The 288,358-nt window shown below is 50.5% G+C and overlaps 2 protein-coding genes and 1 non-coding gene across 8 annotated transcripts; 2 read left to right on the top strand and 1 right to left on the bottom strand.

Annotated features, from left to right (window-relative positions):
• The first annotated feature begins 71,062 nt into the window (after positions 1 to 71,062).
• ODC1 (ornithine decarboxylase 1) lies at positions 71,063 to 78,334 on the top strand. Its single transcript, XM_015094220.4, has 12 exons — positions 71,063 to 71,279; positions 73,797 to 73,941; positions 74,030 to 74,163; positions 74,427 to 74,600; positions 74,755 to 74,927; positions 75,152 to 75,286; positions 75,422 to 75,503; positions 75,684 to 75,767; positions 76,659 to 76,821; positions 76,945 to 77,057; positions 77,146 to 77,360; positions 77,845 to 78,334. Exons 3-12 carry the CDS (start codon positions 74,062 to 74,064, stop codon positions 77,987 to 77,989), a joined length of 1,386 nt encoding a protein of 461 aa, XP_014949706.2. The 5' UTR covers positions 71,063 to 71,279; positions 73,797 to 73,941; positions 74,030 to 74,061; the 3' UTR covers positions 77,990 to 78,334.
• LOC114114242 (small nucleolar RNA SNORA42/SNORA80 family) lies at positions 72,550 to 72,682 on the top strand. Its single transcript, XR_003589072.1, has one exon. It is a non-coding gene; the product is annotated as a small nucleolar RNA SNORA42/SNORA80 family (small nucleolar RNA).
• An 8,490-nt stretch (positions 78,335 to 86,824) lies between the features above and the next one.
• HPCAL1 (hippocalcin like 1) lies at positions 86,825 to 204,538 on the bottom strand. Of its 6 annotated transcripts, none has more exons than XM_042245145.1 (6): positions 204,239 to 204,538; positions 116,948 to 117,034; positions 107,680 to 107,818; positions 92,894 to 93,288; positions 89,935 to 90,040; positions 86,825 to 87,711 (listed from the first exon to the last, which is right to left on the bottom strand). In XM_042245145.1, the coding sequence occupies exons 4-6, from the start codon at positions 93,269 to 93,271 to the stop codon at positions 87,614 to 87,616; spliced, it is 582 nt and encodes a 193-aa protein (XP_042101079.1). In that variant the 5' UTR covers positions 93,272 to 93,288; positions 107,680 to 107,818; positions 116,948 to 117,034; positions 204,239 to 204,538; the 3' UTR covers positions 86,825 to 87,613.
• Positions 204,539 to 288,358: the final 83,820 nt, after the last annotated feature.

The raw sequence follows: 288,358 nt of genomic DNA, 5'->3' as shown, positions 1-288,358 counted from the left end.
CTGTGCCGGCTTTTCTCCAGCTGTGACAAGCGGGGGGCCGTGCTCTAGTTTCGGGGCGTGGGCTTCTCATCGCGGTGGCTTCTCTTGTTGTGCAGCACGGGCTCCAGGGCACCCGGGCTCCAGTAGTTGTGACTTCTGGGACCTAGAGCACAGACTCCGCAGTTGAGGTGCACAGGCTTAGTTGCCCCAAGGCATGTGGGGTCTTCCCGATCAGGGTTTGAATCGTGTCTCCTGCATTGGCAGGTGGATTCTTTACCACTGAGCCACCAGGAAAGCCCTGACCGTAATATTTTGAGGTTCCTCTACGTTGTTTTGGTAGTTTGTTCCTTTTGTGTTGAATATTATTCCAGTGTACAAATCAGCTGATGATCATTTGAATTTCCTCCATTTTTGGCTATTATGAATAAAGATTCTGTGAAAATTTATGTACAATTTTTTGTATGGTCATATTTTTTTCATCCTGGTTGGGTAGGTTCCCAAAGGAGAATTACTAGGTTATATGGTAAAATTATGTTAGCTTTTTAGGAAAATGAAAAACTATTTCTTTGAACTTTGAAAATATGGGATGGACAAAAATGTTTGCTCATTTTTTTTTTTTTCCTGTAAGATGACTCTAGTAGCACATAGCTGTCTAGCTTCATTTGAAGCAATTTTGTTAGACTGTGCTGTGACAGCTGTTATATCGGAATGCATTTTTTAAAAATTAGCAAAATTGGTGAATTTTTGTGTAGCCATTTTAATACTGAAGATGAAAGGATAAAAGCAAAATTTGTGGCATATTATGCTTTGTTATTTCAATAAAGGTAAAAGCACAACAGAAATACAAAGCAAAAATTTGTGCCGTGTGTGGAGAAGGTGCTGTGACTGACCAAATGTGTCAAAAGTGGCTCATGAAATTTTGTGCTGGAGATTTTTCATGGATGATGCTCCATGGTCAGATAGATCAGTTGAAGTTGAAACCAATCAAATCGAGACACTAATTGAGAACCATCAGCGGTAAACCACGTCGGAGATAGTAGACATACTCAAAATATCCAAATCGAGTGTTGAAAATCATTTGCACCTGCTTGATTATGTTAATCACTTTGATGTTTGGATTCCACACAAGTTAAGCAAAAAAAACCTTCTTGACCTCATTTCCGCATGTGATTCTCTACTGAAGCGTAAGGAAAACATCCCATTTTTAAAACAAATTTTGATGGAGGATGAAAAGTGAATCGTGTATGCAGGTCAGGAAGTAACAGTTAGAACTGGACATGGAACAACAGACTGGTTCCAAATAGGAAAAGGAGTACGTCAAGGCTGTATACTGTCACCCTGCTTATTTAACCTATATGCAGAGTACATCATGAGAAACGCTGGAGGGGGGATGAAGCACAAGCTGGAATCAAGATTGCTGGGAGAAATATCAATAACCTCAGATATGCAGATGACACCACCCTTATGGCATAAAGTAAAGAAGAACTAAAGAGCTTCTTGATGAAAGTGAAAGAGGAGAGTGAAAAAGTTTGCTTAAAACTCAACATTCAGAAAACGAAGATCAAGGCATCTGGTCCCATTACTTCATGGCAAATAGAGGGGGAAACAGGGGAAACAGTGGCTGACTTTATTTTTCTGGGCTCCCAAATCACTGCAGATGGTGATTGCAGCCATGAAATTAAAAGACTCTTACTCCTTGGAAGGAAAGTTATGACCAACCTAAGCAGCATATTAAAAAGCAGAGACATTCCTTTGCCAACTAAGGTCCATCTAGTCAAGGCTATGGTTTTTCCAGTGGTCATATATGGATGTGAGAGTTGGACTATAAAGAAAGCTGAGCACTGAAGAACTGATGCTTTTGAACTGTGGTGTTGGAGAAGACTCTTGAGAATCCCTTGGACTGCAAGGAGATTCAACCAGTCCATCTAAAGGAGATCAGTCCTGGGTGTTCATTGGAAGGACTGAGGTCAAAGCTGAAACTCCAAGACTTTGGCCACCTGATGTGAAGAGCTGACTCATTTAAAAAGATCCTGATGCTGGGAAAGATTGAAGGCAGGAGGAGAAGGGGACGACAGAGGATGAAATGGTTGGATGGCATCACCGACTCGATGGACATGGGTTTGGGTGAACTCCAGGAGTTGGTGATGGACAGGGAGGCTTGGCATGCTTCAGCTCATGGGGTCGCAAAGAGTAGGACATGACTGAGTGACTGAACTGAACCAAACTGAAAAGTGAATACCATACAATAATGTAGAATAAAAGAGATCATGGGACAAGTGAAATGAACCATCACCAATCCCACCAAAGGCCAGTCTTCATCCAAAGAAGATGATACTGGGTATACGGTGGGATTGGAAGGGAGTCCTCTATTATGACCTCCTTCCAGAAAACCAAATGATTAACTCTACCAAGTACTGCTCCCAACTAGACCAAGTGAAGGCAGCACGTGACGAAAAGCATCTGGAATTAATCAACAGAAAATGCATAATCCTTCACCAGGATAATGCAAGACCTCATGCTTCTTGGATGACCAGGCAAAAACTGTTACAGCTTGGCTGGAAAGTTCTGATTCATCTGCCGTATTCATCAGACATTGCATACTAGGTATTTTGATTTTTACAAAATTCTCTTAATGGAAAAAGTTTCAATTCCCTAGGAGACTGTAAAAGTCACTTGGAATAGTTCTTTGCTCAAAAAGATAAAAACTTTGAGAAGATGAAATTATGAAGTTGCCTGAAAAATGGCAGAAGGGACTGAAACAAAATGGTGACTATGTTGTTCAATAAAGTTATTGGTGAAAATATAAAGATGTGTCTTTTCATTTTCCTTAAAATCCAAAAGAACTTTTTGACTGACCCAATACATTCCTACCAGCCATGTTGACATTCAGTATTGCAAGGTCTTAAAATTAGATCCAGTGTGAGGTGTAGCTCATTGTGAAATGGTTTCAATTAGCATTTATCTAATGATTAATGAGCCATTTGTTTATCTTTTTGGATGAAATGTCTATTCAAATATTTGGCCTCTTTTTAAATGAGTCATCTGTCTTCTTATTGAGCTATATATTCTGGGTACAAGTGCTTTACCTTGATTGACAAATAGTTTTCTCATAGTCTGTGGTTTGTCTTTTCATTTTCCTAATGATATATTTTAAAGTACAAAAGATTTTTTAATTTTTGGATGAAGTCCAATGTATCAGGGTTTGTTTTTTCTTTTATCACTTGTGTTTTTGGTGTTGTATCTAAGAACTCTTTGCTTAGCCCAAAGTCAGGATGATTTTCCCTACATTTTTTGTAAAAATGCTAAGTTCTTATACACATGTCTAGGGTCTATTTTCACTTAACTTTTGTAAGGTATCAGTTAAGGGCCTGAATTCATCTTTTGGCACATGGATATATAATTATTCTAGCACATTTGCTGAAACACCATTCTTTCCTGCCATATACATATACATATCCTTATGCCAGTACTATACTGTCTTAATTATTGTAACTTTATAACGAATTTTGAAATTTGGAAGCCTGAGTTTTCCAACTTTGTTCTTCTTCTTTTTGAAAATTGCTTTGACTAGTTTGGGTTCTTTGTGTTTCCATAAAAATTTTAGGATTAGCTTGTCAATTTCTGCAAAAAATGCCTGATGGGATTTTTAAAAATTAATTTACTTTTTGAAGTGAAATTTGCTCAGTCATGTCTGATTTTTTGTGGCCCTATGGATTGTAGCCTGCCAGGCTTCTCTGTCCATGGAATTCTCCAGGCAGGAATGCTGGAGTGGGTAGCCATTCCCTTCTCCAGGGGATCTTCCTGACCTAGGGATTAAACCCGGGTCTCATCCATGCAGATGAATTCTTTGTCATTTGAGCCACCAGAAGCCCAATTTTATTTTTTGGTTGAGCTGGGTCTTCGTTGCTGCATGCGGGCTTTCTCTAGTTGCAGAGAGCAAGAGCTACTGTTTGCTGTGGTGCGTGGGTTTCTCATTGTGGTGGCTTCTCTTGTGGAGCACGGGCTGTAAGCACACGAACTTGGCACTTGTGGTACGCGAGATTTGTTGCTCCGTGGCATGTGACAACTTCCTGGACCAGGGATCAGTCCTGTGTCCCCTGCATTAGCAGTCAGATTCTTAACCACTGGACCACCAGGCAAGTCTGCCTGCTGGGATTTTGATAAGTATTACACTGTATCTGTAATTCATTTTGAAGAGATTCAACATTTATCCAATATTAAGCCTTCCAAACCATGAACATGAAATGTGTTCGTATTTATTTGTCTTTAGCATCTCTCAGGGAAGTTTCATAGTTTTTGGTATGTAACTTCTGTTAACTTTATCTGCAAGCATATTTTTTATGCCATGGTAAATGAAATTTCTTTGTTGGATTCTTAACTGATTTTTGGAAATTGATCTTCAAATTGTGACCTTGCTGAATTTGTTCACTGTTTCTAGTGTTTGTGGGGGCAGGGAGGTGTATTCCTTAGGACTTTCTATGCAGGCATACCTCATTTCATTGCACTTCACAGATAATGTATCTTTTGCAAACTGAAGGTCTATGGCAACCCTGCACCCAGCAAGCCTATTGTCACCATTTTTCCCAGCAGCATTTGCTCACTTACTACATTTTGGTAATTCTTCCAAAATTTCAAATTTTTGGTATTACTATATTATCTTTGATATTACTATTGCAAACAGATAACTCACTAAAGGTTTAGATTGTGGTTATTTAGCAATACTTAATGTTTTTCTTTAATTAAGGTAGGATTTTTTTTTAGACATAATGCTATTGCACAATTAATAGACTAGAGGGTAGTATAAACACAACTTTTATATGCACTGGGAAACCAGAAAAATTGTGTGACTCACTTTATTGCTATATTTGCTTTGCTGTGGTGGTCTGGCACTGAACTGACAATTCCTCCTAGGTATGCCTACATACACAATCATGTCATTTGCTAATAGGAAAATTTTGCTCTTCTCTTTTGAATCTGAATGACTTTTATTTCTTTTTCTTGCCTAATTGCACTGGCCAGAGCCTCCAGTAGAAGGCTGAATAGAAGTGGTAAGAGTGAACATTCTCATCTTGTTTCCAATTTTAAGGAGAAAGCGGTCTTTTTACCACAAAATATGTTGCTAGTTTTAAGTGTTTATCAAAGATATTTTATCAGGTTGAGGAAATGTCCTTCTGTTACTAATTCAGTGAGAGTTTTTATCATGAATGTGTGTTAGAGTTTGTCTAGTGCAGGTTTTTTTTTTTTTCTGTGTCTATTAATCATGCAGTTTAGGGTTTTTATTCTATTGATATAGTGTTACATTAATTCATTTTCTCACATTCCTGGGAAAATTCCCAGCTGGTCATGGTGTATACTTATTTTTTATATGTTGTTTACAGTTGATTTGTTTTACTAGTATTTTTTGAGAATTTTTGCATCTATTCTCATAAAAGATACTGGTCTGTAGTTTTATTTTCCTGTGATACCCTTGTCTAGTTTTGTTATCCCAGAATTTTTGGCTTCATAGAATGAGATGGAAATTACTCCCTCCTCCTCTAGTTTCTGGAAGGATTTGTGAAGGACTGTTGTTATTTCTTCTATAAATGTGAGGTAGATTTCACCAGTGAAGTCATCCAGGCTTGGACTTTTCTTTGTGGGAAGTTTTAAAATGACTGATTCAGTTTCTTTACAATATTTAGATTATTTCCTGAATCCATTTTGGTCACTTGCATTTCTAGAAATGTATGCTTTTCATCTTAGTTGTCTCTTTGTTGATGCAGAGTTTTCCTTGGTACTCCTGATAATCCTTTAACCTGGGCAGAGTCAGCCGTGATGGCCCCTCTGTCACTCCTGGTTTAGGGGATCTTGGACGTCTCTCTTTCCTTCTGTGGCCAGTCTTCTTGCTCAAGGGTCAGTTTCATTAATTTCCTCTTTTATGTCTCCTTTTTCTTTTTCAGCGATTCCACTTTAATCTTCATTTGATGTGTCTAATTTTAAATGCAATTTGATGCAGACAGCTTTATTTTCCTTAAAGTTGTCATAAATATTTTCTCATCATTAAGCATTCCCTACCTCCAATTTTTTAGGGACTTAAAAGGTCAGTTTTCATTCCAATTCCAAAGAAAGGCAATGCCAAAGAATGCTCAAACTATCACACAATTGCACTCAATTCACACGCTAGTAAGGTAATGCTCAAAATTCTCCAAGCCAGGCTTCAGCAATATGTGAACCGTGAACTTCCTGATGTTCAAGCTGGTTTTAGAAAAGGCAGAGGAACCAGAGATCAAATTGCCAACATCCGCTGGATCATGGAAAAGGCAAGAGAGTTCCAGAGAAACATGTATTTCTGCTTTATTGACTATGCCAAAGCCTTTGACTGTGTAGATCACAATAAACTGTGGAAAATTCTGAAAGAGATGGGAATACCAGACCACCTGACCTGCTTCTTGAGAAATCTATATGCAGGTCAGGAAGCAACAGTTAGAACTGGACGTGGAACAACAGACTGGTTGCAAATAGGAAAAGGAGTACGTCAAGGCTGTATATTGTCACCCTGCTTATTTAACTTATATGCAGAGTACATCATGAGAAACACTGGGCTGGAAGAAGCACAAGCTGGAATCAAGATTGCCGGGAGAAACATCAATAACCTCAGATATGCAGATGACACCACCTTATGGCAGAAAGTGAAGAGGAACTAAAAAGCCTCTTGATGAAAGTGAAAGTCTAGAATGAAAAAGTTGGCTTAAAGCTCAACATTCAGAAAACTAAGATCATGGCATCTGGTCCCATCACTTCATGGGAAATAGATGGGGGTACAGTGGAAACAGTGTCAGACTTCATTTTTGGGGGCTCCAGAATCACTGCAGATGGTGATTGCAGCCATAAAATTAAAAGATGCTTACTCCTTGGAAGGAAAGTTATGACCAACCTAGACAGCATATTCAAAAGCAGAGACATTACTTTGCCAACTAAGGTCCATCTAGTCAAGGCTATGGTTTTTCCACTGGTCATGTATGGATGTGAGAGTTGGACTGTGAAGAAGGCTGAGCACTGAAGAATTGATGCTTTTGAACTGTGGTGTTGGAGAAGACTCTTGAGAGTCCCTTGGACTGCAAGGAGATCCAACCAGTCCATTCTGAAGGAGATCAGCCCTGGGATTTCCTTGGAAGGAATGATGCCAAAGCTGAAACTCCAGTACTTTGGACACCTCATGCCAAGAGTTGACTCATTGGAAAAGACTCTGATGCTGGGAGGGATTGGGGGCAGGAGGAGAAGGGGACGACCCAGGATGAGATGGCTGGATGGCATCACAAGACTCGATGGACGTGAGTCTGAGTGAACTCCGGGAGTTGGTGATGGACAGGGAGGCCTGGTGTGCTGAGATTCATGGGGTCGCAAAGAGTCGGACACGACTGAGCGACTGAACTGAACTGAACTGAACTGAGCCTCACGTTTCACTTTCATGCATTGGAGAAGGAAATGGCAACCCACTCCAGTATTCTTGCCTGGAGAATCCCAGAAACGGGGGAGCCTGGTGGGCTGCCATCTGTGGGATCGCACAGAGTCAGGTACGACTGAAGCGAATTAGCAGCAGCAGCAGCAGCAGCCTCACGTTGCAGTACTCAGCCATCTCGCTACTGTTAAACATGCTCTCATCATGAATGATGCTTAGATGAACTTCTTTCTGCTGAATCTAGTGATTGCTTTAAGGTAGTTTCTCAATAGCAGGTTTCCTGGGTCAAAGCATTTGAATACAAATTCCTTTTTGGAAAGCAAAGTGACAGTTGCTCAATTGTGTCCGACTCTCTGCAACCCCACAGAATATACAGTCCATGGAATTCTCCAGGCCAGAATACTAGAGTGGATAACCATTCCCTTCTCCAGGGCTTCTTCCCAACCCAGGGATCAAACCCAGGTCTCCTGCATTGCAGAGATTCTTTACCAGCTGAGCCACGGGGAAAGCCCAAGAATACTGGGCTTTCCTATCCCTTCTCCAGGGGATCTTCCCAATCCAGTAATTGAACCAGGGTCTCCTGTATGGCAGGCAGATTCTTTACCAGCTGAGCTACCAGGGAAGCCCAAAGGGTTTTACCAACTGTTGCTCTCACTGCTGCGTTTGAAAGCATTTATCTGATTGTGCTTCCATTATGGATGCCTAAGTAGAAGCCCTGACCTGGGTTTGCAGGGGCTCAGTGACCCTGGGGTTCAGGGCAGTTGCAGGCAGGCTAACTCCAAGCACAGGTCCCTCAAGCTGCCTTTGGTTGGGGGTCAGTGGGGAGAGAGGTGAAGGGTGTCCTCTCCCAGGTCTGACCTCTGAGGCCTGGAGACCAGCTGGCCAGGCTTCATAATTCACCACTTTGGAGCTAATGATTCTCTGCCTCAGTCTCTGCCAGTGGGAACCTCAATGCTGGTTCGTGGGCCTCTGGGAGTACGTGATTTTCTCTGGGTCAAGGGGCCTGTGTCTGCCAGTCAGTTCTGCACATACTTGTTACCCACTGGCCACCAGAGTGATCTTCCCAAAGCACAATGAGGTGGGTTCCCCCCACACTCAAAGGACTCTCTCTCTTTTTCTCCTTTTGAACCTTTTATTTTGTGTTGGGGTCTTCAAAGGCTCTCTCTCTTCCCCCCCCCCCACCCACTGGTCTTTCTTTTCTTTTTTTTTTTTTTTAATTATAGTTTTTTATTTTTTAAATTTTAAACAAAGGCTCTCTTTTGTCTGCAAGGAATGATGTGCAGGCTCTTTGGCTTGGTGGTCCCCAACTTTCCATGACCCAGTCCCCAACTTACCTTTCCAGCTTTATTCATCCTTTCATTCATATATACAACAGACAGGAGCTCCTACTATGTGCCAGGTCCTGTTCTACGTGCTGGGACATGGCAGTGGTGCAAACGGAAACCCTCGCCTTTGGGGAGCTTCCGGTGTCCCTGCCCCCCAGCCCCCTCGCTCTCCCGCACACCTGCGCTGTAACCACGCCAGCCTCCTGTGAAGCAGCTTCATCCTGCCTTCCTAAAGCATCCACCGCACCGTTTGGCTGTAAATTTCTGCTGCCCGACAAGACCCTTCTTTACTTTTTTAAAGAAGATTACTTCTTTGAAGAAGGCTTCCCCGGCTCTGTCTGGCCAGAGCCCAGCCCTTTGCTCACGCTAGGTCATCAGTAATGTTTATTGAATTTAAGTGTGCTGGGCTGAGGGCCAGCTCCTAGCAGCAGCTTGCGTCCCCTGAACATGGGGTAGCTTTGATCCCTCAGCCCCTTCTTACCACCTGGCGAGAGTCACGGCGGGGCTGTGCAGGATGGTGGAAGCCTGGCTGGACACCAACTGTGTGCCCCTGGCAGGCTACGCAACTTCCTGGGGCTTCGGGTGCTGCTCAGTAAGACAAGGGCTTGGGCTAGACTGGGAATCCCCAGGAACTAGTGACCTGAACAGTTAGTTCTCCCTGTGAGAGTTTTGTACAAAGTCAAGACTCCTGGTCCTAGCCTCTGTTTCTGATCCAGTGGGCCAGTAGCACAACCCAGGAGCCTGTACTTTCAATGACTGACTGCTCAGACGTGAGGTTTGGTGTGTCCCCCCACCGAGTCCCAGCCTGGGAGGCCCTTTAGAAGGGGCTCCTCTGGTCTCCCAGGAGGCCCACAAGCCACTTGCATCCTGCAGGGGTGGATGGTGGGGAGCTGTCAGACCCAGTGGGGCTGAGGGCAGGTGCTCTGAGCAGGGAGAGTGTGCCTCGGTTTCCTCATTTGTTCCATGGGAGATCCCTGCAGGCCTGCCCCACAGGTAGTGCTAGTGTGAGGGGCTGAGCCACCCCTTGGGGGAGCAAGGCCCAGGCTCCGCATCAGCCCTGGTGCTGGGCTTCTGGGGGGAAAGGCCAAAGAAGCAGGGGTATGACTCAGGTGGAGGCCAAGTGGAGGCTGGACCCCCAGGTGGCTGTTGGGCAGAGGTCTGAGCTGGAAGTGGGGCTGGAGCAGTGCCTGGAGATGTCTCCACGACTGCTGGGGGCTCAGGGGCCATCCAGAGTGAGAGTGCCCCCCGGGCTGCTTTCTGCCCCTTTACAGAGGTAGTGAGCCCAGAGACCAACCTGGGAGCACCACACCTACACAGGCCAGAGAAGGTCAAAACGAGCAAGGCCCACCAGGATGCCAGACACCTTTGCCTGAGCTAGAGATTTATGCAAAGTACAAGCGAGGTCAGAGCACCCATGACTGTGGGCATCCTCTAGTCCAAAGAGCCCATTTTACAGATAAGCAAACTGAGGCCAAGCACGGGATTCCATGTTCCAAATCTGGGACCATTTCTGTTCAGCTGTTACCTGAAGCTGAAGAGTTTGACTTCCTGTTGGTTTTTCAGTCCCTTTCTCAGGTGGGCCCGTGACTGGGTGCTCCTGCCTCAAGACAAGCATGGGAGAGGAGCTTCAGATGAAGGTTCTGGGAAGAGGGGCTGTGGGCAGGTTTCATCCAGGCCCTCAGCTCAGCCTAGATGAAACTGTACGTGTAACGCCACTGACCTCTGCTAATTATTTACTTCCATTATCTACCTCAAGGCTGACCTTGGACTGAGGGCTTCTACTTGGGGACAGCAAGGCTCAGAGGTGGGCATCTTTATCTCCTTTCCACAAAGATGGGAAGAGCTCAAAGTCACACTGCCTGTCAGCGAAGGGCTGGGATTTGAACCTTGACCCTTGGACAAGGACCAAGCTCCAGAAAAGGAAGAGAGGGAGAGAAAAGATAATATAATATACACACACAAAAGAAAAAAAAGAAAGAAAGAAAGAAAAGGAAGAAAGAAATCCATAACGTTTCAGTATGTCAAGCTTGACAGATGAGCCAGGAAGCAACCTCAGGTCGTGTGCTGTGGTCAATAGTTTTCCACGTGTGTGCACACTCACCTCAATCATGTCCAACTCTTTGCGACTCTGGACTTCCAGACTCTTTTGTCCATGGGATTCTCCAGGCAAGAATACTGGAGTGAGTTGCCATTTCCTTCTCCAGGGGGATCTTCTCAACCCAAGGATCAAACCCTACAGGGTCTCCAGCATCTCCTGCACTGGCAAGTGGATTCTTTACCACTGAGCCACCTGGGAATCCCTAGTTTTCCATGTATCTGTATCTAATTTTCATTTCTTAACTGTGACAATTCTGTGAGGAAGAAGTTGCTGTCTCCAAGTGCAGAAGGGCGAGCAGGTTCAGAGGGAGCCACGTCCCGTTGGGGGTCACCTGGCAGTGAGGATGGAGCCTGATGCTGTTTATCACCCCTTTCTGCCTCCGCTCAGAGCCTTCTGGCTAGTGCGTGGGGTCGGGGTGATGCTGGGGTTGATGCTGCCTGTACCTGCCCATCCTACACTCAGGGAAACAGGCTCGGAGGGTAGGCCTGACGTGGCGAAGCTCACACCACTGGCACCGGGGTTCCCACCAGCTGACTGGTCCAAGACAGATGCATGAGAGGCCGTCTCAGGGTCTGCCCTTGCAGGGCCTTCTATGCAGACTGGGCGGGGGTGGGGGTGGGGGTCCAGGAGTGCCCAGCAGATGGGGCCATTTGATACTTTCGGCTTTTGGCAAATCTTGAAGTATCACCTTTTAATTGCTTCATTTTCTGTATTCGTTCATTTTATTTAGACTAGCCTGAGGCTCTCCAGCCTGGCGTATTAGAGAACTTCTTACTTTTTAATAATAATACTTAGCTTTTATATAGTGCGTTTCATGTTCAAAGTACTTTACAGAGTTCACTAATTAATCGGAACAGCAACTGCCGCTCTGGGCAGGTTTGACCAAGTTCTCAGGCTCCTAATTGTGTGTGTGTGTGTGGGGTGATTCTTGCAGTCCTACCCCCGTTCCCTCTCTGGACCCCCATTTCCTCCTGCAGCAGAGACCCTGGACCATCGGTCACAGCTTGGGCCCTGTGGGCTGGGCCATGCTCAGGGCTGGGGACTAGGAGCTGGGTCAGAGAGGCTGCCCCATCTGGGAGCCCTCCGAGCTTTGGGGACCAAAGCCTGTGTGCACACGAGGCTCATGCTGCAGTGGACGCCATCGGGGAGAGGAGTCCGGAGGCCACAGGTGGGGTTGGATGGTGGGGCAGGCACCCAGGACATGGGACCTCCTGGGCCCCCTAGAGCAGGGCTCCTGGAGGAGGAGGAATCGAGGAGTGAAGAGGAGATCTTCAGGCAGGGGAGGCAGGAACGTCATCGTTCATGGAGGGAACAGCCTGTGCAAAAAAGGCTCATGTTAAGAAGCAGGAGTTCAGTATGGCAACGGGGAGAGAGATGCAGCTGGGCATGGAGACCACGGGCTGGGAGGTGGCGGGCGGGAAGGCCAGTCGTGGAACTGGGAGGTGGACAGGAATTGGGGCAGAGGGGAGGAAGGTCAGACCTCAGGGCCACTTGATGGGAGATGAACAGGACTCAGCGGCCGGCTGGGGGCAGTGGGGCCGTGAGCAGCCAAAGTACCCAGTCTTCGAGGGACGGATCCCAGGAGGACGGTGGCTGTGGACTTCCCGCCAGCGTAACTGTAGGGAGACGTTTACTTGCCCACTCCGCAAACAGCTCTGTGGGTCTAGACCTCTGAGGAGGTCGGAGAGAAGGTCTGGAAAGACCTAGACTTGGGATCTGGGTGGCGTTGGAGACCTGGAGTTGTGTCTGAGCTCTCTGGGGAGGTCTGCACTTAAGGAGTAGCGGAGGACAGGGGCTGAGGTGAGGAGGACGGTGTGGGGCAGAGAGGCCAGACAAGGTCAGCTGGATGGAAGCGCCCACTGAAGCAGAAGAAGGAGGCTTTAAGGACAAGAGTGCGCGGCCAAGCCGGGAAAGGAGGACAGGAAGGGCTGATGGCACGTGGCCACAGGGAGGCGGGAAATTAGGTGGGGACAGTGTCAGAGGATGAGGGCACGGAAGAAGGGGGCCCAGCTGATGTGCGGTGGGAGGGCGAAGGGAAGAGGTGGTCAGGCTGAGATGGTGGCGAAAAGGGCAGGAGGAGAGAGGAGCAGAGGGGAGAACAGAGAGAGGCAGGAAAGAAGAGGGAGCCAGCTTGTGGGAGTGGGTACAGAAGAGCCTGGGGCCGGGGTGCACTGTCCACGGTGCGGGGGGTGTGATGGAGCATGTCACAGGGTGGCAGGCAGGAGTGGAGGGTGTTCCCATCTGTGGACGCTGGTTGCCCTGGTGGTGTGTGCGTGTGCGTGTCTTAGTCGCTCAGTCGTGTCCAACTCTTTGCAACCCCAGGGACCGTAGCCCTCCAGGCTCCTCTGTCCATGGGACTCTCCGGGCAAGAATACTGGAGTGGGTAGCCATTCCCTTCTCCAGGGGATCTTCCCAACCTAAGGATCGAACCTCTGTCTCCTACACTGCAGGCAGATTCTTTACCATCTGAGCTGTCAGGAAAGCCCTGGTGGAGGAGGACAGAAACCCTTCCATGGGACAGAAGTACCCTGGCACCAGAGGCCCTGGGCCAATCCTGGACCTGCCCCATCTTCTTCCAGCAGGGCCATGGGAACCCAGGGGAAGTCAGGCTGGATGGCAGGTTTGCTGCTACAGAGCCTCATCCCAGGGACCAGCCTCGCCCTCGGAGGACTCTAGTGTTCTTCCCCTCCTCCTCCAGTTGGGAAGGAGCTGATGGTCCAGCTGGGGCTCCCTGCCTTCCCACAGGCTCCCACAAGGACAGAGCTCCCCTGTTTCGCTGGGGCTTCACCCCAGCGCCTGGGCTGCTCTGTTGAGTCACTGAGGCAAGTAGAATCAGCTCCTCCCAGTTGACCCTCAGAGTGGGGGTGAGCAACAGGGCTCAGGTAGCCTGTCCTAACTCCCAGATCCCCCACTCTCCACCCATGCTCCAGCGAGAGGGTCGGAGATTAGGCTCGAAACCTGCGTTGTGGGCCTAGAGGGAGCAATGCCTCGGATCCTACCTCCTGCCGGCCAGATGCACCCACAGCTGGATGCAGCCCACCCTGAAGCCAGTTTGGGCCTCAGTCCAAGGAGACGGGGGGACAGCAGAGAACTGAGGATGGGCCGGAGAGCAGGGCCCGTGAGCTGGATCCCAGGTCCTGTGAGACTCTGCCCTGGCTGGCGGCACACGCTGCCTGACCCTTCACCTGGTGACCAGGGGACTCGGGGACATCCAGGATGTGGAAAGACAAGGACTACAGACGGGGAGGGAGCAGTGGGGATGAGGGGAGAGGTCCCTGACAACAACATGGTGGGGCCAGAGAGGAGGCGCTGATTCTGCTGGGGCTCTGCCAGGTCTGCGGTGACTGGGCAACGTCGCTGCCCCGCAGGGAGGGAGGAACATGCGGGTCTCGTCTCCACTCAGGGCTCTGACTAAGGGGGTGCTCAGGGCCCAGGCCCAGCAGCCTGCCGGGCTCACGCGTCCCCGGGGCTGGGAAGGAGAGGAAAGTAAACTGAACAGCTAATAGGTAAGAGGCCCCGGGCCAAATAATAATAATTAACTTTTATTGAGCATTCTGCCGGCACTCCCCTTAGCCCTTCACATGGATTTTCTCATCTAAGTTTCATTGCGGCCTATGAAAGAGGAGCCAATAAGTGATGCCCCCACTTTGCAGATGGGGAAACTGAGGCAGGCATCTGCAGCCACTGCATCAGGACCAAAGCCAGTGCTGCACTCTGGATGCTGCTGTCCACCTGTGCAAGCAGGATGCCAAGACTCAGGACACCCAGAGGATGTGGAGGGTGTGGTGTGGTGTGGGGTGGGGTGTGTGTGTGTGCGTGTGTGCAGAACAACTTACTCGTCACCCAGTCATGAGCTTCCACATGGGCAAAATGAGCACTTTGGACCAGAAGTGAGCCCAGAGTTTAACCATAAACTCTTACTCAGTGGAAATTTCACATGGGATCCCCAAGGTATAAAACAGATCTAAAAGGAGCACTTCCAGGTATGGGCCAGAGCTGAATGGACATCTTTGACCTGCCCTGGATGACTCCAGACACCCAGGAAGGGCCTTAGAGATAGGAAGGGCCCCCACGCTGCCAGTCTTTGCCTTGAAGACCTCGGCTTTTGCTGAGAAATTTCTAACTTCCTTGACAGAGTTACCGCCTTTGAGCTGTATGAAAGCAGTCCACAGCCACGCAAACTAGATAGGAATAGCCCCAGCACAATAAGTTAACTTTATTCTCAATAAACCCTGAATATTCATTGGAAGGACTGGTGCTGAAGCTGAAGCTCCAATAGTCTGGCCACCTGATATGAAGAGCTGACTCATTGGAAAAGACCCTGATGTTGGGAAAGATTGAGGGCAGGAGGAGAATGGGGACGACAGAGGATGAGATGGTTGGATGGCATCACTAATTTGATGGACATGAGTTTGAGTAAACTCTGAGAGATAGTGAGGGACAGGGGAGACCTGGCGTGCTGCTGTCTATGGGGTTGCAAAGAGGTGCACACAACTTAATGATGGAACAACAACAATTTTCAGTATAAAGACATGCAAATTAATCGTGAGCTGGTGGTTTTTTTTTACTTACCATTTTGCAGCTTCTCTCTGAAATGTAGTTTGAAACCAAAGCCACTTTATAGAAAAAACCAGAACCGAAACGTTAACCCAGTGGTTCTCTTTGTGAAGCCCTTGGGGCCTGGCCCCCACCCCTGCAACTGCAGGAGACTTCGAGGGTGGGCCTGGCGCTTTTGAGGGGCTCCTGGGTGGAAGAGGCCCAAGGAACCCAAGGTCATAGCCGTGCTGTATTTTTCATTTATCCATGATATTTATGCATTTAAATTCAACCTACATACCCTGGGCACAGCCTGTGTAGGGCACTCAAAATTTCAGAGGGTAGGGTGGCCCGGGGAGTGCTGCTCTGCCAGCTGGTGCAGAAGTATGTCCCTATTTTAACAGCATAGACAAGCTGGGGTGCTTGGGGTGCACACCCCCGGACCCCTATTCTTCCACTTCTGCCCCAGACTCTGCTCCCGTGTTTCATGGGATCCAAGGTGGTGGGGGAAGCAGCTGGGCCATGTGCTGGCCATGCCAAGGACCTGCCAAGGCTCTCAGAGCAATGCTCAAACAAATCAGCTTGGCATGACAGCTGGCAGGGCTTTCCCAGAACCCTGGCTACCCCAGCTACAGCTGGTGACACACCTCCCTCCAGCCATCCTTCACTTCCTCCTTCAGGGCCTGGCCTCCTTCAAGTTGGTGATTCCCATTTGCATGGAAAGGAATTCTGTGACAGTGGCTCAGTGCAGTCATCTAAATGGGTTTGTCAAACCTGAATCCTTGAGTTTCACCACTGGAAAGTCCCCTGGCATTAGGCAATCCATAATAACATGACCTAAACAAGTGGATGGCCCACAATGGGAACATCATTACCTTTAAGGCCACCCCATTCCACTTCTCAATGGATCTTGTTAGAAACTTTTTCTCAGATGTTCCCCTTAGTCATTTGCGGGGCTTCCTTGGTAGCTTAGTTGGTAAAGAATCTGCCTGCAATGCAGAAGACCTTGGTTCAATTCCTGGGTCGAGAAGATCTGCTGGAGAAGGGATAGGTTATACACTCCAGTATCCTTGGGCTTCCCTTGTGGCTCAGCTGGTAAAGAATCTGCCTGCAATATGGGGGACCTGGCTTCGACCCCTGGGTTGGGAAGATCCCCTGGAGAAGGGAAAGGCTACCCACTCCAGTATTCTGGCCTGGAGAATTCCATGGACTGTATAGTCCATGGGGTCACAAAGAGTCAGACACGACTGAGTGACTTTTACTCACTTGGTCATTTTCATCCACGCATCTTAGGGCAGTCCCGACCAATGCGCATCCTTTTCCTTGGAGCATTTCAAGTGCTAGAAAAACAGGACTCAGGTGGGCAGAACAAAGCTGCCATCACTTCCACAAGCCAGTCACATGCCCCCGCCACCATGAGCGTAGGACCAGTGTCAGCCTCTGTCCCTTCCATCAAACACGACCAGCCCCTTCGCTTCAGCCCCCCAGTCCTGCTGGGTTCTTGGCTTGCTTGCTGTTCTGTAAGAGCGCTGCTAGTTTCTGTTTCAAGACCATGAGTGTCTGTTTTCATTGGTAGAGTTTGCCAACAAGTCCATTAAGGTGACCTTCTCCTGTGAGAGGCCTCTGCTGGTAGAGAAAGTTGGTTTCGTGGGGAGGGAACGTGTGGCTGGCTCCCGGGGTCCCAGCTGCTCCATCCACTCAATCTCGGGGACAGATTGGGGGTGCCTGGCAAGGACCCGCTTCTCGCGCCGAGTCTTGTGTCCTGGTGGGAGGCTAGATCTCCCCAGAGGTGCAGTCGTTTCTCATTCACATGAAGACGGCTGTGAGTACCAGTTCCAGCCTCGCCAGAGAAGTCAGAAGACCTCTGAGCCTTGCTTTTCTTATCTGTAAAATGATGACATGTGTGCTGGTGCCTGGCAGGGGCTCAGAAATATTTGAGGGAATGAATGGACGGGTGAGTGCAGGAGCAATAGCCGTCTTACCGGGCAGTAGTGAAGACAGTCAGCCCATGCATGTGTTACGCTGCGCCTGCCTCCCAGGAGGTCCTTGGTCCCTCCTTCCTTCGTCTCCTTCTCTAGGTCAGGAGGTAAAAACCATCCTTCACACACAAGTCAGTCTGCTTTGGGGGCCTGCCCAGCGTTTCTTTCTCTCCTGACAGACAATCGGGGCCAGGACAGACCTAGCAGTCCATGTGGTTCAAGGCTGTGGCAGCGGCGGCTTCGCAGGGTTGGTGGAGGCATGGCGTCTTTGACATTGGGTGCCTGGCAGGTGGCCTTGGCCGTGGGCGCTGCCACCCCCGCCCTCTCGGGCTGTGGAGGCGATTAGAGACTGTTGACAGAGGAAGAAAGTTAGTCAGCGGCCTTGCCACCCGGCTGCAGATGCGGCAGGCCTGTTACATCACAGTCCGCACACCCAGCTGCCTGTCACCCACCCAAACACACGGGAAGACGCCCAGCCCCGGCCTGGGCCCCGGCTAGTGAGCCATGGTGACGGCAACTCCCAACCGCCTCCCCACGCGGCTGCGGGCCCCGTCTTGCCTCGGCACCGTTGGCTTTTCTTCTCCCTGAGATCGTTACCGGGAGATTGGCGGGAATAGCCTCTCTGTCTCCGGAGGCCAGGCGGCTCAGAGTGCTTGCACAGGGCTCCATGGGATCCCTCCGCACTGGCTCCCTGGGGACCAGCCACCAGAGAGGCCCAGGGGCCAGCTTCCGATGAGTGCTGCTGTAAGCTGTGCAAACGGGCCAGGGAGGACTGGGGTATCTGCGGACGCCAGCTCTACCACTGACCTGCTGTGACTCTGTGTGCGTTTCTAGAATCTCAAAGCCCAGTTTCATCAGCTATCCAGTGGGGATAATAAAGACACCTATTCTGCACCCTGTTTTAAGTTAAAGGGGATGGGGACTTCCCTGGTGGTCCAGGGGTTATCACTCCGTACTTCTGATGCAAGGGGCATAGGTTTACTCCCTGGTCAGGGAACTAAGATCCCACATGCCATGTGGTACGACCAAGAAAAAGAAAAAAAAAAAAAAGGTTAAAGGAGATGATGCTTGATCTAAGGTTGATGCAGAACCAGGATGCAATCATATAGAAAGAAAGAAAGTGAAGTCGCTCAGTCGTGTCCAACTCTGCGACCCCATGGACTGTAGCCCACCAGGCTCCTCCATCCATGGGATTCTCCAGGCAAGAATACTGGAGTGGGCTGCCATTTTGGCCTCCGTTGATTGCTATAATGACACTTGACTTTCTTTCCTTTACTATTGGGCAAATAGCCAAATGCAAACATTTCACTTCCATGAGAGATAGTGGTGAAGCATAGAAACAAAAAAAGCACAATCTTTGAATTACAAAAATGATTAATAATTGAGTTGGGGACAACAGGTCATGGTGAGAAGGATGAAACAAAAATGGCAAAATGTGGATAATTATTACAGTGAGGAGATGATTATGGGGGTTCATTACATGGTTCATATAGTCTGTTTTCTTGGTATGTTTGAAATTTTTCATAATAAAATGATGAAATAAAAATCAGCCTGAGTCGGGTTGACACTTAGGTCAATTCAGGACACATGTGCTCTCTGAAATGGGACATGGATTTAATAAGGAGTTTTATAGATTTTTATGAGGACCTGGTGGCTCTGACAGTAAAGAATCCATCTGCAATGGGGGAGACCTGGGTTCAATCCCTGGGTGGGGAAGATCTCCTAGAGGAGGGCATGGCAACCCATTCCAGCAATCTTGCCTGGAAAACCACATGGACAGAAGAGCCTGTCGGGCTACAGTCCATGAGGTTGCAGACAGTCAGAGATGACTGAGTGATTAAGCACACACAGCACATTCTACAGCTGAGGTATCAGAGACGAAGGAAAGAGGGGACCTGCTTGCTCAGTGCTTCCAGTTTAATTAGAGAGACAAAAGAACAGGTCATTTTTGAGAGATGAGCACAAGACAAGGGCCTTCCTGAGATGAAGGTTCCAGGCAGGGGTGGCCTTTTGCTGGTGAGAGCAGCCTGCATAAACGTGCAGGGCCCACAGTGACCCCTGGGAAGGTCCGCACGAGGGTGACTTGTGAGGTCAGAGGTGGCAGGTGACAAAGCAGGGCAAGTGGCAGGCAACAGGTGGTCACTTAGCCAGCCTGCGTACCTGGCCACTCATCTGGAGGCTGAAAGAATAACTGGCATTAAGACGTGTGTCCTAGAAAGTTCATTTTCCAACTGCAAGGAGATTTGAGAGAGCCAAAGACCAGCTGGGGAGGTGCTGCAAGGGGAGAATGTCTCACCCCAGGCTGGTAAAACTTGACAGGAAAGCTGGCAGGACTAAGTTTGACTAGATGGAGATGGGGGCAGGCCCCTGGTCGGGCCCCGGATTACTCATTGGGATAGTTTGCAGATTCTGGATCCTGGGCAGGGAAGTGTGTGGGATGGCTCCCCAAGGAGGACAAATTTGGCTAAAAGCAAAGATCCCAAAGATTGGAGGCAAAAGGAGCCAAGGACAGTGGAGGATGAGATAGCATCACCGACTCAATGGACATGAACTTAAACAAAACCTGGGAGATGGTGGAGGGCAGGGAAGCCTGGTATGTCGCAGTCCATGGGGTCACAAAGAGTCAGACACGACTTAGCAACTCAACAACAGCAACAACAAAGATCCCAAGGGACCTGCTGTTGGAAGTTTCCAGGAAGTGGATGCTTAATGTTTGTTTAGCCATGGCTGGAAATGGAGGTCGAACTTGGAAGTGATGGGGAGCAAATGGGTCACTCAGGAGGAAACCTCAGAAGTGAGAAAGGCAGAGGTCAAGTCAAGGGCATCTCAACATAAAGGATGATTGGGGCAGGCAAGAGAGAGCGATGTCATGGGAACCAAGACAGAAGGTCAGGAATCATATGGGACAGGAATCTACCGGTAAGATGTGACATTTGCTCACTGCACTTGTCAACACAGCCACCACTGGAGACTTCTCCCAGAGTTGAGCAGGGGCTGCAGCGAGTGAGCCAGGGGATGAGAAGCAAACATGAGGTCAGTCACCAGAACCCAGATGGAGGAAGTATGGCTCATCCCACAAGGCAGGGAGAAGAGGGTGGGGGCTGAGCAGGAGGGGTTAATTTCAGGTGGGTTAAGTCCATCCTAAAGGAAATCAGTCCTGAGTGTTCATTGGAAGGACTGATGTTGAAGCTGAAACTCCAATACTTTGGCCACCTGATGCGAAGAGCTGACTCATTTGAAAAGACCCTGTTGCTAGGAAAGATTGAAGGCGGAAGGAGAAGGGGACGACAGAGGATGAGATGGTTGGATAGCATCACTGATTCAATGGACATGAGTTTGGGTAAACTCTGGGAGATGGTTGATGGACAGGGAGTCCTGGCGTGCTGCAGTGCATGGGGTAACAAAGAGTTGGACACGACTGAGCGACTGAACTGAACTGAATTGAACAAATTTCTAGGCAGAGGGGAAAGAGTCAGGAGAGAGGAAAGGATGAAGGTACAGCCGCATCCTTCTGCGGAAGGCTCCCACCCTGAGTGTGGGGCACATCCAGGAGAATCCTGGATCCAGTCCTGCAGTCCTGCGGTATCGGGCTGTTTATACCACAGATACCCCACGACTCAGAGGAGGCACAACTGGTTGTGCACAGTTGGAGGCACAACAGAAATTGTCCCGAACCAAGTGTCTGAAGACTTGGGTTCTGGCCCCAGCTCCACCAAATCCTCAATTTCCTCATCAGTGAAATGGGCACGAACACATGAGGCCATTACCAAGCTTAGGCCAGGTCAGGCACGCAGAAGACCTCAGCCTATGGCAAGACACACATGTGCACAAGGGCAGGGTCTTCTTGTGGGGTAGCACTGGCTACAACGCATGGGGAGTCCCGTGGTGCTTCCCCCCTCGGGTAAACCTTGGTGTGCCAAGGGCCAGTCTCCACGATTCCAAAGGGGCAGACTGACATGTGTGGATGCGGCCATGGGCTGCTTTCCCTCGTGTCTGTTTCCAGCTCGGGGGGGGGCCTCATCCATCGTGTGGGCGTTTCCAGAGCTCGCCGGCGTCCAAGGCACTGACTTGAGTTTTACGACAGTAAACATGGCTCAGCCTGGCTGGTTCCCTGAATGGTCTGGGTGAATCAGTGGGACAGCTTGCACATCCTGTTACGTATTCACCCTCTCTCCCGGGGGTTCCCCTCTTTCCAGGAAGTGATTTGTAGAAAGTCTGCTGTCTTGGGATATGCTGTCCCATCCCGACGTCACTGTCTGAATTGCACAAATGGCCTGCCTAAGGCAGCTGCTTCCTGCAAAAGGAAGGCAGGGCCCAGTGCAAGTAAAATCCTGGCTCCTTACACAACCACTGGTGATTCTTGCCCCAGCCCATGTGCTCCAAAGGCCAATTCTCTTTATTTTATTTATACTTGAGTATCAAACTTAACTCTAGGGAAAGACAGACTTGTCTGCAAATCCACAAAATGGGTTTGTCATTTCCCTATTGAAACATGGTCTTCCTTGTGGTTTAAAGAGCTCTTTACCTTGACAGTGTATAAGACTTAGTGCCTAGGAGGGTCATTCATGGCCACTTCTACTGAGGTACAATTACAAATAAAGCTGTAACTTATTTGAACTATACAGCATAGTGATTTTTTTTATAATTTAAATTTTGGTGAAGTTTATTTATTTTTTATTTTTGTCTTTGATGCTTTTGGTATTATATTTAAGAAATCATTGCCCAATCCAAGGGCATGAGGACTTAGTATCTAACAGTTTTATAGTGTTAACTCTTACATAAAAAAAAAAAAAACACCTTTGACCCATTTGAGATTTCTTTTTGGTATGCTGTGGGGGAATCCAACTTCCTCCATCAGCCCCAGCGCCACTGAAAAGAGTCTTCTTTCCCCCATTGAATTGCCTTGGTGCCATTGTTGAAAATCCATTGTTCATATGGGATTTATTTCTACCTTCTCAATTCTGTCCCATTGATCTCTATGTACATCCCTCTATTATTATCCCTCTGTATGTATATCGCTCGATTACAGTAGCTTTGTAATAAGTTTTGAAGCTAAGAAGTGGGCATCCTCCAACTTTGTTCTTCTTTATCAATATTGTTTTGGCTATTTGGGGCCTCTTCAATTTCCACATAAATCTGTGGATCAGCCTGTTAATTTTTGCAAAATAGCCATCTAGCATTTTGGTAGGGATTGCATCAACCAATTGCAAAGGTGAATTTGTGAGTATTGCCATCTCAACAATACTATATCTTCCAGTCCATAAACTTTCTGTTTATTTAGGTCTTTCTTTCAGCAGTGTTCTTATTCTTCCTCTTGCTCCTCTTGCCTTTTCCTTCTTGTCAAAACAGCAGCAATCCCCCAGGGTAACACATTAGAGATGGTTATAAGCCCCTCCACGGCCTGGATGGCCCTCTGAGATGTATTCCTGTTTGTCCAGGTCCCTCTGATGCTGTGGAACCAAGAACCCTAAGCACAGAGGTCTCACTGGTTTGCATGGCAGCTGGGGACAATTGCACTTTGGGGATTCCATCACACCCTAGAATGCCACGCTGACCTCCACCCTCACACTCCAAGCCTCAGCTTGCTGATCTTGGGTTGTTGTCTGCCTGCGCCAGGACACCAATCAAAGCAGTGACCCAGGCTTGGCCAGCTCTGTGTCTCCAGGGTTTAACTCCAGGGCTTCTGTTAATGTTTGTGGAACAAAGACGCTCCCAGGATCTAGACAACTATGAATTTCACCGAAGAGTTCAACTGGAGATGTTCCAGGGCAGGGTTGATCCTATGGCATGTCCGGTGAATGAAAATCTTCTCTATTTGGAATCTAAGCATTCTAAGCCTGATTGGAGATTTCCATTCAGTCTCATTTCACAGCTTGCTTCCAACTGACCAGACTCAGGGCATTTAGCTCTAACTGGGAGCTTAAATGGAAGCATTGTTTGTTTTATGACTACCCAGAGGCTCACAGATGGAACACTTTAACTGCGATAAATAATAATAATAATATTAATAATAATACTCGCTTCTCCTGGGGGCTAAGTCTTTAAATTAAATGTTTCATTTGGCTGGCGCCTTCCAACACCCGCAGGCAACCTGCAGCACTTTCAGAAGGGAATTGCGAACAGTAAGAACCATGACTCAGTCGCAGGAGAAGCTCAGGAGAATGTCATCAGTGCTGCTTCTGAGATGCAGCATCTCCAGGGACAGAAATTTCCCAGTAGAAACAGGACCAGACAGAACGGAAGACATCAGGCACATTGTAAACTATTAATAGATCCAGAGGCTGAATGAATACGAACATCATTAGGAAAGAAAGCTGTGACTCCTCTGAGAACCTGGCTCCTCACCTGGGAGGTTCTCCCCAGGTTAGCCCATCAAGAGAAACCCTGTTGACCCAGAGGCTGACATCCCACTGATGTTCAGATACCAGGTTGGTCCACACTTCTTTTGAGAGAAGTGAGCTGAATCCTTGCTGTACTTCGCTGGGGAGCTTTTGTTTGTCAGAAATTCCAAAGTAGATGCATTGAGCGCTGCCTGGTCTGGTCCTACACTCTGGGGCGTCTTTCTTTCTTGGGGAGGGCATACAGAAATCAGATTTTTACAAACTCCCATCAGGCTCTGCGTGAATCTGTTCTCAAATATTTGTTCATGGTATTTGGGTCCTATGTGTGTGCTTAGTCACTCAGTCATGTCCGACTCTTTGCCACCCCATGGACTGTAGCCCTCCAGACTCCTTTGTCCATAGTGATTCTCCAGGCAAGAATACTGGAGTGGGTTGTCAGGCCCTTCTCCAGAGGATCTTCTCAACCTAGGTATTGAGCCTAGGTCTCCCACATTGCAGGCAGATTCTTTATCTTCTGAGCCACCAGATAAGCCTATTTGGGTCTGTAGCCAGGCTCTAAAATGAAAGAAGTTAGTGGGGGAAAAAACCCCTAATGTATCTTTGTACCAGGCTGCCTTTTGGAGTTGCCACCGGCACCAAAATAAAGACCAAAAAAAGGAGGGGTCTAAGAAAACGACCCTCTTGCCCTGCCCACATGCCCAGGATTTCTAATCAACCTCTTAGCACGTCACTCTGTAATAGGAACATGCAATCAGGGATCTGGGACCTTGAAATACAGAGACCCAAATAAACAAATAAGCCTGAAGAGAATGTCTCTACAGGAGGAAGGGAAAATCATTCTCAGGGAACTCCTGAAAAGAATGTTAATTCCATTCATGAAACAAGAAGCAAATAATAGACACAAAGAACACTCAGAAAACAGCTAACAGTTCTGGAGGGTTAAATATTTGATATTAGTAATGAAATAACCAAAGAACAGGAAGAAGAGGTTGAACACGTGTCTCACAGGAAGTAAAGTTGAAAGGCAAGGTGAAGGTCCAGGAGAAGACAAGACCACTAACCACATAATCCAGTTAAAGACAACTCTCCCCAAAGTAGTCATGAACGAATGTGAGAGCTGGACCATAAAGAAGGCTGAGCACCAAAGAATTGATGCTTTCAAATTGTGGTATTGGAGAAGACTCTTGAGAGTCCCTTGGACAGCAGAGAACAAACCAACCAATCCTAAAGGAAATCAACCCCAAATATTCATTGGAAGGACTGATGCTGAAGCTGAAGCTCCGATTCTTTGGCCACCTGATGTGAGGAGCTGATGTGAAAAGATCCTGATCCTGGGAAAAGTTGAAGGCAAAAGGAGAAGGGGGTGGCAGAGGATGAGATGGTGAGATGGTATCATCAATCAATGGACATGAATCTGAGCAAACTCTGGGAGACAGTGAAAGACAGGGAAACCTGGTGTGCTGCAGTCCATGGGCTCTCAAGGGGTCAGACATGACTTAGAGACTGAACGACAAACAACTCAAAAAGTAATCTAGAAAGAGGAACTGAGAAAATGGGAGAGAAAATAATGGACGAAATAATTTAAGAAAAATTTCCCAAACTTAAGGGCCTGAGTGTCCAGAATGACAAGTCCTCTAGCTCCAGCTCACTGGAGGCAAGTTGTCCAGTGACCAAGGCCTTCCTGGAAAGGGCTTGCTTTTATTTCTCTGAAAACTTGTCAGCAGTCATTTTGCCCCTGAAATGTGGGAGGATGGAGGCTTCTGGGAACCATTCCTAGTTCTGGTAGGTGCAAAGGCCTTGTAGCAGGAACGGAACTAAAGGGAGGTTTAGCGTGCCCAACCCCCTCCCCCCCCACATGGCTCCCCTGGTAGCTCAGCTGGTAAAGAATGCCTGAAATGCATGAGACCCTGGTTCGATTCCTGGGTTGGGACAATCCCCAGGAGAAGGGATAGGCTACCCACTCCAGTATTCTTGGGCTTCCCTGGTGGCTCTGGTGGTAAAGAATCTTCCCACAATGTGGGAGACCCTGTTTGATCTCTGGGTTGGGAAGATCCCCTGGAGAAAGAAAAGGCTACCCATTCCAATATTCTGGCCTGCAGAATCCCATGGACTACAGTCTCAGTTGAGTTCAGTTTAGTCGCTCAGTCATGTCTGACTTTTTGCGACCCCATGAACTGAAGCACACCAGGCCTCCCTGTCCATCACCAACTCCTGAAGTTCACCCAAACCCATGTCCATCAAGTCGGTGATGCCATCTAACCATCTCATCCTCTGTTGTCCCCTTCTCCTCCTGCCCTCAATCTTTCCCACCATCAAGGTCTTTTCAAATGAGTCAGCTCTTTGCATCAGGTGGCCAAAGTCTTGGAGTTTCAGCTGCAACATTAGTCCTTCCAATGAACACCCAGGACTGATCTCCTTTAGGATGGACTGGTTGAATCTCCTTGCAGTCCAAGGGACTCTCAAGAGTCTTTTCCAACACCACAGTTCAAAACCATCAATTCTTCAGTGCTCAGCTTTCTTTATAGTCCAACTCTCACATCCAAAAATGACTACTGGAAAAACCACAGCCTTGACTAGACGGACCTTTGTCGACAAAGTAATGCCTCTGCTTTTTATTATGTTGTCTAGGTTGGTCATAACTTTCCTTCCAAGGTGTAAGCGTCTCTTAATTTCATGGCTGCAGTCACCATCTGCAGCGATTTTCGGGCCCAGAAAAGTAGTCAGCCATTGTTTTCACTGTTTCCCCATCTATTTGCCATGAAGTGATGGGACCGGATGCTATGATCCTCGTTTTCTGAATGTTGAGCTTTAAGCCAACTTTTTCACTCTCCTCTTTCACTTTCATCAAGAGGCTCTTTAGTTCTTCACTTTCTGCCATAAGGGTGGTGTCCTCTGCATATCTGAGGTTATTGATATTTCTCCCAGCAATCTTGATTCCAGCTTGTGCTTCTTCCAGCCCAGCGTTTCTCGTGATGTACTCTGCATATAAGTTAAATAAGCAGGGTGACAATAAGCAGAGCAAAGAAATAGAGGAAAACAATAGAATGGGAAAGACTAGAGATCTCTTCAAGAAAATTAGAGATACCAAGGGAACATTTCATGCAAATATGGGCTCGATAAAGGACAGAAATGGTAGGGACCTAACAGAAGCAGAAGATATTAAGAAGAGGTGGCAAGAATACACAGAAGAACTGTACAAAAAAGATCTTCACGACCCAGATAATCACGATGGTGTGATCGCTCATCTAGAGCCAGACATCCTGGAATGTGAAGTCAAGTGTGCCCTAGAAAGCATCACTGTGAACAAAGCTAGTGGAGGTGATGGAATTCCAGTTGAGCTATTTCAAGTCCTGAAAGATGATGCTTTGAAAATGCTGCACTCAATATGCCAGCAAATTTGGAAAACTCAGCAGTGGCCACAGGACTGGAAAAGGTCAGTTTTCATCCCAATCCCAAAGAAAGGCAATGCCAAAGAATGCTCAAACTACCACACAGTTGCATTCATCTCACATGCTAGTAAAGTAATACTTAAAATTCTCCAAGCCAGGCTTCAGCAATATGTGAACCGTGAACTTCCAGATGTTCAAGCTGGTTTTAGAAAAGGCAGAGGAACCAGAGATCAAATCACCAACATCCGCTGGATCATGGAAAAAGCAAGAGAGTTCCAGAAAAACATCTATTTCTGCTTTATTGACTATGGCAAAGCCTTTGACTATGTGGATCACAATAAACTGTGGAAAATTCTGAAAGAGATGGGAATACCAGCCCACCTGACCTGCCTCTTGAGAAACCTGTATGCAGATCAGGAAGCAACAGTTAGAACTGGACTACAGTCTATGGGGTTGCAAAGAGTCAGACACGACTGAGTGACCTTCACTTTCAGTCCCTGGGCCCCCAACACCCCTCAGAACATGCTCGATCCTTACCACATTGGGGGTCTCCTGGGATTTTTCTTTGAAGATTTCATGGGAGGAAACATTGGACTGAAGGGGTGTCTGATCAGTGGAGAGGGTTACTAAAGAAGCACGAGGCCTGGCTTGGGTGGGGGTGGTCCCACCCAGGCCGGGCCTCATTGTGGGGAGGGGTCCCACCCAGGCTGGACCTCATTGAGGGGAGGGGTCCAGGCTCCTTGATGACTCTCCCTGGGGAACTGAGGAAAAGAACCTGTTTCAGCAGCAGGTGTTGGGGCAGGAAGGGATCCTTGGTGGCTGCCACAGGGCACACCTGTGTTGGGTGGGGGACAAGTGCTTCAAAGGGATGTTGGCTGAAGGTACAGGTGATGCCATAGCATCATCCCCTGCTGGGCTTTTTTTAAATCCCTTGTCTGACGGCACACCTGTCCATGCAGCAGTGTGTCAAGACTGGATGAGCAATCCATTCACATCTGGGGTTGGGTGTGAAGAGACCAAGGCAAGGATGACAACCCTGGCCACTCGTTTGCCTCGTGGGAGAAAGCGCCGAGGGCCTTTCTCCAAGCATAGGATTGATCCGTGATCCCTGAGTCACGAGCAGGCAAGTGGGAGAGGCTTTCAAACTGAGGCGTTGGAGAGAAGCGCAGGTTAGTAATAGAAGCGTAGTGAGCTGTTCTTGATATGATTACCACTCTTGGTAATTATTGTTATTATTATTTGACCTACTCAGATGGATCCAATTAAATAAGAATTGTTTTGCAATCAGGATGTTCTGATGATGGCAAAGCACTCTATATGTGGAGGCAAGGACAATCCCTTCGGTTTATACTTCTCTGTATCTGTAGGGTTACCCTACCTGTAGGATCTCCTTTAGATTTTGATCCACACAACCAAGGAGATCAGGCATGACTGCCCCCATTTTATGAGTGAGGGATTATTTTAAGCTTCAGAGAGGCCAAGTGACTTGCCCAAGGTCACACAGCAGGAAAAAAGACAGAGCCAGGACTGGCCTGGTCTTCTGTCCCCCCATTTTACACTTCCTCCACTATCCCAGGACATGTTGCAGAGAAGCTCTTGTCAGGTGGCACTGTCCTGAGGTAGAGGGACAGCAAGTGCTGGAAGGAGCAAGGAATTTGGGTTAAACAAGCAACTGTGATATAGGTCCTTATACTGGGACATATTGGGTGGCCAAGGAGCCCCTGAGACTTCCAGAATCTGTAGTCATCAACTGAGCCCCACCAGGCTGTGAAAACTCTGGGTGCTATTTACATATGAAGGAGACATAAAATTCTTACTGTCAAGGGACTTCTCTGATGGTCCAGTGGCTGAGACTCCGTGCTCCCAGTGCAGGGGGCTCAGGTGTGATCCCTGCTCAGGTAACTAGAACCCACCTGGCACAGTCAAATAAATAAATACAAACAAATATGAAAAATTCCTTCTATTGACAGACATTTCACAGCTAAATTATAGATTTCCTCCTGATTATAACAGCATGACAATTTTATTATAGAAAACCTTAAAAATACAGAAGACTATGAGGGAACACCCTGGAGAATGCAATGGCAACCCACTCCAGTACTCTTGCCTGGAAAATCCCATGAACCGAGGAACCTGGTGGGCTGCAGTCCATGGGGTCGCAGAGTCGGACAGACTGAAGCGACTTAGCAGCAGCAGGAGGAGGAACACCCAGATCTCTCTTAACACTATATTTCCTTTTGGTGGTCTCTCATGAATAGATGCGTATTTCTTTTTTTAAAAAAATAATTAATATTTTGCTGTCTATGGTTTTGCATTCTATTTTTTTCTCCACTTTAACTTATTTCACAATTCTCTTCTTATGACAATAGTTTTGGAAATATGTTATTTATTTAGTTTTTTGGAAATATGTTATTTTGAATGATACAGTATTTCGTCATGTATGAAAACGTCTTGATGTTTGTCTTTGAAAGACTATAGAGATGAATTAAAATAAGAAAGATTATGCTGCTGCTGCTGCTGCTAAGTCGCTTCAGTTGTGTCCGACTGTGCGACCCCATAGACAGCAGCCCACCAGGCTCCACCGTCCCTGGGATTCTCTAGGAAAGAACAATGGAGTGGGTTGTCATTTCCTTCTCCAATGCATGAAAGTGAAAAGTGAAAGTGAAGTCACTCTGTCGTGCCCAACTCTTAGCCACCCCATGGACTGCAGCCTACCAGGCTCCTCTGTCCATGGGATTTTCCAGGCAAGAGTACTGGAGTGGGGTGCCATTGCCTTCTCCAAGAAAGACTATAAGCCTATGTAAATTTCCAAACATGAAAATTTCTCCTTTAAAAGCAAAATTACAGCAATTCAAAGAAAAAAAATCATACACACACACAAAATTGAGTCTAAAAAGCATTTGGGAAAACTTAGCATCCTTTTTTAAGCTTTAAGTCCTCAGTAAAGGCAAAGCCATGCCCTATTCTTGAATGGGAAGGCATAATGTTTAAACTCACCCACCAGGGCTTCCCTGGTGGCTCATTGGTAAAGAATCCACCTGCCAATTCAGTAGATTATAGATCCCTGGTCTGGGAATACCCCACATGCCACGGAGCAACTAAGCCCGAGCACCACAAGTGTGGAGCCTGTGCTCTAGAGCCCAGCAACCACGACTCCTGAGCCCATGCACTGCAGTTGCTGAAGCCTGCATGCCTACAGCCAGTGCTCCGCAACAAGAGGAGCCACTGTAATAAGTCCATGCACAACAACTGGAGGAAAGCCCATGCAGCAACAAAGATCCAGCATGGCCAAAAATAAATAAGTAAATAAACAATTTAAAAAATAGCCACCACCGCTGCTGCTGCTGCTGCTAAGTCGCTTCAGTCGTGTCCAACCCCATAGACGGCAGCCCACCAGGCTCCCCCGTCCCTGGGATTCTCCAGGCAAGAACACTGGAGTGGGTTGCCATTTCCTTCTCCAATGCATGAAAGTGAAAAGTGAACGGGAAGTCGCTCAGTTGTGTCCGACCCTCAGCGACTCCATGGACTGCAGCCTTCCAGGCTCCTCCGTCCATTGGATTTTCCAGGCAAGAATACTGGAGTGAGCCACCACTGCCCACCTGCCCCCGGAATTAATGTACATATTTAATGAAATTCCAAATAGAATTCTAACAGAGTTTTTTCTTTAAGGGACAGATAATGAATAAAATAAATTCTTTAAAATATCAACTTTTTGAAAACGAATAGAGGAATTTGCTTTACAAGATCAGGACATACCAGAAAGACACACTACTCAAATAAATAAGGTACTGGCATAGGAACAGAAACTAAATCTGGAACCAAACTGAGAACACAGAAATAGATTTGATGTGTTTATGAATCTAACACATGACAAAGATGGTCTTTTACTAATGGAAAAGAAAGTGAAAGTGTTAGCTACTCAGTGGAGTTTGACTCTTTGTAACCCCATGGGCTGTAGCCCATCAGGCTCCTCTCTTCATGAAATTCTCCAGGCAAGAATACTGGAGTGGATAGCCAGTCCCTTCTCCAGGGGATCTTCCTGACCCAGGGATTGATCCTGGGTATCCTGCATTGCAGGCAGATTCTTTACCACTAAGGAAGCTCTAAAAGATGGATTAATTGGTTCTTAGCCTTATGACTTACACAGGGATCAATTCCAAATAAAACTTATATATAAAAAGCAAGACAAAAATCTCACAAAAAGATGCTCTTTATTTTAAATAGGCTACACAATAATTAAGCAGTAGGAAAATATTTTTATCAAGAATGAAGACTTCTAAACTATTTTTTAAAAAAAAGACATGTTTGTCAATATTAAACCATTTAAAATTGTTTATGGCAAAAGATACCTTAAACAAGGTGCCAATTATATGTATTTGCAATTCAGAGGACAGACAGCAGCTTAGTATCTATTATTAATAGTTACAAAGACTTCTTAGAAATTGATGAGAGACAATTACCCAATAAAAAAATGGAAAAAGATATAGAGAAGCAATTTACAGAAGAGCAAATGCAAACGACTAACAATTTTTTAAGTTTATCAGAACCTTCATATTATAGAAAATACGGTTCATGTTAATAGCGAGATAATTCTTCATAAGTATCAAATGAGCAAAACTTAAAAACAGTAAGAATATCTTTTGCTCTTGGGGTTATGGGGAAATGAGTACTCAATTACTGGTTACAGCTTAATTGAGAGGCAATCTGACAACATCCATCAAAACTATATAAATGTGTATATATATATATATATATATATTCTTCAGCTTGACAATAATTCCAGGTCTGGGTATCTAATGCACAGAAATAAAAGCATCAGTATATAAGGCTTTATACTCAAGAATTGCATTGCAGCCCTGGAAAAATGTGGGCACAAAGGGGATACCTATCAATAGGAGAAGGTTGGATAAAGCATAGTTATTCTCACCCTAGAATATTATATAACCATTGATAAGAATGAATTGGAGCTATGAATGTTAACCTCTCTGAGAATGCTAGGATGCAAAAACCTGTATAAAGTATGATTCTGTTTTTGTAAACAATATTATCAAAATTTTGTATATGCTTCTGTATTATTCCATAAGGGAGAATATATTTTAGGTTGTTATCATAGATGTCCAGGGGAGTTCCAGTAAGTGTAGTTGGAAGGGGTATGAAGGGCTGGCAGAAAAAAAGGCAAAGGAAGAAAATTACCCCCTGATAAGAAAAATAAACCAAAAGGGATGGTGGAGATGGTGCATTCTGGGCCTTCTCCCTTGGCCTGGATCCAGGGAAAGTCCAGTGAAATTTGTAGTCTCTGCCAGTGGAGACACAGCATGGAGGCTTGTCTCTAGTATTTAGCAAGTAGGAACTGGGAGGCACCAGAGAAGGCAATGGCAACCCACTGCAGTGTTTTTGCCTGGAGAATCCCAGGGATGGCGGAGCCTGGTGGGCTGCCGTCTATGGTGTCGCACAGAGTCAGACACGACTGAAGTGACTTAGCAGCAGCAGCAACTGGGAGGCACAAACTCACCAGCTCAGCCTACAATGACCCAGTGCTGGTCAGTAAAATCATTCCTACTGTAGCTTCTTCATCAGTTAGTCAGTAGTGAAATCTCACACTGACCTGCCCCCGTATGGGTGATGAAATGTAGTCTTGTATTGCCTGTCCCACCATGAACACTGTCTTGGACAAACTTCCTCTCCAAAATGCCTATTGACCATACGGCCATGAGACTCAGGTTTCAGCTGGATTCAGGATACACATGAGTGCAGAAGAGACTGGGCCCAGGCATTTGGTGATGATGAACTCTTGCGTGGAAAGGCCATGTTGAGTTGGGGCTAGGGTGACTGTTTGCGGGTGAGGAAACAGGAATGAGAGAGTGATGGGGGAGAAAGGGTAGACTCCAGTAAGAACCATCACACATCCCCGGAGAGAAATTGAGAGATTAGCCACCAAGCCCTCAATGACTTCCTAGCCCCCAGCTTCCATTCCTATGAACTGGGCTTTGTTTCCATGAGCTTGCACTGTGCACCAGTTCTCCACTGCTGTGTAACAAACACCCCCAAGGTGTAGTGGCTTAAGACAGTACTTTTATGTAGTTCATGATTCTGTGTGTCAGTGATTTGAACTGGGCTCTGTGAGGTTGTCTTTCTGGGCTGTGTTGGGGTTGGCTGTGCTAGTTGGGTCACTCACTTGTTTGGGCATCCATCTCCATGTCTCTCATCACTGAGCAGTCTAACTGGGGCCTGGCAGAGAGTTTCTAGCCCAAGAGCAGAAATGGCAAACCTCTTCAGTTCTAGGCACAGAAGCCCAATGTCACTTCTGCCAGGGCCAGATTCAAGGAGTGAGGAAAAGACTCCACTGGCGATGGCACCCCACTCCAGCACTCTTGCCTGGAAAATCCCATGGATGGAGGAGCCTGGTGGGCTGCAGTCCATGGGGTCGGGAAGAGTCGGACACGACTGAGCAACTTCCCTTTCACTTTTCACTTTCATGCACTGGAGAAAGAAATGGCAACCCACTCCAGTATTCTTGCCTGGAGAATCCCAGGGACGGGGGAGCCTGGTGGGCTGCCGTCTATGGGGTCGCACAGAGTCGGACACAACTTAAGTGACTTAGCAGCAGAGACTCAAAGTTTCATGGAAAGAGCTTTGAAGAGCTGCGGCCATGTTTGCACATCTTGTATCATTTTGTTAACTACTGTCATTTCATTTTGTTAATAAGTTTCTGACCCCTGAAGCCAGAGAAGTTTAGATAGAATGTGGATGCAGAGTCCTTAGGGAGACCTCAAATCCTTCCTCTCTATATATCCTGAACCCTAAGAAATAGTAATAATTCTCATTTGTTGGTCACAAGAGGGAGCAGGTAGTTCTGACACGTGGACTCTCAGGAGGCTTTGCAGCATCTGGGCCAGGCTTGGAAGGAAAGGCAGGCATTCTCCCCACTGAGATGAGGTGCCACCAGGGCCCAGTGAGCAGGCAAGGGCAGGACTGGGCAGGACAGTGCATGAGGAGTGCTGTGCATCCCAAGACTTCCTGGTCCCAGCCCTGTTCAGGCTAATGAGGGAAAGCGTGTCTCCAGGTCCCTGTGGATTCTGGAAGAGCAAGGGCCACCTGACTCTGGTGTCTTCTTCCTTGGAGGGTATCCCAGGCAGGAATAGATTTCTATAGGTGTTGAGCATCAGTGATGACACAGATGCCTCCATGGACCTCACTGTGTACCGAGCTCTGCTCCACGTGCTTTCCCTGGAGAACAACCCTTATACATGCAGGCCACCCCAGCTCTGGACCCAGGCAGGGCTTCATTTCACTTACTTGTTAGCTGGTGGTGGCACCACATCCCTCATGGATTTCTGCTGAAGGAGGTGTCAAGCATTATACTTAGCACAGGGTCTGGCACTCAGCAAGCACTTGATAAACGTGTCATTATTGATGACTGAGGCAGTGCTCATTCATCAACCAAACACGACGATAAATTGGCTTCAGTGACATTGTGTGTTTGTGTTGACTTCCTTCCTTGGCTCCCCAATAACCTGTACAGAAGTTGGCAAACTTTAGATCACTTTATTCTACTAAAAGTATCACGATATGCCACTGGGTAAAGGTGTGGGTTTGGGCCATCTTGAAACAAATTGGAAGTTTGTAAATATTCTTAAATGAGCATATCTATTGAGGCTAAATTGAATCAGTTTAGAGGCCTCCAAACTGCTAAATCATGGTTGTTCTTACTCAAAAATTCAAATATCAAGTTTAAATTAAGAGATGGCCCACACTCTATTTAAAATTTAAGTGACGATTGCTCTTCACTTTAAATCCATCTTACCTTACAGTAAATTTATTTTACCTTACAGTAAATTTATTTTTACTGTCTTGAGAAGAGAGTCTCCATTTTCCTGTTCATATAAAAAAAAATAGTGCTTTTTAAAAACTGAAATGTCCAGGAGAATATTCCACAGGCCCAAAGTTTATGACCTTTAAATAGTGGAAACTATGTTGGTTTTTTCTTACAATAGAGGTGCCTGTATTCACATTTGATAAACATTTCCCCTCTCATCTCCCCTCTCTGTGCTCATACCTCTTCATTTTTCTGCCATCTCAAAGGTCAGATGAGGGTCAACAACTCCCATGAGAAAGGAAAGCTGAACACTCCTCACCTCTTGCAGCAGGAAGACGCGGGCAAACCCATGGTGGTTTCTGATCAGGCTGATGTATGGGGTACACACCCACACACTGCTGTGTGGACTTGTTGTTCCCATGAAATGAGCCTTTCATGGTGGGAAGGGAATATTAATTTGTTTGATTGGATGCCTGTCAGCATTGTTCTGGGGGTGGGGGGAATGCCAGAAGGGCACCAGCAAACAGGCTTGACAAAGCATCAGCTGAAAATTGTTTCTCCATCCAGCTCAGCATTTCTTCACCATTACCTCCTTTTTGGCCTTGGGCCTCTATACACACACATTTCATTCATTCATTCAGTACTTATCCAGTTTCTTCCATGTTCAGGGGATTCACAGACAACAAAATCCCCAGGTCCCACCTTATGGGGCTCACATTTAGCGGGTGGGCAGCAGAGGAAGACTTCCCTGGGGGTGGGCTTCCCTGGTGGCTCAGCTGGTAAAGAATCCTCCCACAATGCGGGAGACCTGGGTTTGATCCCTGGGGTTGTGGAGATCTGCTGGAGAAGGGAAAGGCTACCCACTCCAGTATTCTGGCCTGGCGAATTCCGTGGACTGTATAGTCCATGGGGTTTCAAAGAGTCAGACACGACTGAGCACCTTTCACATAGCAGAAGGAGAACAGCAACAAAGGGCCAGTGCCCTGAGTCCTGGTAGAGAAAAGCTCAGCCTGGGACAGGAAGGCTAGCAGGGTGAGCTGACACCACAGCGGGGTCTGGAAGGATGAGTAGAATTCACCAGGAAAAGAACCGGCAGGTGGAAATGTTCAGAAGATGCACACAGAAACACTGTCATTATTTGTTGAGTTGTGCCTCCTGTCCACTGGACTATAAACATTAGGGCACAGATGGCCCTTCTTTCCTCTGTGGCCGCCCCAGCACCTCACAATGGGCTTGTTGCTGGTGGGGCCACTCAGTGAACGGAGAGTGAGTCAAACAAAGGCCATCGCTCAGCTGACCCTGCAGTGGGTGCCATCTTGTCCTGGCCCAGAGGGAACCTGGCATCCTTTCTCCTTTTGCGGAGCCTGGAACTGGGCTTTCTGACCTCTCAGCGCTTGTTGGGTGCCTCCAAACATCAAGATTCTTTTTCTTTCTGTCCCAAACTGCAGAAAAATAATGAAAAAATGCAATTTTTGACTCTGAAATGCCAATGATGTCTCCAAAAGCAGAATGGGCTTCTCCTTGCTGGTCTATAAATTAATGTCAAAGGAAGACATACAGGTAAAACATCACACCATTTGAAAAAAAAAATAATTCTGTGATCAAAGAAGACTGTTTGGTAAACTTGCCCAGAGTTTAACTAATTGGTTTGAGAGCAGATAGAATCTCCCTGAGATGTTCTACTGCGAGATTAGTATTGGTCAAGATGTTTGAAGTTCAGAGGAGGGTGAATTCTCAGAGGAGAAGCCTATTTGACTAATTGGCATCACGTGGGTTCCCAAACACTGTCTCCCAACATGCAACCCTCCTGGAGAGATGAAAGAGACACATCCTATAACTGAGCTGACTCTGCTGCTGATGGAGACGTTCCCAAAACTTTTTAAGAACAGGTGGCTTATTACTTTCTCTTGAAAACTGAGTGATTGAAGAGTACTAATAAGTGGGAAGAGAAACAGGTTTGAAAGGGGAGAGGCCTGCTCCAAAGTCTAGACCATAACGGGGTTTCTTTTTATCATTCCTTTTTTCCCCCTCCATCTTGAACCTCCTTCCCACCTCCCACCCCATCCCAACCCTCTAGATTGTCACAGAGCACCGATTTGAGCTCCCGGCATCGCAGAGCAAATTCCCACTGGCTCTCTAATTTTACACATGGTAATGTGTATGTTTCCTGTACCCTGCAGTGGGCGTCCCAATGTCTCCTTCCCCTACTCAGTCCACCAGTCTGTTCTCTGTGTCTGCGTCTCCACTGCTGCCCTGCGGACAGGCACAGTGGGGTCTCTTAACCTTGGCACTACTAACTTTGGGGGGTAGGTCACTCTGTAGTGCGAGCTGCTCTGTGTATCGCGAGATGTGCAGCTGTATCCCCAGCCTCTACCCACAAGATGACAGGAGGACACACCCCTTCCTGGCTGTGACAACCTGAAATGTCTCTGCACACAGCTTATGTCCCCTGGGAAGCCAGAAGCATCCCTAGCTGAGAACCACTGGACTAGACCGATAAGATCTATTCTTTGGCTCTGAACAAAATTTGGTACCTGGAGCTTTAACCAAGAAGCTTTCTTTGTCAGAGAATGCTTCCTCCTCCTGATGTCTTCTTCCTAGCCTGTAGAGTGAAGATGGAGGTCAAAGTCACAGTTCTCCATGACAGATTTGCCGTATTGAAGCCCAGTCCGGAGTTGGGTCTCCTCCTTCCTCTGAGATCAAATGACCCTAACAAGCCCTCTGATCTTGCAGAGTCTCGGTGTCCCACCTGTGAAGTATAGACGAGGCCCATTCCACCAGCATGGCAGAGATTCCAGACACTGACGGAGGCGGTGCCCTGTACGCGGTAGAGAATCTTGCTGTGTGTACACTTCTCTTGAGCCAGGAAAGGCTGGGACCATTCCCAGGCCAGAGCATCCAGCCTGCTACCAAGTCCTTTGCTGTCAGCTTAGCTCCTTCACAGCCTGTCTCACCCATTTAGAAAGAGCCTGGAGAGAGACTTCGCTGGTGGTCCAGTGGTTAAGACTTCATCCTTTGATCCCTGGTAGGTTTGATTCCTGGTTGGGAATCTAAGATCCCACCTGCCATGTGGCATGGCCAAAGGACTTTTCAAAAACAAAAATAGGAAGAGTCACGAGACCATTTTCTCTGTGACAGGTACATAGGGGCTCTGGGGTCAGTCAGGCCACACTCAACCCCTGGCCCCACCACTGCCCCTCTGGGTCCACCATTGCCTCTCTGGGTTCAGGGCTGGGCAGCCTCACGCTTCTTCTCCCCTGAGAAAGCAGGGTTAATAGTCCCTGCTTCAAGAGGCCTTGGCAGGGATGAAGCAGGGCAGCACATGTTATCAGTTTGCAACACACAGCAGGTTCAGGGACACTGCAAACCATCACGTCTGGGTCAGTCAGAGTGACAAGCCCAAGCCCCAGAGGCAGGGACCAGAGCAAACACAGCCCTTGACTCAGGGAGAGTCGACCAGGCAGCACTTCGCTGGAAAGTGCAGGAACGGCTCCACCGCCCATGGGGCTCCTATGCAGCAGCACGCTAGGCACAAGTCAGTGTAAGCACACTAGGCACAAGTCAGTGTAAGCACGCTAGGCACAAGTCAGTGTAAGCACGCTAGGCACAAGTCAGTGTAAGTTGGCTCGCTGAGCACCTGGGTTTCCAGAATCAGGAAATGTCAGTCCTGAGGGACAGTCAGTGAGCATCTCCACTGGTGGTTCCAGACTGTCGGGGTTTTTAAAAGCCAGATAATTTTCTTTCAAACCAAGACATTTGTTCCCCAAAAGAGTATAAAGCTAGCAAAGACTGTGGCTGAGTCTTTGGGGTAGGTGCAGAGCAGAGCTGGGTGGAATTCTCTGGGGTCTCCCCAAGGGGCCCTCGCACTCAGAGACACACATTTACCGGAAGCATTTACTACAACTACAACGTCTAACTTTGGCATCCAATTTGCTTCAGCGTTCTCTTCCTCTGAGAACCTTGGTTCTTAACAGCGTTGACAATATCTGGCTGTACACACTCACATGGGCTTGCCCGGTGGCTCAGTGGTAAGGGAATTCGCCTGCAGTGCAGGAGATGCAGGTTCGATCCCTGGGTCAGGAAGATCTCCTGGAGGAGGGCAGTCAACCCACTTCAGTATTCTTGTCTGGAGAATCCCATGGACAGAGGAGCCTGGTGGGCTGCAGTCCACGGGGTCACAAAGGGTCGGACATGACTGACGCGACTGAGCACGCACGCACATACATTCACATATGTCACCGTTTCAGAACCGCAACACCCACATCAGCACCATGAAGACAGTCACTAAAAGCAGTCTTCGTGGGTCCTTAGGAGGCTTAGTGTCACCAAGTTGTGACATCAAGGCACCCAGCAGAGATTATTCTTCTCTGAGCATTTATGTCACCACATTGATATGCAAACTTTTATTTAACCGGTGTGTTGTAATTAATTTTGTAGATTGCTTTGCTGGGTAGTTTTTTTTTAAAAGTTACCTTCATTTTTAAATTTATATGAAATATGTGCACATTTCCAAAATTAGCACTGTGCATCAAGAGGCCCAGCTTCCATGCCTGAGTCCCCCTCTCCACCCATCTTGGCTCTCCCTCCTCCCTTGGGCAACCCTTTAAGAATAGATGTTTGGCTATTATATACAGAATGGATAAACATCAAGGTCCTACTCATCTAGCACGGGAAACTATATCCCATATCTTGGGATAAACCATACCGGAAAAGAATATGAAAAAGAAAATATAGGTATAACTGAGTCACTTTGCTGTACAGCAGAAACTAACACAGCATTGTAAATCAATTATGCTACAATAAAATGAAAGAAAGAAAGAAATGTTTGGTTTATTCTAGCATTGTTTCCTTGTGAAAAATAAGCAAATATATCTTTTGAGTCTGTTTATACACAGAATATGGAGCTTCCCGGGTGGGTTCGATCCCTGGGCCAGGAAGATCCCCTGGAGGAAGAAATGACAACCCACTCCAGTATTCTTGCCTGAGAAATCCCATGAACAGAGGAGCCTGGTGGGCTACAGTCCAAGGGGTCACAAATAGTCAGACATGATTGATCATACCTTGAATAGGTATACGTCGTGTATATACAAGCATATTTTTAAAATATAATATATAATATATACCGAATTTTTAGTTAGCTTGTTGCATAAGCACCATGCTTTTCTCTCAGAGTACCTTGAAGATCTCTTTCACAGCAGAATGTGGAGGTTTTTCTTCTTCCTAAAATCAACACCTACCCCCCTTTCATTCTGACAGGTAAGGACACTGGCCCAGAGCATCTCATCTGTCCACTGTGCCAGGGTGTGGGGAGTCCAGGGAACCAAAGGTCCAGACCAGGCCTTTTTCTACTAATCCTACACTAATCCAGGGCCCACTGAGACAAGAAGTCTTTCCAAGGCTCAGGCTGGAGCCCTGTCTGTGCAGTCCCATCTCTTGCCCCAGGCCGAGAGTCAGAGCCCAGTGGGGACCTTATCCAGATCACAGTCCAGGGTACCCAGCCCCAGGCCCCAGAATGGGGGCTAGAAAACGGTTAGGCAAGCCCTGAGTCCAACATCTCCCTGCACGGACATCTCTCTCTCTCCCTGTGGCCGGAAGAGACCCCAGGCTCCCCTCACTGACTCTGATCACGTCTCAGTCTCTGCCAGAGGAAGGGACCATCCCCCAGCGGCCGCAGAGCATGGGAGTGGACCCCAGGAGACTGACTGTGCCCTCCCGTGCTGTGTGGCCCTGGGCCAACTGCCTAACAGCCCTGAGCCCTGGGGCCTGCATGTGTCAAACGAGGCTTCCACACCCAGACTTCATGGCTGGCTGAGCCAGATGGCTGAGAACTGGAGATGAGCATTTCCCCGCACACAATGGGCGTTCTATAATCCTCAGCCATGGTGTCTTCCCACGTGGCGCATTCAGGACGCAGCCAAACAGAGGAGAAACCCCAGCCACCTGAAAGCCAGTGTCGGGGTAGGGTGGGAGTGGGTACCGGTCAGGGAGCAGGGGTCATCTCCCCAAACCTCTTCCTTGTCCCTGAAGGAGGCCTGCCTCTGCTCAGGGCTGGGACCCCGCCCTGATTCACCCTGAGGAAGAGCCTCCAATAGAAGAGGTGATAGAAGCTCTTGGGAGTCCCCTGGGCCTCAGTGACCAGGGCAAGGCCCTGCCAAGGCCCCAGCTGCCCTCCCATGACCATTTCTCCATGAGCAGGTCCAGTAGAGGAGGAGCACCAGTGCTGCACCCTCCAGCCCCTTCCTCTCTTGGTTGATCATTCCTGGTGGCCTCCATGCTCCCCAATGGCCTCCTGCCAGACTTTCTATTCTTATGGTCACTCTGGCCTCTTACTTTTGTCCTGGGGGACAGGCAAGGGAACTACTGTTACCCTGGGTTTGCAGATGGGAAAACCAAGGCTCAGAGGCCACCAAAATCAAAGAGTCAGTGGGAAATGCAGGAAGGGAACGTTGACTTTCCCTCTCCAGGGACATATTTGGGAAGCCCCCAGAACTGAGTCTCAGCTTTTCTTATCTATAAGATTGGGTGTGTGTGTGCTAAGTCACTTCAGTCATGTCTGACTCTTTGTGATCCCATGGACAGTAGCCCTCCAGGCTCCTCTGTCCATGGTCAAGAACACCGGAGTGAATTGCCATGCCCTCCTCCAGGGGATCTTCCCAGCCCAGGGATCGAACCCAGGTCTCCTATGTCTCCTGCTTTGGCAGGTGGGTCCTTTACCACTAGCGCCACCTGGGAAACCCGTCTGTAAAATTAGATGATCTCAAAATCCCTTCTAACACTCAACCCCTCAGATTCTAAGAGTCAAAGAACTTGGATTTCCTTCCTCTCCCCGATCTGTGTCAACCCCTTTGTTGGAGAGGAGGGGGTGGTCTCTCCCTGCTGAGAACCTAGGCCCACTCTGGGACCCATATCTGGTGGGAAGAGCGGCTGCTTTGGCCGGGTCTGCAAATGTTTGTCCCTCCCTGGCTGTTTGTCACCTGCCCAAGGAGGCCGGCATGCGGGAACACGACAGAGACTCTCAGACCCTCCTGATGGCCGGGACCTCCTGCAGTCCCTGCCTCCCACTCAGACCCTCACAGAGCGCTGCTCCCTGCCCTTTGGGTGTGGGGTGAGAGGTTTCACCTCTGTGTTCTGTTACATCACATGTTCTCTTTCGCTCTTTCTTTATAGAACAGAGAATTTCATGGGAAATTTTTTTTTTAATTTATTTTGTTGAAGTATAGAGACTGTATGGGCTTCCTGGGTAACTCAGCTGGTGAAGAATCTGTCTGCAATGCAGGAGACCCTGGTTTGATTCTTGGGTTGGGAAGTTCCCCTGGAGAAGATATTGGCTACCCATTCCAGTATTCTTGGGCTTCCTTGGTGGCTCAGACAGTAAAGAATCTGCCTGCAATGCAGGAGACCTGGGTTTGATCCCTGGGTTGGGAAGATCCCCCGAAGGAGGGCATGGCAACCCACTCCAGTATTCTTGCTCGGAGAATCCGATTGACAGAGGAGCCTGGCAAGCTACCGCCCACAGCGTCACAGAGTCAGACACGACTGAGTGACTGAGCACACACAGTGAAAGTATAATGTTAATTTCTACTCTTTAGCAAGGTAATCCAGTTATACATATATATACATGCTATTTCATATTCTTTTCCAGTATGGTTTATCCCAGGATATTGAATATAGTTCCCTGTGCTATACAGTAGGACCTTGTTCTTGTAGGAAATGATTTACTGAAGGTAAAATTAAGATCCTAACACTTGGGACTTCTCTGGTGGTCCAGTGGCTAAGACTCCGGTCTCCCAGTGCTGGGGCCTGGGTTCGATCCCTGGTCAGGGAACTAGATTCCACATGCCTCAACTGAGTTAGCACATCACAGCTGAAAGATCCCCTGTGCTGCAACTAAGATCTGATGCAGATAAAATAAATAATAAATAAACATTTAAAAAAGAAAAGATACTAGTACTTGACCTCATAGATTCCCAGTGGGGAGTCACTGAGTACACACTCAGAGGAGCTGGCCCAGATCTGGGCATAGCGGGTCCTCTTGGGACCAAGAGCCTCTGTGTGGGCACTTAGCCCAGTGCTGACTGGCTGAATAATCAGCACACTCTGGGGTTGGCGGGGAGAGGGGTCCCAGGGTTTCAGATCAGGAAGCGCCCAGATTAATTCAAACCCTCTTGAAGTCACAGACAGTGGGTGGCAAATCTGAGATCTGAAAAAAGTGACTGCAGGGGCTTCTCTGGCAGTCTAGGGAACTAGACCCCACAAGTCACATGGTGCAGCCAAAAAACAAAACAAGCAAAAAAAAAAAATGTGACTAGAAATTATAGGACATTCAGCATCTGTCGCCCAGAGGCAGTGTCTTGGGAAGGCTCGACCCGGGTTCTCCATTCAGTGGTCCACACTCCTGGGACCCCATCTCCAGGCTTCACCTTCCTCTCCATCAACCAGTCCTGCCCCTTCCCCCTCCTAGCAAAGACACCTCCTCAGACACACAGAATCATGGAGTGAGCAAGACAGATACACCTTCCTCCTGGGGCCCCACTCATTTCATGTTATAATTTTCAAGTCTAAATGTGTATTTTTTCATTTTCCAAGTAAGTTGTGATATTAGATGACTATTCAGCCCACCCTTGCACCCTCCTATTTTTCTGTGTATCTAATATACAAAAGAATAATAAAAATCACTCTTTTCAGTATCAGATGCTTTCCAAGCATTGACTAAGGGGCCTGGGGGTTAGAGAATTCGCCCCAAATTTTACACCTATTGAGGGGGGCAGCATGGGATTCCATCCAGTCTCCTTGGACCCCAGGGTGATGGTTATCCCACTCTGTCTCTGCTTCCCCCATGTAGAGAGCCCTCTTAGAGCCTGGGTTTGTCTGCTCCCCCCACCCCAGGCTCCCCAGCCTGGGACTTAATTACACTTGTGGAAAGCCTTCAAGCAGACATGAAAGGGATCAGCAATATGGAATTTTCCACACATGGGCCTCCCGTCTGAAAGCTCTATCTATCTATTTATCATCTATTAATTTTTTTTAAAAGAAGGTAATTGACTCTCCCAACAGAGCTCGGAGGCAGGTGGAGACAGTCTTTCCTTTTTTCTTAGGAAGAAAGGAGGCTAGAGACACAGACTGGGTGGTTTTCTTGGGGGACTGGTGTTTGAACATGATCTAGAATATAGGGTGGCAAGAGCTCATTTTTCCTGCAAGACACCTGATCCCAGCCCTTGCCTCAGTTTCCCCTGTGGTTACCTCTCAAATCTGCAAGGGGAGTTAGAGTGTCACCAAGCGCTCCTCAGAGCTTCAAGCTAAGGCCCAGAGGGGATTCTAGAGTTAGTCCTGGAGTCCTTGTCTTGTATGTTAAACTGGAGTGGTGACATTCACCTCATGGGGTGGTCAAAGGATTCCAGAACATAATTCATTCAGAGTCCCCAACCCAGGCCCTGGTACTCTTATTATTAGAGACTCATTATTATTAACATTTGCTGGTCTATGACTGAAATCTGTAATTATCATGCTGCATTGATTATTGGTAGGGAGAAAACATGGTATAATTTTTAAAAATTATATAAATTATCTTCTAGACCTTTTTCCCCCACTTTCTATGACTATATCTGCCTTTGTTTCTGCTTGTATGGAAATTAAGTTTTTGCCTTTTCCTGCAAAATTATCTTTTATAGCCTACTGGATTATGATAATAATACTTTGTACTTTCACAGAACCTTTTATCCGGGAATCTCAAAGCACTTCATAAACTTTAATTAATTCTTGCAACAAGCCCCGTGAGGTAGGTAAGTATTATTATCCCCATTTTACAGATAAGGAGAGCGAGACATTGAGAAGTTAAGTAATCCGCCAAAGGCCTCAAAGCAGTCAGAAGCTAAGTCTGAACAAGACCACAGAATGCCTGTCTCGGGCCTTGCTTGGCCCACTGGGGCTGCCCTGCTGGTCTCCCCCAGCCCCAGGGCATGATTGATGGGGAGGCCTTGATCAATTGCAGGGCCCCTGTTAAATACATGTTGGACAGCTTACAGGCGTTACAGGGAATTATGTAGGCTGACTCATACACTTGGCCCCTGGGTACTGGCCTATCTTCAGGTAAGCTGAGCAAAGCCTGCAAACCCTCTTCTCAGATCAGGATGCTCCTGCTACAAAACTCCATTTCCCCCAGATTTGGACTCAAACAAAACATCTGCTCTGTGCCAGACAGGGTACTAGTGGCTTTTTTTTTTTTCCGCCTGTGCCATCTCTCTGACTTTATTCCTCTGGAAACTGTATGAGTGACTACTGTTATCCCCATTTTATAGATGAGGACAGTCAAGGCTTGGAAAGTGAAGTGGCATATCCAAGGTCACACAGTAGAACTGGGATTACACACCAAGTTCTGGCTCCAAGATGGGTGATCTTGTCACATACCATGTGATACTTAGTGTCCAGTTGTGTGGCAGGGAGGGTAATTGATCCTACAAGGGCATTTCCAAGGGGCAATGGTAGATGATCGAGCTAATGGCTTCTGTTCTTAAATGGGTCAACTCACAAGGGACTCTTCTGGGAAGTTTTGACTGTATGCAAGATTTCAGAAAGGAGTATGGTTCCTCCAGAGACTCCTTCCACAGGACTGGAGGGGGCAGAAGGCTCCCATTGTCTGCTGATCCCACCCCACCTTTCCTGACTCCATGGCCTCTCACCCCCAGCAGCAAAACTCCTTCCTGCAGGCCTGAGACATCGGAGAGACTCTAGAAGCTTCACTTTCTTTCCTCCAAAGTGACGACTGAAGTCAAACAAGCCTGGATTTGAATTCCAGTTCTGTATTCATTCGTGGCTAATCTCGGGCAAGTCCCAACCCTTCCCCGCGCCTCAGTTTCCTCACCAGCAGAGGAGTTGCCCCAAGGATTCAGTGAGTTAATGAGCACAATGCATGAAGCACAGGTCAGGCATACAGTAAGTGCTTAGTAAATGTCCATGCCCGCTCTGCCTTCCTCTTCGTGTCTGATCACTGCCCATATCCTATCTGGGTGACTCAGACCAGTGCTGACCAATTCTCTTCCTGTCCTAAGTGACAGCCACCCAAGCCCGCCTCTCACCAATCTTGAATGTCACTCCTGTCCAGCCTTCCAGTCCTGATGCCCCGGGAATCCTCTGCCCTGATCGTCTTGGAGCCACAAGTTCAGCCTCAGGAAACCCGGTAGGCCCCTTCCCAGGGCCATTAGGTGAAGGATGCTCATACGGCCTGAAGAATCGGGCTTCTCTCAGGTAGGGCAAATCTGAGAGAAATGAACAGAGTTATCTACTGGAGGATAGCTTTGAAAAATAAGAATCTTTACACAGCAGCGCTTAAGCTTTCAACAAGCTCTGAAATCCCTTTCTCTCTCCTTTCCCAGTGGGTTCCCTTTTGCTGTTTCTTTCTGCTCTTCAGGACATACCTCCTTTCGGGCTCAGCTGTTGAATCTTAGTTTACTGTGAGGACCCCTTCCCCAGACGTGCTCAAGGTCTTGGTCAGCTAGGAATGAAAGATTCCTTTTGGATTGGCCTTTCCTCTGCTCCCGCCACAAACAGGCTGGGTAACTTGGCCTGCTTTCCCCCTTGCGGAGCACAGCCGGCTTAACCCTGCACAAGCCATCCAGGCCGAGGGGCCTGGAGCCTGTCAGGCACCTCGAGGAAGTGGGGGGCGCCTGTGGGAGGGGGGCATCAGGCAGCAGGAGCAGGGAGCCCATGAGAGGAACCAGTGTTGCCAGAGGTGTTCTAAGGATGGCCCCCATCACTGAGGCTGGAGAGCAAGTCCCCAGAGGCCGTCCTGAAGCAACCTTGGGCGGGCATGGTGGAACCTTGGGCTTCCCAGATGACGCAGTGCTAAAGAACTCACCTACCAATTCAGGAGACCGGGGTTCGATCCCTGGGTTGGGAAGATCCCCTGGAGGAGGAGGAAATGACAACCCACTCCAGTGTTCTTGCCTGGAGAATCCCATGGACAGAGGAGCCTAATGGGCCACAGTCCATGTGGTCCTCAGGCAGCCAGGTCACCGTGCCTCTTAGACCAGGCATCCTGGGCCACTGTCTGCTGGACAAACCCAGTGGCCGCTCTCCCCTACCCCCGACTAAACAGTGGGTCCCACAGCTCAGGGACTAGGAGGGCATGTCCCAGGGGTGGCCTGTCCATCAACAGAAGCATGGAGTCTCCAGATGACCAGCCCTCAGAGGAAAATGGCACATATGGCTACCATACTGGCCCCAGACAGACTCTGACATGTGATGCCCGCAGCCTTGGAGAGCTGGGGTTGGTCACCTGCTTGCCCATAGCCATCTGGGGTCTTTGGCTCCCTGATAAACCTTCTATCCCCTAGGCCTCCCTACCTGGGTTGGCCTGAGCCAGTCTCTCGAGCCCTGCCCAGCAGGGAGTGTCTGGGCTTCCAAAGGCAAGGACCTGGCCACAGTCATCCCCACCCAAGTCCAGCCCCTGAGAATCTTGTTCTCTCCCATTCTCTGGGCTGTCTGCCTTTCTTATTTAAAGAGACGGACTTCCCTGGTGGTCCAGTGGTTAAGAGTCCACGCTCCTAAGTCAGGGAGCATGGGTTTGATCCCTGGTCGGGGAGCTCAGATCCCACATGCAATCTGGCAAGATCAAAAAATTAAAATAAAGAGTAGCAGCTTTCAAACTGTGGTGCTGGAGAAGATTCTTGAGAGTCCCTTGGACTGCAAGCAGATCAAGCCAGTCAATGTTAAAGGAAATCAACCCTGAATATTCATTGGAAGGACTGATGCTAAAGCCGAAGCTCCAATACACTGGCCACTTGATGTGAAGAGCTGACTCATTAGAAAAGACTCTAATGCTGAGAAAGATTGAAGGTGGGAGAAGGGGATGACAGAGGATGAGATGGTTGGATGGCATCACCAACTGAAAGGACATGAGTTTGAGCAAACTTGGGGAGATGGTGAAGGACAGGGAAGCCTGGCGTGCTGCAGTCCGTGAGGTCGCAAAGAGCTGGACACGACTGAGCGACTGAACATCAACAATGGAAGGACTACTGTCCATGCCCTAACCCTTCCTAACCCCTGCTCTGCCCTCACATATGTCTTGACCCTTTCTACGCCAGGCTGCAGACCTTATCTCCCCTACAAAGAGCCTCACATTTGAAGCAGAAACATCATATTATTAAGATGCACATGCCGCTCACTCCCCCCTCCCCCACCCCTCGCAGGATTCTTTCCTTCATCACATGGTGGGGAGCAAAGTGTGGAGGACACAGCAGGGTCCCCAGTCCTCCCCACAGACAGGTTCCTCCCAGTTAGACACGCAGTCTTGCTAGTCACGGCTAGAGCGACCAGGGCTCACTGCTCAGGATCTGGACCCTGAGACCCGCTGGAAGGACACAGGGACAGTAGAACTAATTTCTTTAGAGGATGGATTGTGTCATTTGCAGTAAAGGCAGCCCACCTGTTGCTTTTCCGTCTCATGCAGCACTCAGCAGCTCCCCACTTCTGGAATGGAGAGCGGGCTATAATATAAGGTTTTGTTTGAAAGCTGCGTGTGTGTATTAGACACTCAATCATGTCCGACTCCTTATGACCCCATGAACTGCTGCTCGCCAGGCTCCTTTGTCCATGGAATTCTCTAGGCAAGAATACTGGAGTGGGTTGCCGTTTCCTTCTCCATTTGAAAGTTAGTTATTTGGAATTTGAGGTATGTTTTACTATAGACACACTACTGTGAAAGTTGCCCCAAATAACCCACAAAACCAGGTTAGCCCATGTGTTTTGAAGCACTGCACACTTATCAGCGGCCAGGGATAGAAAAGAAGAGCCCGAGAATACCAATGAGATCTTGTCTGTGCCTCCAGGTGGGTCCAGACTGACCGGTGGATGAAGACCTCATTAGCTCCCTCTCACCTGCTCTCACAGTACCTCCAGCCCTCCACGTCTGCCCTGGGTTTCTCTCTGGGGAACTCGGGCTGTGGGTTCTGGTGTGCCAGACAGCTGAGAGTGTTAAGCCAAAAGCGAGCTGACTTTAGGCCCCTTGAGCAGGCTGTCTTCCTCTGGCAGCGCCACCTTGAACTTCATGACCCCTCAGGCTCCTAGGCTCCCCCGAGGCCCACCTTCCCCTTCACCTGAAGTGAGGTGCAATGGAGCCCCTTTACAGTTCACCGCAGTGGACTGGATTCAGATCTGAGAGTTGACCTCCATAGGTTGAAAGGAGTAGATTCTTGGATGTCATTGGAGACAGATGATGCTTTGGTGCCTGGATTTTTCTACCGACGCCATCACAAGAACTTTCCCGAACTCAGGGCATAATGATCTTAAAAGCAGTTAACAACTATACAACATGAAAAGTGAGGCCTCGTGGAAACTGCAGACTTGCGTTAACAATAATGCAGTGATATTTCAATATTGGATCACCAGTTTTAATGATACTACACTGATAGAAGAGGGCTTCCCAAGTGGCGCTAGTGGTAAAGAATCTGCCTGCTAATGCAGGAGATGCAAGAGAAGTGGGTTTGACCCCCTGGGTTGGGAAGATCTCCTGGAATAGGAAATGGCAGCTCCCTCCAGTATTCTTGCCTGGGAAATCCCATGGACAGAGGAGCTTGGCGGGCCACAGTCCATGCAGCCACAGAGAGTTAGACATGACTGAGCAACGAAGCACACACACACACTACACTGATATGAGATGTTAGTAATACGGAAATGGGGCAGGCAAAGGAGTGCGTATTCATTGCCAACAAGTTGATTTTTTTCCCTATAAGATGATTCTAGTAGTGCTTCAGTTCAGTTCAGTCGCTCAGTCGTGTCTGACTCTTTGCGACCCCATGAATCGCAGCACGCCAGGCCTCCCTGTCCATCACCAACTCCCGGAGTTCACTCAAACTCACATCCATCGAGTCGGTGATGCCATCCAGCCATCTCATCCTCTGTCGTACCCTTCTCCTCCTGCCCCCAATCCCTCCCAGCATCAGAGTCTTTTCAAATGAGTCAACTCTTCGCATGAGGTGGCCAAAGTACTGGAGTTTCAGCTTTAGCATCATTCCTTCCAAAGAACACCCAAGGACTGATGTCCTTTAGAGTGGACTGGTTGGATCTTCTTGCAGTCCAAGGGACTCTCAAGAGTCTTCTCCAACACCACAGTTCAAAAGCATCAATTCTTCAGTGCTCAGCCTTCTTTGCAGTCCAACTCTCACATCCATACACGGCTACTGGAAAAACCATGGCCTTGACTAGACGGACCTTAGTTGGCAAAGTAATGTCTCTGCTTTTGAATATGCTATCTAGGTTGGTCATAACTTTTCTTCCAAGGAGTAAGTATCTTTTAATTTCATGGCTGCAGTCACCATCTGCAGTGATTTTGGAGCCCAAAAAAATAAAGTCTGACACTGTTTCCACTGTTTCTCCATCTATTTCCCATGGAGTGATGGGACCGGATGCCATGATCTTCGTTTTCTGAATGTTGAGCTTTAAGCCAACTTTTTCACTCTCTTCTTTTACTTTCATCAAGAGGCTTTTAGTTCCTCTTCACTTTCTGCCATAAGGGTGGTGTCATCTGCATATCTGAGGTTATTGATATTTCTCCCGGCAATCTTGATTCCAGTATGTGTTTCTTCCAATCCAGCGTTTCTCATGATGTACTCTGCGTACAAGTTAAATAAGCAGGGTGACAGTATACAGCCTTGACGTACTCCTTTTCCTATTTGCAACCAGTCTGTTGTTCCATGTCCAGTTCTAACTGTTGCTTCCTGGCCTGCATACAGATTTCTCAAGAGGCAGGTTAGGTGGTCTGGTATTCCCATCTCTTTCAAAATTCTCCACAGTTTATTGTGATCCACACAGTCAAAGGCTTTGGCATAGTCAATAAAGCAGAAATAGATGTTTTTCTGGCACTCTCTTGCTTTTTCCATGATCCAGCGGATGTTGGCAATTTGATGCATGCATTAAAAAAAAAATGGTGAACTTCTGTGTAACCATTTTAATACTAAAGATAAAAAAAGCAACATTTTGGCATATTATGCTTTATTATTTCAAGAAAGGTAAAAATGCAACTGAAAAACACAGAAAAGGATTTGTTCAGTGTCTGGAGAAGATGCTGTGACTGATTGAATGTGTCAAAAGTGGCTTGCAAAGATTCCTACTGGAGATTTCTTGCTGGATAAGGCTCCATGGTCAAGTAGATGGCTTGAAGTTGATAGCGATCAAATTGAGACAGTCATTGAGAACAATCATTGTTATGCCATGCAGCAGATAGCCAGTTTGGTGATGTTAATTACTTTGATATTTGGGTTCCATGTAAGTTAAGCAAAAAAAAGAAAAAATCTGACTGTATTTCCACATGTGATTCTCTACTTAAAACTAACATAAGAGTTTCTTTATTAAAATCAATTATGACAGGTGATGAAAAGTAGATACTGTACAATAATGTGCAATGGGAGATATTGTGATACAAATAAAAGGAACCACCACCAATCACACCAAATGTCAATCTTCATCCAGAGAAGATGATACTGTGTATTTGGTGGGATTGAAAAGGAGTTCTCTATTATGAGCTACTTCTGGAAAACCAACTGATTAATTCCAAGTACTGCTCTCAATTAGACCAGCTGAAAGCAGCACTAGACAAAAAGTGTCCAGAATTAATCAATAGAAAATGCATAATCTTCCATCCAGATAATGCAATACCACCTGTTTCTTGGAAAGTGAAAGCGTGAGTCTCTCTGTCATGTTCAATTCTTTCCGACCCCACACACTATAGCCCTCCAAGCTCCACTGTCCGTGGAATTCTCCAGGCAAGAATACTGGAGTTGCCATTTCCTTCTCCAGGGAATCTTCTCAACTCAGGGAATGAACCTAGGGCTCCTACATTACAGGTGGATTCTTTACAATCTGAGCCACCAAGGAAGTCCATATCTTGGATAACCAGGCAAAAACTGTTACAGCTTAGCTGAGAATTTCTAATTCATCCGCTGTATTCACAGACACCACACCTTCAGATTTCCATTTATTTCAGTCTTTACAAAATTCTCTTAATGAAGAGACTTCCTCTGGTGGTCCAGTGATTCCATCTTCCAATGCAGGGGTTATAGGTTCAATCCCTGGTTGGGGAAGTAAGGTGCTATATGCTGCAGGAATGAGCCAAATTTTTAAAAATAATAAAAATAATGTTTTAAAATTATACTTAAAAAATTCTCCTAAGGGAAAAAATTTCAATTCTCTGGAAGGCTGTAAAAGGCACTTTGGCAAACCAAGCAAGTCCCTGTGGGGCTCCCAGGCACAGAGGCCTTTCTGTCCCCCATTTCTTATAGGCAAGACTCCAGCCTCCATGACCTCCCCTGAGCTCCAAAGGGCAGACTTGAACTGTTTCTGATCAAGGGAGGACTGATGCGAAGCTGAAGTTCCAACACTTCAAGGGCCACCTGATGCGAAGAGCCGACTCATTGGAAAAGACCCTGATACTGGGAAAGACTGAATATGGGAGGAGAAGTGGGCACTGGAGGATGAGATGGTTGGATGGCATCACCAACTCAATGGACATGAATTTGAGCAAACTCTGGGAGATAGTGAAGGACAGAGACTCCTGGTGTGCTGTGATCCATGGGGTCTGAAAGAGTCGGATACGACTTATCAACTGAACAACAACAGCCGGGGAGAAGCAGCCAAGACACCACCTGAGGCAGGATTACAGGAACCAGAAAAGCTCATCACGATTAAGAGACCAACTACCTGAGATGAGATTAAGTGGGTGCAAGCCCTGAAGTGAAGTGAAGTCGCTCAGTCCTGTCCGACTCTTTGTGACCCCATGGACTATAGCCTACCAGGCTCCTCTGTCCATGGGATTTTCCAGGCAATAGTACTGGAGTGGATTGCCATTTCCTTCTCCAGGAGATCTTCCTGACCCAGGAATCGAACCCGGGTCTCCCGCATTGTAGACAGATGCTTAACCATCTGAGCCACCAAGCCCTGCTCACACCCTAATCTTGTTAGGGACTCCAATTTTGACTCATTGTTATAAACTCCCCTCATCAAGTTCTCCGGGGTAGACACATGGTTTTTTGAGGCAGGAGCCCTGCTATATCCCCCTTTGTCTGGCAAAGCAATAAAGCTCTCCCTTTCTGCTTCATCCAAAACTCCGCCTCTGGGATTTGATTCCGCAAGGATGTACAGGGAGGCCAAGCTTTCAGTTACAGTTGGAACAGTGCTTTGCTCAAAATGATAAGAAAGTTTGGGGAAGATGCCTGAAGTTGCCTGAAAAATGGCAGAAGGTAGAGGAACAAAACAGTGACTATGTTGTTCAACAAAGTTCTTGTTGAAAATGAAAAATGTGTCTTATTTTTTTAAACTTCAAAACCAATGGAACTTTTTGGCCAACTACAGATGAGAACTCTGGATTTTCTGAGAAATATTTCTATAAACTGAAAACTGCTCTGAAAAATCAAGTCTATCTGGTGGTTTAGACGGTAAAGAATCTGCCCACAATGCAGGAGAACTGGGTTCGATCCCTGGGTCAGGAAGATTCCCTGAAGGAGATGACAACCCACTCCAGAACGCTTGCCTGGATAATTCTGTGGACAGAGGAGCCTGGAGGGCTACAGTCCATGGCGTCACAAAGAATTGGACATGACTGAGCAGCTGACACATTCATTCAAATAAACTGGTACCACACAGACCCTGGCCAACAAGATGTAAGAAGGGTCTCACAGGCCCCCTGAGAAATGGGTAGCAGCTCTATCTTTGCTGAATCCTGCAGGTAGACTAGGAGGGAGGAAGGGTCCCAAGGTGGGGCGGGAGCAACAGTCAGAGGGCTCAGGGCTAAGGATTTATTTCAACATATAAACAACTGGTATGGCCTTAGCATCTGAATAGCTACTCCAACTAGCACTCATATGGTTGTTATTTTATATGTGCATGCCTGCTTAGTCACTTCAGTCATGTCTGCCTCTTTGCGACCCCATGGACTACCAGGCTCCTCTGTCCATGGGATTCTCCAGGCAAGAATACTGGAGTGGGCTGCCATGCCCTCCTCCAGGGGATCTTCCTGACCCAAGGATCAAGCCAGTATCTCCTATGTCTCCTGCGCTGGCAGGTGGGTCCTTGACCACTAGCACCACCATGAGTGAAAGGCAAAAATGAAGTATACAAAGAAATGACAGCCCTGGAAGGTAGATAGTATTTCCCTGTTTTACACATGAAGAAACTGAGGCCTAGAAAAATTGCAATTGTTCAACAGAAAACAGTTCAGATCTTGGGACCTGAACAGATGTTCTACCTCAAAACCCAAGCTCTTCTTAGAGGAGAAAGAGCTGTTTTGCATGAGACTGCTGCTGACTAGCTAACCAGTCACTGGTCTACCTCTCAGTGAAGGTGGGTCACGAAGCTGGCGTTTACATAATGCCCTAAGGACAGTTCTGCTTGTGCACAAGCGTGGAGCTTCTGCCCAACTTGGCTACTCACTCACTGGGTAAGTCTTTCCTTTCCCTTTGCTTCACTAAGAACATGGAGATAGTCAGCATCGTAAGGACACTGAATGCTCTGTATCATCAGCCCTCTCATTTTATAGATGGGAAAATAGTGAGGTTCAGAACAGGGAGGCAAGGGACTTCACTGGTGGTCCAGTGGTTGAGAATCTGCCTGCTCATGCAGGGGACGTGGGTTTGATCCTCGGTCGGGAAACTAAGATCCCACATGTGGCAAAGCAGCTAAGCAACTAAGCTCCAACTAGAGAGAGCCTGTGAGCTGCAACGAAGACCCAGCCCAGTCAGAAAGAAAGAAAAAGAAAAAACAGGGAAACGACCGAATTCCCTGGCAGAACAGAGGTTAGGACACTACACTTCCACTGCAGGGGCACAGGTTCAATCCCTGGTTAGGGAACTAAGATTCTGCATGCCATATGGCATGGCCAAAAAAAAAGAACAGGGAAACAACAGAACAAGGAAGAGCCAGGGCTAGAAACCAGGCCTCCGGATGCCCGCTGCCTGCTATCTTGGCAGGGTGCAGGTCAGGACACAATAATTGTCACTCCCCAGGCTCCAGTGCACACGTGCAATTAAGCGGTCGGGAGCTGTCTCCCACAGCGGTCAGCAGGCCAGGCCACAAGCCCGCTCTGTGAGCTGCACTCAATGATGTCACTGGGAGTTGTCCACCTGTGACTTCACAGAGGTGTGACGGTGTCGCGTTCACTTCCCCTGTGTTTCAAATCTGCAGCTCAGCATCTTTCTGGATCCTTCGTTCACAAAAGTGATGCTTAACTGTGAGTCCATTTCGAGTAATAAGGGGTTTGGTTTTACGACAGGAAGAACTGCCTTTGTCCAGCAGCAGGAAAAAATGGTTTTAAAGTTAAGATGACGTCATGGGGAGGCTCTCCGAGTCTGACAATGATGACACCTCAGAGGGGTGCTTTCTTCCAAAGGGAGGTCAGAGCTGAGAGGGTACAGCCTGTGGCTTTGGGAGCTGCTCCCACTTGCTTCTGAAGTTGCTGAGTTAACAGACCGTCCAGTGAATATCCTGTCCCAGGCCAGAGTCCTGCCTCGAGGGCACAGCTCTTAAAGGCCAAGTCGACAGGGGACTACGCTCCCAGCAAGGGCAGGTGGTCTTCACAATGCAAATGCTGTGGGGTGTGTGTCACTATTTGCATATCTAATATCAACATTTCTAGCTTTGACCTAAAACTGCAGCATCTAACATGGTGACCACCAGCCAGGCATGGCTATTTAAACTAACCAATATTAAATGTAATTACAAATTCAGTTTCTCAATCACTCTACTCACATTCCAAGTGTCCAGTGGGCATATCCGTAGTTGCCATGTGCTGTGCTGTGCTTAGTTATGTCTGACTCTTTGTGACCCTATGAACTGCAGCCCACCAGGCTCCTCTGTCCCTGCTGATTCTCCAGACGAGAATACTGGAGTGGGTTGCCATGTCCTCCTCCAGGGGATCTTCCCAACCAAGAAATCGAACCGGGGTCTCCTACATTGCAGGCGGATTTTTTACTAGCTGACCTACCAGGGAGGCCCAGTAGGTGCCATACTGAACAGCAAAAATAGAGAACACTACAGGGTTGAGAATCCGATGGCATTGGCCTAGAGGGGGAGCACCACTGGCAGGAGTGGGTGTAAAGAGTATTTAGAACAGACCCAGGGAACCCGTCAGAAAGGCCTGAGCCATAGAGCGAGCCTGCAAGTGTAGATGCAGTGAGAAAATCTAGACCTGGGGACTGCGCACGTTATTCTCTGGTGTCAAATCAGTTCTGCCTGGAACAAGTTCCAGAATGAACCTCACTTAATGGGGGGACTCACAAGAGATACAAAGGAGTCATAGGCATCTCTTGTTTTTCACTTTGCATGTCCTTTCAGTCCTAGAAATCCAATTGTGAGGAGATTATTATAAATTAAATCATATTCTTTCAGAAAAATGTTCCCATTTATTCTGAGGGCATGTGTGCTCTCAAGGAACCAAAGTGACCTAGGTTAAGCAAAAGGAGATTTCTTCTAAGGAGCTGAGGAAACTTCATGACATCTGAGGGGGTCAGGACTGCCCTGGCGGGGCTGCAAGTGACCCCTTGCAGGCTTGGGGTAGCTGCCCCCCTGCATTCACTTTTTCCTGTTCTCTTGGCCACAGGCCATGGGCTTGTTCTCCACATGTCTACCCTAAATGGCTCCCTTAGCTGCCTGCTGTAAGCTGATCCTGGCTGGTGGGTTCCCGGGCCTTTTGCCTCCAGGATGCCAGCACTCACCTCAGCAGTCCAGGCCCAGGCTATTTGACCCCTGGAATCTGGCCCCGCAGGTCTGGCTCAGGTATCTCTCCTATATCTGACCGGTTGAGCCTGAGGGTAGATTTACTCCAAGACTGTGCGAGGCCCACGTGCTCTAGGACCGCTGAAGAAGGAGGAAAGAATGGCTGCCCCTCTTCAATAGCACTTAAACCAAGAACTTCCAGATGTACAAGCTGTGTTTAGAAAAGGAGAGGAACCAGAGATCAAATTGCCAACATCCATCGGATCATCAAAAAAGCAAGAAAATTCCAGAAAAACATCTACTTCTGCTTCATTGACTAAAGTCTTTGACTATGTGGATCACAAAGAACTGTGGAAAATTCTTAAAGAGATGGAAATACCAGACCACCTTTCCCACCTCCTGAAAAACCTGTAAGCTGATCAAGAAGCAACAGTTAGAATCAGACATGGGACAATAGACTGGTTCAAAATTGGGAAAGCAGTACATCAAGGTTGTATATTGTCACCGTGATTCTTTAACTTATATGCAGATTAAATCACATGAAGTGCCAGGCTGGATGAATCACAAGCTGGAATCAAGATTGCCGAGAGAAATATGAATAACCTTATATATGCAGATGACACCACCCTAATGGCAGAAAGCAAAGAGGAACTAAAGAGCCTCTTGATGAAGCTGAAAGAGGAGAGTGAAAAAGCTGGCCTAAAACTCAAAATATTCAAAAAACTAAGATCATGGCGTCCACTCGCATCACTTCATGGCAAGTAGATGGAGAAACAATAAAAACAGTGCTGCTGCTGCTGCTAAGTCACTTCAGTCGTGTCCGACTCTGTGCGACCCCATAGACGGCAGCCCACCAGGCTTCCTCGTCCCTGGGATTCTCCAGGCAAGAACACTGGAATGGGTTGCCATTTCCTTCTCCAATGCATTAAAGTGAAAAGTGAAAGTGAAGTCGCTTAGTCGTGTCCGACTCTTACCGACCCCATGGACTGCAGCCTACCAGGCTCCTCCGTCCATGGGATTTTCCAGGCAAGAGTACTGGAGTGGGGTGCCATTGCTTTCTCTGATGAAAACAGTGAGAGACTCTATTTTCTTGGGTTCCAAAATCACTCCAGATGGTGACTGCTGCCATAAAATTAAAAGACAGTTGCTCCTTGGAAGAAAAGCCTTAACCAACCTGGACAGCATACTAAAAAACAGAGACATTACTTTGCCAACAAAGGTCCATATAGTCAAAGCTATGGTTTTTCTAGTAGTCATGTACGGATGTGAGAGTTGAACCATAAAGAAGGCTGAGCACCAAAAAATTAAAATTGTGGTGCTGGAGAAGACTCTTGAGAGTCCCTTGGACTGAAAGAAGATCAAACCAATCAATCCTAAAGGAGAGCAGCTGAAGCTCCAATAATCTGGCCACATGATGTGAAAAGCCGACTCACTGGAAAAGACCCTGATGCTGGGAAAGGCTGACGGCAAAAGGAGAAGGGGGTGACAGAGGATGAGAGAGTTGGATGGCATCACCAAAGCAATGGACGTGAACTTGAGCAAACTCTGGGAGATAGTGAAGGGCAGGGAAGCCTGGTGTGCTGCTGTCAATGGGGTCAAAAAGAGTCAGACATGACAGCGACTGAACAACAACTGGTACAATTTCATATGAGATCAATTAGAACACCCTCAATGGGACTTCCTTGGTGGTCCAGCTGTTAAGACGCTGCACTGCTGCCCCAGGGGACACTGGTTCGATCCCTGGTCAGGGAACTAAGTTCCTGCAAGCTGTATTGCACAGCCAAAAAAAAAAAAAGAAAGAAAGAAAAAATCGTTAGATGCTCAGACACAGGGTGGAAGGACCTGTGAACCCGAGACTGGCTCTGATGAGAGCAGCGTTGATGCTGACAGGGTGCTGTGGTTCTAGGGAGGGGCAGTGGAGCCCAGGTGCAGGCAATGAGGACCCACATAGCTTGTAGATAAGTTTCAAAGCAATAATAAAACTGACCCAAAAGCTGCTCTGCATATTATTATCATTGTGCCCACTAGTTGTAAACAATGTCACTGATAAAATGCTCCTTACTGAAAACAATTCCTTTGTTCAAAACAATTGCTGTGGTTGTGAGTTTCAGTAACAAAGATGGAAACCTCACCCTTTCATTACTCACCCTTTCATGAGGGTCGTGTTTTGCACCTAAATTAATCCCCAGAACTCCCAGGTCCAGGCTGGACCTGATTCCCATGGACCAGGCCACCTGGGTTCATTCTGAGTATTGCTAGTGGGGGGTGATGCTTCAGTGGGCTGACCTAGGATTTTCTGGCTTCAGCCCTGGTCATCTCAAACACGTGGATCTTACAGAGGTTGTGAAGGCACAAAACACAGCTTGAACTGTTGCAATTCTGTAATTCCACTTGTAGTTTGGGTGCTGAAAATCTAAACAGCAAAAATGCAAACTGCAAGATACCATCTTTTTGTTGAGTAGGTACAAATTTAGTTTGCATGTGAAATGCTTAACTTAATTGGAATAATGTCTTTAGAACTGAAGTTTGGTCTTTAAATTAGATTTTTTTTAAAACCCAAAGAAAAAAATCAAGAAAATAATAATTACTGCTGGTTTTTTTTTGTTTTTTGTGTTTTTTTTTTGCTGTTGTTTTGTTTTTGTTTTACATAAGTTACAACAGAAAACAATCTTGTATCAAGGAGGGGGTATGACAAGCTTTTCTGTTTCGGGGTCAAGTCCAAAAGGTACAACATTGGTGCTACAGACACTACATGACCTCATTTAATCCCCACAAGGACCTTGTGAGGTGGCTTCTCTATCTTCTCCTTTCAGAGCCAAGGAAACTGAGACCCACTGAGGACTGGGGTTCAGACCCAGGCCCTCTGTGTTCAGAGCCTGTTCTCCCTACTACTGTGTGTGTGTGTGTCTGTGTGTTAAGTCGCTCAGTCGTGTCCAACTCTTTCCGACCCCATGGACAGTAGCCCACCAGGCTCCTCTGCCCATGGGATTCTCCAGGCAAGAATTCTGGAGTGGGTTGCCATTTCCTCCTCCGGGGATCCTCTAGACCCAGGGATCAAAACTGTGTCTGCTTATTTATCCTGCATTGGCAGGTGGGTTCTTTACCATCTGGGCCACCAGAGAAGCCCAGCTACTCTACTGGGACAGATTTAACTCCAAGGCTGAGTTCTTGCAGAGACTGCTTCTTGCTGGAGTGCGAGGGCCTGGCTAAAAATTTTTTGGCCAGAATATTACAGGTGTTTCTTTGAGTTTTGTGTGGCTACATAACAAATATCCTACACTTGAGTGGGTAAAACTTCCATCTATTATGTGCACTGATTCAGTTTGTCAGGAACAGTGGTGCTGGGTTTATCTCTGCTCTGTGATACCGGGCGGGGCCTCAGCTGGGAGGGTTTGATGGCTGAGAGAGACTCCCTGGCTTGGGGCTAGGTGTTATTTGCGAGTGTCCACACTCACAGCCTTCGGGAGCTCAGGACCTGCACACAGGCTCTCCATGTGGCCTGCGGTGTCTCCCCTCCTGATGGCCTCAGGGTAGCCCTTACAGGGAGAGGTTTCCAAAGGTGAGCCTCCCAGCCAGCAAGGCTGAAGCGTCACCATCTTCCCCACACTTTCTGGGTTTGAACAAGTCACACGCCTGTCTAGATTCCACTTCACTCCTTGATGAAGGTTGCAGCTATCCTTGTAAATTCCAGTTCACCTCTCTTCTCGCCACCCCTGAGTCCTGCCCAGCTGCTCCTGACTCTCCCAGCTCCGTCAGCCCTCAGCTGGGCCCTTCCAGGGACTCCTCCAGCTCCCAGCCTACCATAGGCCTGTTAGGCAGTCCCAACTCAGAGAGGATTTTGGGGTGCAGCTCTGGGAGGGGCAGCAGATAAGAAGAGGCCTGTGACGTATATGGCAGCTGCTGAGTTCTGAAAGCTTCTTTCTACCAACCACCATGCAGAAGCTAGCTCCCTGGACTGTTGGTGAAAATGATTATTCAGACCTTGAAATTCCAGAGCTGACATTATTTTTTTTTAATAAAGGAAGTTCCTTCTTGATTCACTGAATCCTTTTGGTCTTGTCTCATCTCAATATCTACCCTTTACCCTTCCTCCAGGAAGGTGGGGCCTGCTTTGCTTTTCTGCCCTCCCACGCTCCAGCATCCAGAAAAGTCAACAGAATGGAGACCAGGGGACAGGTCAGGAGGGCGGGAGGGAAGCCCAGCTGTGAGGGGAGTGGCCCAGCAGGGCAAGGAATACAGGTGGGGCAGTCTGCTGAGGAAGGGAGAGAAGGTTCTTCCAGGGAAGCAGGTCCTGAGGGGTTCAGTTGCTGGAGACAGAGTCATGGAGACAGTTTAATGATAATGTATTTGTTTCCTGGTCTTCCCAGGTGACTTACAGGTAAAGAATCTGTCTGCAATGAAGGAGATCCAGGTTGGACCCCTGGGTGGGGCAGATCCCCTGGAGGAGAAAATGGCAACCCACCCCAGTATTCTTGCCTGGAGAATCTTACGGACAGAGGAGCCTGGTGGACTACAGTCCGTGGAGTTGCAAAAAAGTCAGACATGATTGAGCCACTAAACAACAACAGCAAATTTGTTTTCTCAGACTGATGTAACCAAGTTATACAGACTGGGGGCTGAAACAACAGAATCGTATTTTCGCACAACTCTGGAGGCTGGAAGCCCAAGATCAATGTGTTAGCAAAGTTCATTCCTTCTGAGGGTTGTGAGGTGGAATCTTCCAGGGAGGGCATCTCCCCTAGCTTCCAAGGGATTTCTAGCAATCTTTGGTGTTTCCTGGCACGTGGAAGCATCGTTTTGATCCCTGGTTTCCCTGGGTCTTCAGCTCCACTTTCCTCTGTGCTTGTTTTTCTCTGTGTTGTAGCCATGCGTTCCGGGAAACAAACTCACTCAGAAGGACGATGCAGATAGTGGTGTGCAGTTTATTACACCGGCGGGCCCAAGGCAGAGTCTCCTCTTAGCCAAGGACCCAGACCAGTTTTTGTGAAAACCTTATATACCCTAAGTGTACTTGCGCAAACCCACCTCCCCAAATTCCTTGAAACTAGTCTGGACAAGGTAAAAGAGAGATACGATCAAAGTTAACCCATGATTCATATGTCATAAGACTAGATAAACAGTGGACGTTTATCAATAGGACTGTGGTCATATCCAGATAAACATAATGGAATTTACGACTTTGTTCTGTTACAGAGATAATTAGCATATTCTTTTAGGCAACAGAGAGTCCAAGTACAAGTCCCAAGGCTCTTTTATCCGGGGGGTTTGGTTTACCATTGGTATGCCACTTCTATAGACACCGGGCACAAAGTTCCAAGTCCACTGGGAGGGTGACCATGTGTGTAGCCTAATGTTCGCAGCCTGGCCTAAGATGGGGTCCAGCTCTGTCTGTTTCCTTCTTCATCTGTGGTCAAATTTCCCTTTTATAAGGACCCCCAGTCGTGTGGGATGAGGGTCCATCTTGATGACCTCCTTTGACTTGACTGTGAAAACCCTGTCTTCAAATAAGGTCCCATTCCATGGTACTGGGCTGAGGATCTGAACGATGGATTGGGTGCTGTGTGCTCAGCAACTTCAGTCATGTCCGACTCTTCATGACCCCATGGACTGTAGTCCATCAGGCTCCTCTGTCCATGGGATTCTCCAGGCAAGAATACGGGAGTGGCCCAGAGTAATGGAAATAAAGGTAAAAATAAACAAATGGGACCTAATTAAACTTAAAATCTTTTGCACAACGAAGGAAACTATAAGCAAGGTGAAAAGACAGCCTTTAGAATGGGAGAAAATAGTAGCAAATGAAGCAACTAACAAAGAATTAATCTCAAAAATATACAAGCAACTCCTGAAGCTCAATTCCAGAAAAATAAATGACCCAATCAAAAATGGGCCAAAGAACTAAACAGACATTTCTCCAAAGAAGACGTACAGATGGCTAACAAACACATGAAAAGATGCTCAACATCACCCATTATCAGACAAATGCAAATCAAGACCACAGTGAGGTACCATTTCACACCAGTCAGAATGGCTGTGATCCAAAAGTCTACAAGCAATAAATGCTGGAGAGGGTGTGGAGAAAAGGGAACCCTCTTACACTGTTGGTGGGAATGCAAACTAGTAGAGCCACTATGGAGAGCAGTGTGGAGATTCCTTAAAAAAACTGGAAATAGGACTGCTTTATGACCCAGCAATCCCACTGCTGGGCATACACACCGAGGAAACCAGAATTGAAAGAGACACCTGTACCCCAGTGTTCATCGCAGCACTATTTATAATAGCCAGGACATGGAAGCAACCTAGATGTCCATCAGCAGATGAATGGATAAGAAAGCTGTGGTACATATATACAATGGAGTATTACTCAGCCATTAAAAAGAATACATTTGAATCAGTTCTAATGAGGTGGATGAGACTGGAGCTGATTATACAGAGTGAAGTAAGCCAGAAAGAAAAACACCAATACAGTATATTAACGCATATGTATAGAATATAGAAAGATGGTAACTATGACCCTATATGTGAGATAGCAAAAGAGACAAAGATGTATAGAACAGTCTTTTGGACTCTGTGGGATTGGGCAAGGGTGGGATGATTTGAGAGAATATGAGAGAATAGCATTGAAACATGTATATTATCATATGTGAAACAGATTGCCAGTCCAGGTTCGATGCATGGAGGGTGCACAGGGCTGGTGCGCTGGGATGACCCAGAGGGATAAGATGGGGCAGGGTGGGATGGGGGATTCAGGATAGGGAACACATGTACACCCATGGCTGATTCATGTCAATGTATGGCAAAACCACTACAATATTGTAAAGTAATTCGCCTTCAATTAAAATAAATTAATTAAAAAAAAAAAGAATACTGAAGTGGGTTGCCATGCCTTTCTCCAGGGGATCTTCCTGACTCAGGGATTGAACCTGCATCTCCTCTGCATTGGCAGGCCAGTTTTCACCACTAGCGCCACCTGGGAGAATTAGGGGTGTGTGTGGGAGGGGGAGATACAATTTAAAGCCTAACAGATAGCATCTAGGTATCATGCTCTTCATGGGAGGCCTGAGGCCACACTCAGGGCTAGGGAGTGAATTGCCATCAGTTTATCGTCAGCCCTGGAGGCCCTATTCTCCTTTCCAGGGATGGAGAAGCAGAGAGACAAGAACAGAAGTGTCCTGAGGGAAATGATCTGTTAGATAAGAGGTAGAGATGTCCTTTCCCACTTTCCACCAAACTTCATCTTCTCTGTACCTGGTGCTAAGAGTTGGGGCCATCTTGGAACCATGAGGGGAGCTGAGCCCACACTCAGGGCACAGAAATGAGAACGCTGGAAAGGTCTGGTCTCTAGCGTTGCCCTCAAGGTTTTGAGTGAATGATACTGGAAGCTCCCTTCCTTGAGCCTTCTCCTTAGAGCAGATGATTAATCCTCCCTGTTGCCTAAACCAGCCTATAACTTCACACTGTGCCCTTCAGACCCTTCTTGGGAAGTGACCTCCCGAGCGGGCAGGAAGGTTCTGAGAAGCCTTTGGAAAGGGAACTGGGCCTCTCCTTGGCTTGCTGGATCTCAGACCCATTCCCTACCCCACCAGGCCATGGTCTGTGTCTTGTGAGTGGAGATGGGGGCCTACCCCGGGAAATCATGCCTGCCAGCTTTCTGGCTGACAGGTTCAGGATGGCAGGAGCTGATCTTTGCCCTCCTGTCTCTCTGCTTCAGGCAGCATCCTCTTTGTTTCAGCCCCTCAGGTCCCCACTGGACAGCCCCCAGGTCCCCTGCAGGTGGCCCTCGCTCACCCAGCCCTGTGGGTGGTGGTGGTTCCTGCAGTTGTCAGATACCCAGTTATCTCTGGAGCTAGCTCCCGTCCCAGTTCAATTCCCTCTGCTGAACTGCCTTGCCTGCTCTGGCCTCAGTGATACAGGGCATGCTGAGGGGGGGAGGCTTTGTACTTGTATCTGCTGGCCCTCCTTGCCTTCTAAGACCACGGGGTCCTGAGACTTCCCTGATGGTCTAGGGGTTAGGACTCGACGCTTTCACTGCCTAGGGCCTGGGTTCAATTCCTGGTCAGGGAGTTAAAAATCCCACAAGTCTCTTGGTTCAGTTCAGTCGCTCAGTCATGTCCGACTCTTTGCGACCCCATGAATCGCAGCACGCCAGGCCTCCCTGTCCATCACCAACTCCCGTTCACTCAGATTCACGTCCATCGAGTCAGTGATGCCATCCAGCCATCTCATCCTCAGTCGTCCCCTTCTCTTCCTGCCCCCAATCCCTCCCATCATCAGAGTCTTTTCCAGTGAGTCAACTCTTCGCATGAGGTGGCCAAAGTACTGGCCAAAGTCTCTCGGTACGGCCGATAAATGAAAAAGTTGTCAGATCACTGGGTCCTGTTGTCAGTGAGGATCTGGCAAGGCTGATGGGAAAAGGCAGGTTGGGGCCAGAGCCAGACTGTCCGCTCAGTGAGGCAATAGCCCCTGGGGGTCGGATGATACCCCTAGAGTGACCCCTGCACATCATACTCCTCGGTCCTCTCTTCAAGTGAGGTGGGGACCGTGGTGTTACCCCCAGGTCCTGTTCCAGTCCTGTGTGCCCTGGGCACCTCCGTGGCCCACCTCAGCCCTGGACGAGCCTCCCCAGGCCCAGAGGTCTCCCTGAGCTCTTCCTAGCACCCAGCTGGAGCTCACCCCTCTGCCCTTGGGCTCCACGGTGTTTGCCCTTGGTGACCACTGTCCCAGCGACCAGACGTGCGGAGCAGAAACCCTGGGATGAGTCTCCCCTCTGGACTGTCAGTGCCTTGAGGGCAGGGGCCTCCTTTGCTCATCTTCCCCGCAGCGGCAGGAGGGGCCTAGCCTAGAACAAGGGCCCGCAGGCTGTCTGAAGGGAGGCGATGAGCCTCCTCTTTCGGTGTTCCTGCAGCCCCTCCTTGGGATCCCGTGGCTGTCTTGTGTCCAGGCCCCCCCCGGGGCTCAGGCCGGCATGACCCTGCTGGCTGGGTTCTGACAGCCAGCAGGTTCTGACTCGGCAGGAAAGTGATGCTCACCCCGCTCCTGGGAAGAGAGCACACACCTCCCAGATGGTTTAGGTTGTGCAAGCGCCTTCCGCGTGCTGTTCCCTGCCATGGGAGGAAGAAGTCTTGTAGACTCTGGGGATTCCCACAGGTGGGGCCCCATCAGGGTGCGGCTCCAGCAAAAATGGGGCCATGGCAAACCTAGCAGAGATGCTGCGGCATGTCAGGTCAGATGCAATCACCAGGAGCTTAAGAAAAAATAAAAGGAATCAGTTTTGTTTAAGCATTGGGGAGAAGGTCAGGTTTCATTGGGCACCCATCAGTTCCCTGCTGGTCCCCAAGAAGCCAGCCCACAGCTGCATCCAGAGGTGGGGGTCTGCCCTCACCTAGCACCTCACTTGCACGTAGCAGGCACAATATGAATGTGTATTGAATAAACGAACAGATGACCAAAGGAAAACATTCTGAATCTTTTATCCCTTGACTTTCAGAAACTCCCACCAGTTTGCAGTCATGCAGCGGATGCACACCACAGATTTCTCAGGATGGCCCTAGTTTCAAATTAACATCAGCAACAGACTTTTGTGTACCAGGTCCTGGGCTAGATACCTAAGCAAAGAAGTAAATCGCGGTCCTGACTTCAAAGGGAGTGGGAGTGGGAGACCCAAGGAGCCTGTCCAGTGTGATCTGGGCTGGGATGTCAGGCTTGGGACAGCAGGAGGTGGGTAAGCCTGGGGAGGTGAGGAGGGCAGAGTCAGAGGGTCCTGGGTGCCAGCCTAAGGGGTTAGGCCTTTACCCTGTGGACCAAGGGCCACCAGTGAAGGATTTCAAACAAATGGCTGGTCAGATCTGAAACCTGTCCTGCTGTGAAACCACATCTGAGGTAGGTGGAGTGTCCGAAGCTGGCCAAGCACACACTTCCTCGGACTCTGACTTCTGTCCACTGAAAAGGCAGGCGAGGGGAAGCAAAGCATCGCTACAATCAATGCGCCAGGCAAGTGAGTGCTTGCTTCAACCCCTGGACAAAGGCCACCTCTTCCCTTCAATGTACTGTGTGGCCACTGACCAGCCGCAGGGCCCTGCTGGGCTCCCGGAGGCCCTGACCCACTTCCTGCCAGGTGGCCCTTGTTCCAGCACCTCCCAGGGAGCCACACCAGGGTGGAGGCTGGGTGGGGCGGTGATGCAACAAGGCTTTGTAACACAAATGTCCTGGGGTTTCCACTGGTGTCTTTGGCTTCTGACAGGTATTTTTGGGGATGCTCCATTTCTCCGATGACGCCTGTGTGGTTCAGAGCGAGGAGGGCCTCCCCGGAAGCTCCCGGCTGCCCCAGGCACATCATTTGGAAATTGGCAAAGACATACACTTTCCGCCTCGGAGGGTGGATTGGACTTTTGGAAACACCTAAAACAATTCAAGGGCAGGGCTGGAGGGTTAGTGAGTGATGAACTTCCGAGCTCTATTTTTGGTCAAACATCCACACGTGACAAGCTGTGTGCCGTGATTGAGTGCCATTTCCCTGAGTTAGTGGCACCCTGGCAGGACAGGTCCCCACATCCTCCTGTGGCCGGATGTCATGAACCTCACTCCACAGTCAACTCTTACTACACTCCTGGGAAGAAACTTGGTGTGGAATATGACCACGGACACGTGGACCGGATATAAACCCGTTTTCCGAAAAGTTCTCGACGTTGATTGTTCAATATTGAGGACACGGATACGTAAATTCTTGCTGACCGTCATCTTTGATGTTACTCCTGTTCAGTAAAGGTGACTCCATGCACTTGTAATCATCATGTACCTTTATTAGTCCTTTGAGATAAATAACTTAAGAAAAAACACCTTCTGTGGAGGACACGTCTTCACTTTTGGTATTAGAAAACATGGTCAGCAGATTTATACAGAGTTCTTTGTAAAATACGTCAGAGATTCTTAGGACATCAGAGCTTTGATCCAGTCCAGTCCAGCTAAAGAACATTTTACCGAAAGGCCTTGAGATCCAGAGAGCAGAAGTGATGCTCAGGGTTTCGTGATGAGCTAGGTGCTGAAGGCAGCTAAAATAATTGGAGTTGCTCCCAGAACTGAGGTGGGATGACCAAGGGCACCGATCTTATTGGCATGTCCCACATGCATTCGGATGTTTTTGCTTCCTTCTCTAAGTTACTGCCTCTGCACCAAACACAAAAACCTTATCTCCATGTAAGGGTAACTTCATAGTTTGCAAGGATATGCTGCTTTTCTTTAAGGAAAAAAAAAATTGTAAGGGAGAAGATAAAGTCTATGGAATTTATGCAGAAATACAAGAATGCCATGCATTTGAACAAGACCAGGTTTAGTCACTGTAGGTTTATCTTCTCAGATCCAGATTAGTAACTGGGTTTAATGACTCAGGCCTGCTGACTCCCAGGCCTAAGGCCAAAGTCAAGAGTCTGCCTGCAGCCCCAGGGCCAGCCCTCAGGGAACCAGCACCTCCTCCTTCCCTTGCTTCTGTTTCCCCATCTGGGTCAAGATGGGTCATCTGGGCATGGCCAGGCCTCCCCAGAGGAGAGTGCAACATACATGCAGTTTGTATGTTAGAGGTGGGCTGGCAAGAGAGGCCGTGGGTGGGGGTGACCTGTGCAGGAGTGGCACGTGTGAGTGGCAGAGAGACAGACCACCTGGCTTCCTGAACTGAGAATTCGCCTTTTTGTTCTAGTGAATACTTCTAATTCTAAAATACAATCACAGGACTGAGCTGAAAGAGACCCTAGACCAGGGCCAGACCCTTGATGGCTGGAGACAGAGAGGCTCATACAGGGTCAAGGAGATGGCCAAGGTCACAGAACAGCAAGCTGCTGGCAGGACGGGGGTGGGGAGTGGGGGGGAGCAGGGGGGCTGGCTGGCCTTCCCTCCACATGAGGCTCCCACTAGGATCCCACACTCGGAGACATCCGGTTACCCCCACTGGAAGGAAGCCCAATAGCAGGGGACAATGATCGCCACAAGGACTGGTTGATTGATGGGCCTGGGAGAGCAGGGCAGCAGACAATGCTCCCTCTTGGCCTTGGCACTGGACACAGGAGACTTCCGGAGTTTGAGGGAAAAAAATCTGCGTGTCACTGGAACAAAATGTTTCTTCACAGAGCGGGGACAAATCCCAGAGTGTTCACCACGAAATCGAAGCTGTCCCACTTAGTGCCTGGGGCTGTAATGTTCTCAGATGGGACTGTTTATTGCATTGTTAATCTCAATCCCTCCTAGGAATTAAACTTGCTAGGGTGGAGTAACACACCCCCACCTCTGCACCCCCCCGCACTCCTCTTGCCATCCACCCCCCCACCCCCCGCCTCCCTAGTGGTACCTGGTACTCAGTGGTTGCTCAAGGACTGTGTAAAGAATAAATTGATCAGGGTGACCAAGAGTAAAGGCAGCTGTCATGTCCCCTCACATATGAGGACTTGCTGCTCTTTACCCTCTTCTGTCGTCTGTCTTCTTGATTCTGTGGAAGCCATGCATGGCCCAGGGAAAGCTAGGTTACTCATTCACTTCTGCATTCATCAAACTAGTACTCTTCACAAAGGAGGTTTTTGTAGCAGTGAAGATCCTTGGGTCATCTAGTCCCGTTTTCTCCTGAGGCCCAGAGAAGGGAGGTAACTTACCCAAGATCACACAGCAAATTGAGACCAAGGTAGACTATAGCACTGAGCTCTGCCAGGCTCGTCCCCTTCACTGTGTGGCTAGCGCTAGTTTCACACCTTTTTACTCCCACCGGCAGCCCTCAGGTCAGTCACACCCTACATTGGGACATAATGGTGTCTGTTGGACTTTGTCTACAAGGGAAGGAACATTTTAAATGCAAGGGGAAAAAAGTGCCCCACGTGCCTCCCTAAGGTCGGCAGTGGTGGTGAGGGTGGGCAGCATCTGGGAGAGGCCAGTTCTCCCACCAGGGTCTTGGCTGCACTCCTGGGGACTCCCAGTTTCCCAGTTTTTGCCGTATGTATTCCTCCTGTAGACACTGTTGTTGTGTTGGGACTCACGTAACTCTCCCAAAGCGAGCCAATCACAGCTGCCCTCAGAGAAGTCATTGATAAGCACCACCCAATACCCTGACAGACTTTATTATCTTAGGCTCCAAATCACTGCAGATGGTGACTGCAGCCATGAAATTAAAAGATGCTTGCTCCTTGGAAGAAAAGCTATGACAAACCTAGATAGCATATTAAAAAGTGGAGACATGACTTTGCCAACAAAGGTCTGAATAGTCAAAGCTATGGTTTCCCCAGTAGTCATATATGGATGTTGGAGTTGGACCATAAAGAAAGCTGAGCACGGAAGAATTGATGCTTTCGAACTGTGGTGTTGGAGAAGACTCTTGAGAGTCCCTTGGACTGTAAGGAGACCAAACCAGTCCATCCTAAAGGAAATAAATCCTGAATATTCACTGGAAGGACTGAGGATAAAGCTCCAATACTTTGGCCACCTGATTTGATGAGCCCACTGATTAGAAAAAGACCCCGATGCTGGGAAAGATTGAAGGCAGGAGAAGGGGACGCCAGAGGATGAGATGGCTGGATGGCATCACTGACTCAACCAGCAGGAGTCTGACCAAGCTCCAGGAGGAGATGGTTAAGGACAGGGACGCCTGGCGTGCTGCAATCCCTGGGGTCGCAGAGTCGGAAACGATTGAGCGACTGAACAACAATACAAAGGACAGTGGATCGCCCGGTGGCTTGCAGACCTGTTACCTCCCACCCCTTGCCCTAACGCCCTTAGACGAGTCTGGTTTAAGCGCAACGTGCCTCTTCGCATGTCCTCGGCTGCCTGCTACCTTCTAGGAAGACACCCGGACATGTCAGACGCGGTTCAATACGCTCAGCGGCTCGAGAGCTGCCCAAAGCTGTGCCTCTTAATTTGCCCGCTGACCACTGCCCCTTCTGCCTCCTGCCCCACTTCTTCGTGGGGTGGAGCTGCTCCAGGATCACCTCCAGGTCCTCCCACCGGCATATACAGACGCCCCGCAGAAAGAAAGAAGGGCCCGGGGTCCGCCAGGTGGGGTCCACGTGGCCCGCTCGCGCCCAGCGATTTCCGTTCTCTGCCCGAGGGCACGCGGCATTTGATGCCAGGTGGAAGGAGAGCGCTGGCTTGGCGCACAGGCTGCCATCCGGCGGGCGTTCAGAGGCAGGTTTTGCAATCCTTCGGCTGGCGTGCGAGCGGCTACCCGCCTTAGGCGGCCAGCCAGGCGCGCGGAGCCCCGGGGAGCCCGCGGCTGGTGCGCATGCGTGGGCCGGCGGCGGGCCCGGGAGGGGCGGGGTTGGGCGGGGCTGGGAGGTGCTGACGTTGATCCGCCGGCGACCCCCACCCCTCCCTCTCCCCGTCCCGAGTTGGCCCCGCCCCCTCCCTGGGAGGACGCCCGGACGGAACCGATCGCGGCTGGTTTGAGCTGGTGTGTCTCCATGACGACACGCGCGGCGCTATAAGTAGCGGCGCGGCGGCGCGCCGGGCTTTGTCAGTTCCCCCTCAGCCTCCGCCGCCGCCGCCCCTCTGCCAGCGCTCCGGCGCCACCTCGGGCCGGCAGTCCTCCGCGGGAGGGAGCGAGGCGGCGGGCGGCCGGGCGAGCGGCTGACGGGGGCGGCGGGGCGGCCGGCGGGTCCTTTAGCGCTCGGCGGCGGCGCGTTGTCTCCATGGGGTTGGCCCGCCGCGCCCCTGCGCTCTGAGGTAAAAGAGGGGTCGCGTCCGGGCGGTAGGGAGGCCGGCGGGCGGGCGGGCTGGCGCGGGTGAGGGGCGGGGGGTGCCGGCCACGTGTCCCGGAGGCCGGAGCATAGCGGGCCCCTGGAGCTGCGAGGACACGTGGTCGCAGAGCCCGGCCCGTCGGCCTTGGGGGTCCCGGGTGGAGCCGGAACCCGACCCCTCCCGGCTCAAGGGCAGCCTGGCGCTGGGGCGGCCCAGGGTTCACCTTTTCTGAACCACGTCAGTGAGGGTTTTCTGAGCCGGAAGCTCTTTGAGGAGATCGATCCTTCAGCCGCTATTTTTTTTAAACCCATGTGGTGGTCCGGCAGCAGGTGCAGGAGGAGGCAGGAGGCGAGCCCGGCACAAGTCTCGGGGTGCCGGCCTCCCGTGCACGTGCCGTTCCGCCGTGTTGCCCTGGAATTTCCTTTTTTTTTTTTTTCAGTCCCCCCCCCCCCTGCTGTGTGTACAGAGCGAATGGCCCAATATAGAAAGCCACTCAGATCGCTAGAGCTGAGATAACCCGTGTGTAACTGATACTGCTCGGCCGGACTTAGAAATGTTGATGGAATCTTTGACTTGGTGATTTAGGAAAAGTCCTTAGATTATTAAGATCAGACGAACGACTAAGACGTAGGAGCCAGTCACAAGATTTTCCCCAAACGGCCGACTGTTTGAGAATCCGAAATAACGAGGGAAGATGTGGGGAGCAGAACCTTTTAGGAGTGTCTAGTAGGGAGGACAAAATGTGCTAATTTCATTCAAACCTAAAATTTAATCGATTTGTAAAATTTTCAGTTGCGGTTTGAGTTGGTACCTGTCTAACGTTTCCCAATTGGCAAAAAATAATTTCATACCAGAGAAGGACCATGTTTTGCTAATCCATGTCAGTTTAAGTAACGTAGCCATATAGAAAAAAACACCCAAAGGTGTTCTAGGGTGAACTTTCTCTGTATCAAAAGTTACTGAAGAAAAGCTTTGAAAGATACAAGGAAGCAAAATACTTAATAGTGATGTGTTTCAGAGAAATACACACTTGTAAATTTAAGCCTGAATGTTGTCTTTTTTTTTTTTTTTTTTTTTTTTTTTAAAAACCCTAAACGGCCCAGTCTATCACTGGTGACCCTATTTAAATGTTAACTTTTGTAGACAGAATGTGTGTGCTGGCGGTCTGTTCCCTTCCCCTAAGGGCAAATTAGGAAGCTAGGAGGTTGACAAAGCCAGCAAGTCACATTAGATCAAGTCTTGCAAGTTCTCCCATGCATGGGTTTGGATTTATGGCAGGCTCGTCCCCCTGGGCCTCTCATAGTGTCCCATGCCAGAGCAAACCCGGCCCCGAACCATTGCCTGGCCTCTGCCAGTAGGCTGCAGGCACTGAAGTGGGTTGCACAGTGGAAAAGATGACCTCCCTATCAGAGATTAAATAGGTTAAAATAATAACTTTAAGGTAACTCATTGACCAATGTCACATTTCGAGAATGCCAAGGACAGTGGCTCTGATGGTTAAATGAGCTTTATTTTTGTTTATTCAGAAATCATTGTTTGCTAATTTTTGTAATTCATAGTTGATAATAACTCCCAGGTGATTATCATTCATAGCCAATCATGTAAGTTAGAGTGCCTGTGAGGATAGTTGGGATTCCCAGAATCCCAAGTAGTTTAGTAGGCAGCGCTGGTTTTAGAATATCGATTGCCATTTAGATACAGCAGCTGTAATACATTCTATTGATTTTTTTTTATTGCATGTTTTAAAAAAAAACACATGCCTAGCATGAAAATTAGCTCATTTCTCAGGAAAATTTAGAGCACTCAGTAAATTGATAACAGTGCCTGTCGGTCACTAAAAGTTCTTCTGTATAAGACTTAGCAAATGTAGGAAATAGCAAGGTGTTTATATGGCAGCTTTGCAAAATTGCTATCATGCTGTTTTAATCTTCTAAAGAGAAACAGGTCTGAAATAAAGTAAGCTGTCATGAAGCTTTTTCCCTCTCAGTGGACTGAGTGCAGGAAAGTTTCTGAAACCTGTATTCTGCATTTTAGCAGGAATGTTTGGAGTGCCTTTTTTGAGGTGGACAGAACTATATATGGGCTTCCTTGGTAGCTCAGCTGGTGAAGAATCTGCCTGCAATGCGGAAGACCTGGGTTCCATTCCTGGGTCGGGAAGATTCTCTGGAGAAGGGCATGGCAACCCACTCCAGTATTCTTGCCTGGAGAATCCCATGGACAGAGGAGCCTGGCAGGCTATAGTCCATGGGGTCACAAAGAGTCAGACATGACTGAGTGACTAAGTACAGTACTATATATGGAAGTTGAGTTTGAAAAACTCTAGTGTTGAATCTGTGAGGTCCTCATTCCATTGAGATTTATAGAACCATTGGACTTAAACCTAGAAATAATGGGATTTCCAAACCTAGGGAATGAGCACTCTGGAGGGTGCTTTAGTAGCCCTGCTTCTTGGGTGTGTGTGTGCTGTCAATACCTGATCTTCCAATTTAATGTGTTCTGAAGGTGGACAGCAGATTGTGTGTTTATCGAACATTTCCACTGCTGTACAGAGAGCACACGCATCTTCGGTGGACTTGGAATTCCTGGAGAATTGCCTTTGTGAAAAGTTGGCATAATCCCTTTAAATTCCATCTCTTACATTTTCTACGTAAGTATTTGTGATTGTTGCAAGTTTATCTTAGGAGTTACTGAGTATTAATAAAACTTCTGAGTAAATTTGTCTGCCCTATTTGCAGTTTGTTGTGTCTCAAAAAGACATCAAGAGACCATGAACAGCTTTAGTAATGAAGAGTTTGACTGCCATTTCTTGGATGAAGGCTTTACTGCCAAGGACATTCTGGACCAAAAAATTAATGAAGTTTCTTCTTCTGTAAGTATATATGAAGTCTATGCTGGTAGTGCAGCTTTGAGAATATTAGGCAGATGAATGGGAAACTTCAGAGGGGTCTTATGGAAATGTCCTGTTAGGGAATTGGGAATTTAATTGGCTGTGGATCCTCCAGTGACAATTGTGATTATCATGTCCATGATTGACTAGGGTTCATGAGAACGATGGGCAAGTGAAGGGAAGGCTGTGCCTTGGTCACATCTGTTAAATTGCTGATGGGTCTTCTGTAACCACTCTTACTGCAGGATGATAAGGATGCCTTCTATGTTGCGGACCTGGGAGACATTCTGAAGAAACATCTGAGATGGTTGAAAGCTCTTCCTCGGGTCACCCCCTTTTATGCAGTCAAATGCAATGATAGCAGAACCATAGTGAAGACACTTGCTGCCATTGGGACAGGATTTGACTGTGCCAGCAAGGTGAGCAAAAGCAGCAGAACTCAAATGATGTCTGTAATGGCCCTCCCAGCAGGGAAGATCAGAATTGCTTTGCTTGAGCAGAGGATGCTAAAGAGAGTGGACATGGGCCAGCTTGTCCATATATTAGCTACATGTGTAAATACCTCTTTTTCAGACTGAAATACAATTGGTGCAGAGTCTCGGGGTGCCCCCAGAGAGGATTATCTATGCAAATCCATGTAAACAAGTGTCTCAGATTAAGTATGCTGCCAATAACGGAGTCCAGATGATGACTTTTGATAGTGAAGTTGAGCTGATGAAAGTTGCCAGGGCACATCCAAAGGCCAAGTAAGTTATTCCATTTGAGGGCGGATCAGATATGGGACATGTATAATGTGAACAAACTCAAATTTCCAGTTGTTAGATTTCCATACTAGTAAATTATCTGTGTACTGAGTTAAACCAAATTAGACTCAGACCACAGGGTATCAGAGCCAAGGAGTCTTATTTTAACCACGGCTGTAGGTGATCTTGTGTCGGTGGGAAATTTGATATACTTTTCTTGCTTCTAGGTTGGTTTTGCGGATCGCCACTGATGATTCCAAAGCAGTCTGTCGCCTTAGTGTCAAATTTGGTGCCACGCTCAAAACCAGCAGGCTGCTTTTGGAACGGGCGAAAGAGCTAGATATTGATGTCATTGGTGTCAGGTGAGATCTTGGTGATGGCAGGGATGGAGATGAAGTATTAGACAATGCAAGTTTTATAAGTCTTCTACCATGAATAGTTATTTCCAGAAATAGTAAGAAATAGTGTGTTTTTTGTGTTTTTATTTTTGACACCAGCTTCCACGTGGGAAGTGGCTGTACTGATCCTGAGACCTTTGTGCAGGCCATCTCTGATGCCCGCTGTGTCTTTGACATGGGCGTGAGTATCTGTGAGCCCCATGTGTGAGGAAGGGGGCAGGGATGGCATTAACAACTTGTCCCAGTTCTAGAATTGACCTTCGTAAAATTCATCTCATATTACATATTTAACCTTAACCTGCTGTATACGTTTTTCATGGCTTTTTAATCTGGCTGATGGACTTAATTTTCTTGACTCTAGGCTGAGGTTGGTTTCAACATGTATCTGCTTGATATTGGTGGTGGCTTTCCTGGATCTGAGGATGTAAAGCTTAAATTTGAAGAGGTAATTTATAACAAAATTACAGTCTGTAGCTCTTAGTTGGTTCCTTTTTGAAATATTTCAAAACTTATATGTCACAACTAATCATCAGAAGGGACTGTACAAACATGAAAGTAAATGTCTTGGTGTGGTATTTTGAATGACTTGGTGTGGTATTTTGAATGATTTCTGTGCTATTTAAAATTGTATTATGTTAGTTAATTAGTCTCTCAGTTGTGTCCAACTCTTTGTGACCCCCTGGAGTGGGTAGCCAGTTCCTTCTCTGGGGATCATCTCAAGCCAGGGATCAAACCTGGGTCTTGTGCGTTGCAGGCAGATTCTTTATTCTCTGGGCCACCAGGGAAGCCCTGTATTATCTTAATAGTTTTCTAAAATAAAATGAGACAGTATTTTCAAAAGTCTTAGGAAAATTGAGGACTGTCACTGTGGAGTTAAGAGAACCTGCTGACTTTAGTACATCATTTGCTAGATTTTGTGCTTCCTTTACTTAGAATGTTGTTTTTTAGTCATTGAAGGTAAGCCATTATATGCTACTTACTTATAAAATCCATACTTTGTTAAAATTTATGTGAATAGGAAGAATACAGAGTTTACCTTGTTAGTAAGTATATATTTATATGTTAGATAAAAATATTTAGGCACTGGTAATAAATTTGTCCCATTGCTTAATAAAATCATACCATAACATCTTATTAAAGAGTAAAAAGTCTTGAGGGGAATCAAAATGAAACCACAGGATATGCAGACTGGTTTTCAGGGAGGTGTTTATCTTTTGCTGTTTGAAGATAAACCTCTGCTGATGGCAGCTCTCAGTGTTTTTGATGTGTTTCAAAGCGCTGCCCCATGTGAGTTCCCCTTGATGACCAATTACTCTTTTCTGTCTGTCTCTGGTAGATCACCAGTGTAATCAACCCAGCACTGGACAAGTATTTTCCATCCGACTCTGGAGTGAGAATCATAGCTGAGCCAGGCAGATACTATGTTGCATCAGCTTTCACGCTCGCAGTTAATATTATTGCCAAAAAACTTGTATTAAAGGAACAGACAGGCTCTGATGGTAGGTATCAAGATTGAGTCATTGCACATATATACTGAAAGTTCGTACCCAAAATGGTTAAGTGGTAGTTGAGACTATTTCTGCTTTTCTAATCATTTTGTTTTTTTAAATTTGCTTTTCTAGATGAAGAGGAGTCTAGTGAACGGACGTTCATGTATTACGTGAACGATGGAGTATATGGCTCCTTCAACTGCATTCTTTACGACCACGCGCACGTGAAGCCTCTTCTGCAGAAGGTACCTTCCGAATGTGTTGTATACACCAGTGGGAAGATGGCTGGTCAGAACAAGTGTAAGCAGGTGTGTTTCTCTGTCTCAAATGTAGAGACCCAAACCAGACGAGAAGTATTATTCATCCAGCATCTGGGGACCGACCTGTGACGGCCTGGACCGCATTGTTGAGCGCTGTAACCTACCTGAGATGCATGTGGGCGATTGGATGCTCTTTGAGAACATGGGTGCTTACACTGTTGCTGCTGCTTCTACCTTCAATGGATTCCAGAGACCCACCATCTACTATGTGATGTCAGGGCCAACGTGGTTAGTGACAGTGTGTGTTTGGTTCTGATAAGAATTAGGTACCTTCCAGGGTTGATTATGCTTGTTCTTGTCCAATAGAATTAAGAAATTGCTTAGAATTAAATAATAATTATTTTTGTTTTTCTCCCCATATTAAGAATATATGCTTTAGAAATTTTGGAATAATTACAATGAAAGGAAAATTCCTCCAATAATAGTGATGTATATAGTTGCAGAATTTTAAGGCACAGTTGATTTAGAAAAGGCTGGTCAGTCTATTTCTGTACCTAGAGTACTTTAACTAGTGCATGTGACTTGTGGTTTCCTTCTTAGCAAAAAGATGGTTCTGAAGAAATGCTTGCTGTAGTACTACATTGAATTGCTTCCTGATGACATAGTAACCAGAGATGTAAATAGGCTCATGAATAAGTTACTGTGTCACACCCTGTGGAGCCGCTTGGTTAGCGGTGACTCAGGGTTTCTGACTGCCGCCTGTCTCCTGCAGGCAACTGATGCAGCAGATCCGGGCCCAGGACTTCCCGCCCGGAGTGGAGGAGCCGGACGTCAGTCCCCTGCCTGTGTCCTGTGCCCGGGAGAGCGGCATGAAGCGGCACTCGGCAGCCTGCGCTTCCACGCGTATTAATGTGTAGATACCACTCTTGTAGCTGTTAACTGCGAGGTTAGCTTGATTTAAGGGTTTGGGGGGGACCATTTAACTTAATTACTGCTAGTTCTGAGATGTCTATGTGAGTAGGGTTGGCACAGGTGCACCAATGTGGAAGACTGGGAGATGGGGTCACACTTATCTGTGTTCCTATGGAAACTATTTGAATATTTGTTTTATATGGATTTTTATTCACTTTTCAAACATGCTACTAAAGGCTTCAACTGCTGAGCAAGCGTTTGTGGCTTGTGTATCAGCAGGGTGGGCCAGAAGCTTAGTGTTGTGACCGGTTTTAACAAAAAGGAATAAAGGATCTTGACATAACTTGGCATTGGGAAGTTTTTATGGTGTGTTCATTTCCGGTGGCTCACCTGAGCTTGTGTTATAGGTGGGAATTTTATGGTTTTTTTCCCTGTAGGCTGAGAAAATTGCCCCAGAAGACTGAGGAGTTGACACGTTCTTAATGTTTTAAAAATCCGTGGAATACTTTTTTTCTGTTTTGACATTTTTATTTCAAGTCTGAGTCCTGGAGAAAGTCTGATGTGGCGTCTCGAAGAGTAGTGAGGGCATCTAACCCCATGGCAGGGGGAGGAAAAGGACAGGCGAGACCTTGGGCAGCCTCAGCTGTTAGTGGTTCCCCACCCTGGATGCTGACTGAGCTTGGTACGCCAGAGCCCCTTGTTAACTAAGTGGTCTTTGCCTGTCACAGCAGCTGCCTAGGCGAGGTACACAGGGCCCTCTGAGCCTTGCCTCCAGAGACCAGTCTCATATTTGCACCTTGACTTCACACACAGGAAAAGGTACAGTTACAAACTAGCTTGTTACAGAGTTGCAGCTCTTATCTGACCTTGGCCTTTTGTATTCTCTTTTACCCTTCACCTCAGAAAAAGGGTGGCAGGCTTGCATTTAGATTTCCAAGAGGGAATTGTGAATCCCTGCCGTAGCTCTGGACAGGAGGGCAGGCCATGTAAAAGCCAGAGTCTCTTGAGTAAGTCTCTCACCGGCCCCAGTCCCTGCAGGTGACATCGAGTATCTCGCCAGCTCTGTTAGAAGGACATGGGGAGAATAGCACACAGGCACAGACAGGGAGGCTGTAGCGTCTTGCCTCTCAGGGGCTGGATTAAGTACTTTTGATGCTATTAGTACCTTTACCAAGGAGTTGAGGGGAGTGACTTCGTAGTTTCTGAAAAGCCGCTTTCCCCCAGGCCTGAGTTCCACCTGGACACACTGCTGTGACGCCTGTTGCCTCCTGGCCGCTTAGCCAGACTAGGCCTTGGCTCATCACCACTCCTGGTGTCCTTGGACCTGAGAGCACTGCTCTAGTTGGCAGACCACTGAGTGAGACCTCTCAGGAGCCACAGAGAAAGTAGGTCTGGCGAAGTCTGGGCGGAAGAGGCAGAAGAACTCAAGTGAACAGTCTGCCCCACTTCCTGTGAGCAGATCCTTGTCTGGGTCCTGAATCTGCCCACTAAAGTTCAAGATAGAGAAATTGTTCTGTGTAGATTAGTGCCAGGAAGTACAAGCTAGACACCAAGGTTTTGGTAGTCTTTCAGAAGTTGTACCTTGTTATTCCTAAGTGCTGATTATGGATTGAAAAGAGGGTTTCCCCTCAAAAAGTAGGCTGTACTGAGGGCTTAGGAACTGCTCTTCCCTCACTTTAGGTAAAGTAGTATGACCAGCCAGCCAGTGCTGGTGGGGACGGAAGTAGTCGCAAGAGGTCCCATGACAACCACACCACAGCCTCTGAACCTGGCGCCTGAGGGTTTGGTGAAGCCACTTGGAGTCTATGGTGACATGGCCTGGGCTGGCCCAAATGACCTCACCTGGCCCCTACACCTGGGCATGAGCATGCGAGTTTGGCAAGAGGATGGAGAGCTCAGACAGCTGGATGGGTGTCAACACTACCTCTGGGACCCTCTTAGAAGGTTCTAGGTGGCAGTGCAGACTAAAGATAGTACTGTCTCTCATTCGCAGACACAGACCTTGGTTTGAAGTGGACAGCTCAGGCCTTCATAAGATGCTGACACGGTGCTGGAGTCCCCACACAGGCCCCCACTAGGAGGGGCTCCTGGTCCAAGGTGAAGGCAAGCCAGGCAGGTCTTTATTCGAGTCACTTGGGGGCGTCTCAAAACGCAGGTTGCTGGGCCCACGTCAGACAGGATGGGCTGTGGGACAACAGGTAACCCCCTGGGAAAGTAGAAGGTGCTAACGCTCCTTGTACCACAATAAACGCCAGGTGTAAGTTTTCACTGTGATGGATTAGGCCACGAAGCTATTAGAAGAAAACATTTGAAGTAAAAAATGTAGGGGGCAAAGGGGAAAAAAACACATAGAAGTAGCCGATTTTATTCATAATAAAAGTTCCAAAAAAATCAATAAAAGAGGAACAATGCTGTAGAAAGTGGGCAAGATATGAACTCTTCACAGAAAACTTGAAACAAACCTTTAGAACTATGAGAATCTCAGCCATCAGTTTGGCAAAGATAGAATTCACTCCCCCAGCTGGGTAAGCGGGCAAGCTCACCCATGGCAGATGGGAAGGCAAGAATATGAATAAACTCTTGAGGGAATCTGGCAATTTGAAAAATTATCTAGGCTTCCCCGGGGGCTCTGTGGTAAAGAATCCGCCTGCCAGTGCAGGAGACACAGATTCAATCCCTGATCTGAGTAGATCTCACATGCCGTGGGGCAGCTAAGCCCGTGTGCCACAGCTGATGAGCATGTGCTTTAGAGTCTGGGAGCCACAGCTACTGAGCATATGTGTGCTTTAGAGTTGGAGCCACAACTGAGCCCACATGCCCTCAAGCCTGTGTGTCACACGAGAAGTCACTGCAGTGAGAAGCCCATCTTACCACAACTAGAGAAAAAGCCGGTACAGCAACGAAGACCCAGTAAAGCCCCAAACAAATGCACAATTAAAAAAAGAATCCACATTTTCTTTGCCCCAAGAATTCTAACTTGTAAGAAATCTCGGACATGGCCACTTACTAGACTTTTCATTGTAACAGTGTCTGTATAGCACATATGAGAAGCAAATGTGTGTTCACCAGGAGGGAACCATTGAGATGATCACTGGGACACAGCCACTGCGAGACGCAGGGCCCTGCCAGAGCTGGTGGGGACCGTGGGTGTGTGGTGAGCTACTGTCTGTACAAAGAGCAAACCAAACTTTGTGCACACGCATACCTACCTGCATATACAGAAACTTTTGGAAGAACTGACAGAGACGTAGTAGGAAAATGGAGGGCCTGAGGAGGCGAGTGCAGACTGACTTCATGCGCACTTTTATATGTGTCTATTGCTGACTTTAAAGGAATTATATAAAATATGCCTCCCAGGTGAGGAAACAGAAAAATCCTGTTATGTGGCTCCTGTGCCCATGAGCTGCTAAACAAGGGCCGGGGAGCTTGGTCGGGGTCTTGGGTGGGCTTGACCAAGGCCTCCTTGGCAACTTTTCAGGGTGAGGGGGCTCTGACTTGTGCCCACCCAGCTCTGGAGGCTAATGGAGACATCAGAGCCCCTGGGGATAAGGACTTCACCCCTGCCTCTCCCTCGCCCCCACCCCCGCCAGGGAGGGGGGCTCTGCCCCATCTGGAGTCACCCCCTGGGGCCAAGGTCAGACCTGAGTCTTCACCTAGACCAGCCTGCACTGCGAGCCAAGCCGGAAGCCTGCGCACACACTACTGTCCAGGCCTTCGACAGCCCTCTCTAGCCTCCCAGCTGACCATCCTTGGTGCTGCACAGGCTCCACTCAGCCTGTCCTCTGTAGCTCTCTGCTCCTCGTACCCCTCATAGTGACCCTGAAGATGGTGACCTTGCATGTCTATGCAGACTCCATCCCTCTCTGTCAGGTTTTTTTAGGTTACTCTACTTGCTGGCTGGTCACCCTGTTATTTTATGTGACAACCCTATCAACAGGGATTCCAAGTCCTGGGCACCAGGAGCCCAGCTGCACCTTCTGTTTGCTGTGTCTCACGGAAAATCAGGTCACCCCTGGGCCTCAAGCTCTTCACCTGTCAAATGGGGCAGAGAGAGAAAGCTCAGATACGAATCTGGTCCCGGAGTTTCCTAAACCAGGCTGGGGGGTTTGCGCACTCAAGCCTAGACGGCCCTCCCAGCCACGGCCACCAGAGGGCAGCAGCGCCTCGTGCTTGAGACTCCTCTGTGGTCTTGCACTGCCACCAAGCTGTCAGGTCCTGCTTCCTTGATGGCTCAGTGGTAAAGACTCTGCCTGCCAATGCAGCAGACCTAAGAGATGCACGTTCGATCCCTGGGTCTGTAAGAGATGCACGTTCGATCCCTCAGTCGGGAAGACCCCCTGGAGGAGGGCATGGCAACCCACTCCAGTATTCTTGCCTGGAGAATTCCATGGACAGAGGAGCCTGGTGGGCTACAGTCCATGGGGTTGCAGAGTCCGACATTACTGAGTGACTAACACTAACATTTAGCCACTCGACAGATGCCACTGGTAGAGGCCTGACTGTGACAGGAGGGCTGTGGGCACTGGAACATCGCCCAGCTCAGAGGGAGATCCAGGGCCAGCCACACCGGGTATCTAGGCTCTGAGGCTCCAGACAGCTTGTCCTGGACCAGGCTGCTTCCCCAGAATCTTCCTGAGCACAGGTGAAGCCCCTCAAGGTGAGCCCAGCCTTCATTCCTGCCTCACACCCAGGGAAGAGCTGGTGGTCCCCCATAGCCTTTGTTCTCACCTCCTGCCTGTACCAGGTGGGTGATGCCCCCACCCTGGGCTCCTGAGGTGCCCACAGCATGCTTGGTGACACGGTGGGCCACCCCTCCCACCCTGGCTGTGAAGACAAGCCCTCCTCTCCCCCTATTGAAGCGCGGTGGTGTGGGAAGCCGAGGGGCGCTGCCCTTATCTCCCCTCACCCACTGACCAGCCCTTGATGCCCAGCCCCAGGTCCTGCTTGTCCCCACACGTTGGGACCAGGGTACCAATGGCTGCTGGTGTGCCTCCCTCTCCATTTTTGCACGGCCCTGGGTCCATGCTTTTCCTACCCCAGGTGCCTGGTCCGACCCTGGCTCTGGCCCCTCTCTCTGGAGAAGCCGTGAGCTGTTCGCAGTCCTTGCTCTGAGCTAGACGGTCAGAGGGGCAGGTCTTGGCCCATAGGTATCCTTGCCCTCCCTTGAGGCCCTGCACCTGCCCGCCCCACCCCTCTGCCAGCTGACCTACAGGGTCAAGGGCAGCACCCCTGGCTCTCTGGGTCCCTGTCGCATGTGTCCAGGGTCATGTGGTTATCAGTGGCCAGGCTGGGACCTGTTCCTCTGCCTCTGTGTCCAGGGCCCACTGGGTGCAGTTCCAGACCATAAGGTGGGCCCCCAATACTGACTTTTAAAAAAATTAATTTAGTATTTTGGTGGTGCTGGGTCTTTGTTGCTACTCAGGCTTTCTCTAGTTGCAGAGGGCGGGGGGGGGGGTGGCGCCTCATTGCGGGGCCTTCTCTTGTTGTCGGGCTCAGCAGTTGTGGCATGCGGGCTTAGTTGCTTGGTGGCATGTGGAATCTTCCCAGGCCAAGGACTGAACCCACATCTCCTGCGCTGGCAGGTAGACTCCTATCCACTGTGCCACTGGGGACTCCCCAACACTTACTCTTCATTCATTCACTCACTCATTCAGAACTTCTGGTTTTTTTGCCTTTTGTTTTAAGCTGCTCTGCTCAGCTTGTGGGACCTCATGACCCCAACCAGGGATCAAACCCAGGCCACTGCAGTGAAGGCCCAGAGTCCTAACTAGGAGGCCACCAAGGGAACACCCTGAGCAGCTAATGCCAAGCCAGGCTGGGCACTGGCTCCGGGGAGGGGAAGGGGTGAACTGCGAGGTCAGTTCAAGGGGAAGAGCGCTGTGAGCAAGGCAAGTGGGGGCACTGTGAAGGGTACCCGGGAGGGGTGGGGTGACCTTCTGGAAGAAAGTTTTCAGCTCCATTGGCATAGAGTCTTGAGAAAGGCACGACGTTCACGGAGGCCACAAGCTGGGGACAGGGTCCGGGGCTGCCCCCACTGTGAAAGCAGCCCGGGCTAGCCGGGGCAGGGGGCTCAGGTCCCTCCCCCACCCACCTGGAAGGAGCTGCAAGGCTGGCACCCGACACAGCCTCACACTGGTCCCCAGGGGCCACTTGCCTGCTGCTGATGCAGGCTGGACGCATGGGACCCTCAACACCCAGTGTCTATGTGGGTTGTTCCTCCTGCACGCGTCCATGGCACTGCCCCGCAGGACAGACACATATCCTCACTGGACCCCCGAGTCCCACCGAGCCCTGCCTGCAGAAACCACACTGCCTGTCGCCCTGCACACACGCACACACACAGTGAAAGGGGCCACGTGGGGGGTGGGGGGTAAGATAATCTGACTGGTTCTCCTTCTGCCATTAACTTCCTGGGACCTGAGGGGTACGGACAGCTTCTAAGGGAGTCCCCGAGTCAGTGACAGGCCTGTGGGTGGTCCCTTCCCTTCCTTAGGGCAGGTCCTCATCGCCGATGACTCCCTAAGGAACCACCATGACTTCTGTGAGCTTCTGTGAGCTTCTGTTGGGGCAGGGCCCACCAGGACCCCAGATCCACATCCTTCCCATTTGTGTGGAAGCACAGGGATGGTTATTTTATGTCTGTGTGGCTGGGTCATGGGTGTCCTGGCGGGTGGTTCGACGCTATTCTGAGTGTGTCTGTGAGGGTGTTTCTGGATGAGGTTAACACTGCATTAGCAGACAGTACTGTAGGGCTTCCCACCAGGGTGAGAACCTCATCCAAAGGGCCGACTAGAACAAGGGCTGAACTGAGGCTCTGTTCTCTGCCTGGCGGTCTTGGGCTGGGACCACGGGCTCCTGCCTTCAGACCCAGACTGGAACAAATGCCGTAGGCTCTCCTGGGTCTCCAGCTGGCCAATCTTGGGACCATTCAGCCCCCATAATCCTATCAGCCAGTTCCTTACAATGCCTCTCTCTTTCCCATCCCCCAACCCAACCCCACCACCATATACGTGAATAAGTATTCAGAGGGAGGCGCTTCCCTGGTGGCCCAGTGGTAAAGAACCCACATGTAGGAGACATGGGGTTCAAATCCTGGGTCAGGAAGATCCCCTGGAGAAGGAAATGAAAACCCACTCCAATATTCTTGCCTGGGAAATCCCATGGACAGAAGGAGCCTGACAAGCTACAGTCCATTGTTGCTGCTATTACTGAGTCGCTCAGTTACGTCCGGCTCTTTGCGACCCCATGAACTGCAGCACACCAGGCTTCCCTGTTCTTAACTATCTCCTGGAGTTTGCACAAACTCAAGTCCATTGAATCACCGATATCTTCCAACCATCTCATCCTCTGTTGCCCCCTTTTCCTCCTGCCCTTAATTTTTCCCATCAAGGTCTTTTACAATGAGTCTGGTCTTTGCATCAGGTGGCCAAAGTGTCGGGGCTTCAGCTTCAGCATCAGTACTTCCAATGAATATTCAGGGTTGATTTCCTTTAGGATCAGTCCGTGGGGTTGCAAAAGTGACTTAGCAACTAAACACCACCACCGAGGGAGAGAGAGACATTCTGTTGTCTGTTTCTATGGCAAACTCTGCACCTGCAGTCACTCCCATCTATGCCTCGTTACTGGGCAATATCCTGTTAGCAGCACTGCAGCCTCCTCTGCACCCCTCATCATGGCACCATCAGATGCGGCCTCATGGTAGCAAGTGCCCCAGGTCACCTGGCCTCCCGCTCTCATCCCATCCCTGTGGACACTGCCCATGAAGGTTTGGACTTGGCGATGCCATTGACCGCAAAAGCACTAGCAGACGGGGCTCACACTTTCTATCACAGGCATGGAGTCCTAAAAGATATTAAGTTGACTAAAAACAGCCAGTGTCTCTGCTGTGGGGCAGCCTACATGCTTGCCCACTTACCTCGATCACCTGCCTTTCTCCAGGTGAGACTCAAGAGCGGTCACCTGGCCCGTGGGCGGGTGTGACGGACACTGGAACCAGAACCTCAGTCCTGTCCACCCGTCCTGGTGGCACGCCCCCTGGGGGAGGGGCCCTTGTCACCCTGGGTGCCTCTAGGCACCTCACTCTCCAGGCCAAGGCATCGAGAAGCCTGGCCAGGGTGAGGTGGGCAGGAGAATTTTGGAAAGTTCTCTTCCCTTTTAAGGAAGAAATAAGCCAGGGCCACTTCTTGTCCTGTCTTGGAAGGCTCCCGTGTCAGCCTCACTTACCCTGCAGGGACCCCAAGGATTCAAGGGTGTGGACAGAAGCTGCCTCAGAGGCCAGGGGCAGGGTGGTGGGGCAGCGGAAAGAACCAGAACGTCCTTAGTGATGCCCCTCAGATGCAGTGTCAGCCAGGCTGACAAGGTGGTGCCCACCTTGCCCACAGTTAAGGCCCCTTCTGCTGCTTCTGAAACCAGAAGCATTTTGATGGCCACAGCCTGAGAAACCAGGCCTGCCCGCCCTCCTAGCCGGTGCGTATGCCCAGAGTCTAGGCCCTGTCATTGCTGGGGATGTGTAGTCTCACAACCTTGCTGATTAAACCATGGGGCTGGGCTGGGGGCGGGGGGCAGAGAAGCTGGGGGACGGAGGGAAGGAGGCAGAAGCCTGGCCATCAAACCCCCAAGAACAGTCATGTTTTATTTCCACGTATTTCTTGGCATTAGGCAGAGATGGAAGGAGAGGTTGCACAGGATTTATAGACACAGTGATGGCCGCAGGGACACAGGGGCAGCCCAGTTTACAATGAGCAGCTGGACCCACAGAGGCCACCTGTCCAGAGAGCGCTCAGGCCACGGCAGCCGAGCCGGGGCTGTCGCAGGCCAACAGAAGACTCAGACACCTCCTGTTTATTTGATCATTTTAATACAGGGAATGCCAGACCAATCAACAGGGAGGACAAGCCTCACAGAGACACCTGCGTTCACGACATGGACAGGAGGGTCTCCACAGCCCTGGGCATGCATGCATGTCCTTTGGAGAAGGGCAGATTGAGGGCATAAATACCACAAAGTAACCAGGCTCGGGGGGGCCGGGGGGTGGGAATCACAGGCCACGAGGGAACCACACTTCAAAGGCAATCAAGGCATTAAATACGGAACCTACACGTTACATTTCACATCACCGTACGTATAATTTATATATTAAAAGGAGACCACGGTATATATACGTGCAAGCGGTTTTGGTCGGAGGAAACAAACGAGCTGGGTGGAGCCATGCACGGGGAGGGCTTGCCCGTCTCCTCTCCCTCTGTTCTTGTCCCCATCTTTCCCACAGAGTCACCTGCCATCACAGATCAATCGGCTGGCCTTGGCGCGATCTCAGAAAGTCCCACTGGTATCCTTGGCGTGTCCTCAGGGCTCCCTGTGGGCTGGGAGGTGCCCCGAAAGTGAGGACACCATGAGCCCTGCACGTAAACACATCCCCAGGATGTCATCCTGGAGGGACCGGGGCGGGGTGGGGGTGGGAGGAGGCCAGGTGAGGAGTGGGGCACAGCTGCCTGGCAGGCAGGTGCAGTGACGTGTTGCCTGGCCGCCCCGGGAGAGCAGGAATGATTGAGGAGGCATCCACTTTTGCAAGCAAAGCTTAAATGGCAAGACAAGCCTGTGTTTCTCTGCACTGTCCAGACGCCAACCCCTTAGAACTGACTTGCACTGCTGGGGTCACACTGTAACAACCGGACGATGGATGGGTCGCTCTTGGCACCTTTGATGAATTCTTCCAGGGACAGTTTGCCTGCAGGAAGGAGGACAGGAGAAACAGGAGTTAGCCAATGCTCACTGTTTGCCACCCTCGGGAGAACACACGGACAGCTCCTGGGTCGGGGAAGCCTCCTGGGGTCCAAGTCTCGAGCCCTCTAGAGGCGGGATGCTGTCCAGGCTCCACGCGCTTTGAAGGCATTTCTGGAAAAACCCGTTTGGCTTTCACTGATCACGTGGTACTTCTCCCAAGATACAGATATGGGAGGGACCTAGGTTTGAAGCAGACCCTGCATTCTGGCAACCTGTGCCTTGGGGGAACCTCGGTCTTGCCTCTGTAGCTGTAAAACGAAATAGAGCCAGTGACCCCAACACAGGAGCTTGGGGCCATGCCCAGCACACTGGTGGGCACTTAGCTCTGCCTCCACAGGCAAGCGACCCACCTCTCCACGTCCCAGGGTCTTCATCTGTGTGGGGGGATCACAGCCATGCCTGTCTCAAAGGCGTGAACACCCCCAGAGCATCCCCAGCAGGAGACTAAACCACCCCAGGCAAAGGGATAGATTGGGAAGGGGAGCAGTCATCTCCCCGGCAGAAAAGGAGGCTCCTGGGATGATGCAGAGGACTACTGGGCTTTGTGACTGTTCATACGGTTAACGAAGACTTTACCCTGACCACTCAGGGCAAGGGGCTTCCCATGTAGCTCAGCTGGTAAAGAATCTGCCTGCAGTACCGGAGACCCGAGTTTGATCCCTGGGTCAGGAAGATCCCCTGGAGAAGGAAATGGCAACCCACTCCAATATCCTTGCCTGGAAAATCTCATGGACACAGGAGCCTGGTGGGCTGCAGTCCATGGGGATCGCAAAGAGTTGGGCACGACTGAGTGATTAACACTTACTTACTCAGGGCAACGAGCTAATGAAAGCACTGGCCTCTCCTCTGGGCAGAAAGCGGGGCTGGCAAGGGGATGGGGGCCCCTGAGCACAGTCTGTCCGCAGCCATCAGGGTGCTCCTGGTGCTCCGCCAGACTCAGGACCCGTGGCCTCAGCAACTACCTGTGCTTTCTGAGGAGGGGCCGGGAAGGTGGGAAGGGTGTGGGGCAAACCCAGAGAAGGACGAGGGCTGAATTCTGCACACCCCTGCTTCACTCTCCTCTCCTCCAACACTGCCTCTCCTGCCCCCTCCCCAAGCTTCAGGGCCGATCCCGGGGCTCACAGGAGAAGTGCAGGCCCTGGTTCACGGACAGCCTGGGAAGAGGCACAGAGCTGAGAGGTCAGAGCAGATCCTCCGGATCCTCACAACCACAAGAGACTGAATTATTATCCCCATTTCACAGAAGAGTAAACTGAGGTTCGGAAAAGCCAAGACTGCTGGAACAGATCTATTGAATCCAAAGCCTGTGCCTTGCTACCCTGGAGGGTGGAAGACATGCTTTGTGAATCTGCCCAAAGGCCACACCAGGCGCAAGGCTGTCTTACGTTGATCGTGTTTTGAAAACTGTCTCCATGGGTTGATGTGCTTGCAGCCCCACCATGCCCCTCCCCTGCTGGCTCAGTCATTTGCCTTCATCTGCAAACAGCACTTAAAGGTTCGGCCAGGGAGTGGGGGGCTTTCCCATGCATTAACTTATTTTCAACCCCCAAGCACAGCGCAGCAGGTATTTTCTCTTTTTCTTTTCTAAACGCCGCGTTTCTTTATTCTTCAAAAGCAAATTTGACATGGCTCTGGGGCTGCACTTTGTGCGGATCCATCCTGTTTCATGGTTACCCTCCCTGGCGTGGACCCCAAAGAAGCTCACAGCCGAGGCAGAGAAGGAAACACAGGGCACATCCTCCCTGCCAGGCTCCCATGGCCGTCCCCCGCCAAAACCCACCACTTCTGCTGTGGTGTGGTCCCACCAAGCCTGGCACAGCTGCTGCAGGCCAGCACCTTCCGACAGTCGCTGGGGCCACTGGGGCCTGGAGGAGGGATGGTGGGGGGCCATCCATCCATCTACCACCCAGGACACCTGATTCCAACCCAGGTGCCATGGGTACACCTGCCTCTTCTTCCCTGGGACACGCCCACAGGCCCACAGTCTCCCCATTCTAGAAGCGACGAGACTACCGCTCAGGGGGCAGGACACTGGTCTCCGAAGCCCAGCTCTCAGCATAGCTGCACTGGCCAGGGCTGGGCTAGGCAAGGTCCCAGAAGCTGCAGGGAAGGGCCCCAAACGCCTCTCTGCTCCCGGCAGCGCGGCACAGACATGCGGGGGTCCTACCGTCATTGTTGGTATCCATCTGCCTGAAGATCTTGTCTGTGCGTTTCTCCGGCGTGGACTCGTCCTCTGGCATCTTCATCACGGAGGACACCATTTTATATATCGCCTGCAAAGGGCCACACAGATGCGTGTGCTTAGAGGTTCTGGGTGCTCCTGGGGGGATGGGGCACAGGCCTGATCTGCCCCCCTACCCTCGCCCACGGCAGGAGGAGAGGCTGGGCTGCCCACCAGCTCCAGGACCCTCCCCTCCTGGAATGTTCCGGGGCTTTTCCCAATACCGTGCATGCATATTGCAGACAGCTCATGAGCAAAAGGAAGCCAGCCTCATTTATGTGAGGTTCAAGAGCAGGTGAAATGACCCACTCTGACAGCGGCAAGACTGGGGCTGTCTGGGGGCGGGAAGTGGGACAGCTCTCAGGCCTTCTGGAGGGGGGCGGCTGGGGACGCCCCCTCACTCACTCGGCAACACGGACATGTGTGTGCACGGTGCATCACGCGGCACGCTTAGCCACAAATATTTGACTATGGGATTGCTGTACCTCGGTGAGAAGCAAGAAAAGCTAGCCTCTGCAACTCCCAGGGGAAACCACACCACCAGCCCCAGAAAGGACAGGCCCGGGGCCCATGGGTCTCTCCAGCAGGACCGAGAACCTTCTCTTCAGGATGCTGCCATCCGAGGGCTCGGCACCATGCAGGCCGTCTCTGTCCAAGAGTCCAGGCGTAGTGGTGTGTGCGTGTGTATATGTGCATCAGTGTGTGTGTGTGTGTGTGTGTGTGTGTGTGTCCAGGGGGCCATGATGAAGCCGGTGACCAGCAGCTCATCAGAGTAACATGTGAGAGTGAGGGGGCTGTGCTACTTGGGATTCTATGTGGAAATGGCTTGACTGACTGATACTCTCATTCCACAAACAGACCAAGAACAGCAGAAACCTGGAAGCTGTAATGTCTTAAAAAGCAGGTTTACAAAACCAAACCAGAAAGAATGACCCCAGGTGAGGCTTCTTGTATCTATTATACTCTGTACTCCTTGGCCCCTCTCCACCTGCAGGCAGGGGTGATAAGGCCTCACCGCACAGCAAGTGTGTCTTTCAGGGCCTCCTGGGACAGCCCTGCCTCCTGGGACAGGCCCGCTTCCTGGGACAGGCCCCCCTCCTGGGACAGGCCTCCCTCCTGGGACAGGCCTCCCTCCTGGGACAGAGCCAGGCACTCGTCCGAGTGCGGAGAATGCAGAGCCAAGACCCTCCCTGTCTCTGCTGGGCTGTGATGAACTTGGAGCCCAGTCTGTTTTGATGAAGGTGTAGCAGCCAGGCATCCTGCTTAGCATCTGCCGACAAAGGGGGAAGGTGCTTAGGGTTTAGGAACTCGGTCTGGGGGCCTAGCAGCCAGATCCCATCTGGACAGGAAGGCACCCCTTTCGGCTCTCACAGCTCTGCCGTGTCTGTAAGCTTTGGCCCAGCCAGTCTGCTTGGCCAGTGACAGAGGAGGGTGAGGGCCAGGAGGTAGGTCGGGACAGGTGATTCCCCAGAAGCAGATCTCTTCTTTCCACTACTGCTTGTCGCTAAGAGCCAGGATCAATGGCTGAAGGACAGTTTCCCTTGAACCTGTGCTGGTTTATTCTCATGCGTGCAAATCACCTGTTTGGGAAACGGGTCAGGCTACTTGCTGCTGATCAAGGAGCTCCTGAGTTTGATACCCTCTGTGTGTAGTTTAGTCCAGAAGTTTCTACTGTGTGGACTAGAGAACACCTCCTCTGAGGAATTCTAGAACTGAGTTCCCAGGCTCCAGGAGTGGGGGAGCAGGGGGTGGGGACCCAGGGAGCAGAGGCACCTGGGAACCTGGGGAAGTGAACAAAACTTGGTTTCTTGCCAGAAAACAGCTTCCCTTGCCAGAGTCATTGACAGGAGAGAAGAGCTTTCTGAAGTGGCGCTTCCTGGGCCAGAGCCTATTCCGTCACCACCAATGTCTCAGTCTGGCTTTACAACTGTGTGTTCCTGAGGACATGACAAGCTGTCTATTGCATTCTTAAATAGGGGAATATGGCAGTGCCTTTCGCAAGTGTCAAGGGTCCTCTCTTTTTAATTCCCAGCTCCGTTACTCCGCCACCTTTGACTCATTGGAAAAGACCCTGATGCTGGGAAAGATTGAGGGCAGGAAGTGAAGGGGATGACAGAGGACGAGATGGTTGGATGGCATCACTGACTCAATGGGCATGAGTTAGAGCAAACTCTTGAGAGGTAGTGAAGGACAGGGAAGCCTGGCATACTGCCATCCACAGGGTTTCAAAGAGTTGGACATAACTCAGCAACTGAACAATAACTGGTAACTCTCAGGAAATCATACCCCCGCACCACCACCACCCCAACCATACCTAGTCTCAGAGTTTGTGAAAGGCTGAGAATGACACCCCCTCCCCTTAGAACTGGGAAGACCACAGCTCATCAGGGGCGTGTAGGCCAGGGCTTTGTACCACCAATGATAGGTAAACAATGGTCCTTCTCCTGCATTGGCAGGTGCGTTCTTTACCACTAGCTCCACCATAGCTCAGGCGGTAAAGAATCTGCCTGTAATACGGGAGACCCGGGTTCAATTCCTGGGTTGGGAAGATCCCCCCTGGAGAAAGAAATGACAACCCACTCCAGTATTCTTGCCTCGAGAATGCTATGGACAGAGGAGCCTGCAGGCTACACAGTCCATGGCGTCGCAAGGGTCAGACAGGACTTAGCGACTAAACCGCCGCTGCCACCATCTGGGAGGCCCAACAGTGGCTTGTCTCATCACCATCTAAGGGCCCGCTGGTCAGGTGACAGTCAGTCATTTTCTGAAGGGCAGGATAGAGGGGCAGGCAGCCACGTGGCCCCGAAGGTCCAGAGGCGGGCCGAGGAGTCGCGCATGGGGTCCCCGAGTGAACGCGGTCTGCTGAGGCCCCGCCCCCGGTGCCAGCCCCGCCCCCCGGGCGCACCTGCACGATCTCCAACATCTCGCTGCGGCTGATGTAGCCGTTGCCGTCGAGGTCATACATGCTGAAGGCCCACTTGAGCTTCTGCTCCAGCTTGCCCCGCGAGGTCACGCTCAGTGCGATGATGAACTCCCTGAAGTCGATGGTGCCGTCGCCATTGGTGTCAAAGGTGCGGAAGACGTGCTCAGCGAACTTGGAAGCGTCGCCGTAGGGGAAGAAGTTGGCATAGATCTTCTTGAACTCGTCCACGGTCAGGTGGCCGGTGGGGCAGTCCTTGAGGAAGCCCTTGTACCACTCCTGCAGCTCATGGTCCGTGAACTCCGTGTTCTCCCGCAGGTCCTGCAGCACTTCCGGTCGCAGCTTGCTGTTTTGCTTGCCCATGGCGGCCGCGGGGACACCTGCAAGACAGAGGCTGGGCTGGAGATGGGGTGGACAGGGTGCAGGGGAGGGCTCCCCACCTCCCACGGCCACCCAGCAGGTTGGAGGACTGTCCCCCGAGTGTCCCCCACCAGTGGCCCGAGAGGCCTGACTCCAGCCATCACGGTGATGAGCTGTCCCCAGTGTGTGTAGGACCCCCGCAGGGAGGGGGACCCCGGAGGGGAGGGGGACCCTTAGTCTGTGTACCACGAGGAAGGTTGGGTGCTCCAGTGGAGTCAGGACCGGCCGCCTCGCACTGCAAGGTCTATCCTGACCTCCAGAATCGGAAACGTGGAGAAAACGGCCACATAAAATGAACAGGAATGAGGCCCTCATCGAGTGCCCAGCAGGGTTTGTACAAGACTGGAGGCTGAAAACCTTCTACTCATCACCCTCATCAACTCCCAGCCAAACTGTCACCCTGACTGCAGCACACGCCCTGTGTTCTGAGCATTTCTTTCCTCTTTCAGGCACTGCATTCTGATTTTATCCTTAGAACAGGCATCCAGAAACTTTAAAGGAATCCCTTCTTGTTTGGCCTCTGAGAAACCCTGTGGTTGGGAGCACTGTGTGGATCTGGAATTAGCACCAAGAGGATGTATCCAGTGTGCATAGTAAAGTCCCAGGCAACTGAAGGCATGCAAACGTGTGCTCTCCATGGAGTTTTCCCCTAATGCCTGCACAGAAGACTGACCCTGCATGCACGCTACATCGCTTCAGTCATGTCCGACTCTTTGTGACCCCATGGACTGTAGCCCGCCAGGCTCCTCTGTCATGGGATTCTCCAGGCAAGAATACGGGAGTGGGGTGCCATGTCCTCCTCCAGAGTTTTGCAGCTCCAGGATCGGATCCACATCTCCTGGGTTTCGTGCATTGCTGGTGGACTCTTTAATCACTGAGCCACCAAGGAAGCCCTTTTGAAGCATACAGGACAGAAAATGAAAACAAAGGGTTTTCTGGCTTCCCTGGTGTCTCAGCAGTGAAGAATCCCCCTGCCAATGCAGGAGACACAAGTTTGATCCCTGGTCAGAGAAGATCCCTCATGCCACAGAGCTCTGTGCCACAACTACTGAGCCTGTGCTCTAAAGCCAGGAGCTGTGACTACTGAGCCCACCTACCCGAGCTACTGCAGTCTGTGTGCTCTAGAGCCCGCAACAAGAGAAGCCTGAGCACCGCCCCTAGAGAGTAAGTCCTGCTCTCTGCAACTAGAGAGAAGCTGGAGCAGCAATGAAGACCCAAACGCTGCCGCTGCTGCTAAGTCACTTCAGTCGTATCCGATACTGTGTGACCCCATAGACGGCAGCCCACCAGGCTCCCCTGTCCCTGGGATTCTCCAGGCAAGAACACTGGAGTGGGTTGCCATGTCCTTCTCCAGTGCATGAAAGTGAAAAGTGAAAGGGAAGTTGCTCAGTTGTGTCCGACTCTTCACGACCCCATGGACTGCAGCCTACCAGGCTCCTCTGCCCATGGGATTTTCCAGACAAGAGTACTGGAGTGGGGTGCCATCGCCTTCTCCCGAAGACCCAAATAGCCAAACATAAATAAAATTATAAAACACACACAAAGGGTTTTCCACCCTCGTCCCAGAGGTAACCACCTTGAACTGCTTTTTTTTCTTTTCTTTTTTTTTTAAACATCTTATCATCTTAAAAAAAATTTTTTTTGGCCACACTGCAGTGTGGGGGATTTAGTACCCAACTAGGGGACTGAACCTGAGCCCCCTGAACTGGGAGCACAGAGTCTTAACCACTGGACTGCCAGGGAAGTCTCTTGAACTGCTTCTTAACATTTATGAATCCTAAACATTATGTACCGAACCCCCATTAGGAAACATATTCAATGCAGTTCACATATTTTCCCTGGCAGTCCCTCTTTCTTCAGTTTCTTCCCAGGTTTTATTAGTTTTATACATATCACTGTTTTTACTTTATGACTTTTTAAGTTTACATACATTTAAATTTACAGAAATTTAAATTATAGAAAATTTTCTTTTCTAAACCCCAGGTTTGGGGGGGGAATTGGGAAGATCTTTCAAAATTACAAACATGTTGCCATGGACACAACAACCCTACTTCTAGAAACACATCTAGAGATGCTCCCACCTGTGCAAATAGCTTGTGTACAGCACAACCACTTCCAGGCTTCCCCAGTGGCTCAAAGGTAAAGAATCCACTTGCAACTCAGAAGACACAGGAGACCCTGGCTTGATCCCTGGGTCGGGAAGATTCTGAGGAGGGCATGGCAACCCACTCCAGTATTGCCTGGAGAGTCCCATGGACAGAAGAGCCTGCTGGGCTACAGTCCATAGGGTCTCAAAGGGTCAGACACGACTTAAGCGATGTAGCACAGCACGCAGACCACTGCCTGCACTGTTGTCTGTAATAATGAACAACCCAGACATCTGTCATTGCGACCAATGCGAAATAATCTTCAAGATGTATTTTTAAGTGAAAAGAAAAGGTGCAGGATAGCATGCAGTTTGTTACTGTTTGTAAAAAAAGAGAAAATCTATGTGTGTTGTTCATACTCGGAATGACTTCTTGGGAAATGATAACATTGGCCACAGAAAGAGAGATGGCTGATAGACAAGGGTCATGTGGCGAGTTTTTACTGTAAATCTTTTTGTAACTTCAAATGTATAACTCTGTGTAGTTTTATTCAAAATTAAAATAAACACATAAGAATCTTCTATGTCTCAGTCCAGCAACATGACAGGGATCTCTTGATTCTCTGGGAGATCAAGTTATTAATCCCCCTTTTAATCTCCCTCTCCTCCTCTCCCCCTTCCACATGGGCTTCTGTCCTGCGTGGGAACCATGACTTTCACAGGGTCAGGGTCTACCCTCTCCACTTTCCGTTCTGCTTTACCTATTGGTTGAGCCTCATAAGTGGAAACCAGCAAGTCACTATGTAACATGGTTGTCAGTTTCCACTGGCCCCCAGCGCCTTCCACCCCCGACAACCCTACTCCCACCCCAGGGCTCCCAGGCTCGACCTAAGACATCCTGCAGACTGCACACATCCACCTACGTATTTCCTGCACTAAAACGCTCATCTGTGATCCTTTGCTCAGTTCAGCTGCTCTCAAGGCTTTGTATTTGCCACGCTCCTCTCAGTTGTGAGTCTCCCAGCCAACATCTGCAGGGAGGGAGAGCTGTGGTTTGTCTCAGAGGTCTCTCCTTCTGCCTCCTGCCTTTGGCTTCCAAGGCAGCCACCCATGTGCAGAGGGGGCTGCGATGTGGAGGGTCTCACCGCACCCACCCACCCTCACTCTTCACTCCTTCCGCTGAGACCTGAGGCTGTTCTGCTGGCGGCGAGCGTCCACATGTCCAGAGAGGTCAGCGGAGAGGGCCAGCTGCTGTCACAGACTGAACTACTCCCTACAAATTCACACGCTGACCTCCTAACTCCTGGACCTCAGGATGTGGCTGTATTTGGAGACACACCCTCAGAGTGATCATTAAGATAAATGAGGCTATGGGAATTCCCTGGCAATGGTGAGGACTCTGCACTTTCCCTGCAAGGGGGCGGGGGGCAAGATCCCTGGTCAGGGAACTAAGTTCCCATATGGTGCAGTCTGGCCAAAAGAATTTAAAAACCAATCTGACTGGTGCCCTTGAATAGAGGAGCTTGGGACACAGACCCAGAGGAAAGGCCACCTGAGAAGAAGAGAAAAAGAAGAAGACGGCTGTCGATGGGCCAACGAGAGAGGCCTTGGAAGGAGCCAGGCCTGCTGACACCTTGACCTCAGATGTTCAGCCTCCCAGAACTGTGAGAGAATACATTTCTGTTTTTGAAGCTGTCCAGTGTACAGTGCTAAGACAGCTGCCCAGGGAACTGAGCTGATAACACGTGGCATCAGTGTCTGTGGGGCAGAACCCCATGCTAGGGGCCGTGTGGTTCCAAAAGGCTTAACTCCTGACCTGCCAGCATTGGGGACAACCACAAGAAGGTCCATAGACGTGGGACACTTTTGTTTTTAATCAGACACCTCGCCTGTATTCGTCCCGCTTCACCAGGGAGGAAGCCGACCAGGAGGATCTGGCGGCAAAGCCGGCCCTTGGACCCGATCATATGGCCCCGTCTCACAACTTCCTGGGGGCAGCAAGGGGAAGAAGGGCCTGGGGAGGGTGGGAGGACAACATGGTCATGAACGTGGCCTTGCTGGCCACCTTGATAGTCAACGCATCGTTTCCCTAAAGCATTCCTTCTCTTTTCATCATGGAAACGAGCCACCTCTGGGAAGCTCCGGGCTCTGAGAGCTCAGGGTCGGTCCTTTCACATCTTTGTTTTTTTTTTTTTTTTTTTCCCCTGCACTGCACAGCCTGCAGGATCTTAGTTCCCTGAGCCTGGATCGAACCCTGGGCCCTGGCAGTGAAAGCACTGAGTCCTAAACATTGGACTGCCAGCAAATTCCCAGGATCAATCCCTTTAGAATCCATTTGCCTCAGTGAAAACCAAACCGCTGCTCAGAACCATGGTATGAAATGGCCTCAGAACATGTTGGTGATTTGTATTCTTTAAGATCCACATGATGCCAAACTCCTAATTCCTCCTCCGCCTGATGTTAACAAATATTTATGGAGAGGAAGGGACCATATCGGGGATGGGACAAGGACGGTCATCACAACTGCTAGGAGGTGACGGCCAGGGGCTCCGAGGTCTGCCTGGGAAGGCTTCAGCTTTCCCAGCCCTTCTCACGTGTCCCCATAGGCAGACATGCGAGGCTTTAGAGTCCTCTTCCTTCCCTCGGCCTGGCTCAGAGTGGGCATCAGTGTGGGAGGAGTGGGTCTTCCCGCCGTGGTGGTGGTGGTCCTGGTTGTGTACACAGATGTACACACACCTGCTAACACTGGAGGCAAGTAAGTGTGTTAGTCACTCAGTCATATCTGACTCTTTCTGACCCCATGGACTATAGCCTGCCAGGCTCCTCTTTCCATTGGATCCTCCAGGCAAGAGTACTGGAACGGGTTGCCATTTCCTTCTCCAGGGGATCTTCCTGACCTAGGGGTCGAACCCAGGCTTCCTGCACTGCAGGCAGATTCTTTACTATCTGAGCCACCAGGGAAGCGGTTTCTGGCAAAGCTGGCATTCTAGCAGAGCCTGGATGCGTCCTGGCCCCTCTGGGGGGAGCAGTTCAGGGGGGCCCTTCCTGAGGGTTCTGGGGCTCACTGGATGGCAGGACCCTGAGATGGGCGTATCAGGCATGGATCCTGCCTTTGAACAGAGTTCCTCAAGGCCGGAGCACATGGGAGGCAGCATCGGTCCACTGCAGCATCAAAAACCCCATCACAGTCATTCTAACTGCAGCTGCAGTTCATCAAGCACTCAAGCTGGGCCAGGGGCTGCGCAGACCATTTTATAAATGGTGAAACCGAGGCCTAGGGGTGGTAAGTAACTTTCCCTGGGTCCCACGTCTGCTGGAGCTGGGATGTGACCAGGATGTGACCAGGAGTCCATCTTGAGCTTGACCACAGAGCTCAACAATTGACCCTGAACCCTGGGAGGTGGGCAGGGCAGGCCTGGCACTCCCAACTGTACAGAGAAGAAAAGCAAGGTGGGGAGAATTTGAGGGATGTGTTTAGGAAACAAAAAAGATAAATTTTACTTGGTGCGGGGGGGATCTATCCAGAAACCATGGGTGGAAAAACATGTTTTCCTACCATTGTCTTGAAGGTTGAGTGAGTAATATCTGTGGCTGTCAAAGTCAGGGCTGATGGGCATCTTTTAGGACTGTGTGGAAGGAATCCATCACTGAGTTTCCAGTCTCCTTTAGGGAGACCTCAAGGCTCCAAAGTAGGGCCCCCCGCCTCTGCTTTGATTTCTTGACCATACTCAGTCAGCTGAATTAAAGGGCTGACTTAGAGCGTTACCCTTCAAAAGTCAGTAGCATGTACTTTTGCCACAGGACACTGAACGATGAACTCCTCAGATCAGTAGGTGCCCAATATGCTACTGGAGATCAGTGGAGAAATAACTCCAGAGAGAATGAAGAGATGGAGCCAAAGCAAAAACAACACCCAGTCATCGATGTGACTGGTGATGGAAGTAAAGTCTGATGCTGTAAAGAGCAATATTGCATAGGAACCTGGAATGTTAGGTCCATGAATCAAGGCAAGCTGGAAGTGGTCAAACAGAAGATGGCAACAGTGAACATCAACATTTTAGGAATCAGTGAACTAAAATGGACTGGAATGGGTGAATTTAACTCAGATGACCATTATAGCTACTACTGTGGGCAGGAATCCCTTAGAAGAAATGGAGTAGCCATCATAGTCAACAAGAGTCCAAAATGTAGTACTTGGATGCAATCTCAAAAATGACAGAATGATATCTGTTCATTTCCAAGGCAAACCATTCAGTATCACAGTAATTCAACTCTATGCCCCAACAACTAATGCCAAAGAAGCTGAAGTTGAACAGTTCTATGAAGACCTACAAGACCTTCTAGAACTAACACCCCCAAAATACATCCTTTTAATTATAGGGAACTGGAATGCAAAAGTAGGGAGTCAAGAAATACCTGGAGTAACAGGCAAATTTGCCCTTGGAGTACAGATTGAAGCAGGGCAAAGGCTAATAGAGTTTTGCCAAGAGAACACACTGGTCATAGCAAACACCCTCTTCCAACAACACAAGAGAAGACTCTACACATGGACATCACCAGATGGCCAACACTGAAATCAGACTGATTATATTCTTTGCAGCCAAAGATGGAGAAGCTCTATACAGTCAGCAAAAACAAGACCAGGAGCTGACTGTGGCTCAGATCATGAACTCCTTATTGCCAAATTCAGACTTAAATTGAAGAAAGTAGGGAAAACCGCTAGACCATTCAGGTATGACCTAAATCAAATCCCTTATGATTATACAGTGGAAGTGAGAAATAGATTCAAGGGATTAGATCTGATAGATAGAGTGCTTGATGAACTATGGAATGAGGTTCGTGACATTGTACAGGAGGCAGGGATCAAGACCATCCCCATGGAAAAGAAATGCAAAAAAGCAAAATGGTTGTCTGAGGAGGCCTTACAAATAACTGTGAAAGAAGAGAAGCAAAAGGCAAAAGAGAAAAGGAAAGATATACCCATTTGAATGCAGAGTTCCAAAGAATAGCAAGAAGAGATAAGAAAGCCTTCCTCAGTGATCAGTGCAAAGAAATAGTGGAAAACAATAGGATGGGAAAGACTAGAGATCTCTTCAAGAAAATTAGAGATACCAAGGGAACATTTCATGCAAAGATGGACACAATAAAGGTTGGAAATGGTATGGACCTAACAGAAGCAGAAATTTAAGAAGAGGTGGCAAAAATACACAGAAGAACTATACAAAAAGATCTTCACAACCCAGATAATCATGATGGTGTGATCACTCACCTAGAGCCAGACATCCTGGAATGTGAAGTCAAGTGGGCCTTAGAAAGCATCACTACGAACAAAGCTAGTGGAGGTGATGGAATTCCAGTTGAGCTATTTCAAATCCTAAAAGATGATGATGTGAAAGTGCTGCACTCAATATGCCAGCAAATTTGGAAATCTCAGCAGTGGCCACAGGACTGGAAAAGGTCAGTTCTCATTTCAATCCTAAAGAAAGGCAATGCCAAAGAATGCTCAAACTATCACACAATTGCACTCAACTCACACGCTAGCAAAGTAGTGCTCAAAATTCTCTAAGCCAGGTTTCAGCAGTACATGAACCATGAACTTCCAGATGTTCAAGATGTATTTAGAAAAGGCAGAGGAACCAGAGATCAATTGCCAACATCCACTGGATCATCAAAAAAGCAAGAGAGTTCCAGAAAAACATCTATTTCTGCTTTATTGACTATGCCAAAGCTTTCGACTGTGTGGATCACAACAAACTGTGGAAAATTCTGAAAGAGATGGGAATACCAGACCACCTTACCTTCCTCTTGAGAAATACGTATGCAGCTCAGGAAGCAACAGTTAGAAGTGGACATGGAACAACAGACTGGGTCCAAATCGGGAAAGGAGTATGTCAAGGCTGTATATTGTCACCCCGCTTATTTAACTTATATGTAGAGTACCTCATGAGAAATGCTGGGTGGGATGAAGCACAAGCTGGAATCAAGATTGCCGGGAGAAATATCAATAACCTCAGATATGCAGATGACACCACCCTTATGGCAGAAAGTGAAGAGGAACTAAGGAGCCTCTTGATGAAGGTGAAAGAGGAGAGAAGAAGGAAGAGGAGAGAGAAGAGGAAGAAGTTGGCTTATAGCTCAACATTTAGAAAACTAAGATCATGCCATCTGGTCCCATCACTTCATGGCAAATAGATGGGGAAATAGTGGAAACAATGGCTGACTTTATTTTCCTGGGCTCCAAAACCACTGCAGATGGTGACTGCAGCCATCAAATTAAAAGACATTTGCTCCTTGGAAGAAAATTATGACCAACCTAGACATCATATTAAAAAGCTTTGCCAACAAAGGTCCGTCTAGTCAAGGCTATGGTTTTTCCAGTAGTCATGTATGGATGTGAGAGTTGGACTACAAAGAAAGCTGAGTGCTGAAGAATGGATGCTTTTGAACTGTGGTGTTGGAGAAGACTCTTGAGAGTTCCTTGGACTGTAAGGAGATCCAACCAGTCCATCCTAAGGGAAATCAGTCCTGAATATTCATTGGAAGGATTGTGCTGAAGCTGAAACTCAAATCCTTTGGCCACCTGATGCAAAGAGCTGACTCCTTTGACAAGACCCTGATGCTGGGAAAGATTGAAGGCGGGAGGAGAAGGGGACGACAGAGGATGAAATGGTTGGATGGCATCACCGACTCACTGGACATGAGTAAACTCCAGAAGTTGGTGATGGACAGGGAGGCCTGGCGTGCTGCAGCCCATGGGGTTGCAAAGAGTTGGACACAACTGAGCAACTGGACTGAACTGAACTGCCATAGCAAGTTCAAGGCAATTACGAGGATGTCAAAGTCCCCCTGGGGTGCCAGGTAAAAATCCAGGGTTGGGGGGATTTACGGCTGTAGAAATCCCCTAGGAGCAAAAGCCGAACTTAGATGAAAAGAGTGGAGATGACTGGTTGCGTAACAGTGTGAATGTACTGAATACAACTGAACTGCATGCTTAGAAATGGCTGAGACGGCCACGTCTATGCTGTGTCTGTGTTTTACCACAAGTTTTAAAAGGGCGGGGTGTATTTCAGAGAGGGTTGGGCGGTGGAAGGACCACTCTGGACCCCTTTGGGGTCTGATCATCTAGGATCCTTGCGTCTAGAGGTCGCCGGTCGAAAAACCCTGTGTCCCTCTCTGAGATGGGGAAGCCTCTCACCATATGGGCGAACACTCCCCTCCTCCCAAGAAAGGCAATGGAGTCAGAGAAGGTGCCGCAGCATTCCCTGGAAGAACCTGGAAACTCATTGTCTACGAGCCCTGCGAGCCTCATCACACCCTGCACCCGACAAACAGGGAGCAAATGTAACTGTGCAAATGCTTGTGCCCACGTGTCCACTAGCCGGCGCTCCGCTCCCCGTAAGCCTCAGCCCAGGAGTGCAGGACCCCCTCGCCTTCTGCATGTCCTCGGGGCCTGGCATCAGGCCGGGTGTACGGGGTGTGCCCAGAATACTCCAGTCCCCTTGGTCCTCCAACTGGCTGGAGACGCAGGGCCTGTTCTCATGGCTCCTTGTGGCATACAGATGGGGCATAATAAGTGACACAAAAATGTGGGGGGGTGAGCCAGAGGAAGTCCACTTTCTGAAGAGGAATCCTTCATTCCCACACAGGGCCAAGGCAGTCTGCTAAGAAGATGGCAGGTGGAAGCCACATTGAATGACAAGGAGGACTTAAAAAGCCACTGGAGGCTCAACCCCACAGGTCAGCTCTAGGACACGTGGCAGATTCCAGGCGCTGCAGGTAGGGGTCATGCTCAACCAGGCTGGGAGGAGGCAAGGCCATCTCCATCATCTGCATCTCAGAGACAAAGAACTGAGGCTTCTGGGGAGCAGAAGCTTGTCTGGGGCAGGTGGGGCTGGGAACTCCCCAGGGCGCTTTCAGCACCCCAGTCCATGGGCAGAGATGGAGGCCACCGAGGTGCTCCTAGCTGGTGACCACTTCCTCTGCACAACGCCCCGCCCCAACATTAAACTTCTCACCAGTATTGCAAGACAACCTTCCCCCTGGGACTCTCACTGTGAAGCCATGAAGGGGCCTACGGATGTCAAATAAAGCTCCACCAGCCCTCCCAGTCGGGCTTATTGGTGGCTCAAATGATAAAGCATCTGCCTGCAATGCAGGAGACCCAGGTTCAGTCCCTGGGTCAGGAAGATCCCCTGGAGAAGGGAATGGCTACCCACTCCCGTACTCTTGGCCTGGAGAATTCCACGGACAGAGGAGCCTGGTGAGCTACAATCTATGGGGTCCCCAAAAGTCAGACACAACTAAGCAACTAACAACACACACAGCACTCTCAGTTAACCCTTGCACGGGCCTGTGTGTGCTGCCCAAAGGCTCAGATGAAATATTTAAGAAGAACCTTACTCCAGTTCTCTCTCCTGGAGGCTCTCGGCCTGAAGCAGGCAGCCTCAAGGGAACAGAGACAGTGGAACGCTGTTCCCCAGAGACCCCTCCATTACTAATTAAGCCAACAAACCAACTTATTGACGATTACCTGGCTGGGAAAGATGGCTGACAAAAAGCAAGGCTTTCTGCAATGACAAAGCCAACACTCCCACTTCCCAGCAGAAATGGCCCCTTGGCCCTATTGTCAGGCAAACACCCCAGGCTTCATTTACCAGAAAATCTTAACTTTCATCTCCAGTGAAAGATGGGGTGCAGAACAGACGTACCGGGGGAGGGCAATTGATTCAAGCTCTTACTGGGCTTCAAGAGCATCATGAAGCAGGGCTCGGATTAGACAAGCAACAGCCTTCTGAGAGCCTCAAAGATGACATTTTATTCACAGTAATGGAAAGTGGGGGAGGGAGTTAGTGTAGCCCTAGAAGCCATCTCTCTGGTTCTCAGTTACTCTGTTATTGTTCTTAATGTGCTAAATTGGAACAGAAAAAAAAAAAGTAAACACGTAGCTGGGGAGCCCTGTGAAAATATTTAATCCAGTCAGTATTGCCTGCAAATTAAAGCCTTTTTTTTAAATGGTATAGCTCTATCCGCCGACCAGCGAGTCTCCTGGAACTGAGGGCTCGAATGTCCCATTAATCACAGCTCAACGCCAGCTGCCGGCGTGGGTAGACATTTCATCCCATTGCTCCAAAACGCTTTCATCAACCCAGATCTCCAAAGCTTGCTAGGCCAAGCAGACTCAGAAACACTTGGAGGGGAGATGATGGGAGAGGTGGGAGGAACCAACTGCTGATAAAAGGCCAAAGCTGGGGAGGAGGCTGGAGGGCGAGGCCAAGAATTTGCACTTCAAGGTATGGGAGGGCGCAGATGAGACTGGCTTGTTCTGTCTGGGGCAGAGCAAGACACAGGGGAGTGGAAGCGGGCAAAAGAAAACAGGCAGTCTGTGTCGTTTCTCTTGCAGCACGAGCCTTGAATCTTTCTCCTGGTGACTCGTGGACAAACACTCCTGGGCTGAGCCCCTGTCCTAGGGAGAAAAGAGGCTGACGGCATTTGCGTCCTTCCTTCCTCCAAGTAAGCAGGTGGGGAAGCAAACCTCCTGCTGCCTTGGCTTCTAGTGCGGCTGCTCTGAGGAGGGGCCAGTCCTGTTCCAAGGCCTGTGTCTGCAGCCAGGACCCGGTGCGCGGGCGGCGCTGGCTGCAGCGAGGTTGGGTGGACGCTAGAGGGTGCAGTCGGGCAGGCTCCCCAAGAGACCCCGCCTCCCAGCTTCCTAACCACGCCCCCGCCACGCCCCCTCCACCTGGCTGGCGCTTCAGTTTTTCCACCTGTAAGCTGTGATTTGTCCAATACAGGAACCATTAGTCACATGGGATTATTGAGCACTTAAAATGTGCCCGGTCTGAATTCATATACGTTCTCTAGGAGTAAAATTTACACTGAATTTTGACAACTTAATATGGGAAAAAATATTTCATTAATAGTTTTTCTCTCCTAATTACAAGTGAAATGATAAATGATACCACTTGAGATACAGTGGGTTAAGTTAATTATGCTGGTAACATTAATCTCATTTAACTTTTCAAAGGTGGCTACCACAAAAGGTAAAATTATATGTGTAGGTGGCTTGTGTTTTATTTCTAGTGACTGCTCAGCACTGGGTACATCCTAGGGGCCTGGTTTAGGGGGCCACCAAGTTCATTAGCACCTTGACTGCAGGCCCACTGCTAACTGCAACCCAGCTGGGAGAGGTGACCTGTGTTTATTTCACTCTTTGGTGCCCATGAGTGAAAGATAATGGTGTTTTGCATGTCATAATTACAGGTGAGACCCACAAGTTTCTATTTTCAGCAGCTTCAGGAATTTTGCCAGAGACCAGCTGCAATGAAGACCTAGGTCTAGTCCCTGCTACGGGTAAGGATGGGAGGAGGGGCTGAAGAGACAGGGCATTTCTCCTCCTCTTCTGAGGGTGAACACGAAGCCCAGGTAAGAACTGGGGGACGAGGGGGTCAGTAACACCTCTGGAGCCGGCAGTTCCCGGGTGTACCTAAATCTAAATTCAGACCACAGGCCTTAGGGAGCCCATTTCCAGAGGCTTCCTGAAAGCCTATTGCATCAGAGCTTCACCAGATGGTTGGGCTCCAAGCAGTGACTTGGTTGAGAAATCCAACTGAGAGTCCTCCTGACTCCTGGATCCGCCCCAGCAGCTTAAAATCCCAAGACCTCCCAAAGCTTTAAAAATATATAAAAGAGGGACTTCCCTGGTGGTCCTGTGGCTAAAACTCCATGCTCCCAATGCAGAGGGCCCAGGTTTGATCTCTGGTCAGGGAACTAAATCCTACATGCTGCAACAAAGATGGAAGATCCTGTATGCGGCAACTAGGACCCAGCGCAGCCAAATAAATGAATAATAAATATTTTTTTTAATATATAAAAGAAAGGAGGGAAGGAAGAGGGAAAAAAGAAAGGAAAGAAGGAAAGAAAGAGGCAGGCTGGCTAAGCAAGACAAAGAAATCTCCTCCCTATCTGAGCCACTCTCCAGTTCCACTTTCCTGAAGTTGACATGCCCTCCGTGAGGCTGGGGGAAAGAAGAGGTGGAAGAAAGGAAAGGAGACTCCCCAAGAGGATGGTCTTTCCCTTGAAGAACCACTCAGTCAACAGGAAGAGAAGCCGTGTAGCTTTCCCTGAACACCTTGTGCCTCTGAAGTCACCCATGTGACTGCTCGCCTCAGCTGCCCAGCAAACTCCTATTCATCCACCAAAGCCCAACTCAAATGCCACCCACTCATGGATGCATTTTCCAACCGCACTACAATTATTCTTCCTTTTGTATTCTAGTAGCATCTTTTAACCTATTTCTCTTGTGACCTCAACTTTTAATACATCATTTACTTACGTTTTTCCCTCATTAGACTGTGAGTTCCTTGAGGAAAGAGTATATACCTCACTTATGCCAGTAGGAGAATATGCTAGCATGTTCTAGCCCCAAGGTTTCTGATTCTGCAGTTCCCCAAGGACAGGGAGCCAAGTCCATGGGGTCACTAAGAGTCAGACATGTCTGAGCAACTGAACAACCTGGGCTGCCCTTCCTTCCCGTCCGTATCTGCAAGGCACACTCCCTCAGTGTTCACGTCTTTGCTCAAGTCTTGGGGGAACCTCCGCCAGGGAGACCATCTTGAGTCGCATCTGCCCTCACCCTGGCCCCTTTCCGTGGCCATTCCCACTGCTTGGTGCTGTAGTGATATATGGTTGACTCCCTGCTTTTGTTCACTGCTACATCTCCACAGTGCCCAGAACAGGGCACACAACCAGGACTCAGTAAAAATATCTGAAATAATGCTTGTGTGACCAAGGGCTTAGCACAGGGCCCAAATGAATGAAGAGACGAATAAGTGAATGGGTTTCCTCTAGGACCCTGTTGTTCTAACAGTTTGTGACTCTGTACCTGGGCTTCCCAGGGGGTGCTAGAGGTAAAGAACCCGCCTGCCAGTGCAGGAGACTTAAGAGCCTCGGGTTCAATCCCTGCGTTGAGAAGATCCTCTGGAGGAGGGCATGGCAACCCATTGCAGTATTCTTGCCTAGAGAATCCCATGGACAGAGGAGCCTGGTGAGCTATGGGCCATAGTGTTGCAAAGAATCAGACACAACAACATCAGGGATATGGATGACTTCAAGCTCCAAGAAGGGACATTCTGGAATTCAGATGTGGTGTTCTGGAAAGTTCCATCTACCAGCACAGGACCAGCTGCAGCAGAAGAGGGGGCCTGGAGGTGTCAGACTCGAAGTCCACTCACTGGGCTGGGGCCATCTCCTCCCTCCCCCGTGAACACACCCCAGCTATGCGGTCCTTTGCCTGGTGCGCCTCGCTCCGGAGCCAAGGTCACGGCTACTTGAATCCTCAGGGGAGGAGTGCTTTGAGCTGCTTCCCCAGGGAAGGAAGGCAGGTTGGTGGATCAGACATAAATGAGCCTCTGTGGGAAGAACACGACAGGGAGAGGAAGAGGAAATGGCCTGGAGGGTGAGCCTCCCTCCACGGAATCGCTGACGCACAGGAAAAGGGCTCGAGGTAGGACCAAAACCAAGACCCTGTGATTTTCCTTAAGGCCGTTGTCCACGCTACGCGTCCAGCCAGAGGTGAGGCCCACGTGTCTGCAGAGGGAGCTGGAAGCCAGGCCAGGGGCACAGCCAGCAGCCTGGTGAGGGCAGGCCTGAGCGAGCCTGGTGGGGGTCAACGTGCAGAGTCCCCACAGCCTGGGCCAAAGTCCCCAAAGTTCCTCTGCCCCAGCTGAAGCCTCATTTGAAGGCAACTGTGAGGCTTAGGGGGAGCACATCCCTGAGCGCCAGGCTGGTGTGTGGAGGAAATCTGTTCCCTTTGGCCCACAAACATTCCTGAGGCCCCTTCTGTGTCAGGCGTGGAAACGCCCAGATGAATGAGACACAGGGCCCCTCCCTAGGTGGCCCCTGTGCCCTCTAGCACACTCACAACAAGGGTAAGAGGCTTGCTTACAAGGGACCAGGAGTGCTCCAGGTGGGCGGACAAAGGGAACAGGGTTTGCCAGGGCGAGGGGGCCGGGAGAGAACCCACCCCACACCACCGAGACCCGGACAGGAGTGGTGAGCCTGACTACAGAGTGCCAGGAACGCTGTGTGGACGGCAGAGGAGGGGGTCGTAGGGAGCAACAGAAGAGGGCTGCAAGGGGGTGCTGGTAATGCCCCCCACCCTCCCCAGCAAATGCCCATGCCCCCTGCAAACGCTCAATGAATCTAGCCCAGGACGCAGGGCTCTGCCCCTGCTCAATCCAACAACAAAAGCTCTGAAGTTGAAACAAACAAACGTTATGAATCACAGGGCATCTCCTTCTCGGGGACCCAGAGCCGGCCGCAAACGAACGCTCTTTTGAAGGAAACCTAAGAGGCCACAGCAGACTGGACACTGCTGGGTGGAGGCAGGAGCCTGTCTGAGACTTCAGCCCCTTGATAGATCTGCTCCCACTTCGGTCAGCCCCGGGGGACAGAGTTCGCGGTCAGGGGAGCGCCCTCATCCTCGTTGGCTTATTACGCATGGGGGTTTGGGCCCCCAGTGCGTGCACATCGTGGAGTAAATTCCTCCCAGCGGCCTGGGCCTGGCTGGCTGTGCAGTGACTCATGTAAACCAAGCCCGCGTGGGAAAGACCTGCAGGCAGGCGGCACAGTGAGTCTGAAATTCTACTCCAGTGCTCCGAGCCGGACGTGAGCTGCAGTCCTCCCGCAAGGCAACGTCCTCCCTGTGGGAGAGGAAGCAAGTGTCCCGGCCAGCGGGCCCACACCCCGCAGCCTTGATGACTGGCAGCTCTCAGGGAACGCACTGGACTGGGTCCTGGAATCAGGCAGTCCCCTGTCTCAAGGCTCCAGACGAAGCCTCTGTTTGCTCCTCTGTTAAATGGGACCACTGTCAGTTTCAGGGAGCTGAGTAAGGATGGGGACTGTGTACAGAAGGGACCCCTCCTCACTGGGCCATAAATGGCCAGCCTGAGTCTCTTCCCAGGACCCCCTCTCTAGTCTTCTGGTCTTGGCTGTCTCTTAGCATTTCTGGGCCTCAGTTTCCTTGGCTGTAAATGGGAAGAACGGTCCCAGCCTGTTGATTTCACAGCATGGTGGTGAGGATAAAGGGAACTGAAGGCTGTGAAAGTGCTTTGACAAATATGAAGCATCAAATATACGGAAGTTCTATCTCACCTTTTATGATAAAAGAAATGCGCAAAGTGCTTGATGAGCTTAATCACAGTATCAGACAGAGCCAGGCTCGGAGGTGGGTCCACACTTTCCAGCAGACCCTCTACCTTGCATGCTCAGCGCACACAAGGGTGGGCAGAGGGGCTAGGATCCTGGGGGCTCAATACATGCAGCAGGGGGCAGGGCCAGTGAAATTCCAACTCCTGTTCCTCAAGAAGAAAAAGAGGGAAGAGGACAGGAGGACTCAGCCCTGCAACAGCGCAAACCCCTGGCTCACACTGCCAGGGCAAGTTGGGCTCTTGTCAAAGGTCCCCAGGATCAGCACAACAGTGCACACCCACTCAGTCACTTCAGTCGTGTCTGATTCTGCGACCCCAGGGACTGTAGCCCCCAGGCTCCTCTGTCCATGGGATTCTCCAGGCCAGAATACTGGAGTGGGTGGCCATGCCCTCCTCCAGGGGACCTTCCCAACCCAGGGATCGAACTCGCGTCTCTCCTGCATTAGCAAGTGGGTTCTCTACCGCTAGTGCCACCTGCGAAGCCCTCAGCACAACAGCAGGTGCCACAAAGGCCCATCCGCAGGAGAGAGGGGCCTGTCCAACTGCACGGTGTCTCCTGTGGCTTCTAGCTGGTTCAGGTCCACTTAAACCAGCTCGAGGGTCCTGTGGACACTCAGGACAGGCTCCTGAAGGACAGGGAGCTTCCCAGGAACTAAAGACCAGCCCAGAGCAATCCCAGCGTTCCTGGGGGCTGGCCACTCAGATCTGTGTGGACAGGGTGGGCCTGGGACACACCTGTGCACGCACACACCCTACTGCACACACCACACACGTCACACACACCCCCACACACAATACCACCCCACACCATACACACACAGCCCCCCCCACACCCTACTGCACACACCACACACGTCACACACACCCCCACACACAATACCACCCCACACCATACACATACACCACTCACGCACACACACATACCCTACTGGACATGCCACACGTCACCCGCCACACATACACAAGACCACCCCACACCATACACATACACCACACCTCCCCACACAATACCACTACACACACACAGCCCCCCCCACACCCTACTGCACACACCACACACGTCACACACACCCACACACACACAATACCACCCCACACCATATACATATACCACTCACACGCGCACACACACACACACACACCCTACTGGACACACCACACGTCACACACACCCCCACACACAATACCACCCTTCACCATACACACACACCACTCACGCACACACACATACCCTACTGGACATGCCACATGTCACCCGCCACACACACACATAGTACCACCCCACACCATACACATACACCACACACACACACACACAATACCACCACACACACACAGCCCCTCACACACACCCTACTGCAAACACCACACGTCACACACACACCCCACATAATACCACCCGATACCATACATATACACCACACACAAAACACACACACCCTACTGCACACACCACACACGTCACACACACCCCCACACACAATACCACCCCACACTATACACATACACCACTCACACACACACACACACCCTACTGGACATGCTACACATGTCACCCCCCGCAGACACACAATACCACCCCACACCACACACATACACCACACACACACACACACACAAACACATATCCTACTGGACACAGCATACATGTCACACACACCCCCACACAACACACCCCCACACACACACACACATCATACTGCACACAGCACACACGTCACACAGACATCCCCCACACAATACTCCCCCACACACCATACACATATACCACACAGACACACACACACTGTATTGCCCACCCCACACACATTTCACACACAACCCCCCACACCATACACATACAGCACGCACACACACACACACACACACTCGGCATGCCCCTTTCCTCCACACTGCTGCGGCCCCACCACGCGCTGCCTGGAAGCCTCAGTCTGTTCTCTGGCTCCAGTGGGAGAGAAACCAGGTCTCGTGCGGCGGGGGGGAGGTGGTGCTCTCGGGAGAGAAGGCCTTTCCAACACAACGGTGTATGCAACGACTAGGATCTCACCCCGGGAATTCAGTTATCTCGGAGAAACCAGTGTGGGCCACGCTTTCAATTCCTTCATTCCCGCCACAGCTACTTCATACACGTCCTAGGCTAGCACACACTTTATGCACCAGGACCCGAAGGTGTGACTCGTGCGCCACGCGGGAGCCGAGCTCGGCTGCAGGTGGGTCCCCGCAGTAGGGGAGGGCTGGGGCGACATGCCAGAGGGTGTCGGTGTGCGGGGAGACACGAGTGTGCGGAACTGTGTGGTGTGGCTGGAGGCACATGGCCGGGAGGCGGGCAGGGCCTCATCTGGGCGGGGCGTGCAGGGAGCTGGGGGCAGCACTGTGATTTCAGCAGCTCTTGGCCCGAGCTTCTGGGGAGACTGCCAGCAAGCGCCCCAGCCCTGCTCCACAGCTGGGCCTGTTACCTCGCCAGGCACCTTCTTGGGCAACGAGCAGCCTAACACATCAGTACCGAGCAGCACAGAACAGCGTGGGGCAATACAGAGCAGTGGAGGGGAATGAGGAAGAACGGATAGATCAACAAATGCAGGGTGCGGGCAGGAGGGGCAGCTGGGGAGAGAAGAAAAGATACCATCAACCCTGAGAAGTCGGAATTCGGACTAATGACCCGAAGGGCAGTTCACACTGGTAAAGTGAAAGTAAGAGTGAAGCCGCTCAGTCGTGTCTGACCCTGCGGACTGTAGCCCACCAGGCTCCTCCGTCCACAGGATTTTCCAAGCAAGAGTACTGGAGTGGGTTGCCATCTCCAGGGGATCTTCCTGACCCAGGCATCGAACCCAGGTCTCCAGCATTGTAGACAGACACGTTACCATCTGAGCCCCTAGGGAAGTCCTTCAAATTGGTAAAGTCTGAGTCAAAAAATACCTGAACAACTGCCTCTGCATTCTTTCTCAGGCAGATGGTAAAGGTGGGAATGTGGGAGAGCCCTGAGGGAGATGAAGGGTGTTCTCAGTGAGCAGACGGGAATCAGATGTTACCAGCACCGCTGCCCTTCCCCTGCCACCCCCGCCCCCGAGGGTGGGGTCGGGATGCCTGGGCAATCTTGGGCAAGTCACATGCCTCACAGCTTTACTTTCCTCATCTGAAAAATATGAGTTTGGACAACGTGGCCCCCGAGGTACGTTCCACCCTCAAAAACGTCCTGGAATCTACTGCCAGTGGGAGCCTGGATGGCACCAGAGACGTTCACCCACCCGGCGACAGTGTGTGTCCCTCCCCCCAGGGTCCTGGTTGGCAGACGCATTCGCTTTTCTCCCTGCAGGTGGGAGAAGGCTCATTTCTGCCAGGTTCCCGCCTGAGTGATGACTCAGTTTTCAACCCATGGGCCCCAAATGAACCCTTTCCAAATTGTGAATTCCTGTGCCCCAGATGAATGAGGTTTGGTCACATTCTAAGATATCTTGGGTAGAAACGGAAGCAATGTCATGATGAACATTAGACTTGAGGGGTTTTTGAGACACCCGTGGCCTTCTGGGGTTTTGTGATGGTTGACACAGGGCTTCGACCTCAGGGCGAGGTCCCCCTCTGCGAGGTGCTGCCCACAGCAGAGCCCCTGGAGGCAGGGCTCCAGCCCAGTGCCGTCTGGCTTCACTTACATATGGTTCAGCACACCAATCCCGTTTTGTGTGTGTGTGTGTTTTGAAACTTGGAAGAAAACTTCCAGTGAATCATCTCATCTGCTATTTGATTCATGTTTAATGTCTTTGGAGAGAAATAAAAAACAGTAAGTCATTCTCCCGAAAAGTGGCATCAGCCTGGCCAAGACGCTGGGCGCACCAACAGTGACATGCCAGCTGCCTCTTAGTGGCCCCAGGGCTACAGTCTTGAGTTGTCATCAGAGAGTGTATTTATAATCCAAATGAAGACAGCTCCTAAACACTGCCCTTTGCCATTTTTATTCTTTAAATCACAGCACCAGAAGCCAAAGTTTCTGCAGGGAGAGCTGGCACCAAAGCACAAACTCGCACAGAAGGTGTCGGTCAGCACACATTAACAGAGCACCTACTGAGTGGGGATCATGGTGAAGAGGTGTGTGCGTGATAGGTTGTGAGCTGTGTCTGACTCTGTGTGACCCTATGGACACCAGGCTCCTCTGTCCCTGGGATTGTCCAGGCAAGAATACTGGAGTGGGATGCCATGCCCTCCTCCAGGGGATCTTCCCAACCCAGGAACTGAACTCTCGTCTCCTATGTCCCCTGCATTGGCAAGCAGGTTCTTTACCACTTAGCATCACCTGGGAAGCCCCTGGTGAGGTGTTGGTGAGGAGTTGGGGATACAGAAATGTACACGGTGCCCCAGCTGGGAAGGAAGGAAGGTGTGAATCCCTCTTTCCTTCCTTACCCTGAGTTAGTCTGTACTCTGAGTCAAGCGTGGTGCTGGTGTGGTGGGGACAGAAAGGGGAGGGAAGGAAGGCAGCATTCCAGGCTTGTAGCTCAGGTCCTTCCCCGATTCTCTTCCCCAAAGACATAGAACTGAGTTTCAGTTTCTCAGGGTGTGGCTAGCAGTAATCCCACAGCCGATCAGCACAACATCTAAAGCACAGGGCAGCGGTGTAGCTGGTGAGAGGAAGCGAGGAAAGAGGGTGGAAAAGGAGGCAATGAGGGCAAGGGAGCCCCTGGCAGGCAGCCCCAGATCCTCTGCAGGCTTACAAGTTCAATGCATCTGCGGCCTTGGCGTGCTGTTCAGCGTGCCCAAGAGCCCATCTTCCTGGTCCCTTAAGGTCTCCACATTGCCCATCAGCACCCCTCTGACCCCGATATTCTGTGACATCTGTGAAGGAGCCAGTTTTCTGGAGATCCTCTGAGGTCCTCAGAATAGCCACCCTGTGACATGGGTGTTGCTAAGTGACCAACGTGCCCCTAGGGTCTGACCAGCCCAAGGAAATTTGAGGAGTCCACAGGACAGGAAATGTGAAATGCAGGCTGTCCCAGAAATCATGGCCATGGGCCTGGGCCTGGGTCTGGGCTGGATGAGAAGGGAGAAGGATAAGTGTGGGCCCGATGGGAGAGGCGGATGACCTGTGGGCTCAGACCTGGCTCAGGGGCCTGGCCAGGGGCCAGCAGTCAGCGAGACCCTGGGGACATCACTTCATCCTTTGTCTGTGCGCTATGGAACCTCTCTCTCTGCCTCACCCCTTGGGAGCTGAGCAAAGACAGACCAGCAGGTGCCCTTCCTTTGACCCCTGCCTTTCTCCTTCCTGAGCAGGTGTGAGCCCAGGGCCAGGCCTCCCACTCTCGGCACGCATGCAGCCATCTCGGGCAGAACCCCACCCGGAGCAGAAGCTCAGGGATGTTGAAGACAGCGAGTCGCTGACCTGGGGCTCGCCATCCTGCAGGCGGGCCAGGACGTGGTCCCCATCCCTCCACTGACTGTGCAGTGGATGAGAATGCCAGCCTGTGTGCACCCCCGTGTGTGCATGTGTGTGTACGTGCATGTGAGCACGCATCTGCCCACAAGGCCTGTCATGCAGGGCCCGTCCCTGTGGTTGAGCGTTGGAGGGGACACCCACAGGAAGTGATATTGCAAAGTCACTGCTGGTCACTCTAAAAATAACCCTCAACGTACAACCTAGGAAGGATTTCCCTTTCCGGGTGCCCTGCCTCGAAGCCACCGCAGTTTCCACTCTGAGGCCACGTCGGGACAGCCAGGTGGACCGCATTCAGAGTCAGCTTGCGGCCTTGCTCTTCTGGCCTTTTGTCCTACAGAAGCCCTGTCTCCATTCCCCTGTTCATCCAGCATCTTTAGAGCAGTGCTTAAGTCTCTGTGAGCAACAATTACGTGTGAAGTGAGCGAGGGGCTCCCCGTGTAGGGTGGTCTCGACTGCACCGAGATGCTTCTCCTTGTTGGGCTCGTGTTGTGAATGTCCCACTCCTCACGCATGAGCTACACCCCCAGCAGCTGTCTGGCCCATCCCCTCTCCCTGCCCTTGTGTATCCCCTCCAGTGACACGGATCTCTTTGCTGCCCTCGAATCCCTCAGATGTGCTACTGCCACAGGCCCTTTGCACTGACTCTTCCCCTGATACCAAACTGCTCCCTTGCCTCCACTGCATCTCTAGGCTCAGGGCACTTCTCAGTGAGGCCTTCTCTAACTCCTCTGTCCAAAGCTGTCACCCCAATACACATTCTTATCCCCTTTCCTACTTCATTTTTTTCTCTGTATTTTACTGAATTCTCTCTCTCTTCCCTGAATATGGAGTCCCTGGGACCAGGTTTTATTCAAGTCAGTTCTCCACTGGAAGCCCAAAGCCTGGAAGCTCTAGTGTGAGTGATCAGTACATACTTTGTTGAGGGGATGAATGAGTGATTGCTGGCAGGAGGCTGGGACCCGCAGCCTTAGCACTCAGGTGCCTGCAGCAGGTAAACAGAGATGGAGAATTGGGGGGACAGGCCCTCCTGTCCATCACCAAAGGGATGGCAGAGAGAAGGGGTCCTACCACTTCCCATCTTGGTCCAGGACATCCCGACCAAGGACATTTGTTGTTAGAGGTGTCACCTGCCTCCCAGAGTTTCTGATCCTCGGGGGTTGGGGGTAAGGGTTACTGAGTCTGCTGGGTGAGAAATGAAACACCTAGGGGGGCCTTGGGATGGAAGGAGACACCAGGGACCACCTCCTCTGCCCTCTTTGGACCCCTCCACCTGCTCCAGCTCCTGACACTCAGCTACTAGCCTCAGGAGGACCCAACCTGGCCAGGCACCGCCCCTTGTGTCCCTGTGCCCACCCACTAGCCTCCAGCTGGGCATCTGTACACAAGTGATATCCAGGTAGCCAGAGCCAGCTCCTGCCCCTCCCCATTTCCCAGCTCCGACAGGGCTGGTGAAAGATCAGACCAATGAAAGCAGCCGTGTCTGCTTCCACATGGAGCTGTGTCTGCTTTCTTTGCAGAGAAAAGCCCAGAGACCCACTCTGAAGTCTGTCCCCAGACCCTCACCCTGGGTCTCTTAGCCCACACCGGCGAGTGCTTTCACTGCGTGAGGGGGGAAAGTGAGAGAAGGAAAGGCAGGAAAGCAGCAGAAACGCCCCTCCCTCAGGAAGTCCACACCCTGGTGTCCAAGCAAGAGAGGCAGGAAGGCCCCACCCACGGGATGTGGGCTCAGACTGCGCCATCATGGGGGTGCTGGGCAGACTGCCCCCTAAAGCCTTCCCCATTCTTTCCGCTGACTGGGTCAAGTCCCCACATGCCGGCACGTGGACAGGACCCCACAGAGAGGTAGAGGCCCCTCAGAGCCCCGTCCTCACCCCATCTCACCTGCCTCTCCCCTGCACCGGAGCACTTACCAAAGGCCGAGCAGAGGTGGAGAGAAAGCAGGGGTCAGAACCTCGGAGGCCGCTTCCACGTCCTGGCCCAGGCTGCTAGACCATGCCCTGGAAGAGAGGACAGACCGGTCACGTGAGGCGGGGCCACCTAGACCCAGAGCCCACTGACTTCCTCGCCAGTCGCTTCCATACAATCTACACACATTTCCCCATGATCCTCCCATAATACAAGGTTCTCTTCCTCCTTGGGGGCTGGCAGGGCTCTCCTTGCCCCTGCAGAATGAGGGCTGCATCTCTCCCGAACTGACTGTGAGCTCCACAAGGCCGGAGAGTCTGTGCCTTCATTTCCGGGCAGCTGGTGCCTGGCTCAGAGCTTGCATGCCGCAGGCACTCAATAAATAACCTCTGTTTGAGAAATGAGTGCCCCCAAATGCATCCCATGGACATGACTGGAAGCACAGTGCACTTGTGCTCAGGCAGAATTCTACCCTGCTTCAGCAATACAGGGCTTCATATGCCCGCTACATCACTGACACTCACTGCTGGATGCAAACACCATGCATCTCCCACCAGAAATGCTCACTGGAGGTCACTGACGTACTTTACGTATACACATATGCACCTGTATATACCTACATGTAACACTCTTAATAGACTTTATTTTTTAGAGCAGTTTTTTCATTCTCAGCAAAACAGAGCAGAAAATACAGTGTTCCCACTTACCCCTTGTCCCCAGACACGGCCCTCCTCATGTTCACCGTCCTCCCCCTGCAGACTGGGATACCTATGTTACAACTGGTGGACCTACACAAATACACGTCATCGCCCCCAAGCCACAGCTCACAGGAGCTCGTTCTTGGTGTTATACATTCTGTGGGTTTGAACAAACGTATCCTGTTGTTCGGTTGCTCAGTCACATCCGACTGTTTGTGACGCCATGGACAGCAGCATGCCAGGCTCCCCTGTCCTTCACCATCAACGTTATAATATTAATATCATACAAGGCAGCTTCCCTGCCCTAAAATCCCCCTCTGCTCACCTCGTCCCCTATTTCTCTATAGATGAGTTCACGTCAATGATCTCAGCTAAGTCATCTCATGACTCTGGAGCCCTGCTTGGACACTCAGGGAAATGAAAGCCTGGACAGGGTCAAGGGCCCTCCACAAGTTCACCCTGGTGAAAACCAGTAAGTTGGAATCAACGGCAGAATGTGCTAGAAGCAATGTGTCTGGTGGTCATTTTATCTTCTTGACCTCCTATCGGCCCTGGCCAGGAGGGTGCATTCTAACCCCCCAGTTTACAGAGGAGCAAACAGATCTGGGGACACATGTCAAGGTTACACGTGGCCAAGTGGGATGCCCAAAATGTACACCCTTAAACCTACCTCTGCTCTTTCCAGATACCCTCATCAATTACAGGAGCTTATAGGAGGCGTGGGAATGCTGCAGGCAAGCACCCCCTCAGGTTAGGGGGCTTTTGCTTTTCCAGAGTTGGATCATGTGTGCCCCAGGCCTGTGGTCCTCTTGCAGATGGTGGTGGTGGGGCTGGCGCCCTCCAGCCACTCTGCACAATTAATGTCACAGGGGGGGCCTCCCCCAGCTGCAGGTCGTCTGCACAAAGGCCCCACCATTTCTAGCCTCTGGGGGACAGACCTGCATGAACATCAAGCTCAAGGATCGGCTCAGGGACGGTGACAGCATTCCTAGTCCAGGTGGACATCGTCTTGTCTCACCAGACACGCCCCAGCTCTCCCAGGAAGAGCTCTGTGGAGTGAGGACAGCAGAGGTGCTCCTCTGTGCCGGGAGGCCCCGTGACTGAGGTGGGCCCTGTGACCCCCGCCATCCTCAGTGTCCCTAGCTGTGACACGGTTGACGGGCCGGATCCCTTGGGGAGGCTGGGCCAGCTCTGATCCCAGGTTTCCCAGCAAGAGGAGCCATCCTTCCAGAAGCTTCTGGCTCCCAGTCTGCTTGGGAACACTCCATTAACTCGAATTGCAAATTTCCTCCTGGCTCTATCAGCTAAGCCACAGGGGCTCCCCGGCCACTAGCTTTCCTGTGACAGATACAGATGACAGTCATCGCTGGAGACGGAATCAAGGAGCAGAAGTCATTATGCAGAAATAATTATGTTGAGTTATGTCTGGTTGCTCCTGATTTCTGTCTCTCAATTGTCTTACAAATGGTCATGCCATTTCCTCTCTAGGAGAACAAACTGTGGATGCCTGGGTGATTCAAGCAGACCTCCTGGGCTCGAGCCTAGTGCTCCAAACTCCTGCCAGGCGGGGCATCAGCATCCAAATGCTACGACGCCCTTTCCTTTCTCTGAGCACTTGGGAGAGAGGAGAGGTGGAAGATGAAAGCCCTGGGGAGGGAGCACACTCCTGACTCACGCACACACACACCCTGCATTGGACCCTCCTTCAAGGCCTGCTTCACCTGGGTCCCTTTCTCCTGGGGCCCATCCTGACCTCCCAGCCTTTGGTTCACTTTATGTCCAAGGCACCTCCTTCTCCTAGGTCTGGGGTCTCTGGGCGGGGTGGGGGGATGACTTAGGCTGTGACCAGCTTTGACTCATTTTGGTATTCCCAGCTCCTAGCACAGAGCGAGGCCCTGGGAGAGCAGAGAGGGCTCTGTAGCTGGGCTGCTTGGGCTCAAATCCTAGCTCTACTATTTCCTAGTTGTGTGACCCATTATCTACCTTCTCTCTGCCTCAGTCTCCCAGGATGTAAAATGGAGATGATGATAATCCTACCTGGTTCATCAACCTCTTAAAAGATTCCGTGAGCAAATGCACACACATACAAAATACTTGCTCATAGGGGGATGCAATAAATGTCAACAATGACTAAAAGAGCAGAGAAGCCTTGAAAACACTCTCGTAAGAATCGAAGCCAACGTGAAAGACACAAACTACTGAAACTGACTCAAGAAGAAGCACGTCTGCATACCTATAACGAGGCGAGAGCCTGAATTAGTAATCAAAAAACTACTCACGAAGCACAGTCCCCACCAGGCCCAGATGGTTTCACGGCTGAGTTCTGTAAACATTTAAAGAATTAATAACAGTTCTTCACAAACTCTTCCAAAAAGCAGAGGAGACGGGAACACTTCCCAACTGGTTCTATGAGGCTGGTACTACCTTGATAGCGAAACCAGACAAAGTCTCCACAAGAGAAGAAAGCTACAGACCAATGTCCCTAATGGACAAGGATGAAAAGAAAAACAAACAAGCCCTCAAAAAACAACAACAAACCCAGCATAGCAAATCCAATAACATAAAGAATAAAAAAAGTTATACATCATACCAAATGGGATTTATCTCAGGAATGCAAGGATAGTTTACCATCTGAAAACAATTAATGCAGTATACCATACAGTAAAATAAAAAGCAAAAGTCACATGTTAATCTCAACAGATGCAGAAAAAGCACTTGACAAAATCCAACATCCTTCCATGATAAAAAAACACTCAAACTAAGAACAGAAGGAAACTTCCTCAGTCTGACAGAGGATATTTGTGAAAAAATCACAGCCAACATCACACTTAATGGTAAAAATGCCAGATGCTTTCCTCCTTAGATTAGGAATGAGAAAAGGATGCCCACTCCTGTCACTTCAATTCAACATTACACTAGAGGTTCTAACCAGGGCAACTAGGCAAGAAAAAAACACAAGGTATCTGAATTAGAAAATAAGTAAAACTATCTCTATTTGCAGATGACATCATCTTTTATATAGAAAATCCTACAGAATCCACTAAAAAAATGTAATAGAACTAATGACATAATTTAAGGAAGGTTGCTGGATACATGATCAACATACAGAAATTAAGTGTATTTCTATATATAGGCAATTAAAAATCCAAAAATGAAATTAACAAATTTCATTATGAAAACAGTTCTAAAAGCAATAGCATCAAAAATTATTTTAAAGTTTATAAAATAAACTTAACAAAAAAATGCAAAATGTATTCTGAACACTATAAACATTGTTGAAAATAATGAAAGAAGATCTAAATAAGTGGGAAAATATCCCATGTTCATAGATCAGAAGACTTAACACTGTTAAGATGACAATACCCCCCACGCTAACCTCCAGGTTCCCCCTCAGAATGCCAGCTTACTACTTTGTATTTGGCTGATTCTAAAATTCATATGGAACTTCAAAGGACATAGAACAGCTGAAACAGTCTGGAAAAAAAAAAAAAAGTAGAACTCACAGCTCTCAATTTAAAAACTTACTACAGGGGCTTCCCTGGTGGTCCAGTGATTGAGAATCCTCCTTGCAATGTAGGAGACGTGAGTTCGACTCCTGATCCAGGAAGACTCCACAGGCTGTGGTGCAACTAAGCTTGTGCCTCCCAACTACTGAGCCTGTGCTCTAGAGCCCAGGAGCCCATCTACTGAAGCCCGCGAGCCCTGGCACCTGAACCTCACGACAAGAGAAGCCACCGCAGCGAGAAGCCTGAGCACCACGACCAGAGAGGAGCCCCCGCTCGCTGGAACTAGGGACAAGTGCGTGCAGCAACAAAGACCCAACCCAGCCAGAATCAAATAAATTTTTTTTTAATGAAAGAAAAGATGCTCAGCATCGTTAGTTATTAGAGAAATGCAAACCCAAAGCACAATGAGATATCATTTCACTCCCACTAAAATTTTTGGAAAAGAAAACATCAGATCAATGCAAGTGTTGGTGAGGATTTGGAGAAATTGGATCCCACTGCTGTTGGTGATGTAGATGGTGCAGCCACTTTGGAAGGCAGTCTAGCAGTTTCTCAAATGAGTGAACACACTGGTTATCATATAACCCAGAAACTCCACTCCGAGGAATACACCCAAGAGAAATGAAAACAAACGTCCATAAAAAAACTTGTTCATAGCAGCATTATTAAACAACCCAAACGTTCATTACTATATGAATGGATAAACAAAATGTGGTATTTTCATACAGTGTAATATCATTTAGCCATAAAAAGAAGTACTGACATGTGCTACAATATGGATGAAACTTGAAAACATTATGCTAAGTGAAACTAGCACAAAAGGACAAATGTTGTATGATTCTGTTATAGAAAATGACCAGAATAGGAAATCTATAGAGACAGAAAGTAAATTAACGATTTCTTAGGGCTGGGGAAAGGTGGAGAGGGGAATGAGATGTGGTAGCTAAAGGTGGTAGCCAAAATTGTACCCACTTTAGTATGTGTATAACCTATATATACAAAAAAGATCTTCACGACCCAGATAATCATAATGGTGTGATCACTCACCTAGAGCCAGACATCCTGGAATATGTATCACTACGAACAAAGCTAGTGGAGGTGATGGAATTCCAGTTGAGCTATTTCAAATCCTGAAAGATGATGCTATGAAAGTGCTGCACTCAATATGCCAGCAAATTTGGAAATCTCAGCAGTGGTCACAGGACTGGAAAAGGTCTGTTTTCATTTCAATTCCAAAGAAAGGCAATGCTAAAGAATGCTCAAACTACCGCACAGTTGCACTCATCTCACACACTAGTAAAGTAATGCTCAAAATTCTCCAAGCCAGGCTTCAACAATACGTGAACCGTGAACTCCCTGATGTTCAAGCTGGTTTTAGAAAAGGCAGAGGAACCAGAGATCAAATTGCCAACATTCGTTGGATCATCGAAAAAGCAAGAGAGTTCCAGAAAAGATCTATTTCTGCTTTATTGACTATGCCAAACCCTTTGACTGTGGATCACAATAAACTGTGGAAAATTCTGCAAGAGATGGGAATACCAGACCACCTGACCTGCCTCTTGAGAAGCCTGTATAGAGGTCAGGAAGCAACAGTTAGAACTGGACATGGAACAACAGACTGGTTCCAAATAGGAAAAGGAGTACGTCAAGGCTGTATATTGTCACCCCGCTTATTTAACTTATATACAGAGTACATCATGAGAAATATTGGGCTGGAGGAAGCACAAGCTGGAATCAAAATTGCCGGGAGAAATATCAATAACCTCAGATATGCAGATGACACCACCCTTATGGCAGAAAGTGAAGAAGAACTAAAGAGCCTCTTGATGAAAGTGAAAGAGGAGAGTAAAAAGTTGGCTTAAAGTTCAACATTCAGAAAGCTAAGATCATGGCATCTGGTCCCATCACTTCATGGCAAATAGATAGTGGAAACAGCAGCTGACTTTATTTTTTGGGCTCCAAAATCACTGCAGATGGTGACTGCAGCCGTGAAATTAAAAGACGCTTGCTCCTCGAAAGGAAAGTTATGACCAACCTAGATAGCATATTAAAAAGCAAAGACATTACTTTGTCAACAAAGGTCTGTCTAGTTAAGGCTATGGCTTTTCCAGTAGTCATGTATGGATGTGAGAGTTGGACTATAAAGAAAGCTAAGCACAGAAGAATTGATGCTTTTGAACTGTGGTGTTGGAGAAGACCCTTGAGAGTCCCTTGGACTGCAAGGAGATCCAACCACTCCATCCTAAAGGAAATCAGTCCTGGGTGTTCATTGGAAGGACTGATGTTGAAGCTGAAACTCCAATATTTTGGCCACCTGATGTGAAGAGCTGACTCATTTGAAAAGACCCTGATGTTGGGAAAGATTGAAGGCAGGAGGAGAGGGGGGCGACAGAGAATGAGATGGCTGGATGGCATCACCAACTCAATGGACATGAGTTTGAGTAAACTCCGGGAGTTGGTGATGGACAGGGAGGCCTGGTGTGCTGCGGTTCATGGGGTTGCAAAGAGTCGGACATGACTGAGCGGCTGAACTGAACTGAAAAGGTTTGGGATGGAGGAGGAAATGACAACCCACTCCAGTATTTTTGCCTAGAGAATCCCATAGACAGAGCAGCCTGGTGGACTACAGTCCATGGGGTCTCAAAGAGTCGGCGGACACGACTGAGCAACTAAACAACAACAGCTGTGTTTCAGAATATTAAGAACAGGGTATCAGCATCACATCTCAGTTCAGAAGGTGATAGTGTGTGGAACGGTTGTGGTCATCTCAAGCAAATAAGTACTGCATGAACGTGTTATACTTCCAAAGAGTAAGAACCATTCCACCTACCAAGCAAAATACATTCTGAAGGTTGCTTGTTTTGTGATCCTGGATCTGGACTTTTTGAGGCGTCTTAAATTTATAAAAGAATAAAATTGTAAAATACTAAGCAGTGTGGCTTTATTTTGAAGTAATCTGTTACTTTAAAATTAAGAGAAGCATTAAGAATCAATAAAACAAGATACAATGATATTTAGTTATTATAAATTCCATCTGTATTTAAAGTATTCTAAAATAAGTTATTGGTAGCTGTTTTTTCTTAGCAGGATGAGTAGAATTTTCTTGACTATAGGTATAGTTTTATTTTTATTATTTCTTATTTTTTAAATGGCCTATATGGATATGAACAGGATGTGTATGGCCAGCTTCTGTTCTTTCACCAAACTTGAGATAAAAATTATTTTGACTGTCACCTTATATTAGTCTTTTAAAAATGGGAAATGTTAACTTAAAAGCAGCATATAGTCAATCAGTTTGCTGCATGACACTGATCCCAGGGAAACTTGACAAGCTTTCTTTTGTCCTGACGTAGAGAAGTACAGATCAAAGTTCTGGAATAATTCTAATTTACTTTAGTGAATTTTACCCACTTTAGTATGTGTATAACTTATATAAAGCAAAAAAAGAATTTAATTATAGTGAGCAATATAACTTTGTTCATATTATCTGATGTTCGCTAAAAGAAAAATATGAGATGAATAAATTAAATCAACAAAAATAAATAAAGAGTATGGGGTCTCCTTTTGGGATGATGGAACATTCTTTTTGGGTGATGGAACATTCTTTCTGGGTGACGGCACATTCTTTTGGGGGTGATGGAACATTCTAAAATTGACTGCAGTGGCAGCTGTACATGTATTTGGTAATGTACTAAAAGCCACCGCATTGTATACTTTATATGGGTGAATTGTGGGGTATGTGGATTGTATCTTAGTAAAGTTGTTAAAAAACAAACAAACCGGAGTCTAGGCCAGCGTTCTTGTACTTCTCTACCCCAGAAGACACAAGGGCAAAGAGCAGGTTCACAGAAACGGGGGGGCAAAGCACGGGGCCTCCCAGCTCTGCAGCCGGGGGACACAGCTCTCAGAGCTCGTCACCATGGCCGACCGTGAGAACTGGCAGCCTCAGATCTCAGCTGAGCTGCAAAACTGCCTTGGAGACACGCTCCCCCCCCTGCCCCCAGCACGCACCCCACACACTTGCTGAGTGCCTGCAGAGTGCATTAGGTGCAGGGGGCACTGGCCCGACTTTCGAGGAACCCACAGCCCAACTGGGTACCCTTAGATGTCATGTGCTGGATGTCGGGGATGGGCAGTCAAACCAAGCTCCAGGGATCGCTTGTGTTCCAGGAGGTGATCTGGTGCACTGGGGGGCGGCTAGGGAGGGGGAGTCCCTCTGGATGCACGCTGGGTCCAGGTCGGGGCTGAAGGAGTTCAATCCCTGAAACAACCCAGTCTGCCACCCCAGCGCGCTGACTGCGAACCAGCAGCTAACAAACCAGGGTTCTAGGGCCATTTCTGGGGCTAGTTACTCCTCTAGGGGCCAGGCCCGGAGGGCTCAGTGCCCAGCATCCTTGCTGGCCAGTCCTTGAAAGGCACTTACATGAGCTTCCTCCTGCCAGGGCTCAACACCTCCTCTCGCCCAGACCCAGGTCTCCTGGGCTGACTCTGATCTGTCTGCTTGCACCAGGGGCGAATGTGTGCTCAAGAGATGACAAATTATTTTAATATGTCCTGAAATCCAACTTAATTAGGAAGCAAAGTCCCTGAGGGAGAAAAATACAATGGGTCTGGAGTCAGAGACGGATGGGTTTTAGATTATGACTATTTCTGAGGTGACTGTGGTTTTAGAATGATTAATTCCACCACAGTCCCCAGGTAATCGGGGTAGTAGCTCGCCGAATACTTTCACACATTTGGCACAACACAAAGGCATTTTTCTCCACTGCTCAATTCAATAACTGAGTTAGAGGGATTTCCCTGCTGGTCAGGGGCTAAGAATCCAGCTTGCAATGCAAGTGACAGGGGTTCAATCTCTGATCAAGGAACCAAGATCCCACATGCCGCAGGGCAACCAAGCCTGAGTGCCACAACTAGAGAGACGTGCATGATGCAACAGAGGTCCACGTGCCACGATTAGGGCCTGATACAGCCAAATAATAAATATTAAATAAAACAAAACTGAGCTGAAGGGGCTGTGTATCCTGCAGATGTCCCCAGGGATGGGAAAGCCATGGAACATACCACGGAAGCCGAAACTTGCAGGTCAGACCACACAGCCGGAACGCTCCACGAAAGAGGGCAGAGCTGGAGAGGGCCCCAAGGCAGCAGTGAGCTAAACCCTGAGCCCTGCGTGGCCAGGGCCAGCACCTTCACCAGCCCTCTGGTCATCTGTGTCCCTGGGCGCCTGCTGCATTCCCGGCTTCCAGGGAGCGCTCATGACATCTTATGGTAGCTCCCGTGTCCCCTCCCATCACCAGGACACCTGAGCTGGGGTCACAAAACAAAAGGAACCTACGATCTCCAACCATTGTGAAAAAACGACATATTTACTAAAGATGACTACACAAACTCCATGGCCCAGAAATTCAGCTCCTTGATTTACTCCCGACAGAAAGATGGACATAGGTCCACCAGTGACACAAGCAAGAAGGCTCACAGCTGCACAACTTATAAAAGCCCCTAGAGGAAACCGTCCTCACGTCTACCTGCCATCGATGGATGACAACCTGTAGTGTGCTGGTACCTGGAGGACCACAGGACAATTGGAAAAAACCTCCACGACACACAACACAGATGAAGCTCCAAAAGGTTTCCTTCCCAGTAACAAGACAGCAACGGAGAAAGTAAGCAGGTCACCAACTGCTAGGGAAAGCATAAAATGAAGCGGTCTGATGAAGACTGAGGGTGGCTCGATGGTCAAGAATCCGCCGGCCAGTGCAGGAGACGCAGGTTCAATCCCCGGCTGTGGAAGGTCTCCTGGAGAAGGAAATGGGAACCCACTCCGGTACTGCTACCTGGGAAATCCCACGGACAGAGGAGCCTGACAAGCTACAGTTCACGGGGTCACAAAGAGTCGGACACGACTGAGCAACTGAGCACGCCAGGGTGGGTTGGGGTTGGGGCGATAACTGTTGCTTGGATGCTCAGAGTCAGGGACACATGCGAAAAGGAAAGGACAGACTTATGATGAGGGCTCTCGGCAGAAGGGGCAGCAAATGCAAAGGCCCTGGGGTAGAGCATGCTTGGCATCGTCAAGGAGCAGCAAGAAAGTGAGTGTGGCCAAAGCATGGCCAACAGGCAGAAGTGGGGAGCAGTGGGGGGTTGGGGGAGCAGGGGCTCAGAGGACAGGGCAAGGAGTTCACCTTTTTATTTTAAGCACAATTGTTGTAGAACTCTGACAACCAGAGAGTGCTACAAAAATACTGGGTACTGGGGAAAGGATGGTAAGAGTTCCTGGAAGTGAGGGTGGCAAAAAGGGGGGACCTCCTTAGGACCCCGCAGTGGTAGGGGCGGGGGTAGAGGTGGCAGGTCACTTCTAAAGGCGCTGCTTTTCCTTCTGACATAAAATCCAAGCTTGTTCACTCCTGATTCTCCGTGGGCAGGAATGAAAATAAAATGGCTCATTGCCCACTAATGAATTCTTGGACCCTCCGGAGCTCAGGCCACAGATCCACTCCCCCCCGCCCCCCACCAGCTCCTGATGCCAAAGGGACCGGGGGCCATAAAATCCCTGCCTGGAGTTCTTCCCGGCGGCGTCTGAGGCGCCTCCTGTTCCGGAGGGAGGAAGAAAAAGCAAAGCTTTGCCAACAGAGAACAATGAGGCGGCCACGGGGGAAACACCGGCTGGTCCAGGGAGGCGGGGAGTGGGGAGGAATCCAGAGCCTATGCAGCCATTTCTATGTGGGGCACGTTCTGCCCACAGACAGGCCCACTGTCGCAGCCAGTCTTAGCTGGGGCCGGGGGGTGGGGAGCCCTTACGGCACCTGCCTCCTCTGGACAGCAGGTACTAGGGCACCTGAAGTGGAGGCTGGGGACCAGGCACCCTCTTCTCATGGAAATGGTCCCAAGAGTGTCGGACTTGGACTCTGACATGTCACCATGCGGCCCCGGGCAAGTGGTCCATCCTTCGGGGCTGCTCCCATCCCATGAATTCCCGGGGCGGGGGGGTGCAGGGACCACAGGAGGTAACACATTCACATGGAAGCTCCTTAAACTCCTAGCGTTTAAGGCTCCACCTCAGGATCACTGGGTGCACTCACACCCTGCCCCCATCTCAGGATCATCGGCCACCAACAGATAGGCTCAGAGAGGGTAAGCCACTTTCCCAAGGTCACACAGTCAGACAGTGAGTTCTATGCCAGCGGAGCCGACCAGCCCTGCAGGCCACAGGACCTGCCAGAGACTAAACCCTGCCCTCCAGGAGCAATAAAGGAGCAAGAGTGGCACTAATTATTTAAGTGTAATTAAGCAAGACGTGCAAAGCAGGGCAGAGGGTGGGCCCTGGGGTGGGGTCTTTGTAGAGGCAGGAAGGGTGGGCTGAGGGGCTCCCAGCCAGGCTCCCCGCAGACCAGTCTCCTCAGGTCCAGGCTCCAGATACTCACCCCTCGCCTCTCTGAAGCCCTGGTGGTCCCAAGGCCCCAGCACTTTCCATTTGAGGACCTGGGTAATCAGGCCCCAGTGCAGGTGCCCTCGGAGCCTCAATCCCACCAAGAGCGGTAGACTGAGGACATGGAAAAATTCAGAGACTTTCCCATGCGGCCTCCCCTCCTTCCTGGGGCTCCTGCGGGTCCATGAGGCTGCCTGGAAGCCACCTGCTGGGGCTCCTGGCCCTTCTAGACTGAGCTCTGGGAGGGACACATTCTGCTCCCACGTCTCCTATGCACGGGGCCTGGAGGCACACCGACTCTCAGTTGGTGTCTAATGAGTGAGTCAGCAAGCAGGCCGCTCAGAGGGAGAGGAGATTCTAGATGAGGCTGCAGCGAATGACACAGCCAGACCACGGAGGACCTTGAATGCTGGGGCCAGGTGGCTTGTGGCAATAGGGAGCCACAGAGGGCTCTCGGGCAAGGGACTAGGAGGAAGATGGTTGTGGCAGCCTGGGCAGAAAGAGTAGCAGAACTGAGGCTGGAGTCAGGAAGGTCACTGGGGGAGTGGGGAGGGGCAACGTGGGAACTAGCAAGCGTAAAAATCGGGGATTCTTAAGGGTGACTGCAATCGTGTGTAGCTTTCAGCTGGTCACACACAGAAACTGGAAACCTCCCCCTCCCCCTGTCAGAACTCGACTGCATCTTGGTGTTAACACCTTAGCTGCCGGTCCACCCTGAAACCACCACCAGGCCAGCTGGTGCCCAGGCTGTGCTTCCTGAAGCAGGTGGCCAGGAGGGAAAGTATAACTTTCCCACAAAGAAAGGAAAGCACCAGAGAGAATCTGGGCATCCCTGAAACGCAGCCTGCAAAGCAGCCTGCAAACGGGCGCCCGTGGAGGATTAAGGCAAGTCCTCCCGCGAAGCCTCTTATTCTGCAGCCAACAGAGCGCGCACAGCTGAGCCATCGTATTCGTGATGAAGGGATAAGTCATCTAAAAACACAAATAAATTATTCATTCCTCCGCAAATGATCAGCTTCTGGGTTGCTGCGGCAGCCGAAATGCTCTGCGAATCCTATTAGCGACACGGCTCAGCCAAGTGATGCAGAGTCCCGCCACCACCCCGGTGTAGACGGCTCTTGCCGGGAGCTGCCCACACGGCTCTCCATTCCACGTCCACAACTGAAACCAGCCCAGTGTCTCGTGGGGAGATCACAACCCTTCCGGCCCGGCCCGGGAGGCTTGGGGCTCTTGGCAGAGCATCCACACCGGAGGACTCGGTGGCAACGAGATGCCTCCCACCCACAGTCTCCCAAGACCTCCCTTCCAGGGCCCACCTCCCACCTGTCAGGACACAAGCCTGGAGCTGGCCTGCTCACTTAAATGCAGATGCCTAGGCCCTGCCCCCAGACACCCTCTGGGGTTCAGCCCGGGGCACTGCATTTCTGACACCTTGGAGCTGAGAAAGTGCTGAAGTCCCTGAGTGCCCTGCTCCGATCGACCACAGCAGCTCGGCTGCCTCACAGACCCGAGTAGCTGGGGTCAAGTCTGTGGCCTTTGGGGGCCCCAGGTGCTCAAGGTGGGAGGCTCATGGAAGGACGACAAGAAAGAACATTTGCAGAGCAACTGCCACGCACGGGTGCTAGGCGGAGCTCACTCGTGGGGCTCTGCCTGCCTCTGGTGCCCGTGTTTGTAGCTTCCATCCCAGCCTTGGCTCAGCTCACAGCGGAGAAGTCTGAGGATTCTGACTGCCAAGGCCAGACCCAGCACCGCTATTTCCTCGGTCCCCAGGGTCCCTTCCTCAGGGAAGCTTCCCACTCCCCCTGGCTCAGTCTAAACACACTCTGTTGGGACTGCTATTTGGTGTCTTACCATGGGGGAGGGGCTGGGGAGGGGATGGAGTCCCACAGAAGTGTAGGGGTGAAGCAGTGACCGCATGAGAGGGGCCACTGAGGCCCCCATCACTAAGGCCAGCTGAAAGCTGCCTCTTGTAGACTGGTCCCATGTGATAGGAGCCTGTCAGCTCTGTCCCTCGGTCCCTGTCCTTACACCGGGGTCTTCTGCAAGAATTACACTTCTGGGCCTTCCCTGGTGGTCTTGTGACTAAGATGCCACACTCCCAAAGCAGGGGGCTCGGGTTCGATTCCTGGTCAGGGAACTGGGTCCCGCATGCTGAAACTAAGACCCGGTACAGTCAAATAAATACATATCTTTAAAAAAATGACACTGCTCACCTCTCTCCTTGCGGGGGAGATAGGGCTTATCTGACCTGCCTGGAGAAACGACATTCTAACCTGGTCCTTCCCCACACTCTGCCCCAACGGCAGAGGTCAGCAGTGGCTCAGCCATCTGCCTACAACTGCAAAACCGATACAATATTATAAAGTAATTAGCCTCCAATTAAAATAAGTAAATTTATATTAGAAAAAAAAAAGAGTGAGGCCGAGAATTCCATGGACTGTGGGGTCGCAAAGAGTCAGACACAATGGAACGCCTTTCACTTTCGCTTTTTCAAGTAGCAGGACGCTGATTCTGGCCGTAGAGCCAGCTTGCAAATCCAGAACTACCAGGAAAAATGGTGTGTGTGTGTCTGGAGACATTCCTGGTCATTATAACTGGGGGTGGAGGGGGGGGGTCATCTACTGGCACCTGAGGGGTAAAGGCAAGGATGCTCCTAAACACCCCACAGCACAGGTCACCCCACAACAAGCAGTCATGCAGTCCAAGCTGTCCACCAGGACAAGACCCTGATGTAAACGCAGTCCCCTGCGGCTTGTCACTGGGGTCCACTTCTCCACTGGTTTCAGCGTCTAGGGGCCAGAAGAGTGCGGAGCTCATGGAACCACGCTCTCACCCCCAAATGCTGGGTGGAAGGTCTTGCAGGGCACAGAGCCACCCTGCCCCCACTGCTATGAAAGAAAGGGAAGTCGCTCAGTTGTGTGCGACTCTTTGAGACCCCCATGGACTGTAGTCCACCAGGCTCCTCCGTCCATGGGATTTTCTAGGCAAGAATAATGGAGTGGGCTGCCATTTCCTTCTCCAGGGGATCTTCCCAATCCAGGGATCAAACCCAGGTCTCCTGCATGGCAAACAGACGCTTTATCATCCAAGCCACCAGGGAGGCCCTCACTGCTGTAGGGTCTCACCTAAAGAAGCCCCCTTCCCCAGGCTTCTCTGAGATCTGGAGGGGCTACAAGAAGTACTCGGGTCCCAGGCCTGCTGTGGGCAGGCAGGAATAGGAGGATGGGCAATCTTTGCCGCTGGCCTGCCGTGGAGACCACACCCACGCTTTACATTCACCCCACTCAGAGGCAGTGGGCAAGGATTCAGGAAGCCCCGCTCTTGGGGTAGCATAAGCCCCATGAGGGCTGCCTCTGTCCCAGTGACCCAGGCCAACCAAAACACCAGTGGTTCCCACACCTGACCCTTCCCGTGGGAAAGGGTGGTCTCGGAGATGAAATGGAAGTCTCATCCGTGCATCCTTTCACTCATTCAAAACACATTTAACCAAACACCTGCTATGTGCCAGGCACTGTCCCAGGTGTCATGATGCAACAGGGAATATGTATAATTCTTGCTTTCAAGGAGTTCACTCAGGTGCATCAGATTATGAGGCAAGTGACAGATGCCATGAGGATAGTGAGTGCAGGATTCGAGGGGGCTGTGATGAGGCTTTCAGTCCTATCTAAGGATCCAGGAAGGCTTCTTGGAGGAGGTGACATCTAAATGGAGACCGAAAGATGAATAAGAGCCAGCCAGGCAGAGACAGGAAATGCAGGGGGTTGTGGACTAGGGAGCAGCTTTTCCGAGGACTTCTAAGACACTCCCTCATCCAGGCAGGGGCAACTGACACATCACAGGTCAGTGGGCAGCTGCGGTCAGCACCCGCAGCTCCCAAGTGAAAGGAGGCCTAAGAGGAGCATGACAGGGAGGTCTTTGCCAGGGGCCCACAGGCTTGTGTCCAGCAGGGCTGGCCTGGGGGGAGAAAGCCAGTCGTCTTAAAGACACAAACAGCAAACACACATCCATGCCCGTCCAGCCCACAGCAGCACCGCTGCACGCTCTCTGGCCCCCTGAGAAGGCTGGCCGGCCGCTGGCGGCCTGCCCACTACCCCCTCACCATCTCCAGGGCACAGGAGCCTTGTATCCCCAGACCACTCCAGCCTCATGCACTTGCTGTCTGAGAGCTGGACTTCTGAAAATTGTCAATTTACTGTGGTTAAAAGACAACACAACCCACAGGTGCACAGCTGGCTTGGCCAACACCTCTTCAGGGATGAGGCATTTGTGCTGCGAGGACAATGCCTGTCTGGACCTGCAGGTGGGCCCGGTGCAGGAAGCTCACCTTCCCTTACAAGAGGGCCCCCTGGTCCCCAGGGAGCTCTGCCCAGAAGACCCCCAGCCGGGCCTGCTGCAGATGCCAGCTCGGGGGCTGCTGCGCTGCCTGCGGAGACCGACCAGGAGGAGCCAGGATTGCGTGTGCACAGAAGCCTCCCACATCTTCCCATTTTTTCCCTCAAACCTGAACATTCATGAGTGAATGAATCTGTGCTCAACCGAAGCGCAAAGCTTACCTTTTACCCTGTTAAATTCATCTTACATTCCCTCCTGCTTTCAACCTACCAGCGCTTCTGGAATTTGACAGTACTCCGGTTTTGTACCCTTGGCCAATCTGATATGCATCATGTAAAGCGGTGGGCAGACTTGGCCAGCAAGCACCACCCCGTCACTCAAGGCCTCTGGGAGTCGGTCATCTGACTGCCGGTGAGGCCATCTAACCCCCAATATTCTGCTCCTGTTCCCAGAGGCCCAGCTGTGCCTGGCTTGAATGGCTGGGCCCACAGCTGTCCTCCGACAGCCCAGCCCATCAAAAAGCCGGGGTGTGTGCCCTCATGTACGGCCACCCTCATACCTGTCTCAGCACCATCAATACCTCCCCCCTTAAATTAACTCCCAGACTTCCTTGGCAGCCCAGAGGTTAAGACTCCATGTTTCCAGTACAGGGGACACGGGTTCGATCCTTGGTTGGAGAACTAAGATCCCACACGCCGCACAGCCAAAAAATAAACATAAATAAGAATAATATCAAATCTTTACAAAATTAACTACCACAAGTAACACCTCTATCATCTGCACAATTTTTCTGAGAAACACAGTGAAGGACGTTTTATAAACAGAAAGAGGGAAACAGGGTTCCGGGGCAGCGGTGGTGACGTCAAGACCCATCTCTGGAATCATTTGCTCGGGTGGACAATCGCAGACCCGTGCGCCAGAGACACAAATGTACATCTGGCAGATGAAGGCAGAGAGACCCAGGGAGCTGGGGCTGGGGGCTGGGGGGCAGCTCACAGGGTCACATCCAGTCCCAACGCCCACCCTGCTCTGATGTCCCCAGGAGAGGTCAGGGACACAAGGGCCTCCTTCCATGGAACGAGAAGGCTGGGAAGAACCATTGCCAAGTTCAAAACCCTGTGATTTTGCATTAAACGTTTACAGACACTTTTTAATGACATGGATACATGGGCTGAAATGATACTAAATGACATCGATGACAACATACCGCAACATCTCTTCACCTCTCTGTAAATAAATACTGACCAGAAGACACGGCCCCAAGTGTTAGCTGTGATAATCTCTGAACCGTAGGCCTGCGTTGCTTTCTTCTTTTGCTCATTTTTGCCCTTTTCACAATGAGTCTTTCACATGTGTACTCAGAGCAAAGACACTTTGAAGGACATGCTTCTCCACAACAGATACCCAGAGGACAGCAGGCTCCCCCAGGCCCCACATCCCGGACCACATGGCAGGCACCTTCTTTGTGGGGAGGGGGGTGCAGACAAGATATAAAACTGACAGCTGCAACCACATCTCTGTGATCCCCTTGGGCCTTGGAAGTGTTAACTCCTCAAGCAAATGAGCCCCATGCTCCCATTCGAGGTAGCCCCTTCCCAAACTTCCAAACACTGAGAATATCCCTTCCTCCATTCTGTAGCTGTTGAGTCCTGGTGCTGGAATATGCCAGAGAATCCAGATAGCTGAATGCAGCCAGGGCCAGGGTCATCCTGTCCCCCCAAAACCCGGCCCACAGGAGGGCACAGGCCTGGAAATGACCACCTTGCTCAACAAAGGCCTTTACTCTGAAGGGAAGAGGCCAGCCCAGCCCCATACCTTCTGCTCAGGCAGCTCACCCTCCTTTGCACCCGCTCCGATGCCCTCTCCCCTGGTGCCTTCCAAGGCCCCTCGGCCGCTTGTGCCCCCGAAAATGATTCTCAATGTTCCTGTGTGTTCATGTGTTTACTTTCCACCCTGGGCTAACAGTTCTTCAGAAGAGAACTTCCTAAGAACCACTTTTGTGTCTCGGTACCAAACCCAGCACCTGGGTGGAGTGGAAGAGGGGAGAGAGGCAGGCAGGTCTGGGTCATGCATTTTGGTGAATAACCTTGGCCCTGGGCACTGCCTTGGGAGCTGCTCGTCTGCTAGGGAGACCCTCAACATGCAGGAGGGAGATGTGAGCAGAGAAGAAGGGAAGCTTCCAGAAGGGAGGGCTTGCAGGGGGTTGGGTCTTGGAGACCGACCAGGAGGAGTGGAGGGAGCCATGCCCAGGTGGGAGGGGTACTGTGCAGCTGGGCACTCGGTGCCAGCCAGGTAGCTGCACTGGGCAAGGCCACTTTACTAGAGTCCACAGACTGGGACGCAAACTTCGCAGCAGCAGCAATGTGGCATCTAAAGCAATGGAGAAACAGAATAAACTCAGAGGGCCCAGCAAGTCTGGACACACGCGGCACCGGCCTTCAGCTGTGGTTCAGCTCCGCCCCCTTCCCATTCGGCCATTTAGGGCGGACGTCACCCCTGCTGTCCGGCTTCCCCCACACTTCTTGGTGTCACCATCTAGAAGGAGAAAGCACTGAACAGCAGGGCATTGGTTTAACAAACTGTTGGGCCCTCAGAAGAATGAAACAGTAACAAAGCCTGCAAAGTCAGGCCACAAAGGATGATTTTAATAAATAGACTAACATTTTTCAATAAACTATTATGCTGCTTTACAACACACTATATAAAAGATATAGCCTCATTATGGTAAACTTTCATGAAATATGCACTGTGTGACAGTCACTAAGGGGGCTGCCCTGCTCGGTGACAAGGGTTTATGTCCTCACTCATTCAGATTTCCGAGGCTGCCCCGAATTGCTCCCTGTCCGCCACGCCTGGAAGCTCCACTCCCCCGGGGGTCTGGTACTGGCTGGACCTGAACTACCCTCCTGGACAGCGGTCCCCGAACTTTGCTCACTATCACCTTCTCATTTTTTTAATTAATTTATTTTTAAATCGAAGGATAATTGCTTTACAGAACACATATCACCTTCTTAATGAGGTCTCCCATCACCGACTTGCCTAAAATTATAAGACCTTCCAGCAACTTGCTTCCTCTCCCCACCACCCTGCTCAAAGCCTTCCTGGGGCACATAGCACCTGACGGGTGGTACAGTTTATTCCCTCATCACATTTACTTTAGGTCCCCCCAAGAAATGTGGACCGCTTGAGACGAGAGGTTTGTCATTACTTTTCAGGTGGGTCCTTAGAGCCTTAAACAAAGCTCAGCATAGAGCAGGCACTCAATAAATGCCTGTTGAATGATGAACTAATGTGTATAACTTCTTGTAGCAAGGAAACAAAACTGGAATATTTAAATGTCATTTTTTTCTTCATCTGCTGCTGCTAGACCTGGCTATTTTCATATGCTTTGTTGGCATTAAAAATGGGGTCTTTTTTTTTAAGTTAAGCTCTTTAAGGTATAATTCACATACTATAAAACTCACCCATTTTAAGTATATGTTTCAGTGGGTTTTGACAAAGGTATATGGTTGTGTAACCACTGACATAACATTTTCAGCACAAGAATGGGATCTTTCAAAATTATATGTTAATGAGTGGTCATGGCTAATATGAATATGTATCAGCTTTCCAACAACTCTCCAGATTATTTCAGGAGAAATAATTGATAGTTAAATAGAAAAACTAATTAATAGTTTTTCAGTTGATTTCCTCCTATTTTACCAAACACAAAAGAAGGGCAGAAAGGCAGCCAACATGTGCTTAGCACACCGTGTGCACAAGGGCTTGTCACAGACACTTTTTTGGGGTTTCACTTTCTCCTCCAATTCTCCGAGGGAGGGACTGTCCCTGACATACATAAGGGAGCTAACTTATCCAAGGTCACCTGGCTGCAAAGAGGATGATCAGGGGCTTAAATCCAGGTCAGTTCCGACTTCAGAATTCACATTCATCCCAACAAATAATGATACAGTTAATGTAAGTACCAGCAGTGATGATGACGTAGCTGTAATCTGTGTTCTTCCTCTGTGGCTTGTCTGACAGCTTTGTCTTGAGTTTCTTAAGTGATATGAAGTAGGGGTGGGGGCCGTGTCCATTCTTTCTGCCACTGTGCTTCACCCAGACTGCCGTGACACACAGCTTGGGGCCTGAGCAAAGCCCCCACCCCACCCCCACCACCACCCCAGCCCCAGGATGAGTAGCAGGGTGTCCAGGAAGGACAGGTTCCTTGTCAATACAGTGCTGCTAGGTGAACTGTATAGAGAACAAAACATCGCTAATGAAAACACACACACACACACACACACACACACAGGCTCCCTGACAGTAGTTGAGGAATTATCCCACATATGAAATCACGTCTGTAGGATTTGGGATCTGTCCGGGGCATCCCAGGGTAGCATGTACCCCAAAGTGTTGCCTCTGCACTGGGAGGATAGGTAGGAATTCTCTCCCCTCCCCACACTGCCTTGTTTTTGTACAATTGTCTCATTTTTCTTCTCAAAAGACAGCTGACTAGGGAAGAGACCCCCAGACCCCCTCTGGGCTCTGATCCCCCTGCAAAGACCACCCTTCTGGATTCTTCCATTGCACAGATGTCAGCCTACCACCCCTCCCTGTCCTATCTGTCCAGGAAGTACTTTAAGGCATCTCTTCCATGTGGCCAGTAGGCCAACAAAGTCCCGTCCCTTGGGCATCCTCCCCGGAGCAGAAGAGACAGACCATCGACCAATCACAGGCAAACAGACAAGGTAATTGCAGACTGATCCTCACCAGGGAGGATGGCGGGGTTAGGACACCATCTCAGTGCTGCTGCTGGTGACATGGAGACGGAGGTGAGGGGGTGGGGTTCTGTCTGCCTCCTCTCTGTCCCACCTTAGCTCCCAGGCCCTTCCAAGAGGCCATTGCAGAACCTACAGTCAAAAGCACTCTCTCCCTCTGCACCCAAGAGCTCTTCTCCAGACTCCCTCCTGCCTCACTTGGACCCTTGTCACGTGTTTATCTTTAAACTTGATGTACCTGTGTCTGTCCACCTGCATGACCCACAGGGTGCTGGCTGGCTCCAAACCAGGCCTCCCATCTGGAGGGTCATCCCCTAGGGGGCAGGACAGGGCCCCATCTCTGCATCCTGTGCACCATAAACAGTGAAGAGAAACAGCCCCCGCCCCTCAGGACACTCTGTAAAGACCACCAAGAACTGCCAAGGGAAGGGCAACAGGCAACCCTGGAAGGCAGGTGTCGACCCTGAAATGAAAACAAACAAGACGAGAAGGGAACACACAGAGGAGAGAGGGCCCGTGCAGGGAGGCCACCACCAGTGATTTTTTTTTTTTTTTTTGCCCTGTATTCTGCCAACTTAGGTTGTTACATAACTCTTCTAATTAAAATAAGTGTGTTATGTGGCCCTGTCCCCTGGGCGCTGGCGTTCTGCCCCAGTGACCCGGAGGTCGTGGCCCAGCGGCTCAGGGGAAGATCTAGGACACCCAGAAGGAAGGAAGGGGAGGCACAGGACTGTAGGGACATGGCGGGGGGTGGGTGGCCAACCCAGCCAGGTCACCCTGAGCTTGGGGACAGCCAGTCAGGGGAGGGAGCGGGGGTGTGAGGACTCATCCAGCCGGATTTTCCTAGAGGCCCCTGGGGGGAAAACACAGACTAAAATGCATCAGAAAGTCCTGCCTGCCTCCTCTCTGTCCCAGCTCAGCTCCCATGCCCTTCTAAGAGGCCGGTGCAGACCTACAGGCCAAAGCACTCTCTCCTTTCCACCCAACACGCCCCCTCCAGCCCCCAGTCCTGCCTCACCCGGACCCTTATCATGGATTCATCTTTGAGCGAGATACACCCATGCCTGCTCCGCTGCCCTGGGAGCCAGGCCTCGCCTGCAGGACCCAGGGGAGGCAGGGTGGGGGGCTTGGATTAAGAATCCCCAGGGCCCTCTGGTTAGGAATGGGAACATCCAAGCCTTCAGGGCAGGGGCGCTGCTGGGGCAGGTCAGGGCCCCCCGCTTCCCACGGGCCTGCAACTGCCAAGGGCCAGGCGGAGGAGCGTCTGTTCCCCGAGGCTGATGCGGGGGTGAAGGGGGCTCTCAGTGAGAAGGGGGCCTCCGGTCCAAGGGGTCAGCTCTGGACCCCAGCAGGAAGGAGCCACCCCAGGGCCACGGAGCCTGCACCCAGAAACCAAACCATGGTGTGTGACTCGGCCTAGGCCTGGGACCCAGGGCACTGAAGATGGGGATCTCCTCCAAAGCCCCCCAGCCCTGGAATCAAGGGACCTTTTGTCCCCGACTAAGGACTCTGAAACATTAAAACCCACCCACTCCAGGGGCTTCTTTGTCTGCTACCATCTGTCCTGGGACCTGCTCCGCCACCCAATCTCCGGTTTCTAGGAACATTCCTGTCACTTGTCACTTTAGATCACTTTAAATTTTAATTTTTCTATTATCAAGTCAGATGATAACAATGCTACATCGAGGGCTCTGACCATCTCATGTCTTATTCATGGAGAAGCGGCAATGTCTTGAATGTGCTGGGGGGTGGGGTGGGGGTGCTGGACCTGTTCCTCCCAGGACAAAGCCCGCTGCTCCAGGCCTCAGTTTCCTGCCTGCCTCCCATTCCAGTCGGCCCGCCCGCCTCTCCCAGCCCGCAGGCTGATCTCCGTCCTGGAGCATCCTAGGCGCCCAGGCCTGCTGGCCTCAGTGGCCTGGCCTTGGCTGGAGCTCTCAGCCCCCAGTATCACACCTGTTCAAGACTGTCCCACCTGCGGGGCAAGGCCAGCGTGGGGACAATGAGGCTGGAGGGGGGCCCTGTGGTGCTGATCTGCTAACTCAGGGAGGCACTGAAACATCAGGGGCAGGGAGAGAGTCCAGGGGGCTTCTGGAGGCCATGGGGGGCTAACCATCTCCCCCAGGACCAGCTTCAGCTTACAGGCCAGGAAGCGTGGGCTCCCGCTGCCCCAGTGGCAGTGCCCATGACACCGTGTCTCATATATGCCTCCCTGCTCACCTCCCAACCCACCTGGGCTCTCGGGCATCAAGCCTCACCCATCGTGTGCCCCCCACATGGAGCGCAGCATCTGGAACACAGTAGGGGGTTAATAATTGATGGAGGGCAGGGAACGGGCACTCAACACACTCAGACAGAACCAAACCGCGCCCCGAAGAAGCACCCCTCCACCCTCACCTGAGCCACGTAGCCCGCAGAGCCATGCGGCTCGCGCCCCGGAAACGCGGCACATTAGATCTTCAGCCCCAGTTGAAGAACGATCAGAACCGGACACGGAGCCAAGGGGCAAGCAGAGCCAGCTGGTGAAATGAGACTGCAGTCTGTTCACCAGACACTGACAGGTAAGCCACGGGGCTCTCGGGCTTTTTAGGTAAGAGAGCGCAGGCCCTCGAGGTACATTTCTGCATCTGCAGGCTCGTCGGGCAGAGGAAATAAGGATGGGAAGCAGCCTGTTAAGGAGCAGAGAACTGTCCAAGTGCAGTGAACCCAGTCACAGCCTGCCACCCACTGCGGCTTCCTGATCGGGACCGGGGCCAAGCCCGGCCTGGCGCCATGGGGCTGCTGACACGAGGGACCCCACTCAGCTCTGAGGCGATCCAAGCCACCCGGAGGCCAGCACCTCCTCTTCCTGCCTGCAGCCCATGAACCGATCCTCAGAGAGACAGTCTGGTTCTGCACACAGGGGGCTTGAACTTCCACAGCTGGGGACAAACACGGAACAGCCAAAAAATCCTAACCCCAAAGTCCCCTGTAAGCACATGTGCATATACACACACCACACACACACACCACACCACACACACACACACCACACACACACACCACACACACACACCACACACACACACCACACACACACACCACACACACACACCAGGTTCCGTGCATGCAGCCGTGGACACGATGGACACACACTCACAGGTGCTGCGGCTCTGTCCTCCACCCCATGCCCCAGCGCCACTGGGATGGCTGGGAACCAGGCTGGAAGCGAACTAAGAAGAGGCGTTGGGATGGGGAAGCAGGGACTGACCAAGGGGAGAGGGGGACTCGGGAGAGAAAGAAGAAAAGGGCTCCTAGGTTCATTCCGCTCCCTCCACTGGGGCCCCCTCCAAGGACAAGCTTGGGCTGCCCTGGGCAGGCTGCCAAACATAATACCTGAGTCCCCAGCAGCCCCGGGGGCCCAGCCCAGTCGGCTCTCGATGATAAGTGGACCAGGTAGGTATGTGCCTGCATGTGGAGATAAGGGTTGTTGATGGAAGGAGAAAGTTGGTTTTTCCAGAATGTTTAGAAGTACATTTCAAGGAGTGGAAAGGTTTCAAGGACACACTGGGAGTGGCCCAGCGAGGCCAGTGCCTTTCGCTTTTTTCAAAATCCCAAGTTGAACCTCTTAAAGCATAATTAATTCCGGTCTAGTTGAAGTCATGCTTCCTTTGAGCTCTCGTGCAGCTTTCTCTGGTGGATCCAAACACAGCATATACTATTTGATTAAGGAGGAATCAAGGGACTTTCCTGGCGGGCCCAGGAGTTCATACTCCGTGTTCCCAATGCAGGGAGCATAGGTTTGATATCTGGTCAGGGAACTAAGATCTCACATGCCACATGGCACAGGCAGAAAAAATAAAAAAATAAATAAGTAACATACAGAAACAACAAAAGAGGGAATCAAAAGGTGACGACGTTGACTGGCTCAACTGCTACCTCCTTCTCAGATCCCTCCCACGGCACTGCTGGTCACGGGAGCCATTTCAGGACCACTGTGAGGACACCTCTCACTGGCCAGAGAGCCCCTGGGGCAGGAGCAGGTTCCGCGGTGGTTGAACCTGCTGTTCATCAGAAGGAACTGAACCAGAGGCAACCAGGAGGTCCACGGGCCCTGCTCGTTCAAGCGACCACAAACAAGACCTGTGTTATCAACCTGCCTCCTGCCCTGTGCCAGCCCCCTTCTCACTTCTTGGAGCTTGGCTACACTCCCGCAGGTCCGTGTCCGGAACAGGGCTCAGGCCCCACATGGAAGACAAAAGCGGGTTCCCAGCCCTGGGAAGCCCCTGGTGGCTCAGATGGTAAAGAATCTGCGTGCCAAGGCAGAAGACCTGGGTTCGATCCCTGGGTCAGGAACATCCCCTGGAGATGGGCATGGCAACCCACTCCAGTATTCTTGCCTGGAGAATCCCATGGACAGAGGAGTCTTGCGGGCTACAGACCATGGGGTCACAAAGAACTGGACATGGCTGAGTGACTAAACAACAAGCCCTGGGCCTGGATCCCATGGAGCCTAACCCTACGCCTAAAATCACCCAAGCAAGAGGCTCCAGCTACGTCCTCAGGCTGAGAACATGGAGAGAAGGGCCCCAAAAGAGCAGGGGGGGAGGGCAGGAGCCGGCATCGAGCTGTCCTTCCTGGCTCAGAACCTCTCTTCTTAAGTTCACTAGGAAAACTCACTTCTTCCTGGACACTGGGGTCTACACCTGCTCCCTGTCTCACTGCTGGGAGGGGTTCCCCGCCCCTCTTGTCTCAGCAGACACGTCTGGGCTCACACCCTGGACAGGGGCCAGGCCAGGGCTCAGCTCAGCTCCACACAGAACCCAGACAGGTGCCCAGGGCACGTGTCTACACTCAACCAGCCGCTGGACTCCCAGCCAGAAGGCAGGAAGGCAGATGTCCTTGAAGAGCCAAGAAGGGCGCCCTGCGACCTTGACAGGTTCGCTGATACCACGAGGCTGGGAAACCCCAGAGAGAATTCCCTAGGAGGCAGAGGAAGCAGCAGTTGGCCATGGGACATGTGAGCCCCAAAGAAACAACCTGGAAGAGGTGAGATGGAGCCCAGAGATCAGGCCTGGAGAGTCCTGATGCAGCTTCAGGCACGGCGGGGTCGTCCCCACTCCCTGGCCCCTCACGCGGGAGGAACAGGCCTCTGCCTGGGCCACGACCCCAGAGCGGCCCCTTCAGCCGGTCTGGGTGCTGGGTCAGCTCTGCCACACAGGGCAGGCTGGGCAATCGGGCACCAGGGGCACACAAGGCAGGCCCAGGTCCTGCCTGGAGGCAGCCTAGGGCTTCTCCCCAACCCCAAGAAAAGGCCACCGGCTTGGGAGACGCGCTCTGAGGACAATCCAGGGCTTGCGGCATTCCTCTGCTGTCTCTCCCCACAAGGGAGGGATGTTGGCGAAGAAACGGAGCCAGTTGTGGCAATGACTTCCAACAGATATAATCAAATTATCTATTCCTGGATTCTGCAAGTACTGAAATGTCGTAATTCAATTCCTGAAATGTCATTTGGAGCTGCTGGTGCGGGCAGCAGGGAAGCTCAGTAAACACGCATCATTCAAACCCAAACATACACCCGGGACCCGGAGCCCCGGCGCCCCACGCTGTCCCTGGGGGCAGTGGGGGAAGGTGGCAGTGACCCAGAGGAAATACTGCGGAGACCATGGGAGGTGTGCCAGGGAGCAACGAGGACGTGACACACGGAGCTCTGGGATTGAGCGCCTACAGCATCGTGAGGCGTCGAAAGGATCCTGAGAAAGGTCCCCAGCAGTCACCAAAGCTCCACTGACCATGGGATTAAATGCCAGTCTGGGGGACAAAGAGGAGAGGGACCTGCCCTGCACTCGGGGCCTCCAGTCCAGCGACCGTGGGTGCACACCTGTGGGCAGGCACACACTAACACACACGTGCACACGTGCAGTCGCGAGGTCCCGGGACAGGCACTAAGAACCACGTGACTCACGAGGACCCTGGGCAGCTCAGGTGTCCAGGGCAGACCCACCCCCAGCACGAGGCTTACTGCAATTCCAAGGATCCATGGGGGGCTCTAGTCAGGGGGCCGTGCAAGGGGACAAGAGCTTTTCTGGTACTTTGACAAAAATTCAGGGGCTCCTGCAGCTCTAGCCTCCTTGATCTAAGGTCAAACACTGGCGCCAAGTTCCAAGGGCTCCCTGCGTCCACTGCTGGAGGCTCAGAGATACACAGGCAGAGTGTCCATGCCGAGGAGTAGAAACCAGGACAGTATACAGTCCAGGGGAGTGCAGGGCTGTGGGAGCCTAGAGGCAGACAGGGCAGGGACCAGAGGCCACCGAGGTAGGGCTGGAGCCACTGAGGTGGGAGGCTGAGGCTATGGACGGGCCGCGGAGGAAGGAAGCTTCAGATCAGGTGGGCCAAGTGCCGTCAGCTGGGGATGGTCAGACACATGTTCTCTGGGAAAACCAGAGCTGTAGGTGAGTTTTGAGATTTTGCTATTTACAGGAGCCCAGCAGGGAACGCTTCTGGTGCACAAAGCACCCCTCAGGGTCCACATTCCGGTCTGGTGGGCGCTCAGGGCGGGCCCACAGGACACGGCTGGTGGGGACTTGCATCCAGCAGGAGAGGTGCAGCCTTGGGAAGATGGTGGGAGGAGCGGGCTCCAGAAAGCAGAAGACCCGGGTTAGGTCCAGATCGGCTTCTCGGGGCTCCCTCGTGCCCTGTCTTCTCAGAGCCTGGGTGAAACTTGAAGGCCTGGGGCAGGTATATGGCGAGGGCACCCACTCAGCTGGTAAAGAATCCACTTGCAATGCAGGAGACCTGGGTTCGATCCCTGGGTTGGGAAGATGCCCTGCAGAAGGGAACAGGTACCCACTCCAGTATTCTGGCCTGGAGAATTCCATGGACTGTATAGTCCCTGAGGTCAAAAAGAGTTGGGCACAACTGAGCGGCTTTCACTTTCACTTACTGTTCAAGAGCATCACCGGGGAGGAGCAAAAGGTCAGAGGACCTGAGTTCTAGTTCCAAAGTGTGTGTGTGTGCGCGTGTGCGTGTGCATGCGCGTGTGCGTGCGTGCGTGCGTGCGTGCGCGTGCGTGCGTGCGTGCGCGTGCGTGTGCGTGCGTGCGTGCGTGCAGGGGAGAGGGACACAAATCCCTCCCACCCAGCTCCCTGGGCAAGTCATTTTCAGACTGGTGTTAGAGGGGCCAGGATGCACGTGCCTGGTGACACCTAGGTGACCTCCCCTAGATGCGGGAGTGTGCAGCTCAGGAAAGGGCCTTCCTGAGTTCCAGGTCCCAGCTACTAAAGGATACACAGTGGGAACACAGGGCGGTGGCGGGGGGTGGTGGCAGGACCCTCATCTCCTATAAGCAGGTGCTGCCCCTGCCATGGGAGGGCTGCAGGCACAGAAGAGGGGGCTCAGTCCCCCCAGGAAAGGGGGAAAGGCATGACAGGAGGGGCAAGGACACTTGGGCAAGGAGGCAGTCAGGGGAACGGAAGGGAAGTGCCGTGGAAACCAGTAGGGGAGAGTGTCCTCTCAATAGCTGTCAGGTTCAGGTGGTCCTGGGGGCTCCTCCGCAGTCCACTCCCAGTCTGCGGCTGCTCTGGAGGGCAGAGGATATGACGGACAACACTCGGAAAATCAGGAGCCCCAAGGGAAGGGCAAGCATGTGGGTGCACTCCAACACCACCTCCCCAAGCAAGAAGCCAGCTCTGAGTGCCCTCAAAGAACCCCAAGTTCTGGGAGCCCAGGTACCCGACAGAGGGCCAGAGGGCACCATCTCCAGGAGTCCCTATAGGCTCTTCGTAAGCTGCAGCTTCGAGGCCCTAAACACAGTCTCTTCCCCAGTCCCAAAGGCCCCCCTCCTTTGGGAGGCTGCTCATGGCCAGACGCCTTCCCAGCGGGCACATCCCACCACCCAGCGCCTGCACCCCTCTGCACCCCAAATCACCCTGCCCTGATCACCAGTGAGCAGGCCCACTGAAGGCCACCACGCCCCGGGCACACCTTAGGCGATCTTGACCTCCAAGGCAGGCATGGTGTCTCCGCCTTACACACTAAATCCCAAGGCTCAGGGACTGGGAAACAGCTGATCTGAGGGCACAGCCACGGGGCAGGCTCAAGATCTGAACCTCCGTCCTGGCTCTGGGTGAGGGGCGCTCACACCTTGGCTGACCTTGGGAGCTGGTTTAAAATGCAGGTTCCAGGCCTCATCCTGGGGATTCCAATCGGCAGGTCTGGGAGGTCCCAGGAGTCTCACTTACCCAGCCAGCTCTCCTGGTGGTTCTGAGGGGAGTGGGTCACCTCTTCCAGAAACACAGAGACGCCTCAGCATCTCTCATAGAACTAAAATGCTGCAGGAAAAGTTTACGAGAGAGAGCGCACGTGGACACGGCCAAGTCTGGGGGCTGCAGAACGGAGATGATGGTGGCGGGGGGACTTCCACCCACCCACGCTGGTGGGCACACTGCTCCCTTCACGCGGCCAAGACCTCTGAATCAGAAATGCTCTTCCTCCTGGCCACAGTGTCACACTGACCTCAGAAGAATGGCTACACTGCTCTTTACTATATTTGTCTTTGAAAAAAAACAAGAGAATCCCACTTATCTTCAAAGCCCATTTCAAAAAAAAAAACCCTCAAAAAACTCAGCATGAGCTAGAGAGAATGGTTCCGCAAGGCTTTGTGTCTTTGGGAAAACCACTTACCCTCTCTGAGCTGGAGAGTCCCAGCCAGGCAGTACCCTAAGATCCCTCGCTACTCAGGAAACACCCGACCTCATCCTTTCTAATACAGGCCAGTGTGAAAGTGAAGTAAAAGTCGCTTCAGTCATGTCCGACTCTTTGCAACCCTGTGGACTAAAACAGTCCATGGAATTCTCCAGGGCAGAATAGTGGACTGGGTAGCCTTTCCCTTCTCCAGGGGATCTTCCCCAACCCAGAGATGGAACCCAGGTTTCCCGCATTACAGGCGGATTCTTTACCAGCTGAGCCACAAAGGAAGCAATACAGGCCAGGGCTCTGCTAAAAGCCACCATTCAAAGCAGTCCCTTAAAGGAGCACTTCTATCTGACAGAGGACAGGGTAGGCAGCGCTCCCCACTCCCTTCACTGTGGGGGCCGGGGCAGGTGCCATGCAGGTGCCCCCCGAAACAAGCGGGCATTTTGCACAGCCTTGGGGCCTGCCTCCCTCTCTCTGCAGCGGCAGAAACGGGATCCCTTGTCTGCAGATAAGCACAGGGACTGCTACACTCCCCCGTCTGGCTGCCAACTGGCTGCAGCCCACAATAGCACATTGTGAAGGCCTGGGCCTCCTTCCATCCCCAGGATCACCTTTCTTTCCCGAAGGAATGAAGGCTCATCTAAACAAGGGAAGAGCAGAAACGGTCCTGCCCCATTCTTGCCACTCTCCCTGGATGTCTCTCCATAGAAATAGACCCCCAAGAACACCAGCCTGAACCTCTCAGGGGAGCAGGACCCAGAGGCATTTGAGGCTCTGCCCGCTGCTATACTAGCCTCCCACAGGTGCTGTCCCCACCTGATGGTCCAGGCGCCACCCACACACCTGCCCGGGGCTCTTCCCCTGGCCTGAGGCTGCCACCCTCCCCCAAAGCCACCAGTCTGCCTAGCAGCTCTGCCTGCTATTGCCTGCACTCCACTCTCCCCTTTGATACTGCCTATAGCAAGCGCTCAATAAAGACTGGCGGGATTGAGAAACCCGAACTCAAGGACAGCATAGTCAAATCAAACCAGCACGGAGGTTCTGCTCAACCATGTATCAGCTATGTAAGCTTAGACGCATCACTTGACCTCTCTGAGTCTCGGTTTCCTCCTTATGAAAGAGAGGCGAGAACCCCAGGTCCTGGGGATATTGCATGAATCAAATTAGCTGATGTATATGAAAGCACTCGGCAGGCTTTCAAGAGCCATGGAAATGTTATTAACGTGATTATCGAAAGACACAGTCACCATAAGAGAACACTGCTGCTGCTGCTGCTAAGTCACTTCAGTCGTGTCCGACTCTGTGCAACCCCATAGACAGCAGCCCACCATCCCTGGGATTCTCCAGGCAAGAACACTGGAGTGGGTTGCCATTTCCTTCTCCAATGCATGAAAGTGAAAAGTGAAAGTGAAGTCGCTCAGTCCTGTCCGACTCTTCGCGACCCCACAGACTGCAGCCCACCAGGCTCCTCCGTCCGTGAGATTCTCCAGGCAAGAGTGCTGGAATCGGGTGCCATCGCCTTCTCCATATGAGAGCCCAACCTTCGGATATAACTGAGCAACATCTACAACCTAAGAAAGGCTGTGAGCAGAATGTTAATAAGCATTACACACACAGCTTAGGGAACAAAGTAACTGACAAATCAACCATCTCAAGTCCCAGATGGGACTGGCTTCACGAAAACAATGAGGAGAGAGCTGGGCTTGGCCGAGATCCTTTGCTGGGAGTTCTCCCTTCCAATCATTTGAAAGCAATTAAGGTAACTGATGTTGAAGCTGAAGCTCCAATACTGTGGCCACCTGATGCAAAAAGCTGACTCACTGCAAAAGACCCCAATGCCGAGAAAAGATTGAGGGCAGGAGGAGAAGGGAGCGACAGACAATGAGATGTTTGGATGGCATCACCAACTCAATGGACATAAATCTGAGCAAACACCAGGAGGTAGTGAAGGACAGGGAAGCCTGGCGTGCTGCAGTCCAGGGGGTTGCAAAGTGTCGGACACGACTTAGCAACTGAACAATAACAATGAAAGATAACTGATTCAAATTTCAGAGAAAGCAAGATGTGCGTTCTTTTGCAAACATTCCTCACTAGATGATGGAAAGAAAATGAAACCAGCTTGTTCTTTCTTTCATCCTCCACCCACTCCTGACCAATCCCCCATCACCTGGGAGACTATGACCATCTAATGCCCCAGGGTGGCCATGTACACCAGGGTTTCCAGGCTAGTCGCACCCATCCTGATCTAATATTTATAGGCACAGAGGCCCCCAGCCAACAGGCTAGGTGATGAGGTCCATGAGAGCAGGGCTTGCGTCTGGCCATCTCACTCCCACAGGGTCCCAGCTACTCACAGATGCGTGGCACAAGCCTGAGTAAGCTACTGAGAGACAGCTGCTGACTAAGTGACGAAAAATGTGATGAAAGGAAGAGAGAAGAGGAGGACCAGAGGGAAGGGGAGAGAGAGAGAGGGGTGAGACCCCCAGCGAACCACCCTGGACCATGCACAGGGCTCAGGCCTCGTGCTCGGAAGATGGCTGGATTCCCATCAGAGGGCATTCGTTCTCCCAAGCGAAGTTTGATGAGGTCTGGCTTTATTGTCCTTGCTTTCCACTTTTCAGTATTTCATAAAAGGCCATCAGATAGGCTCCAAAAGCTCAGCCCACCCTTCCTGGAGGTGGTGGTGGGGGGGTGTCCATGGAACGTCTCAGCTTCTTGAACAAGGCTTCACGTGCCTGGACCCCCACCCCCCTCCCTATCCCTAGTGAGCTCTCCCCGCACAGCCCCTTCCAGGAATGCCTCCCCGACACCCCAAACCTTGAGGGAGTCAGGCCTCCCCCTTTAGCCTCCATCAGGGTGCTCCTGGGGTCTGACCGCTCTTGAGAGACTGGGAGCCTTTGCTAATGACCAATGCCCTCGAAACGAGATCCAGGGGAATGTCAGCTGAAGAATGAATGATGAAGAACAAGTGAGTGAAGGTTCAGTCCTCGTGCTAAACCGAGGGTGATAATGTGCAAGGAGGCGGAGAGCAAAGGCAGGGTCTTTCAAGATGGGGAAGAAAGAGGAACCAAACTTCCGCTGGAAAGGGTTTTCCGTGTGTGTTACTGCAACCCTAAATATGGAAACAGAATCACCCACCACTGCTGGGATTGCTGGACTTGGCCAGGGTGGAGAGAAGCTGGCCTGACATTAGGGCCACGATGGCACTAAAGCCAGGGTCCTGGGCAGAAAGGAAGTGGGTGCTGTGGATGGTGTGGGTTTGGAGGGTGAGGTAACCCACCACCGGCGGGACTGGAAGGCCGGCATATTCACAGTTCAGAGACGTGGCTTCCTGGCCCCTGAGGCCCAGGTCTCTAACCAGGAGGCTCCTTCTGCAGAGAGACGGGCCCCAGTCGCCAGGGCTCAGGGCAGAGGGTGGGAGAAGGACGCTCCGTGCTGATTCTCTGAGCTCAGCCAGGAGGACGGGGTAGGATTGGGGATGGCTGGGACACAAAGTCGCCTCATCTCAGCTTCTTAACTGCCAGTCTTCAAACTCTCTCCTGCAAGGACTACCAAGGAAAACAGATGCGGGAGAAACCAGGTAAAAGGCAGGCCTTCGGATGCAAAAGCACCCGGCCAGGGGTGGCCAGATCACCTGCCAGGCTCAACTCCATCTGGAGGAAGGGGAGTGGGCCAGCCTGCACCTCTGCCCACCAGACAGCTACTGTCATGACCGCTAGGAATTTCTGAAGTCAGAGGAGGCTCTTCAGATGGTTCCACTACTGATTTATTCTCGTTTCTCTCCTTGGATTTTCTATTAAAAGAGTAAGGCTAGACGCAGCTATCCTGACAACCTGACATTACATACCTGTCCATTATAAAGTGGGACCAGAGTCATTGCAAGCAGGACCATGTTTAGCTAGAGACGATCTTCCTTCTCCCGGCAATTCATTGTGGACCAGAACAAAGGCTTCTGGGAAACCGTGGAAGGAAGCAGGCTGAGAGGAAGATGAATGGTGAGCGGTACAGCTCAAGGTCACAGCTAGTGTCTGCAGGTTAGCAGGCCTGGGCAGGGGGTGGTCCACCTGCGGAGGTGCGGCCGCTCCCCACCCACCCACTCCCTCTGCTGCTTATGCTTTCTCTTCCCTGGTAACAAAACATTCTTCCCGCCTAAAGAGGTTGCAGCGATTTCATAACAGGAAGACGGTTCTCTTGTTATTGCTGTTGGGGATGGGACTGTATGGGGAACAAAAACATGATTTCTTGATTTTCTTCTCTAAACTGCAAGTGTGGAAAACAACAGGAGTAAATAACAAGCGTTCTGCAAACACCTCGTGGGAAGGGATGGTCGTGATGTTTAAGAGAACATTCTGGTTCTACGCTTAATTTACAGGAATCTAATAACGATGCAAGAGAGGGCATTTCTGCCCTCCCTAATACACTCCTTGGGGGAATCGCATCACTGGCAATGATGTGAAACTGACGGGCAGAATTCTGTGGACACTGTGTCCCAGCCCACTAGGGCTGGCTCCCTCCCGTATCCGTCTTGGGTCGTTTATCAGCACCTGCTGCAGCCTCTGCCCACATCAGCACCACAGAAGGTGTGAGACTAGAGCGGGTACCACTCAGCTCACGCCGTAGATGAAGGAGTAAGATAGGAGGCACTGCGAATTAATAAGGAAAACACTTGTCCAGGAAAGAAGGATACCAGAGAATGGGTACACATGACCGGGGCTGGGTCAGGGTGCGTGAACTCCACCACGCGGCTGTCACCTGCTCCCCCGGCCACCTCCCAGCTGCTGTGGGTGCCCAGCAGTCCTCCCCGACCCCCACTCGGCCCCGGAAACTTTATAAAAGGACACAGTTGCCTGCACGGATGACGTGAGCTCACAGTAGGAGCAGGAAGAGCCCATGGTACAGGTGGAGCGCATCACTGTTTTGGCTTGTTTGTTTTTTATTTTGGCTGCATCTGGTCTTAGTTGTGGCATTCGGGATCTAGTTCCCTGGCCAAGAATTAAACCTCAGCCCCCTGCTTTGGGAGCATGAAGTCTTAGCCACTGGACCACCACGGAAGTCCCAGCATCACTGTTTAAGCAGGTTTAAAGACGAGGAGAATTTACAGCTAGGATTGAGGGTTGGGTAACCAGTGAAAGTGTGAGCCCCAAATGTGGTGGAGCTTGAGACACACACGGGAGCCCAGGGGAGGAGCTGGACCTGGGGGAGTGGGTGAGCTGAGGTCTGGGGGAGGCTGCTGGGCCTTGGAGCCCACAGGAGGCATTGGAGAATAAAGGTGAGAGCTTCTCAGTACATTGGACGCTCGCTTAGAGCTGCCAACACTGGGGAGATAACTCGGGTGCTCTTTCCCCACTGGCCAAGCCCCAGGGTGGTGTGGCCACAGGTCATGGGCTTGCTGCGGGGCCAGACAGACTGGATCCCCATCCCATCCAGTTACTGAGCCTTTCTGAGTGGCTGCAGGTGAAGGAGACAGTGTGTGTGAGGCCCACACCCAGGGGTCCAGCATACAGCAGGTGCCTCCACCCCTGCAGTGTCTGGATCATCTGTCCCACCTGGAGCTTCTCCCCCCAACCTGTCCTTTGAGGCCTAACTCAAAGCCACCCCCTAGACCCTGGGGCTAGAAGATAGTCTCCATCCTGGACTTGGGAGCTATGTGTCCTTAAGCAGGTTACCTAACCTTGCTGGGTGTCAATTGATAGATAAAGAAAGTGAAGTCGCTCAGTCATGTCCAACTCTTTGCGACCCATGCACCATAGCCCACCAGGCTCCTCCGTCCATGGGATTTTCCAGGCAACGGTACTGGACTGAGTTGCCATTTCCTGCTCCAGGGGATCTTCCCGACCCAGGGATCGAAGCCGGATCTCCTGCACTGCAGACAGATGCTTTACTGTCTGAGTCACCAGGAAAGCCGGTGGCCACGTGGGCAGAGCTGGTGTACCGAGTACATCCTCGTTCACGGGACGTACCCCAGGGTCCGGGGTAGGGTATCCACTGCCCCTCTCCCCACCCTGCCTCTGAGTGTCTCCATCTGTGCATGTCTCTCTCCCTGCCTCTCCATCTCTGTCATCGTGTCTCTGCGTCTCTCTCCCCGCCTGTCCCCACTTCCTTCTGTGTTTCTCAGTCTCCCTCCCCCCGTGTCTCTCTCCTACTCTGCACGTCTCTTTCCGGCTCTCATTCCGTGTCTGTGTGTCTCTCTTCGTCTCTCCCCTCCCTTCTCTCTTGGTCTCCTCACCTCCTTCTCTCTGCAGGTCTGTCCGTGTCTGTCTGTCACTCCCACCTTCTTTCTCTCTGTACCCCACCTCATCTCTCCCTCAACGTGTGGGGGGCAGCCCAGGACCTCATCTGGACCGTGGAGTCGGCCTTCGGACAGAACGTCTTCAGCCCGGTCCTCTTGCCAATTATAAGCAAGGATATTTTGCCAAATGGCTCACACATCAATACCACCCCACTCTGTACAAGTCCTGAGGTAAATGAGTGTTACGTGACTGCTGATCCACAGACAAGAACACAGTCTGCAAAACAGAGCCCATCGCCTAGGCAGGGGCCCCTGTCTCCAAATAACAGAAAAAGAGGACCGATTTCTGAGACCTCAGAGCAAGGTCAAACGGAGCCAGCAGAAACCATTATTAATAAGGTCTCTCTTTATCTACCTGGAAAAAAATGTGTATGCCCTCGTGGAGTTTATTCTTCCAGCATCTTTGTAAAACTACCTTCTCACTCTCCTTGAGCCCTGGGCAGTAAGTAAATACAGGAAGTCAAACAGTTACTGACTTTCCCAGCTGTTTCCAGGGTGTCGCCGCACACACTAACACAGACAGTCTCTGGGACTGAACACCACTGCTGATCCTCGCCTTTTAGCAATCTGCTAATTGCATGGCTGTCCTGGCAAACTCTTAGGCACCCTTCAAAACCCAATTCGAAAAAGTCCTCTCAGACCTCCCCAGTAGCAGTGGATAAGAATCTGCCTGCCAATGCAGGGAACACAGGTTCGATCCCTGGTCCGAGACAATCCTAAATGCTGCAGAGCAACCAGACCATGAGCCATGACCCCTGAGCCTGGGCTCTAGAGCTGGAACCGCAACCGCTTAGCCCGTGTGCCCCAACTACTGAAGCCCACGCGCCTAGAGCCTGAGCTCCACAACGAGGGAAGCCGCCGCGATGAGAAGCCGGTGCACCGCAACTAAGAGTTAGCCCCCGCTCTCTGCAACTAGAGCAAGTAAGACCCAGAATAGCCAAAAAAGTTTTTAAATCTTTGCTGCCACCACCCACCCCAGGAAGGTCCCGCCCGTGGTTCCCAGTGGACCTTCCCAAGGCTGGGTGCACAGGCCCGCTTTATCCCCTGACCTTCTGCTAGTCTGTGAGCTCCCAGGACACAAGGTCACCATCTCCCTCATCTCCGTCTCCCCAGACTTAACACGGTGCCTGGCACCTGCAGGAGGCTCAGTGGACCGGTCCATCGAAGGACCTATGAGGAGGTGACCACAGTTTGTAAAACAAAGGCTGCGTCACAAAGTTTTCTCACTAGACCATCCATTGGGGTTGGGTATTTAGGGTCAGGCGCCCTTGACAAATCTCAGGCACTTTGTACAACAAGCCCCCATGTGAATCTGCCACCCTGGGGTCTCCAGAAGAACTCAGACAGGGGCAAAAAGGAGTCAAGTAGTTGGACCCCTGGTCCCTGCCTTGACTGTATGACATGATGGAAAGAATGAGGGCTTTGAAACCAACAGACCTGGCCTTGACTCCCACCGGCCAAGCCATGAGCCCGGAAGCCTGGTTCACGCCTCTGTCCAAGGAGTGCAAGGGGGCCTCCGGGAGCCCTGGCAAGTGGTTGTGTGACATGGCTGACTCTGACCTTGGCCTTGATTTGGGCACGTGGGCCCTAGTTTCAGCCCAGAATTTCTGAGAAGAGACGAGAGGTTCTGTTTAAGAGAGCAGTGGAGGGAGGCAGCCTCTTACATGAAGGGAAGAACGCGGTCACCTGGGGTTCCCAAGAGGCCTCTGAGCGGACTGGCAGGTAGGAGACCCCCAGAAAACATTCATGGAATGAAGAAAAGAGGGAGCTGGCGTACGGAGCTGAGGGCCGAATATGGCGGAGAGGGTGCTGGGCCCGGGGGGTGAAGATGAAGACCGCCTGTGAGTCAGACAAAGACACGCGCTATACGATGTCGCTTGTATGTGAAATCCAAAAAAAGACACATGAAATTATTTACAAAACGGAAACAGACTCACAGACAAAGAAAATAGACTTAGGGTTACCAAAGGGGGCAGAATGAGGGGGGGGGGGATAAATCAGAAGCATGGGATTAGCAGGTACACACTACTATATTCACACCACTAACCACCGAGTCCTATTGGGTAGCACAGGAAAATATATTCAATGTCTTATAATAATCCAAAATGGAAAAGAATCTGAAGTATATGCACCATGTACATGCATACATATAGCTGACTCATTTTGTTGCATGCCTCAAACTAACACAGTATTACAAATCAACAATCCTTCAGTAAAAATAAGGAAGGAAATGAAGCTTAAAATAAAATGCCCCTTATATTATAAAAGACTAATAACAGTAGATGAGAATGCTTTATGTCCTTATGTGATGAAATTGGAAGTTAGAAACCCTATCTTGGCCCTAACTTTAAAAAATATAATTTTTTTTTAAACCAGTTCACAAAACCCTTAAATCTGGGAGCTACTGCCCCCTCTTTGGGCTCTAAAAACTGACTTTTCCTTCTCTTGACCCCACCCCCCACCTCCCCTCTCCAGGACCCACATGAAGCACCTTTGTGATACCCCCAGGCTTCCAGCCAGCCCAGGGGGAGAAACTGAGGAGGCTGCAGCCTCACAGGAAGAGTGGCAGGGGCCAGGGGGGTGCGGGGGCTTGCCTCGCCCCGGATGTCACCTTCACCCCATGGTCCAAGGCCCCAAGACGCCTACACAGACCCTCACTGCTTGTCAAACCAAATTTCAAGGCCAACAGGGCAGACATACTTCACACTAGACAGATGAGGAAACTGAGGTGCAAAAAGGCCAGTGACCTCTCCAAGGTCAAATCTCCCAGCAAATCAATGGCAAGCTGCACAGACTGACGACCAGCACAGGGTAGTGGGCATTATCTCTGTCCGCATCTAAATGAGGTCAAGCAAACTGCCAACCACTCTGTCTCCACAGAACCAACCAAGCACAATTTGCATGAAAAGTCTTCGTTTTCAATGATCAATTAAAATCATAAAGCATTACATGTCTAACCTGCTCAGAATTTTTTAATGTCAAGAATGCCTTTAAAGAGCTTACTATCACTACTACTAATAGTTGGGCAGAAAGACTACAAGATTCTTCTAAGGAGTAAGCTCTTTAAGGGTGGGTTCCACCTGATGCAAATAGCTGACTCATTAGAAAAGACCCTAATGCTGGGAAAGACTGAAGGCAGGAGGAGAAGGGGACAACAGAGGATGAGATGGTTGGGTGGCATCACTGATTGAATGGACATGAGTTTGAGCAAACTCCAGGAGTTGGTGATGGACAGGGAGGCCTGGCGTTCTGCAGTCCATGGCGTCACAAAGAGTTGGACACGACTGAGCGACTGAACAACAATTCTTGACATTAAAAACAACCCCACCTCTCTTTCCCCTGGAGGCCTGTGCTGGATGCTGCAGGCTCTCCTGGCCCCTTGGCAGTGAGACCAGATTCCAGATATCCCCAGAGGGCTACAGAGGAAGAGGCAAGCCTGGGTCTTGCTGCAGCACGCATGACCTGTGCCAGTGGAACCAGCTGATGGCAGATGAAGTCAACCGCTCCAGGATAATTAACTTAGATCCAGACAGCCCATTATGAGAAAACGAGATTCAAGATTAGAATGGAAAAGTTTCAGTGATGTGTGGGTGGGGAATGAGGCGTATTCTACTTTCTAAGAAGGGGCCTAGAGGGATGGCAGGGGAGAGAGGAGGGTCCCAAATACTTCCAAAGGAACAGGATGCAAAAGACCTCCCTCTGCTAGAAATCTGAGATGGGCAAAGAGGGAGACTACCGGCAGTGGGGGTGATGGGGGAGGGATGGATAGACAGCAGTGGTGTTGGTGTTTTGTTTTTAAAATAACGGCTAGTTGAGATATAATCTACATATCACACAACTCACTAATTTCAAGCATATAACTCAATAGTTGCAGAGAGTTGTGCAACCGTCAGCACAACCAACCTTAGAACATTTTAAGAAATCCTGTGCTTATTAGCAGTCACTCCCCATTTGCCCCAACCTCCCAACCCCAATCCTAGGCAACCATGAATCTATTTTCAGTCTCCACAGATTTGCCATTCAGGACATTTCGCATAAATGGGATCACACAATATGTGGTCTTTTCGTGACTCACTGTATTCACTCAGCAGATTGTTTTCAAGCTCTGTGTTGGGGCGTTTGGTTGTTGCTGTTTAGTTGCTAAGTCACATCTGACTCTTTTGCAACCCCGTGGACGGCAGCCAGGCTCCTCTGTCCATAAGATTTCCCAGGCAAGAATACTAGAGTGGGTTGCCATTCCCTTCTCCAGGGGATCTTTCCACCCTAGGAATCAAACCTGCACCTCCCACATCACAGACTGATTCTTTGCCACTGAGCCACCGTTTCACTCCTTTTTCTTGCCAAATAATATTCCAACGTATGGACACATCACTTTTGTTTATCCACTCATCAGCTGATGGACATGAGTTTTTTCCATGTTTATGTACAGGCTTTTGTGTGTACATCGTTTTCATTTTTGGGGGGTATATACCTGGGCACAGAATAGCTACATCCTATAGAAACTCTGTTTAGCCATGTGAGGAACCACCCGACTATTTTCCAAAGCAGCTCCACTATTTTCATTTCTACCAGCAGTGCATGAGGGGACCAATTTCTACAAATCCTTGCCAACAGTTGTATTGATCAGACTTTTTAATTCTAGAACTCTCAGAGGTGCAAAGGGGTATCTCATTGTGGTTTTGATTTGCATCATGCTCCCATGATGTTGAGCATCTTTTCACATGCTTATTGGGCTGTGCTAGGTTGCTTCAGTCGTGTCTGACTCTTTACAACCCTATGGACTGTAGCCTGCCAGGCTCCTCTGTCCGTGAGATTCTCCAGACAAGAATACTGGAGTAGGTTGCCGTTTCCTTCTCCAGGGATCTGCCCCATCTAGGGACTGAACTGATGTCTCTCAAGTCTGCATTGACAGGTGGGTTATTTACCACTAGTGCCCCCTGGGAAAACCCACATGCTTATTGGCCCCCTGCATATAGTCTTTGGAGAAATGTCTATTCAAAATCTTTACCCGTTTTTTAATTGGTCTGTCTTTTATTACTGCATTGTAAGAGTTCTTTACGTATTCCAGATAAAATTCTAGAAAACATATGATGTGCAAATATTTTGCTTCATTTTTTGAGTTGCCTTTTCACTTTCTTAACAGCATCTTTTGAAGAACCAAAGTTTTTAATTTTAATGAAGCCCAATTTATCTAAAGTTTATGCTTTTTGTATCAGATTTAAGAAATAATTGCCTAATTTAAGGTAAAGAAGATTTAGATCTATTTTTCTTCTGGAGTTTTACAGTTTTAGCTCCTATGTTTAGTCTTTGATCCGTTTTGACTTTATATATAGGTTAATAGTGTAAGTTATAAATGGAGTGAGGTTGAGGTCCAATTCACTCTTCTACACGTAGCTATCCAGATGTATCAGCACCATTGGTTGAAAAGACTATTCTTTCCCTATTGATTTATCTGCTATCATTGAAAATCAACTGACTGTAACTGTGAGGATTTATTTCTGGACTCTCAATCTTATTCCCTTGATCTATATGTCTATCCTTGTGTTGGGACCACACTGTCTTAATTACTCTTGCTTTGTAATAAGTTTTGAAATCAGGAATAAGTGTAAGCCCTTCTACTTAGTTCTTCTTTTTAAGACTGTTTGGGCTATTCTGAGTCTCTTAGGTTTCCATATGAATTTTAGACTCAGCTTGTCAATTTCTGCAAAGAGTCCAGCTGGAATTTTCATTGGGGGTTGTGTTGAACTTGCAGATTAAATTTGGAAGCAGGGCTGTCTTAATGATATTAAGCCTTCCAATCCATAAATATAGGATGTCTTTCCACTTAATTAGGCTTTTAATTTGTTTCAAAATATTTAGTCATTTCCAGAGTTTAAGTCTTGTATTTCTTTTGTGACATTTATTCCTAAGCATTCTATTCCTGATGCTCCTATAAAAGACATGATTTTCTTAATTTAACCCTCAGATTGTTCACTGCAAGTGTACAGAGATGCGATTCATTTTTCCACATTGGTCTTACATCCCACAGCTTTGCTGAACTCATGAATAAGCTCTGAGAGTTTTTCAGTAGCGTCCTTATACAAAAATCATCTCACCTGCAAACGGTTTTACTTCTTCCTTTCCAATCTGGATGTCTTTTATTTCTTTTTCTTGCCTAACTGCTGTGGCTGGAACCTCCAATACAAGGTCAAACAGAAGTGGATGTCAGACATCCTTGTCTTGTTCTTGATCTTAGAGGGAAAGCTCTCGATCTTTCATCACAAGCAAAATGTTAGCTGATACACATTTAAGTTAAAAACTGTAGCCTGGAGTTGATAACATTATGAGACCTCTCCCAGTAGTTAAGAGGGGAAAGCACACAAAGTTTTCCATATATAAAAATGAGCATAGACAGGAAAAAGATTAGGAAAAAAACCCAGAGCTTCCTTAACTTTGTCCCCTGAGCTGTCCCTGGATTGTGTGAAGTGTCCAGTCCCCTCTGTGACGCCCATGGCCTGCTGGATCTCGGGGCAGGCTGTACTCTGAGCTCACCAAGACACGGTTGAGTTTGTCCTCAAGCCTACTTATCCCAGTTGTACTTCTGTGATTACCTGACTTAATTAAACTGTACATCAACTGTTGCAATAAGCGTTAGAAAGGAACTGTTTTTACGAAATGAGTCGAATATCTGAGGAAGATCACTGTTAAATTAGTCGTGAACAAAATAGCTGCATAAATTTAGAAATATATAAAAATTTGCACTTATTGGGCACTCAGTTCCTACTTCACTTTATAGAAACCAAGAATCGCAGAAAAAGTATGACAGGATGCTACAAAAAAGATAATTCGGACATCATCCAGTGGACCCATAATCCAAGAAAAACCTGGGGCTTAAATCAGAAGGATGAATGAGAGAATGAACACAGGCTTCATGTTAAAATGAAATATTTTACACTACAATAAAATGCTCGAGGTATGCCTGTATCAGGGGCTTCCTTGGTGGCTTGGTGGTAATTACTCCACCTGCCAATGCAAGAGACGCGGGTTTGATCCCTGGGTAGGGAAGATCCCTGGAGGAGGAAATGGCAACCCACTGCAGTATGCCTGCCTGGGAAAATCCCATGGACAGAGAAGCCTGGCAGGCTACAGTTCATGGGGTCGTAAAAAAGTCAGACATGACTTAGTGACTAAAGAACAATAATGCCTGTATTTTGTTTTCATCATTTTTATGATCCTCTCTTTCATACTCTTTTTAATTAAGCAACTCGTTGCCAGGGCTGATGGTAGCAGAGGAGGGCTTTTTCTGGGCATGAATATACAATGGTTACCTGAGCAAGTATGACAAGATGTCATTTTTTCTCTCTCCTTCTCATCATCTAGTATTTTCAAGATGTGCTAATGAGTATGTGCTGCTTTCATAGCAGAGAAAATGTGCAATGGATTTTCCTTTTTAAGATTCAGATTCTACTACTTTCAGCTAGTAATGGGGAGAAATTCAGGAATGCCACGCTGTCCCAGCCAACACTGCCCCCGGAGGTACCAAGAAAGCACCCTGGGGCTACACAGGTAAATGAGATACGGAACGGGAAGAGCATGAATCAAGGAACACATCAGGACTCCCTGACCTAATAAGTGCTGAAATAGATTCCTTAATTTGGTCGAAACTAAGAGGGGCCCCTGTGCTAAGTACACTGGGTCAGCAGCTGAAGAGCGAGGCTTGCTTTTGGAAATGAGGCAGGGCCTGCTGGATCAAACAGGCTTGAATAACATCATGCTACACAAATCTGGATTTCCTGGGAGAAGGCCAGAACCCAGAGTATTTCTAAAGAGACACTAGGCTTCTGGGGTAAGAGGTCGGTCTCACTGTACCTGAAGTCCTCCGCTGCCGATCTGGCTTTCACACCCCCAGTACCATGCTGGGTTCCTCGCGGGCAGCTAGGAAAGGGACGAAAGAATGAATGATGTGCCGGAAAGTGGCTCAGCAGGACACTGGTCCTTTTCCGGCAGAGCAGGCCTTCTGAAATGGCAGAGGCTGTTGAAAAACACCCTTCTGTTATATACCCCCTCCCCACACTCTCAGACGGGCTTCCCAGGCGGCGCTAGTGGTAGAGAATCTGCCTGCAGGAACCGCAGGAGATGCAGTTTGATCCCTGGGTCAAGAAGAAGCCCTGGAGGAGGGAATGGCAACCTGCTCCAGTATTCTTGCCTGGAAAATTCCATGGACAGAGGAGCCTGGTGGGCTACAGTTCATGGGGCTGCAACTGAGTGACTGAGCATGCGCGCGCACACACACACACACACACACACACACACACACACACACACAAGCACATTTGAAATGCAGCCTGCACACACACACACACACACACAAGCACATTTGAAATGCAGTCTGCTAAGCCAGGACCTAGTCTGAAAGATCAAAGACATAGAAATAAAGGAACTGCGGTGCTTAAGGTAAGTTGTTTTGGACTATACATAGTGGCACATATGATGGAGGCCTCCAGGAATCTCTAACTTCTCATAGAAAGAGGCGATAACCCAGGTGTGTTTAAATCTGTAGGGGATCGACTTTCTTGGCAGTCCAGTGGATAAGAGTCTAAGCTTCAGGGGGTGTGAGTTCGATCCCCATTCAGGGAATTAAGATTCCCCATGCTGCATGACATGGCCAACAAATAAATAAGTAAATCCGTAGGGGACCAGGGACCAGCAGAAGAACCCAGAGTATCTGAGCTGAACTTGAAGGAGAGGACTAACATCCCTAAATCAGATCCTGAAGCCCCAGGGTAGCAGGAGGCACTTCCAAATGAGGAGTGATAGGTGTGGCCATTTGAAAACTGTTTTCTTCCCCTCACCTCTGCCTGCCTCTCCTCCTGACCCCATCTACTCCTGTGGCTGCAGCGTAGCAGGAATGACCATGGTCAGTCCCTAGGAGGGACATTTTTTACCTAACATGAAACCACTGTGATCCAAGCCAGCCACCAGCTTGGGAGAAACTTTTATCAGATGCCCTGCATCCCGGGCCCCATGTGGTCCTGCCATGGCCGAGAGCCTGGCATTGAGGGGATGCTCAGAAGCGGGGGCTAGTGGGTCGAAGACCAGATAGGTGACTGTGCGAGCAAGTCCTTGTAAAGATCAGGGCCTACCACTTGGACCCCAGGGCTCAGATGGTCAGACACACTCTTTTTCACAAGGTTGGTCTGTGTGGCAGGCTGAACTCATGTAACCAGCTTTCACCACCAGCCAGCACGGGGGCAGGTGTTGCAGAGACTTCAGAAAGTGAACCCCAGTTTGCAATACTCAGGCTTATCTGTGAACGCCATGTCCCTGGACGGATGAAAACAATTTACGCCCCTCTTCCCCAAGCAAGAAAATACTGATTCCTCAGAAACTAGTCTGGGCAGTGGGGCGTGGTGGTGGAGAGCGGGAGAGAAGGGGAGGGAGAGGGAGGACCAGCATCCGTGTTGGGAAACCTGAGGCTTTAATAGACGTGGAAACCCAAAAGGGAGAGAAAGAGAAAGGGACAGACTGGGTCATGTTGTCAGTTTTATACTACCATCCTGCAAATACAGTACGTTTAGTTCGGCTTGAGGGTGACCACACTGAAGGCTCTCCCAGCACCCAATCAACATAAATAACACTTGTCCCCGGCCTGGGGTCCTCAGTTCCATTGTCCAGCCAATGGGGGAGACTCTTCACTGATTGTTTATACCAACTGACCTGCAACTGAAGGCACAAACACCTTCAAGAGCATCTGCAGCTTTGTTTTGTTTACCTGTCTCGGGAAGACAGAACAGCCTCCCAATCCAAAGAGGGAAAAAGCCTCTTGGTGGAGTGGGGTGGGGTGCCAGACAGACAAAGCGAGCCCTGGGGGCTCCCAAGGCTGGGCCCGAAGGAGGCAGGCAGACCATGATGGGGTCGAGGACTGGTAGCGTCGGGGCATCTGGGAATGGATTCCTCGCCCACATCCCAGAGCGGCCTGGCCTGTGCGGGGCTGGACCACCTGGGCTGCAGCGTCGCTGGAAACGAACACGGAGGAGCCAGCCATGTTCCCATAATCCCCCCTTAACACCAGCACCCCGCCTCCTCTCAGAGAAGGGCACCCAGGGGACAGAACTGGTGCTCCATCAGGGAAGCTGCAGGCCCCTACTCAGACCGAGGCCCCCCTCTGAGGACCCCAAGGCATTGCACACACATGTGAGCACGCACACACACACACACACACCCTCGGGAGCACACGCAGACATCCCCACAGACTCACACTCCATTTATATCCCAGTTACTCCTCCTGGTTTGTGCACACAGACCATCTGTGTGCTCAAGTTACTTAGAAAACCTTCCCCAGAGCGGCCAAACGTTCTTAGTGGTGGACCCTTTGGAAGGAGGGGGTGTTACACATTCTTCATTCGTTTTCTAATTTCTTTATATTTCCTAAATATTCCACAGCGAACATGCATGTATCACATTTATATTCGGGAAAAGTTCAAGTAGACAATTTTGAAAAGTCTTCCTAAGTCAAGTAGTAAGCAGCATCAAAGCAGGATGTGCTCAGATATGAATCTCACTCTGATTCACGTAACAGCGCTGAGCGCCTCCACATTACAAAGGAACAAACCAAGGATGAGAAAACAGACAGGGCTGCCCAAGGTGACCAAGCTAGTAGATGGTGTCTTACTGCTGGGAACTGGCTTCTCTGATGTTTCCCAAAGATGGCCGAGTGAGCGAGTGAGACAGAGAGACAGAGATGGACGGACGGACAAAAAGAGAGAGGAGAGACAAGGAAAGAGAGAGACAGAGAGAGCGTTGGGAGGGGCATGGAGGGGACGCTGTGCACTGGGGCGTGCGAGAAACCCGTCTTACTCATTTGATTATAAAATATTTCTGAGCCACCAGATGGTATAATAGCGGCTGCAGATGCTCCGTAGCTTTTCTTTATATCTCTGCAGCAGGCTTCATTGCAGGGACCTGCAGAGCAATATTCAAGAAGCTCTTCTGGACTCCACGAAGACAGTAACTGTACAATTTGAGAAACCCCGTTTCAGGGATCCGAGTAACAGATGCATCTTCATTCCTGCTTCCCTTCGGCTGATCCTCAGGCACCTGGGGGCACCCGAGCAGGAGTCTTCCAGGGCCCCTTTGCGGCGCAGTCGCCCACCTGGGGATCTGGGCTCTGTTACATAATTCATCTTTGGCTCAGAGGGGTGGCACTGCCTTCACGGATGGATCGACTCAGCGGTGATGGCTGTGGGGAGAGCCCACATCTCCCTCCTCCTCCAGCATCAGGGTCTCAGGGCTGATGAAGTCACCGCGGCCCTGCCTGGCTGGCTCTGCTTTCTTTTTTTTGTTTGTTTGTTTGGTTTTTAATAAGGGAACTGCATCCCTGGTCCCTCTACTGGTTAAAAAGCAACCGGTCAGGGCCCCAGGCAGAAGCGCTCCGCAGCCTTCTGCCCTGTTGGGTCTGTACTTCAAAGCACTGTGTACTGAGGTTCTTAATAACCTGGGAAGGAGCTCCGTCCTCCCAGAGTGCAGACGTGCCAAGGCTCACTCCGGCATTACCTGCCTAGGAAGCCTGTGGCCTTCGGCCATCTGTCCAGCCTCCAGGCTCTGCCCTTTTTCTTTCTTCTCTGGTCACTCCACTCTGTTTACCCCGCAGCCACCACACCACACACCCCCCACCCCCCCCACACACACGAGAGGACAGTAGAGGGACTTTATATGAGACCGACGGTCCATCTAAACGCCCCTCTGCAAGGATGTGTTTTGCTTCTGGCCTTCATACTCAGTTTTAGTTGGTTCCAGCAGGGTTACTCAGCGGGGTCCACCTTTGGCCATCCACCATCCGGGGTCTGCAGCAAAGGCAGCTGTGCTAACCCGTGTGCCAGAGGTCCCACCCAAAGCCCCTCCTCATTCTGCAAATGCCGCAGACTTCAAGGAGCCTCCGAACACAAAAGCAGAAGAAAGGACCATCCTGAGGACAATAGGAAGAGCTTACATGAAAGTCTGTGGGTGATGCTAGGCTGGCTCACCTGTCCCCCTGGTGGGCCATCATCCAAACTTGCCCCTCACACATACACACCCAGGGACTCTGGGGGGATATGGTGCCATCAGTCCTTCACACTCTAGTGTGAATTACCACCAGGTTGCATTCATCTTGCCCCAGAAGGAAGCCAGTACTCTGGGCATGGACCTTCCTAGTGGAGGGGATAAGTAGTGAGGTGTGTTTCGGGGGGATGGGACAGGCCTCCGTGGTTGCCCAGAGGAGAACAGTCTCGGGCAGGATGTGCACAGGAGGGGAAGGGGGTACAAAGAGGAATGGAAAGGACCCAGTGTTTCCTTTCTTTTAAAAGTCTGCCAAACTCATCTTGACCTTAGTTAGGAGAAGGGAACAGTCTTCCTCCTTCCTCCTGTCCCACGGGGTTGGGGATCCCAATCAGGAACTGGCCGCCTCCAAAGCCTGTATTTCACCTGTGGTTCAGCCATACCCTGGCTGGAGCATCGGCCTGTCTGCGAAGGGGTTTGGGGGATACTTCGGGGAGAGATGCAAACAGCCACTTAAACGTCACAGCCCTGGATTCTGGATTCCAGCTGTGGGATAGACAGATGGAGAGAATCCTCAGAGGCCGGGCTGGAATGTTCTGGCCAGTCTCCAGAGGGGTGGACGGCTGGGCCCGGGACAGACTGTGCTTCTCCTTGGCCCGAAACAGAACCAAACCCAACCAGAGACAGAACTGGGGGCACAGAAGGAGCTTCAGCACATCTGGCTGGGCGGCCAGATGCCTCAGCACATGCTGTTCCTTGTGCCTGGAATGCACTCACCCCAATTTCCTCCCAAGTCAAAGTCTAGCATCCCCAAAAGCCCAGGGTTGCAACTCTCTCAGCCGCACCCTGCAATAGGCCTCTCCCAACCACTCCCCTTCACAGGGTTAATCAGTCCCTCCTGGAGCTCTCTGGGCACTTGTCCTTGTGAGCTGTTTTATTTACATTCATCATCCCCATCAGGCTGGAGGCCAGAGGCTGAGGTGCTTTATCACTACCTCCCGGGACCCAGAGCTGCCCGGCCATGCACTCGGGCGCCTGCACAGGGAAGGGAATGGGGAAGTGAAGCTTGGGGCTTGAGCCGTGCAGGGCCTCCACCTTCAGTGACGAGTCACTGATTACTCACCAGAAATAAAAAATCTGCCTTAAAGCCTATAAAATCCCCATCTAAATCAAACATCCCAGCTCTGCAATGAAGGACCCCTGAAACTCCAAACTCCTGGATCTTTTCAAAATATTTGAATTTTATCCAGGGTGATCAAAAAGGCGCTGCTTTAACACAGTCACATCCTTCTGGAAGCACTTGGCCATGCCAGCTTCTGCTCTATCTGAGCCTTCCCGCTTCTCCCCCGCTCACGGTCTTAGAACACAGCCTGAGCAACCCTGGAATCACTTCCTGATTTTCTAAGGGCCAGTAGCTCCCAGTTAGGCTTCCAAAGCCTCTGGGCAGCTTCCATGCCTCTAGGGGAGTTTTGTTTAAAGATCTCGCCCCCACTGGGCAGTCGTAGCTGAGCTATAATTAGAGAAGCACTCCTGTAGTTAAATTTCTGCCACATTTTCCATTTTACATCTAGACCCTTAGGTAGTCAACCTAGGTTTCAAGAAACTTTGCCCCAGATAGCCAATTTTAAGCACGACTCCGCTGAAAACCTCCCTCCAGATGCATTTATATGGAGCTTAGGGTAGTGAGCCGTCACGTAATTTATTTGGAATTTACTGCATGTCCAGTACAGTATCTGGAATTTATGACAGATGTTCTAAGGAGCACCAGCGGATGAAATGATTTAGCTCAAAAAAGAGAAGTCTGAGGGTTAATTTAATGACATTGTCTTAATTATAAGTGCTCTTTCTTACCCAGAGGAAAGTTAATAGGACAGGGACACAGGGACAGCGGAGGAGACGGGCTCTGGGCGCTGGTGCTGTGCTCAGTTGCTCAGTGGTGTCTGATTCTTTGTGACCCCAGGCTCCTCTGTCCACGGGATTTTCCAGGCAAGAACACTGGAGTAGGTGGCCATTTCCTCCTCCGGGGGATCTTCCCGACCCAGGGATCAAACCCGTGTCTCTTGCATCTCCTGCATTGGCAGGTAGCTTCTTCACTAGTGCCACTTGGGAAGCCCTGGGCATAGGAGTCAGCCAGAAACAGGTCTGTGTAAGCTTGCAGGGCCTGCAGGCTGCAGGGTTTCTTCTCAGAGGCTCTTTAGAGATCAGACTAAGTCCCAAAGGAAACTCCCCTGGTATCCGAAGTGAAAGCATAAAAGCAAAGCTTTGAAAGTGATAAACTTGGGGTTAGAGGCCAGGTAGACCTGGTGCCCCGGCCAGTTCAGCACCCTGTGGCCTGCACCCCCATGGGACAAACAACGCCACCCCTCCCTCCCCAGGGACAGTCCCACATCCACTTACAGGTAGCCTCTCAAAGCCACCGCCTCTACAGTTATAAGTGACATTCTGAGTTATCCAACATTAAAGAAATATCAATAACTAGATCACGTCTCCAAGGCCACCCAGCTGGTGAGGGGGCTGGATTTCACACTCAGGTCTGCGTCTCTTTTCTGCTCTGCAGGTGGGCAGGGGGAGGGGGAGAGAGGGGAGAAAGCAGGGCAGACCCACATGCCCCCACCCCCAGTGGACTCCCCAATTTTTGAAAGGTCATAGTATGAGAAACAAAGTGATGTCACGTGCCCACAGGCTTCACCAGATCAACATAACCAAGGGCAAATACTTCATCTGAAAGTCAGGAAGGCCAGGGTCTCTAGAAATCCCCCTGCATTTAGGGGCAGAAGGAAAACGCCTTCCCTCTTCAATCCCCAGCCTTTTATCTCCCATCTGTCACACAGCCGGGCTCTTTTGGGGGAGGGAAGAACAGGAGGTGATCAGCCAGGGCTGGGTGGCAGAGAAGCCCCAGGCCTCGACGGCTCGGCGGTAGGAAGAGCTGGTCTCAAGTAACCCTAGGAGGCCCGCTGGCCCGGGGGACCTGGTTCCCAGGTTGGTTGCTAAGGCCCAGCGTGCAGAACACTATCTCTGCGTCTTGCTGTATAACCATGTATGCTCTACCATGATTTCCCCACGTGTAAAACAGGTAATAGTGTTACTGGTTTATAAACCTTTTATTTTAAGAGAAAATTCCAATATATACAAAACCAGAGACTAGTGTGATGAACAATGGTCACCTATCACTCAGCTCCAGACGCCCCACATCTTGTCTCCTTTGGGGGGCCCCACCACCCCCACCCGGCATTTCCTGGAAACATCCCCGTCCATTGCTAGCTCTCCCAGGAGGCCACAGGGCTGCTCTGAGAACTAAAGAGATGGGACAAGTAAAAGCACTCAGATGCCAGGAGGGGGCTCAGAGTAAGGACTCAATAAACACTAGCTTGCGCTCCTCCGCTTCGCTAAATCAATGAGTCCACGTGACCACGCTGCCACGGCCGGCACCCTGAGCCAGGCACCCAGAAGACACCCCAACAATCACAGCCACCACTCCGTGAGTGCCTGCCAGGGCCAAGTGAGACAGGCATCACCTCATGGAGTCTGCCCTCCAGCCCTGCAAACTGGGCACTGTCCCCACGTCATAGGTAGAAAGACTGAGGCTCAAAAAGAGTAAGCGATCGATTCTCTAAAATCACACAACTACAGTCCAGGCCAGTCTGGTCCCAAGTCCACACTCCGTTCCCTGATGTTGCCTTCTAGTAATGTGTCAAAATACTGTCCACTAATATTTGCATGGTTTGTTTTTAAGAGTATACAATTCAGTGATTTCTAGCACATTCATAAAGTTGTACAGCCATCACCACTATCTAATTCAGTACATTTCCATCATCCCCTAAAAGAAATCCCACATTCCGGCAGTCTTCTCCCTCCCATCCTAGCCCTGCCAACCATGAATCTATATTCTGTCTCTTTAGATTTGCCTGTTCTGGCCATTTTATACAAATAGAGACATACAAGAGTGGCCTTTTCTGCCTGGCTTCTTGCACTGAGCATAATGTCTGCAAGGTTTGTCCATGTGTTAATACTTCATTCTTTTTATGACCGAACAATATTCCACTGCATGGATATACCATATTTTGTTTATCCATTCACCAGTTCATGGACATTTGAGTTGTTTCCACATTTGGGCTCTCATGAATAATGCTACCATGAATATTTTAATACATGTTTTTGTGTGGACATTTGTTTTCTATCTTCTGGGAATGGAACTGCTATGTCATATGGTAACTCTATGTTTAATTATTTGAAGAATGCCAAACTGTTTTTCCAGGGTGCTTACATCATTTTAGAGTCCCACTGGCAATGCTTCTATTTCTCCGTTTCTTCTATTTCTCCACATCTTCACCACCACTTTTTGTCCAGTTTTTTAGCCATCCCGGTAAAGGCATCCATTTACATTACATGCTTCTGTGGTTCATCTTAAACGTCCGTTAAATCTCACAGGCTCCTCCCAGCAACCATACAGAGTAGGCAGAGAAGACTTTTCTACATTTGACACGTGAGGAAACTGCAGGTTCAGAGGAAATGAATAACCGACGTGAAAGATGATAGAGGGTCACTTCCATCTCAAAGAGATAAGAAACAAGAAGTACGACTCTGAGCTCAGTTTCTCCTTTGCTCCAAAGACTGGACAGACAGTAGCAGTTCCATGAAGGACTGAAGAAGGAATCCTGCTCTTTATAGTGACGGCCCCGCAAGGTTTATATAGAGTTCAGCACCTAAACATCACTCAAACCAATCCCTTTGGTCTAAAATCCACTACTCCTAAGAAAAAGCCACTCTCCTCAATAAAGACTCTCATCGCTTCAGTTCTGCCCACTTTAAGGATTTATAATGCTCCCTTAACTTTTTCTAAATATAGTAAATCCCCTCTCCAAATCCAAAGATGGTCAGTGATACAGATTAAGCCCAAGCAGCTCGTCCTCAGAGGGCAGGCTCTGCAGTGCCGCCAGGAAGCCAGCCTCCCGGGCCTTCTTGGCCAGGGCCCAGCCCAAGGGCTTCCTTCCCAGGGACCTCGCACCCAGCCACTGGGCACAACTGGAAAGGGAGGTGGGGAAGGTGAAGAGGCTGCTTGGGGGTGGTGGAGGGGCAGGGGGATGGGACAGAGTCTAGCCTCAGCTTCCCCAGGCCAGAAGGGCAGAGAAAGAGCCCAGGGCTGGACTGGTATCAGTCAGGGCCTCTCCTTATCACCAGCTGTGAAGCCCTGAGTAAATTTCTCAACCTCTCTGAGAACCTCAGGTATCTCATCTGTAAATAGCAATGAAATACCTGGAACACCGAACCTCGCAAGGTGGCCAGGAGAAGTAAATAAAATATGAAAACAGTCTGACAACTATCAAGCTAGATGAGTTGTTACAGTTATGGGGAAGGTTAGGGAGGGCAGTGACGCATTTTCATGGAATAGTACTTGTTTTCTTTTTGAAAATGGTCATTGGACTTATAATTACTTATAAATTCACAGCAGACACGCAGCAACAGTTAAAACCTAGTAAACACAATGAATAGCAAAAGCTTAACAAATGTGCATATTCTGAACCTAGCAACTCTGCTTCTAAGAATTTATCCTGAGGCACAAACACATAAATTGCGGGAGGGGTAGAGCAGTGTTCATCCTCCCACAAGGAAAATTGTAATGTTCAAAACAGTCACTGTCCCTCCCTCAACAGCAGGGTGGGGGGTGGGGAGGAGGTGTGGGCAGGTGGGGAGGATATTTCCCACCCCACTGACATCAAGCCTGGTGGTACCCTTTGCTTTAGCTAATGAAATGCGATGGGAACTCACGTGTGGTACATGTCAATTCTCACCTCTGAGCAGGAGCTTAAAGAATCACTGTGTTCCACCATGTTTTTCTCTGCCCTGAGACCAGCAATGTCTCCCATGGGGGCTTCTCTGCAGGCCAGGGTCCCAGAGGAACAAGGATATTAAGCAGAGTTGCAGGCAGCAGGTGATGGTCGTGTAACTTGAGTGAAAAAGAAATCCATGATGCGATAAACCATGGAGACTGGGCGGGGGGGTCATTTGTTACCAGAACATAACTTAGCTGACTGACACACAACCATGTTCCTGTTAATGCAAAACTGCAAACCACCTAAACGACCAGCTAAACAAACCCTACCTACCTATGTATTTATCATCTCTCTCCAAAATGGAAGGCCAATAAAATGATGCATACTTTTTGCGTAGAAAAGCTTTCTCAATAAGTTAGTTTTAAAAAGCAGAAGACAAAATAATACTACTGACAATATACAAATATCTATAAATCAATGAGAAAAAGATAATTACTCACAAAATGAAACTGAGCAAAGGAAATGAACATACAATTCACAGCAGAGGAAACAAAAAAGGAAAATAAACATATTGAAAAGGTGTTCAGCCTCACTAGAATTCAGGAACACATAATTTAAAATAACCGCGAAATACTGTCTTACACCCATCTGTCATATTTACAAGTCTTTACAGAATCATGAATCAAAATAAGTGAAAATATGATGTGTTGCTGTGGTTGTTCAATCACTAAGTCGTGTCTGACTCTTTGCGACCCCATGGACTGCAGCACACGAGGCTTCCCTGTCCTTCACTATCTCCCGGAGTTTGCTCAAACTCATGTCCGTCGAGGCAGGGACGCCATCCAACCATCTCATCCTCTGTCATCCCCTTCTCCTTCTGTCCTCAATCTTTCCCAGCATCAGGGTCTTTTCTAATGAGTCAGCTCCTTGTATCAAGTGGCCAGAGTATTGGAGTTTTAGCTTTAGCATCCATCCTTACAGTAAATATTCAGTGTCGATTTCCTTTAGGAATGATTGGTTTGATCTCCTTGCAGCTCAAGGGACTCTCAAGTCTTCTCCAGCACCATGATATGATGTAATTTTTGCTAAATATATACATTTGTATTACAAGTATCTACAGGGCATCTATGAAGTCTGGACACACGACATTCTTTTGTTCCTTCATGGACTGAAGACGTTCTTGACGATGATGTATCTACCTGCCTGTTTCCAGACCTCGTGGACTCCTTTATGTAGACAGGAATGACTCTTACAGGGTACACGACAGCATGCTAGCAAGAGAAACAGGGTGGACAGGGTAGTTACAGGGGACTTTTTCCCTTCTTCCTTCCTTTTCTATGTTTTCCAATCTTATCCAGGAATATCTGTGTAAAATAACAATTTCTTCAAAAAAATAAGTTAAGTTCAAAAGCAAAATGGCTTCCCAGGTGGCACCAGTGGTAAAGAACCTGCCAGTGCAGGCGACTCGGTAAGAGAGCTGGTTCAGTCCCTGGGTTGGGAAGATCCCCTGGAGGAGGGCATGGCAACCCACTCCAGTATTCTTGTCTGGAGAACCTCATGGACAGAGGAACCCGGCAAGCTACCGTCCACAGGGTCACAAAGAGTCGGACACGACTGAAGCGACCTTAGCACACACATGAAAGCAAAATGGTCACGGGTGAACACTGGACATGTCAGCTTTGAGAGCGTGAAGGGATTCCAGCTTACACGGAAGGTCTGGGTCACAGTAAAGAATACACCTGCCTCCTTGAGAAGACAGGTTCTGGAAGCTCAGTGTAGGTGGCAAACCATCCCCCTACCCCCAGGCGTGGCCAGGTGAAGACGCACCTGACCTCAGGACCCTAGAGAGGCTGCAGCGGCTCCCACCCCTGGAGGGCAGGTTTCTCTCGCCTGTGCTGAAGCCAGGAGGCTGCTGAGACCGTGGGCTTGGCTCCCTTGGCTTCTGGGGCAGGCTGTGCTCTCCCAGGAGGGTTCACAGCGACAGGGGTCGGAAGGACAAACACCAAACCCTGGAGCACAAGCAGCAGGCACAGGCCTCTGCAACTCATCGTGGCCCCTGACTTATGCTCCCCTCTGCTTCCCCAGCCTCAACAGCGCGAACACACTGCTTTTATCATTGCTAAGTCACTTCAGTCGTGTCCGACTCTGTGCGACCCCATAGATGGCAGCCCACCAGGCTCCCCCGTCCCTGGGATTCTCCAGGCAAGAACACTGGAGTGGGCTGCCATTTCCTTCTCCAATGCATGAAAGTGAAAAGTGAAAGTCAAGTTGCTCAGTCGTGTCCAAGTTTTAGCGACCCCATGGACTGCAGCCCACCCAGCTCCTCCGTCCATGGGATTTTCCAGGCAAGAGTACTGGAGTGGAGTGCCATTGCCATCTCCGGCTTTTATCATAGGGGAGCAAATACACTCTAAAAAGAGAAGTAGCTTTGCCTGCATCTGCCCGAAAGGCGCAACCCAGTTCATACCCGGACCTCCACTCGCACACGTCCGGCCCTCCTCTCCATGAGGCCCCTCCTGGTTTCCTCCTGCCTGGCCCAGGGCTGTTGATGCAGAATCCCCCCACCCTGGATGATATCTGAACCCCCAATCTCTGACCACGTTCCTCATCCCCCGCCTTTGAGGTCCAAGTCATTGACCTGCCAGTAGCAACAATCCTGTTAGACTAGCTCAGCAAGACTCCCCCAGCCCCAATGTGTCCTCTTAGTAATTTTCCACCCATTGACCTTTCAACCCTGTTCCTTGTCCTCGCTACATTCTCTCCCATTTTAAAAAGGGTTGACTCCCTTTTCAATGGTCCTGAAAAACATCTCCTTACCATTTAGCAAGCGTCAGGATAACCTGTAACAGCCCACAGGCTGGCTGGGTACAGGGCCCACGGGGACAGAGCTGCCACAAGAAGTGGCAAGATCAAAGAAGGGCCTGCATAGAAAGCTAGATGGCGGGGGGTGCAGAGAGTGGGGACAGTAGCTGGTGGGAGGAGGGAAGTTCTAGAAAAAAACAGAATCCTGTTGGGTACAGGGACATAAACACACTTAAAAAAAAAAGTCAGAGAACACGATGAACTTCGTGGTCCTCTAACAGAGTCTTTACTGGAATGAGATGGTAAATGCTTAGGAGGAAATGAGAAGGGAAGGGAGGGGGGCTGGGGGCTTGTGGAGGAGAGAAGGGAGAGGAGGAAGCCTCGGGTCCAGGGGTGGCTCCAAGTGGGTGACCTCAAGCAAGTCACTTCCCCAGGACTGCCCTCTGTCATCTTCAACAGAAGGAGGAAGGGAAGAAGATGAGATAACACTCTTTGCTTAAAGAGTGTTTAGGAACCACGGTGGCTGGGAGCCCACAAAACAAGCGATTCTGATCTCACATCGTGGTGGCGGTGGGCACTCCAGTTTGATGCTTATGGCAGGACAAGGATGCACCGTGGCCTGTCTCCACACATCGCAGCACCAATCAACACTCAAAACTACACTGAATTCAACACGGCTAGATGCCCTCCTTTAGAAAGCCCGCTCCTGCTCATCGGCCAGCTGCCAACTCTCAGGACAGGCTGATGGCGGAGTCCTGTCTCACCCAGCTCCCCTCCCATCTCCCGTCAGCTGGGGACCCTGATCTCTAAAGCTGTATTCAGCCCCAAAAATGCAGGTCACATTTGCCACATCGTAGGGAGGGGACAGTTGCAGCCTGAGTCAGCCACGTGGCCGGTAGCATGTCTGTGCAGTGGCTGGCAGGGACATGGTGGACGCTAACAGCCAGGACGGATGCTCTGCTCCCCACCTCCATTTCACACCCAGGGGGCCACCCATCACAATCCCAAACTGCCCCTCCTCTCCGCCGTCCTCACTCACCCAGTCTGGGCAGCCAGGACAGCTGTCAGGGACAGTGGGGACAGGCCCCCTCATCTTAGTGACCTCCCAAGAATACCCCCACAGTTGTGGAGGGGATGTGCTTTATAAGCTAAAGAAGGTGAGCATTGGAAGGGCCTTAGAGACTGTCTCAGCTAGTGCTTTCAAACATTTTGGCTAAGGATTTAAAAATGAAATCTTACCCAGGACCTCGATGAAATGCAGATGTGGGGTGAGGAGGGTGGCCAGGGCAGGTGAGGAGGCTCACCAGGGTTCAGGCCCTCCCACCCCAACCCCAGCATCCCCAAGGGCCTCTCTGCAGAGCGGGTAACAGTGATGGCTCAGCCCACCCCCACTGCGCCCGTGGCAGTGGGCACAGGTGAGAGCCAGGTTAGAGCCCAGCCAACCATCACAGGGCATGACAAGACGACAGGTGACACAGCTCCCCCAGGGGAAATGACAACAGGTGATACAGGCCCCCCTCACGAAATGACAACAGGTGACAAGAGCTTCCAAGGAAAATGACAGGTGACACACGGCTCCCAGTGAAGCGATGACAGACGACACAGGACTCCCAGTGAAATGGCGACAGGTGACACGGGGCTCCTAGTGAGATGATGACAGGTACACACAGCTCCCAGCGAGACGACAGCAGGTGACACAGGGCTCCCTCCCCCAGCCCTGCCAAGCGCACACCACCAGCACGAGCCAGAGCTCAGCCAGGGCCCACCACGGTGTGGCTGAGAAAGGGATGGAGGTTTACTGACTTCCAAGTCCAAGATCAGAAACATCATGTCAGAAGAGAGCATCTGGAGATGACACAGCGCCTGGAGCGATCGAGGAGACGGACAAGGCACAGAACACGCGAAAGTCAACTATCTCCGGCTCCCCAGGAGCTCATCTGACAAGGAAAGCTGTCCAACCCAGCTTTTTCAGGGCCCATGGTGCAGCCCCCAAAAAGGCACTGGGAGTTCAGCGCCTACCCTGGAAAGTCACTCTGCATCCACTCAGCCAATAGAGATTTCCTGAGCGTCCCCGGGTTCGGGGGACACTGCCCGGTGCCCTAAAGGGCTTGAAGGAAGCCTAGTGCAGTGCTTGAGGACTCAGGCGGGAGGAAACGTAGGAGGAGGGTGACAGGCGGGGCTCCCTGGGTGACAGCAAGGGCATGTGCAAAGCCCAGGAGGGAGGGGAGGCTGACACTGCTCCAGAAGGCTGGGGCCATGGCCCCTGGGGAGGGGCGGCAGGGTTGGGGGTCAGGAGGCAAGCAGTCCCAGAACTGGAGGTGCTCCCAGCAGATGACTGGCACATCCCCAAAACGTGGACCGGGATGGTGGAGCAGTCGTGTGTGGCTTTATTTTCTGTTCCTCCTGCAGTTGGGAGACTAGATGAGAGTCACAGATGGACATGGAGGTGCCCGGGAAAGTGGGACAGCGTGGTCCACGGAAGGGGCCGCACTCACGACGAGACAGCAGGCAGGAGGGGTGTGGACTGGAGAGCACTAAAGAGTCAGGATTGACAGGGCTTCGGGCAGCGGCTCTCCGACTGTAATCCCTGTGCTTGCAGTATCTATTTAAGAGGCAAGTGCCCAGACCCCAACCCCAGCAGGTTCTGACTCCAGGAGCCTGGCGTGGGGCCCACATGTCTGCATTCTCAGGTACAGAGTCAGGGTCCATGCTGCAAGAAACAGGCAGGGAAAGAGGCTGCTCTGTGCCTAAGCGTGGGATGGCCCAGCAAGGACCCTGACCCAGCATAGAAGAGGCACTAGAGAAAGAGGCCTTTCCCAGGTCCATAGTGACCGCTGGCTGCCACCTCCTGAGTGTGCTAAGCACTTAAACACATCATTGCTGGAATCAATCCCTTACCAACCGCTGAGTTATATCCCCTACACTCCTATGCTGACATCCTAACCCCCCAACCAGACCTCAGAATGTGACTGCATCTGGAGACAGGCTCTTTAAAGGTGATTAAGTTAGAACGAGGTCATATGGGTGGACCCAACTAATTCCACCTGACTGGTGTCCTTCGAGGAGGTGATCAGGACCCTGACATGCACAGAGGGGTGACCAGGTGAGGATACAGTATAAAGGTGGTCATCCACAGGCTAAGGAGAGCCCTTGGGAGGAGCCGACCCTGCCAATACTCTGCTCTCAGACTTCCACCTGTGAGGCCATCAGGCTCTGTCGTTTAAGCCTCCCAGCTGGAGGAAACATGGAGAGAGGTGTAGGTAAGGAACTGAGATCGGGTTGCCCAGCGGTTAGGGCTCTGCACGCCCACTGCCAGGGACCCAGGTTCGATCCCCATTCCGGGAACTAAGATCCCACACGCTGCTGCACAGTGGAGAGGTGGGAGGGATAACATGGGAGCCAAGTCCCCCAGCCCCTCCAAAGCTACTGCTCCCAACCCCCACCCTTAAAGGGCCAAATGCGAATCTGCCTGTGAAAGCATCCCAGAAATGTAAACACCTGCCCCAAAGTTCGGGATTTGCCATCGTTCCTCCTGCTCAGAGGTGGCCACCCTGGGACCATCCCGGCCACACAGAGCCCCATTACAGGCCCTCATCACACACGCTTGAGATCATGGGGCCACTCTGAACAGGAACGCGCCTCTGGCTCACCACAGACACTGCACAGAGTCTTTAGTTTAAAAGGGGGAAAAAAAATCAAAAGAACCAAGATTTAAACAACAGGAACTATTCTGCAGGTGGGAGGCCCTGCACAGCTTGGCTAATCCCAGAACCAGGCTCTTGGATCCAAGCGCCGAGCAGTGCAACCACTGCCCGCTCAATCCATGCAGACCAAGTGGACAGGGCTCGTTGCTGCTTTAATAGGAAAAAAAAAAAAAGTGGCAAATCTGAGGCTTAGTTGGTGGGGCCAGCATCATCTCAAACGCACACTGTTAGAGGAACTGCAAGGTTCCTGCAGCTGGGAACTGCGCCAGCCCAGGACCTGCCTGGAATCCAGGGAGTGGGCAGGGGGACCAGTGGGCCAGGGGGAGAGGGATGTGCTGGGGAGGAAACATGGAGCGATGCGGGAGAGATGGGCTTCACTGAGAGGCAGGTGTCGCTGGGCTACATAGTTCTGGAGGCCCCAGGGGAGGATCCGTTCTCTGCCTCTTCCAGTTTCCACCAGCCGCCGACAGCTCTTGGCTCGTGGCCCCTTCCTCCATCTGCAAAGCCAGCCGCAGCACTGCACTGCATCTCTCAGGTCACAGTGCCACAGGACTGCCGACTGCTGGGAAAGCCTCTTGCTTTTTAAGAAGGCACCCCTGGTCCACCCTGGCCATGCCCTGGTCTACCCTGGCCACCCACTCTCCCCACGTCAAGGTCCTCAGTCTTAATCCCATGGCAAAGCCCTTTACTGTGTAAGGTATCATAGTCTCAGGCTCCAGGGACTAAAACACGCATCCCTTTTGGGGGCCCCTACCCAGCCTGCCACAAGGCTGAACTGGATTCCACAAGGCTGGAGCCGAGCATTTCTAACTTCCGGGAGCACAAGCCCCACCCCCACCCTGCCACCTGCCCACCCTCATCCTGCCTCAGTTCAGTTCAGTTCAGTTGCTCAGTCGTGTCCGACTCTTTGTGACCCTATGGACTGCAGCACACCAGGCTTCCCTGTCCATCACCAACTTCCAGAGTTTGCTCAAAGTCATGTCCATTGAGTCAGTGATGCCATCCAACCATCTCATCCTCTGTTGTCCCCTTCTCCTCCCACCTTCAATCTTTCCCAGCATCGGGGTCTTTTCCAATGAGTCAGCTCTTCGCATCAGGTGGCCAAAGTATTGGAGTTTCAGTTTCAGCATCAGTCCTTCCAATGAATACTCAGGATGGATCTCCTTTAGGATGGACTGGTTGGATCTCCTTGTAGTCCAAGGGACTCTCAAGAGTCTTCTCCAACACCACAGTTCAAAAGCATCAGTTCTTCAGCACTCAGCTTTCCTTATGGTCCAACTCTAGAGTAATCTTCCCTGAGGTCCAGTAAAGGTTAAAGACTCTGTGCTTCCAACGCAGGGTTGGGAGGCGGGCAGTGGGTTTGATTCCTGCTGGGTGAACACACTGTGTGTGGTGTGGCCAAAATATTGAAACAATAATCATCCCTAGCAATTCCCCCACAGGCCAGAAAGTCTGGGCGAGAAAAGCCAGGTGCGGGAGTCACCCAGATGGAGGGGAAGGGTTACCGAGCCCCTTCTCCACACCAGGCCCTGTTGCAGGCTACCGTCAGAGTCACCCAAGTTCCCACGCAGAGCTGTGACCCCTCGGAGAAGTTAGGTAACCTCCCTGGGCCTCTCAGTACCGTCCTCTGTGAAATGGGATCCTCCCCAGCACCCACCTACTGCAGAGGGTGCCCAGGAGACAAAGGAGACCAAGCGTGGAGCCAAGTGCAGGCGCCCCTTGTCTGTCCCACCCATCCCAGCAGGCCAGGCAGCCTCATACCACACGAGCAGAGGACAGAAACGGCCTCAATTGGAGTCTTTTTACACTTACGAAATCCACCAGGCCCATTACAGATGAAGCTTCTGCTACATCAGTCAGGAAATGAAAAGTTATGGGTCTGGTGTATAACCATAAATCACCCACTTGTGAATACATATATAGTAAGTCATTAGCGCTAATGCCATCTGCAAAGAACGCCACCCAGAGAACCAAGTCCCGAACGGTTCGGCTCTGAATAGCACCATTCTCTCCTGGAATAAGACAGAGCTCTGGGCCAAAATTAAGTCCTGGCTGAAGGTGAGACCACTTACACCCACAGATGACTCTGGTAAATTGGTTCCTGTCCAGTTTTAAAACAAAAATAAATCAGAAAAAAAAAAAAAAACAACCTTGAGCCCCAGCGTTACCAAGATAACTCACGTGAATATAATAGCACTTTCAGATACCCTCGCTGGTATAATCCTCCTGACAGCCCTCTGGGGTCAGGATCATTTATGGAGGCTCAGAGCAGTGAACGGACCTGCCCCAGGGCTCACAGGGCCAAGAAACCGAGAGAGCCAGCAACTCACCCACCACCAGCCATCACTCACGAGGAGAGAAGCAACTGACCCAGCACCCCCAACCCTGCATCTCTCCCCTAAAAGCCTCCTGGTGAGCTGCCTTACACATTTGGGGGTAGCAACTGCTGTGCACAAAACACCCATTTGGAAATTGCATCTCACATGACGTAGAAGAATATTAAGTACTTCTCTAACTCTTGGCTGTGACTGCCAATCCCAGGGGTCGGGGGGAAGGTGAAGCTGGATTGCAGGTGGACATGGATGACAGGAGCCTTGTCACAGCAGCACAGGGTCTTGGGCCACAGGGAAGAAGGGCCCTGGCCCATGTCCCATACGGGCTCATCTTGGAGGACACTGCCATGGTGAAGCTCTTGCCCTCTCTCCCTCTAAGACATGTAAACTGACAATAATAATGAAGTCATTCAGTTGTGTCTGACTCTCTCCAACCCTATGGACTGTAGCCCACCAGGTTCCTCCATCCATGGGATTTTCCAGGCAAGAATACTGGAGTGGGTTGTCATTCCCTTCTTCAGGGAATATTCCCGACCCAGGGATGGAATCTCGGTCTCCCGCATTGCAGGCAGACTCTTTACCATCTGAGCCATCAGGGACGTGTGCTCCACATCAGAGCCAGGGTCAGCTGCATGTGCTCCAGACACCCAGACAGAGAGCTGGCTCCAGCTTGGGGAAGAAGGGCGTCCCAAAGGAGCCAAGTCCTGCTGCTGAGCCAAAGGACAAATAGCTGGAGGCCAGAAGGTCCATCTAGTCAAAGCTATGGTTTCTCCAGTAGTCATATGTGAGAGATGGACTACAAAGAAAGCTAAGTGCTGAAGAACTGATGCTTTTGAATTGTGGTGTTGGAAAAGACTCTTGAGAGTCCCTTGGACTGCAAGGAGATCCAACCAGTCCATCCTAAAGGAGATCAGTCCTGAGTGTTCATTGGAAGGACTGATGCTGAAGCTGAAACTCCAATACTTTGGCCACCTGATGCGAAGAGCTGACTCATTGGAAAAGACCCCGATGCTGGGAAAGATTGAAGGGAGGAGGAGAAGGGGACAACAGAAGATTTGATGGTTGGATGGCATCACCGACTCAATGGACACTCCGGGAGTTGTTGACAGACAGGGAAGCCTGGTGTGCTGCAGTCCATGGGGTCGTAAAGAGTCAGACACGACTGAGTGACTGAACTGAACTGAACTGAACTGAGAAAGGGATACATTTGGGGGATGGTCATGGTCCAAACCGGCTGGAGCTCAGTGTGGACCTGGGGTGAGAGGCCACAGTATCCAGTGGCCCCGGCTAGAAGCCCAGAACATCTGTCAGAAAGCCAGGTCAGCTTCAAAGTGCATGGGGAGAGGGGAAGGGAGGCAAGCGCTATACAAAAGACAGAAGGTGTCAAGAGAGACCACCCCAAGTCTCCCCAAAGAAAGAAACCACACCTGTCATAAGTGCTGCTGCTGAGAAGGAAAGTGAGGCCCTCATGGAGGGCTCCACAGGCAGTAGCCTGCCTCTCTCACCCTCTCCCCTCTGATTTGCACCCTGACAGCAGCAGGTACAGACAGGGTAGCTCAGGGTACAGAGGCAAAAGGCAGGCAGGCCTGCCACCACCAGGCCACTCACTCTCTGCCCAAGAGTTCTGCCAATACCACCTGACCTTCACCCCCATATCCAAAGAGGAAAATGTATTTGTCACTCAGTCATGTCCTATTCTTTGCAACCCCATGGATTGTAGTCCACCAGGCTCCTCTGTCCATGGAATTCTCCAGGCAAGAATACGGGAGTAGGTGGCCATTTCCTTCTCCAGGGGATCTTCCCAACCCAGGGACTGAACCCAGGTCTCCTGCGTTGCAGGCAGACTCTTTACAATCTGAGCCTCATACACAAAGAGTGGCCATCAGAGCTCTGAAAGCAGTACCCGCGACAGGGTTCCGACTGTCTGCTTTAAGAGCCTGAGGAGGACGGGGATCACGTGCCAGCCTCTTTCAACACACGCTGAAACCAACCTCCTACCTGCCCCGTGATGTGCTGGGGCAACCAGGCAGCATTTGCTCAGTCCCAGTGGCCAGCAGCCCGTGAGGCAAGGAGACGCCCTCTGTACTCACTGTGAGAAGCAACCTCAAGACGCACGGCTCAGGAAATTCACCTGTACACCCCCAAGCAGGCCTGGGAGGGAGGCTGTCTGCTGCCCCTGCTATATGCTTGTTCTGTCCAGGATGTATTTGGGGGAGCCCCCAGCAAATACAGGCACTGAGGCGGAGTCCTGCCACCACAGGCCCATGGCAAACATCCAACTTCACCCCCTCGAGTTCTCCTGGGCCTCACCTCACTTTCAGGGGGCTCTACAGCAGGTTAGACATTAGTGCAACAACCTGTCTCTTGCACAGAGTTTTAAAAATCCCCAACTGCCTCATTTCCCAGGAACCGCACCCCAAAAAGGGGGGAAAAGCCCAATGCGATCTCATTCAACAAGGACCCAGATCTCAGCCCTGATTTAGCTGGGAGAGTGGGACTGCAGGGCAGGGACAGTGAGTCAGGTGGTTGGCACTTGAGCAGCCCATCCTGGGCCTCCTCCAGCCAGGAGAGTTGATACTTAACACACACCTGCAATTCCGACTCATGACTTCCTAAAACCATGCATGGTGAGGAAGCTTCTCTTCTCTCCAGCGAAAGTTGGCAATTTGATCTCTAGTTCCTCTTCCTTTTCTAAACCCAGCTTGGACATTTGGAAGTTCTTAGTTCACATAATGCTGAAGCCTACCATGCAAGATATTCAGCATGACCTTACTAGCATGGGAGATGAATGCAATTATCCGATGGTTAGGACATTCTTTGGGACTACCTCTCTTGGGAACTGGGTTGAGGATTGACCTTTTCCAGTCCTGTGGCCACTGCCGGGTCTTCCAGATTTGCTGACATGAATGCAAAACCTTGATGACATCCTCCTAGGGATCTGAATAGTTCTGCTGGAATTTCATCGCATCCACTAGCTTTATTAACAGCAGTGCTTCTTAAGGCCCACTTGACTTCACAAAGCTTCTCTGCAGGACACACCAAAAGACACACCATGGCAGCTCTGGGCCCAGCGCTGGTGGCTGAGGCCTGGTCAGCCTGATGCTGGGAAGGGAGGCCCACTGGGACCCACTCTGAGCAGTCCAGTTCGGAAACAGGTGCAGGGAAAGGTCAAGAACCCTGGGTTCCCAGAGGCCCCACAGAAACAGCCCATCCTGGCCCAGCACCCCGGAGCTCACATCCGTCCTGATCTGGCCTCCTGGAGCCAGAGAACTTGGACAAGCCTCCTTCTGAATCCCCGTGTCCTCATCTGTAAAACAGAGGTGGCCCCAGAGAAAACTCCCTGAGAAATGTGATAATGGCAGCCAACGGGTTAAAAGCACTGAGTTCAACCCAACAACTCCCCACCCTCCACACACACACACACATACACACACACACACACACACACACACACACACACACACACAGAACAAACAAGACTCAGGCAGTTATTCACCATGATGATAAAGAATCCTATTTTCACCAAAGGTCAGTTAGACAGGTGAGGAAGGAACAGGAAATCTCTCTTCACCCTCCCTGCCTCTCTGGGAGCCGGGACCTGAATACCAGACCACTGGAGCCAGAGTGCTGTTGTCGTGGCAACCGAAGTCTTAACAACTTTGGCATTTCCACAACCTGTGATTGATCCAGCTCTCAAAATTAACATTGTACAATGAAACGGCATTTGCATTTAATTTATTTTAATTGGCTTTTACATAACTAAACATCTTGGTTTCCACCCTTAATAACAACAGGGTGAGTGAGTTCTGAATAGTGGGACCCTTTAAACAGCAAGATGAAAGCAAATAATTTAAAATTTTTGTGTTTGGAAAAATATTGCACTGATTTGCTAGCAGCACCTTTTTGCTTAATTTTCCTCTTTTTTTCTGAGAGGACAGCAGGACTTTCTGCATCTTGAAATTCATCAACTGAAATTCAAACTGTTTCTGCATCACATTTAAAAATTAATGATTGGAATGTTTTTGGTGCATTAGTGCAAGGTGTGGAAAGCAGCAACAACAGAAGTGTACGTGAGTTCCAAGGGACAGAATCTCTTTTTTTCCCCCCATTGATGTACCCCTCGTGCCTAGTAGAGTCCCTGGCCCCCAGTAGGCCTGAGATAACCATTTGTTGAATGAGTGTGTACGTGTTCAGTTGCTCAGTGGTGTCTGACTCTTTGCGACCCCATGGACTATAGCCCACCAGGCTCCTCTATCCATGGGATTTTCCAGACAAGAATACTGGAGTGGGTTGCCATTTCCTCCTCCAGGGGATCTTTCCGACCCAGGGATCAAACCCACGTCTTCTGTGTTGCAGGGGGAATCTTTACCGCTTGAGCTATCTGGGAAGCGAAGACCAACTCTCATTACTGAGATGAAGTGTGTATAGCACTCAGCTCAGAGCTAGGTACTTGAGCTTTTAGTAATACTATCTTCATTATTATATAAGTGAGCTGAGGCTGCTGCCCCGCAGGCGCTGCTGGGCCTAAAGATTCAGACACAGGTGGGAGAGCAGGGGCCTCACCTAGGGGCCAACACCTGGAACTGCCTCAGGCGCCCACCACCTGCAACAAGTCCTGCTGCAGACCCCGCTACCAGAAGGGCTGCTTACAGGCCTGATGCAAAGCCCAACATGGACCAGACTCTCTAGCGTGCTTAGTCGTGTACGACTCTTTTCAACCTCATGGACTTGAGCCCTCCAGGCTCCCTCCATGGGGATTCTCCAGGCAAGAGTAGTGGAGTGGGTTACCATGCCCTCCTCCAGGGGATCTTCCCAACCCAGGGATCAAACCCAGGTCTTTCGCATCTCCTGGTGGCTCATTACTGTCTGAGCCACCAAGAAAGCCCAGACTCTCTAGACCACGCATGTTTGATCTCTGTTCTCTGGGGAATTCTGTCTACTGGGAAGAAAGACGTATTGTTTTTTTTTTTTAAACTGAGGTCCCCCCTCACCTCCCCCAGAGATGCTCTGACACAGACAAAAGAGTCAGGTGCACAGGGAAAGGGATCAACTGACATGAAAAGCCCTGCTCGATTCTTGAAGGATGTGTGGGTGCCTCCTGGGGGAGGAGGTGGTCAGGGATTCCCAGCAAAGGGAACGGGAGGTGCAAAGGCCCAAAGGAGTGAATGGTGACAAGGACCTGCCAGTCAATGGAGTTCAAGACCTCACGTACTGGATGAAGGGTTGGTCAAGAGGGCAGGCAGGATTGAGGGTCACAAGGAGGGCTTCTTAGCATTTGGACTTTGCAAGCAAGGATTTAAGAGCATGCAGCAGCGCAGAGAAGGCTCGTGCTGGGCTGGAGCTGGGGGGTGGGTAAGTCTGGAGGGGTGTGGGGAGAGGCTGGGTCAGGAGAGCCACCAGAAACTGACCATCACGCATGCAGGTGGTGAGTGCAGCACAGATGATGAAGCTGGAGAGACTGGGATGCACCTGGGGCATCTTGATGACTAACTTAGAGACCAGCTTGAAAGGATGGAGGGAAAGGGAAGCTGAGAAGGGGCTAAAACGTCTTCCAGCCCTACCCCTCTCCGCCCCCACATATCTGAGCAGCAGTGGTCTATCTGGGGGCTTGGGAATAGTAGATTCTGTTTTGGACATCCCATGAAAACAACCTAAAACCCAACAAACTGTGGCTTAAACAAGAAAGGCTTTTCTTTGTGTCCAGGGTGTGGGCAGCAGTTCAAGAATGCCATCAAGGACCGAGAGTCTTTTTCTGCTCCACTATCCTTAGCACATGGATTTCAGCCTCGTGATCACAGGATGGCTGCCCTATTTCCACAAATTACGTCTGCTTTCCAGGCAGGAAGATGAATGGGCCAAAAGCTTCCTGTCTTGGGACTCTGGCTGTTTATTCAGGAAGGGGATAGAAGCGCAAGCCAATGGCCTTGAACTCATCTCACTGGCCGAAACTCCCTGGGTTCTCCTGGCTGGAAGGTGGCGCCTTTCGTTGTCCAGTCTCTGAGCACAGGGGCCCTCAGTTTCGCTATTCGCTGTGCCTGCCACCCTGCTCAGCTTCCACAAGACCAGCTCCCTTATCTTTTCCAGTCTTTGCTCAAATGTCACCTTCTCATTAGGCTTTCTCTGATCACTCTACTTAACATTTCATTTCTCACCATCCCTCATCCAATACCTCTGGCCCTTCACTCCATACCTCCTTCTTTTTCTTCTTTTTGGCTGTACCATATGGCTTGGGATGTTAGTTCTCCTGGGGATCGAACCTGGGTCCTCAGCACTAAATGCCCAGAGTCCTAACCACTGGACTGCCAAGGAACTCCCCCTTTGTTCCCCCCCACATCTTCTATTATCACTATATTATACTAAATCACCATATTTTATTATGTATATACTATATTATACTCTGCGCTTACCAGGTGGTGCTAGTGGTAAAGAACCCACCTACCAATGCAAGAGACATAAGAGACGCGGGTTCGATCCCTGGGAAAATCCCCTGGAGGAAGAAATGTCAACCCGCTCCAGAATTCTTGCCTGGAGAATCCCGTGGACAGAGGAGCCTGGTGGGCTACAGTCCATAGGGTTGCAGAGAGTTGGACATATCTGAAGCAACCTAGCATGCATATTATACCATGTCCTACAGTATTACAGTATTATGCTACATATTGAAAGTTTACATATACTTTACATATAAAGCAAACTTTAGTTTACTGCTTCTTGTGTCCAGCTAGAAACATAAACCCTGAGAGTGCAGGATTTCCACTGGATATTCTCTAGTGCAGAGTCCGGCACACATTGGGAGCTATGTGAATGAATGAATGAGGGTCGGCTCGTGAGAGAGCACTTTTCCCAACCTAGGGATTCTCCCCAAGCCCAGTCTCTGCTTCAAGGGAGACTATTCGGTACACGGTTCCTGCCCTTAGGAGCCCCAGGCTGGGAGGTGACTGGCCAGGACCAGAGCTTTGCATATGGTGTGGCTGTGTGAGCCAGAGCAGCAGTGCCCCAGGAAGAGCAGATGCCTGAGCAGGCCCAGGGGACTTCTTGGAGAAGGCAACCCCTGAGCAAGGCTGGGAGTTGTGAAGGCAATCTCGGGGGGTACAAGGGGCAAGCAGAAGGGTGTAGCAAATGTTCCTCTCCTCAAATGGTAGCATCGAGAATCATAACCCCAAACCCTAGCACCAGCTCCCTTAGCAAGGAGGCCAGATATGAAGAAAGTCCCTTTCAAAAAGAAGAATAAAGAACAATGTCCCTGAGAGTTTTCTACCAAGTCCCCATCCCACCCCTCTGTCACGGACAAAGGTGGACCACACAGCTGGCTGTAATCCAGGAGCAGGTTTAAGGGGAGTTGCTTTCTCATTTATGATCTGACCTGAGCCAAGCTGACTGCCCATATTTCAATAAATATCTTTAATCTGAGCAGTAAGTTCCCAGGCTGCCCAGCACACAAACAGCCAGTCACTCCCCTGCCCAGCAGAGGACAGGAGCAAAGACAGAACAGATCCAATGTTCCAGAAGGATGGAGGAGCAGATACAGATTTCCACATCCATTGTGAGGCTCGGACAGTATATTCCCCAGCTCTCTTCTATGGACTAACATCTTGCAGGTGGAAAATGAAAACCACAGGTTAATCCCACATGACAGAAAGGAAAAGGACATAAGACTGGGAATTCAAATTCCACAGAGGGAGCCAGAAAGACCCTGCTCTTTTAGGCAATCATGTGTCAGGGGCAGCAGGATGTGAATAAAAAGGTTGGTAATGATGATGATGGTGATGGTGGTGATGATGATGGTGATGATGATGATGGTGGTAATGGTGATGGTGGTGGTGGTGATGGTGGTGATGACGATGGTGATAATGGTGATGATGGTGACAGTGATGGTGGTGATGATGATGGTGATGATGATGGTGATGATGGTGACGGTGGTGATGATGATGGTGATGGTGGTAATGGTGATGATGATGATGGTGGTAATGGTGATGATGATGATGGTGGTAATGGTGATGATGGTGACAGTGATGATGGTGATGATGACAGTGATGATGATGGTGGTAGTGGTGATGGTGGTGATGATGATGGTGATAATGGTGATGATGATGGTGGTGGTGATGGTGATGATGACAGTGATGATGATGGTGGTAGTGGTGACGGTGGTGATGATGATGGTGATGGTGGTAATGGTGATGATGGTGATGATGATGATGGTGGTAATGGTGATGGTGGTGATGATGATGGTGGTGATGATGATGGTGATGGTGGTAATGGTGATGATGATGATGGTGGTAATGGTGATGATGGTGACAGTGATGATGATGGTGGTAGTGGTGATGGTGGTGATGATGATGGTGATGATGGTGATGATGGTGGTGGTAATGGTGATGATGGTGATGGTGATGGTGGTAATGGTGATGGTGATGATGATGGTGACAGTCCTTACATTTATACAGCAATTTGGAGTTTATAAGAAATGTAATGGCTATTTTTACAACAATCCTAGGAGGGAGGTTCTATACTTCCCATTTCATAGATGAGGCAACAGATGTTCCAGGGCAGTGCCTGGCAGACCCAAAGGGGGACCTGCAAGAAGAAGGTGAAGGTGGGTGGTGTTTGAGCCTCAGGGAGGAGAACAGGACTGAGACAGAGTGATAGAGGTGGCTTTTTTTCCTTTGAAAAGAATGACTCTGTTCCCTATCCATTAGATGGGAAGGAAGTCAAGGCAGGATCAGGAAGAGACATCTCCAGTTCCTTTCAAATTGGAGCTCAACTAGGCAGGATGTCCCTAAGCCCAAGGCATGTGGGGCCTGTTTCTCTGTTCAGATCACAGCATCCTCTGAGGCTATGAGACCGAGATCTCTGTTCAAATCACAGCACACACAGAGGGTGGAGTCTGCCACTTTCTCAGCCTCACCGACACCCAGCAGAGTCACCAACTCTGTTCCATGACCAGGTGCAGCCTCTTCAGGTTCTGACAATCCCAGTCAAGGTCCCAACCAGTTAAGGAGCTTGTGCAAAATGGGCTGTCCAGCGGTGGGGCTGCAGGAGGCCTGTGCTCATTACCAACCTGCAGAAGGGAAGGATAAGAAGAGGATGTGCCTCTGCTGAGAAAGTGACTGCAAAGAAGCACAGGGTGGGAGAGAGAGCTTGGCACGCCCACCATGGGCCTCCAGCTGCTGATGCTGGGACAGGGGCGGGGTGCTCTGTTTTTGTGAGATCAGAGAATGCTGAAGACGAATGGGATGAAGCAAGGAAGGAAACTGCCAGGTTTTTGACAAGACCCAGGGGGTACAAGGAGCTTTCTACACAGTTAACCATCAAGCGATTGCCTTTAGAAACTATTAGATGGAGAGAGACCCAAGAATAGGCATGAATAGAATTTTTTCATGTACAAAATTATGATAAGCAGACTGATAAAGCACTGTTGCACATTCTGGAAAATGCTCATGAATAAAAACAGCTCAAACAAGTCAGCAGCTATGTCATCCCTCCAACAAGGCCCAGCCCCCTCACCCTGTGGGACAGTGAGCAGGGTTCAAGGCCCCTGGTTTGGCAGCGGCTGACAATATAAACCAGGGCAGCTCAGACCAGGGCCCCCCTTGGCTTCCGGTTGCCTTGGGTCACAACCTTAATATAAGCTGCACAAGGGCAGGCCCACCACCATCTTGCTCATCAGTGTATCCCCCAGCTTGGCTTTTGACACAGAATTATCAAACTAATTTGTTCAACTGTCAGGGGCAATCACATTCACACAGAAGAGAGCATTCCTAGCTTTATTAAAAGATTTTTTTTCCAGTTGCTGTTTCGGGATGTGTGTTCCTTCAGTGCATTTTAAGCATTTCGATAGGAAAAGAAGGGTTATACAGCATTACAAATTAAGCAAACAGAACGAAGGGCAAAATTATGTCAGAAATCCCCTTGTAAGTCAATAAAACATCGGACCTTTGTTTAGAAAAATTTAATTCACAAACACAATTTCAGGAATATCACAGAAAGTGAGGTTTATTCCTTCTCCAGGACAAATGAGATACCCAGGAAACCAGCGGGACACACCCAGTCTCCATGGTAACCTACCTGTTTCCAGTGACAGGAGAGCTTCCTTCCTGCTGCCTTGTGGAATGACACAATAACCTGACAACTGGCTTTCAAAAATAACAATTTCAGAACACAGGAGCCAGACTAATTTTTTTAAAATATGATTTCCTCATGGTGAGTATTCTGAAATAATTAACCAGATGTGCATGTAATTTTGCTGGCAATTATATTTTTTCTCAAGATCATAAATATGGGCACTAGATTATCCAAGAAACTATAAGCCGGCACTAAGCGAGTAGCAGAGGCAGCCTCTGATTTCTCACATTTTATAGCAATATTATTTGCCTAGAGAGACAGCCCAGCCCCCAAGCATCCCTCCCTTCATTCACTCTGAAATTAATCTTATATTAGCCAATTTCTCTGATGGCTGGCTTCGCCTTCATAACTTTCCACTGCTGACTCAATATCCTGGACTCAGACAGATTAAACCCCTGAAAAATGATGGGAATAACAGCCTAAGAAGCCTTTTGGAGGGACGCCACTGAAAGTCAGGCATGGCCCTAAGAAGTACTAAGATGGCCCTGCTCACCAGCCCATAAGTAAAGACAGTCAATCCAATGAGAGCCCAAGGTCAAGTCAAGTCAACCCAACATCAACCCAAATCCAAGGCTGGAGCAGCAAAGGCAGGGGGCAGGGGGCAGGACCATCCCTGGGAGTCCTTCAATTCATAGCTGAAGACCAGCAGTTCCATTTGGGGGGAGTCAGGAAGGAAGAGCCCGGATGGGGTACCAAAAGAGTTATTTTCAAAAACAGGAGCTGAAAAACAACAGCATGAGAGACAAATAGTAAAGAAGATTATTCCTGGAAGAAGGCCATTGCATGAGCACTCGGTGATGAGAACAGAGAAGGAAAAGCGGGGACAGGTAGGTCTGAGGACATCAAACCACCTCATTAAAACACACAGCGTCAGCACAGCAGGATGCTCGAAGCCTCCGTCCAGGTCAAGACACAAAGTGAATGCCCAGATCCAAGCAGCACCTGCTAGATCATATACAAACTCTACCCCTGCCATGTTGAAATGGTGAATTCCTTTGGAGACTTGGAATGAATTTTTTTTTCAGTCAACAAATCATTTAATAATTATTCAAGGAAAGAATATGGGTTCCAGAATGGAATGAATTTTTTATATCCAAGTTAATAGAGTTACTCAGTATTGAATTTAGATGAGATTAACAAATTCTAATAATGTAGTATGATAGATTTCCATTAATTCAAATCATCACAAGTATGGAATTTATGGGTTCCAGCCAGTCTGACTATAAAAAGAAACTTTGCTAAGTAAATTAAGAGGATAAACAAGATTATCAGAGGAATGCCTTCTTGAGGTTCCTTTTTAAAACCTTTTTTTTCCTCCCAATTGCAAAACAAATATAGGCCCATGGGTGAAATTTTAGAATGTAGAGCAACACACACAAAAAAAAAAAAAAAGAAAAGAGAAACTCATGATCCCATGGAGCTTCCCAGGTGGCTCAGTGGTAAAGAACCTGCCCACCAATACAGGGGACACAGGTTCGATCCCTGGGTCGGGAAGAGCCCCTGGAGGAGGAAATGGCCTCCAGTATTCTTGCCTGGGAAGTCCAATGGACAGAAGAACCTGGCAGGCTACAGTCCATGGGGTCACAAAACGCTGGACATGACTGAGCGACTGGGCACGCACACACACACAATCCTGCCAGACTCACCTGCTGTTAACAGTTCAGCATATTTCCTTCCCTTCCATTTTCTCTGATCTTTTTTCCCCTCCTAAACATAATGGGAAAGAAGTTGTCTGCACAGTTCTACATCTTGCTTTCCAGCCCTGTATTTAGACGACACATTTAAATTGCTTGTTTTCAACCCCTTTAGCAAACACCTACTAGCTTACTATCAGAAATGTGCTCATTTCAAAGAATTCTCTGTAACTCATTATAAAGACCAATCTGAGGTGAAAACCAGTCAAGAATTTACATCAGTACCTACACTCTCATCTAAAAATGATACAGTCACTTGTTTTCTACAAGACTCCCTACTTCTGACATCTCTCTGGTTCACAGTTAGTCAAAATATGAAGCTCAGTTCACCAGTTTCTTAGATTGTGAGTGGCATGACCTCCCAGAAAAAAATAGAAGTGCCCCATTACACCCAGGAGGGCAACATTTACATCCTCTAACTGGCTTTTCTTGCCAGTGTGTCCTCTTAAAAGAACTGTAAACAGTTTCCAAGAAAGGCGCAGATCTAGACCCTAATATCTCAGCTCAATCACCAACCTTCCGTGCTCCCACAGCAAATACCCCGCTGAAATCAGGCTCCTCCTTGGTACCAGGAGTCCTTGTCTTCTTAATCTCAGTTTCCTTAAGACATGGCACCATCCTGGGCACAGGAAGTTATAAAAAGGCCTTGAATGGATGGATGGATGGTTGGATGGATGGATGAAATACAAGTCCTCTCCCTAATCCCAGTACCTTCTGCCCGACCCCTTCCTTCTAGTTTGTGCTCCACAAATGTGTTCTTCCGTATTCTCAGTCTCTCTGAATGGTAATGCCAGCTCCTCACATAGCAGTTGCATCTGTTTCCTAAGAGGTTTTTATTTGTCTGTGTGGAGGGGGCTGACTCTTCCTTGTAGTGTGTGGGCCTCTCTAGTTGGGCGTATGTCCTGAGACATGTGGGATCTTAGTTCCCTGATCAGAGATCAAACAATATCCCCTGCAGTGGAAGTGAAGAGTCTTAACCACTTGGCCGTCAGGGGAGTCCCTCATGTTTACATTTTTAAGCATTTTTTCCTGGTTTGTAGAGTGGGCAGAGAAGTTAGAGGCTGTCTAGCCCCGAGCTGCTTTGACAAATGAGGAAACTGAGATCTGGAGAGGAAAAACCTCTCACACCAAGTGAAAGCCAGACAATAACAGGATGGGTGGGCAGGGGTGGGGGGCGGGTGGGCTAGTGTTTCTCTCCACCAGCCCACGAAGCCGCAATGCCTTTCAGACCTCTGTCCTGTAGTTTTCATGAAAGTGTAAAACACTCGCCACCAGTGACCGCACAGAAAGCAGCATTAGTACACCAATCACACATTCAGGCCTGCCAAGCAGGCCCCTTAGCCAAAGTGCTAAGTTTTAAATAATTCAATTCACTCACCACCCTACAATTGAGAGAAAAGGATGATGGTTCAGCCACACATCTGGACATCCACTGTGTCCCAGGCTCAGTGCCAGGAACGGGGGCGCCATGGAGAAGACACCCACAGGTCCTGGCCTGCAAAGAGGCCCACTGCCCGGGGAGAGGCAGACAGCTCAGTACTCAATCTTCGAGGTCAGGCCCTGGAGATGCTCATCAGCAAAGGACCTGGAGAACACACCTGGGAGCCTGAGCTGTCCTCCCAAGAGGGGCAAGGGTGACACTGGCTCCCCACTGGGCCTAAAAGAATGAGGGGTGAATCAGCCAGGGCCCTCCAGTTAGACAGATAAGCATACATCTTATATCTTGTGCATGCACACACATACGTGTGTGTGTGTGTACACACACACACACTAGTCCCCCTTATCAGAGAGGGATACATTCCAAGACCCCCAGTGGATGCCTAAAACTGCAGTCAGTACTGAACCTTATATATGCTATATTTTTTTCCTATACAAATACCCCTATGATAAAGTTTAATTTATAAATTAGGCGCAGTAAGAGATAAACAACAATAACTAATAATAAAATAAAACAATTATAACAATTCACTGGAATAAAAGTTATATAAATACGATCTCTCTTTCTCTGTCAAAATATTGTCTTATACTGTACTCATCCTTCCTGTGATGACATGCGATGATAAAATGCCTACACGAGATAAAGTGACCGAATGACATAGACACTGAGATGTCACGTTAGGCTCCTACTGACCTGTTGATGTGTCAGGAGGAGGGTCATCTGCTGTAGGTGGTCCTGGATCACTGACCCAGGGAATCCCAGGGGGACAGAGTGGGACAGCGTGAGATTTCCTTATGCCACTTAGAATACCACGAAATGCAAAACTGGGGAATTGCGCCTTTCTAGAATTTTCCATTTAACATTTTTGGGCCACAGTTGAGCACGGGTAATTGAAACCGTGGAAAGTGAAACCATAGATGAGGGGAGAAACAAAGTGAAGTCGCTCAGTTGAGTCCGACTCTTTGCAACCCCATGGGCTGAAGCCTACCAGGCTCCTCCACCCATGGAATTTTCCAGGCAAGAGTACTGGAGTGGGTTGCCATTTCCTTCTCCAGGGAATCTTCCCAACCCAGGGATCGAACCCAGGTCTCCTGCATTGTAGGCAGACACTTTACCGTCTGAGTCACCAGGGAAGTCAATGATGAGGGGAGACTACTCTCTAAACATGTATAGATTGATTCATTATAGAAATTGGCCTACATGGTTTGAGGCCAAGAAGTCCTAGACTCTGCCATGTACAAGCCAGACAGCAGTTCAAGTTCAAAGGCCCAAGAACCAAGAACACTGAAGTCCAAGGACAGGAGAAGATATACATGCTAGCTCAAGAGAAAGAGCCAATTCTTCCTTCCTCCGTCTTTCTGTTCTACTCAGGCCCTCTGTGGATTAGCTGACGCCTCCCCACATTGCTGAGGACCATCTTCTTTACTCCATCTACTGAATCAAACGCTAATTTCTTTCAGAGACACCCTCACAGACATACCCATACATAATGTTTTACCAGCTACCTGGGCATCTCTTAGCCTTGTCACATAAAATTTAAAAATAAAATTTAATCTGACACGTAAAATTAATCATCACAGATGAGATCTTTCTAAGCATCGTCCCGATTATAGTTATTCTCCGAGGCCACTTTCAGAGTAACATTCCATCATCCACCCATTTGGGGGCTCTGTGCCTACCATCCTGTCGTAACTCTCTTCATTAACCCCCTAATAGGAGGGGGCATCCCCCAAAGAACAGCTAATATAGCAGAAACAGGCTAGGAGCTGCAGCAGCCAAAAGCTGGGAAGCAATGCTGAGACTGAGTAATGATGATAGTTATAGTGATGCTAGTGATCATGATGGTGATGATGAGGATAAGGATGATGTGGTTGAACTAGAGAGCCGACAACTGGCCCAGGACAACACACGGAGGAAGGAGCTATGAGTCGGGGGGGACACAGTGAGACCTTGACCCTGCTTGAGTGTCCTCGGTCCAGAGAACCTGGAATCCCTTGCCTGTGCTACACTTTCCCCTCCCCTACTCCCACCAACAATGCTGAAATAATTCCCAAATGCCTAAGTTTTCACTTTACAGCTAGCTCTGAGAACGATCAGCCAGGCCATATTGTTTTTAGGTCAGGTAATAGCGAATTGCTGAGAACATATGCTAATAAAAAGCCGCAATCCTTTATCCTGTCTTTAGAGAGAATGAAGAGGAAAATGCAATCCCCAGAGAAAAAGAAAGCCTAAGTTTTGGCCAGCAAGAGAGCGGGGCCTCAGCATCTGTCCCAGGCCTGCCTGTGCCTTTACTTACCGGGAGGAAGAAAGACCCCCAAATGAGCCGGAGCAGCCACTACGTCCTGCCCTCCACCCCTGCACGCTGTGCCAGGCTGCCCAGGCTGCATCACCAGCGGTGGCACTAACTCCGGTCACTGAAGGATCTTTAATAAAGCCTGGCTCCTGCCATCACCCCACGCTCTGGGGAGGGCTGGGAGGGACAGAGAGGGCGAGCCTACTGCCAGTCCTGTCCCCCTTCCCCTCGGGGGACACCACCTCCTGCCCCCCTACGACTCAGCCACACTGGTAAATACAGAAAATTGCACGACGTTGTCACAATCATCTTGAAACGCAGGCAATTGATTCGGAGAGGTTCTCAATTCTCTAGAAACGCAGGCAATTGATTCGGAGAGGTTCTCACTTCCTCCAAAAGTAGATTACAGAGCAGAGAGGAGAGAGAGGATGGGAGTGACAGGGAAGGGTGGGGAGCTGCCGTCAATTCTGTTTTCTGGAAAAGTCCTGTTAAAGCACAGGAAGGAAGCAGAGACCTGAGCATTTTGCTGATGGAGGGAAAACGGCGCTGTGATCCATACCCATGGCTGCTTGGAACCACAGTCCTGCCCACATTGCCAGCAGTCCCCTTCAGCCCATCGGCACCCCCCTGTCCAAACTAATGAATGCTTTCCAAGCCCAGGGGGAAAAGAATTGGGAGGGTGGGTTGTGTCTGCTAACGGCTGCGGAAGAACTCACAGCCCTTCAAGTTCAGGGCCACTGTGGCTGCATCAGAGACTCTGAGACTCTACAGAAGATGCAAGCTGGGACACTCCAACGTGGCAGCTTCCCAAACACCAAATCATGACACCCCTCCCGCCTCGCACACCCAGCTCCCTTCCACACACATTGACAGGCTCTCCCATCACATGCCTGGTGACCTCAGTCTGGGTCAAAATGTGGCTAATGAAACCAAATTTGGAAAGAAATCCTCAGTGCCAAGGAAGAACTGCAGCCTCCTCCATTTCTGCAGACAGGTGACCAGCCCAACGCAACAGGTCTTCTATATCCAGGCTTCATGAGATTGTCTGATGGGAGGCCCAGAGCCCCTTCTTGTTCCTGAGTAAGTTCAGGCTCAGAAAGCCTCACTTGGCCAATAAACCACAGAGCAGAGACAGACCAGAACCCCCATCCACCTGACCCCATCCCTGGTCTTTCCCTGGTATATTCCTGCAACAACCCTGATCTCTCAAGAAGAAACAAGACAACCACCACTGTCCACTGTGAAAGTTCTCTGCATCAGTTGGGGAGCAAGACCACTTGTGACCTGGGGGTCTACACACCGGGCCCACGTGTACCCATACACACTGGGTGCACAGTTTCCGTGTCTCGGGCTGCCCACCTGTAAAATGAAGTTTCCTTCTGCTCCTTTCCTCAGAAAACAAAAATGATGCAAGAAGAAACTTCTGAAACGCACAAGGCGTGAAAATGCAGGTATTCCCTCCCTCCCCCAGGGCCTCCCTCCATCTACAGACCAAGAGACCTCTCTGCCTGTCTCACACTTACACTGAGTCACTCCTACCTGGTCAGCTGTGAACCAGGTATGAAGGAGTTTACATTGCTTGAGAGGCGATGGCAGGAAAAACTGCAGGGCAGCCCCTAACTAGCAAATATGCATGGAAAAGAAAGTAATTCTTGGTTCCTCTATTTTCTGATTTGGGCATTCTCCCTCCACATTTCCATTTCAAAAAATGGGTTTCATCCCACTTGCCTCACACGTACCTGCTGAACTAATCCAGTGCAGTAGGGCCTCACACCACAATGACACATACTGTATTTTTTTTAATATTTATGTTTATTTACTTCCTATTGGCGGCACTGGGCCTTCATTGCTGTGCACAGCGTGGGAAGGTGGCCTTTCTGTAGTTGTGGAGAGTGGAGGCTGCTCTCTAGTTCCGTTGCTTAGGCTTCTCATTGCAATGGCTTCTCCTACAGTCAAAGGCTTTGGCATAGTCAATAAAGCAGAAATAGATGTTTTTCTGGAACTCTCTTGCTTTTTCCATGATCCAGCGGATGTTGGCTATTTGATCTCTGGTTCCTCTGCCTTTTCTAAAACCAGCTTGAACATCAGGAAGTTCACAGTTCACGTATTGCTGAAGTCTGGCTTGGAGAATTTTGAGCGTTACTTTACTAGCATGTGAGATGAGTGCAATTGTGCGGTAGTTTGAGCATCCTTTGGCATTGCCTTTCTTTGGAATTGGAATGAAAACTGATCTTTTCCAGTCCTGTGGCCACTGCTGAGTTTTCCAAATTTGCTGGCATACTGAGTGCAGCACTTTCACAGCATCATCTTTCAGGATTTGAAACAGCTCAACTGGAATTCCATCACCTCCACTAGCTTTGTTCGTAGTGATGCTTTCTAAGGCCCACTTGACTTCACATTCCAGGATGTCTGGCTCTAGATGAGTGATCACATCATCACGATTATCTGGGTCATGAAGATCTTTTTTGTACAGTTCTTCTGTGTATTCTTGCCAGCTCTTCTTAATATCTTCTGCTTCTGTTAGGTCCATACCATTTCTGTCCTTTATCGAGCCCATCTTTGCATGAAATGTTCCCTTGGCATCTCCAGTTTTCTTGAAGAGATCTCTAGTCTTTCCCATTCTGTTCTTTTCCTCTATTTCTTTGCACTGATTGTGAAGAAGGCTTTCTTATCTCTTCTTGCTATTCTCTGGAACTCTGCATTCAGATGCTTATATCTTTCCTTTTCTCCTTTGCTTTTGCCTCTCTTCTTTTCACAGCTATTTGTAAGGCTTCCCCAGACAGCCATTTTGCTTTTTTGCATTTCTTTTCCATGGGGATGATCTTGATCCCTGTCTCCTGTACAATGTCACGAACCTCATTCCATAGTTGGTTCAATCGGTAAAGCATCTGCCTGCAATGCAGGAGACCTGAGTTCAAGCCCTGAGTCAGGAAGAACCCCTGGAGAAGGAAATGGCAACCCACTCCAGTACTCTTGCCTGAAAAATTCCATGGATGGAAGAGCCTGGTGGGCTACAGTCCATGGGGTTGCAAAGAGTAGGAGAACAGTGTGGAGATTCCTTAAAAAACTGGAAATACAACTGCCTTATGACCCAGCAATCCCACTGCTGGGCATACACACCGAGGAAACCAGAATTGAAAGAGACACGTGTACCCCAGTGTTCACTGCAGCACTGTTTATAATAGCCAGGACATGGAAGCAACCTAGATGTCCATCAGCAGATGAATGGATATGAAACTGTCGTACATATACACAATGGAGTATTACTCAGCCATTAAAAAGAATACATTTGAATCAGTTCTAATGAGGTGGCTGAGACTGGAGCCGATTTTGCAGAGTGAAGTAAGCCAGAAAGAAAAACACCAATACAGTATACTAACGCATATATATGGAATTTACAAAGATGGTAACAATAACCCTGTATGCGGAGAGAACAGAAGAGACACAGATGTATAGAACAGTCTTTTGGACTCTGTGGGAGAGGGCGAGGGTGGGATGATTTGGGAGAACGGCATAGAAACAAGTATAATATCATATAAGAAACGAATCGCCAGTCCAGGTTCAATGCAGGATACAGGATGCTTGGGGCTGGTGCACTGGGATGAGCCAGAGGGATGGTATGGGGAGGGAGGTGGGAGGGGGGTTCCGGATGGGGAACCCGTGTACACCCCTTGCGGATTCATGTTGATGTATGGCAAAACCAATAAAATACTGTAAAGTAAAATAAAATAAAATATAAGGAAAAAAATAATAAAGTTGTTAATTTAAAAAATCTTTAAAGACTGAAGTAGGAATTTAGTGGATCCAGTCTGGGTGGGAGGAGAAGGAAGACACCGTGTCCACTGGCCTGCCTCACCCTCGGAGTCCCACTTCCAGCCTCCCAGGGCCCCCACCTGCCTCCAGAAACACGTCATCCTTCAGCTCAAATAGTGTTTCTCCCCAGGCCTGGGGCCAAGGCAGGAGCTACTCTCCAGGCACCTGTCAACTCCACCAGCTCATTGGATGGTCTCCCCACCCCACAACTGCAACCAAGCTCTCTGGACAGGGATGAAGCCCAGGCCTAGCTTTCAGAGCCAGGCTTGGAGCAGGGCTACAGGAGGTGTTTAGCAGTGGGTTTCTCTGGTGGCTCAATAGGTAAGGCGTCTGCCTGCAATGCAGGAGACCCAAGTTCAATCCCTGAGTCAGGAAGAACCCCTGGAGAAGGAAATGGCAACCCACTCCAGTACTCTTGCCTGAAAAATTCCATGGATGGAAGAGACTGGTGGGCTACAGTCCATGGGGTTGCAAAGAGTCAGACACGATTGAGCGACTTCACTTTCAATTTTCACTTTCACTGAAGAAGAGAATGAACCTGGGGGGTGGTGGGATGGAAAAGGAGATGAAGAAATTGAAAAACTGACCTGAGGACAGCGTGCCTGCAGCAAAGGAATGCAAGCCGAGCTCCAGCCTGAGGGATGAGACTTGGGAAGAAGAGGCATGAGGGTGGGGAGAGAGGTGGGGCAACAGGGGGCTGACCCATTAGATGGGTAGAGAAAGAAGGGAGAAGGGGCCAGAAACACAGGGTGGGGTGGGAGGTGTGGAGGGACTCTAGGCTCTGCTGTGATGTGTGGTAGCACGGAGCACTTCAAACCAGTCCATCCTAAAGAAACCAACCCTGAATACTCACTGGAAGGACTGATGCTGAAGCTCCAATACTTTTGGCCACCTGATGCGAAGAGCTGACTCATTGGTTAAGACTCTGATGCTGGGAAAGATCAAAGGCAGGAGGAGAAGGGGACGACAGAGGACGAGATGGTTGGATGGCATCAAGTTCATGAACTTGGGCAAACTCCTGGAGGTGGTGAGGGACAGGGAGGCCTGGCGTGCCGCAGTCCATGGGGTTGCGGAGAGTCGGACACGACTTGGCGACTGAGCAACGATGAAGTGTGAAGCGCACGCAGCAGCGCTGGTTCGGAGCAGCGGAGAGCTCACCGAGGCGACAGCAGGCGCCGACCAGCGGACGCCTCCCTTGCTGAAGGGGACACACGGCAAGGGAAGACTAGCTAGGACACCAGCGTATTCCAGCAATTGGGGAAGACTTCCCTGAGGGGAACGACATGTCCCTCAAAGCTTTATTCCTGTGTCTAGGATCAAGGCGGCTTTATCCAAGGAGTAAGAGTGGAACAATCCTGAGTGTTTCTTAGCCAAGGGTCAGAAACCCGTCACTAGCTCCTCAAAGAAGACTTCTCATCTAATGAGGCAGGCCCACCCCAGTCTCCTGGCTTCCTGCCAACTTGGGTTGTACCTGAAACTATAAAAAGAAACAAATACCCAGAAAACACAGCAGCTGGACTAGCAAGTGGGGGTGGGGGTGAGGGGTGCACTGGGATTATGAAGGAATATAAGTACAGCAAGCGAAAGTCGCTCAGTCATGTCCGACTCTTTGCAACCCTATGGATTGTAGCCTGCCAGACTCCTCTGTCCATGGGCTTCTCCAAGCAAGAATACTAGAGTGCAAAAAAAAATAAAAGAATACTGGAGTGGGTAGCCTAATCCTTCTCCAGGGGATCTTCCCAACACAGGAATCGAACCAGGGTCTCCTGCATTGCAGGCAGATTCTTTACCAGCTGAGCTACCAGGGAAGCCCCTATGAAGGAAAATGAAAAGGTAAAAAGAAAGCATCTTGGCCACTCCAATGCAGCAGGGGACGGAACCTGAGGCCTTTCAGAAAGTGTCTTTACTTAGTCACGTGTCACGAACACCAAGATGTGAACCTTTGCCTCTGAAATTCAATTTGACTTGAAATGACACAGCCAAGGTGAGGCTCTCTGAAAGGATTCACTGTGCTTTTCAGATGATTTTTAAAAAAATTCTTTAGACTTGCACCTTGCTCAGTGCCTAATACATGTTCCACCTGTCAAACTGTATGGATTACTCTAAGTTACATGAAATACACACCAGTAGATTCCAACGCATTTTTTTTTCTTCTTTTTGGTGGAAAGTGATTTGAAAGAGTTTTTTTCCATGGGACAAGTGGCACCAAAAGACCCTAAGTCCGCTCTGCTGTCTCCATACACGATTACCCTCCATCATCCTGATTGGAAACTGAGCCCAAAGAGAAGAGGATAAGACCCGCACGAGATGCACAGATGCGCAGCCTTGCGGGTGGGCATGAAAACATACAAGGAACCCGACGAGACTATAGGAGAATGGTGAGCCCCAGAGTAGAGCGTGATTAAGCCTCCAAGGGCTCTCTTTCCCCAGCACAATGACATCAGGGGCTGACAAACTAGCAAAACACACATAATCCTCCATCAAGTCTGAGCCGGCAACTCATAAACTGGAAGCATCAACCTGCAACAAACAAGCACAGTTTAGTTCTTGCTGGAACACTAAATTCTCATACAAACCCAATCCTCAACCTAGATAAAATGTCAGCTGCTGAGAGGCTTACTCTCCAGTGCCAAATAAACTCTGGGGCTCCTTATTAATTTAGTATCCTGGATTATCAGACCATGGCACTTCACCACTTCCAAAGGGGCAAGGCAAGTTCTTATCGTAAGTTTGGGGGAAGGTCTGTTGGAGGAAGGGGAAGACAGACTACTCCGATGAACAAACACTCACCATCGTATTTCATGGGAATGATGAAATTATGTGTGAAGAGCCCTGAGGGCAGGAATTGCAAGCCCTGGATGACACCCCTACCTCTGCACCAGATGAAACTCCACAGAAGCTCCAGGTAGAAAGGGGGCTTGGTGAGTGCAAGGCCGGGGCTAGGGAGTGTGGGCCAAGAGACCCCACTCCTTGACCTTCTGTTTTTCTAATTCTGCACAGCCCTGCTGCCAGAAAGGGACTTTAGGAGAAATCCTAGAGGAATTCGTTCAAGCTTTTCATTTGTCTTGGAGTCTCTCTCGAGAAGGGCTTGTTGAAAATGAGTGGGTCATTGGCTAGTGTTGGGGCAAATCTCTGTTCTTCTGGGCATTTGACTCCCAAAGCCAGGTCTCCCAAACTATTATCACACATTGACGTATGCTTCCCAGCTTACAAAAATCGGAACACAAATGGAGCAAGCAAGGCAAGAACATGGCACCACATCCCATGGCAAGCGAGAGGCAGAGTCCCTGGCCTTCCTTCCAACACATTATCCAATAAAACCTCAAGAGCTCAGTAATTACAGGCGCTTTCAAAAGTGAAACAGAAATAGATCTAAGTCCATAACACTGGTTTCCTTAAGACAAAGGCTGGTTTTAACTCAGGGGGAGGGGGAAATCCCAGTTTTTGGTCTGTCTTCTGAGCAGACAAAGTCAGACTGATTTTTTTTTAATATTATTGTTGAAATCTGATTATGGGGATGAGAATAGGATTCAGATCAAGAGCCCTCTTCTCCTCTAGGATATAAAATCTTTTTATGGAAACACGAAAAGCAGGTTGCATTCTAAGTGTGCTCCTGACACGAACTGAGGATGACAAATTAGCTTATTATTTGGTTCCCCTGGCCTGCAATCACTGTGGAGATCTCAGGGCTTGGGTCCCAACGGAAGGCAGACCAAAGGAACCGAGCCAGAGGTTTCTGCTCCTGTGTCATAGAAGCCTGCAGAAGCTTCCTTGAGAACACCAGCGGAGAGCATCAGACACTTGGAAAGGCAACCGGACCCAAACGCAGCCTCTGCCCACTCCATGCCAGCGTTTCATTTTGAGAACCACATGTACCATGAGGTCAGCTGCTCCCTTGGTGAAAGTTGTTTTTTGGTTTTGTGTTTCTTTTTTTTCCCCCCGTCTGAGAAGGGTCCTGAGAGGAAGAAACCAGAGATGAAGGGGAGGAATTCCGGGCTATGGCAGAAGGCAGGCAGCAGAGCAGCCCTGGCCAGCTCGCCCTGCTGGATCTGAGCAAGCGCTCTGGTGTGGCTGGCCGGACTCCGCCTGAAAGCGAATGCTGGTTAGAGCTGCGTTGCACAGTCACTGCAGTTCAATGAGCAGCAGGTTTGACACTAAACATTAAAAATTAAGGTGTGGAACTAGGAGAAAACAGTTCCACGCAGACCCTCAGCTTCCTGCACAAGGCTGATCAGAGGGAGAAGGGATATTGGAGGGCGGGGGGTGCAGAACGTAGGGCGTTCGATGTCAGCGCCCAAGGCATCCTGACAATCATGCTCCTCTAGGGGGTAATGGATGTTGGCGGGGAGGAAAAGAGGGCAGCCTTCCGCGTGACCAGGCCTGGTCAGGGATGCCCCGGGAGCCCGAGATGCGTCTCTGCGGGGAGTGCCACTTTCTCACCGCTGGGCTCCCAGATGGCAGATCCGCACGCCCCCGAGGAGTAGGCACTTGTTGAACAAAAGGACTCCTGACTCCCGCAGCCTCTGCTTTCGGCCAGGAGAGGGACCCCCGCTCGGGCGCGCCAGCCTTAGCGGCTGGAGAAGGGCGGGCGCCCGGCGCTGCGCACTCCTGCACCTTACAGGCGGCGCCGGCCCGGAGCAGCGGCGGGTAGACGGCGCAGCCGGCCGCCTAAACTTTCTCGGGTCTCCGAGCTTCGTGGTTAAGTTAGGGCGGCGGGAGAAGCACACGACACACAGGGCGGGGGGTGGGGAGGGGGGTGGAACAGGAGCCTCTCCCAAGATAAAGGGGGAAAGAAAGGATTTTTTTAAAGTGAGATGCTAATCCAGTTAACATAACACCTACTGTGTGCCGGCACACGGCCGAACGAGAGCGAGCTTCGGTGTTTCTCATTTTAACCGTCAAGACAGACCCCGAGGGAGGGGGGAACTGTCCCCATTTGATAAGAAAACCGCGATCCGGGATGGTGGCGTATCGGGCACAGGCGGCGCGAGCGCGTGTCTCCGCGATGCCCCGGCTCCTAACTCCGCCGCAGGGCTCTGCCCGCCACCCCTCCGCCTGGGAAGGGGCGAGCAGATGGCCGCCGCGCCGGCCCCCTCCCCTGGCCAGAGCGCACAGGCGACTCACGTGGGCCGCGTGGACCTGTCCCCGGGTGGGGGTCGCCCGGCTGTCCCCGAAGCCCGGGCTAGCCACCCCCCACCCCCGGCCTCGGATCCCTGCTCTGTCTGTAGCTCCGCACTGCGCCGGCCGGCCGGGACCCGCGCGGCTCTGCGCTCGGGTCTGGTCCACCCACGCCCACCTTGCCCATCCGCACCCCGACACGCACAGCCGCTCACACGCGATACACACTCCGCGCACCGGTCCCCACCAGAGACTGCGCCCCGACACGATTCCACAAACGCAACCCCTAAATGTGCCGATTCCAGCTGCACACACGGATGGCCCACGAGGACACGCCATTCCAGGGACACACCGCCGTACTCAGTCAACCACAACTCCACAGCGCAGAGAAACACAATCACCGCCGGCACACGCGCACACAAGCACACACACGCACACACACACACACACACACACGCAGAGAGCCCGACCGCAGCACACGCCCCGTACCACCCGCAGCCCAACCCCTTTCCTACCTGCTCCGTCGCAGGACTCGATCTGCCGAGCTCCCCGAGCCCAAGTTCCGCGCCGCCGGCGCTGGGGGCGGGCACGGGCCGCTGCGAGGGACTGGCGCGCCGAGGCCGGGGAAGGGGTGCCTATGAGCGCGGGCCTCCGTGAGCCCGCAGCCGCCGCGTTGGCCCTGCGCTCATCGCCTCGCGGAAAGACAAAAGGAAGCCGGCAGAGAGGGAGGGAGCGAGGTGGAGGCGCCCGCGCGTCCGCAGAGCCGCCTGTCCGCCGCCTGCAGTAGCCGCGGCCCGCCCGCCAGCCCCGGGAAGGAAGGGGACGCGAAGGCGGGGCCCGGAGGCGGGGAACGGAGGCGGGGCGCGAGCTCAAGTTTCCTGAGGACCCGCCCCCGCTCGACCCCGCCCCTCCATTTAGCCCCGCCCACCAACCCACGGCGATCCCGCCCCCTTCTGGCCCCGCCGCGCCTCGCGTCCGCCCTCTCCACGCTGGCCCTTTGCTGTCTTGACCGGGTCGCAGCCCTGAGTGGATCTCGAGGCAGGGGGCGGAGCCAAGCTCCAGCTCCGCCTTCCTAACCTTTGGCCCCTGGCCTGAGGGTGTGGGAGAGGCCTGTGGGGCGGTGCCCGGGAGAGGACCGCCCCGCGTCCTCCCGGGTTCTCTGCCAGGAAGTGTGGCCCCGGTGGCCCAGGAGGGGGAAGAAGCCTCTCAAGTCGCCTACGGCCGCTGGCCAGGCCCCTTCTGGTACCACCCCCCTGCCCGTCCCGCAAGCAGATGGCACCAGCCTTCCCGCGCCTGGTTCAGGGAAGGAGCCCGGGGCCCTGGCGGAGGGAGGCCTGGGTTCCAGTTCTGGTTGCCTTTGCTGACTCGAGGCCGTTTGGACAGGTCCATGGACTCCTTCGGGCTTCCCTGGTGGCTCAGCTGGTAAAAGAATCAGCCTGCAATGCGGGAGACCTGGGTTCGATCCCCGGGTTGGGAAGATCCCCTGGAAAAGGGAAAGACTACCCACTCCAATATTCTTGGGCTTCCCTTGTGGCTCAGCTGGTAATACACCCGCAATGCGGGAGACCTGGGTTCGATCACTGGATTGGGAAGATCCCCTGCAGAAGGGAATGGCAACCCACTCCAGTATTCTGGCCTGGAGAATTCCAAGGACTGTACAGCCCATGGGATCACAAAGGGTTGGACACGACTGAGCGACTTTCACTTATTTCACTTAGTATAACATCCTGAGGTTCATCCGCGTTGGAGCATGTGATGTGATTTCCTCCCATATTAAAGCTGAATACTATTCCATTATATGTAGAGGGCTTCCTTGATAGCTCAGTTCATAAGAAATCTGCCTGCAATGTGGGAGATCTGGGTTTGATCCCTGGGTCAGAAAGATCCCCTGGAGAAGGGAAAGGCTACCCACTCCAGTATTCTTGGGCTTCCCTTGTGGCTCAGCTGGTTAAGAATCTGCCTGCAGTGTGAAAGATCTGGGTTTGATCCCTGGGTGGGGAAGATCCCCTGGAGAAGGGAATGGCTACCCACTCCAGTATTCTGGCCTGGAGAATTCTATGGACTGTACAGTCCATGGGGTCACAAAGAGTCGGACACGACTGAGCGACTTTCACTGACTTGGACTCCTTCAGCCTCGGTTTCCCCACCTGTAAAATGGACAGGAGCAGGCTTCTTCCAACCCCTCACTCCCTGACATTCAGTGGGTCTTCGGTCTCTGCTGAAGAAGGGGCTTGGTTGCCACCTCATCCTCTGGGCTAAGAGCCCCTAGGTCTCAGGGGGAGGTGGACCCGTGTTTCATGCAGACTTTCTCGTCTGCCTGCCATGTGGTGAGCAGCTAACAGGCAAAAATGGGGGTCTGTGCCTCCCAAGGCCCCTTGCCAGTGGCTTCAGAAAATCTGGGTTCTAGAAGAGCAGATAGGCGCACGCCCCCACCTCTACCATCACCGCCTACCCCAAACATCCCCGAAGAAAGGTAACCACAGAAACAGCCATAAATGTGGAGCTGGGCCTTAGTGTTAGGCTGAGACAAATTGTCTTCCTAGCGTCTCCAGGGGAAAACTCAAATCTCCATCAAATCCTCCTCCACAAAAGCACGGTGAGTGGAACCCCCACCACACAGGAGACTGCAGAGAGAAATGGTGGTGGGTGGTTTTGGGGGGAATTGGCTGGTGGCAGGGGGCTGGCAGGCAAGGTGGTCTGAGCGCAGACCCCTCTTTCTGCAGGCAAATGACAAAACTGTACCCAGAGGGAGTAAGTCTCTTAGGCGGCCCTGAGTGAAACCTTAAATGCTGCAGGAGGGCTCTCCCTGCTGGTGCAGTGGGCAGGATCCGCCTGCCAGTGCAGGGAGCACAGATTTGACCTCTGGCTCTGGATGATTCCACATGCCACCAAGCACCTGAGCCCAGGAGCTACAACTACTGAGCCCGCATGCCACACTTATTGACCCCTGCTGCCTAGAGCCTCTGCTCTGCAACTAGAGAAGCCACGCAATGAGAATCCCATGCGCTACTAGGAAGAATAACCCCAACTACTCTTCCTAGAGAAAGCCCACATACAGCAACAAAGACCCAGTGCAACCAAAATAAATCAATAAATGTTAAAATGCTGTGTGACAGCAAGAACAGTACCAGGCTGTGATGACATCATTGGAGCCAGCTGTGGTGACATCATTGGAGCCAGCTGTGGTACCCAGGGCCTCCATCTTTCCTTCTCAGCAGAGACCAAAGTCTTTACAGGCCTCTTGCCTAGCTTCCGTAGCTTCGGGTGTCTCTTGGCTTGTAGGTGGCTGTCTTCTCCCTGTATCTTCACATCACCTTCCCTCTGCGTGTCTGTCTCTGGTTTCCCCTTTTATAGGAACTTAATAAAGGAGATCAGTCCTGGGTGTTTTTTGGAAGGACTGATGCTAAAGCTGAAACCTAAGTACTTTGGCCACCTCATGTGAAGAGATGACTCATTGGAAAAGACTCTGATGCTGGGAGGGATTGGGGGCAGGAGGAGAAGGGGATGACAGAGGATGAGATGGCTGGATGGCATCACTGACTCAATGGACGTGAGTTTAAGTGAACTGCGGGAGTTGGTGATGGACAGGGAGGCCTGGTGTGCTGCAATTCATGGGGTCACAAAGAGTCGGACACGACTGAGCAACTGAACTGAACTGAACTGAATCAACTACAAAGACCCTATTTCCAAATAAGGTCACAATTCCAGGTACCAGGGGGTTAGGACATCAACGTATTTATGGGGGATCTATTGGACCCATACAGAGAAGGCAATGGCACCCCACTCCAGTACTCTTGCCTGGCAAATCCCATGGATGGAGGAGCCTGATAGGCTGCGGTCCATGGGGTCGCTAAGAGTCAGACACGACTGAGCAACTTCACTTTCACTTTTCACTTTCATGCATTGGAGAAGGAAATGGCAACCCACTCCAATGTTCTTGCCTGGAGAATCCCGGGGACGGGGGAGCCTGGTGGGCTGCCATCTATGGGGTCGCACAGAGTCGGACACGACTGAAGTGACTTAGCAGCAGCACCATTGGACCCATAACAAGTGTCATATAATTTGTCTTCCATTCGATGGCTGTGAAAACTTCAAGTCAGGAATGATTCTGATTATTCTTAATGATATTTGACTTACTTTTGTGCTTTTTTTAAATTGAGGTATAGTTGATTTGGCTTTCTTGGTGGCTCAGACAGTAAAGAATCTGCCTGCAATGCAGGAGACCAGGGTTCAGTCCCTGGGTGGGGAAGATCCCCTGGAGAAGGGAATTGCTACCCACTCCAGTATTATTGCAGAGAAGGCAATGGCACCCCACTCCAGTACTCTTGTCTGGAGAATCCCATGGGCGGAGGAGCCTGGTGGGCTGCAGTCCATGGAGTTGCAAGGAGTCAGACATGACTGAGCAACTTCACTTTGACTTTTCACTTTCCTGCATTGGAGAAGGAAATGGCAGCCCACTCCAGTGTTCTTGCCTGGAGAATCCCAGGGACGGGGGAGCCTGGTGGGCTGCCGTCTCTGGTGTCGCACAGAGTTGGACACGACTGAAGCGACTTAGCAGCAGCAGCAGCAGCCAGTATTATTGCCTCGAGAATTCCATGGACAGAGGAGCCTGGCAGGCTACAGTCCACGAGGTCACAAAGAGCTGGACATGATAGAGTAACTAACACTCTCACATCAGTAGGTAGTTGATTCACAATGCTGTGTTAGTTTCAGGTGTACAGAGAATTCCCCGGCAGTCCAGTGGTTAGGATTTCACTGCCGAGAGCACAAGTATATGTGTGTGTGTATTCTTTTTCAGATTCTTTCCCTTTATATGTTATTACAAAATACTTGCCTTTTTGGCCATTATTTCTAAGATCTCCTTGGAAATGAAAATTCCCATTCACCTTCTGCATAAGACAGATATTAAATATTTTCATCTATTCTATTTTGTATGTACAAAATTTATTTTAGAGTCTATCTTCTTTTTTATTTAATTTATTGAAGTATAGTTCATTTACAGTGTTTCAGATATACAGCAAAGTGACTCAGTTTTATATATATATATGTGTGTGTGTATTGTGCCCAGTCACTCAGTCGTGTCTGACTCTTTGTGACCCTATGGACTGTACCCCAGGAGTCTCCTCTGTCCATAGGATTTTTCCAGGCAAGAATACTGGAACAGGTTGCCATTTCCTCCTCCAGGGGATCATCCTGACCCAGGGATCAAATCCAGGTCTCCCGCATTGCAGGTAGATTCTTTACCACTGGGAAACCCTTATGTGTATATACATACATATACATATATGTGTGTGTGTATGTATGTATATATATATATATATATATATATATATATATATATAAAATCCTTTTTCAGATTATTTTCCTTTATGCTGCTGCTGCTGCTGCTGCCAAGTCACTTCAGTCGTGTCTGACTCTGTGCGACCCCAGAGATGGCAGCCCACCAGGCTCCACTGTCCCTGGGGTTCTCCAGGCAAGAACACTGGAGAGGGTTGCCATTTCCTTTTCCAATGCATGAAAGTGAAGAGTGAAAGTGAAGTCACTCAGTCATGTCCGACTCCTAGCGACACCATGGACTGCAGCCTACCAGGTTTTTACAAAGTATAGTTCCCTGTGCTGTATAGTAGGTCCTTGCTGGTTATCTGTTTTATATGTAGTAATGCGCATCTGCTAATTTCAAACTCCTAACTTATCCCTCTCCACCCCCTTTGCCTTTTGGTATTCATAAATTTGTTTCCTGTGTCTGGGATATGATGCTGTTTTTGAAGCACTCTTACATATGCTATCTCTAACATTCTTGAGATTCTTTCCCCTGTTTATAGATGAGGACACATCTGCTTGGAGAAATGAGGTGTCCAATGTTGCATATACAATCAGTGATAGCCAGGTTTAAAGCCAATTCAAAATGTTACTGTGCTGGGCCCACACAGGCATTGGGAAAAAAAAAAAAAAACCTACTTAAATAAACTATTTGTAGTACTTTGCTGAACTTGAGTGCCTGTCTTACTAGGGAGGTTGTTTCAAATAAATGAAGTTCTAGCTCACAAACCCCTGCTCCTGAACGTTTGAGAAAGCGGAGGCCAGCGTATTTCCAGGTCCTCTTTTGATTCATTTGTAATTACGATGTAGCTACCAGGAACAGAGTGGGCAAGGTGGCTCCTCTGGCTGCCCGCCCTTCTCCCGACCCCAGAAGCTCAAAGCAGAGAAAGCAGGCGGAGCACCTGCTGGCAGCACCAGCAGGAAGGGTCACTCGATTCTGTCTCTGGTCAGCAGTGATCAGAGGTGCAGAAATGAACCCTTAACCATCTAGCTTATCCCTGACGTCCACTGGTGTTCGTGACCGCCCCTGAGGTGGATGCTGCGAACTTTGGGGTCACCCAGGGAATGTGACTCGGGGGCACGTCGCCATGGGTCTCCCTTTCTCTTTTATCCTTGCAAGCTCTGGGGCGGTGGTGGGTGGTGGTCAAGACTAACTAGAGTGTCCCTTCCCCTAGAGCAACCACCCTTCTCTGGACTGAATCAGGTCCCTCCACGCCACCCCCCGCAATTGATACCCTGAAGACCTAACACCCCCAAAGTGCCTGTTTTTGAAGCTAGGCCTTTTAGAAGATAACTAAGATTAAATGAGGTCATAAAGCTAGGATCCTAATCCCTTCGGGTTGGTGGCCTTGAAGAAGAGGAGGAAAGAATGTGATCTCTCCCTCAGTCCATGAGGGAGAGGCCATGTGAAGGCCATGTGAAGACACAGCAAGAGGGAGGCCATCTGCAAGCCAAGAAAAGAGTCCTCACCAGATTCTGAATCAACTGACGCTTCCTCCTCGGACTTCTGGCCTCCCAAGCTGTGGGAAATGACCGTGTGTTCTGTAGGGCCCCTAGTTAGGGGTCTTCCGATATGATCCCCTGAGGTGCCTCAGACACGCCTTACATATCTTCCCATCTTCTATTTCCCATCCATCTGCCCTGCTGTCCCTCTCTAATCCCAGGGATGGGAGCCCAGACCCCAACCTCAGGACCAGGGGCTTTCAGGACCTCGTTCTGTTCCTTGAGCAGGGCGTCGGCCTCTAGCCCTGCTTCCTGAGCCCTCCCCAAGCTTCTAAGGAGCAGGGTAAGGGTGTGGAAGGGAGACTGTCTGCTATGAGGGCTTGGGGGCCGACTCCTCTCCCATCATCACCAAAGGCAGGCTCTGAGGAGCAAAGGAAGTCGACAGATTCCAGGTCCCTGCAGCCACCCTCGTCAGGACCCTGCAGAAGTCTTCTCAAACCAGAAATGGAACCTGTGTCCCCTGCAGTGGGAGCACGGAGTCCTTATCACGGGACCTCCAGGAAATTCCTGGGAGATTCCTTAAATTCACTGAATCTCTCATTGGGGAGGTTGAGAGGCTTAAATGAGCAACATTAAATGTGTTTAAAAAAAAAAATTAACCCCTCCCTCCTTGACTGCTCTTTCTTCCTTCTCTCTCCTTTAACAATCCTAGAACATTCTCTTTAGTAACCCAAATGGAGCCCTAATGCAGAATCTAGGGTTCTGATCTCCTAATTTGTAAAATGTGGATATTAATGCCTGCCTTGGACTAAAAGAGGTGATGTGTGCACAGAGCCTATGGTAGGAGAGAAACTCGATAAATGATCAGCACCTTCCCTTCATCGGCTTAGGTATCATCACACTGAAGGCTGGCTGACTCAGAACAAAGGTGTAAAGAAAACTATGCAGCGACTGTCAGGAGACCTGGGTCCTGATTCTAGTTCCAACACACATTGGTGTGTTGCATGAACAAGACGCCTACCCTCTCTGAGCTATGTCCTCATGAGCGCTCTGCCCTCAGGTGGCTACAGGAAAGGGGCCCACGTATGCGGCAGAATGGGAAGTGGCTTTGCCCCCTGTTCCAGTGCAGGCCGGGGACCGAGTGTGTCAATCTTGAAGCAGTGGCCCCACCAGGAGAGGTGGGCAGGCTCATCTGGAGCCCCTAGGGCAGACGCTCACTGGGGGTTTGTGGAGCAGGATGGCCCAGGCCATGTGCTCAGGTGCAGCCTGCCATTGGATGTCATGACTACCCATTACCGGAGGGAGCTCGGGGCCGCAGTCTGCCAGCAACCCCTGCCCCCGAGGTAAAGCCGAAGCCCCCAGCCCTGGGCTGACATCTTTTCTATATTGGTAAAGGAGGAGGGGAGCAGCCCAGAGTCTGTTTGGCTGCATAAGTCTCGATCGAAAGCACAAAACCTGAAGCCAGACACAAATAGTGGCTTTGACCGCTGTTTAAAACCAGTTCAAACCGGAAAAAGCTGCTTGCCTTTCCAGCTCTGCTCCTAATGGCTTCTTCTCCGGGAAACAGAGTTCCTGGTGCCTGAGAAATTGGTCCATGCCCAAAGCAGGAGGATAGGTGTCTGCCTGAAACAGTTCCACGACTAAGGTGGGGTGGAAAGAACAGCTCCCCAGCCCTTTATGTCTTTTATTTCTTCTTCCAAGCCAACATTGTCCAAATCCTGACAGGAAGGGGGCACAACCCACATTATGTAGGCCCGTTTTAAAAAGTAAAATGACCCAGATGAAATTAATTTTAATGATATGTTTTATTTAATTCAATCTATTTAAAACTATTACTTCAACATGTAATTCATCTAAACATTATGATGTATGATGATATATTTTGGATTCTTTTTATTTCACACCAGGCCTTTGAAATTCAGCATGCATCCTGTACTTATAGCACAGCTCAGTTCAGATTAGCTGCAATTCAAGTGCTTAATAGTCTTTTTGACAAATGGTATTGGAACAAGTAGGTAGCCAAATTGAAAAAGAATGAAGTTGGACCCCTATCTCTCGCCATTTGCAAAAGTTTGACTCAGAATGGATCAAAGGAGCTTCCATCAAATGGAAGCTCCATTCTTTACCACAGCTCAGTGGAAAAGAATCTGCCCGCCAGTGCAGGAGACATGGGTTCAATTCCCGGTCCAGGAAGATCGCACATTAGAAGGGATAATGAAGCCCGTGCACCATAACTACTGAGTCAGCAGTCTAGAACCCATGCTCTGCAACAAGAGAAGCCACCACAATGGAAAGCAGTCCTACTCACCACAGCTAGAAATAACCCATGTGCAGCAACGAAGACCCAACACAACCAAACAAATAAATAAATGAATCTCTTTAAAAAAAAATAAAAAAGGATGGATCAAAGACCTAAATGTAAGAGCTAGAACTATAAAACTCTTAGAAGGAAACATAAGCATAACTCTTTTTGATTGGATCAGAGGATGTTTTCTTAGCTACAGTCCCAAAACACTGACAACCAAGGGAAAGGCTGACAGGTTAGACGTCATCAAAATTAAAAGCTTTTGTGCTTCAAAGGACACTCTCAAGAACATGAAAAGACAGCTGTCAAAATGGAACAAAATATTTGCAAATTAAATATCTGATAAGGAACTTCTGAGATAAAAAGAATTCTTACCACTCAACAATAAAATTTCAGCCCAATTTAGAAATGGAAAAGGGTTTGAATGGCTGTTTCTTCAAGGAAAATATACATAGAACCAATAAGCACACAGAAAGAAAGATGATCAACATCATTAGTCATCAGGGGAGTTCAAATCAAAACCTCAGTGAGACTACTCCACGCTCACTAGGGTTGCTACAAAAAGATGGACAATAACAAGTGTTGGTGGGAATAGGGGAGGTGATATAAAATGGCATGATGGCTGTGAAGAACAGTTTGGCAGTTCTTCAAACAGTTAAACATAGAGTTAATGTGTGTGTGTGTTCACACTCAGTTGTGTCCAACCCTTTGCAAACCATGGACTGTAACCTCCCAGGCTGTTCTGTCCATGAAATTTTCCGGGCAAGAATACTGGAGTGGTTGCCATTTCCTCCTCCAGGGGATCTTCCTGACCCAGGGATCCAGCCTGCATCTCTTGTATTGGCAGACGAATCCTTTACCAACTGTGCCACCTGGAAAGTCCAGGTGTTACCATACAACCCAGCAATTCTGCTGCTGCTGCTGCTGCTGCTGCTGCTAAGTCGCTTCAGTCGTGTTCGACCCTGTGCGACCCCATAGACAGCAGCCAACCAGGCTCCCGCATCCCTGGGATTCTCTAGGCAAGAATATTGGAGTGGGTTGCCATTTCCTTCTCCAATGCATGAAAGTGAAAAGTCAAAGTGAAGTCGCTCAGTCGTGTCCGACTCTTCACGACCCCATGAACTGCAGCCTACCAGGCTCCTCCGTCCGTGGGATTTGCCAGGCAAGAGTACTGGAGTGGGGTGCCACTGCCTTCTCTGCAATTCTACACCCCAGCATATAACCAAGAGAATTGAAAATAAATGTTTACCCCAAAACTTGTGCATGAATGTTCATAGCAGCACTATTTATAACATCTACAAAGTAGAAATAACCCAAAAGTCCATCTACTGAGGAACGGATAAATAAAATGTGATCTTGGGGATTCCCTGGTGGTCCAGTGGCTAGGACTCTGAACTCCACTGCTGAGGGCCCGGGTTCAGTCCCTGATCGAGGAACTAAGATACCACAAGCCTTGCACCACAATGTGGCCAAATAAGAAAGACAGAGAAATGTAGTTTATCCGTAATAGTGGAGTATTATTGAGCCCTAATGAGAAATGATGCACTAATACATGCTACAGCATATTGAACCTTGAAAACATCATGCTGATTTTAGCGCACTACAGGAAATGTCCAGAATACGCAAATCCATACAGACTGACAGTAGATTAGTGGTTGCCAGAGTCTGAGAATTGAGGGAAGGCTGACTTTTGTGGGCATAGGATTTCTTTCTGGAATTACATAGGGATGATGGTGGGGCAATCATGGAAATGTACTTTCAACCACTGAATTGTACACTTGAAAAATGAATGAAATTTAAAATTCAGAGCAGAAGACATTTGCTCCAAATCACACAGATAATAACATCCAGGTGGAGCTAGACCCCGTCGTAGCCTCCTATGTGAGATTTTCTTCCCATGGCCTCGCATGACCTGTGGGGCTACACTTCTTTCTTTCTTTATTTTCTTTTTCTTCCCCTCCTTTTTTTTTTTTGTACTGGAAGAACATGACATTAAAAGAAACTTAGGACTTCCCTAGTAGTCCAGTGGTTAAGAATCCACCTACCAATGCAGGGGACCCCTGGTACAGGAAGATTCCACATGCTGAGGGGCAGCGAAGCTTGTGAACCCCAACTACGAGCTTGCGTGTGCCTAGAGCCCATGCTCTGCAACAAGAAAAGCTGCCACGGTCAGAAACACACACATGGCAGCTAGAGAGTAGCCCTCGCTTGCCTGCACACTGCAACAAAGACCCAGAGAAGCCAAAAATAAATAAAGACTGAAAACAAAAGAAACTTGAAGGGCAAATCCTTTGATAAAGTGAAAAAGGAATTGACCCAGGAGAAATAATCCAAGTGGTCAATATGAAAGATGTCCAACCCTTTCAGCAGCTGAGACAAAATAAAGTAACCTCGAGACAGAGTTACCTCCCTAACGGTACCAAGTAGGAAAAAAGGTTGAGTCAGGGGGACTTGAGTATGCTGAGGGGAAGAGGGTTAATTGCAACAATCACTTTAGAGGGCAATTTGGCAACATCTAGTAAAGCTGAGAGGCAAACATCCCTCTGCTTATACACCCCAACCAAACCCCTGTGCAGAAGCCAGAAGGCTTTCTGCAAGAACATCACTGCAGCAAAGGAGAATGAAAATTGAAAGCAGCCTCAGTGTCTAGCGTTTGAGGGAAGGAGTAAATGAAGCATTTACTTCATTTACTTTTGGAATGCAGCCCTCACACGATGGAATATAAAATAAATGACAGTTAACATCAAGTAGCTAGATATTTCTGAATTAACATGGAAACTGTGGTACATCACTGTTTAGATTTATTTAAAACATACAATGCAGTGTACATCTGTGTAAATGTATATAAGTGTAGCAAAAAGTATCAAAATGGACTGAAAGAGAATGCCGCTCATTCACATTAAGAGTTGTTTCTGGGACATGGCATGGTGGAAAAAGACTGGAGTGAGGAGCAGGCTTTGCCAGCACAGTTCAGTTCAGTTCAGTCACTCAGTTGTGTCCAACTCTTTGCGACCCCATGAACTGTAGCACGCCAGGCTTCCCTGTCCATCACCAACTCCCGGCTGCTGCTGCTGCTGCTAAGTCGCTTCAGTCGTGTCCAACTCTGTGTGACCCCATAGATGGCAGCCCACCAGGCTCCCCCATCCCTGGGATTCTCCAGGCAAGAACACTGGAGTGGGTTGTCATTTCCTTCCCCAATGCATGAAAGTGAAAAGTGAAAGTGAAGTCGCTCAGTCGTGTCCGACTCTTAGCGACCCCATGGACTTCAGCCTACCAGGCTCCTCCATCCATGGGATTTTCCAGGCAAGAGTACTGGAGTGGGTTGCCATTGCCTTTTCCACCAACTCCCGGAGTTTACTCAAACTCATGTGCATTGAGTCGGTGATGCCATTCAACCATCTCACCCTCTGTCATCCCCTTCTCCTCCTGCCCTCAATCTTTCCCAGCATCAGGGTCTTTTCAAATGAGTCACCTCTTCGCATCAGGTGGCCAAAGTATTGGAGTTTCAGCTTCAACATCAGTCCTTCCAATGAACACCCAGGACTGATCTTCTTTAGGATGTACTGGTTGGATCTCCTGGCAGTCCAAGGGGCTCTCAAGAGTCTTCTTCAACACCACAGTTCAAAAGCATCAATTCTTCTGCACTCAACTTTCTTTATAGTCCAACTCTTACATCCACACATGACCCCTGGAGCACAGACATGCATTATTTCTAGAACTATGAAGCCATCACGTCCTGACAGCCACTCTGTTGGGAATCCGTATATGTTTGATATTCTCTGTACTTACCTGGACTTTAAACATTAAAAAATAACATGAATAGTATCCCCTGACCCTCATTTAATCTGATAAGTCTCCATTCTGACTTATGGGATTGTCTGGCTAATGTAAAAGTCAAAGTGCCAGGAACCTCAGCCTTTTGGAATGCAGCTCTCAAACCTAAGAGAAGAGCTCTTAGCACGGAGGAAACATTGTTATAACGCCCAGGTACCCAATTCAGGTAGAAACTTCAGGCTTAGTTGGTAAAACAAGGCAGAATATTAGAAACAGTTCTCACAGTGGAGGAGTTGTGAGTAGCCCAGGAGGCTGTTAAGTTTCATGTCTTTCTAGCAGGGTCAGTGAAGTCACTGTAACGCTCACAATTAAGGAAGGGCTGGACAGGGCGGGGGCTGGGGTGCGGACATTGCCAAAGTCGGGGTGTGCAAAGACAGCCCCTTCCAGGGGCAGCTTAAGAGACAGGAAGAGAAGGCATCTGCCCCCACAACCTCCCAGGTGGGGGCCTGCCTAGACAGAACCCAGGAGGAGGAACCCAGGGAAGGTCCCGCAGAAGCAGAGCAGACAGCTTTGTGGGGAAACAACTTCTTTGACAACTCACGGCCCTGTCCCCAAGATCAGGCCTCTGCTGTTCTGAGAGCTTCAGGGCCCCCAGAGCCAGGCATCTGCCCAAGAGGGACACGAGGTCTTTCCCAGTAGGTACATGCCACTCCCACGCTGCTGAGCTGCCCCAAGGACACCATGTCCTCAGAACCTGAGGAACTCAGGTCACCGTGGCGGCCGTGACCTGCCTCCCAGACTCTGCATCAGACCCGAGACACTGCTGGAAGTACTGACTACTAATAGCTTAGTACTAACTACTAAGACTGACTACTGACTACTGATAGCACTTGGCTCATGCCATCCTGGGAACTGCCCTTGAGTGAAAAGAGCTGCCTGGGGCTTTCCTGGTGGCCCAGTGGGGCTAAGAATCTGCCTGCCAGAATGGAGGGGACTCGGGTTCAATCCCTGGTCCAGAAAGATTCCACATGCTGTGGGGCAACAGCTACGGAGTCCTGAGCTTTAGAGCCCGCAAACCGCAGCTACCGAGCCCAAGAGTCACAACTGCTGAAACCCGCACGCTCTAGAGCCCGTGGTCTGCAAACAAGAGAAGCCCCTGCAATGAGAAGCCGAGCACCGCCATGAAGGGCAGCTCCCACTCTCTGCAACTAGAGAAATCCATTGTGCAGCAATGAAGACAACCGAAAATAAATAATGAATAAGCAAAATAAATTTTTAAAAAAGAGAAAGAAAAGAGCTGCCACGTCTAAGTTTCAACACTCCCCAGGGATAGCCCAGATCCAGGAACTGTTAGCTTGGGGACCCAGCTTGGGATGTCTCTCAAGGTCTACCCAACCTCACAGCTCCCTGTGGGAATAGCTGAGGCTGTTTTATAAGAGGCTTTCTTATAAGCTATTGCTGCCTTATTCTGTGTCTCTTACTTACTGCAGAGGTGTGTCCCCAAGGATGCTCCCTAATAAACCTCCTGCTGAAAATCTCATCTTCAAATCTGTTTCCCAGGGAACAATCAAAGACACAGGATATCTAACAATGGTCTGAAGTTACCAAAAACGTATTACAATGTCTTTAGGAGCCTCTATCTCAGACCGTGTGTAATATATCTATATTCCGTTCTGCATTAGAATCAGCTGCAAACAATAAAGCCCCCCCCCAATATTGCCTTCAGCAAAATAGACCTTTAGTTCTTTCTCATATAAAAGTAGCCCAGAGCAAAACTAATCTAGAGGACAGAAAGCAGATAGAGTAGATATATGGGAGAAGGGGACGGGGATTGACTACAAAAAGGCACAAGGAAACTTTTGGTGGTAATGGGGAAACACTCTATCTTTATTGGGATGGTAGTTGCATATGTCAAACCTCATTGAACGGTACACTTAAAATGGGTATATTTTATTTCATGTAATTTATGACAATAAATTTGAATAGCCCAGAGACAGGAAGTCTGGGATTAAAATGCTCCCAGGTGTCAGAGACTCATTTTCTTGTGTTTCTCTTCCTTGCAGCCTCTTTAGTCTCAAAATCACCTCATGGTCCAGAATGGCTGCAAAAGCTCCAGTACTTACATACTTTAATTAGGCAGAAGGATGAAGACAGGGGAAAGAGCTGTCTCCCTCATTTCTAAAGAAGTAAGTGCCACACAATACTTCTGCTCACATCTCATTGGCCAGAACTTAGTTATATACAGCTACACCTTCCAATAGAAGCTGGAAAATGTGTGGTCCTTAAATGAGATCTTTGCAGCTCCAAATGAATTTGGGATCCTATAGGTAAAGGACAGGAGGAATGGCTACTGGGGCAATTCTCAGAATATCTTAGAAAGATTTCAATGAAAAAGTAGTTGAAATAAAAATACTTTGTATACTTTAAGCGGAGAGCATCAGACTGGAACACTGACTAGGGGAGTCTCAGGGCTTTCCCAGTGAAGGGAAATGTCAGAATGTCAGCACACTTACGTATCTACACAGTTAAGACAAGTTTAGGATCTGCAAAGACCTAATATGCAACATAAAAATCATTTTATTTTCTTGGCAGATTCGTGGTTTCCTAGGGTTGGAGGCAGTGTTGGAGTGAAATGGGCAGTGGCTGCTAAAAGGTTTCTTTTTGGGGTAATAAAACTTTTCTGGAGAATTCCCTGCTGGTCCAGAGGTTAGCACTTGGTCCTTTCACTGTTGGGGCTCAGGTTCAATCTCTGGTCAAGGAACTAAGGTTCTGGAAGCAGTACAATGCATCCCCCCCCCCCCCTCAAAAAAAAGTTCTAAAATTGGTCCTGGTGATGGTTGCCCAACTCAGTAAATAAAGACCATTATTTGGGTACTTTAAATGGGTGAATTGTATAGTATCTGAACTACATCTCAATAAAGCTGTTACCATACACAAGGGCACAAAAGATTTTCTTGTATCCTCCTGGCAGGTCAACTGAACAGCATTCCTGCCTCCAGGCCTTTGCATACAACTGTGCCCCCGGCCTGGGACCCTCCCTCCCTTGCTCCCTCCACTTGTAAGCCATTTTAGCCTTGAGAGTTCCTAAGAAGCCTGAGACATGCCTGAGCCTCAGGCTGAGGGAAAAAACACATTGGTTAAAAGGATAGGATAGTCCAGCGGTTAAGATGTCTTTTCCTGATTAGATTGTCATATAATATTGAGCAGAGTTCCCTGTGCTATACTGTAGGTCCTTGTTATGCTCTGGGCTTAGTTGCTCAGTCGTGTCCAACTCTCTGCAACCCCATGGAATGTAGTCCACCAAGCTCCTCTGTCCATGGGGATTCTCCAGGCAAGAACGCTAGAGTGGGTTGCCATGCCCACTCTCATGCCATGTCCAGGGGATCTTCCCAACCCAGAGATCAAAACCAGGTCTCTTCTGGATTGCAGGCGGACTCTTTACCGACTGAGCCCCCGGGGAAGGCCAGGTCCTTGTTGGCTATCCCTTTAATACAGAAGTGTTACCTGTCAAATCATGTCTTTTGACTGTAGGACTTCTGCTTGCGTCTCACTTGGTTCAGATACAGGAGGTATTTGGATGAATGTACAGAGGAATATACCAGCAAATTTGGAAAACTCAGCAGTGGCCACAGGACTGGAAAAGGTCAGTTTTCATTCCAATTCCAAAGAAAGGCAATGCCAAAGAATGCTCAAACTACCGCACAATTGCACTCATCTCACATGCTAGTAAAGTAATGCTCAAAATTCTCCAAGCCAGGCTTCTGCAATATGTGAACCATGAACTTCCTAATGTTCAAGCTGGTTTTCGAAAAGGCAGAGGAACCAGAGATCAAATTGCCAACATCCACTGGATCATGGAAAAAGCAAGAGAGTTCCAGAAAAGATCTATTTCTGCTTTATTGACTATGTCAAAGCCTTTGACTGTGTGGATCACAATAAACTGTGGAAAATTCTGAAAGAGATGGGAATACCAGACCACCTGACCTGCCTCTTGAGAAACCTGTATGCAGGTCAGGAAGCAACAGTTAGAACTGGACATGGTTATATTTTCCTTTGTTGTGCAGAAGCTTTTTGGGCATACACACCGAGGAAACCAGAACTGAAAGAGACACATGTACCCCAATGTCCATCGCAGCACTGTTTATAATAGCCAGGACATGGAAACAACCTAGATGTCCATCAGCAGATGAATGGATAAGAAAGCTGTGGTACATATACACAATGGAGTATTACTCAGCCGTTAAAAAGAATTCATTTGAATCAGTTCTGATGAGATGGATGAAACTGGAGCCGATTATACAGAGTGAAGTAAGCCAGAAAGAAAACACCAATACAGTATACTAACACATATATATGGAATCTAGGAAGATGGCAATGACGACCCTGTATGCAAGACAGGGAAAGAGACACAGATGTGTATAACGGACCTTTGGACTCAGAGGGAGAGGGAGAGGGTGGGATGATTTGGGAGAATGGCATTCTAACATGTATACTATCATGTAAGAATTGAATCGCCAGTCTATGTCTAACGCAGGATGCAGCATGCTTGGGGCTGGTGCATGGGGATGACCGAGAGAGTTGTTATGGGGAGGGAGGTGGGAGGGGGGGTTCATGTTTGGGAACGCATGTAAGAATTAAAGATATTAAAATTTAAAAAATAAAAACTAAAAAAAAAAAAAGAACTGGACATGGAACAACAGACTGGTTGCAAATAGGAAAAGTAGTACGTCAAGGCTGTATATTGTCACCCTGCTTATTTAACTTCTATGCAGAGTACATCATGAGAAACGCTGGACTGGAAGAAACACAAGCTGGAATCAAGATTGCCGGGAGAAATATCAATCACCTCAGATATGCAGATAATACCACCCTTATGGCAGAAAGTGAAGAGGAACTAAAAGCCTCTTGATGAAAGTGAAAGAGGAGAGCAAAAACGTTGGCTTAAAGTTAAACATTCAGAAAACGAAGATCATGGCATCTGGTCCCATCACTTCATGGAAAATAGATGGGGAAACAGTGGAAACAGTGTCAGAGTTTATTTTGGGGGGCTCCAAAATCACTGCAGATGGTAACTGCAGCCATGAAATTAAAAGACGCTTACTCCTTGGAAGAAAAGTGATGACCAACCTAGATAGTATATTCAAAAGCAGAGACATTACTTTGCCGACTAATGTCCCTCTAGTCAAGGCTATGGTTTTTCCTGTGGTCATGTATGGATGTGAGAGTTGGACTGTGAAGAAAGCTGAGCACCGAAGAATTAATGCTTTTGAACTGTGGTGTTAGAGAAGACTCTTGAGAATCCCTTGGACTGCAAGAGATCCAACCAGTCCATTCTGAAGGAGATCAGCCCTGGGATTTCTTTGGAAGGAATGGTGCTAAAGCTGAAGCTCCAGTACTTTGGGCACCTCATGGGAAGAGTTGACTCATTGGAAAAGACTCTGATGCTGGGAGGGATTGAGGGCAGGAGGAGAAGGGGATGACTGAGGATGAGATGGCTGGATGGCATCATGGACTTGATGGATGTGAGTCTGAGTGAACTCTGGGAGATGGTGATGGACAGGGAGGCCGGGCGTGCTGCGATTCATGGGGTGGCAAAGAGTCGGACACGACTGAGCAACTGAACTGAACTGCACAGAGGAACTACACAGGGACTTCCCTGGTGGTCCAGTGGTTAAGACTCTGAGCTTCCACTGCAAGGAACACAGGTTCCATCCTTGGCCAGGGAATCAAGGTCCTGCATGCTTCTGCTGTTGCTGTTTAGTTGCTCAGTCATGTCCAGCTCTGCGATCCCATGGACTGCAACACACCAGGCTGTCTTTCACCATCTCCCGGAGTTTGCTCAAACTCCTGTCCGTTGAGTCGGTGATGCCATCCAACCATCTCATCATCTGTCACCCTCTTCTCCTCCTGTCCTCATTCTTTCCCAACATTAGGGCATGTCTCTCGATGTGGCCAAAAATTAAAAAAACAAAATAGTATCTGTCTAGATGACAGAGTTGTGTTTCATTTTGTATGTGAGATGAGTGCCTTGCTCTTCTCACCCTGCCCCTAGTCCCTGAAGTCTCGAGGCCCCAGTCTCTCTGCCTGCCCCTCTCCATTTCTGGAGAGTAACACAGAGCAGTCATCTGAGTCCATTTTGTCTCCCAGAGAAAGTTGGGGCCTGAGAGCCTCGGCAGGCCTGGGCTTATCCTTGAGGATATCTCAGGCTTATGGGCAGCTTCGTGTCCCAACTTGGGGAGGAGATGGTTCCTTCTCTGCCTGCTGCCCCTGGAGTTCAGACCCACTGCCTACAGAATCTGCAGAATTACCGCCAGCCTTTCAGGCACAAGGTCAAGAGGCTCACAGGAGGCTCCAGGGGTCCAGGGTCTGAAGCTTCCCCGCCGCGTGTCAGTCACTGGTGGAGGGAGGTGAGAGCATGGCAGGGCCGCACCGTGAGCCGCTGGAAGCTCCAGAACCTCGGTCTTAGGACTGCACCCCAATCTCTGTTGGTCCCTCCCTCTTTTGCTTTGCCTGGAAACCACCGGGGCAGAAGCTATCAGTACCCCTGTCTTCAGGTAGGGGGAGGGGGTGGCCTGGACACCAGCAAGGAAAGAGAGCTGAAAGCGCTTTGCAGACAGTAAAGCACCTGGCCTAGTGGTTCCTCTTTTCAGGGTTGAGGCCGCAGGAGTGCTGCGTGGGGCTCAGCTTTGGGAGGAGAAGGGGGTTGGTTGATTGGTTCCAGGGCTGCTCCCACCTCCACCACCTTCCTGGAAAGGCTGTCCTGGTTTGCCAGAGAAGGCTGCAGTTCAGAAGGAGCCGGGGCAAGTGAGGGCCAGGCCTCACCTGCGGGAAGCCAGGTGAGGCCCCAACAGGCCCACTGTCCAGAAAGGACTCCCCGTCAGAGCCCAGCATTTGGGTTGGAGTGCACCTGCTCAACCAGACCTCCATCTTCCAGTCTCTGTGAGGACGTGAGATGCTGGGCCCTCTCAGGCACCCTTGCCACCAGCCACTCCCAGGGCAGGACCCCTTGGCCAGCCTTGCCTGCTGAGAGTGCACCCAGAGCCTGATCAAAGTGGAGCTTCCTGAGAACTCAGGGACCCCACGAGTCAGCCTCCACTCTCCCTGCCCCACCCCCTACAGGCCAGTCTGCAGGGGCCACCCTGGGGGTCTGTGTCCCCACGTGCCCACCCTGCCCTTGTGGGGAAGGCCCTTCTCACCTTTCTCCACCCACCAGGCACTTTTCATCCTTCCGACTCATCTCAAGGCTCAAATGTGGCCTTCCTAAGCACACACTGGCCTCCAGCTCCGGCTCCCCCAGACCCTCGGGCCCGTGTCCCTCTCTCAGCCCTGTGTCCCTCCTTCAGCACTATGGTCAGTCTTCCAGAGGAGGGGTTACCTACTGGTGACACCCCCAATTCGAGAGTACCCTGAGGGTGCTCCAACTCGCCGTGGGTCAGCCCTGCCCACGCATGGGTGACGAGGGAGGGTCAGGGCTAGTGGCCTGGGAGTTGGCCAGTCCGCAACTAGACAGGTCACTCAGGGCTTCTGGGAACCCGGGGGAGCGAAGGAAGCGGTTACCACGGCCCAGGCAACCACCTTCGTCCTGCCCACCCCGGCCAGGGGCCAGAGTGACTCAGCACTGGGGGCCGGCTTCCTGCTGAGAGCCCCGAGAGCTCTGCTGCTTCCTCCAGCTGGCCAGCCAGCAGAGAGCTCGTGCTTACCAGGGCCTGGGCCAGCCTTTCTGAGATGCCATCTCCAGACCAGGGTTCAGACTTTGGGAACTGGGCTTCTGAGTATCCATTCGCAGCTGTGTAGCCTTGGGGATGTTGCCCAACCTCTCTGAGCCTGGGTTTCTTCATCTCCAAGAAGTTGGGATTAGAACTCAGCATTCTCCCCAAAGCAGATATGAGAAATTATCAATAAATAAGAGTGACCTCTCTCCCTGAACATCTGGCCCCTTGTCTGCAGGCCCCACTCTCTCTTACCTCTCAGAGCTATTCCTGCTCTTACCTGGTCAGGGTTGGACCATAAAGAGGGCTGAGAGCCAAAGAACTGATGCTTTTGAAATGTGGTGCTGGAGAAGATTCTTGAGAGTCCCTTGGACTGCAAGGAGATCAAACCAGTCAATCCTAAAGGAAATCAACCCTGAAGATTCATTGGAACGACTGATGCTGAAGTTGAAGCTCCAATACTTTGGCCACCTGATGCAAAGAGCAGACTCATTGGAAAAGACCCTGATGCTGGGAAAGACTGAGGGCAGGAGGAGAAAGAGATGACAGAGGATGAGATAGCTAGATGGCATCGTCGATTCAATGGACATGAGTCTGGGCAAACTCCAGGAGATAGTAAAGGAGAGGGAAGCCTGGCAGCTGCAGTCCATGGAGTCACAAAGAATCAGACATGACTGAGCCTGAACAACAACCACCACCTGTTTAGATAGTTCTTTCTGCTCCTGATGCCTCCTCAAAGCTCCCCACAAGAGCTCTCAGCTCTTGGCACACCTCTCAGTGTTGGCACTCAAGGCATGCAAGGTGGCTGTGTGCTCCCCCACTTTCTGCTCTGTGAGGGTCTTACAGGGTCCCCAGGGATGGCCCAGGGAGGTGCTCAGCAAGGTTTCCTTCTTGCAAGAGAAGTGCAGTGGTGGTGTCAGAAAAGCAAAGGACTCCAGGTCCCTGATAGAAGTTCAGACACAAATTCCTGCCCCTGCTGCATGCCCCGAGGCAGCTCCCTGACTCCTCTAGACATCTGCCTCCAGCCTCGGCAGGCAGGCTGTCCGTCTGGGTTTCTCTGCAGGACTTCATGGGGAGTGAAGGAAGCCACCTATGGGAAGTGCTCCCTGTGATGGAAGCTTCCAGATGTTAGTACAGCTGGAGAGGACAGATCATGAAGGTCACACGTTATCTGCATCCCCGCCGACGTCTTGGGGCTCAAGCTGGCATGGGATTGGTGGTTGTATTTTCCAAGTCAAAAGTCAGGAGACCCAGACTGAAGGTGGGATGGATGCTCTTTCTGGAGCACCTGAGTCCCAGAGCAGCTGCAGGTGTGTCTGCCAGGTGTACAGGGGGGCCAGGGAGGCTACACATCACCACCCACATGGAGCCTGGGGAGGCATTATCCACAGGACGTGAGTTCCCTGCAGTTTTCAGCTGGCCCCTGAACTGAAGTCGCTCAGTCATGTCTGACTCTTTGTGACCCCATGGACTGTAGCCTACCATCCATGGAATTTTCCAGGCAAGAGTACTCGAGTGGGTTGCCATTTCTTTCTCCAGAGGATCTTCCCAACCCAGGGATCAAACCTGGGTCACCTGCATTGCAGGCAGATGCTTGCATCTGAGCCACCAGGGGAGGCAAGCTGGCCCCTGAGGGTCTGTTAATACCTGCCAGAGGACACATGTGGCTATGTACTCAATCCGGCATCTTCAACAACCTCTGACAAAAAGACCCATCACAGGCCTCTGGTCCTCACACCGTCATGACAGAGGGCCTGGAGCTTTGGTAGGAGGGTGTCTCAACTCAGCCTCCTGTGTCTCTGAGTTCCAGAGGTGCGGGGCTCAGTCTTCCTGAAGAAGATGCCTGGGTGCCCTCTCCCTTCTTCCCAGGGGCCTGAAGCCCCACTCCCTCCCCCTGTCCCACCCCATTTCCATGCCTCAAGGTCTGGGTCATGAAGCAGCACCTAGGAACCATCCCCTTTTCCTTGTAGCTGCCACCCTTGCCCTGAAGTCACCAGGGGCCCTGCGCACCCTTCAGGCCAGCACCTCCTCCGCTCTGTGACTCTGTCTTTGCTCAGACTCCATCAAGGAGAGCTGAGGGCAAGAATCATCTCATTCTTGTCTGCATCCCAGGCTTCTCATTGGTGCTGGACAACAAATGTCTCCACAGCGTAAGATGGAAAACGTCTCCATGGTGTGCAACTTGGCTTGATATGGAAACTATCATTTTTTTTTCCCCTTGTTCATTTTCTATGTTGCCGAAGAAAGATCCAATACATTCCAGTGTCGAACGCACCTCCCAGGAGAAAAATGCAAATGTTTTCCTTTATATCCAGGAAGTATCTGGAAGTTAAGCTAGTTAAGCCTTTGCAGAAAGGATCTAACATGAAAGAGAAAGAGCACATTAGGGGGTGGAAGAATAAAGAGGTGAAGGTAAAGGGGGAGCGGGGGTGCCATGCTCTCAGCTCTTCAGGCTGGGAGCTGGTCCTGCTAGGAAAGTTCCATTTTGGAGGGGTGAGCAGGGACGAGCAGTTGCTGGGAGTGGCTGTGAGAGGGCCTTGAGAAGGACAACTGGGGGCAACATGGGGGAGGGCATCAGCAGCCAGCTATGGAGTGAACCCTTGTTGAACAAACCCCTCCCTACAGGCTGGCATCTATGGAAGCCTCCTGCAATGTCCAGGGTACCAGCAGCCAGAGAGGGGGCTGTGGGGCTCTCAGGGGTGGGCATGTGATGGGAAGCCCCTGAACTGGGTTGTGTTTGGTGACACCCAATAAATACTGAATCAGTGGGGGTGAATTCCTTGGCAGTCCAGTGGTTAGGACTCCATGCTTTCACTGCCAGGGGCCTGGGTTCAGGAACTAAGATCCTGAAAGTCGTGTGTGTGTGTGTGTGTGTGTGTGTGTGTGTGTGTGTGTACACACAAGTGCACGCTCAGTCATGTCCACCTCTTTTGCGACCCCATGGACTGTAGCCCACAAGGCCCCTCTGTCCACGCAATTTTCCATGGAAAGGATACAGGAGTGAGTTGCCATTTCCTCCTCCAGGGTATCTTCCCCCCACCCAGAGACTGAACCCACATCTCTTGTGTCTCCTGCATTGGCAGGCGGGTTCTTTACCAATCACACCACCTGGGGAGATCCTGAAAGTCATGTGGCACAGCCAAAAGAAAAAAAAAATTGGAGAAATGGTGGTGTAAAACCATAGACTTGTTAGCCCCTGGAAGTCAGCCAAAGGCTTTGTTTGTTTCAAGGTCAAGGCCGTGACACCCCGTCCTCCCCTACCCTTCCCAAGCTCCTCTGCCAGCTCCATCTGAGCCGAGGATCTCCCCCATCAGGTGTGGGGTTGAGAGCCCACAAAGACAGGGGACCACCAGCCCTCGCTGTCCTCAATGTGCAGGGGGTGAGGGCTCCCTCCTCCCCGGTTGTCCCATCACCTGGGGACGCTGACACAGAGGGCTGTGCAGAAAGAGGAATTTCACTTGCTGCTCATGGTTTTGGGCACAAACCTGGCCTGTGAGTCTGGTCTAGCTGCATCTGGGGAAAACTCCTGTGTTCTGTTTGCTGCACGCTAAGTCATTTTAGTCGTGTCCAGCTCTTTGTGACCCCAGGGACTGTAGCCCACCAGGCTCCTCTGTCCACGGGGATTCTCCAGGCAAGAATACTGGAGTGGGCTGCCACACCCTCCTCCAGGGGCTCTTCTGCACCCAGGAGTGGAACATGTGTCTCTTGCATCTCCTCTGTTGCCAAGCACATTCTTTACCACTAGTGTCCCCTGCGGTGGCCCTACAGAACATTCTGAACCCCACATGTACTGGCTTTCCTAGCACATAATCCTGCAACCCCGGCTGGGACACTGTCTACCTGGAGGGAGGGGGGAAGTCCAACAGGGGAAGGGTTCAGTCCCCCGACACCACTCCCCACCCCCTTCAGAGGCCAGTCACAAGTCCAGACTGTGTCCTGTGCTTCTCACCACCAGCGATTGATTGGAGGTTCCTGTGACCCTCCTCAGATTTGACTAATTTGCTAGAGGGACTCGCAGAGCTCAAGAAGGCAGTTTTGACGGTCAGCTATGTGTTAGTCACTCAGTTGTGTCTGACTCTTTGTGACCCCATGGACTGTAGCCTGCGGGGCTCCTCTGTCCATAGAATTCTCCAGGCAAGAACACTGTTGCCATTTCCTCCTCCAGGGAATCTTTCTGACTCAGGGATCGAACCTAGGTCTCTTGTATTGCAGGCAGATTCTTTATCATCTGAGCTACCAGGGATGTCCAGATTACCAGTTCATCATCAAAGGGTGTAACTCAGGAACAGCCAGGGTCAGAGATGCTTGGGGCGAGGTTCATGGGAAGTGGGGAGAAGTCTCCCCACCCCCTCCCGGGGTTCCACCTCCCAGCACCTCCACTAGGAAGTTCTCCAAACCCAGAACTTCGGGGATTCTTATAAAGCGTCATGATTCATTAAATCATTGGCCGTTGGTGGTTGAACTCACTCTCCAGCCCCCTTCCCTTAGGCTAGGGGGAGGTGGGATGAAAAGTTCCAACCCCCAACCACTCTGTGGGTTTCCCAATCAGCTAATCCCTCCTGTGGGGGCTTTCCAAAGTCACCTCATTAACATAAAACTCAGCCTTGGTTGAAAGGGCATTGTTATGAATAACAAAAGATACTTTTATCTTTTAGGAAATTCTAAGGGTTTTAGGAGCTCTGTAGCAGGAAGTGGGGGCGGGAGGGAGGAAGATCAAATATGTGCGTATGCTAAGTTGCTTACGTCAAGGCTGTATATTGTCACCCTGCTTATTTAACTTATATGCAGAGTACATCATGCGAAATGCTCGATTGGAAGAAACACAAGCTGGAATCAAGATTGCCGGGAGAAATATCAATCACCTCAGATATGCACATGACACCACACTGATAGCAGAAAGTGAAGAGGAGCTAAAGAGCCTCTTGACGAAAGTAAAAGAGGAAAGTGAAAAAGTTGGCTTAAAACTCAACATTCAGAAAACGAAGATCATGGCATCTGGTTCCATCACTTCATGGGAAATAGATGGGGAAACAGTGGAAACAGTGACAGACTTTATTTTGGGGGGCTCCAAAATCACTGCAGATGGCGATTGCAGCCATGAAATTAAAAGACTCTTACTACTTGGAAGAAAAGTTCTGACCAACCTAGATTGCATATTCAAAAGCAACAAAGGTTTTTCCAGTAGTCATATATGGATGGGAGAGTTGGACTATAAAGAAAGCTGAGCGCCAAAGAACTGATGCTTTTGAACTGTGGTGTTGAAGACTCTTGAGAGTCCCTTGGACTGCAAGGAGATCCAACCAGTCCATCCTAAAGGAGATCAGTCCTGAATATTCATTGGAAGGACTGATGTTGAAGCTCAAACTCCAATACTTTGGCCACCTGATGTGAAGAGCTGACTCATTTGAAAAGACCCTGATGCTGGGAAAGATTGAAGGCAGGAGAAGGGGACGACGGAGGATGAGATGATTGGATGGCATCACCAATGCGATGGACATGCAAGCTCCGGGGGTTGGTGATGGACAGGGAGGCCTGGTGTGCTGCAGTCCATGGAGTCACAAAGAGTCGGACACAACTGAGCGACCGAACTGAACTGAACTAAAGTCGCTTCAGTCTTGTCTCTTTGTGACCCCATGGACTGTAGCCCGCCAGGCTCCTCTGTCCACGGGATTCTCCAGGCAAGAGTACTGGAGTGGGTTGCCACACCCTCCTCCAGGGTATCTTCCCAACACAGGGATTGAACCCACGTCTCTTATGTCGCAAACCCGCATCTCTTATGTCTCCTGTATTGGCAGGCAGGTTCTTTACCACTAACGCCACCCACCTGGGTGGAGGGAGATCAAATATATATTTCTTATTAAAAATCACAAGTTGCCATTACCAAATACCACAGTCTGGGTGACTTAAACCATAAACATTGATTTCCCACATTTCTGGGGGCTGAGATCACAGTGCTGGGGGATTTGGTTTCAGTGAAGTTCTCCCTAAAGCTTCCAAGGGACCAGAGAAGGCGCCCTGGTCAGGGGAGCTTCCGTGGAGCGACCTGCACTAGCACGAGATGGGAGGCTTTGCAGAGAGATGGTGAGTTTGCAGACACATGTCCTTCCTCACTCTCTCTCTGGGCTGTGCCCGGTGCCGGGGAAACCACTGCTGTCTTCTAGCGGCAACTTGGGGAGGCACAGTCATCTCACTTCTTGTGTCTCCTCACCCTTCCCGCCCTGGGCTTTCACTTCCCAAATAAAGAGGCAGCCCTTGACTCTTTGCTCCAGTTTCCAGAGCCTGTGGCTAGGGCACGTGCTGCGCCTGTCCCTGTGTCCAGTGGCGGGAGATCAATAGGAGGCGGTGATGATAGAGACAGCCATGCTTGTGAGACGCCGGCAGCGCCCAGGAGACTTTCCAGGCAGAAAGACAGACGTGAGTGGTCACTACTGCTCCCACCCTGGATGGCAGCCTCTAAACGGCTTTCTTGACAGAACAACCTCTTGTGAGATGGTGACCCTGTGGTCAATCTCTGAAGCCGTCGGCTTGGGCTGCTCTTACAACATGTCGCGGCATGGGTGGCTTAGACTATAGGCATTGGTTTCTCACACTTCCGAAGGCTGGGAAGTCCAAGATCATGATGTCAGCAGATTTGGCTCTTGGAGAAAGCCCTCTTCGTGGCTTGCAGATGGACACCTTCCCACTGTGTCCTCACAGAGGGAGGAGGGACGGAAAGGGGAAGGGGAGGGAAACGACCCTGGCCTCTCTCCTTCTTATAAAGGCACTATCCCCTTCTTGGGGGCTTCCTTGTTGGCTCAGCCAGTAAAGAATCTGCCTTCAATGCAGGAGATCCCTGGGTGGGGAAGATCCCTGAAGAAGGGAATGGCTGCCCACTCCAGTATTCTTGCCTGGAGAATCCCATGGACAGAGGAGCCTGGCGGGCTACAGTCCATGGTGTTGCAAAGAGTCACAACTGACTAAGCATGTGTATACAATCCAGTTCTTGAGGGCTCCACCCTCATGACCTAATCAACTCCCCAACCCTCCCCACCCTCCAACCCACACCACCCCCCAACAGAGCCCACCCCGCCTCCAAACAGAATCACAGTGAGACTGGGGCTTCAGCATATGAGATTCAGGGGAGCAGTCACTCAGTCTGTAACAAGCTCACAGCAAACCCAACTGTGAGGGATAAGCACCCTCTGCTATCCCCCATCTGAAGAAAGGGTAGCAACATACCCTTCCCAGAATTCTACATTCCTCTCCATTTACTACCCTCCTTCTCTTTTCAAATGTCTTATAATTTGAAAGGACTCATGGTTTCCACCCACATGGTCATGCATCTGCACTTCCTCTTGCTCCTGGTTCAAACTGGCATTGACCTTCACCTTGAATGTGGGTGTCATCTGTGTTCCTTCCCTCTCTCTCACCTCCTGCATCCAGTCCACCACCAAGTCCTCATGGTCCACTTTCCAGAATATTCCTTACATCTATCTGCTTCTTTCTACCTCCACAACAACTGCCAGCATCTCAAACTTGACCTTCAGGAAGACCTTCTCTCTGGTTCTGGCGTCCACTCCACCCCGTGGAACAGATCAGCTCTCAGATCATTGATTAGATGACTTTGCTCCCCTGTGTAAAACCCCTAAGTCTCTCATTGCTCTTAATAATATGGTCCATGAGGCTTTGCCTGAATACCCACCGTGACCTCACCAGCTTCATCTCCCCACTCTGGCAAGGCAGAGCAGCCTCAGGCCATCCACAGGCACCACGGTCTCTGCTGAAATGCTGTGCCCTCACCCCAGGATCCTCCAGCCTGGCCCCTGATCCTTAGATGTCATCTGTCAGGTGGCTTGCTGGAACCTCCCTCCAGTAGGTAGGATCCACCCCCTTTTACATGTCAGTAGCACCCATGCAATTGTGATCAATCAACCAGGTAGATGATTATCCGATTAAATGCACGTTCCCCACCAGGTGTGAGCTTCCTCCGGTGGGGACAGTTCCTAGGACAATGCCACCACACAGATGTCTGCTGAAGACGTGAATGCATTCTTAAGTACAGAGACATTGAGGGTTGGTGGAGGGAAGTGGTCAGCCTGAGGTCCCACAGCTGGTGCCCAGCTGAGCAGAAACTGGGATCCAGGTGTCCGGGCCCCCAGGCAGCCACTTTTGGTGGGTACTTGAGCCTTGAGAGCAGAGAAGGAGAGGAGAGGGAAGACAGGACAGGCAGGACTCTGTCTCTGATTGGAAGGGAGAGGAGTAGGGGAGAGAAGAGGCAAGAAGCCCAGGCTCCTGGCTTAGGAGAGGGGTGGGTGCTGGCACCATTTGCCAGGCAAAGGGCTGGGGAAGGAGGAAAGGAGGGCTGGGGAAGGTGAGCCGTTGGCATCCACAAGATGCCTGCAAGTGGTGGGATGCCTGGGCGAGGGGCAATTTGGGGTGGCAGCCGGGAGGAGGCAACCGAGCCTGGTGAGCAGAAGCACCAGGGAAGATGCAAGAGGGAAGCAGAGAGGGAGCCATGCGCCTGTGAAACCAGCCACAGCCGCCCTCCCGGGCTGCGGGAGCTGCCAGGTCTTTTCTCAACCCCTTTCAGTTCACGAAAACTCAAGGGAAGAAACATACAGTTCTCTCCAAGCCGACAGCTGAGCGGAAGGATGGGCGCGGGCAACCACACCAGGAGATGAAAGCACTCCATGGGAACTCTCTTCTTACTGGTCCGGCCCACCTGTGTTACTAGTTTACTCACTTAAGCCACTTTAGGACTTGAACCCAGATTAGGTCAAAGAATCTATTGTGGGCCCTTTTGGTGTAAAGCTATCTAATTAGACATTTAAAGTATAATTTGGGGACTTCCCTGGCGGTCTGTGTTGTGCTGTGTTGCTCAGTCATATCTAACTTTTTGCAACCCCATGGACTGTTGCCCACCAGGCTCCTCTGTCCATAGGGATTCTCCAGGCAAGAATACTGGAATGGGCTGCCATCCCCTCCTCCAGGGGAATCTTCCCAACCGAGGGATGGAACCAAGGTCTCCCACATTTAAGGCAGATTCTTTACTGTCTGAGCCACCAGAGAAGCACCCCCCAAATGATTTAAAACCACCAGGCTCCTCTGTCCATGGAATTCTCCAGGCAAGGATACCGGAGTAGGTAGCCTGTCCCTTCTCCAGGGTATCTTCCTGACCTAGGGATCGAACCGTGGTCTTCTGCATTGCAGATGCATCCTTTACCATCTGAACTGCCAGGAAAGTCCCCCCTGGTGGTCTAGTGGTTAAGAAACCATGTGTTTGATCCTGGTCAGAGAGGATCCCACATGCTTCTGACAAGCCTGAGGGCTGAAACTACTGAGCTCACACGTCACAATGAAGAATCCACCTGCCACAACTAAGACCCAACACAGCCAAATAAATTTTATACATATATATATATATATAAATTAAATGTTTTGGTGTTTGATTGACAGTCAACCTTCCAGGTCATTGCACAATGGGCCATCCACTTGTATATACAGAATCCCATGGATACTCTCTCTCCCCAAGCTTTCTGGACTGGTGTTGGTTTGGTTCATAAAAAAGTGAGTCCCAGTGGAAAATAATTTTTGAAAATTCAAGCACACCTTAACATCTTTAACTTAAAGCATGTAACAGTACATTCATCAGTCGAGTGACACGAGGGCAAAGCCTCAGATGCCGGGTCACGAGGTTGGAGCGTGAGTCGCCTTCTCACATCAGTAGCGCCCACACCGCACTGCTTATGACTCCTACTTCCTGCCTCTTTAAGGCTGAAGAGCTCTTAAAACAACCTGAGTGCAGACGCTCCAGACTGTTACGATTTTTTCTTCAGTTGTCTAACAGAGCCCGTCACTGTGGGTGCTGGTTGCTGTTGCTCAGCCGCTCAGTCATGTCTGACTCTTTGCAACTCCATGGCCTAAAGCACGCCTGACTTCCTTGTCCTTCACTGTCTCTCGGAGTTTGTTCAAAATCATATCTACTGAGTCGGTGATACTATCCAACCATCTCATCCTCTGTTGTCACCTTCTCCACCCACCTTCAATCTTTCCCAGCCTCAGGGTCTTTTCCAATGAGTCAACTCTCTGCATCAAATGGCCAAAGTATTAGAACTTCAGCTTCAGCATCAGTCCTTCCACTGAATCTTCAGTATTGATTTCCTGTAGGATTGACTGGTTGTCACAGTCCAAGGGACTTTCAACAGTCTTCTCCAGCATCATAGTTCAAAAGCATCAATTCTTCAGCCCTCAGCCTTCTTTACGGCCCACCTCTCATATCTGTATGTGACTGCTGGAAAAATCATAGCTTTGGGTGTTGGCTATTCATTGCTGTTACAAATCCCTTCAGTCCTCAGTGGCTGGAAGCAATGAGAATCATTCTTTCTGTCTCAGTGTCTGTGGCCAGGAGTTCAGGAGCAACTGGACCGTACTAGCGTCGACTGGGAAAAAATGGACAATATAAAAGTTTTGAGTTATGTTTTATTTGGGGAACTTCCTAAGGACTGTAGGCTTCCCAGGTGGTTCAGTGCGTAAAGAATCCGCTTTCAATGCAGGAGACACAGGAGATAAGGGTTCAGTCCCTGGGTTGGGAAGATCCACTGGAGGAGGGCTTGGCAACCCACTCTAGTATTTTTGCCTGGAGAATCCCATGGACAGAGGAACCTGGTGGGCTACGGTCCACATGGTCAGAAAAAGTCAGACATGACTTAGCAACTGAGCATGCATGCACACACCAAGGACCATAGCCCAGGAGGCAGCCTCTCGGAAAGCTCTGAGGGACTGTACCAAAGAGGTAAGGGAGGAGCTAGGACATATAAGAGTTTTTACTGAAAGAAAAAATGTAACCGAAGTATTGCTACTGGTTGCCGAAAAACCAACATAGAAAAGCTAAGGAAAAGTATACTGCTGTTCTGTATATGGGCAGAGGCAAGAGTCTGGGCTGCTGACATTATTCCTCTCATATGTATCTTATCTTAGGCCAGTATCCTACTTTTCTCCATCCTGAAGTTCCACCAGGGTGCATGTTTGCTGATGGCCTGATGGAAGGTAACATTGTTTGTTTGCTGAAATAGAGGGCCACGTTTCTCATCCACAGACGTCTGCTCAGGATTTCTTTTTTTTTTTTTCACTCAGGATTTCTTATGAGGCTGCTGCCCGATGACAGCTAAGGCTGCCCTCATGAGAAGGATGGGGGCACTGCAGGGTCCACCCCCCTATCTGCTCCCTCAGAGCCCAGGGTCTGGCTGGCAGTGGGAGGCTTCAGCCCCGCTCTGCGCAGGCCTCTCCAAGAAGCTTGAGTGTAGGACGGCTGCCTCCAGAGCAAGTGACCCAGGAGAAACCAGGCAGAAGCTGCAATGCCTTCTGTGACTTCACCTCAGAAAACACTCAGTGTCACGCCGTTGCCCCTCAGTCTCACAGAGCAGTCTTGATTCAGTGTGGGAGAGGGTCACACAAGATGGGAACACCAAGAGGGCCCTCCTGGAGACTGGCTATGGCAACAAGCTTAATTCAGGAGCAAGACGTTGAAAGCAACTCACCTAGAATTAATCCTTTTCAAAGCATTTAACTTAGCATTCAGAGAAACAACTCTTTAAATCCACATTTTAGCATTATATGTATGTTTATTACACCAAGTATTTTTAGAAAGAAGCATAATGGACAGAAGTGGATTCGGGGATGTAATGGATTCACATGAAGACAGGTATTAGCAGCTGTCACAGCCCAGTGAAATAGGGACACCGGGGAGGCTGTGGCCAGGGACCGGTGGTACCTGAGGGCATCACCCAGGACTGCAGAGCATCAGTCAAAAGTACCATCAGATGCCCCTGGAACTCTCGAGAAGGCTGAAGAATCTGTGTGCCCAGGCTCACTATTCATTTCTTCTGTGACCTTGGGAGCTGTAGAAAGTGTGTGTTTGAAGAAAAACTTAGTTCCCTCCGATAAATGATCTGGGAAGAACCTAGACATCTGGACCCTGAGGGCGAGAGGAATTCTTCTCTGGGGAAGTCAGTGTCCAGAGAGGGAGACATCAGGGTAAAGGGTGCATTTCAACACAGGGCTAGCTGGCAGGGCAGGGGTCAGGGAGGTGGGAGGGCAGTGGGGTGTGTTAGTCTCCTGGGGCTGCCATAGCAAATGGGAGAGGGGGGCTAAGTCCACAGCTGGGGGCTTACACCACAGAAATGTCTTCCCTCACATCTCTGGAGGCTGCAAGTCTGAGACCAAGGTGTCGCGGGCGGGGAGGCGGGTGGTCCCTGGGGTCTCCCTCCTTGCATTGGAGTTGGCCGTCTTCTCCCCGTGTCCTCATGTGGCCATCCCTCTGCCTGACTTCTCTGCAGCCTCATCTCCTCTTCTTACAAGGACACCAGTCATGTTGGACGGAGGCCCATTCACATGACCTCACTTCACCCTAATTACCTCTTTAGGGCCCTTTCTCCAAATCTAGTGCCATTCTGAGTTACTGGGGGTTAGGACTTGATAGTATGAATGCAGAGGGGGCATAGTTCAACCCTAACAGCAAGGGAAGGGTGTCTCCTCCAAATTGGGAGCCCCCAGTGGGCTTCCAGAGCAGGCCCTGCCTGCACTGAGTCCTGACGGATGAGTAAATTTTCCTGGTAAAGAGGCGGCAGGGTGGGGAGATGAGCTCTACGTGGACAGTCGGGGGGGGGGGGGTCCACGGCCGTTCAGTGTGCCATGTGGGGTGGGGCAGGAGAAGCCCTCTTTCCTGCAGACCGGGTGCCCGGTCCGCCCCCCAACCCAGCCCCCAGCCCTGCCTTCTCCCTCTCAGAGCTCTGCTCCTGCCTCTGGGAAGGAGGTTGGGATTTCCCCGCTCAGAGCCCGGCCTGAACCAATGGCTGCCACTGCATCTGTAGGGAGTCACTAGTGTGTAATTTGGCCTTGAGCGTGGAAAGTTAAATCAGCTGGAAAGAGTAAAAGGAAGTTAGAAAAAAAAAATTAACCCAGCCACAACCACAAGAGATGGTGAGGTCACTAGGGTTTTTGGAAAATATGAATCGGCCAGACGGTCTGAAGGGAAAAAGAGAAAAGCAGGGCTGGGTGAGTCCCACCCAGGCCCGTGTGTGCAACCCAGGGGGTGGGTGTGGGGAGGCTGTCTGCCTGGCTTGTGTGGGGTCTGGCCCTGCCCGACGCTGTCCCCCTTTGAAAGAACCTGCCCCATCAGGCAGGGGTCTCCAGGTTTTCTGCCATTGGGTATCTGACTCCAGTTCCTGGGAAGAAGGCAGGTCCATCTGTGATCCTTCTAATCTAAGCCTCACAAAGGAAGGAAGTTGCTCACAGGAAGCAGCGGGGGTGGGTGAGACAGGAGGGGAGGGAGCAGGGCACAGCCTTTACAAGAATACATCCAAGGACACAACACAAGCTGATTAGGATCAAAGTATTCCTCTCATGGGGTCATGGGATGGGACATACAGCCATGAAGTCTACTTTGACAGGGACTTGGTACTACACATAGAGCAGAAGCCCAGCAGGGTCTTCAGCTGCTATGTTTACCAAATGGCATGTGACCCTGGGGAAGAAGGAGAAACCACAGACAAAAGGAGTAAAACAGGTCACAATAATTTTAAATTTTGAGATGTACCTTATGAGACTTCTAGCCAAACACCCCAGGAGCCATGTCCAGTCCTCTTTTTTTATTATCTGCACAGTATATTCTCCAGTGTTTTCCAGAAAAGGTCTTGTGTTGACTTCAGACGATTGTGACTTCTTTTTTAAACTCTGGCCATATAAGGTGGTGAGGACTTCACTTTATATAAAGGTTTTTACAACAACATCCCAAGAAGCCTAGCATTTTGCAGTTTTTTAGGTGGGTAGCGATACGAATATAAAATACTAAAGGTCAGAGAAGGAAAGTTAATTCTAATTATTTGGAGGTCATTGAATAGGGGTTGTTTAATGGCACCCCACACCAGTACTCTTGCCTGGAAAATCCTATGGATGGAGGAGCCTGGTGGGCTGCAGTCCATGGGGTCGCACAGAGTCAGACACGACTGAGTGACTTCACTTTGACTTTTCACTTTCATGCATTGGAGAAGGAAATGGCAACCCACTCCAGTGTTCTTGCCTGGAGAATCCCAAGGACGGGGGAGCCTGACGGGCTGCCGTCTCTGGCGCTGCACAGAGTCAGACACGACTGAAGCGACTTAGCAGCAACAGCAGCAGGTCCAAGATGGCAGCGGAGTCAACTTCCAGGAGACGATGAGCCTTAGCACACGCTCACTGGAACACGTCAGCAAGCTAAGTGACAGGCCCATGGGCGTCGTGATGGCTCTGAGGCCGACCAGAGACCCAGAAGTGGGCAGTGGCCCAACTCCTGGAAATCCCCGCCCCTTCCCCCAAACTGCTGAAATGCTCCTCCCACTCACTAACCTATAAAATTCCCCCTCTTGTAACAACGGATGACCCCATACCCTGGTGTCACTCTCACCAACTGATGGTCTGCACCCTGTCTGTGGACCATGTGTCTCCCTTCTTACCCATCACTTTGTCTCTCACTGATTTCTTTCTGCCATGAGACGTCAAGAACCTGAGCTTCATTAGGTCCTAAGACCAAGTGTGTGATCTCAGTTAAAGTACTGTGGATTCAGGTCCCAATCTGAGTTACATGGTTTCATAGGTATACCTCTGCATGCACACACACACACATATGCACACACCCACACACACACATGCACACATACATACACATACATAAATACATACACACACACACACATGCACACACAGGAATGGATTCAGCTTGCTGAGGTCATGGTCAAGTTCCCCTCATTACCAAATTCCCTGTACTCTGGTCCCCCCCACCTCTAAAGTGGGGCTGGACCATTAAAGCCTGACCTGGGGGCCTCCTTCAGGACTAAGAGTTCCTGGCAGACTGCCCACAGGGGACAGCCAGGATGCGGGCCAAGTAAAGGCTGATGCTGCCAGCAGGGAGACAAAGCCTGAGCTCAAGGGTGAAGGATGAAGAATGGATCCCTCTAAAGTTTTAAGCAGAGCGTAGACCCCCTGGGGGTGTTCTGGGTTGGGGACAGCCCACTGATTGTTAAAAACCAGCTCCTTGGTGTGATTTGATTCATCCTTTTAAAGTTTCTATTTGGGAATCATTTCATAATTTAAATAACACATCAGCACAAGAACCCTTGTATATAATGAGAATGAATAACCGTGCACACAATGGGGTGTAGGCTTGCAACCTCTTTCCTGCAGAGGAGCATGGTTGTGACACCCCTGCCTGGCACTCAGGGCTCCAGGAAAGCACATGCTGTAGTCCACCCTCCTGTGAGGTCTCAAGGGTGAGCCCTCCCTCAGAGGCGGGAGCTAAAGGGGTGTTGGGAGCAGTCTGACTCTGTCCTTTTCCTGAGGTCAAGGAGGAGCCAAATAGATAAGTCCTTCTTGTATAAACAGAGGCAGGGCATACGCACGCACATACACACACTTCCCACTCAGCCTGGGATGCCAAGTTTGCAAGATCTGGCTTGGGGCATCTTGGGCGAGGCTGACTTGATGAGGCTCCTTGCTGACCGGATGAAGGGGACTGGCACCAGGTGGAGCGAGGCAGCCTTGTGGGCTGGATTCCTGGGCACCTTCCCTCTGAGAGAAGCCCTTAGAAACCTGGGCAAGGCACCCCATGGAAAGTGCAGACCCCACAGCAGACTCTAGCTCTCTCATTTCATGGCTGGTTGACTGAGGCCCTGGAACAAGAAAAGACATGACCAAGATCACCCAGCCAATCAACCACAGCTTCTTCCATCCTTGGCCCCCTATGCCCGTATGTCCAGCCTCACGTGCCCAAGGATCCTGGGGGTCCACCCAGGAGATGACAGGGTGGGGTCCTTCTTGCTTCCAGTCTTGTCCCAGCTCCACTTGCTTGGGAACAAGACTGAGGACCAGCAGAGAGGAACAGCCTTGTCCTGCCCTCCACCCTCAAGCCCTCCCCACCTTTCAAAGTCAGAAAACCTGTCTCATCTGACTTACGCCAAAGCTGGGGGCCAGAAACAGGCCAACACCAGAGTGCCTCCCACAGCAGGTGTGCACGTCTATGTGAGTGTACGAAATCACTCCCTGCCTGCCGTTTACACAGCTTCTGTAGTTTTGGCTTCTTGTTAGTGACACACCCCTGATACCCAGGGAGCAGCATGTAAGGTGGTAGAGTCAATATCTGCATGGAGCCTACAGCTTCGAAGCCATGTGCCCCTTGGCCATACTTGGCTTCCTCTTGGGTCCTCACTGGTTCTGGATTTTCCTTCCCTTCCCCAGATCTCCCTGGGTGTGGGGAGGAGATGGTAGGGTCCAGAGAAACCGCATGATTTGCCCAGAGCCACGTGGGCCTGGTGCGGCCGAGCCTGCCCACGAGCCCTGTCTCCTGCCACAGGCTTGGAGCTGTCTGCAGCATCCCCACGTGACACAGCAAAGCTTTTATGCTCTGGCGGGGCTGGCCTCGACCAGCATTCTCAAACTTTCTGGTGTCAGGACTCCTTCCACTCTTCAAAATTATCAAGGACCCAGGACTTCCCTGGTGGTCCAGTGGCTAAGACTCTGAGCTCCCAGTGCAAGGGGCCGGGGTTCAATCCCTGGTCAGGGAACTGGATCCCACATGTCACAACTAAGTCCTGGTACAGACAAATAAATAAACAAATAAATAAATACATATTTTTAAAAATTACTGAGGACTCAAAAGATACTCTATTTGGGGATTATATTTATCAATATATTGAATTAGAAATTAAAAATCTCAAATGTTTTTATTAACTTAAAAATATGTCTGTTACATAGTAACATTTTAAATTTTAAAAAGCCTATATTTTCTAAAATAAAACACATTTAATGAGAAGAGTGGCAGGCATTCTTTTACCTTTTTGCGAATGCCTTTAATGTCTAGCTTGACAAAGGATTAATATACTTGCCCATTTAATTTACTATAATCGTGTACACATTTGGGAAACATCACTGTACCTTCAGGAGCGAACTAGAGTAATGAAATCAAATGTGCCATACTATCGCTATGGTAATAGTTTTGATCGGCAGATCCTTTGTAAAGGTCTTGGGGAACCCCGGGTGTGCCCTTGGACTTGGAGAACTGTTGCGCTATGCTCTCTGAGATATGGTTCACCCCATGCTTCATATTCATTCACTGTATCTCCTTAATTCTAAGCTGCATCCTCAACCCCTCAGCCCATACATGCGTGAAAGTGCGTGTGAAAATCTAGTGGACCTCCCAATTGCATGTGGTTTGGCCCCTCCCTTCATGAGCTTTTGAGATTGGGGGTGCATCTTTCTGTGTGTGTTAGTCGCTCAGTCGTGTCCGACTCTTTGCGACCCCCATGGACGATATCCTGCCAGGTTCTTCTGCTCATGGAATTCTCCAGGCAAGAATACTGGAGTAGGTTGCCATTTTCAGTAGGTGGCCTCTTAGAATCAAGGGCGTGGATAATAATCACTGGCAGGGAGATTCAGTGGGGTCCTCTCAGCACCAGTGCTGGAAAACGCTAGCTGGAATGTAAAGGCTGGAGCGCAGGCCCAGGGATGGAGGTGGAGGGGGCCCCTGACCAGGTGGGCATGCTCACCTGCAGGCGTGCTCACCAGCCCCAGCCTCGCTTCATCGCCTCCCTGGACACCTCTTCTCCCACCACCCTCCAGCGTGTGCGTTCAGTCTGGGGACAGAGCCGTGGCACTTTGTCCTGGAGTCTGCCTCCCACCTGGCTGAGGTCTTTTGCGTCCTTACAGCCCAAGTCCTGGCACTGAGCCATCCCCCACCGCCCTGATGCAGGAGGAAGAAGGCCGTCAGGTTCCACCCTGACAGCTCAGGAAACCTTAGCTCCCAGAGACTAATTCCCAGGAGCAGATGGAGAGCAGAGCCCCGAGAGGGGTTGGTCCACGCAGGGCAGCTGCTACGCGGCCAAGCCAGGGTGTAACTCGACCTGGAGTGAGGTCCTCTCTTGGCAGCATCTCCAGCCTTTGAAGATGAGCTGGGTGGTGCCAGCAGGCAGGGAGCTCCGCTCCACACAGAGCTGCCAGGTGGAAATCCTGCTGAGTTCAGCCAATTCAGGAAGGTGATGGCTCCAGGGACGTGCAGGGGTGTCCTCTGCTGGACAATGGCCCCTCCCTGCCCGGGACGCAGCTCCTGCCGTCTCAGAGCCACAGGAATCTGTGTCTGGGGCCCCCAGCTCGGTACCATCCCAGCGCTTGGCACCAAATAAGGGTTTGTGGGACTGAAAACTTTAAATGCACCAGGAAACATGTGTTGAAAAGGATCTGCAAGGTGGCTTGGCTGCCAAGTGCAGTTTTCATCTGGCCTGGGAATAGCGGCTGACTCATGTGGGGTTTTCTATATTGGGTTTGCTTAAAACGGAGCCCACTGGGTACTTGTAGCTAAGGCTGTTGGAATGTTCAGGAATTCTCGGCAAATCTGGGCAGAACGTCTTCAGAGAGGTGAGCTGGACTCCTCCTCCAGGGGAGGTGACCCCTTGAGGAAGACCCTGAAAGCCCAGAGGGCCAAGACCAGGGCAAGGCCAGAGGAATGTGGGGCAACCCCAGCTCTTCGGAGCCTATTGACTTTATTTTAAAATGAGCATTCCCATATATTTTTAAAAATTTTTGTTATTTATTTAGGCCATGTGGCACAGCATATGTGATCTTAGTTACCTGATCAGGGATGGAACCTATGCCCCTTGCACTGGGAGCCCAGAGACTTAACCACTGGACCACCAGGGAAGTTCCTGTTATGCCTCTATGTGGCCCGGGCCCCTGTCCACATGTGGTCAGCTAATGCTCCCACCACCCACCCATCCACGTCCTAACCCCTAAGCCCATAAACGTGATCATATATGGAAAGAGCATCTTCGTGGGTGTGATTAAGTAAGGGATCTTGAGATGAGGAAATTATCCCGAATTACTAGGTGGGCCCTAAACGCAGCTACAGGTGTCCTCAAATGAGAGAGAGAGAGAGAGAGAGAGGGAGCTTTTGCCAGAGAGGAGAATGCAACGTGAGACAGAGCAGAGAGGCCTGAAGACGCTTCACTGCTGGCCTTGAAGTTGGAGGGGGGAGGCCCGAGCCAAGGCATGCAGCTCTGGAAAGAGAAGAGGCCTGGAAATGGTTCTTCCCCAAATCCCCGAAGGTGCCTGCGTTTCAGCCTTCTGAAACTGATTTCAGACTTCCCACCTCCAGAACTATAAGAGAACGAAGGTGCGGTGTGCTTGTTTTTTGACAGACTTTATTTATTTATTGACTTTGGCTGCCCTGGGTCTTCACTGCGGCAGGCTTCTCACTGTGGTGGCTTCTTGTGTTGCAGAGCATGGGCTCTAAGGCTCGCGAGCTTCAGTGGTTACGGCCCCGTGGGCTCAGTATTCTTGGCTCCTGGGCACTAGAGCACAGGTTCGGTAGTGGCCCACGGGCTTAGTTGCTCCCAGGCACGTGAGGTCTTACCAGACCAGGGATCGAACCCATGCTGTCTGCATTGGGAGCCTGAGTCTTAACCACTGAACCACAAGGGACCCGAGAGACCTTATTTTTTAGAACAATTTTACGTTCACAGCAAAACTAAGCAGAAAGTACAGAGATGTCCCACAACAACGCAAATTCTCTGCCCCCAAACCAATACAACCTCCCCATCTGATGGTTCAGATGGTTAAGAAACTGCCTACAATATAGGAGACCCAGGTTCAAACCCTGGGTCGGGAAGATTCCCTGAAGGAGGAAATGGCAACCCACCCCAGTATTCTTGCCTGGAGAATTCAGAGGAGCCTGGCGGGCTACAGTCCATGGGTTTGCAAAGAGCTGGACATGACTGAACGATTAACTTTCACTTTCATCAGCAGCATTCTCTCCCCAAGAGTGGGACATTTTTTACAACTGATGAACCTACGCTGATGCATCACTGTCACCAGTGTTTATAGCTTACATTAAGGGTCACTCTTAGTGTTGCCCACTCTATGGATTAGCACCAATGAATAACATATATCCACCTTTACAATATTGTACAGAGTGGTTTCACAGCCCTAAAAGTCCTCGGTGCTCTGCCTGTTTATTCCTCCCTTCCCCCAAACCCTGGCAACCACTTTTTACTGTCCTCATCATTTTGCCTTTCTCGAATGTCATATAGTTGGAATCATACACCAAGTAGCCTTTTCAGATTGACTTCTTTCACTTACACTAACACACATTTGTTTCCTCTATGTCCCTTCATGGCTTGATAGCTCATTTCTTTTTCTCGGTGAATAACATCCCATTGTCTGAATGCACCACAGTTTATTTATCCATTTACCTACTAAAGGACATCTTGGTTGCTTCCAAGTCTTGGCAATCATGAATAAAGCTGCTATACACATCCATGTGCAGGTTTTGTGTGGACACAAGGTCTCAGCTCCTTTGGGTAAATACCAAGGAGTACAATTGCTGCATTGTCTGCTGAGTTTTGTTAGACACCACCAAACTGTCTTCCAGATATTGCACTATTTCATATTCCCACCAGCGATGGATGAGGGTTCCTGTGACTCCACATCCTCTCCGGCATTTGGTGTTGTCCTTATCTCTGATTTTAGCCTTTCTGAGAGTTGTCCAGTAGTGTCTCATGGAGGTGTTAATCTGTGGTTTGCTAATGTGAAAATTAACATGTGACATGCGATGTGAAGCGTCTTTTCATACACTTCCTTACCATCTGTCTGCGTGCTTTGTTGAAGTGTCTGTTAAGGTCCTAGGCCCACTTTGTAATCAGATTGTTAGTTTTCTTATTGTTGAGTTTTAAAAGCTATTTGTATATTTTGGATAACAGTCCTGTATCAGTAATGCCTTTTCAAACACCTTCTCCCAGTCTGGATCGCATCTTCTCACTATCTTGAATATGTGTTGTCTTAAGCCACCAAGTTTGCAGTCATTTGTCACTGCAGCTATAGGAAATGAACCCACTCTCCAAGAAAGAAATTATCCTCAAGTTTGATAAGTCATGGTTAACTGGAGGCCAAGTGTCCCCACACTTTGCTGGGCCAACATGACCGGCAGAAGGTATGGCCTAGTGAGGATCAGGTAAGGATGATGCCCAGAACTCCCCGAGTAACACAAGGGGGTCTGAGTGCCTTTGGAGCTGGTGCTGCTGGTGGGACTGTGACGGGCAGGGGCCTCCTTCATTCAGAGACTGTGTCACCCTGCTTCCTCCTGACCCTGCACCTTGGAAAGCATCTGACGACTGTCAACCTTTGGAATTGTGTTGCAATGCAGAGCAAAGAAGTCGTAACTGCGGAGATCTCAGAACAGGGCAGATCCAAGTCTCTTCAGCCGATTATATAAATCACATAACTTTTGGAAGCTCTAGTCTCCCACCATATCCTGCCCTGCCCTGACTCCTTCAAAACTTAGGCCCATATAGCTATAACAGCCTGGGGGGCCCATGATCCCAGAAACTCATCTGACCGTAGCTGCAGGCCCATAGGCTCACCCAAGCTTTGAAACTTCCCTGGACGGTCCCCCTTGGCCTGCCCACAGACTTTGAATCCGACTTTCTAAAAGCTGACTTTCCCCTCACTCCCATCACCCTTCCTTCCTTGGAAAGACCCAAACAAGACCAGACAAGAGAGAACAAGAGACGTAAATGCAGGAAGGGGGGACCTAGAGAGGTCTGTAAAGGACAAAGAATCTGAAAATAGAATAAAGGATGACAGATGAGGGATTGAAAATGAAAGGAAAAGTAAGTTAGGCCTCAATCAGAGGAAAAAACGATTAATTTCCTCTCTTCTCTGCTGTGACTGAAAGTTAAAACATCAGCAGTCACAAATTTCATACAAAAGGTGCATACGTACAAGCATGCATGCTCAGTCGCTTCTCGTGTCTGATTCTTTGCAACTCTATGGACTGTAGCCCACCAGGCTCCTCTGTCCATGGAATTCTCCAGGCAAGAATACTGGAGTGGGTTGCCATGCCCTCTTCCTGACCCAGGGATCAAACCCACATCTCCTGCAGCTCCTGCATTGCAGGTGGATTCTTTACCTACTGAGCTACCTGGGAAGTCCATACAAAAGATAAACCTAAAAGAGAAAGCTCCATTAACCTGAGTCCAGACCAACCCCTCCTCTCCTGAGTTCTAATGTCTGATGACTTCTCTTAAAGAGAATCCTTTCACTGGATTTAGCTTTAGATCAGGAAACAAAAATTGTCAAGGAAAGGAATAAGCTTCCTCGTGGGATTAACAAGAAGAACCCCTTCCCCATGAGCTCGGGGAGCACTCCTTTAACCTGGCCCAGGCCTCCTGACCCTCCCCCTTCTAGCCCCACTGCGCCCCCAGGGTAGGTCTTCCCTTCAAAAGGCTCTGGTTACTCCTCCACTCAAATGTCCGCCATGGGTCCCACTGTCCCCAGAATGCAGGTCACTGTTCCTTGGACTTGAATTCTCAGGCTCCTGCCCAAAGTCCTTCCTCTGCTGACCGCTGCCTCGGAGGTCTTCCGCCCCAGGTTTGTCACCTCGGCTTTGTGCACTATTAGCACAATTCCACGTAGATGCACGCTTAGATGTCCCCCAAGATTCAATTCATTCCTCCCCACACTTCCTCGCCCTGCAGTCTTCCCTGCCGGGTTCCCCTAGGCCCCAAATCCAGTGTGGCACAAGCTAACCACCGAGTCCACTGCCTCTTCTTCCTGGACTCAGAGTTTGGACTGTGTTTCCCAGGCTCCCAGGTGTGAGCATGCAAAGGAGATAGAGCTCGAGAAATTACAGCAGGAGTGATTTATGGATCTTCTAGGCTTGGTCCGCAAAACCTTCCCCCACCTCTTCCTCCTTTAATTTCTAGTGGGTGGAAGGAGTCACCCCCAGGGTGACCGCGGGGAGCCACGCATTATAGTGAGTGACTCCCCAAAAAGGAAGAACCCTGGATCCCCAAGTCTCTGAAGCCAGCAGCTCAGGAGAGCTGCCTCCCAGGACACCCTGATGGACCCCTGCTTGTGCGGGAGACAAGCTTCATGGTGGGAGCCACTGAGACGCGCGAGCTGACTGTCCTTATCTGGGCACTTGGTTCCATTCTGGACTCTTCCTCTTGTTCATCTCCCATCAGAGAGAAACCAGTTCTTGTCCTTAAACAGTGTGGGATGTCTCCTGACTTATTCCCTCTTTGCATTCCCTCTGTACTAGTTCCAGCTCAGCAGCTCTGTCCCCTAAGGGTCTCCAGTTTTTGCACCAGCGCCCTCCCCAACCCTCATTTATCCCCCAGGGTGATATCAGTGCCACCTGCCTACCGGCTGGTAGGATCATATCACACCCCTCCTTAAAGCCCTTTACTTGCTTGCTGCTTAGCCACTCAGTCATGTTCGACCCTTTTGCGACCTCATGGATTGTAGCCTGCCAGGCTCCTCTGTCCATGGGGATTGTCCAGGCCCTGCCCTCTTCCAGTGGATCCTCCTGACCCCGGGACTCTGTCTCCTGGGCCTCCTGCCTTGGCAGGCAGATTCTTTACCCACTGAGCCATCAAGGAAGCCCTTGAAGGATTTCCATTGCCTTTGGGATAAACTCCAGACCCCTTTACCCTCTGCGTCTGCCTGCGGCCTGCCCACCCCTACCCTGGCTGTAGGCACTCACCTTCCTGAACAGAGGTCTGCCCCCTGCTTGCTTGTGGACAGCTGGTTCCCTCTGCCTGCAATGCACCTCCTCCCTTAGGGCTCAGTTTGGGTGCCTTATTCCAGAAAGGCCTTTCCTGGCCACTCCAGGTTGCGTTGTCCCCTCTGAGTTCCCGAAGCCTTTGGTGGTGGTTCACATCCCTTGGTGGTCTCTGTCCCATGGAGGCCATTACTAGCCTTCCTGCCTGTAGAGGAGGTTGTGGGGTCTTGTCTGCCCAGAACACTTTTCCAGCTGGGGAGCTGTCCCCTCATTCTGGTATTCCATGTGGTTTGGGGGCGCATCTGTCAGAGTGTCTGACCCTCCCCCTGGCTCGGGTGTGGGTTTGTCATCCAGACCTAACCCATCATAGGGGGAAGGGCTGTGTCCATTGGGGTCAATCCGAGGAGCGGTCCGTGTGTGACTGGCCCCAGCCCTACCCTCCTACATTCACGCCTCTGCCGTCGGACTTTGCGGTTTTCCATCACACGAACCCTTTGGGTATGGCCACATGTCTCAGTCTGTTTGAGCTGCTGTACTATAGACCAGGTGGTTTATTGACAACATAAATGTATCTCTTACATCTCTGGAGTCTTGGAAGTCTGTGGTCAAGGCACAAGCAAATTTGGAGTCCAGTGGGGGCCAGCGTCCTGCGTTGTGGATGGCGTGTTTTCTCCGAAACCTGACGTGGCAGCAGGATTCCCTCTGGGCACTAATGGGGGCCCCACCTTCATGACCTGGGCATCTCCTGAAGACCCCGGCTCTTAGTACCATCACCTTGCATGTTAGGATTTCAGGGCGGGGGTAACACATGTGGACCACCACACTGTGGGACTTGCTTCGGGCTGTGAAATTAGGTGGGGGAAAGAGGAAGCGAGTCCTGAGCGTTGGCTCCAGAGGCCTGGCAAGCAGCCATTCAAGCTCTTGCATACCCACATCAGTGTGAAAAGAGCCTCCTCCAGATGGCAGCGGGCTTCCCCCCTGGTCAGCAGTAAAAGCAAACAAACAAAAAATCTGCCTGCCATGTAGGAGATGCAAAAGACCCGGGTTTGATCCCTGGATCACAAAGATCCCCTGGAGAAGGGAATGGCAACCCACTCCAGGATTCTTGCCTGAAAAATCCTATGGATAGAGGAGCCTGGTGGGCCACAGGGTCACAAAAAATCAGACGTGACTGAGTGACTGAGAATATACACACGCATCAGGCGGCGGCTTCCCCTCCAGCCAGGGCCAGCTCACACAGACACAGGGTGAGGGCCTGAGCCCCAGACTCAGAGAGGAGCTGCATGCAAAGATACAAGAGACCACCAGCCAAGCCCGGCCTGGGTCAGCTGACGCCTGCCGAGCCTTCAGCCACGTGGTGTGGAGCTTTGCTCTGGATGTCCTGTGTGTTGGTCTCAGTCGTGTCTGACTCTCAGCGAACCCGTGGACTGTAGCCCGCAAGGCTTCCTTGTCCATGAGATTCTCTAGGCAAGAATACTGGAGTTGGTTTCCACTTCTGCTAAATGCTACAGCACTTCTCTTCTGAAATTCCATACAAGCCTGCTGAAAGAGGGCTTTCTTTTTCCTTTGGTATTTCATTTGGCTTAGGGCTGGGAGCAGCCATCTTTCTCTCTAAGTATAGGGCGTGTCTGAAGCAGGAGGGTGTGAAACTGACGTACAAAGGGCAGCGGAGACATGCAGAACCGGAATAGGAGGAGACAAGGGCCCAGGAGAGGTCACCTAAGGCCTGCACCCCTCTTCTGGACTCCCCACTCATGAGAGCCCAAGACAAGCCCTTTTTAGTTTCTCTTGATTTCTTCCACAGGCAACTGAAAGGCTCCTGGCTCTTGAGACATTTCTATATTTCTTAAGACTGCTCCCTATATCCTTAATTTCTCAGGGACAATGATTTAGGTTTCTTATTATTGTTTTTAATTGAAGTACAATTGATTTACAATGCTGCATTAATTTCTGCTGTATGAGCAAAGTAATTCAACTATACACACATGCGCCCACACACATATATGCATATATTCTTTTAAAATTTCTTTTCCATCATGATTCATCAAGGATATTGAATATAGTTCCCTGTACTGTACAGCATAAAACCTTTCTGTTTATCACAAAGACTTAGTTTAATTCACCAATGCATCTCCAAAGCATAGCATGGGGCTGACAAAGAGCTTCCACTTACTAATATTTGTAAATTTTCCACAAGTGTCCAGAGACAAAAAAATGGCCCAGTGCTATCTTATTTTATCAAAAAAGTCACAGGATCCTATGATTGATTGTCAAAGGGCATTTTCTAGAAAAATCCAGGCCTCAATGGGTCTCTTGATTCTCATTCTAGTCCAATTTGCTTTCTGCTATGCTAGGGTTTTTGATCAATAAACCCAAAGCCTGCATTCTCAACATAACACAGTTCACCGAGGCTTGACTACAAAATCAACAAAAATGTCCACTGGCAACTGGGGTGGGGTGGTGAAAAATGGCAAAAGAAACAAGGAACGGGAATGGGGAAGCCAGACAAAGTGCGATTTATTGACAGGGAAAGCACTGCACGGGAAAGCTTTACAGAAATGTAGGGCTGTTTAAAAGGCGATAATTTGTTCAGCTGTAATTGCAGGTCTCTCTGCGGATGGAAGGTCTTTGTGTTTCTAGAGAAATTTAATAGAGCAATAGCAGTTTTAATAACACCACTCCCAATACTGTTCACCCCACCCCTGGGTGCCAGACAGTGAAGGTGTGCCCAGAAAAATAAGCATTAATCATTCTTCTGGCATGGCTGTGCCCCAAAGCCCAGAATGCTTGTTTCCATTTTCCTCTAAGTCTTCAGAGGTGGGGTAAACTGAGGCAGGAAACGTCCACTGCACTTTGGAGTGGGAGGTCAGGGGGACAAGGCTGATGTAGAATATGACCCGGGTGTTCCTGCCAGGGCAGCCATGATGAACATGAGGGGGTCAAGGGCAGAGGTCAGGAGCAAAGACACAGAGCTTGTAGCCCCAAAAGGAGTCACTGGCCTTTCCTACCAGCAGGAACCCTCGATCCACTCCTGGGCTCTGCTGAAATATATGGTCATGCAGGCAAAGCGCCCACTAGCAGATTCACACGCACCCACACCACACACATACACACACATCACACAACACAGAGAATCATAGACATACATACATGCACACCTCACAGACCACACATGTACACACCACACACACATCACACAACACAGAGAATCATACACATTTATAGACATGCACACCCCACAGCCACACACTTGCACACACCCCAGCAAACAGCTCCCTGATGGAGAATTTCTCAAGGAAAACCATGTATTTCCCCATATCTCCTCCCCGGTCTCCCCAGTGCCCCAGCCCAGCTGGCATCAGAGCTGCTGGCAGGTGACTGGTGGACACCTGGCTCCCATGGCCCAGCAGTGACTCACCCTGTGGCAGTTGGCGCAGCCCTGCCCATTAAGGGAGAGGAAAGCCATCCTGAGGCCGCAGAGACAGATTGGCCAGGATTGGAGGGGCAGGATGTCAACAGACCACTTTGAGCCTATACCCTATCTGGCAGGACAGCTCCCCTTACCCAGGGAGGGGACGCTGGGCAGGGCCCAGATCCGCTCTCATCAGGCCGCAGGGGTTCTTCTAAGACCTCACTGGGCCAGGAAAGGGCACTGAAAGCAGAGGCTTTCTGCTGGGTTCAGAACATGGGCTGGCACCTGGGAGAGAGGGGGACGGCTCCCTTCAGGCCAGGGGTGGTCAGGACCACCTCCTCTTGGGACGTGGCAGGCAGATGCTGGGCGTTCCCCCTAGCTCTGTACACTGCTGCCTTTCCTTGTTCTAGATGTCAGCTTCTCAGGGGGACTTCCTCGATCCACCCCACCTGACACCCCACCTGCTCCCTCACCCCATCCTGCCCATTGCCTGGCACAGGAACAGTGGTACCTCTCAGAGCAAGCACCTTTCAGGCAACCCTTCCTTCCCAGCACCAACAGGCTCTGCCCCCAAGGCCCTGACCTTCCCTGGATTCTGGAGCTGAGCAAGCAGAGAACCCTGAGCCCTGTCTGTCCACCTGTCCAGTGTGCATGAGGCTGAACAGGCACAGGTCCTGGCGCTCCTTTGCCTGAAACCCGCTGGAGGCTCCCATCTCGCTCAAACCAAACTCTCTGCCAGGACTGGCCCTGCTGCAGCCTCTGCCTGCCATGACCTCTCCCAGCACAGCCTCCCCAGGGCCTTTGCACGCGCTGTTCCCTCTGCTGGGGTGCCTCCTCCAGGTGTGCTCATCTCCGTTCTGTTTCTGCCCAGAGGACCTCCTTCTGCCCCAAGTAGGCCAACAACAGTGTGTGCTAAGTTGCTAAGTCATGTCCGACTCTCTGCGACCTCACGGACTGTAGCCTCCAGGCTCTTCTGTCCATGGGATTCTCCAAGCAAGAATACTTGAATTAGTAAGTCATTCCCTTCTCCCGGGGATCTTTCCAATCCAGGCCTCTTGGATTGCAGGCGGATTCTTTACTGCTGCCACCAGGTTAACCACAGAGTTCCCCCCAATCTCCCCCAGCCTCCTTTTACCCAGCCTTCCCCAGCCTCCTTTCCCCTTTTACCCCTGACATTCTATTTTCACTTGTCTCTTCACTTCTCGCTGCTCCCCCACTCTCCGCAAACGCAAACTCTAAGGAGACAAGGTCTGTTTCTGTTTTGTTCCCTGAGGAATCTCTATCTCCCCCAAAACAGTCCTAGTACAGAATAGGTGCCCAGTCAGTATTTATTAATAGAACGAAGAGCAGAAAATGTCTACTCAGCAGAGTACTTGGCATATCTAAAGGTGATCAACGGATGCCCTGGCACATATGGTTGCCAGATATAGCAAATAAAAATACAGGATCCAGGCATTATTTGGAACACATATGAAAAAATTACTTGGTGTTTATCCAAAATTCAGAGTGAACTGGGTGCCCTCTATTTTCTCTGGCCACCCTGCTCACGTGGCCCCTGCTCTGGTGGCTAGCTCCTTGCCTTTCTCTCCTTGGCACCAGTGACCCACGCTGGTGGTGACCCAACGCTGGGAAGCTCTGAGTCCTCACCAGGGCAACTGCCCAAGCAGAGCAGCGGCCCTAGAGGAGGTGCTGGGCCTACTCTCTGGGGCCTGGGGCAATCACAGCCCTCTGCCCCATTTATGCCCGGTGGGCTTAGGCCCCGCAGCCAGCCCTGCAGCTGTCCCCAGCACTGTCACCCTGCTTGGAATGTGGGATGATAGATGTTCCATTCAAGGCTTCACTGAGAGCACAGTCTGATGAATCCACTGGCAGGAAAGTCCTGGAAGCCAGAAGTCAACCCTCCTCCCTGGTGAGAGGAAATTGGTGGTCACCCTGGAAACCTGCAAGGCCTTTTAGGAGCACTGCGCCCCTGCTCTGCTTCCTATCTGCTCTTGCTGTCCCCAAGGGCTGAGGTCTGCCCACCGCTGAGGGTGGTGTACTTCTCCACTAAGGATAGACCCACCCCCCACCTCCTCTCCCTCCACGAGCCCCTGGGGTGCTTCTCTGTGACCAGGGCCACCTCGTGGGCCTCAGGGCTCTGGCCGTCTCCCCCAGGCCTCTGCAGCTGGCCGAGACTGTGTAGGAAGACCCCGAAGACCCCACTCAAGGCCCGCTTACACTGGACTCACCTTTAAGTCAGTTAAGCCTGCAGAGTCCTGACCCCGCACACATTTCCCAGGGCAGAATCCCCAGGCCTTGGGGCCCAGATTGCCCCAGGGAGTGTCACACACTGGAGCCGGAGAGCCTCCAAGCAGGGGAAGAGCAGCCAAAGGGCACACAAGGACAGGGTGCCCGAGGCCAAGGCCACTTCCTGTGAGAAGCCCTCCAGGGCCGTCCCTGGGGAGACCTCACTCCTGGTGACCTCTCTCCGTGACTCTCTCCTGAGTCACGGCTCTTGCTGAGCTGTCTTTCTCCCCCAGACTGTGACCCCTGGCTGGGGTCTGACTGGCTTCTGCCTCTCCATGGCACCAGCAGGGAGCTGGCACTGGCGTTAGTTGGTTTGTGGGATCGACCAATGGGCCAAGCACCTCACCAGCCTGTCGGTCACTGGGACCCAAGTCCCAGCTGGGAGGATGGCTTCAGGCGCCCAGGAGTGGCCAAGCATGCGTGTCATCACCACTATGGAACAGCTGGGCCAGTACTTCCTGTATCTTCAGAGCCCAGGGGCAAAGCCCAGCCTGGGAGCTCAGCCCAGCTTCCATCAGCTGGTCCAAGCCCTGCAGGACTGAGTCCTACGCCCACAGGACACCTCTCACGAGGGCTCTGCCCCAAATCAGGATCGGGAAAGCCCTGTGTCCCCAGAGAGAGGGTGAGGACGTGTTCTCCCCGGCAGCTGAGAGCAGCCCTCTCCTACCAGCAGGAGGGGAGGGCAGCGCCCCGAGGCCTCCCGAGAAACAGCCAGAGCCCCTCCAGTCAGCCCTGAGATGGCTGCGTCTGGGCTTTTGTTTTGTCTCCTTGTTTGTTCTGTGAAACAATTCTCCCCTCCAGTATTCAGCTTTGTGTTTGTATTAGGAAATATTTCAAATTATCTATTTGACCAATACTGTGAATGGACTTTATCATGTACTCGGTGCGGTGACTTAGCATGCATGCATGCATTCAATTCAGTTCAGTTGCTCAGTCGTGTCCGACTCTTTGCCACCCCATGAATCGCAGCACGCCTGGCCTCCCTGTCTATCACCATCTCCCAGAGTTCACTCAGACTCACGTCCATCGAGTCCGTGATGCCATCCAGCCATCTCATCCTTGGTCGTCCCCTTCTTCTCCTGCCCCTACTCCCTCCCAGCATCAGAGTATTTTCCAATGAGTCAACTCTTCCCATGAGGTGCCCAAAGTACTGGAGCTTCAGCTTTAGCATCATTCCTTCCAAAGAAATCCCAGGGCTGATCTCCTTCAGAATGGACTGGTTGGATCTCCTTGCAGTCCAAGGGACTCTCAAGAGTCTTCTCCAACACCACAGTTCAAAAGCATCAATTCTTCAGTGCTCAGCCTTCTTCACAGTCCAACTCTCACATCCATACATGACCACAGGAAAAACCATAGCCTTGACTAGATGGACCTTAGTCGGCAAAGTAATGTCTCTGCTTTTGAATATACTATCTAGGTTGGTCATAACTTTTCTTCCAAGGAGTAAGCATCTTTTAATTTCATGGCTGCAGTCACCATCTGCAGTGATTTTGGAGCCCCCTAAAAATAAAGTCTGACACTGTTTCTACTGTTTCCCCATCTATTTCCCATGAAGTGATGGGACCGGATGCCATGATCTTCGTTTTCTGAATGTTGAGCTTTAACCCAACTTTTTCGCTCTCCCCTTTCACTTTCATCAAGAGGCTCTTTAGCTCCTCTTCACTTTCTGCCATAAGGGTGGTGTCATCTACATACCTGAGGTGATCAATATTTCTCCCGGCAATCTTGATTCCAGCTTGTGTTTCTTCCAGTCCAGCGTTTCTCATGATGTACTCTGCATAGAAGTTAAAGAAGCAGGGTGACAACATACAGCCTTGACGCACTCCTTTTCCTATTTGGAACCAGTCTGTTGTTCCATGTCCAGTTCTAACTGTTGCTTCCTGATCTGCATACAGGTTTCTCAAGAGGCAGGTCAGGTGGTACTCCCATCTCTTTCAGAATTTTCCACAGTTTATTGTGATCCACACAGTCAAAGGCTTTGGCATAGTCAATAAAGCAGAAATAGATGTTTTTCTGGAACTCTCTTGCTTTTTCCATGATCCAGCGGATGTTGGCAATTTGATCTCTGATTCCTCTGCCTTTTCTAAAACCAGCTTGAACAGCAGGGAGTTCACGGTCCACATATTGCTGAAGCCTGGCTTGGAGAATTTTGAGCGTTACTTTACTACCGTGTGAGATGAGTGCAATTGTGCGGTAGTTTGAGCATTCTTTGGCATTGCCTTTCTTTGGAATTGGAATGAAAACTGACCTTTTCCAGTCCTGTGGCCACTGCTGAGTTTTCCAAATTTGCTGGCATATTGAGTGCAGCACTTTCACAGCATCATCTTTCAGGATTTGAAACAGCTCAATTGGAATTCCATCACCTCCACTAGCTCTGTTCATAGTGATACTTTCTAAGGCCCACTTGACTTCACATTCCAAGATGTGTGGCTCTAGATTAGTGATCACATCATCATGATTATCTGGGTCATGAAGATCTTTTTTGTACAGTTCTTCTGTGTATTCTTGCCAGCTCTTCTTAATATCTTCTGCTTCTGTTAGGTCCATACCATTTCTGTCCTTTATCAAGCCCATCTTTGTATGAAATGTTCCCTTGGTATCTCTAGTTTTCTTAAAGAGATCTCTAGTCTTTCCCAAGGTAAGAGAAACCCAAGTAAGATGGTAGGTGCTGCAAGAGGGCATAAGAGGGCAGACACACTGAAACCATACTCACAGAAAACTAGTCAATCTAATCACACTAGGACCACAGCCTTGTCTAACTCAATGAAACCAAGCCATGCCTGCAGGGCAACCCAAGATGAGTGGATCATGGTGGAGAGGTCTGACAGAATGTGGTCCACTGGAGAAGGGAATGGCAAGCCACTTCAGTATTCTTGCCTTGAGAACCCCATGCATGCACTGGGAAAGGTAATGGCAACCCACTCCAGTATTCTTGCCTGGAGAATCCCAGGGACAGAGGAGCCTGGTGGGCTGCTGTCTATGGGGTCGCACAGAGTCTGACACGACTGAAGTGACTTAGCAGCAGCAGCAGCAGTGTTGTTTGGTTAATTTCAGGGAAAATCACCCCAGTACAGTTCCAGATTATATAGACAGTCAGTCAGAGCCCAAAGCGGGAAAGAGCCAGCCTCTAAACCTTCCCCTGTTTGTTCTTGTGCCCTCCACCTCCATGTCCGTCCCCCAGAGCCCTGGGGCTGGGCTGTCTAGTGGGTCTGAGCCCACAAGGGCTTGGATCCTGGGTGGGTGCCCGGGCCTACCAGCATCCTCTCCATGTCCTTCCCAGTCTCTCTCCTGTGTTGTTTCAGGGCGGGGGGCCCAGCAGCATGAGGAGGATGTCACATTGGGATCAGAGTCCACCGAGGCCTAGGGAGTCGGCCGGGAGAGACTCCTGGGCTTGTTCCCAGCCGGAGGCATTTCAGGAATATTCAGTGCCTCCAGTCACGGATGAGGAAGCCAAGGCCCTGCACCAAGGCCTGACACCCAGCCCCCTTCCTGGACCAGGAGAACCACCAAGCAGAGATCACTCGACCTCCCATCTCAAGACTGGGCCAGGCCGGCTCCTGATTCAGGGGAGGCTTCACAGACAAGCAGCAGGCAAGAGACGGAGGCTGGGGCGGGGGGGCGGGTGTGGGGAGGAGGCGAGGCTGCCTGGGAGCACATCAAGGGGCACCAGGCATGTGGTGGGAGCAGCAGGGGAGCTCTGGGCGAAGCTCAGGACTGTAGGGGGCTTGCTGAACCCAGGGGTGTCTTATCTGGGATATTGGCTGTGTAACGGGGTGCTAACTTAGTTGTTGCAAGGTCTGTGGGATACTCCAGCCAAAGCCCAGCTGGGTGGGCAAGTAGTAGCTTCTGTGGTGAGCGTGTGTCTGGGAGCCCTCCGCCTCTCAGCCTCTTTCACCCCCTTGCCCCCCACCTCCCCTCCTGCTCCTCCTCTGCAGCAGCCCCCCAAGCCCCCACCTGGCACACACGCTGGGCCTCCCCTGGAGGGGCCAGTCTGGCCTTTCTCTCCCTGCCCACCCTCTGCAAATATGGCTCTCACGTCACACCACTCAGTGGTCAATATTAATAAGGAAAGTAATAGCCGAGATTTATTAGGCTCCTTATATGCTGGGCAATGTGATAAGTACTGTGTAACCATGAGGGTTCATTGGGAGGACTGATGCTGAAGCTGAAACTCCAAAACTTTGGCAACCTGATTTAAAGAGCTGACTCATTAGAAAAGACCCCGATGCTGGGAAAGATTGAAGGTGGGAGGAAAAGGGGACGACAGAGGATGAGATCATTGGATGGCATCACCAACTCAATGGACGTGAGTCTGAGTAAACTCTGGGAGTTGGTGATGGGCAGGGAAGCTTGGTGTGCTGTGGTCCATCGGGTCGAAAAGGGTTGGACACGACTGAGCGATTGAACTGAACTGAACCATGAGGGAACCCTTCCATGCCCCACTCAGTTGGGGTCCTTCTGGGGGCACTGCAGGGTGGGGGGTTGGCCCCAGGGGTCCTTCCTTCTGGTCCGCTTTCCGATGGGATTGGTTGGCTCCATACGATCATTGCAGTTGGGTACTGCTCTGTGTATGGCCTCAGACACATCACCACCCTCCGTGGGCAATTTTCCAGTCTGTAGGATGAGGGACGTGGTGGATCAGGTGCTCCTCGGGGCCCTTCCAGCCCCACAGCCTCTGATCCTGGACTAAAATAATGACAGTAGTGCGAGGGCTTCCTGGGCCTATCGGAGCCTGATTTTCACCGCTTCCATTAATACGCACATATTTTTAACATCTTCCGATGCCCTCAATTTGCTTTCTCACTTTCATCCTCATTTCTATTGCCCCCTGGGTCTTGGGACCTAATTTTAGCGAAGGTCAAATGCAGTTTCTTGGGCCGCCCCCTGGATACCCACCTCTGCAGAGCAGAGCGGCAGCCGGTGCTTCAGGCCTTTCATGCTGCCTGCATTTGCAGGCAGCGGGGACCAGGCTGGACCAGGCCAGGCAGGGCGAGGGTGCAGGGTTCTCTGCCTGGCAAGGGGTTGCTCAGCCCGCTGCCATATGGAAGCCTGGCCAGCAAACGCTAGACTCTGTGTCCTTCAAGAGGCCCAGAGCTTCGAGTGATCTCTGCTTCAAGCTTCTCACTTGTGATGGGGGAACCGAAGTTCTGGGAGGGGCTGGTATAACCAGGCCAGGATTCGGCTAAAATTCATCAGGCGATTCAGCACCAAAGGAGAATGAAAGCACACGCAGTCACTCCCTGTCCACCTACAAAAGTCATCAATGGCAGCATTTCCATGCGGCACTGGGAACTCTGTACTTGAGTCTGAGTGTTTCTTAGAAACCCAAGGTTGAGTCAGCAGTGCCCTTGGCTGTGTGGGTGAAGAGATCCTTGTGCCCCAAGAAGAAGCCACCTGAGTGGGTGCAAAGATGCTTGCGGGGGTGGGGGGTTGGGGAGCTGGTCACAGGGGAGGGTTTCCAGGGCACCGGTTTCCTCAAGCGGCCAATGGGGCTTGAAAGTGGATTTGCTTGCCCACAATCTCCGCTCCCCCAGTCCCGCAGCAAGCCCCACCCCTGGAGTGGTGGTGGGGGTGTGGTGGGGGTGGTGAGGTTCCTCACCTCCTCCTAGGCCTGTTCTGGCACCTTTAGAAGCCGCAGAGACCAGCATGCCGGCCTTGCGCCCTCGCGGTCTCAGCCTCCCTTCCTCTGCTTTGCCAGCAGCACGGTTAACACCCCACCATGAGCATGAGTGGGTGGTGTTTGCAGATGACTGAGCTCCAAGGCCAGGCCTCTGGAAAGTGAAAACTGTAGGCCTTGGGCCAGGCTTTTAACCCCTGGGGACATTAAAGGGGAGCAGGCAACACTTCCCGGAAAACACTCCGGGCTCAGGACCCCGGCCCCGAGACTGGTCACTCCCTCACTCCGTGCTGGGTATGTAGCGGTCTCCCCGAGGTCTGTAAGGCAGGATATTCCCTGGCATGGCCTTGAAGAGAGTGCTCAGAGCCCTAGGGGAACACAGGCCAGGGCAGAGGGGCGAGAGGCCCCTGGAAGGGACCCCGCAGCCAGCCATGCCCGGAGCTTCTCCCTTCTCCAGAGCCACGGCCATCACGCCCTGGGCACCTTCAGAGGGGCTCAGCGCGGAGCCCCTCTCCCTCAGGACCCCTCACGTGGACATACACCATGATGGGGAGGAGAGAGCGTCATGGAAAATTCTGCCAGTGGCTTCGCCTCCTCCCGGCACTCAGACCATTTCTCTCAGCCGCCTGCCTAATTGCTCAGAGCCTGTGAAAGCCTTTCAGAGCTTCTGGGACCTTCCCTTTGCTATTTTCTCCTTCCATTTGAAGGAGAATTAAGTAGGTGTGGGAAATGCAGCCTGAGCACCTTGGGTTGGGGGTGGGGTGGAGGACCTCGGAGGCCCTACCTCCCCACCCCCACGGCCCCTAGCCCGGGGTCACCTGGAGACCCTGCACAGGGCAGGGCCACGGAGGAAGGGCGCTCTTTGGGGCTTTATGGGCACAGATCACAGATGTCTCATCAGTCTTCTCCCCCCTCCAGCCTCCCTGGTGGGGGTGCAGTAGAAAGACCTGGTCCCAAGGCCTGGTTGTGGGGCAGGGCAGTGAGCACCATCCTTCCTGCTTCACCCCACACCAGGCCTCCCATTGGTCCCTCTGCAAGGCAGGTGATGGAAGAGGCAGGCACAGTAGTGCCGAGGCAGCCCGGACACTCAGGCTTCTCCTGGGCTTGGAACGGATGAGGGAGCCGTCCTTAGAAAAACCAAGGTCAACCATGCAGCCCAGGAAGGGGCCAGGGTGGACACGGCCTTTAACACCCATCATGGTGCATCTCTGTGACTGATCCAGCCACACATCCAAGATGGTAGAACTGCTGGATGGCTCTGCCACCAAGTCTGGGAGGTCTGGGGCAAGTCCCTGCCCACCTGGGCCTTGGCTTTGTCACCAGCAGAGAGAGGGGGTGGAATGAGATGGCCTCAGACATCTGAGAGGCCGCAGCCCTCACCCTCACACAGCGATGGGAGAGAGGCACTCTCGTTGCTAGGCAGGGGGCAGTGGCCTCCCCTGGGCATTCGAGTGTGACCATACCTCCGGGCAGCCTCAGATGAGGCAGGGACCTCAGGGATATCGGACATGGCAGATGAGGAATATCCAGTGAGTGGGAGGCTATGTGCCCTTGCTTTGTCAACCCTGCGGGGCTATCCAGAGGGATCAAGGGCTTTTCCATTGGTGCTTTGGGGGTCCTTCTTCCAAGGACTGGCCTCCTGCCTCACCTCCCCCCACCCACCCCCAGAACACCAAAAGAAGCCACAACTGCAGGACCTGGAGCATTAGTACCTAGAGACAGACCATCATGACCTCTCTTTGCCCTTCCCATAGAGGGCCTGGGAGAAGGGGGTGCCCACCCGAAGGTCAGCGAGAGCCTTTAACTTGTCTGGGGAAGCAAGGCCAGCCCCGGGAGGAGCCCAGCCCAGAGGGCGGTCAGCAGGGCAGCCCCCGGGTACATGCAGGGAGAGCGGGCCTGAAAACATCAAGGTCGAGTGCTCAGCACAGGCGGGCAGGGGAGGGACGTGGCCCCAGGTCTGCCCAACACCAGCTGGGTGACCTTGGGCAAGGAAACACTCATGCTTGTAAAATGGGAGGAAGCCAAAATCTACCCTTTTAGTTAAACAGTACAACCGTAAAAAGCCTGGCCTGGCACATAGAAAGAGGGCAGTAAACATCCCTATTCTGCCATGCAGGGGGTGGGGGGTACCCAGGGCCTAGGAGGGGAGCAAGCCGATTCTTGAACATTCACTCTGGAGCAGGTGGCAAGAGGGGCTGAGCTCTGGGTGGAATCTCAGGGCTGACGACTCTTTGGCTGCTGTGGGCAGCTGGCAGCACTTTACCTCAGGGCAGCTGCAGCCCACACGTCCCAGTACCTCCCACCCTGGTGGCCAGCACACAGGGACGGCAGCAGGAAGGCGGCCTGGGTGTTTCCATAGATTTGTGTGCAATGCCCACCCCCATCGCCGCAGATGCAGCCTTCTTTAGAAACAGAGAAACAGAGAGGCGGAAGAGGATGCGCCGGACCTGGGTTTACATTGCATGAGGCCTCCAGCCCCCTTGCTGCTCCTTTGCTTCTGGAGGCAAGAGATATGGCATCTTCTCCAATCAGATCATTCAGCTGCATGGGCCTGGCGGGGCCGGCCACATTATCTACAAAGAGAATTGTCTATGTGTTGGGGGAATAGAACTAGAGAGCGCTTGATCTGATAAATGTCACCCACTGGAGGCATTTTCAGAAATGGATGCTGCAGTGGCAGCCCAGCCACAAGCAATGTCAGAGGAAGCCAGCATCCTGCTGCCTTGTAAATAATGGCTTGTACTTTTCCAGGACACTCCTGGGAATCTGGACCAGGATGACGCTTGACCGCCCCCCCCCGCCCGCCCCGCACCACCACCACCAAGACACACCCTCATCAGCCCATCACCTGAGCTCAGCCAGGAGCCAGGCCATCCACAGGACGCTTCCTGTGCATGAACATTGTTCGCTGTGGGTTTGGGACTCATCTGCCACAACAGTCTCAGGGTCTTGGGTAGCAACCCGAGGGCCCCTCTTCTTCCCTTCCCCAGCACCCCTGGACCTAGAATATCTATCTGATGGTCCATTGGCACTATAGGACTGTGAGCAAGTTGGACACAGCTGGAAAGCAGGGAAGGGAGCGGCACCTGGAGATGCCGGGCTGACTTGGCTGGGGGTCCTAGAGCTTGGCATCTGGATGAGGATGGGTCTCCGGTGCTGAGGGACAGGGGGCAGGTCAGAAGCAGATGGACCATACTGATACCTTTAGACAGAACTGTCCCTGGAGAATGCCCAGTGAGGGCACCTGTGGAGATGCCTGCCTGTGGACTCTGGGGAGCTGTGGGGAGCAGGTGGTTAGAGCTTCAGGGAGCCTGGTGGGGAGGGTGGTGGTAAGGGAAGCACCAATCCAGGGCTGGGAAAGGCCAGGCTGAGGACCACCACCTGAAGCAGAGGCAGGGGCCAGCTGGTCATCTGGGAACAGAGCACCTCCACGCTTTCCCACCCCCCAAATTCTACATGTGGGCTGTAATGCCCCACGTAGGCTGAACCCCTTCAAGTCAGCTGGAATGTAGTAGAAACCATCATGACCTTCTTTTCAGACCATGTGATTTAGAATCCAACAGGGGGCTTTTGAGAGTGAAGAGGGTGCTTTTAATTATCCTGGGTGACAGACACACACCAGAACGTTTAAAACAGCGTGCCCTGTTCCAGAAGCCCTGGTCCACACAGAGTCAGCACTGGTCGGCTGTGCGCCCCCAGACATAGCATCTGACCCCTCCAGACCTCAGTCTTCTCGTGTGAGAAATGGGTACAGTAAGATGTCATTAGTGGGCGTCCAAGGGCACGATGAGAGATGTGGCTTGAACTGGAAACATTAGACCTGTAATCAGAAGTCTCAAGTCACTGCCAAGTCCTCATGACCAGGCGCTCCCAGGTGTAAGGATTGGAAGTATGGGAGCGATTCTCCTACTCTTTCAACCATGGTCCTGGGATGAAAGGGGGGTCGTTTCTAAGGACAGTGAGGTTGTGAGGGGCTGTCTGGAAAATTCTCATGAGAATTGAATCCCATCTCATCTCTGCGGATACCCCAACAGCCCCGCTGGGTGGAGCTGGCACCTCCCCACTGTAGATAAGGAAACTCAGTACCGAAGGAGTCACAAGGCCTGCCTGCAGCCCCACAGCTGGGGTGCAGACCTTCGGAACCTCTTCAAGGCCTACCCACTCCACCCACAGCTTCCAGGCACCAGGAACCACCGAGCAATTCCTAAGGGTCAGGCACTGCCTAAATTTCTCAGCAATCGTCCCATCTGACTATAAGAGCAGGTATCGCATTCTCCATTTTCAGAGAAGGAATTGAAGGCCCCCAAAGTCAACTCCCAGCTCTAGGATCAAGTGGAATTAGAACCCTCTTCTGCCTGACTCTACAGTCAGCAGCCTCCCGATAGGTTGTTCCCAGGAGAGTAGACCCGATCTGGCCTGGAGCCCAGCTGACAGGAAGCAGCCAGAGGGACGCCTACGTGGATTTGTGTTTCCTGCGAGCCTGATAAAATGAAGTCTGCAGGCCCTGCTGGCTAGCTGGGAGAATTTATCCCTCCCCCGAGGGCTCCAGGGGACCCGGGGATCTGGGTCCTGCCCGTGCAGGTGTGGCTCAGAATGACCCATCGGAAAAGGTGTCTCTCACCCTGGCTCAGCTTAGCCCTGACCCTCCCGGGGTAAGAACCCCCTCCCCCACCCTCACCTCTGCTGGTCCCCAGGCCCCGGAGCCCAGCTCTCATCAGGAGAGAGGGCCCATGATGGGAACAGTGGCTTCAGCCTCCCCAGAGTGGTGAGACCAGATCCGATCAGAAGTTTGCATTCCAACCCTGCCCTTCGCATCCTCGTGTTCTTGCTGTGACCCCTTCTTCATGGGGTGAGTGGTCAGTGCCCCCCATAAACCTGACCAGTCTCCTTTACCATGTCCTGATTTTCTCCATAGCACTGATCACCTGACTCACTCATCGCGCCTGTGGTTCAGCCCCTGCCTGACTCTCCATGACATGCCGACCCTCCAAGGCAGGGTCTCATCCCTGCCTTGTTGTAGGGATCTGAAGACATTCACTGAGGGGCCTCTGCAGAGCTCCAGTTAAGGGCACCCTGCCATCAGCTCGAAGGCAGGCACATCCGAGGTGGGGCGGGGGGCACCTTAACCCTTCCCCCAAACTGTGCACCTTCCCTTCCCTGCCCCCCACTTGGGTCATGAAGCTCCCTCCGCCCCTTGCCCTTGCAGCTTCCTGAGCTGAGCATGGTCATATCTGTTTAACGTGCTCCTATGTGCAAAGCTCCATCTCAGTTACCCTCATCTGATCTCCTACAAGGAAAGCGTCAGCACTCCTTTTGGACAGATACGGATGCTGGGCCCAGGAGGCCGGTTGGCCGGGCTGGTCCAGGCAGAGCAGCGAGTCGCTTTCCAAGTCAGGTTCCTGGCACCTGCTGCAGCACCCCTCCAAGCTGTGCCCCTCGCAGCCCAAACATTGCTCACCCTAGTCCCCAGACAGCCCTTCCTGCCCCAGGGCCCTCGGGCAAAAGGCGCTCCCCTACCTGTCCAGTTGCTCCCTGCTGGAACCGCGGGAACCGCCGACCCAGGCTCCTTGGCAGAGGCTGAAGATGGCTCTCAGCACCTCCCAAGTGTCCCTCCTCCAGCCTAAAATTTTCTCTGTCCCTTTAGCTTGTTCCCTGTGGTCTGGTTTTCCATCTGACTTGCATGCAGGGCAAGAGTAAGAGGGTGTCTCTGGTGTTTTTATGAAGGGCCCAGAGATTTCAGTAAAACTGCCCCATGACGAGAGTGGCAGAGCCTCAAGTCATGCAGCCAAATGTATGACGCTCAAAACGTAGAAGTGTGCGCAGTCGTGTCTGACTGTGTGTCCCCCATGCACTGAGCCCACCAGACTCCTCTGTCCGTGGGATTTCCCAGGCAAGAATACTGGAGTGTGTTGCCCTGCCCTCCTCCAGGGGATCTTCCAGACCCAGGGATCAAACCCACATCTCTTGCGTATCCTGCACTGGCGAGTGGGTTCTTTACCCCTACCAACACCTGGGAGGCCCAAAATTTAGATATCCACCCCCAAAGCGCAGTATTTGGGAGAGAGACAGTGCCTTCTGAGTTGGGAGGGTGTGACTGAATGACAGCTGTAGACCAGCCTGCCCTCCTCATGCGAGAACCTTCTTCAGAATAATCTGCGAGACCAAGGGGCAGCCACACCTGCGTGACACATTGTGAGCCTGTCAATCGCTACCCGGGTATTTACTGATTGTTCAACTGTTTACTTTGTTGAAGCCGATTTGAAATAGTTTTCTGTCACTTGCAATTCGGAGCTGACTGCGAAAGCTTTGTGAGCACAAAGTATCCTGTGGTAGCACTTTAAAACTGGGTTCCTCACATTTGAGTCAGTTCTGATGAGGTGGATGAAACTGGAGCTTGTTATACAGAGTGAAGTAAGTCAGAAAGAAAAGCACCAATACAGTATATTAACGCATGTATATGGAATCTAGAAAGATGGTAATGATGACCCTATATGTGAGACAGCAAAGAGACACAGATATAAAGAACAGACTTTTGGACTCTGTGGGAGAAGGCGAGGGTGGGATGATTTGAGAGAATAGCATTGAAACATGTATATTACCATATGTGAAATAGACCACCAGTCCAGGTTCGATGCATGAGACAGGGCACTCAAAGGTGGTGCGCTGGGACAACCCAGAGGGATGGAAGGGGGAGGAAGACAGGAGGGGGATTCGGGATGGGGGACACATGTACACCCATGGCTGATTCATGTCCATGTATGGCAAAAACCCACCACAATATTGTAAAGTAATTAGTCTCAAATTAAAATAAATTAATTTTTTTTAAAAACTGGGTTTCTAGCAACTAAGCTTATATTAATTATAAAATAATTACAATTGTATATGTTATATTCATACTAATTAATCCTATAAATTTAAAATAACCTACATCATCCATCCAGAGTCTTAGAAATGGTCTGAGGCCATGTTTGTTCACATGCTTGGCAACAATTAATATTAATTAAGAAAGAAATGAACTGACATCTAGTAAGGGTCCCCACTTTCTGTGTTTCAGGCATGTGTCTTTCATATGCATTATTTCATCTCCCCAACATCTGTGAGGCAATATGATACTTAGGATAACTCTAGGTGCTATAACAAATAGGCCATAAACAAATGATGGCTCCATAGCAACAGTCTGAGGAAAGGCTGGGCAGCGTGTTTAGGAAAACCAGGAAAGGGACCTGGGAACAGCCTGCAGTGTTCCTACTGTGGTGGCACGAGCGCTAAGATGAATAACGAGCGCCTCAGCTGGTGAGGGACTGAATCAAATTTGCAGTCAGTCCTGCCTGGGGGCTCAGCTGTAAAGACTTCACCTGCCAAGGCAGGAGACATGGGTTTGATCCCTGGATTGAGAAGATCCCCTAGAGAAGGAAATGACAGCCCACTCCCGTATTCTTGCCTGGGAAATCTCATGGAGAGAGGAGCCCAGTGGGCTACAGTCCATGGGGACACAAAGAGTCACACAGGACTAAGTGACCAAACAACAAACCGCCACTCACTGGCCCTTTCCCCTGCGGCCTGAATTGGTTGGGAGAACAGCTGTGGTCTTCTTGTGGGGCTTGCGGCCCCAAAGAGAAACGCTAAATGCTGGGAGAACGATCCCCAGTGGAATGTAACAGAGTAGGGCACGCTATACAGTGAGAAGGGTCAGAGGGTGAGGCCGTGGCTGGGCTGGTCAGTGGGTGATGCGTGGAGGAGGGACAGTGGCCTGGTGCTCACGTGCATGAAATAAGCACAGAGCAGGTGCATGAGCTGGGCTCTAGTGATAACCTCTGTCTTACACCTTTGAAAAATTCCACAGGCAGGAAGGAGGAAGGAGGTTTGGCCTTGATATCAATGTGGGTGCAGCTCTTTTCTGGGAGTACGTTGGAGGAGTGATTGCCTGTTGGTGATCAGGACTCATGTCCCAGTAAAGTCTCCCACCTCCATCAGGTCATTTCAGAGGAAGATGGAGCTGACCCCACCCAGATCTTCAAGGTCCTGCCAAAGAGAAGGGGCCAAAGTATTGCAGGAAGGGGGTCCCCTTCCAGTGCCCAAAAGGGAGCTCTTGTCTAATACTCAGAAATGAATTATCCAAGGAGATACACGTGCAGATAAAGCAAGAGACTTTGTTGGGACGGGTCGCCCAGGTAGAGAGCAGTAGGGTAAGGGAATCCAAAAGGACTGCTCACAGTCTTGGGTTTTATGGTGATGGGATTAGTTTCCAGGTTGTCTCTGGCCAATCTTTCTGCCTCAAGGTCCTTCCTGGTGGCACCCACATTGTTCAGTCAAAATGGATTCTAACGAGGAGGATTCCGGTAGGACACGTGGCATCTCCTTTTGATTTTTCCCAGGTTCTTCCTGTTGGTGGTGGCTGGTTAGTTCTGCGTTCCTTTCCAGGGTGGGTGGTTTCAATCAGTGCTTCCCCTAACAAAAGCATCCTAAATAGTGGGCTTCTGAAAGGCTCCCCCAATCCTCCCACCCCTCATGTTCATACCTCCTCCCCTCTGGGCCTGCAGTCACAGTCTTGGGGCTTTCTCACAGCCCCCGAGACAAGGATCCTGGAGCCCACACTTCAGAGGGAATAAGGTGCAGAGAAGGCCTGGCTCCAGGCCCAGGCCTGCCTCCCAGTTCGGAATTGGGACTGGCCCCACCCTGCCCCACCCTGCCAAGGGCAGAGGTCCAGGAAGGGGCCAGCCTCGCCCAAGGTCTGCAGGCAGGTTCACAAACAAGCATGTTTGTGCTTCCCAGGAAAGTTTTGCCCACCCCCACAACCCCACAGGCAGAGTTTCCATGGTGCTTTGTATCGACCGACCGGGAGATAAAGAGCCAGTAAGTTCAGTTCAGTTCAGTTCACTATCTCAGTAGTGTCCGACTCTTTGCGACCCCATGAATCGCAGCATGTCTGGCCTCCCTGTTCATCACCATCTCCTGGAGTTCACTCAGACTCACATCCATCAAGTCCATGATGCCATCCAGCCATCTCATCCTCAGTCATCCCCTTCTCCTCCTGCCCTCAATCCCTCCCAGCATTAGGGTCTTTTCCAAAGAGTCAACTCTTCGCATGAGGTGGCCAAAGTACTGGAGTTTCAGCTTCAGCATCATTCCTTCCAAAGAAATCCCAGGGTTGATCTCCTTCAGAATGGACTGGTTGGATCTCCTTGCAGTCCAAGGGACTCTCAAGAGTCTTCTCCAACACCACAGTTCAAAAGCATCAATTCTTCGGCGCTCAGCCTTCTTCACAGTCCAACTCTCACATCCACACATGACCACAGGAAAAACCATAGCCTTGACTAGACGGACCTTAGTCGGCAAAGTAATGTCTCTGCTTTTGAATATAGTAAAGTCTTGGTAAATACCAGGCTTGGAATCAAGGGCTGGTCTGTGACCACACTTTCTCCACTTAAGGCGCGGCCTCTTCTGCTTCCCAGACAGACCTTAGTGCTGCCCTGGGAGGGGGCAGGCCTGGGTCAGAGTCGGCCTGTCCATCTAGTTCACTGGGAGTGAATGGCTCTAAAGAGAATGTTCCAGTCTTGCTTCTCAGCCTTGGCTGCCCATTAAAATCTCTAGGGAATTCCAGGCCCTGGTCCCAGAGACTCTGATTTAGTTGGTTTGTCATGGGGCCCAGGTAACTACAATGTGAGCCAGGGCCAAATCCCCCTGAGCTAAGCAGGAAGGCCAAGGCCATGGGAGCTCCAACACTGTAAATGCGGCCAGACAACCCCAGTGCAGCGTGTCACTCCCACCAAGCTGCCTATCCAACAAGTTCAGTTCAGTTTAGTCACTCAGTCATATCCGACTCTTTGCGACCCCATGAACTGCAGCGCACCAGGCCTCCCTGTCCATCACCAACTCCCGGAGTTTACTCAAACTCATGTCCATTGAATTGGTGATGCCATCCAACCATCTCATCCTCTGTTGTCCCCTTTTCCTTCTGCCTTCAATCTTTCCCAGCATCAGAGTCTTTTCAAATGACTCAGCTTTTCGTATCAGATGGCCAAAATATTGGAGTTTCAGCTTCAACATCAGTCCTTCCAATGAACACCCAGGACTGATTTCCTATAGGATGAACTGGTTGGATCTCCTTGCAGTCCAAGGGACTCTCAAGAGTCTTCTCCAACACCACAGTTCAAAAGCATCAATTCTTCTGTGTTCAGCTTTCTTTATAGTCCAACTCTCACATCCATACATGACCACTGCAAAACCATAGCCTTGACTACACAGACCTTTGTTGACAAAGTAATGTCTCTGCTTTTTAATATGCTGTCTGGGTTGGTTATAACTTTTCTTCCAAGGAGTAAGCTTCTTTTAATTTCATGGCTGCAATCACCATCTGCAGTGATTTTGGACCCCAAAAAATATAAAGTCAGCCACTGTTTCCACTATTTCCCCATCTCTTTGCCATGAAGTGATGGGACCAGATCCCATGATCTTAGTTTTCTGAATATTGAACTTTAAGCCAACTTTTTCACTCTCCTCTTTCACTTTCATCAAGAGGCTCTTTAGTTCCTCTTCACTTTCTGCCATAAGGGTGGTATCATCTGCATATCTGAGGTTATTGATATTTCTCCCGGCAATCTTGATTCCAGCTTGTGCTTCCTCCAGCCCAGCGTTTCTCATGATGTATTCTGCATATAAGTTAAATAAGCAGGGTAACAATATACAGCCTTGACGTGTGCATTTTCCTATTTGGAACCGGTCTGTTGTTCCATGTCCAGTTCTAACTGTTGCTTCCTGACCTGCATACAGATTTCTCAAGAGGCAGGTCAGGTGGTCTGGTATTCCCATCCCTCTCAGAATTTTCCGCAGTTTACTGTGATCCACACAGTCAAAGGCTTTGGCATAGTCAATAAAGCAGAAATAGATGTTTTTCTGGAACTCTCTTGCTTTTCCATGATCCAGCGGATGTTGGCAATTTGATCTCTGATTCCTCTGCCTTTTCTAAAACCAGCTTGAACATCTGGAAGTTCACGGTTCATGTACTGCTGAAGCTTGGCTTGGAGAATTTTGAGCATTACTTTACTAGCATGTGAGATGAGTGCAATTGTGCCGTAGTTTGAGCATCCTTTGGCATTGCATTTCTTTGGGATTGGAATGAAAACTGACCTTTTCCAGTCCTGTGGCCACCGCTGAGTTTTCCACATTTGCTGGCATATTGAGTGCAGCATTTTCACAGCATCATCTTTCAGGATTTGAAATAGCTCAACTGGAGTTCCATCACCTCCACTAGCTTTGTTCGTAGTGATGCTTCCTAAGGCCCATTTAACTTCACATTCCAGGATGTCTGGCTCTAGGTGAGTGATCACACCATCGTGATTATCTGGGTCATGAAGATCTTTTTGTACAGTTCTTCCATGTATTCTTGCCAGCTCTTCTTAATATCTTCTGCTTCTGTTAGGTCCATACCATTTCTGTCCTTTATTGAGCCCATCTTTGCATGAAATGTTCCCTTGGTATCTCTAATTTTCTTGAAGAGATCTCTAGTCTTTCCCATTCTGTTGTTTTCCTCTCTTTCTTTGCATTGATTGCTGAGGAAGGCTTTCTTATCTCTCCTTGCTATTTTTTAGAACTCTGCATTCAAATGGGTATGTCTTTCCTTTTCTCCTTTGCTTTTCGCTTCTCTTCTTTTCACAGCTAAACCAGATCGCAAATGCCTTCAGCCAACTTGGGCTCTGCGGCAGGACCCATCATCCAGAGCGCACTTGCCCAACAACCTCTCCTGACAGCACGTGGCACAACAAGAAGGGAGGCTTCCAGGCTGTGAAAAACATCCATGAACCCATGACCTAAAGATGAGATTCAAAGAAAAACCAAAGAGAGACAGAAAGGAATTGTGCTGACAATGGAAGGCAAGAGAACAAACCACGAGATGGGACAGGGTCATTTAGTGCCAGGCAGAGTGGCTCACCTGGAAACAGACGGTAGGCTCAGCACAGCAGTGGCATGCCAGGTGGCGCCTGGGGCGGGCAAGTTAAGAAGATGAGTCTGAGGAGAACCTCTCAGGAGACAAAACAGCAACGTCCTAGAAGATGCTGGAGATGCCTCCAGACTCTCAGGCCAACAGAGGTCACAGGAGCGAATTTCCAGCATGTGGGTCCTGTATCTTCGGCTCCCCTTCCTCCCTATAGTCAGGTTGACAGTTCTTTTTCTTTTTTTCAATATTTTTTGTAAAATGTTCATTTATTTGGCCAGGCCAGGTTTTAGCTGCGGCATGAGGGATCTTTGGTCTTCATTGAGGCTTGCAGGATCTTTAGTTACAGCAAGTGAACTCTTGCGACTCAGAAGTAAAGAATCCATCTGCCAATGCAGGACACCTGGGTCCAATCCCTGGGTCAGGAAGATCCCCTGGAGAAGGAAATGGCAACCCATTCCAGTATTCTTGCCTGGGAAATCCCTGGGGGCGCCCCCAGCCATAGAGGCCAAGGAACAAACACCCATATGAGGCGAGGCCAGTGTGGGCTTCCCAGGTGGCGCTAGTGGCAAAGAATCTGCCTGCCAATGCAGGAGACATGGGTCCAATCCCTGGGTCAGGAAGATCCCCTGGAGAAGAAAATGGCAACCCCCTCCAGTATTCTTGCCTGGAGAATCCCATGGACAGAGGAGGCTGGAGGGCTACAGTCCATGGGGTCGCAGAGAGTCAGACACTACTGACGAGACTTAGCACATGAACTCTTAGTTGTGGTATGTGGGATGTAGTTTCTTGACTAGGGATTGAACCCAGGCCCCTTGTATTGGGAGCACAGAATCTTAGCCCCCAGACCACCAGGGAAGTCCATGTTAACAGTTTTGATGGGTTTCTATCTATTAAGATCGTTTCATTGACTGGATTTCCGTTGAGAGGGAGCAACTGAAGCTGAGGGCAAGGGGAGAGGTGCCAGTCGGGAGCTGGCCTGGCAGAGGATGCCATCAGGAAACTTGATCTTGGAGTCCTGCCCTACCCCTGAGGAAGAGGGGCTCTGATGGCCTGACTGCAGTGACACGACAAAGGTGTTCATGGGCGACTTTTCTAGAGCCAGGTGTGAAGTTCTGGCCTTGTGCTGAGATGTATAAAAGCGTCCTTTCTGCCATGAAATGATGGGAGAGTGGATTGTGATTGCTTATTTCTTGAAATGTCCTCTTTATGTAATGAGAAAATGGTGCCTCTCTGTGGGTCCTGCCTGGCCGGGGGAGGGAATGTTATAGTTGGGAGTTCCAGAATCTGGGGACAAGGGATGTGGTTCAAGTCCCTCACTTACAGGCAGGATGACTGAGGGGTGGAGGACAGAGAGCCTTGCCGGGTCCTACAGTCTGGAATCTGGGTTCAAGGAGTACTGTTCCCACTCCCCGCCCAAGTCCCCGCTGGGTCTCCAGACCTGAAAAGCCTCTGGGGCCTGGGTGTATCAGATTCCACAGGCTGCTCTGACAAAAGGCCACCAACACAGTGGTTTAAGATGACACAAACTTATTCTCTTAGGTTCTGGAAGGCAGGAATCTGAAGTGGGGTGGCAAGCTCGAAGGAAAAATCCATTTCCTGGAGGGTTTCCAGCCTCCACGGTTGCCCTGACTCTTGGCTCACACTCTGCACCTCTCTGATCTCTGCTTCTGTCCTCACCTCTCCAGCTCTGCCTCTGACCCTCCTGCCCTCTCTTCTCTCGCTTTTCTTTTTTTACTGCACTATGCAGATCAAACCCATGCCCTCTGCACTGGACTGCTAGGGAAGTCCCATCTCTTTTCTATAAGAACCTTGTGATTACCGAGGACCCACTTGGATAATCGAGGATAGGACTCCCTCCTTAATTTAATCACACCTACAAAGTGCCCTTCACCATGTCAGGTAACATTCTCAGGTTTTAAGAATGCTGACATGGGTATATTCGAGCGGTGTTATGGGCTGAATTGTGTGTCCCCAAAGGATGCTCTCAGATGCTCAGTCCTGTCTGTCTCTGTGACCCCATGGACTGGAGCCTGCCAGACTCCTCTGTCCATGGGATTCTCCAAGCTAGAATACAGGAGTGGGTTGCCATTTCCTCCTCCAGGGCATCTTCCCAAGCAGGGGATCCAACTCACGTCTCTTATGTCTCCTGCACTGGCAGGTGGATTCTTCACCAGTAGCATCACCTGGGAAGCCACCCCAAAAGATATGTTCATTTTAAAATAATGGTTGGAGACTTCAATATCCTACTCTTGATAATGAATAGAATATAGAAGACACGTAAGGAGACAGGATTGAACAACAAAATTAACCAACTAGATCTAACAAACATACATAAACCAGCGCACATTCTTCTCAAGGGCACATGGGATATCCTCCAGCATAGGCCATAGAGCAAGCCACAGGCTAAGTCTCCAAAGGTTTTAAAAGGAAAATATTGTGCAAAGTATCCTCTCTGGCCACAAAGGATGAAGTTGGAAATAAGAGCAGAAAGAAAACTGGAAAATTCACAAATTCATGGAAATTAAATAACAAGTCTCAAAAAACTAATCAGTCAAACAAGACATCATCAGAGAAGTTAGAAAATACTTAGAGACAAATGAAAACAAAAATACAACACATGAAAACTTGTAGAACGCAGTGAAAGCAGCGCTTAGGGGGATATTTGTGGCTATAAACACAGTAATAAAAGAAGAACGATCTCAAATCAACAACCTGAATTTACAATTTAAGGAACTAGAAAAAGAAAAACAAACTGAACCCAAAGCTAGCAAAAGGAAGAAATGATAAAGATTAGAACAGAGAATCCCCTGGATGTCCAGTGGTTAGAGCTCCACATGTTCACTGCCAAGGGCCTGGGTTTGATCCCTGGATGGGGAACTGAGAGTCCACGAGCCTTGTGGTGAGACAAAACACAGAAGAAAAGAAATAAAAGGCATCTAAGATTGAAAGAAAGAGGTAAGATGATCTCTGATGAGGTGATCGTCTATGCATAAAACTCAAAAGATTTTGCAAAAAACTGTTAGAACTATTTTAACAAATTCAGCAGGATACAAAATCAACACACAAAACAGCTGTGTTTCTATACACCGGCAGTGAACAATCCTAAAAAGAAATTAAGAAAAAAAGAGGAAATTAAGAAAACGGGTGTGTGTGATTAACTCCGTGATGAGGACCCAGTTTTAGGGCTGATACCCTCACCCTAAGGTTGGAGCAACAAGAACCAAAGTGTGTTTCAGCCCATCATGGGCTCCAGCTTGTGCTCCAGGGCTCCAGCTTACGTGTGTTCTTTCCACCTGACATCCCACGTCCCTCCCACCTTTCTGTCCGGAGGACTTGAAGCTTCAGCATCATCACATGAAGATAACAGCCTTACAGAGACTGTTTAACCCGCTTCCAAACCCCTATAGCATATCTCTTCATTTACATGCAAGCACACACACACATACGTACATACTACACAATATCTACATGCTCCCCACGTGCTTACACACAAGCACACATAACTGCGTTATCTACTACTCCCTACTTGTAGGCATGCATGTATAGCACATGGCTGTGTGGTTCTGCTTCTCCTATTGACCCTGACTGAAACACCTGGCGATCTTTTAAAACTTCCAAGCCCATCCTTAATGGCTCATTGGTAAAGAATCCACCTGCCAATGCAGGGGACACAAGTTCGATCCCTGGTCTGGGAAGATCCCTCGTGTCGCGGAGCAACTGAGCCTGTGCACCACTATTGAGCCTGTACTGTAGAGCCCAGGAGCCATAACTACTGAGCCCACGCACCGCGAATACTGGAGCCTGCGTGCCCTCGAGACTGTGCTCTGCAACAAAAGAAGCCAACCCAGTGAGACGCCTACACACTGCAACAAGGAGTAGCCCCTGCTTGCTGCAAGTAGAGAAAAGCCCTCACACAGCACCGAAGACCCAGCACAGCCATAAAGAAATAAACACAACTATTTTTTAAAAGCCAAAAAGCTTCCAAACCCAGATCTCACCCCAAACCAACTGAATCCCAACCTCTGGGTGAGACCCAGGCATCGGTATCTTCAAAGCCGCGCAAATGATTCCAGTGTGTAGACAAACTTGTAACCACCAGCTAAGCTACAGAGAACCCAGGCTGCAGCTCCAGAGCCTTCTGGGAGGTCCAGCTGGGTCCAGGAAGGGAGAGTCCCTCCCTTTACTGAAAGTTTACAAGGTGTTCTCTGGGCAGATCCAGAGAACAAAGCCTCCTGTGGCATCCCAAGCCTGCTCTCCTGCGGCTTCTGTTTTCATCACGATACCTGTTTGTTATTAACATGCAATCAAAATCTCCAACTTCCCCATCACCTCAGAGGGTTAGTTCACCTGCCGAAACAGTAGTGAGTGACCAGGGCTCTGGGCAGCAGGCAACCCCGTTTACTCATAGGCTGCCCAGGCCAGGTGTTGAATAGCTGGGGATTCTCTGAAGGGTCGTGGGGTCAAAGTGAAGGGTGGCCTTGGGGTGTGGCCCAGTGGTGCTCTGCCACACCTGCTGGAGCTCCCACCACAGCCCCAGAGCCATAGGATTCATTTTTATGGACCCTGCAGTGGCCTTTTATAATATATACCGACCTAAGCCTCAGTTAGCTCCTGCGTACAACAGAAATATGTACATTTGTGTACCAAAAATATACACTGGAATGACTTAGCAGTGCTATTTGTATGAGCAAGAAGGGAAATGACCCAAATGCCCATCAAAAATAGAACAGGAGAATGGAAGAATAAACAGAAGGACAATCAATCATACAACAAACTACAGAAATGGGAATGAGTAAACTGCAGCCCCATGCAGCAGAGCAGACGAGTCTCACAAACCTGTGTTGGCGAAAGAATCCAGACAGAGGAGAGAAACACATAGAAAGAGTATATACTGTGTGAGTCCATGTAAGTTTAAAAGACAGGTGAAACGAAGATAACGCACTAGCAGCCAGGATCGTGGTTGCGCCCGCACTTCAGAAAAAGAAAAGAAGAAGGAAAACAGCTCATGGCTAAAGAACTTAAAGAATGTTCTAGAAGCCGGGATTAAGGAAGGAGAGAGAAATAGGGCCAGGGGCTTCCCTGATAGCTCAGTTGGTAAAGAATCCGCCTGCAATGTAGAAGACCTAGGTTCAATCCCTGAGCTGGGAAGATCCCCTGGAGAAGGGAGAGGCTACCCACTCCGGTATTCTGGCCTGGAGAACTCCATGGACTCTACAGTCCATGGGGTCGCAAAGAGTTGGACACGACTATGCGATTTTCACTTTCACTTTCATAGGGCCAGGACAAGACACACACCACTATGTCCCCAGCAGAGGCACCAGCGATGGCAATCACAGGAGATGGTTGAGAGCCCAGAGGCTCCCCTGGAGAGTCACCCTGTGCTCAAGCTCACCTTCCACAGACTCTGCCTATCTTGGCCCAAACTCCTGCAGTCATCTCTCACCAGTTTCCACTTTGCTCCTTGGAATATGTGTTCTTGAGGCCCTCAGACACCATATAAGTGGCTGAACTACCATGAGGTTGCCATGTTGAGAGAAAACCCAGACTCACTACTCACGTAGTGGGGGGACTACGAGGAGGGGCCCGAGAATCCCATGGACAGAGGAGCCTGGCGGGCTACAGTCCATGAGGTCGCAAGGAGTCGGACATGACTGAGCGACTAAGCACAACACAGCACCTGGGAAAAGAGAGAGATGCCTGGTCTGCCCCAAAGGCCTTCAGCCCCTACGCATGTCTGACTGCAGCCACATGAGCTACATGTAACCTTTTAGCTGGACTCTTTTCAAATTCCTAAACCACAGAAACCGTGAGCGCTCATAAAATGATTCATGGTGTTTTAGACCACTATATTTTGGGGTGATTTCTTACAGAGCAATATATAACTGGAACACCTTGTTTGAATGACTTGTGGAATGCTGGCAGAAACCCCAAGTCAGATGGCTTTGGGCAAAAGAGAATGCTAGGATGCAAGCCCTACAGGGGCCAGATCCCAAAGATGAAGGTCAGGGGTCAGAGCTGTGCCACTGTGGGGGTCACTGATGCTCTGTAACTGCCTGCCAGGCTCTGTGGCCAGGTGAGCAGTAGCGTGGCTCAAGTTTGGGCCTGGCAAGTCCTCACTGGGCTGTAAGGACGGTAGCCAAGGGCTGAGGGCAGATGAAGGAAGCCAGGAAGTCACCACTCACAGTCCTGTCTCACTGCAGAGGGAGGTAATGGCCACCATCCAAAATGGATTCATGAAACCAGAGGAAGTCAGTGGACTCTACAGCCCCAGAGAAGCTCAGGAGCTGATGGGGTTTTAATATTTCAGCAGCTTCTGGGTCACAGATGGCATGGTGTTCCAGAGGTCTGCATAGTCCAGGGCCATAGCGAACATCACCCAGCTGTACATTTCAGAGGCACAGAAGACGCCCTGGGGTCGGACTCCAGAGCTGCCCCCTGACCTTCATGGGTGAGATGCCTAGGAGTTGACATAAGATCCAGCAAACCCGGCTGGGTCCTGGCCATCCTCACCTGGGTCGGAGCAGAGGCTCAGGAGAGATTCCCAGCGGAGCAAAGAAACAGAACCTGGCTCAACAGGCGCGATGGGAGTCGGGGATGGTGGTCTTAGCCCAGGACCTTCCCACAAGACAGCAGGAGCTAGGCCTGGGACAAGGGGATTTGGTCTTGGGACAAAACAGCCTCTAGCAACCGCAGGGGGAGGTGAGGGGAGCGAGAGAGGTGGATCCAATGCCTGGGGGCCAGGCCTCTCACGTTATGCCCGTTCAAACACGCGTGCTTCAGAACCAACAAAATTGACTTTAAAAAAAAAAAACCTCTTAATGTGGCACAGAAAGAGAGGAGAATAGGACTCTACGCAATGAAGTTGGACAGGCCCCCAGGGCATCGCAGAGGGAGCCGTGGAAGATTCCCAGTGTCCTGCTTCACTCTCCTCTCACTGCAGGCCCTGACACCGCTGGAGGGCAGGGGTGGGGATGGAGGCGCCAAGCTTTGGGGTCAGGCAGGCCTGGGCACGAATCTGGACTCCCTTGTCCTTTAATGCTGTTAAGCTTGCCGGAGTTACTCTCTGGGTCCTGTTTGCTCATTTGTTAATTGCTGAGGGTGGGGGGTGGAAGTAGGGTAGGGTAAGGGGTGGTAACCTCTTCCCCCTAAGAACTGTGGGAACCGAATGGCCCTGATTGGGTGGGCAGTAGCCCCAGCCCCTGGCATGGGAAGGACTCATAGCTCAGTGGGCATCCACTTGGGAAATTCAAAGCTAAGGGAAATTACCTCTTAATTCAGACCATAATCTGGATTTCAGATACAATGTGTGGTCGTCATCATCTGTGTTCTTCCCTCTTTGCTGAGTCAGACAGAGCCAAGGCCCGTCTTAGCATGTGACTCATATGCCCTGATCCCCTCCTCACCTGGCCTGGGGTCAGAGCTCACCTGGACCGGGACCAGTGATCTCTCCCCCAGCCTGCGATGGTGATGACGGTGATGCACCGTCTGTCTCCCAGATGGCATCTGGAGAGACCTGAGGGCAGATGTGGGCACAGAGCTGGGCACAGGGAATGCAGAGAAGTGTTCACAGAAAGAAGGTCAGAGGGGAAAGAAAGGAAGGAGGAAGGATGGAGTGGAGGGGGCCTCCTTCGTGGCTTCTTGGTTTCCCTGCTGGCTTCCGGTGACAACCCCTCAGCCTTCCCTCCCTCCAGCCCGCACTGCCACCAGGATGCTGTTAGCTGGTGTCCAAAGCCCTGAGAGGCTGTGCCTGGTCCCAGGTTTTATTTTTTGGCCACACCACGCAGCATGTGAGATCCTAACCACTGGTGGTGGTTGCTGCTCAATCGTTCAGTTGTGTCAGACTCTTTGCAACCCATGGACTGCAGTACGCCAGGCTTCCCTGTTCTTCACCACCTCCCGGAGTTTGCTCAAATACTCATGTCCAGTGAGTCAGTGATGCCATCCAACCGTCTCATCCTCCGTTGTCCCCTTCTCCTCCCGCCTGCAATCTTTCCCAGCATCAGGGTCTTTTCCAATGAGTCAGTTCTTCGCATCAGGCGGCCAAAGTATTGGAGCTTCAGCTTCAGCAGCTGTCCTTCCAGTGGATATTCAGGTCTGATTTCCTTTAGGATGGACTGGTTTGACCTCCTTGCTGTCCAAGGGACTCTCAAGATCTCCCACAACACACAGTTCAAAAGCATCAATTCTTCGGCGCTCAGCCTTCTTTATGGTCCAGCTCTCACATCCGTACATGACTGCTGGAAAATCATAGCTTGGTTCTAAAGATTAAAGTTTGGTTCCAGCAAGATGGATCCAAAACTCTCCTGCTTCAGACACCTCGCAGCGATACATAGCAAAAGTTAAATGGCTGCTGACTTCCTGAGAAGTGGGGTTCTCAGCGGGGTTCCAGCCTCTGGTTTTCAGCAGCAAGATGAGGACAATGACAAGTACCTGCAGCCTAGAAGTTGAGCATGAACATACCTGATAAGTCTAATGAGCTCAGAATGGTAACTGACACAGGGGAATGTTCAAGACATAGAGCTCAACCCATTCCTTCCCTCCTGCTAGGCCAAGCTCACTTATTCCACAGCCCGCCCGAGTGGGCTTCCAGCCTCCTTGGTACATCATCTGCAGTAACCAGCCTGTGAGGTCAGCCTTCAAGGGCCTTTTATTTCCCTGCAGGCACTTGTGATGGCTACAAGAAGGGCTGGCAAAGCCTTCTCTACCGGCAAGTCCTCCCCAGGGCATGTCAGAGCAAGGCCACCTTTATTAAATGCTTCTCCACTCAATTAGGGTTTTCTATGAAGCAGAACATTTTATTAAAAGACCTGAAGATAAATTATTACCAACCACTAATGATTATATTTAAAAAGAGCAATACATAATTTAGAGCAAGGTTTAAAGAAGTTAAAATACCTAGTGTATTTTTAGTTGAAGCACTTTTGGTTGCTAGCGACAGGAACCAGCTCCATCTAGTTAAAGCAGAAAAGGGAATTTATTGGCTCTGGAAGTGTGGGGGGCGGGAGGGGCCTTGGATTCAGACCTTGGCTGGATCGGGGGTCTCAAGAGAAGGGCATCTGTAGGTTGGTCTTTGTCAGCTGCCCCCGTTGGCAGTTGCTTCCATTCTCTGTGATGGCAAAGGTGACTGCTGGCATCACCATCCCTTTATTAACCCCTTCAGTGACCCTAGGGGAGGGAGAGGCCTTGGCCCCACCAGTCCCAACTTGGGTCCCTGCCACCCTGACCCAGGAAGTAGAGGCTCTAGTTGGCCAGACCCAGTTCCATGCCCACCTCTGGAGCACCTCGGGGCCAGGAGCGTGGGTCCATTCCAAACAGAATATAAGAACTGTGAGTGGTGAGGGACAGGTCCCCAAAAGACAGAGGGAGTTTCAGTACTGTCAAGCAGGAGGCTTTTAGCAACTCTTCCCCCTCCCCATCCGAACCCTGGATCAGTCTCAGGCATGAGTCAACACAACAGCTTAGTCATCCTCAATCCAGGTCCTGGAAGTCGAGGGAACTTGTGAAACCCTTCCAGCTCACCCTGGTCTGTGCACCCACCCTCAAGGATGGTGCAGGACCGGCTACTGGCTGCCCTCGACCAGGGTAAGCTTGTCAACATGCTCCATCTAGTATCCTCCCCAAGAGCCCCAATCAGCACCCCCAGCACTGGCTTTGATGGGCCCCCTCTGTGACATCAGCTTCTATCAGAAACTCGCTTGATTGTGTCTCAGGAGTCGCTCATTTTCACCCTGTTGGAGCCAACGCAAATTGATCCACCACTGTTGTAATCCTTGGCCCTGAGCCCCTTGCCCTGAGCAAGATGACTTACAGCCCCGGGATCTGTCCTGTGACAGCATGGGGGGAGTCACCCATCCAACTCGACCTTCCTTCCACACTCAGGGCCCTTCAGTTTGTGCCTCCGTCCCATCCCATCCACCACACCTCTAATCCCTCATCACGCCCAGGTCAGACTGTTTTGTGGAGAACAGAAGGACCAATCCGCTAAACCTCATTGCAGAGGATGAAGCGAGCTCTGTCCTAGAGTCAGTCATATAGCAGTGGTTTAGTCGATAAGTCGTCTCCATCTCTTTGCAAACCCAGGGACTGCAGCCCCCCTGGCTCCTCTGTCCATGGGATTTCATCGGCAAGAATATTGGAGTAGGTAGCCATTTCCTTCCCCAGGGGATCTTCCCAACCCAGGGACTGAACCTGCGTCTCCTGCTTTAGAATCGGGTTCTTTACCACCGAGCCACCTGGGAAGAGCCCATGGATCACGGCTTGTACCGGTGACCTACTGGGTGACACATTTCTTGACTCTCTCTGAACCTCACCTGGAAAACCAGGGCAGTCCTTGAACCCCCGTGTGGCTGCGAAGATGAAACTCGGTTATCAATTGGGAACATGCAGCATAAACTGCAAAGGACTGTGCCCCTTAAAGAGGTCATTGCCATGCTCACCATCATCACCCTGATGAAGCCCCTCCTCAGAGGGAGGCCACAGGTAACAGCCAGCTTCTAACCCAGCAGCCAAGCAGGTGTCTTGGGAGACAGACGCCAGGACGAGCCCCGGTTCACCCGGCGCTGATGGCTTAATTCCTGCAGGAGAAAGAGGCCGAAGCGGTGACCCCTGGAATGGGACCCACACAAGCCAGCCCACAGCTGTTCTCGAGTTCAAGAAAATAAGTGCTTCAGGGCACCTCGCAGCGAGAGCAGAACACAGTCATTACTGGAAATGACAGACGCCGGCTGATTGAGTGAATTTTTCTCAGCCAAACCCGAAATTACTTGCGCTATTGATGGAGGCCTAATGGGAAAGGCAAAAATCCCCTGCAGGGAGCCTGCCATGTCCCCAGAGGCAGGCAGAGCCCACTGACTCCCCTGCCTGGTACATCCTTACCTGCACTGTCTGCCGGGGTTGGGGGATGCTTAAAGCAGGCCAAGACCCGGGTCTCAGAGGCAGCAGATGTATGATAAGCTGCCATCAAGACTTGCTGGGATTATTAACGAATTTGATCCATCCTCACTACTGATATCTGTTACTGGGACCTGTTTCCCCACCCCCACCCTCCATGTGCCTTTCGGGGAGGGGGAGTAGGTTATGGCTTGGTTGCTGTCTTTCCATAGCAGGCTTGTGCTCCCAGACCCACACCCGAGTACTCTGGCATTTTGTATTTACTGTGGTAAGATATATCTAACGTGAAGTTGCCCATTTTAATCATTTTTAAGTGCACATTTCAGTGGCATTAAGTGCGTTCACATTGCTGTGTGATCACCACCATCTATTTCCAGAGCTTTATCTTCCCAAATGGAAGTCTGTGCAATAAACAGCGGTTCCCCATCGGCCCTTCACTCCAGCCCTGGGCAAACACCCTTCTACTTCCTGTCTCCATGAAGATGACTCCTCTGAAAGTGTTAGTCCCTCAGCTGTGTCCGACTCTTTGTGACCCCATAGACTGTAGCCCACCAGGCTCCTCTGTCCATGGAATTCTCCAGGCAAGAATACTGGAGTGGGAAAGCCATTCCCTTCTCCAGGGGATCTTCCCGACCCAGAGATTGAACCTGGTTCTCCCGCACTGGCAGGCAGCTGAGCCACCGAAGAATCAAAAGGAGCCCCTAGAAGTAGAAACATGCAGTACCTGTGTTCTTGTAACTGGCTTATTTCACTTAGCATAAACCTTGAGGAAGGTTTATTCAAGTTGTAGCAGACATCAGGATTTTCTTCCTTTTTCTGGCTGAATAATATTCCACGTGTATGCCACATATTGTTTATCCCTTTATCCACTGATGGACCTTTTTTTAAAATTTATTTGTTTTTAACTGGAGGGTGGTTGCTTTACATTATGGTGCTGGTTTCTGCCATTTATCAACATGACGCTTCTACCTTTTGACTATCGTGAATGATGCTGCTACAGGCATGGTTGTACCACTAACCCTCTGAGTCCCGGCTTTCCATTCTCTGTGGTATTATTCAGAAGTGGAAATGCTGGAGTCTTTGCTCAGTCTATACTGAATGTTTTGAGAACCCCCCATACCGTTTTTCACAGCAGCAGCATGAGACCATGCTCCTATTAGCACAAGGCTTCCAGTTTCTCCACATCCTGGCTAACACTCGAGCTCCCTTTCTTGATGAAAGCTACCCTAGAGGGTGCAAGGTGGTGTTTCACTCTTTTAAGACCTGCCAACATGCCTTTCTCCTGTTGGACCACAAGCCCGGGGGCAAGACCCTTGCAAAACTGGCAGGGTGCCAGCTTTGGGGTCACCACCATAGACTGCCACACAGCGTTGAGTCCAACTCCACTGCCTCCATCACCCCCTCCCTGCCAGGCCCTCTCCCACTCCAGACGCTGGCTTCCTTGCCCGGCACATCCAGAGGAGCGGCCTGGCATCCTCCCAGCTCACACAAGCCACAATTTGCTCTTCAAATCGCCAACTGTTTACCAACAGCAGACTTCTTCTTGCTCAGCTGATCTGCAAAACCGGTAATTATCCCAAGCCCGGCCGTCTCACCCTGATGTGAACAATGGCTCAATAGCAAAACCCGCAGAAACGGCTCAGAGACCCAGCCTCTCTCCTCCACTGAAGCCCACGCCTGACACAGCCTGACCTCAGTCCTGCCACGGGCAGCGGGGAAGGCCATGCTAAAGATTCATCGAGGAGGGCTTGACTCCTTCCAGCGAGGCTGGGGGCTCCCTCTGAAGGAAGAGGCAGCTCATCAAGTGATGCCAAGTCCATCCAAGGACTGGAAGGTGGCCCTTCTGAGGCTGGTGGCCTGAGACAGGCCTGTAAGTGCCCGGCCAGCAGGAGGCAACAGAGGGCATAGCCAGAGTCCCAGCCAGCCGGACTGGGACGGAACCCACGCCCACCACTGTCCAGCTATGTGACCTTGAACGAGTCGTGTAGCCTCTCAGAGCTCCAGCTTCCTCACCTGTGACACAGAAACAGTAAAAGCACCGAGATCCTAGGGATTTGTGATGTCTCAACAGAGACCGGTCATGTCCGACTCTTTGCAACCCCATGTGCTGTAGCTTCCAGGCTCCTCTGTCCGTGGCGATTCTCCAGCCCATGCCCCTCCCCAGGAGATCCTTTCTACCCATGGATCGAACCCATATCTCCTGCATCGCAGGCAGATTCCTTACCACCTGAGCCACCAGTGAAGCCCAAGAATACTGGAGTAGATTGCCATGCCCTCCTCCAGGGGATCTTCCCAACCCAGGGATCGGACACACGTCTCCTGCATTGCAGGCAGATTCTTTACCGTCTGAGCCACCTGGAAGACCATCCACAAAAAGCTTCTGCGGGAGCTGACGTGAGCCTCACTCCAGAGACAGAGGGAAATGGGCTTGAACCCCAGCTCTGCCTTCCTCTTCCCTTGGAATGCTGGGTCCTAACCTCTCTGTGCCTTGCTTTCCTCCTCTGGAAACAGGAACACAATGCCCATTTCACTGCACTTTGGCACATGTTACAGGAGATGGTATATATAGAGGCCAAGCATGGTGGCCGTGGAGCCCTCCTGAGGGGTCATAAACAGTGGGTGGTCCTGGGAGATGCCTCAGCCCCCAACACACTTTCAGAGGAGGGGTCGGCACTTAGCAACGCTCACCTCTAAGCAGGAGCACCCGGGTGACGTCAGGCGGATGTCCAAGGCCCTGCCCAGTGCCAGGGCTCCTCAGCGTTGACAGTCCTGCCATGCACTCTGAGGCCCAGGTCCTCGGAGAAGCACAGCTGAAGGAGAAGCTGCCTGGGGTGGGCAGGAGGGGCTGGGTCTTGCAAGGAGGGACTAGCATGGCAGGCACAGGCCACACGGCCAGAGCCCCCCTTCCCATCAGGACGGCCTTCTCCTGCTTTGTCGGGTCCTGTCCCTGTGCCCTGGCTGGGGGTGACAGGCAGCACGGGCAGAGCCTTAGGCACTCCAGGGTGGGAAGCCTGCTCTAGAAGAACCAGGCTGACTTGAGTGACCGGCTTATGACCAGGGGGACCCAGGCTGACTTGTTAGGCCCTCAGGCACAGGGCGTGTGAACGTAAGATGCGGCCCTTATGAGCAAGCTCCCAGTCTAACAGGTGGGGCGGAGCCAGACTTACAGTGACAGGGGAGCAGGAACAGAGGCGACAGAGAGGCCCGGCCTCAGTCTAGAGCCCCAAGGAGCTTCCTCGAAGAGGACATGGAGGCAAAAGCAAATTAAAAGAGGTGCTGGAGGGTGAGGGCATTTCACAGGCTGGTCAGGCATTTGATGAGCTTTCCTCAAACCCGGTCAGTGTCCAGCCAAGGCCCAGAGGGGCTCAGAGACTGCTGGGCCCTCGCCCTGGCTCCCTGATTGCTCTGGTCTCCAGGTGGAGGCTGTGGGTGTGTAAGGGACCTAGGATCCCAGGGGAGGCCATCCCAGTGCGGTGGGGCCGGAAGTTGAGGGGGCCAGCATTGAGTGGTGTGAAGGTCAAACCTCCCTGGAGAGTAGCCTCACGACCCTGGGCCCCAGGGTGTAACTGGGCAGTCACAGGTCAGATAAGTGGCTGCAGCTGGACTGTTTCTCAGATCATGGGGCTCAGAGCAGAGCACGCTTATGTACTCTTGGTCCCAGCTGCCATGGAGACGGGAGCAGAAGGATGCTCTTTTTTCCTGCAGAATCTTGTTGCCATTCGTTTGTCTGCTGTGTAGGGATGTGCAGGCTCACAGGCCTGGGGGATTCCAGGACTTCCCTTTCATCTGCATTTCCTCCCCTTGCAGGGCTCCCGGCAGGCAGTGCCCCCATGCCCCCACCCACCCACCCACAGCACAACCTCACGCCCAAGGGTCCAGCTTCAAAGAAGGGTGAGCGGGAGAAGAAGGGGGGCTCTCTCCAGGAGACAGGGCCTCAGAATGCGGCCGTGATTCACCACGCCTGAACACGAGCCGCCATAAATAATGGAACACATTCGGACACGGTGATTCAGTGCGTGAAAATATAGAAAGGCCATTTAGTATTGGTGACAAAATTAGATGAAAGGCTCCACTCCTTCAGAGGAAGGAGCAGGCGGAGCAGTGCTGAGAAAGAACAGGGCATCACCTCCACATACTCTGAATGGAAATTCGAATGTCCCCTGTGCCCAGACAGGATGACCAGCCCAATCTGCTCTGGTGTCACCTGGGGTAGTAGACAGGTATGCACCCAGGAATTCTCCCGTGATGGAAATGCATGTTAGGAGAGCCGCTGTTTCTCCATGAAATACAGAGTTAAGAGCTGGAATGTTTTACAATAACAAAGACCATTGATGGATGAGTAGGTAAAGAAGATGTGGTACCTATATACAATTGAATACTACTCAGCCATGAAAAAGACCAGCACCATGGACAGAGCTAGAGATTATCATAGTACTAAAAGTGAAGTTAGGTCAGAAAGAGAAAAATACCATACGATACCACTTAAATGTGGAATCTAAAACATGACACAAACGAAAAATGAACCTATCTCTTAAACAGAAGCAGAATCACAGACATAGAGAATATACTGGTGGTTGCCAAGGGGGAGGGGTTTGGGAGAAGGATAGAGAGGAAGGTTGGGGTTAGCAGATGTAAGTTTTTTGTGTATAGAATGGATAAACAACAAGGTCCTACTATATAACACAGAGAAATATGTTCAATACCTATGATAAACCATAATAGAAAAATATTTTTACAAGAGCATGTGTGTGTGTGTGTGTGTATATATATGGATATATATTTTTTCCCTGGTGGTGCTAGTAGTAAAGAACTTGCCTGTCAGTGCAGGAGACATAAGAGATGCAGGTTCGATCCCTAGGTCAGGAAGATCCCCCGGAGGAGGAAGTGGCAACCCACTCTAGTATTGTTGTCTGGAAAAGTCCACAGACAGAAGTGCCTGATGGGCTACACTCCATGGGGTCGCAAAGAGTTGGACATGACTGAGTGACTGAACAATAGCAAATATATTGAGACACCCATATGTCACAGGACACATTTGGAAGTGCTCATATATGGATAAGAAAATTTATGTCTTTGCATTGGCTGTTTATTTTTTCCCCAGAGAAGCAGTGTTTCCCAGTAACACTGGAGGGAGGCATCAAGGTCTTACAACCTTCCTCTGACAGGAGGAAACCAAAGCCCAAAGAAAAGAAGATGTTATCCCAGGTTGCTCAGAAAGATAACATCTTCGAGAGCGTAGCAGAGGTTTCAACTGCACCTCTGTACTGCAGAAGTACTGTGACATTTATCATCCAGTGCGAACAGCTCCCTGGCTCAGAGAGCTGAGTGGAAATGTCCCATTGGCCCGTCTGTGGGCCTCTGTCCTCTGGCATCCTCCTTTCCTCATGTGGTCCCTCATCTCCGGCCTTGTGGTGTCTCTGGGTGGCGGGGTCATTATTCCGGTGCATCGAAAGGGCCCTGGCCTGTTCCCACGTAGCAGGGGCTCTCCTCCCGCTTGGGGCTCAGTTGGGAAGAGCATCTTCCAGCCAAGAAGAACTTCGTCTCCCTGGGCCTGCAGTGAAGAGGCCACACAGGAACCAGCCCTGCCCTGGGGACTCTGGGTTGGCCCCCACACACGAGCAAAGTCTAAGAGGTTTCTGTGTTGGGTGCTAAGAACTTGAAGCTCAAGCCTTTTGGCCTGGCGAGAGGCAGAGAACTGTGGAGACCCCTTTAGAGGCCTGCCCTGGACTCTGATGCCACCTTCCGCCACAGTAGCCAAAGGTGTTCCCTGGGCCAAGGTGGGAGAAGTCAGGACGGCCCAGCCACGACTGGGCCAGGCTCAGGACACGACTGAGCATTTAGAGTCCCTCCCGATGGTGCCACACTCATGGCCAGAATTCCTCAAGGGAGGTGCTGCCTCCCTCTTCTATCCCTCTTTTGGGGAGCCCACCTTCTAAGAAAAAGGACTGAGTGCCTTGCACTGCCTCCAGGCCAGTCACTAGCATGGGGTCCCTCACTACTGCCCCGGGACCCTGACCATCAGGGACCCTCCCACTTCTGGCCTCTGCCAGGCACATAGGGCTTGAAGGGACTGCCCGCTCAGGGTCTGGGCCCCCCTCATCCACTTCCAGCCCATCCACCCTGAGACACCCAGGGCCTGGGGACTCCCTGCCCAGACAGGGCTCTGCAGGAAGGATGGGAGCAGAGCTTGGCTGTGCTGGTTGGGGGTCCACGGGTGTTGGTGCGGGGAAGGGGGGATGGGGGAGGAGGGCAGGAGGGCTCCTGGTGTGGGGTGGACCCGGGTGATTTTCAAAAGTGAGACATGGAATTCGAGTCACTTCAATTCTGTCATTCACGTGACCACTTGGAGTTTCAGCTTGTGTATCAAATTTAGAAGAGTTTGACA

Source organism: Ovis aries, chromosome 3, assembly GCF_016772045.2.
Source record: "Ovis aries strain OAR_USU_Benz2616 breed Rambouillet chromosome 3, ARS-UI_Ramb_v3.0, whole genome shotgun sequence".
Classification (NCBI taxonomy): Eukaryota; Metazoa; Chordata; class Mammalia; order Artiodactyla; family Bovidae; genus Ovis; species Ovis aries.
Note: the sequence above shows the minus strand (reverse complement) of the source record. Positions and strands in the feature narration are given on the sequence as shown.

Bases quoted from the DNA above. Each gene is read 5' to 3' on its own strand.
- ODC1 (XM_015094220.4), top strand. From the start codon at position 74,062: ATGAACAGCTTTAGTAATGAAGAGTTTGACTGCCATTTCTTGGATGAA. The intron at 75,287-75,421 runs GTGAGATCTTGG...TTTTGACACCAG, and splicing joins ATTGATGTCATTGGTGTCAG to CTTCCACGTGGGAAGTGGCT. The intron at 75,504-75,683 runs GTGAGTATCTGT...TCTTGACTCTAG, and splicing joins GCTGTGTCTTTGACATGGGC to GCTGAGGTTGGTTTCAACAT.
- HPCAL1 (XM_042245145.1), bottom strand. From the start codon at position 93,271: ATGGGCAAGCAAAACAGCAAGCTGCGACCGGAAGTGCTGCAGGACCTG. The intron at 90,041-92,893 runs GTGCGCCCGGGG...GGCCCTTTGCAG, and splicing joins AGATGTTGGAGATCGTGCAG to GCGATATATAAAATGGTGTC. The intron at 87,712-89,934 runs GTAGGACCCCCG...TCCTTCCTGCAG, and splicing joins GATGGATACCAACAATGACG to GCAAACTGTCCCTGGAAGAA.